This window comes from Drosophila guanche, unplaced genomic scaffold, assembly GCF_900245975.1.
Source record: "Drosophila guanche unplaced genomic scaffold, DGUA_6, whole genome shotgun sequence".
In the NCBI taxonomy this organism is placed as follows: Eukaryota; Metazoa; Arthropoda; class Insecta; order Diptera; family Drosophilidae; genus Drosophila; species Drosophila guanche.
Window position 1 is genome coordinate 11,476,240 of NW_022995744.1, and position 258,512 is coordinate 11,734,751.

The 258,512-nt window shown below is 46.2% G+C and overlaps 64 protein-coding genes and 4 long non-coding RNA genes across 117 annotated transcripts in view; 32 read left to right on the forward strand and 36 right to left on the reverse strand.

Moving 5' to 3' along the window:
• Positions 1–669: 669 nt before the first annotated feature.
• LOC117579206 lies at positions 670–1,087 on the reverse strand. Its single transcript, XM_034264975.1, has 2 exons — positions 1,035–1,087; positions 670–975 (listed from the first exon to the last, which is right to left on the reverse strand). Exons 1-2 carry the CDS (start codon positions 1,070–1,072, stop codon positions 684–686), a joined length of 330 nt encoding a protein of 109 aa, XP_034120866.1. The 5' UTR covers positions 1,073–1,087; the 3' UTR covers positions 670–683.
• A 1,447-nt stretch (positions 1,088–2,534) lies between these two features.
• Positions 2,535–4,362, forward strand: LOC117580062. Of its 2 annotated transcripts, XM_034266300.1 has the most exons (4): positions 3,020–3,300; positions 3,369–3,505; positions 4,053–4,109; positions 4,153–4,362. In XM_034266300.1, the coding sequence occupies exons 1-4, from the start codon at positions 3,248–3,250 to the stop codon at positions 4,302–4,304; spliced, it is 399 nt and encodes a 132-aa protein (XP_034122191.1). In that variant the 5' UTR covers positions 3,020–3,247; the 3' UTR covers positions 4,305–4,362. The 2 variants fall into 2 exon arrangements, 1 of the variants encoding a protein (XP_034122191.1); XR_004573535.1 differs by lacking the exons at positions 4,053–4,109; positions 4,153–4,362 and adding an exon at positions 2,535–2,752 and having other exon boundaries at positions 2,813–3,300; positions 3,369–3,519.
• Positions 4,363–5,782: 1,420 nt separating this feature from the next.
• On the reverse strand, positions 5,783–13,290 carry LOC117579570 (myophilin). 2 transcript variants are annotated; one of them, XM_034265494.1, is made up of 3 exons: positions 13,008–13,290; positions 6,680–7,021; positions 5,783–6,612 (listed from the first exon to the last, which is right to left on the reverse strand). In XM_034265494.1, the coding sequence occupies exons 1-3, from the start codon at positions 13,059–13,061 to the stop codon at positions 6,442–6,444; spliced, it is 567 nt and encodes a 188-aa protein (XP_034121385.1). In that variant the 5' UTR covers positions 13,062–13,290; the 3' UTR covers positions 5,783–6,441. The 2 variants fall into 2 exon arrangements, with proteins under 2 accessions (XP_034121385.1, XP_034121388.1); XM_034265497.1 differs by lacking the exon at positions 13,008–13,290 and adding an exon at positions 7,092–7,230.
• An 848-nt stretch (positions 13,291–14,138) lies between these two features.
• On the reverse strand, positions 14,139–25,226 carry LOC117580272 (ensconsin). Of its 11 annotated transcripts, none has more exons than XM_034266715.1 (16): positions 25,087–25,226; positions 24,347–24,400; positions 24,050–24,217; positions 22,868–23,124; positions 22,668–22,807; positions 22,416–22,531; positions 21,656–21,904; positions 20,808–20,948; positions 19,641–20,312; positions 18,101–18,274; positions 17,869–18,041; positions 16,957–17,805; positions 16,657–16,887; positions 16,197–16,594; positions 15,973–16,133; positions 14,139–15,905 (listed from the first exon to the last, which is right to left on the reverse strand). In XM_034266715.1, the coding sequence occupies exons 1-16, from the start codon at positions 25,175–25,177 to the stop codon at positions 15,889–15,891; spliced, it is 3,891 nt and encodes a 1,296-aa protein (XP_034122606.1). In that variant the 5' UTR covers positions 25,178–25,226; the 3' UTR covers positions 14,139–15,888. The 11 variants fall into 11 exon arrangements, with proteins under 11 accessions (XP_034122606.1, XP_034122608.1, XP_034122609.1 ...); XM_034266717.1 differs by having other exon boundaries at positions 19,959–20,312; positions 25,087–25,225; XM_034266718.1 differs by lacking the exon at positions 24,050–24,217 and having other exon boundaries at positions 19,959–20,312; positions 25,087–25,225.
• Positions 25,227–25,469: 243 nt separating this feature from the next.
• LOC117580274 (replication factor C subunit 2) lies at positions 25,470–26,664 on the reverse strand. The gene is made up of 2 exons (XM_034266727.1): positions 26,428–26,664; positions 25,470–26,367 (listed from the first exon to the last, which is right to left on the reverse strand). The coding sequence occupies exons 1-2, from the start codon at positions 26,590–26,592 to the stop codon at positions 25,537–25,539; spliced, it is 996 nt and encodes a 331-aa protein (XP_034122618.1). The 5' UTR covers positions 26,593–26,664; the 3' UTR covers positions 25,470–25,536.
• Positions 26,665–26,924: 260 nt separating this feature from the next.
• Positions 26,925–28,500, forward strand: LOC117580275 (ras-like protein 2). The gene is made up of 3 exons (XM_034266728.1): positions 26,925–27,106; positions 27,844–27,931; positions 27,989–28,500. The coding sequence occupies exons 1-3, from the start codon at positions 27,026–27,028 to the stop codon at positions 28,396–28,398; spliced, it is 579 nt and encodes a 192-aa protein (XP_034122619.1). The 5' UTR covers positions 26,925–27,025; the 3' UTR covers positions 28,399–28,500.
• Positions 28,501–29,547: 1,047 nt separating this feature from the next.
• On the forward strand, positions 29,548–30,036 carry LOC117580276 (adipokinetic hormone). The gene is made up of 2 exons (XM_034266729.1): positions 29,548–29,680; positions 29,742–30,036. Exons 1-2 carry the CDS (start codon positions 29,609–29,611, stop codon positions 29,919–29,921), a joined length of 252 nt encoding a protein of 83 aa, XP_034122620.1. The 5' UTR covers positions 29,548–29,608; the 3' UTR covers positions 29,922–30,036.
• A 554-nt stretch (positions 30,037–30,590) lies between these two features.
• On the forward strand, positions 30,591–34,070 carry LOC117580277 (vitamin K-dependent protein C). Its single transcript, XM_034266731.1, has 7 exons — positions 30,591–31,814; positions 32,022–32,191; positions 32,249–32,585; positions 32,654–32,953; positions 33,013–33,224; positions 33,302–33,373; positions 33,621–34,070. Exons 1-7 carry the CDS (start codon positions 31,133–31,135, stop codon positions 33,759–33,761), a joined length of 1,914 nt encoding a protein of 637 aa, XP_034122622.1. The 5' UTR covers positions 30,591–31,132; the 3' UTR covers positions 33,762–34,070.
• A 1,341-nt stretch (positions 34,071–35,411) lies between these two features.
• LOC117579569 (venom protease) lies at positions 35,412–38,515 on the forward strand. 3 transcript variants are annotated; one of them, XM_034265491.1, is made up of 6 exons: positions 35,414–35,718; positions 36,713–36,882; positions 36,968–37,223; positions 37,285–37,678; positions 37,742–37,817; positions 37,881–38,515. In XM_034265491.1, exons 1-6 carry the CDS (start codon positions 35,616–35,618, stop codon positions 38,406–38,408), a joined length of 1,527 nt encoding a protein of 508 aa, XP_034121382.1. In that variant the 5' UTR covers positions 35,414–35,615; the 3' UTR covers positions 38,409–38,515. The 3 variants fall into 3 exon arrangements, with proteins under 3 accessions (XP_034121383.1, XP_034121384.1, XP_034121382.1); XM_034265492.1 differs by lacking the exon at positions 36,713–36,882 and having other exon boundaries at positions 35,412–35,718; positions 37,011–37,223; XM_034265493.1 differs by lacking the exon at positions 36,713–36,882 and having other exon boundaries at positions 35,412–35,718; positions 37,044–37,223.
• A 1,377-nt stretch (positions 38,516–39,892) lies between these two features.
• LOC117579567 (NGFI-A-binding protein homolog) lies at positions 39,893–47,175 on the reverse strand. Of its 2 annotated transcripts, none has more exons than XM_034265489.1 (6): positions 46,473–47,175; positions 42,214–42,486; positions 41,198–42,153; positions 40,460–40,551; positions 40,321–40,399; positions 39,893–40,236 (listed from the first exon to the last, which is right to left on the reverse strand). In XM_034265489.1, the coding sequence occupies exons 1-6, from the start codon at positions 46,963–46,965 to the stop codon at positions 39,985–39,987; spliced, it is 2,145 nt and encodes a 714-aa protein (XP_034121380.1). In that variant the 5' UTR covers positions 46,966–47,175; the 3' UTR covers positions 39,893–39,984. The 2 variants fall into 2 exon arrangements, with proteins under 2 accessions (XP_034121380.1, XP_034121381.1); XM_034265490.1 differs by having other exon boundaries at positions 40,133–40,236; positions 40,317–40,399.
• A 627-nt stretch (positions 47,176–47,802) lies between these two features.
• LOC117579816 (protein masquerade) lies at positions 47,803–53,901 on the reverse strand. Its single transcript, XM_034265906.1, has 9 exons — positions 53,773–53,901; positions 51,659–51,833; positions 51,450–51,599; positions 51,092–51,391; positions 50,870–51,025; positions 49,841–50,803; positions 48,830–49,775; positions 48,492–48,769; positions 47,803–48,427 (listed from the first exon to the last, which is right to left on the reverse strand). The coding sequence occupies exons 2-9, from the start codon at positions 51,798–51,800 to the stop codon at positions 48,105–48,107; spliced, it is 3,258 nt and encodes a 1,085-aa protein (XP_034121797.1). The 5' UTR covers positions 51,801–51,833; positions 53,773–53,901; the 3' UTR covers positions 47,803–48,104.
• Positions 53,902–57,466: 3,565 nt separating this feature from the next.
• LOC117579392 (ero1-like protein) lies at positions 57,467–60,212 on the forward strand. Its single transcript, XM_034265265.1, has 5 exons — positions 57,467–57,767; positions 57,849–58,115; positions 58,601–59,283; positions 59,352–59,660; positions 59,735–60,212. The coding sequence occupies exons 1-5, from the start codon at positions 57,621–57,623 to the stop codon at positions 59,784–59,786; spliced, it is 1,458 nt and encodes a 485-aa protein (XP_034121156.1). The 5' UTR covers positions 57,467–57,620; the 3' UTR covers positions 59,787–60,212.
• A 175-nt stretch (positions 60,213–60,387) lies between these two features.
• Positions 60,388–61,527, forward strand: LOC117580577 (cilia- and flagella-associated protein 298). The gene is made up of 4 exons (XM_034267182.1): positions 60,388–60,762; positions 60,822–61,091; positions 61,145–61,261; positions 61,507–61,527. Exons 1-4 carry the CDS (start codon positions 60,388–60,390, stop codon positions 61,525–61,527), a joined length of 783 nt encoding a protein of 260 aa, XP_034123073.1.
• On the reverse strand, positions 61,329–64,384 carry LOC117579391. Its single transcript, XM_034265264.1, has 8 exons — positions 64,033–64,384; positions 63,760–63,970; positions 63,416–63,500; positions 63,150–63,352; positions 62,924–63,090; positions 62,569–62,866; positions 62,358–62,495; positions 61,329–62,302 (listed from the first exon to the last, which is right to left on the reverse strand). The coding sequence occupies exons 1-8, from the start codon at positions 64,176–64,178 to the stop codon at positions 61,973–61,975; spliced, it is 1,578 nt and encodes a 525-aa protein (XP_034121155.1). The 5' UTR covers positions 64,179–64,384; the 3' UTR covers positions 61,329–61,972.
• Positions 64,385–66,057: 1,673 nt separating this feature from the next.
• Positions 66,058–68,702, reverse strand: LOC117579395 (protein tipE). Of its 2 annotated transcripts, none has more exons than XM_034265273.1 (5): positions 68,403–68,702; positions 68,146–68,341; positions 67,914–68,087; positions 67,614–67,850; positions 66,058–66,286 (listed from the first exon to the last, which is right to left on the reverse strand). In XM_034265273.1, the coding sequence occupies exons 1-5, from the start codon at positions 68,665–68,667 to the stop codon at positions 66,241–66,243; spliced, it is 918 nt and encodes a 305-aa protein (XP_034121164.1). In that variant the 5' UTR covers positions 68,668–68,702; the 3' UTR covers positions 66,058–66,240. The 2 variants fall into 2 exon arrangements, with proteins under 2 accessions (XP_034121164.1, XP_034121163.1); XM_034265272.1 differs by having other exon boundaries at positions 66,058–67,166.
• Positions 68,703–69,853: 1,151 nt separating this feature from the next.
• Positions 69,854–72,849, reverse strand: LOC117579394. Of its 3 annotated transcripts, none has more exons than XR_004573482.1 (3): positions 70,357–72,849; positions 70,221–70,281; positions 69,905–69,996 (listed from the first exon to the last, which is right to left on the reverse strand). XR_004573482.1 is itself a non-coding variant. In XM_034265271.1 (2 exons), the coding sequence occupies exon 1, from the start codon at positions 71,711–71,713 to the stop codon at positions 70,367–70,369; it is 1,347 nt and encodes a 448-aa protein (XP_034121162.1). In that variant the 5' UTR covers positions 71,714–72,849; the 3' UTR covers positions 69,854–69,996; positions 70,357–70,366. The 3 variants fall into 3 exon arrangements, 1 of the variants encoding a protein (XP_034121162.1); XR_004573483.1 differs by having other exon boundaries at positions 70,344–72,849; XM_034265271.1 differs by lacking the exon at positions 70,221–70,281 and having other exon boundaries at positions 69,854–69,996.
• A 141-nt stretch (positions 72,850–72,990) lies between these two features.
• LOC117579401 (V-type proton ATPase subunit e) lies at positions 72,991–73,537 on the reverse strand. Its single transcript, XM_034265281.1, has one exon. The coding sequence runs from the start codon at positions 73,429–73,431 to the stop codon at positions 73,177–73,179; it is 255 nt and encodes an 84-aa protein (XP_034121172.1). The 5' UTR covers positions 73,432–73,537; the 3' UTR covers positions 72,991–73,176.
• Positions 73,538–74,800: 1,263 nt separating this feature from the next.
• LOC117579393 (protein tipE) lies at positions 74,801–80,647 on the forward strand. 4 transcript variants are annotated; one of them, XM_034265266.1, is made up of 3 exons: positions 74,801–75,190; positions 76,305–78,936; positions 79,071–80,647. In XM_034265266.1, the coding sequence occupies exons 2-3, from the start codon at positions 77,633–77,635 to the stop codon at positions 79,132–79,134; spliced, it is 1,368 nt and encodes a 455-aa protein (XP_034121157.1). In that variant the 5' UTR covers positions 74,801–75,190; positions 76,305–77,632; the 3' UTR covers positions 79,135–80,647. The 4 variants fall into 4 exon arrangements, with proteins under 4 accessions (XP_034121157.1, XP_034121158.1, XP_034121159.1 ...); XM_034265267.1 differs by having other exon boundaries at positions 74,801–75,112; XM_034265268.1 differs by having other exon boundaries at positions 74,801–75,074.
• A 348-nt stretch (positions 80,648–80,995) lies between these two features.
• LOC117579389 (neurobeachin-like protein 1) lies at positions 80,996–111,322 on the forward strand. Of its 2 annotated transcripts, XM_034265259.1 has the most exons (27): positions 80,996–81,355; positions 81,671–82,027; positions 82,086–82,272; positions 82,330–82,418; positions 82,680–82,817; positions 82,955–83,104; positions 83,165–83,425; positions 83,486–83,811; positions 83,875–84,082; positions 84,149–84,772; positions 84,839–86,098; positions 86,160–86,763; positions 86,822–87,054; positions 87,113–87,740; positions 87,801–87,988; positions 92,650–92,957; positions 103,859–104,002; positions 104,063–104,450; positions 104,518–104,686; positions 104,751–104,875; positions 104,932–105,239; positions 105,308–105,588; positions 105,653–106,004; positions 106,063–106,537; positions 106,600–106,714; positions 109,624–109,801; positions 110,404–111,322. In XM_034265259.1, the coding sequence occupies exons 1-27, from the start codon at positions 81,305–81,307 to the stop codon at positions 110,567–110,569; spliced, it is 8,313 nt and encodes a 2,770-aa protein (XP_034121150.1). In that variant the 5' UTR covers positions 80,996–81,304; the 3' UTR covers positions 110,570–111,322. The 2 variants fall into 2 exon arrangements, with proteins under 2 accessions (XP_034121150.1, XP_034121153.1); XM_034265262.1 differs by lacking the exon at positions 82,680–82,817.
• LOC117579390 (pollen-specific leucine-rich repeat extensin-like protein 2) lies at positions 88,140–91,911 on the reverse strand. The gene is made up of 2 exons (XM_034265263.1): positions 91,730–91,911; positions 88,140–90,369 (listed from the first exon to the last, which is right to left on the reverse strand). The coding sequence occupies exons 1-2, from the start codon at positions 91,760–91,762 to the stop codon at positions 88,186–88,188; spliced, it is 2,217 nt and encodes a 738-aa protein (XP_034121154.1). The 5' UTR covers positions 91,763–91,911; the 3' UTR covers positions 88,140–88,185.
• LOC117579398 (cuticle protein 7) lies at positions 95,160–96,130 on the reverse strand. The gene is made up of 2 exons (XM_034265277.1): positions 95,794–96,130; positions 95,160–95,725 (listed from the first exon to the last, which is right to left on the reverse strand). Exons 1-2 carry the CDS (start codon positions 96,034–96,036, stop codon positions 95,321–95,323), a joined length of 648 nt encoding a protein of 215 aa, XP_034121168.1. The 5' UTR covers positions 96,037–96,130; the 3' UTR covers positions 95,160–95,320.
• On the reverse strand, positions 98,041–98,664 carry LOC117579400 (cuticle protein 21). Its single transcript, XM_034265280.1, has 2 exons — positions 98,558–98,664; positions 98,041–98,488 (listed from the first exon to the last, which is right to left on the reverse strand). The coding sequence occupies exons 1-2, from the start codon at positions 98,570–98,572 to the stop codon at positions 98,147–98,149; spliced, it is 357 nt and encodes a 118-aa protein (XP_034121171.1). The 5' UTR covers positions 98,573–98,664; the 3' UTR covers positions 98,041–98,146.
• On the reverse strand, positions 99,012–100,140 carry LOC117579399 (larval cuticle protein A2B). Its single transcript, XM_034265279.1, has 2 exons — positions 99,986–100,140; positions 99,012–99,926 (listed from the first exon to the last, which is right to left on the reverse strand). The coding sequence occupies exons 1-2, from the start codon at positions 99,995–99,997 to the stop codon at positions 99,384–99,386; spliced, it is 555 nt and encodes a 184-aa protein (XP_034121170.1). The 5' UTR covers positions 99,998–100,140; the 3' UTR covers positions 99,012–99,383.
• On the forward strand, positions 102,348–103,757 carry LOC117579397 (larval cuticle protein A3A). The gene is made up of 2 exons (XM_034265276.1): positions 102,348–102,826; positions 102,889–103,757. The coding sequence occupies exons 1-2, from the start codon at positions 102,812–102,814 to the stop codon at positions 103,606–103,608; spliced, it is 735 nt and encodes a 244-aa protein (XP_034121167.1). The 5' UTR covers positions 102,348–102,811; the 3' UTR covers positions 103,609–103,757.
• A 1,711-nt stretch (positions 111,323–113,033) lies between the features above and the next one.
• Positions 113,034–123,584, reverse strand: LOC117579396 (neural/ectodermal development factor IMP-L2). 2 transcript variants are annotated; one of them, XM_034265274.1, is made up of 4 exons: positions 123,444–123,584; positions 113,862–114,158; positions 113,286–113,783; positions 113,034–113,179 (listed from the first exon to the last, which is right to left on the reverse strand). In XM_034265274.1, the coding sequence occupies exons 1-4, from the start codon at positions 123,447–123,449 to the stop codon at positions 113,165–113,167; spliced, it is 816 nt and encodes a 271-aa protein (XP_034121165.1). In that variant the 5' UTR covers positions 123,450–123,584; the 3' UTR covers positions 113,034–113,164. The 2 variants fall into 2 exon arrangements, with proteins under 2 accessions (XP_034121165.1, XP_034121166.1); XM_034265275.1 differs by lacking the exon at positions 123,444–123,584 and adding an exon at positions 115,223–115,352.
• On the reverse strand, positions 115,239–116,056 carry LOC117579402. The gene has a single exon (XM_034265282.1). It carries the CDS (start codon positions 115,449–115,451, stop codon positions 115,356–115,358), a length of 96 nt encoding a protein of 31 aa, XP_034121173.1. The 5' UTR covers positions 115,452–116,056; the 3' UTR covers positions 115,239–115,355.
• Positions 123,585–126,689: 3,105 nt separating the features above from the next.
• LOC117579781 (sulfide:quinone oxidoreductase, mitochondrial) lies at positions 126,690–128,974 on the forward strand. The gene is made up of 7 exons (XM_034265840.1): positions 126,690–126,924; positions 127,359–127,464; positions 127,531–127,755; positions 127,812–128,012; positions 128,060–128,269; positions 128,329–128,515; positions 128,619–128,974. The coding sequence occupies exons 1-7, from the start codon at positions 126,794–126,796 to the stop codon at positions 128,930–128,932; spliced, it is 1,374 nt and encodes a 457-aa protein (XP_034121731.1). The 5' UTR covers positions 126,690–126,793; the 3' UTR covers positions 128,933–128,974.
• A 462-nt stretch (positions 128,975–129,436) lies between these two features.
• On the forward strand, positions 129,437–133,576 carry LOC117579669 (CCR4-NOT transcription complex subunit 7). 4 transcript variants are annotated; one of them, XR_004573509.1, is made up of 5 exons: positions 130,579–130,688; positions 130,757–131,103; positions 131,171–131,588; positions 132,848–133,020; positions 133,212–133,340. XR_004573509.1 is itself a non-coding variant. In XM_034265652.1 (4 exons), exons 1-4 carry the CDS (start codon positions 129,677–129,679, stop codon positions 133,335–133,337), a joined length of 900 nt encoding a protein of 299 aa, XP_034121543.1. In that variant the 5' UTR covers positions 129,437–129,676; the 3' UTR covers positions 133,338–133,576. The 4 variants fall into 4 exon arrangements, 3 of the variants coding, with proteins under 3 accessions (XP_034121543.1, XP_034121544.1, XP_034121541.1); XM_034265652.1 differs by lacking the exons at positions 130,579–130,688; positions 132,848–133,020 and adding an exon at positions 129,437–129,685 and having other exon boundaries at positions 133,212–133,576; XM_034265653.1 differs by lacking the exons at positions 130,579–130,688; positions 132,848–133,020 and adding an exon at positions 130,082–130,228 and having other exon boundaries at positions 133,212–133,576.
• Positions 133,577–134,427: 851 nt separating this feature from the next.
• Positions 134,428–143,514, forward strand: LOC117579204 (PAX-interacting protein 1). The gene is made up of 7 exons (XM_034264972.1): positions 134,428–134,767; positions 134,996–137,356; positions 137,471–137,914; positions 138,505–140,188; positions 140,252–141,586; positions 141,653–141,884; positions 141,943–143,514. The coding sequence occupies exons 1-7, from the start codon at positions 134,693–134,695 to the stop codon at positions 142,544–142,546; spliced, it is 6,735 nt and encodes a 2,244-aa protein (XP_034120863.1). The 5' UTR covers positions 134,428–134,692; the 3' UTR covers positions 142,547–143,514.
• Positions 143,515–145,177: 1,663 nt separating this feature from the next.
• Positions 145,178–161,675, reverse strand: LOC117580292. 5 transcript variants are annotated; one of them, XR_004573558.1, is made up of 8 exons: positions 161,523–161,675; positions 160,414–160,645; positions 154,260–156,821; positions 153,460–154,067; positions 153,187–153,397; positions 146,070–153,126; positions 145,745–146,007; positions 145,178–145,679 (listed from the first exon to the last, which is right to left on the reverse strand). XR_004573558.1 is itself a non-coding variant. In XM_034266767.1 (8 exons), the coding sequence occupies exons 4-7, from the start codon at positions 156,257–156,259 to the stop codon at positions 146,094–146,096; spliced, it is 9,852 nt and encodes a 3,283-aa protein (XP_034122658.1). In that variant the 5' UTR covers positions 156,260–156,821; positions 157,121–157,123; positions 160,414–160,645; positions 161,523–161,675; the 3' UTR covers positions 145,178–146,007; positions 146,070–146,093. The 5 variants fall into 5 exon arrangements, 4 of the variants coding, with proteins under 4 accessions (XP_034122658.1, XP_034122659.1, XP_034122661.1 ...); XM_034266767.1 differs by adding an exon at positions 157,121–157,123 and having other exon boundaries at positions 145,178–146,007; XM_034266768.1 differs by having other exon boundaries at positions 145,178–146,007; positions 160,414–160,665; positions 161,523–161,662.
• Positions 160,035–160,559, forward strand: LOC117580293. Its single transcript, XR_004573559.1, has 2 exons — positions 160,035–160,204; positions 160,275–160,559. It is a non-coding gene; the product is annotated as an uncharacterized LOC117580293 (long non-coding RNA).
• A 507-nt stretch (positions 161,676–162,182) lies between the features above and the next one.
• Positions 162,183–164,235, forward strand: LOC117579773 (GATOR complex protein NPRL3). Its single transcript, XM_034265829.1, has 2 exons — positions 162,183–162,349; positions 162,409–164,235. The coding sequence occupies exons 1-2, from the start codon at positions 162,216–162,218 to the stop codon at positions 164,171–164,173; spliced, it is 1,899 nt and encodes a 632-aa protein (XP_034121720.1). The 5' UTR covers positions 162,183–162,215; the 3' UTR covers positions 164,174–164,235.
• Positions 164,236–164,567: 332 nt separating this feature from the next.
• Positions 164,568–166,819, forward strand: LOC117579599 (nucleobindin-2). Its single transcript, XM_034265531.1, has 3 exons — positions 164,568–164,931; positions 164,995–166,259; positions 166,323–166,819. The coding sequence occupies exons 1-3, from the start codon at positions 164,668–164,670 to the stop codon at positions 166,471–166,473; spliced, it is 1,680 nt and encodes a 559-aa protein (XP_034121422.1). The 5' UTR covers positions 164,568–164,667; the 3' UTR covers positions 166,474–166,819.
• A 247-nt stretch (positions 166,820–167,066) lies between these two features.
• LOC117579600 lies at positions 167,067–167,502 on the reverse strand. The gene has a single exon (XM_034265532.1). It carries the CDS (start codon positions 167,326–167,328, stop codon positions 167,077–167,079), a length of 252 nt encoding a protein of 83 aa, XP_034121423.1. The 5' UTR covers positions 167,329–167,502; the 3' UTR covers positions 167,067–167,076.
• A 190-nt stretch (positions 167,503–167,692) lies between these two features.
• LOC117580578 lies at positions 167,693–168,362 on the forward strand. The gene is made up of 2 exons (XM_034267183.1): positions 167,693–167,716; positions 168,124–168,362. Exons 1-2 carry the CDS (start codon positions 167,693–167,695, stop codon positions 168,313–168,315), a joined length of 216 nt encoding a protein of 71 aa, XP_034123074.1. The 3' UTR covers positions 168,316–168,362.
• A 4,427-nt stretch (positions 168,363–172,789) lies between these two features.
• Positions 172,790–174,016, reverse strand: LOC117579378. Its single transcript, XM_034265251.1, has 3 exons — positions 173,857–174,016; positions 173,685–173,807; positions 172,790–173,624 (listed from the first exon to the last, which is right to left on the reverse strand). Exons 1-3 carry the CDS (start codon positions 173,992–173,994, stop codon positions 173,418–173,420), a joined length of 468 nt encoding a protein of 155 aa, XP_034121142.1. The 5' UTR covers positions 173,995–174,016; the 3' UTR covers positions 172,790–173,417.
• A 518-nt stretch (positions 174,017–174,534) lies between these two features.
• On the forward strand, positions 174,535–176,916 carry LOC117579497 (transmembrane protein 161B). Its single transcript, XM_034265400.1, has 7 exons — positions 174,535–174,677; positions 174,852–175,211; positions 175,281–175,576; positions 175,633–175,890; positions 175,961–176,135; positions 176,200–176,472; positions 176,536–176,916. Exons 1-7 carry the CDS (start codon positions 174,675–174,677, stop codon positions 176,653–176,655), a joined length of 1,485 nt encoding a protein of 494 aa, XP_034121291.1. The 5' UTR covers positions 174,535–174,674; the 3' UTR covers positions 176,656–176,916.
• A 167-nt stretch (positions 176,917–177,083) lies between these two features.
• LOC117579499 (superoxide dismutase [Cu-Zn]) lies at positions 177,084–178,160 on the reverse strand. The gene is made up of 2 exons (XM_034265401.1): positions 178,017–178,160; positions 177,084–177,695 (listed from the first exon to the last, which is right to left on the reverse strand). Exons 1-2 carry the CDS (start codon positions 178,077–178,079, stop codon positions 177,300–177,302), a joined length of 459 nt encoding a protein of 152 aa, XP_034121292.1. The 5' UTR covers positions 178,080–178,160; the 3' UTR covers positions 177,084–177,299.
• A 510-nt stretch (positions 178,161–178,670) lies between these two features.
• Positions 178,671–179,875, forward strand: LOC117579647 (ubiquitin fusion degradation protein 1 homolog). The gene is made up of 2 exons (XM_034265626.1): positions 178,671–178,896; positions 178,968–179,875. The coding sequence occupies exons 1-2, from the start codon at positions 178,770–178,772 to the stop codon at positions 179,777–179,779; spliced, it is 939 nt and encodes a 312-aa protein (XP_034121517.1). The 5' UTR covers positions 178,671–178,769; the 3' UTR covers positions 179,780–179,875.
• Positions 179,777–180,867, reverse strand: LOC117579648 (39S ribosomal protein L2, mitochondrial). The gene is made up of 2 exons (XM_034265627.1): positions 180,330–180,867; positions 179,777–180,276 (listed from the first exon to the last, which is right to left on the reverse strand). Exons 1-2 carry the CDS (start codon positions 180,802–180,804, stop codon positions 179,858–179,860), a joined length of 894 nt encoding a protein of 297 aa, XP_034121518.1. The 5' UTR covers positions 180,805–180,867; the 3' UTR covers positions 179,777–179,857.
• Positions 180,868–181,960: 1,093 nt separating this feature from the next.
• LOC117579545 lies at positions 181,961–182,919 on the reverse strand. Its single transcript, XR_004573497.1, has 3 exons — positions 182,617–182,919; positions 182,362–182,557; positions 181,961–182,298 (listed from the first exon to the last, which is right to left on the reverse strand). It is a non-coding gene; the product is annotated as an uncharacterized LOC117579545 (long non-coding RNA).
• A 264-nt stretch (positions 182,920–183,183) lies between these two features.
• On the forward strand, positions 183,184–189,204 carry LOC117579260 (forkhead box protein K2). Of its 6 annotated transcripts, none has more exons than XM_034265052.1 (9): positions 183,189–183,360; positions 185,339–186,020; positions 186,082–186,593; positions 187,089–187,186; positions 187,253–187,473; positions 187,543–187,727; positions 187,798–187,893; positions 188,015–188,117; positions 188,184–188,523. In XM_034265052.1, exons 2-9 carry the CDS (start codon positions 185,383–185,385, stop codon positions 188,521–188,523), a joined length of 2,193 nt encoding a protein of 730 aa, XP_034120943.1. In that variant the 5' UTR covers positions 183,189–183,360; positions 185,339–185,382. The 6 variants fall into 6 exon arrangements, with proteins under 6 accessions (XP_034120944.1, XP_034120939.1, XP_034120943.1 ...); XM_034265051.1 differs by having other exon boundaries at positions 187,256–187,473; positions 188,181–188,523; XM_034265049.1 differs by having other exon boundaries at positions 183,190–183,360; positions 188,181–188,523.
• A 207-nt stretch (positions 189,205–189,411) lies between these two features.
• Positions 189,412–190,655, reverse strand: LOC117579264. The gene is made up of 2 exons (XM_034265060.1): positions 190,481–190,655; positions 189,412–190,403 (listed from the first exon to the last, which is right to left on the reverse strand). The coding sequence occupies exons 1-2, from the start codon at positions 190,489–190,491 to the stop codon at positions 189,500–189,502; spliced, it is 915 nt and encodes a 304-aa protein (XP_034120951.1). The 5' UTR covers positions 190,492–190,655; the 3' UTR covers positions 189,412–189,499.
• Positions 190,656–191,040: 385 nt separating this feature from the next.
• On the forward strand, positions 191,041–192,305 carry LOC117579265 (pyridoxal kinase). The gene is made up of 3 exons (XM_034265061.1): positions 191,041–191,244; positions 191,302–191,401; positions 191,461–192,305. The coding sequence occupies exons 1-3, from the start codon at positions 191,149–191,151 to the stop codon at positions 192,168–192,170; spliced, it is 906 nt and encodes a 301-aa protein (XP_034120952.1). The 5' UTR covers positions 191,041–191,148; the 3' UTR covers positions 192,171–192,305.
• Positions 192,306–192,404: 99 nt separating this feature from the next.
• LOC117579275 lies at positions 192,405–193,019 on the forward strand. Its single transcript, XM_034265071.1, has one exon. It carries the CDS (start codon positions 192,481–192,483, stop codon positions 192,958–192,960), a length of 480 nt encoding a protein of 159 aa, XP_034120962.1. The 5' UTR covers positions 192,405–192,480; the 3' UTR covers positions 192,961–193,019.
• LOC117579259 (kinesin-like protein KIF18A) lies at positions 192,930–197,029 on the reverse strand. The gene is made up of 5 exons (XM_034265046.1): positions 196,577–197,029; positions 195,430–196,510; positions 193,593–194,376; positions 193,398–193,529; positions 192,930–193,339 (listed from the first exon to the last, which is right to left on the reverse strand). Exons 1-5 carry the CDS (start codon positions 196,876–196,878, stop codon positions 193,233–193,235), a joined length of 2,406 nt encoding a protein of 801 aa, XP_034120937.1. The 5' UTR covers positions 196,879–197,029; the 3' UTR covers positions 192,930–193,232.
• On the forward strand, positions 194,512–195,436 carry LOC117579266 (ribosome-recycling factor, mitochondrial). Its single transcript, XM_034265062.1, has one exon. It carries the CDS (start codon positions 194,570–194,572, stop codon positions 195,347–195,349), a length of 780 nt encoding a protein of 259 aa, XP_034120953.1. The 5' UTR covers positions 194,512–194,569; the 3' UTR covers positions 195,350–195,436.
• A 1,147-nt stretch (positions 197,030–198,176) lies between the features above and the next one.
• LOC117579263 (protein FAM76A) lies at positions 198,177–200,993 on the forward strand. Of its 3 annotated transcripts, XM_034265056.1 has the most exons (6): positions 198,200–198,359; positions 198,682–198,746; positions 198,818–198,931; positions 199,376–199,469; positions 199,732–200,145; positions 200,215–200,906. In XM_034265056.1, the coding sequence occupies exons 1-6, from the start codon at positions 198,273–198,275 to the stop codon at positions 200,611–200,613; spliced, it is 1,173 nt and encodes a 390-aa protein (XP_034120947.1). In that variant the 5' UTR covers positions 198,200–198,272; the 3' UTR covers positions 200,614–200,906. The 3 variants fall into 3 exon arrangements, with proteins under 3 accessions (XP_034120949.1, XP_034120947.1, XP_034120948.1); XM_034265058.1 differs by lacking the exons at positions 199,376–199,469; positions 200,215–200,906 and having other exon boundaries at positions 198,177–198,359; positions 199,732–200,065; XM_034265057.1 differs by lacking the exons at positions 198,200–198,359; positions 198,682–198,746; positions 199,376–199,469 and having other exon boundaries at positions 200,215–200,993.
• LOC117579274 (adrenodoxin-like protein 1, mitochondrial) lies at positions 200,992–201,770 on the reverse strand. The gene is made up of 3 exons (XM_034265069.1): positions 201,618–201,770; positions 201,469–201,520; positions 200,992–201,408 (listed from the first exon to the last, which is right to left on the reverse strand). The coding sequence occupies exons 1-3, from the start codon at positions 201,724–201,726 to the stop codon at positions 201,057–201,059; spliced, it is 513 nt and encodes a 170-aa protein (XP_034120960.1). The 5' UTR covers positions 201,727–201,770; the 3' UTR covers positions 200,992–201,056.
• A 1,176-nt stretch (positions 201,771–202,946) lies between these two features.
• On the reverse strand, positions 202,947–216,010 carry LOC117579270 (heat shock protein 67B3). Its single transcript, XM_034265066.1, has 2 exons — positions 216,000–216,010; positions 202,947–203,647 (listed from the first exon to the last, which is right to left on the reverse strand). Exon 2 carries the CDS (start codon positions 203,549–203,551, stop codon positions 202,961–202,963), a length of 591 nt encoding a protein of 196 aa, XP_034120957.1. The 5' UTR covers positions 203,552–203,647; positions 216,000–216,010; the 3' UTR covers positions 202,947–202,960.
• On the forward strand, positions 203,935–204,666 carry LOC117579276 (rhodanese domain-containing protein CG4456). Its single transcript, XM_034265072.1, has 3 exons — positions 203,935–204,267; positions 204,320–204,479; positions 204,540–204,666. Exons 1-3 carry the CDS (start codon positions 204,147–204,149, stop codon positions 204,592–204,594), a joined length of 336 nt encoding a protein of 111 aa, XP_034120963.1. The 5' UTR covers positions 203,935–204,146; the 3' UTR covers positions 204,595–204,666.
• Positions 204,938–205,826, forward strand: LOC117579273 (heat shock protein 22). Its single transcript, XM_034265068.1, has one exon. It carries the CDS (start codon positions 205,139–205,141, stop codon positions 205,670–205,672), a length of 534 nt encoding a protein of 177 aa, XP_034120959.1. The 5' UTR covers positions 204,938–205,138; the 3' UTR covers positions 205,673–205,826.
• LOC117579267 (heat shock protein 22) lies at positions 206,122–207,012 on the forward strand. The gene has a single exon (XM_034265063.1). It carries the CDS (start codon positions 206,181–206,183, stop codon positions 206,781–206,783), a length of 603 nt encoding a protein of 200 aa, XP_034120954.1. The 5' UTR covers positions 206,122–206,180; the 3' UTR covers positions 206,784–207,012.
• Positions 207,069–207,940, reverse strand: LOC117579269 (heat shock protein 26). Its single transcript, XM_034265065.1, has one exon. It carries the CDS (start codon positions 207,831–207,833, stop codon positions 207,222–207,224), a length of 612 nt encoding a protein of 203 aa, XP_034120956.1. The 5' UTR covers positions 207,834–207,940; the 3' UTR covers positions 207,069–207,221.
• On the reverse strand, positions 208,194–210,149 carry LOC117579262 (heat shock protein 67B1). Its single transcript, XM_034265055.1, has one exon. It carries the CDS (start codon positions 210,004–210,006, stop codon positions 208,477–208,479), a length of 1,530 nt encoding a protein of 509 aa, XP_034120946.1. The 5' UTR covers positions 210,007–210,149; the 3' UTR covers positions 208,194–208,476.
• On the forward strand, positions 212,337–213,189 carry LOC117579272 (heat shock protein 23). Its single transcript, XM_034265067.1, has one exon. It carries the CDS (start codon positions 212,438–212,440, stop codon positions 212,990–212,992), a length of 555 nt encoding a protein of 184 aa, XP_034120958.1. The 5' UTR covers positions 212,337–212,437; the 3' UTR covers positions 212,993–213,189.
• On the forward strand, positions 214,141–215,219 carry LOC117579268 (heat shock protein 27). The gene has a single exon (XM_034265064.1). The coding sequence runs from the start codon at positions 214,234–214,236 to the stop codon at positions 214,909–214,911; it is 678 nt and encodes a 225-aa protein (XP_034120955.1). The 5' UTR covers positions 214,141–214,233; the 3' UTR covers positions 214,912–215,219.
• LOC117579261 lies at positions 215,791–225,222 on the reverse strand. Its single transcript, XM_034265054.1, has 6 exons — positions 224,489–225,222; positions 218,491–218,722; positions 218,170–218,314; positions 217,861–217,981; positions 217,124–217,797; positions 215,791–217,059 (listed from the first exon to the last, which is right to left on the reverse strand). Exons 1-6 carry the CDS (start codon positions 224,566–224,568, stop codon positions 216,470–216,472), a joined length of 1,842 nt encoding a protein of 613 aa, XP_034120945.1. The 5' UTR covers positions 224,569–225,222; the 3' UTR covers positions 215,791–216,469.
• Positions 225,223–225,783: 561 nt separating this feature from the next.
• LOC117579353 (eukaryotic translation initiation factor 4E1) lies at positions 225,784–228,632 on the reverse strand. Of its 7 annotated transcripts, XM_034265182.1 has the most exons (8): positions 228,481–228,605; positions 227,707–227,742; positions 227,033–227,113; positions 226,546–226,931; positions 226,383–226,482; positions 226,230–226,317; positions 226,015–226,174; positions 225,784–225,946 (listed from the first exon to the last, which is right to left on the reverse strand). In XM_034265182.1, exons 1-8 carry the CDS (start codon positions 228,502–228,504, stop codon positions 225,940–225,942), a joined length of 882 nt encoding a protein of 293 aa, XP_034121073.1. In that variant the 5' UTR covers positions 228,505–228,605; the 3' UTR covers positions 225,784–225,939. The 7 variants fall into 7 exon arrangements, with proteins under 7 accessions (XP_034121073.1, XP_034121074.1, XP_034121071.1 ...); XM_034265183.1 differs by lacking the exon at positions 227,707–227,742 and having other exon boundaries at positions 228,481–228,616; XM_034265180.1 differs by lacking the exons at positions 227,707–227,742; positions 228,481–228,605 and adding an exon at positions 228,294–228,405.
• A 478-nt stretch (positions 228,633–229,110) lies between these two features.
• On the reverse strand, positions 229,111–230,733 carry LOC117579352 (tektin-1). Its single transcript, XM_034265179.1, has 3 exons — positions 230,448–230,733; positions 229,877–230,389; positions 229,111–229,811 (listed from the first exon to the last, which is right to left on the reverse strand). The coding sequence occupies exons 1-3, from the start codon at positions 230,618–230,620 to the stop codon at positions 229,232–229,234; spliced, it is 1,266 nt and encodes a 421-aa protein (XP_034121070.1). The 5' UTR covers positions 230,621–230,733; the 3' UTR covers positions 229,111–229,231.
• A 2,129-nt stretch (positions 230,734–232,862) lies between these two features.
• On the reverse strand, positions 232,863–244,941 carry LOC117580387 (ribosomal protein S6 kinase beta-2). The gene is made up of 10 exons (XM_034266925.1): positions 244,349–244,941; positions 242,236–242,276; positions 241,403–241,529; positions 241,206–241,337; positions 241,002–241,135; positions 240,751–240,942; positions 240,584–240,674; positions 240,241–240,489; positions 240,029–240,136; positions 232,863–234,889 (listed from the first exon to the last, which is right to left on the reverse strand). Exons 1-10 carry the CDS (start codon positions 244,445–244,447, stop codon positions 234,599–234,601), a joined length of 1,464 nt encoding a protein of 487 aa, XP_034122816.1. The 5' UTR covers positions 244,448–244,941; the 3' UTR covers positions 232,863–234,598.
• On the forward strand, positions 236,216–239,918 carry LOC117580386. The gene is made up of 3 exons (XM_034266924.1): positions 236,216–237,478; positions 238,368–239,561; positions 239,627–239,918. Exons 1-3 carry the CDS (start codon positions 237,160–237,162, stop codon positions 239,794–239,796), a joined length of 1,683 nt encoding a protein of 560 aa, XP_034122815.1. The 5' UTR covers positions 236,216–237,159; the 3' UTR covers positions 239,797–239,918.
• On the reverse strand, positions 244,554–246,650 carry LOC117580388 (regulator of chromosome condensation-like). Of its 2 annotated transcripts, XM_034266926.1 has the most exons (3): positions 246,630–246,648; positions 245,937–246,551; positions 244,554–245,877 (listed from the first exon to the last, which is right to left on the reverse strand). In XM_034266926.1, the coding sequence occupies exons 1-3, from the start codon at positions 246,631–246,633 to the stop codon at positions 245,273–245,275; spliced, it is 1,224 nt and encodes a 407-aa protein (XP_034122817.1). In that variant the 5' UTR covers positions 246,634–246,648; the 3' UTR covers positions 244,554–245,272. The 2 variants fall into 2 exon arrangements, with proteins under 2 accessions (XP_034122817.1, XP_034122818.1); XM_034266927.1 differs by having other exon boundaries at positions 245,937–246,650.
• Positions 246,651–246,971: 321 nt separating this feature from the next.
• Positions 246,972–248,267, forward strand: LOC117580389 (uracil phosphoribosyltransferase homolog). 3 transcript variants are annotated; one of them, XR_004573566.1, is made up of 3 exons: positions 246,972–247,274; positions 247,330–247,963; positions 248,114–248,267. XR_004573566.1 is itself a non-coding variant. In XM_034266929.1 (2 exons), the coding sequence occupies exons 1-2, from the start codon at positions 247,042–247,044 to the stop codon at positions 247,871–247,873; spliced, it is 777 nt and encodes a 258-aa protein (XP_034122820.1). In that variant the 5' UTR covers positions 246,972–247,041; the 3' UTR covers positions 247,874–248,267. The 3 variants fall into 3 exon arrangements, 1 of the variants encoding a protein (XP_034122820.1); XR_004573567.1 differs by having other exon boundaries at positions 247,330–247,958; positions 248,114–248,264; XM_034266929.1 differs by having other exon boundaries at positions 247,330–248,267.
• Positions 248,156–249,125, reverse strand: LOC117580390 (mitotic spindle assembly checkpoint protein MAD2A). The gene is made up of 3 exons (XM_034266930.1): positions 248,970–249,125; positions 248,751–248,897; positions 248,156–248,676 (listed from the first exon to the last, which is right to left on the reverse strand). Exons 1-3 carry the CDS (start codon positions 249,037–249,039, stop codon positions 248,273–248,275), a joined length of 621 nt encoding a protein of 206 aa, XP_034122821.1. The 5' UTR covers positions 249,040–249,125; the 3' UTR covers positions 248,156–248,272.
• Positions 249,126–249,620: 495 nt separating this feature from the next.
• On the forward strand, positions 249,621–250,821 carry LOC117579452. The gene is made up of 4 exons (XR_004573488.1): positions 249,621–249,764; positions 249,867–250,042; positions 250,111–250,419; positions 250,484–250,821. It is a non-coding gene; the product is annotated as an uncharacterized LOC117579452 (long non-coding RNA).
• Positions 250,822–251,634: 813 nt separating this feature from the next.
• LOC117579598 lies at positions 251,635–252,483 on the reverse strand. Its single transcript, XR_004573504.1, has 3 exons — positions 252,391–252,483; positions 252,125–252,285; positions 251,635–252,058 (listed from the first exon to the last, which is right to left on the reverse strand). It is a non-coding gene; the product is annotated as an uncharacterized LOC117579598 (long non-coding RNA).
• A 539-nt stretch (positions 252,484–253,022) lies between these two features.
• The window catches only part of LOC117580423 (protein vein), a 34,164-nt gene continuing 28,674 nt past the window's right edge, over positions 253,023–258,512 (reverse strand). Inside the window, exons 2-6 of one of the 4 annotated variants that reach the window (XM_034266977.1) lie at positions 258,059–258,236; positions 257,869–257,996; positions 257,496–257,610; positions 256,468–256,517; positions 253,023–253,162 (exon numbers count right to left, since the gene is read on the reverse strand). In XM_034266977.1, the coding sequence (XP_034122868.1) occupies positions 253,143–253,162; positions 256,468–256,517; positions 257,496–257,610; positions 257,869–257,996; positions 258,059–258,236 (491 nt within the window). In that variant the 3' untranslated portion in view covers positions 253,023–253,142. Of the gene's footprint in view, positions 253,163–253,526; positions 254,630–255,317; positions 256,518–257,495; positions 257,611–257,868; positions 257,997–258,058; positions 258,237–258,512 lie in introns of those variants that run through there. The other 3 variants (XM_034266976.1, XM_034266975.1, XM_034266978.1) reach the window with 3 other exon arrangements.

The window sequence follows — 258,512 nt, forward strand, 5'->3', positions numbered from 1 at the left end:
ATAGGCATGGACCCGATCCCGAGTTGTGGCAAGTCAATTAGCCTTACTAACACACTCCCACGCCACATTTTTTTCGTGGTTTTCTGCTGCTCGGGTTTCGCTCTGAAGCGAAAACTGCAGCGAAAGTCTGGGCATGGAAAAAAGGGAAACTTTTTGCAGGCGGCATCCCGAAAAGTGCAGCCCTGCACGGAGTTGGAGTTTCTGTTCATTCTCTCTCTCTCTCTCTCTCTCTCTATCTCTCTCTCGGTATCTGTCGCTGTGTCTGTCCCTTGCAGACACACAGACACAAGCAGACAGGGAGAGAGTCAGACAGTTGGCAAATTTCACTGGAGTTGGAGCTTCTACTGTCTGGACTCTAACTCCACATGCCCACATCCCACTCCTGACTCCATTCCAGTGCTGTCATGGCACCCTTGCAGAGTCCACTGTCCAGACTGGGTGTTGCCACACACAGGCGCTAAAAAAGGAGCAAATTGCAACTTCTCCCCCATAAGCGCAATGGGTCAGTGTACAATTATGCTGTCGAATCAAAAAAAATATGTCTAGAGGGCACTTTTCGGCAGCCTGTCCGTCTCCATGGGATTTGTGTGATGGAATTCCGAGTGATTTCTCAGTGATTTCTAGATACAGCTCATAAAGGTAAAGAAGATCTCTCAGAAATAATTCCGACAGAATCTATCCGTTTATTGCGGTTGCTCTGTGGGCATTGAGGGTGGCACTATCCTGAAGTAGCCGTCAGCCATGTAGATTCGCGGATAGTCTGGTCCGCTGCCATCCGGGTTGGTCTTCCAGGTGATGGTTAGACAGGGTTCCCCCGCCTTGGCCTTCCTCGGTATCGTGATCTGGTAGTTCTGCGCATCCTCCGCTTTCACATTGTTCTCGATGAGCAGGAGTTGGCGATCGATTGTCTGTGGCTGTCGCTCCGGCTGTTGTTGCTGCTGCTCCAACTGCTGGGGCGTTGCCACTGGAAGCAGGCTTTGTTGTAAGGGATAAGGATTGTCGTGGGACGCGTGCACGAGTAGACTTCAACTTACATGGCTGGCTCCACGCGCAGGCAATCAGCAGCACACATAATGCCAGCAGCAGCTTGTGCAATGCCTCTGATTTCATAATTATTTATACGAATGTGTGGAAATATAAACAAATACTGTGCTTTGGCTCTGGCTGTGGCTGTGGCTTGTTCTCTCGCTTGTGCTCTGGCTCCCTATACTAGATGCACGGCTATTATCAATTATTATTCAACGACGAAGACGGCGACAACTACGACGACTTGGCGCTACGCGTTCTCAGCTCAGACTGTGCGATCATCTGAGCAGCTCCAACTGCTGAGGCGATGCTCTACCCAGCCTCTTTGGGGCTTCTATCACCTGAAACTCGGGGCGGCCCCCTTATTTCTGAATGAATCAAGCACTGAGCCGCGACAATTTGTAAACAATGGCTCTATCAGAGTCCCGAGCTGATAAGTTTCGAGTGAACAAAGGAAAAGTCTTGCAGGCACCGCTGGTGGGGTCATCGATTGCTCAGCCCCACACTCGTAGTTATCAAAAACGCATATATGAATCGTTCGTACCCGGTAATCGTAGATCTCTAGAGCAGATTCTACACCAATAGTAGAACTATGTCGAAGTTTTTTTTGGCAGCTTCTATGTACAAGCAGCAGAGTCAACGCATCTACGACCCTAAAACTATACCGCATGCAACTGAACTGTTCATGTTTGATGATGAAAATTTAACGATATATTAATGTAATCAATATGATTGTCTGATTTGTTTATCTATTGAACTAATTCTGCTCCCACAAATGCTTACGAGCAGTTTGACTTAGCAAACTGTTAAGTGACTCTGTTAACAGGTATAATCTGAAATGTTTACTGCTTGCCAGCGGTAACTGTTAATTTAATTTTTTGTTAACATAAACCCCTGATTAAACGCATTTCTTAAAGCACTGATATCAGCTGCCAGGTTCCATCACAACCTGCTGATTGCATCACCCATCTGATAAATAGGTACATTAGTAAATACTTGAATTTTATACTATTTATTTAAATTATGAATTCTATTCTCCTTTTGATTAACTTATTTAACTGACCTTAAGTATACCAACGAGCCGTCACCCAACTAATTTTCGATCAGATAAACCAAGCCCCAATACCGCCTGACACCTAACAAATCAATTATGTTCGTTGCACTGCAGCCACCTGGCGCCTTCTTATTTGAATATAACCCATAACACCGAGTTTTTGTCAGACGTCATTAACATACTCGATATATCTGTTTCGATAGTTCCCTTGTTCGTTTTGCAGCACTAGTTACCGGAGCAGCAAAAACTACGGCATGTTTCGCAATTTGACTGGAAAAACAACTAAAATAACAAAAGCGAGTCCTTTGAAATAGCTAATCTTCTAAAGATTTGCTTTTTCTTTCTTATGAAATTAAATGTTCAATGTTGGGAGTCTTATCTTGCTAATAATATTGAAGAGAATATCAGAATCGGGGAATATGAAATAACTGATAAAGGTATTATTCGGTATACTTTTGAGGGTCAGTGGTCAGTGGATCGATAAAACTGCGGTCACACTGCAATAAGAACATGCGCTACCTCAAAACTTTAAATTTATTGTAAAAACCACAACAAAAAGGATAACAAGGTCTCAAAAACAAAAGTTAAACGATAAACAGTCATGACGGTTACCAAAGCATATCAATTTGGGCTCGAGTACGCAGAAGTTTGTAACAAACATACCTCCATGCGGTCTGCTTCCTTGTTTTGATGATCATTTTCCAATTGAATCTATTTTTGTTGTGTTTTTAGATATCTAATCTTGGGCTGCAACCTGATGTACGAACATCATGTAACTGGCTAGGTCTGATCCCTGATGGGAAAGCACGTGGATCGGTGGCCGGCGCACTCCGGCTCCGCCTGCACAACAATCTGACTGTGTCCAATTAGATAGCACCCAAGTAAGCTTCATCTCGCTCAACCAGCGCCAAGTTGTAGTTGGAACACGAATGATACGGAACAGATATTAGGCCGTGGAAAAGTTGGAAGACACGCAGTCGGATTGACAGAAGCATCTCATGCACTGTGGATCTCGGTAACAGGAGAAAGATTTACATTGCTGGTCCATCAGGGCTAAACACACGAAAAACCACCTCCAGCAATGAGTTGCAGCATGGCACCAATGTGCAGTTCAAAGAGTCCGAGGAGGAGAGCGATAATGATAAATATGGCGAGTTTGGGACAGTTATGTACCAGATGAGGGGGAGGCTCACATTGAGGCACATCCTACCGGAGAGAGTGTGGGTATATCAGCGGCAATATATCGATATAATTGATTATTAATCTAGTGTGTTTTCCTTTTTCACAGTTGGCCAATGAGAGTCTGTCAGCATTATGAAAAAGTATCGTATCCTGCATCTCCTGGACATCTTTGGCTATTTACTGTCTACAGTGTCGCCTATGCAAGTTATAAAAGAACGCCGTGGATTTGCAGAGCACGTCAGCCTATGTTTTGAGAGTTGCTGGTCTCGCCTCGCCAAGACACGCGAAAGGACACGGAGTTGATGGAGTTGATGAGCTGGCCTTGACCTATGGCACTCATTTATTTAATGGCGAATAAACGCTACCAACTGCCCGAGGGTTCCTATAACAAGCTGGACAAGGCCTTTGGGGTGGTGCACGTCCCGGCACTCAAGATCTTTGACGATAACGAGGAGCTGCATCCTATCGTTGGCTATTCGTAGGTTGAGCTGTATGAAGCAGATATTGAGCATGGCCATTCGTCTGACGCAGGCCTTTGTGGCTGTTTAATGCTTGATGGAGGGCTTTCGTCGGCTGTGCCTGCAATATATCTGGCCCAGATGGTCACTTAGGGCGTGAGCATGGAATCATACTTGCAATAATTGCCGCACTTCAGTGTCTTCATATATTGTCAAGCGATGCTGAGGAGGTAAGGTGTATATTGATTCTGCCAGCAGCTATCTTTAACCGTTTGGTGTTTTTCAGAAAATCGAAACCGTTTCCGGCATCATACAGCTGAGAGTTTTCATACAGAGTTTGAGGAATGTAGTGGTCTCTGGCAGCTCTACAGTACACAAATGGCCGATGGGGTGCTATTTGCCAACATTGAGCCAACTATGTGATCTACCTGGAGAGTGAATGCCCCGTCAAAACAACATTCTTCTCACAGAAGATCGAGGAAGGCAAGTATGATCGACTGAGGACTTTGGGATGCGATCAGGATTACAAATTCTACATCGAAGTAGCCCATTTCCAATCTGAGAGTGACAGCACGTCGGACTAGGTTAAGATTAGCATAACACATGCATCCGCCAATTATGTAAATATATGAAATGAACCAAGTTTTGTACAACAACAAGAAGTGTAGCATACTTTCAGGCCGTTCAATAATTTTATCAAATATATGAAGTATCTTTTTGGGGATACTTTGATTCGCAAAGGTGTGGTATACTTTCAGGCCGAAAAGATGCCAATTACAAAATTGCGTAAAACAGCCATATCCTGCAGGCTTTGAGGTCCTTGATGGGTTTAAAGGATAGAGAAGACACTTCCGCTCATAATGCGGCGTAGGATGTCCTGATCCGACAGGACACGGCCAAGCTATGGCGTTATAGGGATTACATTAAAAAACATCATTAAAATGCCATTTTCATTTATCCAAGTCCTTACATCCGAAAGGATTGAAAACGATAAAAGACATTCGGCTGATCACGAGGAGGGATGGCATGTCCTGATCCGACAGGACACAGCCAAGCTATGGCGATATAAGGATTACATTAAAAAACATCCTTAAAATTCCATTTTCCTTTATCCAAGTCCTTACATCCGAAAGGATTGAAAACGATAAAGGACATTCGGCTGATCACGAGGAGGGATGGCATGTCCTGATCCGACAGGACACAGCCAAGCTATGGCGTTATGGGGATTACATTAAAAACCATCCTTAAAATGCCATTATCCTTAAAGTCCTTACGTCCGAAAGGATTGAAAATGATAAAGGACATTCGCCTGATCACGAGGAGGTGTGGCATGTCCTGATCGACCCCCAAATTAAAGAGAAAACAATAAAACAAAAATGTGTGCTGTGTGCTGTGTGTTTGTTGTACAACAAAAAACTTTTCAAATTGCTTCGCTCAAATGGCAATTTTCGGACCGAGTACTAGGCGAACATAAACCAGCAGAAGGTAGCTGGTTTTTATGTTTTTTCATCGTGTCAAGAGCTGGCTGCTATGAAACTCGGCGGTTTTTTTTAAATCTCGCCATTAAAGGTATGCACCCAACCGTAGTTCCACTGGACATTTTTGGATGTTGTTTTCTCCTTAATTTGTTTGCCGATCAGGACATGCCACACCTCCTCGTGATCAGGCGAATGTCCTTTATCGTTTTCAATCCTTTCGGATGTAAGGACTTTAAGGATAATGGCATTTTAATGATTTTTTTAATGTAATCCCTATAACGCCATAGCTTGGCTGTGACCTGTCGAATCAGGACATGCCATACATCCTCGTGATCGGATGCAAGGATATTAAGAATAATGCCATTTTAATGTGGTTTTTACATATAATCCCAACAAGGCTAAATACGTAATATATATTCAGCCTGAAAGTATGCCATTATCAATAACATAAACCGTCCCAAAAGTATGCAACCCATTTTTATTTTTAAAAGCAGCAAATTAAAACATTCGCTAGTCGATTTTTGTGAAAAGAATAACTATTTATTTTCAACAGGGGATATTATTCAAAATAGATCATTTATAAGTGTGTAATACATAGATATACATATATACTCTGTCTGTAAATACATTTAATTAAATGCTCAGGTTGATTGATATTCTCAGGTGGTTAGTTTGAAACAACATTGTTAGCATTGTAATCGTTACTCTACGAGATAAAAAGACACTTTCATCATATCCTGCATCTCTCTTTGCATTGGGACAATTTCAAATTGTCCTTCGATGGCACAAAAACCGAGTGCAGTGGTGGTGTGGGGGAGACTTAATAACGATATTACCAAAGGAAAAAGCTGATGGAGTGGAGTGCCAGGAATGCGGAATGCAAATGTTGAAAATATAATAAGTCATTCTAAGAAATCCGTGAGTACTTACGAGTAATAATATTAAAATAAATGTAGTTTATGTTATAACATAACAGCATTTGCCTGCTACAATTGGAATACAAATACAAATTGGTATCATAAATCGTTACTGCTTTCGCGCTGCTCTCTACATATTTCATCGTGTTCTGCTCCCAAAATGTCATATTTAAACCTGAACTAGACCCAAATCAAGGAGGATTAAGTGCCAAAACTACGGAAGGTAGCCGCAGCGGAAGATGTTGGCTTTTGGTTTTGGCTTTATTGCGGAATGTCTGAGACTGGAGATGGGTGACGTGAAGTGGTAGACTGATGCTGTCGCAGATCTACATGTGCCTGGTGTTGCCAAAGTTGATGCCCGACTGGGTGGCGCCCTTGTTGGATCCATACTGCAGTGAGATGATATTTTGGCCGGCGCGCAGCTGCTCGTCGCTGAAGTTGCGCACATTCTTGTCTGCCTCCTTGGGTCCAATCGAGGGCTTGTTGAAGTTCGAGGCCTACGGCAGATAAGGATATTTTCATCAGAATTATCTTGTGAATATTTTCAGCAATGATTGCACTTACCTTGCGACCCAGCGACTGCAGGCAGATAACCACAGAGTTCAGATTCTGGCGCTCCCAGAGATCAACGCTCTGGAAGGTCTCCTGAGTGGGGACGCCAAAGTTCTTGGCACACTCCAAGAAGGCCGAGATGTTCTCCATGCACTTGAATGCCATTTTGCTCTCGTTCACCTTCTTGATGGATCCCGGCTGCAGGGCATTGGCCAGTTTGCACAGGATCACGCCATCCTTGAGCACTTCGAAGAAGTTGTCCGTGTCGCCGGATGTGTTGATGGGCTCAGCGGTCACCGACTTGATCCACTCCAGGGATTCCTGTGCCAGCTCCTCGCTGTACTTTGAGTTGATCTGCAATAAGGATAAATACGGGAGTGTTCGATTAGATTGGCTATTTCAAAATATTCTAAGATAAGAGTACCTTGGACTGGTACATGGCTGCTAATCCCTCTCTTTCAGCGGGACTTTCTAGACTGGGGCACCCAATCGGCGACTCAAATCATGTTCAGACCCTGACAATATCTCTTACCCAGCGGTTGGGTTATTTCCCCTGCTTGTATCTCGGGCAATATCGGTGATAAGAGAGCTATCATTCATTGGTTATAAACATTCACCTTTCCCTGTCTGGCACTCGTGACAATTCGCCGGTTATATTTCAAGTTCCGATAAGGATAAGATTTCATTTCACCTACACTCTCTCGCTCACTTTTTGTCTTTTCTCTGTCGAGTGTATAGCTCTCTCTTGGTTGCCACTCCCAATTGAATGGGGAGTGCTACCTTGCTCAAATAAGAAAAGTCAGTCACGTTCGCATGTTCTCAAAGCAATATATTGTATAGGTAGTAGTCATAGTATAGAGATACAACCATATTTGCCAATGCTGATCGATAGCTTTGACTGGGAGCGGAGCCTGTTTTATCCGAGTGTCTTGACCATATTCGGCCTTTATTTTGCCGGCTGCTTGGGCGTCCTTCGCACCGATTTTGGCCTCAGAGCCACCACTTGTTGAGCATCTGGCCCCCATTCAAAGCTGCCAACACTTTTGAATCACTCCATTTCCAACCGCAAAAACAAAAAAAAAACCATAAACCAAAATCCCCAACGCACACAAACCGCAAAAGCGTTGCGTGTCGTGTTACTATTTAGCTTCAGCCAATAAAAATCTAGATCCAAATCGCAATCGGAATCAAAATGTTTAACGAACTTTAGGTCATCGTATCATCGTATCACTTGGCAGCCGTTATTATTATTAGTTTTACTTGATTAAACTGTAGTGCCTGTCGCTAACAGATTTCTGATTAGCAGCACATTTTTATCAGAGCAGAGCAGAGAAGTACATACAGACAGATTGAGTGTATACTTGCACTCGTAGAATATATATGGACAAATGTACTTTACTTCCACTAGAATGTGTGATTTGGTTGTGACGGGCGAGTCTATTAAAATGAATGATCTCAGAAACAAATGGAACGATTGTCGCCAATTGAATTGTATTGTGGCTTGCCACCACTCTCTATCAATCTATAGCTACAATCTCCACTCCTTATCGCAGCCCCTCTGTGAAATGCAAGCAAGCCCATAAATGGCCAGCGTTACAGAAGGGGGGCTAGAGGTTGTAATAATGAAGCGAATCGCAGAGGCTTTCCCTGGATTTGTGTACTTAATAAAGGTGAACGCTCTGTACTACATAACTCTTTCTGTATCTCTCTATATACATGTGTATATCTTTCCCTCTCCCTTTCACAACGGTAGTCAATTGACAAACATCCAGTTTAAGAGCATTATTAACGACTGATCCATGATTAAGATATGCAGAAGCAGAGTCCCAGTGGCTTAACCACAGAATCCACATATGCAAATCACTTAAAAATGACTCTATCAGAAGAGTTGCCGACTGACGGATTTCTCTTTCAATTATTAAAAGGCCATAACAGTGGGTTATCGATAATTGCAATCTAATGGCAGTAGTTCCTTCCCACTGTTTTGCAATTTGGAATAACGGTCCAACAGCAGAGTTCAGCTCATTAGATCCCGTTGCCAGCCCAGCACTTATCTTATACCGAAAACAAAGCCACATGAAATGGAACCAAATAACAGAAATCATCCATCATTGGGGCGCTGATGGAGAGAGAGAAAAGTCTCGAGAAGCGTTAGACAATTAATAAAAATGATTTTGATTGACATTCTCATGCAAGAATCTGGCCCCGTCTGGAGCAAGATGATCATAACTCTGGAAGTCCAGCGATCCGATCGCCGATCGCCGATTATGATTATTATGTTGATGGCAGATAAATTGACACCCTCCAGGCAGATGAATAATTTCGATTAGGCATAAATATGTAGATGAGATTCTACGGCCTGGCCTGCCTCTCTCTCTCCATAGATAATCATAAATAAAAAGCCGTTAAGAACCTAATGAATGCCGAACATTTCTTACACGTTTTCGACAGTTGGTGGTCCCAACAGAATCGATCCTAAAGCCGAAAAATGCTTGGAGAATAGCAAAATTATTTCTGCTTTCCAGTATTGGATTGAGTATTGTTGTTGCTTCTTTTTTTACACATATTTTGATCGCTGTTTTAATGAGTCAGCAGCAGCAATCGGAAAGCTCGGAGCCAGCATTTCATTTGTTTTATTATTTTTTTTTTTAGTTTTGCCAGCTACATACATATGAGGTCGTCTCGAAATTCAACGGCAATCGAATGCCGGCACAAAAGTACAGCAAATAATGTATACTATATAAGGAATGATGTCTGTGTATTGAATGGGGTAGAAGTATACGAGTAGAAACATATGTACAGCTGGCCCGAACGTGCTGCCTTATCGTATGTTAGGGGCATTCCAGGCTCTTCCAGAGATTGCAAAATAATTAGAAACTGAAACTTAAAGTTTTGTGTTTGTCAACGCTTTCCGTTGGAACTCGGCATCAGCTGATAACGGTACAGCCGGAAAGGCAACATTCTGTCTGTGTTATTGGCCCAAACGTAACCCAACTGACCTGACCATGGATGGAGCCTCTGTTTTGTTTTTGGGTCTATGGGTCAGTTTTGATGAATTAACCACGATTACGGACAATTACCCAACAGCGTGACAATGAAATGCTCACAAGAACCTAATTAATTCTCATGCTTATGATGTATGTAGTTATTTTCTGTGGGAAGAGGAAGCGTACAGAGGCGCAGCCCCTGTTCAAGTACGTTCTGGGTGGATGGCATTCCACACGCAATGCGAATTAGTGACCCTTCAAGGCGACCCGGGTCTGGGCCAAGCCAGGGTCTGGGTCTGGCTTTTAGTTAAATTAAAATGGAAGGGCCTCTTGTCTTCTGGCTTCCCGCATATTCACGCTTACTTTCCAAAATAAAATAAAATAAAAAATGTGGGCCAGCAAAAACTCTCCATCCAAACAAAAAACCAAAACAAAAAAACAAAAAAAAGAGCTAAATTAAACATGTCTTACTGCCAACGCAATATGCCTTCCATCCCACACCTACATACATTACTTGAAGAGTGAAAATATTTTTGGGAGAAACTACTCTCGTACGCGTATGCATGATTCAGACAGTGAGTGAATATCTTTCTCTCCCTCTGCTAAATATTCTATTCCAGGGTTCTGACTTCATAAACCCAACTCTGACGGAAGTTTCCGCTCTGCAAACAGAAACAAATGTCTGCACAAATAAAACTAAAAACATGAGGAGATGGAGATTCAGTCGGAAGACTGATGATCATTGCATAATAATCCATTGTAGGATATGAGAGGCAGGGGCACGTAATGCCTGGCCTGGCCTGGCCGGGCTGATGGCTTTTTGAAGCCAGCGATCGTTGAGTCGAGTCGATGATGTCATAGCTATGGCTTTGGCTTTGGATCCGATGGCTTTGCTTTGCCTCATCACCGGACCCATCTATTTGAACTTTGGCAATATTTCAACAAAGATGACGAAGACTATAGCTAAATGTGTGTATGCCCCGTCTAAATCACTCAGGGAATCACTCAGAGTTTGGCGCATCACTAGACAAACACATACTCGGGGCACACTCTACTCTGCCATTACGTAAGCTGCGAAATTCGAAAATATTTTGTATCGACCAAATGACAGATCTGGCGATTATTCACCCAATTCCGATTTCGTTTCATTTCCCTTTCTTTCGCGATGTGTCATGTGATCCATGACAATTGCTGACTGACCAATATCTGGGGAGATACAGATACTACTCGACTGTGAAAACATAAACGAAAATCCCAAAATGTATCGAGGTCAATCATATGATATGCGTTTTTTTGTGTAAATGTGGACTCTCAAGTTTTAAGCCAAATTCGAGTGCGAGAGCCACAAAGAGAACTCTTTTTTATTATTATGTTGTTGAGGGGATTTGAGGTGTTGTCTTTTATTTGGTGGAGTTTCACCGGAAATCCAAACAACATTTGATTTATGATAAAAAACACTGTTGTTGACTCCCTCTACGCTACCTACTGTTTATGGGTTATCTAAAAGTGACGGTGTCTGCCTGCTACAAGTACAAGTACATACGTGTATGTGGGCCAACTGTTAAAGAGCGGCGAGGCACCACCGACAAGTTCCATTTACTGATACCGATAGAAGATACCTGTACATGGATATGTTGCGTGCGGCGGATGTACATACAAATGTGTTGGGGGACTGGATACAAAATCGGATTCTTGGCTGCCAAATGCGGCCCAGGTGATTAGTACGTGGCTAATGTTTCAATGGCTGGAAAACATCAGTACCAGCGAAAGCAGAGGGGGAAATGGTTAACAAGAAAACGACTAATTAACGCAATTCTGGCAAGGGTTGCAAGGGCTCCGTTCTGTTCTGTTCAGTTCTGTTCTGTTCTCCCAGTGACAGTCGAAGGGGCTGCAGCAAAACCCATCCATGCCTTGCCCGAAATTTGAGAATGATACGATACACACAGATACAGATACAGCTGTATACCTTCCTTCATATATAGTTTTTGTTTTCTTGTTTGTTCATGCCACATACTCTTTAAGTGCTCTTTATGTGTGTGTTTTCAATGGCGTTCATGGAAAGGTGTTCCTATCGCTTTTTCCCCCTGCTTCCCAACAGCCAGATACCGGCAACGCATTCAACGTCTTCGACTCCGACTCTCCATTTCGAAGAGTTACTTCAAAGCACAATACGATCCAAGTCGAAACGAGGCAGGAGACGGACAGCAACGCCGATTGCCGTTGCCGCCAGCTGGCTGTTTGAGGATGACATCATCGCCTCCAGCTCCTGTGGATTGGAGAGCCGAGCCGGCCGCCATTTGATCGCGATTTGAAGCTGAGACGACGACAGCTGGCCTGCATGCCAGGCAGATAGAGTGTATTGAATATCGAATTGAATATGTCCCTCTTTCCATATCCTATTCTCTCCAACTAAAGGTTTTCTCTGTTGAACCTGTTGAATCTTGGTATATTTGCTGAAGGGTATTCAAACCATCGACTGTCAAAACAGCACAGCATTTTGTACCCACTTATTTTTGTTTTTTCGTTAAATGTAACTATTGTTGTCTTTTTGTAGATTTTGCTGTCGGGCTGCACTTAATCCCCTTTACCGGGTGACATATACAATTTCACTCTGGCTTGGGCGCCCTGTGCTTCGTGGCTTGAATTGCGTAGCTGGCGAAGGGTACTAAAAAAATGTACCCCCACATTCCAGTCGAAAAGTGCATTCGTCAGAGGGTTGGGTGTGTGTCTATGCATGTAAAACAAAGTGCTGTAAATAGGCGGAACTAATGTTGTCAATTTAGTCAAGAAAGGGGACGGAACTCACTGCCAAACTACGGAACAGAACTGTAGAGCAGGGATCTATCTTCCAATATTCCAACTACGAACCACAGTTATATTAGAGAATCATTCATTATGAATGCAATACAGAATTTCCCTGGAACTGTCTCGTAAAACATCTTTCAATGGGTGGCATTCAAATGAAATAATTCCCGCACTTGAAAGCTGTTTTAGAAGGCAAAATCATCATAAATTACGCCCATGGACAAGACGAAGCTTCATTTCGCACATACAATGTGTACATACATTTACATACATATATAACGTACATATGTACGTACCCCAGCTTACTTATCAACAGAATGAGGTCATTCCTTGTTAGACGAAATTCCATTTTTAGTTAATTTTGCTGGCTTTTGGCGCGAGGCAGATAAAACACGTCGCCGAATCGCCAAATAAAGTCAATGCAGCAGAGCAGCCAGAAAGCCTCCAAAGTCACAAACACCCCACCCCATCCATGGCAAGCAGAGCCCCAGTTACAGTTTTTCGGCAATTTGTTTACTCTGCTGTTTTTGTTGTAGTACTTTACTTACTTTGCGTTGGGCCTCGGCGGCAAAACCAGACTTGGGTGCACGGTTGGACGACATGTTGCTGCTGGAGAAACGGGTTTGCGGGTTTGCAGGGAGCCTGGCTTAAAATGCTGGTCGAAATGTAGGTTGGGTTATATCGCTATTCGGTATGCACAACAACGCTACGATGCACTGTCCACTCAAAAGGCCAAATGGAATGGATATCACGGTAAACGGAACGTTAAGACGAAATACGGAAAGGCACGACCGCGTTCAACAAAGTTTCAAAGCGTATTGGCTGAGTTTCTTATCTTTACAATTGAAATTCAAAATGCTTTTAAAAGCTGATGAGAAATAGGGTATGGACAGCAGGCACAGTGGCTTGCCCGCTTGCACGGTAAAATATACACTACCATGCCACGAAGTGAGGTTTGTACGAGCTTTGGAAATAAGCTTGGCTCTTTTTACCTGCTGTCTATACCTTTCCATCACAGCCCATGCGGCTCTCCAACTCAGTTTTGCGTTTCAAGTATGAGCTTAGAGAGCAATGAATTCTCTCGCTCTCATCATCAGCTGTTTTGAACATGATGATGTCACAGACAACTTTTTAACGGTTGATTATATTTAAACAGAGTGCAGAACACAATAGAAAAACCATGTTCACTTTTGCTGGAATTCCTACAGCAAAAGATTAGATAGTAATCAGTATCTCTATTTTGGTCTATTTCCTGGTTCCTATGGCTTGTAGCTTATCAACAGAACTATTCCAGAATTCCATGCTCATGACCACAACATTTTGAGGGACTTTTCTGGAACCGATCAAGGCTAATGATACGGGATGGAGCAACTCATTTCAGTGTTTGCCTTGAGAATTAGTTACAGTTTATTCACATAAATATATATATATTTTTAGGTAATCGTATAAATTATGCAATTTTTGTGTGGTTATACGATAATAAGCGAATTTCTTTAGTGTTCTCGTGTGATACTAAATAAATAGAGGGGATTGGATTTATTGCTTACATGTTCTGTTGTTTTGTTGTTCTGTTTGTTCTCGTACTCGACTCGTATTATTAGATATAGTACAATACATACTTCAGCTTGATCGTTTAAGGTATTGATTGATTTGTGTGGATTTTGCGTTTGCGTTTGTCTTTTATGTTTTGATTATATCGCCATTAGGTTTATAACATAGGAAAGCATTAATTAACTAGAAGTTAGGGTTCATTAGTTGCATACATATATTGCCATTATTTTATTATATTAATCTATTAACGGATTGGGGCTTCCACATGCGAAACACTCAAATTGAATTCTCTTACAACTCTTACAATTCTTCCATCGATCTGTCCATATCGATCCAGATCCTACGATATTGTTAAGGCCCTTACGCTCAGATACAAGTGGGTGTGGCACACACACACACAGACTGAGTGTGTGTGTGTGAGTGATATCGACTATGGGATGATTCATTATTATATACTATATAAATTTGATTTATTTTTTACAATCTGTTTTTGCATGTTTCTGATTTTACGAGACAGTTAACGGGGAGGAGGACAAGTACGTGGGGGACGATGACGACTCTTTAAAAAATAATCATAATTTATTTTTGCACATGGATAAATACAATTACAAATATAAATGTGTATATATAAAAAAATGTGATACCAAAAAATATATACGTAGACGCAAAATAGATAATATACAGAGAACTTTTACTATAATAAAAAGGGTGACATAAGCATAATCAGATTTTCGACTCCTACTACAAAAAATAGTACAACATCGTACAGGACTCCCTCCTCATTCGCATTAGACCTAGGCGTGTATGTGTTTGTGTGTGTTACATCCAAGCACTGATATCTCTGATTACAGTGTCTAAATATCTTGTGTGTTTATGTGTTTGTTTACAGACTACCTATATATCTGATCGACGGATCCATATGGGGATGGATTGCCTACAAAACAGTATCAGTAAGTAATTTCAATTGAATTTTTTGTTTTGTTTTGTTTTGTTTGTTTGTAATAAATAATACCGCACGATTCGTTGGCTCAACGTGTTATAAACTTAACTTACAGAACAACTGTGCAAAAAGTTGGGCAAATTAAAGTGTGGGGTGAGCAGTAGTATTGCATGAGGGCCTTGGGATCTTGCGGGTTACTCTCTGTATGGTATAGACCATAACTTGTCTGGGTACCGCTTCTTCGTTTTCCTCGCTCGGGGAATCTCGCATAGTTGTTTAAACTAGGGGGTTTGTCTATTAATTTGTTATATAATTTGCAATTATATACGCTGTCCGTCGGCGTCTATTCTGCTCAAGTTATACTCAGTAACATGTAAACATGCACTTGCGACTTTTGAAGCGATTGATTTCGTAATTAAATTAGCTCGAAACGAATCGAAAATTGCATCAAATGTTCATTTTCTTGTATCTTTTATCCTTAGCTTTAAATGTAGTGCTTCACAAATAGATTTCTTTGATATTGAATTGCTTCGCAAACGATCGATCCCCGAACATTGCGGTAGGGATGGATGGATCCCATACCACTCCTCTCATTCTCACATAGATATTTTCTCTTTGCTTTTCTGATCTCTTTTAGGGGTTGTCTTAGTTCTTAACTAGATTTACGTGCAGCTGCTTCACATTTCTTAATCATTCCTCACTCACATGCTTTCTCCTTTTCGATTCTCTTCCTATCTATATAATGTATATATATATATAGGTTTTTATAAGCTTTTATGTTTTCCTGTTTTCAGTAGTAACCATAATTTGTCGCACTCTCGCATTCGCATTCCTATATAGATCTCTTCCTATGAATAAATACTCCCAACTCCACACACATTTAGCTATATCATGATTTAGGTTTAGAAAACAATCAGGTTTTGGTTTCCTCATCCAATTCACAGCAACGATATATCTGAGGAGATAGATTTTTTCTGTTTAGTCGAGAGTTTGGGGAAAGTAATGAGGGGCGGGGACTGAACCTTTATTCTCGTGACTATCAGCAGTGACTAGCGTGGTGGTTGCCGCTGTGCTCGTCAGCAAGCTGTTATTGTTGTTCAGGTGTAGATCTTGTGACTCGATGCTCAGGTCGATCAGCTGCGTGGTGACCGGAGCGACGGCATCCTGCAGCAGATTAATGTCGCTGCAAATAAAATATATTGGAAATGATTAGATATATGGAATATTTCGCATAGAAGTCACTCACTTCTTGTTGTTCACATTCTCGAAATGGCCACCATTGCCATTGGCCACCGCGGGGGGGTTGGTGGTGTTGCTGCTGCCATCAAAGTCCGCCAGCAGCTTGCCATTGCTCACCTGCTGATGCTGCTGCTGCAGATTCTTGGCGTTCTCGTCGATGATCATAGTGGAGAAACTGTTGATCAGCGAATTCTCCTTGTCTAGCACCGATTGCTCGTACATCGCCTGCTGGCTGTTGGGAGTCGCCTCCGAGGAGGCCACTTCCACTGTGGCCACTGCAGTGCTGGGCGATCCACCGGCAGAGTTGTTGCTGCTACCGCTCACGCTGTTGCTGTCGCTGCTGCTGCTACCATCAGCGGGGGCTGTCTCCGTTGCAGCCGCGGGGGCTGCCTTATCATTAGATTCCTGCAAAGGATTGAGAGTTAGCTTTCAACACTCTCTCTCTCGTCTCCTGTGGGAACTACTACCTTAGAGGGAGTAGCAGCGGCTCCGGCCTTGCGGGTGCGTGACATAATCGCTTCCACGCGCTTGCGTCGCTCCTCACGCTCCTTCTCCTCGCGCTTGAGGCGCTCGGCCACCTCGATACGCTGCTTCTCTGCCTCCTCCTTGGCCTTCTTTTCAGCCTCTTCACGCTCCACGCGCTGTTTCTCCTCCTCTTCGCGTTTGCGCTGTTCCTCCTCCTCCCGCTGTTGGGCTTCCTGCAGGCGGAGAGACAATCAAAATTATTAATGAGCTTTCAAGTTTCCTTCTATAAGTGGTTCCCTTACCTCGATGGCCTTGCGCAGACGCTCTTCCTCGCCGCGCCTCTGCTCCTCTGCCAGGCGTGTGGACTCCTCCTCGAACAGACGCTGGCGTTCGGCTTCCTCTTCCTGGGCCTTGATTTCGGCCAGACGTTCGGCTTCGAGTCGTTGGCGCTCTAATTCCGCCTGTCGTTCGGCCTCCTCGCGGGCCAGGCGTCGTCTTTCGGCCAATGCGGCCTTGGCCTGCTCCTCGGTCGTGATCTTCTTGGCCATCATCGATGCGGTCATCAAGTCAGTGCCATCGCCGCCGGCGTTCGCTGCTGGCGGAGTCAGCTCTCGCACCTCCGAGTTCTCCTTGCTGCGCGACGGCTTCTTGGGTGCAGCTTGAGGCTCCAGTGGTTGCCTGGGCAGCTCCTCCTTCTCAGTGCCCTCGTCGACCTTTTCCTCCACATTAACAGAGCCAACTAGCGAGTCTGGTTGCACCTGCATCTGTACGAGCACATTCTGTTCCTCCTCCTGCCTGGAGACTTCCTCTGTCTTAACAGAGTTTAGTGCCTCCTTTTCCGCCTTGCTTACAGCGGGAGCAGGGGCGGGCGCATCCATAGGAACTGGCACCTCTGCGGTTGTCTTTTCTGCCTCCTTGGCCACACCGTTTTGGACCGCGGGAGCAGGAGCAGAATCAGGCGCTGCTGAGGCCACTTTACTGGTGGTAGTTGTGGTGGAGGTGCTGCTGCTGCTAGCAACAATCATGGACCTGCTCATGGCAGAGGCATCTCTAGTTTTCGGTTCCCTGCTAACCCTGCTAATACGCTCAGAGCTGGCAGTGCGACTCGACAGAGCCTTGGAAGCAGATGATGCCTTCGGCACCAAAGGTTCCTGGAAGACCAAGAGGAATTATTGAATGAGGATCTTCCTGCGAATGATTAAACGAATACATACCCTCTTTGAAGGCGTCTTCTTCTCGGCACTGTTCAATCGAGATGAGCTGGAGGTCACGATCAGGGAGGTGGACATCAAGTTTGCAGTTCGTTTGGGGGTCGTTTGTGCGGATGGTGAGGCGGCTGTTGCTGTCTTTACAGGCGGCTTGTGATCCTTCTTCAGTTTGTTGATCTCTGTAGGGGGTTTACAGAAAGGTTTAGGTAGACTCTTTATAGAGTGTGATTGGACTTACCTTCTAAGGACATGCCGGTGCCGGCAATGCTGGCCGGCCTGGGCTTGCGTGGCGCCGTGGCTGGTCGTCTGGGCACTAAGCCAGACGTGGACAAATTAGTTGAGGTGGACATGGCGCTGCCGGGCCTTGAGTTGTTAAAGTGTCCGCCTGGCGTGGCATTTCCTGATCGCGAGCCTACAGAATCGAAATGAATTTAGTGTCGGTGCGAGGTGAGAGACGCCTCTCGGGGAGTCGGTGAGTGGAGTGGGGGGTGTGTCAATATGGATGAGCTTTATAGTATGTGAGGGGCACCAAACCAAGCTGCTTTGTGCATTGTGACCGTCACCAGAGTTGGTCGTGTGTGTGTGGGTGGGTTGGGGGAAAAGGAAAGTCACACAAAACCATTTCTAGACACAAGTTAGCCAAAGAACCAACAGACAAATGATCCGATCGGAGTGGGGACACACAGCGAGCGAGACACAAATTAAAATACGAGAACATATACCAAGGACCACAATAAAATAATAGTAACAATACCTAACCCAAGTGTTTTGTGTTGTATATGTATATAAATAATAGGTATGATTACAATGTTAAATGATGGCAAAAGTATACCAACCATAAGAATAATATATAAGTAAATGAATGTACCGCTTAACCATTTCTAAAAGGGATGCTTAACTATGGGATAACATACGAACGAAACGACCGACAAATGGCGACACTCAGCAAACAATATGGACCCAAAATTCGTTGAAATAGCCAATAAAATGGATGGCACATGAAGAATATGAAGTATGGAAAATATAATGGATCCGACATAAATGGAGGTCTAGAGACAGAATGAAATTAATGTTGAAGTGCGTTTCAGGAAGTATCTGCTGAGATTGTTAAGAGAAGGGTTTCAACAGAATAGATAAGTCTGGTAGTGCAGTATCTCAAATTCAGTTAGCAATCATCTTGAATAATTGCCAAATACTAAATAAAACTGTACAAAAGATCAATCTGTTTACAGATAGATTCACAAATGAATCAAAAGCAAAGGAGATCTTTCGATCTAAGCTCATAGCTTAGAATATATGTACATAGCCATTGTATAGTCACATTTGAAACGCTCTTTTGATGTAAATGAATCGTTGGAATGAGAAATGAAATGGCTCCACAAATTGCTGCTCAAATGAACTGGAGAAAACCTCTATCTCATCGGTCGTTCTACGTACAGTATGTCTTCTATGGATCTACGGGATAACCAAAGTTGTGTACGTGTGTAATATGTGGTCTCTGTGTTTGTGCCGTGGTCGAGAGTAGTGGGGGTGAAAGTTCAAGTTAGCCAATTGTAGTGTGCTATCGGTAAATATGTAGTACTTATTCGGGGTAAATGGGCAGATAAATGACAACGCCAGCCGCGATTAGAAGAGTATTTATGTGTGTGCGAGTGTGTGTGTGTGGTGTGTAGAGGTAGTGTGTGGTTGTATTGGCTGGTTTTCGTTGTTGGGTGGTTGAGTAGTATGTTCAATGGTTGTTGTTGGATAGTTTTGTTTTTTTGTTTAATCGCACACACCTGCATTTACTAACAAACTAGAAGAGTTCATGAGCAACAATGAGTTGGGATCGAAATCGAGACAACGGTGGTAGGGGTTAGTAGAAGTCGCATATTGCTGCTGCTGATGGCCTGCCCGCCTGGCGATCGAGGCGTTCGAGTAGGAGTAGGATGCGGAGGATGAGGCTTGAAATGATGATTGAAGATATTTTTTAGTTGCTGCAGTTTGCAAGCCAAGTGTGGACTGTCGGTGCTGGTTGTGGTTGTGGTGGTTGGGTGCTGGTGTAGTGCCATATGCCGACCACGAACTGTGGTTGCTTATCTGTGTCATGCTCTTACTGGAGTCACGGTGCCCGGCACTGCCCAACGGCCGGAAGCTGGTCGAAATTCCGCCGCCCAGCGAATACTTTCCGCGATCCCGATCCCGCTGCCCACCCGCCAGGTGGGTCATGCTTCGGGACATGATGCCGGTGGCACTCGAACTGCCGCTGCCAGCGCTGCCTGCCCGACGAGACCGAGCCGTGGATCCGGCTGCATGAATGCGCCGTCCCACGCCCCCCAGCGAGGCCGTCTCGTCGAGCATCTCCAGTTCGCTCTCGCGCCGCTCCCGCTCCAGTATGGCTCGCACATGCTCCCCGTTGCGGCGTATGGGCTGGGCCAGCTGGTCCAAACGATTCATGGAGTAGGCCCGTCCTGCGAGTCAGTTGAAAGTTGAAATTTGAAGTTGGTTCATGAATCAAGAGTCTCGCTGCTGGATCCTTATTTTATAGCTATATACATGTACATATTTATACAGGAGACGGCACGGATATACATGTGGGGGACAAGCTGCTCTACAAAATGAGAAAGTGAGAAAACTTCGTGTGTGTGTGTGTGTTGGTGTTTTGGTGTACGTGTAGGTGCCTCAACAGCATGTGCAGGCTTCCCTTCTTCTCTCTTTCCATATACATAATGCATATCATATCCCTTCTCAGACTAAGCAAGAACCCAATAACATACAGTCGCGGGGGTGGGAGGGAACTGGACCATTGGGGAATCTGGCACCTACGCAATGGGCTAACCGAATGAGGCTGATCATATGATGAGTAGCTGGACAATGAGGAGGCTGATCGCTGGGATGAGTATGTAGTATGTATGTGTAGAGTATGTGGGTTTGCAATGATCGATCGATCGCTGGGTCAGTCTTACCTGGGGTTCTGGCTGGCGTGGTGCTCAGGGAGCTGCGCGAACCATAATGCCCGTCTCGGGGGCTGGGTATTGTCGGCATGAGGTCCGTTTTCCTGCGGTAAACGCTTCGGAACACGATGGGTGATGTGTCAACGCTATCTTCTGTAATATTTTGTTTGTTTGTGGGTTTTGGTTTTTGGATACAACGGTTTTCAAGTTTCTGCTCTTACTGACAACAAAACTTATATGCTATCAACAAGAGAAATCAAAAGTAGGCAAAAATAGCGCAAAGAGAAAGCGTTTACACTGCGAACTTAACTGATGGTTGATGATCCATTAGAGATGATTATTGTATGGGCAAATATGCGAAGAAAGTTCTTCTTCAAGTCAAGAAACCTTCTATTCCACTTCAAAGTTCAACCTTGTGTATACGCTTTCCCATAAGGAAACAACCATGCTGAGAAATATCTAAATACGTTGAAAGATCATTTTAGAGGGCAAATGCTAAGGCTAATGCTGCTGCCGCTGCTTCTCTCTCTCTCTCTCTCTCTGAGTGTTAGAGCTGCAGCACAGAGAGGAGTACTAGGCAAGGAACGAGCGGGTGTGTGATTTCTGTACACAATTAGGAATTATTGGAGGAGCTTTTATACATCATGCAAAACTTAGGCGCAAACGCATGCCACGGTTACAGAGGGGAGGAGGAGAGACAAAGAGTTACGAGATTACGGCGGGGTTATTCGTTATTCGGGGTTAGGGTTAGGGCAAAAAAAAAAAAAACAATAATTGGAGAACACGAAACATGAACGTGGGTTAAAAACGGGAGAGAGCAGGGGGAACAAGAGCTTGAGAAGAGTAGTAGAAACCCTCACCCTTACGATACGAGTTATGGAAGCTGTTGTAGTTGTTGTTGTTGTTGTGGCTTGTTGCAGCTGTGGTGCTTGTTGCTGTTGTTGTTGTCATATGGGGTCTGTGCGCTGTTTGTTTGCTAGTGGCCGGACCAGGACCATCGATATTGATAACGCCACTGGCTATGGACAGGGAGAACCGCTTAGGCGGCTCATCATTGGAATAGCCCCAATTGAACACCTCATACATGGACGAAGACTTTCGGCGATGATCTGATGATGATTTTGTCGGTTTTTGTTTTGTTTTTGTTACAGAGAGAAAAGTGATCGTTACAGAGGTGTGTGAAAACTGTTGTTGCTTTTAGGTGCAAATCATACGAGTAGGAAGAGTATTCGAAAACAAAAAAGATTTAAAAATAAAAGGTGATCGTGCCGGGTGTTAAAATTCTTTTGGGCTGGGGTGTATCACATGTACAAGGTCTGGGGGGAGGTTGGTACAGTGATGCATAATCGATAACTTGGATAGATTATGGAAATATCTAGTTTTAAGTGGGGATCATCACACACTGAGAGCTTGTACCAATTGGTTCTAAGGTAAGAAATAACAATAACTGCAAAATAAAATGTAATCTCATTATGTGTGTGTGGTTTTGGGTTTTGGGTGTGTGGTGTGTGTGGTTTGTGTGTGTTTGGGGTCTCTAGAGTGTTCCGAGGGTGTGTGTTTGTGTGTCATTTGCTGGGGGGCAGCACCGTTCGCGTGGCACGGCACCGTTTTGTGACTCACCATCGTGTCTGTCCGTGGAGGAGGAGGCACGCTTCTTAGCACCACTGTCGGCAAGTTCTCGCTCGGAACTTCGACGTGTAAGCGAGGCGCCCGCTACGTTCGATATCGATGTAGACCTAAAAGGAATGCAATTGTACATATTAGCACACTAGAACTCTCGCTTTGCCATGTTCGGAATTAGATAATGATCTTCGCTTTCATTTTGCCACAGCGTAGTTTCACTTGGGCACTTCGGCACTCCCACAACCTTACCTGCGCTGACCCCAAAAGGCACTGGGCGATACCAGACCATAATCCGCAGGCACATCCAAAAGACGGGGCGTCGACGAGCCAAAAGCAAACCCAATTGAGTTTCTGTCCCTTTTCTTAACTTCTATTCTGGATTCACGTTCCTGTGGGATCAAAAATCAATTAGGCATTATTTTGGGCAAAAAACAGAGAGCGAGACCCACCTGATTCTTCTTAAGTATGTACTCGCGACGCTCCTTCTCGGCCTCAATGATGGCCTTCTTGCGCTCCTCCACCTGGTGGCGCTTCTCTGTGTCACGGACACGCATGTCCTCGATGCGTCGCCGGCGTTCCTCCTCTTTTTGTTCGCGATACCTTTGGGCCGCCTCTGCCTGGGCCCTCAGCTCCTCGATCTTTTTCTGTCTCTCCTCATTCTGGCGGTCGCGTGCATATTTTAGCTTCTCCTCTCGATCTTTGGACACTAAGAAAAGTTCGGATTAATTATTAAGTTTGCTATATTTTTAGGTGCTGATGAATTTTGAACATACAATTGAACAAACAAATGGGAGTTGGCAGGCAAATAAAAACTGGAGATGTGCTACCTGTGTCCAGAAATCAATAAAATCAGAAAAGCAAATCTTGTTCTCTTTTCGATTTTGTTTTTTTCTTTGTTTTTGGCATTCGTTGCCGGTGAATTATTTACAAGGGGAACGTGACGTCATTGACGCTGTGCGCTGGCTGGCTGGCTTTTGTGGGTCAATTGACAAGCTCACATGGAATGGGACTACATTACACTACACATACAACATACAATAACAAATGGCACGCACACGAACACGAGACGAATCATACACCCCCGCAGGCCCGGCCCCCATTCCACCCCTGATATTCGCAAATGTGCAAAAAAGGCAACAAATGAGAAGGAAAGAAAAACTGAAACTGTAAAGCGCACATTTCTGTGATATATTAAAATGACATTGAGGCGCAGAGGCGACAAAATCGAGCAAAGATTATTGTTAGCAAGCAGGAATGAAAGTTCCAACTTCCAGTGCCAATTCCAGGCAGATACTCGCCCCATAATCGACTATTATTTGCGAAAGAACAGTCGGCCTTATCGCCTTATCGACTGGCAGATATTATTGGAATTCCATGACGTAATTACCAGTAAGAATAAAGAGCCAAATGCACTGCAATTCAATCTTAGCCCCAATGGAAGGTCAGAGCTGGGGGAACACTTATCAGCGGACAAGGTCGCAGTGAAATATTTTGGGAGTGGATTTTCATGCCAAGATAAGGAGGAGTTGTCTCTGGGGGTCTGTTTGTTAGTGAGATCATGCTTCAGACAGGAGAAACGGGAAAGGCAGACGACAAGCAGACGGAGAGCCCCTCGATGGAATGTAAACTACCTTGAGAGTCATCTTCGTTGTTGCTGCTGCCGCCCACCTGAGCAAACCAGTGCAGAGTGTTGCCGGGGCTGCAGCTTGAGATCTCCGCTGGCATGTTGGTGGCGGCGGCGGCAGGTGCGGTGGATGTGAGCGCGGGTGCGTGGGCTGTCGGCCCAGTATGTGGACGTGCTGAGAGTGGATTATAGTTGTTGTATATATGGAGATAAATGGGTGTGTGTGGTGTGTGCGAGGTGGTCTATATGAAGTCTATGCCAATTTTATGTAACAAGTGAGAGATAAACTAAGTATTAGCTTTACCTTTTCGCTCGGCGCTGCCCTCGCGGCTTTCGGCTCGTTTAGATGTGTGTTCCACTGAAAATAAAGAAAGGATTCGATGAATTGGAGCTCATTTGGCGTTCGGCCCCCATTACAACTGCTTGCAATACCCGAATTTTCCGCACGATTTCCCCAAACAATGGCACGGCACTTACTCGAAGGAGACACGAAGAAACGAAACGAGTGGAATATGGGTAGGAAAATCAATTGGCTTCTGTGTTTTGCACTTGTAGCCAGAAAACACGCATTTGGCGGATGGGCGGACGAAGAGGACGGACAAACGCACACAAACAAACGCCTCAGCTGCAGCGCAGCTGCTGGCCACACGATGACGAAGCGACGACGGCAATGGTTGAGGCAGAGACGACATCAGCAGCAGCGGCGGCAGGGAGACAGAAAACTGTTTTCCTCTGGAAACATGAACTTATTTATAACTCAAACTCCGGTTGTCGGTTTGGGGGAAAGGCACAACAAGCACATAGAACACACGGCAGCAAAATTTCACCCATACGAGGGGGGCAAACACTTCTACTTCTGGCTTCTTAGTTTTTTCACATCGTTTGCTTTGGCTTTGGTGTGAGTGCTGCGCAGTCGACCAACAATTTTTAGACGCTTGAAACGCCTCATTACGCGATTCTCCGGGGGGGGTTTTTCACTATCCGTTTTCGCGCACAGGCCTATCCTTTAATGGGGAATATGTTTGGCCAATTTTAAATGCGTACCTTCTGGATTATTCGAATAATTTTCGTGTTGGCCCCCAAGACTCGCCATATTTCCTAGTGCTAGTGTTGCAAAACTGTCGATTCTTTCCATCGATAGTTGGTTATCTTCATTTCTATCACCTTTCTACTATCGGTTGGTCGCGTGTCATGGTCTGCCCGTCTCTATGTTAATGTATCGATAAGTTGCTTGTTTGCAGCTCTGGTATTTAAATTATTTTTACACCTGCAATTATTTATTTGTTTTTGAAACCATATTTAGTTTTTCATGTCAAAAACGTTTCCGTTAGATAGAAAATAAAAGGCTTTCAGATCTCCAAGTGACTGAATTGACTACAAGTCACGAGTTCACAGCTCTGGTTGTTGCAACAATTATTTTTCAAAAGTTAACTTTCCAAATGATTATTCATTGTTCTTAGATTAATTTTATATAAATATTGGCATCTTTTGGAACTAGTGCGACTCAGACACAATGCAAAGTCGGGCCAGCAGGGATGTGAGCTGTAACAGGGAATTTATGCCATCGACAATCTTCATGTGCGTGATGCCGATCTCTCGAATAAAGTTCAGCTTCATCTGCTCGTCGATGTTGAGCCGCTTGCAGACCCGGAATATGTTGCCAATTATGTCCTCCGGGGAGTAGCCGAGACTCCACAGCTTGGCCAGTATCTTGTAGGCCTTGTGGATGTCATTTACGGCACAGTGATGCAGCATTTCCTCCAGCAGTTTGGGATGCGGCTCATCGCACACCTTGAACACGTTCTCCATGCTAATGTTTCCATATCCCTGGGCAGTGGCCTGCAAATTGTTGAGACCCTGCCTCATGTCACCTTGGGCAGTGAAGACGATCGCCTCCAAACCCTCTGCATCGTAGGTTAGATTCTCCCACTTGCTCACCTCGATCAGCTTGGCCAGCACCTGGGCGTCTGAGAGCTTGGTGAATCGCAGCATAGCGCAGCGCGACTGGATGGGCTCAATGATCTTCTCGCTGGTGTTGCAGGCCAGGGCGAAGCGTGTGGTGTTGCTGTAGATCTCCATGGTGCGACGCAGCGCCTGCTGTGCGCCCTCCGTCATGCTGTCTGCCTCATCCAAGATAACGATCTTGTGCCGGCCCTTGGGCAGCGTCACCTTTTGCTGGGCAAACATCTTGATCTTGTTTCGCACCACATCGATGCCGCGCTCGTTCGAGGCATTCAACTCTAGCACAGCTTCCTTGTAGCTGTCTCCGAGAAGGATGCGGGCCAGGCACTGAATGGTCGTGGTCTTGCCAACGCCAGGAGGACCCTGCGGGAGTCATTCGTGTGTGAGTCGAGAGAACCAACAGGTGGCTATGCGTGTACTTACAGCTATAATTATGTTGGGTGCATTACCCTGCGTTGCGAAAACGGAGAGACGCGCCACCGTATCCTCGTTGCCCACGATCTCGTTGAACTTTGCGGGTCGATACTTTTCAATCCACGGCAAATGCGTCCGCTTTTCAGTTACAACAGGTTCTGGGTCTTCAGGCATCTTTTCGTTGAATTATATTTTGCAATTTGTAAACACAATTTTGCAATGGCGTGACAAATGCCGGCGTCTGACAACAACCTTGGCGCCGTGATTTTCACGAGTCACAGGTAACAGGTAACAACAAGTAACAGTTTGTTTGCTGTAGAATGAAAAACATATTACCCAAATGTTGTAAACGTTAGTTTATATGTAAATTAATGTCATTATAAATAATTATATATAATAAATATAATAATTATAAAATATAATTTTAAAAATATCTTTCGCAGTCACAACTACTTTTATCAAAGAAACTCACGAAACAGAAAACGTATAACCCCATCTCTAGCGTGAGCCTGCCGCGGGTGTTTTTTGTATCGTTGTTATCGATAGGCGCGTGCGGAAGAAAATAAAAAGATTTTAGCTGGCGATTCGAGTCGAAAATAATTGAAAAATGCAGATGCAAACGTACAAGCTGGTCGTCGTCGGTGGCGGCGGCGTTGGAAAGTCAGCCATAACGATACAATTCATACAGGTAAGGCCCTGGAGCGAAACATTGCTGACGTCGTCGCTCATCGTTAGGCCAGAGGGGAGGTGCGGAGCGACAAGTGGGCCCTTGTTTTGGCAAAAGCAACAAGCGAATAGACGATGATGATGTTGATAATGATGTTCGTCTGTGTTTGGAAATGCGTGTGCTACATATTTTCGAGCAAAGATCATCGCCGCAGCCAACTCTCTCGGATGTTGATGCCACACCCCCTAAACAGCCACGGGGCCTAGCTAGGGTCACCGCAACGCCAATGCCCCGAAAGTTGGAGTCTCGCTTAATGGGTGTGCCCCCAGAACAGAAGCCTGGTTGGGGTCGGTTCAACTCAGTTCACTTCGTTTGGGTGCGTTCTGAGGCCTGACATGGTCACGACCACGGTCGCTTTGTCCGTCCATCATCTAGTATGTGGAAATGCGCGCCCGATTCAATTTATTTATAGTTATTTGCGTCATCTCCATCTTTCGGATATACGTGTATGCACACGCAGACAAGCAGCCAAGACACCTCCAACGTACTATCCCACGCATACATGGCCGAAGATTTTCATCAAGATATAGAGCACACTCGTACTAGTGCGTTTTGTTGCCTTGAATGTTTTTGGGATGATGATAAAAGTGGCGTCTCGTCTCTGTGTGTAAACAAATCGGACGGCTACCGAGAAGCGCGTCTATCTAAATCTAAATCTGTGTGTAAACTAATTTATCTTCGTCTCTCCACCTTTGCAGAGCTACTTTGTCACAGACTACGATCCTACAATCGAGGACTCCTACACGAAACAATGTGTCATCGACGATGTGCCAGCCAAATTGGACAGTAAGTGATCCTTAACGATCCATAAGATGCATTAAATAATGTATTTTCCGTTTGTAGTTTTGGATACGGCTGGCCAGGAGGAGTTCAGTGCCATGCGAGAGCAGTATATGCGCTCCGGTGAGGGCTTTCTGCTTGTATTCTCGCTCAACGACCATTCCAGCTTCGATGAGATACCAAAGTTTCAGCGCCAGATATTGAGGGTAAAAGATCGCGACGAGTTCCCCATGTTGATGGTCGGCAACAAGTGCGATCTGGAGCACCAGCGGCAGGTGGGCTTAGAGGAGGCCCAAAACACGAGCAGAAACCTGATGATACCCTACATCGAGTGCAGTGCCAAGGTGCGCGTCAATGTTGATCAGGCCTTCCACGAGCTGGTGCGGATTGTGCGCGGATTCCAGATTGCCGAGCGACCCTTCATCGAGGAGGGATACAAAAAGAAGGGCAAGAGGAAGTGCTGCATGATGTAAGGATGCAGCAACAACACCAACAACAATGTAACGAGTATAACACCAAATTTTAAACACGCGTCGACTGAGCTATGAGAAGATCCGTTGAGAAGACGATAAACCTGAAACCCAGTAATCAGTAGAGCCAACAAAAAGTAACCCTGTAACACGTAACCAGTAAGGCAGCCCCCGAAACGAAGTGCATTTCTTATCTGCCCAACAAAAAAAGCGAACGAATCGAACAATGAAACTCAAAGTATGCGTCTACAAGCGACACATAAACACGCGCAAGAACGATTTATGTACAACGCCAGATGCAGACAGACAAACAAACAAGCGAATAACATATATACATATATATATATATACATAATTATATATTTTCTACATATATTTTTGTAATATTATTTGTTGGATCAACGACAACAATTAAGGACGGAATGTTTTCTATGATTATTACAGAAATTGTGGTACGCAAAAGGCCATTTGTTTTTACAAACAGATCCCCCAAGATCGTTGATTGTCATTCGTTGGAACGCTTGTTTCGATTAAGCCAAAATGTCATAATGTGTTATTGTAATTTGTATTGTTATTTACTACTAATATACGCGTACACGTGCACATATTTATACACATAATATATATGTATTGCTTACAATCCGACAAAAATTGAGTGCCTAAACAAATGCTATATTCCCCCTGGCCACTATTCCCCCACAACTCGCTCCTTTTGTACTATATAAAGCGCACAATTCACCCCACCCCGCCACCGACTCACTCGTTTTTAACCATAATTGTAAACATATTTTTGTACATGTCCCAAAGCAAGTCCTTAAACTACTCGTATGTGTTGTTTGTTTTCATTTTATCGCCAAATTGTATTTTCTTCGAGCCGCAATCTCGTGTTACTCTGTACACCGCTTAATTTAACGAACTTATTTAATGATATACATATATAAATGCCTATATTTAAATATATGTGTATATGGAATATATTTAATATTAAATATATGCGCAATTCTAATAAAAACTTGGAGAGAATCACAAACGCTTCCACGTAGCCGAATTTTTCAATGCGTCTCTGAGGAGGATTGATTGACGTCTCTTTAAATCTAATCAGAAACCTTACAAGTGCTCCACTAATTAGCTACAGGACCTGCACCCACTCCCTGTCTGGCTTGGATCTGCTATAAAAGCAGCAGAGAACTCTGTAACCAGCACACAACACAGAATGAATCCCAAGAGCGAAGTCATCATCATCGCAGCTGTGCTCTGCTTCCTGCTGGCCTGTGTCGAGGGTCAAGTAAGTTATCCTATCCAGCTAATGAGCACCGGTAACTAAACTAATATGTATCCCCTTTCAGTTGACATTCTCACCCGACTGGGGCAAGCGTTCGGTGGGTGGTGCTGGTGGCGGCAGCTCGGGCTCCTTCTTTGAGCCGCAGCAGGGCAACTGCAAAACCTCCAACGAAATGCTGCTCGAGATCTTCCGCTTTGTGCAGTCGCAGGCCCAGCTGTTTCTCGACTGCAAGCATCGCGAGTAGGAGAAGGCTCCAATCCTGAAGCTCCGATCCGAGAAGAACACACACACACAGCCACATACTTACCCACACATATACACTACACATATATATATCGATGTCCATATACTATACACACACGTTATCGAGGGTAGTCGTAGTCGGCATTTAGATTTAATGGAATTTCCGTTTGATATCCGTCTCTCTTCATTGATGGAGATCAATAAATAAGCGCATCTACAAGTTGATTCTATCTGATCAGCAGTCCCTGTTGGGTAATTCCTTGACCTTTCGGTGGGTGCTTCACCACGATTATCACCTTGTCACCTTGTCACCTGCCCTGCACCTGCCTTCACCTTTTCAAGTTCATCACAATTTTTGATCCGAAAAAAAGTAATGCATCCAATTAAACTGGGTTTAATTTCGAAAATTGCCCCATTTAATATGAGACTGAATCCACCGCCAGTGGATGAGGGTTTAAGTTCGGTTGTGCCAGTGGCCCACGAGTTCAGTTCGACGGTGAAGTTCATAGAATAACAATGCCTACGACCAGGGGCTCCCAACAATACCAAGTTTCTAGAATTCTATTAGTTCTTTTTGGACTTTCCCTCTTTACATCTATCCAACGTGAGTTTTGTATCATTATTATTGTATCTTGTCTACAACCAGATCGTGCCAATAGATCAAAGTGAGTTGTGATCGTGTAGTTTCATTTAATTTGTGTCAACATAAACAATACAATCAAATCCCATTGCCCATCTGTTGGGCCCCCCTTAATGTCCGTCATCTAAAAGTGGAAACACCCAATGATTGTCACAGAACAGACCACCCCGGCCCCGGAATGGAATGAGTGGAATGATGGCTGGGAGCTATTATCGGATGTCAAGCGCCAGTGGCCCAGATATTTTAATGCCCTCACTGAATTAACGATGCATTTCGGTGTGAATTCGTTTGCATTGCAATTATGGGGGAATTTCGTTGACGAGATGAAAATGTATGGCCATAAAAGAGCGAAAAGAAGAGGATAAATGACATTTAACAGTTCTATATCATATATAAAACTGCTGCAGAAAACTATCTGGAAAATGCCCATCAAATATTCCATAGCTACAATTTTGGGCCCAAACTTTGCCCTGCTGAACCGCTCCTGTCATATATGGTTTTGGGGGGCCATTCAACGATTCTTTGGATAATTGTGCTCCACAAACAGGCAAAATAATTGAATTAAAATCATTATGGGAATTACCACGGTCCACTTCTTGGCCAACATCAACTGGCGGCACAGTAGCCAACTTCTGGCCAAGCAGCACGGACGCGCCTGCGGATACGGATACGTGGCTTGGAAGAGTCATAAAATGGTACTGCTGGAAGAGTTCTGTGTGAAGGTGTACTTCTGGCCGTTCCTCTCGTACCTGGCCAGCATCAAGGGATGGTGTCCGTTGTATCCGCCAGGTTACTATCCCGTCTACACGTGGCCACAGCCACAGCCACAGCCACAACCGCCTCCGTTTCCTCCGTTGCCACCGACTGGTCCACTAATACCGCCTCCACCTGCTCTTCCGCCCACACCTCCAGGGATACCGACATTCCAGCCAACGCCACCGAACCCCCAGACACCGTTCACGCCACCGCTGATCACGACGAGCAGCAGCACCTCCACATCTACCACTCTGGCGACCACCACCACCACAACGGGAGTGACGACAACTAGCACCGCGGGAACCACTCTGCCCGTGCCCACCTGTCCACCGCAGCCATTGGTGTGCCTGCCCGGAGGCGTGCGCCCGCTGCCGAACTGTCCCTGCATCGATCCTCGCCAGAATGCGCCCCTGGTGGCCGCCACCGGTCTAGTCGGTTCGGATATGATGGTTTTCATGCCGCTCAATGCGGGACGGCGGCGTCTTCTTCGTCGACGGCGTCGTATTTACTTCTGAGAGTCACTCCCAATCCGCCCGCACCTCCCCCCAAACCTATCCCACAAAGAATCACCAAAACTTATAATAAACACAAACGATCACAAGCGAAAAAACAACTTCAAATCAATTGGCAAACTAAAAAGAACTCAAAGATTCCCCCAAACCCATCACAGTCCCTGTCACAGTCCTGATCTGCTCGTACTTACAGCCCAGACCTCCTGCCACGATGCTCGCTTTCGGCCAGGCAACTGTCTGCCTCTGACCTCCTGCTCCCACTTGGTGGAGGAGTACCAAAGCGAGGGCCAGTTGGCGGGGTCCAACGACTTTCAGACGTTTCTGGGTCGATCCATATGCGGCTTCGATGGCTCTACTTTTTTGGTAAGCCAAAAGGCAGCTACTCCCAGTCAATGGATTGATCTAACGACTCTCCTGCAGGTCTGCTGTGCCACGGATCGTTCGTCAAACGGCAGGAGCAGAAAGGATCTGCAGGTGACCACAACTGCATCCTCGGGTGTCTTTCATTTCTCTCCCCTAGCAGGCGGCAGCGGAAATCCAATTGTGCTTCAGCCCACACCGCCGCTGATGCAAGGCCAAGTGGTGATTAGACCCAGTCCAAATTATCCAGCGCCCACACAACCTCCGCCTCCGCCTCCGCCTCAACTTCAGCCTCAACCTCAACCTCAACCTCAGACTCCTCCGCAACAGCAGTTGGCCTGCGGCATCAGTGGAGCGACGTCGAACCGCGTGGTGGGTGGCCAGGAGGCACGAAGAGGCAAGCAAACTCTTGTACTAATCTTCAAGGAAAGACTCACTCATTGCTCTCTAAATTATTTGATGCAGGAGCATATCCCTGGATTGCCGCACTGGGCTACTTCGAGGAGTCCCATCGGAATTCCCTGAAGTTCCTCTGCGGCGGCAGCCTCATCCACTCCCACTACGTGATCACCTCCGCCCACTGCATCAACGGGCTGCTCACACTGGTCCGCCTGGGTGCTCACGATCTGTCCAAGCCCACCGAGTCAGGGGCCATGGACTTTCGCATTCGTCGCACTGTTATCCACGAGCAGTTTGATCTGACGTCCATTGCCAATGACATTGCCCTGATAGAGCTGAGTGGAATGACATCTGCATTGCTCACTGGTGAGTGGATAGTAAATGACTTAGAAATGGATTGATCTAATCATCATTGATTTGTCCAGCTAACATAGCTCCCATCTGCCTTCCCGAGGCGGCCAAGTTCCTGCAGCAAGATTTTGTGGGCATGAATCCCTTCGTTGCCGGTTGGGGGGCATCCAAGCATCAGGGACCCACGTCGCAAGTTTTGCGCGATGCTCAGGTGCCGATTGTGGCTCGTCAGAGCTGCGAGCAGAGCTACAAGTCTGTCTTCCGGTTTGTCCAATTCAGCGACAAGGTGAGCCACCTTTCCCCAGGGGAATCCTCCTCAGAGCACACGCATGGATACTACTCGTTTAATTAATCCTTTTTCAGGTGATCTGTGCTGGCAGTTCCAGCGTTGATGCCTGCCAGGGGGACTCCGGTGGACCACTCATGATGCCGCAGGTCAGTTACATATCTCACATGTTCAGCTCTTCGTCTGTGAGTCATTGAACCTGTTTTGGACACATCTGTGGTCTTTCGAGCTCCAAGGTGGTTCAGTCTGTGTCGTCGCTAATTGCCTGCGCACCCAGAGACGTCTGCTGAATCAGTGTCCAACAATGTTTTTGTTTGTTTATGAAAATGCGAGCTGGGATTTGCCAAAAAAACTTCTAACGGTCTATCTATTTCTCGATTTCCGTTCCACTTGCAGCTGGAGGGCAGCGGCTATAGGTTCTACCTGCTCGGCCTCGTCTCGTTTGGCTATGAGTGTGCTCGACCCAATTTTCCGGGTGTCTACACGAGAGTCGCCTCCTACGTTCCATGGATCAGACAGCAGATCTCAATGGGTTAGGAGCATCCCAGAAAGAAATATTTGCAGGGAGACACACAACATTTTATATTTAAAATCAAGAATAATTCCGTAATAAATTGTATATTTAAGTGTTCCCACTTGATTGGTTTTTAATTGTTTTTACATTCACTGAGCTATACTCGAGTTTGCAGTCATTAATCTTTCGGTTTAGGTTCTTGAATTTCAATCTCTTTAAACTTTTGGTTTTAGTTATTTTTGTGTGTAGTGATCTAACAATGCATGAGGTGTAGGCATAATGTTTTAAATATAAATCCTGACGCTTTCCAATTGCTGCTATTACATGAAGATTACGACTCAAAGGCCACAGCGTGATTATATCAGAATAATTATGTAAGTGTCTTGCGCCTATTACGTGAATCCGTCAATAAAATATCCAACGTTCCATTTAAGAATTCATTGGCGGAATAAACCAAAATCGAGTATAAATCGAGTTGTCATCTGTCGAGCCGGAACCGAAAAAGAGCAGTTCTTCGACTGCGATTGGAAATTCCCGAACTTGGGCCACCCGCTGGCACCTGAGCTGCATTGACAATCGTTCTGTGGTATTACTCATAATAGAATGCTTTATATTATGCCACTCTGCTCGGCTGCACTGTTCGCATGCCAATTGACTCGCGGCTGTAGCTCTCGCTTTTGGCAATGTCGATCGGGCATGCCAAGCACCATTTCCCATAGGGCGATCTATTGCTTAGTTCAAGTGCAAAATCAAACGATGCCGTCACTTGGCTAACACCCTTCACTTCCCTCACTCCTCCACTTATTGTGATAGTAGCTGTAATCTCTCAATCAGGGGAGAGCTTTTACGACGCGTGCATACAAATGCAATGTCAATGTTAAGCTTGATACGAACAGAGAACTGAGAGAGGCAGTGGCTGCTCTGCAGCAGACCGTAGCCAGAGGCCAGTGGCTTGGATAGGAGGTATTTCTAATAGTTTGCTAAGTGATTCCCAATTGACATGTCAACTGGATCCGTTTTAATTTCCCTTGATTAATGGCATTTTAAATGCTTGTTTCATTCGCCTAATTGAGTCACACAATTCTTGGGACTGGACCAATGACAAATGCGGAGCAAGGCGCCAAAACGGCAGACAAACAAAGTGACCTCACACACACACACACACACACACACACAACACACACACAACGCACACACGCTCTTGGCAAAAATCAATTGATAAAAATTACTCTTACGACTATCATTTGCCTTCTTTTGACTCATCCGTTGAATATTTCCCCATCCATTTCAATTCTCTTTTCGTCTAATTTTAGGTTTGCAAACTAATATTAATACATATTCGCCACATTTGGCGAATGTTATTGTGCTGGAAATAAATATGGTTTTAAGTATGGGTCTGGGAAAACCGCGTTTCCCGCCAACGGCAGAATTTGGTGATTTTTCCGGCTTGATTAATATACTTAGAGAGCGACGCAATTTGTGTTTTTTTCGCATCAAAATTAAAGTGAATCCCAAACAAAATGATCTCGTTTCGCATTCGCACCGCTATTCCGTTAGGGAGAGCTTGCAAGAGAGCGACGCAGCGCGACGCGACGCGACGCGACAATACGCGACCCGACGCAGTGAGAAATCGAACTGGGAGAGAGATTGAGCGGAGTGCATATAAAGCTCAGCTCAAGAGGCCGAGCTCTCAGCCCACACGAAGACGCCAAGCGATGCGAGCCGATGCTTTGGTCACGCAAAGCCACAAAAATTAACAAAAACAATTTATTATTAAACGAAGAAGCTTCGAAGATTCGCCCGAAGTCGGTTTTAGTTGCGATTTCGATTCAAATTTCAGTCTGATAACGGTCGTCGGACAGTGAACAGTGAATATCATGAAGTCGGTGCCTGGTGCCAGTGCTGTGATTACGCTCCTCTGCCTCCTCCTGCTCGGCGGGCAGTCCGCCTTCGCTCAGTTTAACAACCAGCGCAGGCAAGGTAGTTACTCGTACTCGTACTTAATTAGTAGAAAGCTTTTAGACCTGGCCACTAGCTATATCTATATCTATTCTATCTATCATATCTGTAGAACTTTTTACAATGTGATGTGAGCAAACAACTAATACGCGCCATCCAAAAACCAGTTCCATTAACAGCAACGAAAATCAGCATCACAATCCAAACTTAAACTAATCAAAGCTCGTAAAATGTTCAGCGAATTTCGTCGAATTTTTAATGGGAATACCTAAATTGGTTCAAATATTGATTTGGCTATCGAACAATAACATTAAGCACAAGGGACGCGCAAGGGTGAACCGCACATATGAACGGTCGAAGACAAGTTCATGGCAAGTTCGTTGCTCAAGTCTTTCGTACCATTCCCACCTGTCGCACCGGTTAATAGGCCAATTTGTATGAAGTGCGCAAAATGGTGTCTTAAGCTATATATTATATGTATATCGTGTATCGCTCATCGTGTTCAAGTTCAATTCCAGTTCAATTCAATGAAACCAGTCGCCAAGGTCGTACTCAGATGTGGACGTGGACTGATGGTTAGGCGTTTCCTTAGAGCTGCCTCGTTGTTTTTATCTTCGTTTACTTATGAGTGGGGTTTTTGTGTGTGTTGAGTTTTAAGTGTCAAAGTTTTTATTACAATATCTGTGCAAGTATACAAGTGCACAGAACAACGCAATTAGTAAATCGAATTAAAGGCTTTTCCCACTTTTCCAAATAGTATTTTTGGATTAAGATTCTTAGGCTCGTTGCTGGAATTGTTGAGAGCAGAACATCCAACTGTTTATTAACTTTAAAACAAGGAAATGTTAACCTTTTCAATGGGTTGGCTCATCTTTTACCTTACATAAGACCATCCAATGCTAACTTTTTCTAGAGCTTAACTCGAGCTCTAGAGCCACACAACTTGGCTTCCGATCCTTGATCTTCGTTTTCTAATGTGGAACCTTTCTGTTGTGGCAATCTATCTCCCTTCTAGTTCGTCAGAACTGCATCACTCCAGAGAACTACTATGGCAGCTGCGTGACGCTTACCTTCTGCCCCCAGGTGGTGAACATCTTCCAGAGCACAAATAAGCAGCGCGCTGAGCGCTATGTGATCGCTTTGCAACGCAGCTGTGGCACACGCAGCATCAATGGGGACCCGGTGGTAGGCAGCACACTCTTTCTCCTCATTTCATTTCTTTTGCGCCTGTGCTGAGCTTTTGGCTTCTCTTTCTTCTCCCCTTCGGCAGATTTGCTGTACTGCTCCGCAGCAGAATAATCAACAGACCACAGAGCGGCCACGCCCCAATCCCTTCTTTCCCACAGAGCGACCGTTTGTAACCGATCGCAACCCCTTCCTAGTCACGGAACGGCCATCACCGCCCACAACGACGACGACGACGACAACGACAACGACAACACGTGCTCCGGTTACGTCAGCACCGCTGTTGGATGTCCGTGGACCCACTTGCCGTGGACCGGACACCAAGCCTGGCAATTGCATCGGTGAGTAGATCCGTGGATTATTTTCCGCATCCTATAACCGCATTCTGCATTCCCGCAACAGATATCAAGAGCTGCCCCTTGCTGCTCGATCAACTGATTGCCAAACAGAGGGATGAAACCTTCGTGAGATTCCTGCAGGCCTCGCAGCGCATCTGCGGCAACCTTGGCTCCACCGTCTGCTGCCCCAATGGCCAGACGACAACGGTGGTCACTCCGCCTTCCCCGGTCGACATGGAGGATATACCTCGACGTCTGCCTAATGTGGAAGAAGGATGTGGCTACACGCTGAACACCTTCAAGAAGATCGTTGGCGGTGAGGTGAGCCGAAAGGGTGCCTGGCCCTGGATTGCACTCTTGGGCTACGATGATCCCTCCTCGTCGCCATTCAAGTGCGGCGGCACTCTGATCACCGCCAGACATGTTCTCACAGCTGCCCACTGCATCCGCTCGGATCTGTAAGTGAAGAAACTTTCCATCTCCCTGCGGATCTCTGACCCAAAACTTTAAATGTATTGCAGAATATTTGTGCGACTGGGGGAACATGATCTCTCCACGGACACGGAGACACGCCATGTGGACATTGATGTGGCCCGGGTATGTTCAATATCTATCCCCAATTTGTATTCCTCTTCTATTTTGAGTAATTTCTGCTTTCAGTATGTGTCCCATGCGGAGTACAATACCCGAAATGGGCGTAGCGACATTGCCATTCTGTATTTGAAGCAGAACGCACAGTTCACGGACAAGATCACTCCCATCTGCCTGCCCCAAACGCCACAGCTGCGTGGCAAGTCGTATGTGGGCTACATGCCATTTGTGGCCGGCTGGGGCAAGACCCAGGAGGGCGGTGAGTCGGCCACCGTGCTGAACGAGCTGCAGATCCCCATCTTCGACAACGAGCAGTGCCGCGAGAGCTACGCCAAGCAGAATCGCTACTTCACCAACGATCAGTTCGACTCTGCAGTCGTGTGTGCGGGCGTCCTCACGGGCGGCAAGGATACCTGTCAGGGCGACTCCGGTGGCCCACTGATGATACCCGAGCAGTACCAGAGCAGCGTGAGATTCTACCTGATCGGCGTGGTCTCGTACGGCATTGGGTGTGCGAGGCCGGAGGTGCCTGGTGTGTACACTAGCACCCAGCACTTTATGGACTGGATCATCGAGCGAGTCCAAGAGACGACGTAAAATATGCCATCACTCCACCTTTATCCAATCTATTTTCGAGCTATGTTTTAAGCTCTGTCCTCCCCCAACTCGAACTAAAATTCTTGTCAGACTCTGTGTAAGCGTAAGACTCTCGCATCTTGTAGAATTTCTGGCTTCTGGGTCTCTGGAATCTAGTGCAAATATTGACACTGGCCCTTTGTCTTGGCCTTTGTTCTCATGACACCGCGGCGATGTCTAATCCTCGGGCCATGTGCCTGAACGCAGAGACGTTACCTTTGAGGGTTGTGCCCTGGTGCCCTGGTTGTGCCTTGGGCTGATCCTCATGCTTATGCAAATCGAGGGCAAGACGCTTCATCAATCATGCTGGTAATGATCTTCGTGTCTTGGGCCACCCTTAGCAGAGGGTTATGTAAATGCGAGAGGATGCCTGGACATGAACTGCATTGTAATTGCATTGAGAGAAGCCACAAGCGCTGATTTGCATAGCTGATCGCAGGCTCAGAGATGTCTTCAAGGTTCCCTTCTATCGCTCGGGCGCCATCTCCAACTCTCGATGAACAAAAGGGTTGGACAATAAGAACAACCCCAGCCCCAACCTGAGCCGGGAGCAGATGAACAAAAATCAAATGCCAGACACAATGCAAGACGAATCCTTTAGAAGTCAGAACGCCTCCCGCGCATTTGTGGCCACATGGCATGGGGTGCTCGGTCGGTCTTTTGTGTGTTGCATCCACATTGTGATTCCAATCACATCTGGCAGATGATTTAGTGCTTAAGCGAGGAGAGTTCATTAAACTGGCTTTCCCCTGTTCACATTCATCTCTTTAAAATTAAGTTTCAGTCACAACAGCGAAAGTAAAGCAAAAGTGACACACTGATCCCTCTGATCTGATCTGATCATCATCATCATCATCATCAATAACCAAATTTGCATGCCAAGGAGTTTCCTTCCTTCTCTTGTTGTTTTTTTATTTGCAAAATTTGCATACCTAAACCGCTTTTCGAACATCCCACCCCACCTTATGCCACAAGGGTGTTAATATCATCATTAGCCAGATTCCCAGAGACCCGACAAGATATTCGCAAGGGTTCGCATGGGTTCGCATTTGCCTTTTGCGGTGTCAAGAGCTGCACAAAGGGATTTTGCCCACAATCTCAAATGTAAACACGATCCGTCAATATCAATTGTGATCTATGATAGCGATGATCTCTCAATTTGCAATGATCAATGAGGGCAATTGTCTTTTATCGCAATTCAATTCTAGACTGCTCCATGATGGCGATGGTGATTGGAGTCTACGAATTTTAGAGTAGAGTTTCGTAAGGAGTTTATCACTTGAAGGCTTTGCTTCCTATTCTTGTTAAACTTTACTAGATTTTTATTGTAGTTTATGTATTACTAAACGATGCATTTATTACATTACTAAGTATATTTTAGTATAGATCACAGAGATTACAATCTAATCATTCACTTAAAAGACATCCTAAGCAAAGTTTCCTCTTGGACGATTCTAAACTAATGGAATTGCACTTGAATTATAACAATTTATATATCTAAATCTGGCACTACATTGGCCATCTCAACTGTCTTCAGCTAGGCTTCCGGGGAGGCGGCAGCCGCATTCCTCTTCAGGGCCCGAACTTCATTCAGCGTAGGACTCAGGGCCAGGGCGGGATTCGCCACGGCTATGATGTTGTCCCCCGCAGCTGAGATGACCTGGACACCACTCAGTGTAGAGGGCGCGGAGACCGAGCCACTTAGATCGACAGATTCGCAGGGCAGGGAAGAGGCATCCATCTGGCGGGAGACGGGCGACCGCTCACCGTCCAGACCATTGCAGGTCGCCTGTGGTGGAGAGGATGGGAGGGCAAATGTGTTCTTTACTCGGTGTCTACCTCCAAAGTGGACTGCTCTCCAACACATACTCACTGGCATTGGCGGGGAGCTGGACGAGTTGCTGAAGGAGAACCGCGAATCGTTATCCTCAAAGTCGGCCGTCTTGCCCAGTCTGGAAAGGATAAGGATTACTTTTAGGGACTGTTTAAAAGGATTTCACTCTCATACTTACGAGAACTTGGCAATCTCCGTGAGGTCGAATGGCGGCTTGGCGAATTTCTGGTACATGGCAAAGAGATTGTAGCGCGAGTCCTCCACCGCTTCCTTTTGTTTATGTGGGTTATCAATGAGATCATGGATTAAAATCTCTGCAGATGCTACAAAAAATCTTACTACGAATGAAGCTTGAAGCTAAGCGTATGGCAACGAAAGAGTTTTTGTGGAACTCTTGCGTGTAGCAATAGAAGGAATAGACATGTGGATCGTTGGTTGGAGATTTCGTAGGATTCATTTATTGACGTTCAACAGAGAGGAGGAGGTACAACAATCAATATATATTGCAACGAACTACCGACTAAATAACTTGCGGCTAAAGTAACTAATATTAGCGGGTTAGAGTCAAGTTTAAAGGAGAGTGTTTAGTGAGAATCAAAGACTAACCCAAACCAAAACAGTCCAGGGTAAAATAATACTGATTACTTTCTAATAATTCTACAAATTGCAAATTCTATATACAAGCAGGAAGGGAACTCATTTAAGCTGAAAAACGATCCCAAATGGTATCCAACATATTCTTAAAAGAACTTCCTGGTTAATTGTTAGTGTTAGTATTTTGTGTTCTGCGAATCGCGAAAGCTGCAAAGCAAAGTTTTGGTTATTTCCCACCCAAACCCCAAGCTGGGAAGCTGAAGCACTGCACCAGGTGGACGCACTTATGCACTTACGGCTCTACGGATTTAATCTTCCTTACCCTGTTCAGGTCCATGGGCAGCTGTGCCGCCTCCGTGGAGGAGAGACGCTGCCGCTTGAGCTGCACCGAAGCATCGCTCGACTCGCAGTCAACATCGCTGGGCACACAGCCTGAGACGGAGCCGGAGCCTGAGCCACGCGCTCCACCAGCACCCTGGGCACCTGGCAGTTGGGTCAGCAGTCCGCCGTAGCGGGCTATGCTTGCGGAGTGGCCAAAGCCAGCATCCTTGACTATTTGTCGGGCCAGCGGAAAGAGCTCGTCGCGTCGGGTGAGCAGCCAGATGGTCTGAGGATTGCGGCAGAGCTGGGCCGCCGCCTCGTTGACGCACACCTCGTGCAGCGTGAGAGGTTTCTCCGGGCGGCGCTTGCAGTCGAAGCGGCCATAGATGGCGGAGTACTTACGGATCTCGTCCATGCGCCGTGGATCGTGCTCACTCATGGCTATCACCTGCTCCAGCTCGCGGGTGGTGCGCTTTCGGGTGGTCTGGGCGCGTGGCTCCCGCTGCGGCAGCTGGCGGCCGATCTTCTCCGCGCACATGGTGATGCGCTGGATCTGCATCTCGGTGAGGACTGGCGTCAGCTGGGGCGAGCTGGAGGACACCTGGTGGGCAGTGCTGACCGAGACACAGGCCGCTGATCCCGGCATGCTGCTGGGATTGGCATTGGCATGTGTCTGGGTATTGGGATTGCTGGTCAGGGGTGTTGTGGAGGGCGGGACAATGGAGGGCAGGACGGGCACCGAGGTGCAACTAATTTGGGATATGAGGTGGGGGACAGTCGTGGCCGCCGTCGCTGTTGCCGTCGCAGCGGACACAACCGGGCCTGAGGCCGGCACAGGGGCTGGCGAGGGCTGGAAGGAGCCTGTCGCATTAAAGGAGGGAAATTTCTGTCGTGGCAGGGCAGGCGTGGTGTCCGGATTGAAGACAAGCGCTGGCTTGGGTGGCGTGTCACACAGACCTGGAAGCATCATCACGCGTTTAGACATGGATACCAGAAGCTGACTGGGATCAGGCTTACCCAGCTGCGGCATGGGGACAGCCTGGAAGAGAGCAGGATTGTTGGCCCACTCGTGCAGGGCCTTTTGCAGGCGACGCACATGCAGCGGCTTGGATGCCATGCCCACTAAAGCCATGATTTCGAGGAACTCCTCCTCGCCGGCGTCGTACAGCTGCTGCACATCGTCGCCGCCCATCTCGAGGAGCGTGTCGTAGTAGGCCAGCAGACTGGCCCGCTGGAGCACTCGGTACAGCTGCACCTCCGCCTCGTTGCCCGGCCGCGATGTGGTGATCACTGCAAAGACGCACAAGGAAGAGCAGAAAGGGAAAGGCTTGAAAACAGTTTCAACAACAACAAAAAACAGGAGGCAACAAAAAAAATGATATTTATTAAGTTCTGGCCGGGGCCGTTCTCACAATGTTCTGAGCCTATAAGAAAAAAATGTTTAATTAAATTCGCTTTTTTTTACCTTAAAAAAAAAACTCGACGGACGTCTGGACCCTAAGCTAACCCTTTTTAGGCAAAGCAAGAGGACAGGAGAGAACGAGCGAACGGAAAGGAAAAAAAAGCACAGAAAAAGGCTGAGGCAAGGGCAGTGAAGGTAAGGGGTAGGGGAACTCGTCTCATCTGCATAACAGAAAGAGAGTGAGGGAGAGAGGAAGAGTGAGATATGCTGATTCAACCCTTTGGTTCCGAAGGATCTGATCCGATCCGATGCGATGCGAGTCGGTAAACTCGTTAGAAATGCGTCACGCATGCCCACAGACCTCGACAAGGATTGCCAGGATCATTTTAATCTTTTCTCATTTAATTTTTTCGGTTTTATCACTTTCGATTTTTAGCAAAAAACAAAAAAAATAAAAAGGAAAGACAGAAAAGATGCGCACAGGGGAATGGGGTAAATTCAAGGTAAATTAATTCCTTGCATTCCGTGTGAAATGTACAGAAAATTGAAGTTTTCTTTGGCTTCTTGAGCGATTTATTGCCCTCGCAGCCTAATGATTTCAAGATTCCCGGATCGCTGAGGCAGCAGAGCAGCCAGCAGTTACTGTTATGGGACCACAGTCCAAAATGGACGAGACTGACGACACTGTCGCTGAAGATGATGATTATGTCAAATCGTAAATAATTATGTGAGAATATTTCAGTCGGCGACAGTCGCCACTGCCGATCCAAGCCAGAAGCCAGAAGCAGCAGTAGCCGAACAGCTTTAATTAATAGAAAAACGAGCTGCTTGCCAACTAAATTATAACAGAGCAGAAAAACCATCGTACATCGATTGCTGCCTGATTCTCCTTGCTACGTCTTTTAGTGTTTTTTTTTGTGCGACTCTGTGGAGAGCCATGAGAGGCGTCAGCAGGTACAAGCGCATCCACCAACGACAGGCAGACACCAAAGATGCGATGCGCTTTGCTCTTCTCACTTGCAGCCAGTTGTCTTGTCATTAACCCATCACAGTGTCCATGGGGCTGTTACAAGTTATGGGTGCTTAACAGAAGAACAAGAAGAATGCGTATGGAGAGGAAAAAGCTTTTCAAGCTTTGATTGAATCTTTGCACTATGCACCCGCAATTTTTACTTGAAAGTTGATCAACAATTAGTCTAATGAATAGCAAAGGTTAACTGGGGTGTTAAAATTGCCTTTGTATATCTGAAAGTGAAAGTGAGCCAGTTGTCATTGCTCGAAAATCATTACAAATCCTTAACTAGCAGACAACATGGTCATATTTAAACAAATTAACACTTGTGCAGGCAGTGGAGTCCGCTGAAGGGTTAATGGATAACGCAGGCCACACTTCTATTATTTGCAGCCCATCTCCCCCTTACCCTTTCTCGTGTGTATTTAACGCAGACTTGCGTAAGTCGGGAGTCTGACTCGATGCTAGTCTTGTGTGAGGAAGTGAGAGGGGCATACATTTATATACATTTGCAGCAATAAATAAATGAGACGTGATTTCAATACACAAATAATGTCACTGGAGGAAGAACAGTCAGTCAGTTCCAGGCGAGTGAGGGAGAGCGAGCGACTGGCATGATCGGCAGCAGCGCTGCTCCTGCGCAGTGCGCACTGCCTGCTGCAGAGAGAGAGCTCTGCTTTGCTTTGCTCTGCTCCTCTTCGTCTTCTCTTCTCTCCTCTTTCTGCTACTGCTTCAGATTGTTTGCTGATTTTTTACTTATTTAATTTGCGGGTTTCTGTTTTTCTGTTGTTGCTGTTCCCCTCTGCTTATGTTTCTTTGCTGCTGCTGTTGTTGTTGTTGCTGTTGCTTTTGTCATTGGCTAAATATGTTGTTTTTATGCGAACGGCAAATGGGTAAAAATGGACAAAAAATTAACTGCAGTAACTTTTTAGTTGGCACTTGGAAGCAATAATGACATTCGACGCCACATACCAAGCAGCTGCCCAGAAGGAGTGGGCAACAGCACCAGGAATAGGGACCAGGAACCAGGGACCATGGCCCAGGGACCATGGGCCAGACAGAATATGCGTCTGGTTTCACTCTGTTTGTTTGTTTGTTTGTGTGGTGTGTGGTGTGTGCTTGAGCAGTCAATCGTGCGATCGCCTTCGATTATGGGCAAAAAGTAGACGCCGGGACAAACAGCAGCCGCATGGCTTTGACTTGGAGTTGGACCTGGAGCTGGATCTGGGACCTGGAACCTGGGACCTGTGCCTGTGCCTGGGGCCAACCCTCCTCAGATGGCATTGGCAATGGGCAAGTAACCGAAACTATTTCTCATATACAACGATAAATTAAAAGCCAACTTTTTAAACGACCAAATTCTTGTCGATCAAAATTCCATTGGTGGCAATAACTTGGCTGGTACGAGTACGTGCCAATGGCCCGACGTTGGCCAGCCAGACGACGGAAGACCCAAAGCAAACGCTCCAGACCTCAGACCCCAGACCACAGGCCGAACTAAAGCGAACCATAACCATAACCTTGCGACATCTTTGACAGATCGGAGAGGCGGGAAACGTACTCTGCAATCAGCATTTTCCAGCGAGAAAAGAACGCGCGTCTCGTTGGCTGAATCAGCAGATCGGCATAGGGGTGAGGACCGGAGTCTGTGTCTGGGAGAGATTTTTGAGAGCTACCCTCAGTGTTTGGGGTGAGTTTTTTTCTTGGTTTTTTCTTCTTTTTTCTTCTTTCTATAGAACTATTGTTTGTCACCCCTAAGGTAGAGCCTATCATCATGAAGTTGATCTAACGGCTGCCACTGGCAAGCTGCAATACCTGGCCCTAGAGACGATCCCATTGGATGAGGACTGCCATTGCTAAGCTACCTGGATGCCAGGAAAAGAAAGAACTTTGAGCAGATACATATGCTAAACAGACACCCCGAGCACGAAGCAGCAGCACCAAGGAAGTGGAAACCGGAACTCAATCCGCGATTTCTTCTACAATTTGCTCGGAAATAAATAATGGCAGAACGCAAAGGTAACTTTTTTTTCGGCTGCCTCTATTGTTTATCAGGCTCAAGGTCCGTTAGGGCAAGGGGACAAGCTCCTTCTGTGTGTTCAGTTTCCGTTACATAACAGAACTCGGAGCAGAACAATGAAATGCGAGACGAAGCTCGAAAAAGAGCGCGAAAACTGCAGCATGCTGGCTGCAGGGGGAAGCTTATTTAAGGATTTCCTACAGAAAACGGAGATAAATACTGAGCCCTGCATCTTTGACCTACAACTTTAAACAATCAGGGAACTGCGAAAGAATATATTTGAGAGGATACTAAATGAGTTTGACTGAAGATTAATTTGTGTTTTATTAATATTTATTCCTAGTGCTCCCGGTAACAAGTCAACGCCATCGAAACTATGATAAACCACAGATAGATAAAGAATTAACGCCCTCTGCATATTGAGCAACGTTTCATTAAACAATTAATTATGAATATTTTTCCTACATCTTAAATAAGATCAAATGTGCCTCAATATGGGACTTTTCATTTTTTTGTGGCTTGGCATAATTTCGCCAAAAGGGTCACTTTGGTTTTGGAAAAATAAATTTTGTTAGACTTTAATACAATGAGCTAGCTTCAAACTGTTTAAGGATTTTTTTTATAAGAGTGGAAATCTTTATTAAAAACCTCTTGCAGTTTGTATTCTACTCATCCCAAACCAGCTACCTCTAAAGGTTTATTTTATTCTCAGCAAAAACTTTTCACATAATCTAAATCTGTCTACAAGATTCCCCAAATCTCCTCTGTCTAATCAAGACCTTAATAAAACCCAAACACAATGATTATAGTTATTGGGGAATCTCGTCGCCCATTCCACTTACTTGTTCCATTCGCATTCCTTCCGAAGATCTTGCCCTGTGGACTCAGAATGGGACTGGAGGATGCCGACGGGGCGCCGGAAAGGGACCGCTGACCCTCGGACAGCCCGCTGGCCAGGGACAAGTTGTAGAGATCCTCCTGCTTGGCCGCCTCCAGGCTGGTGGTCAGCAGCTGCGACTGCGTGACGTGGATGGTGGGCGTGGCAGTGGCTGTGGCTGTGGCAGAGGTGGAGGTGGAAGCTGGAGCCAGACTTAGACTCCCGCTGGATGCTGGCAGGCTGTGACTGTGCTGACTCTTGCTGCTCGTACTGGCAGCCGGCGAGGGTGTGGACACCACCACCGTTGACGAAGTGGATGTTGTGGTCGGCGTTGTGGGGGAATTGGCATTGGCCTCCATTCTTGTGTGTTGATGATTATGATTATCCTTTCCGAGATGTGGCTCAACGGAAGAGGACAGGAACCAGGCACAAACACAAACAACCAAAATGAAATTCATGCAAAACCAAAAGACGAACACTAAAACGGATGCACTAGGGATCGGGATTCAACTACAATCTACAATCTTAACTACACTAATTTCTCTCGAGGATCGCTTGGATGAGAGAGAGGGAGAGAGAGTGGGAGCAACAGTAACACACGAGAGCGCGCTTCGCAAGTTTTTCTTTTTTGTTCTTCTTTCGATCTGTGCGATCCACTCAGCTCGAGGCCAGACGAAGTTCTGTTGTCGTGTTGCCGCGTGGACGGCTCGGGAACCCTTTTCCCGAAGCAGCAGCACCACTCGGAGCCGACCACTGCTTTCGGTTTCGTTTTCTTCCAGGGAGGAGCGCCGCGGGAAGAGGACACTGCATAAAATCACGTAGCAGACGAAAGGGTTCAAAACAGGGATAAAAACAATGCAGTCGCTGGAGAGGGAGTGAGAGCGGTGAGGAAAGGTGCAAGGGTATTGGCGCTTCCAGTTTTCTTTCCTCCGAGGGTAAGTTTTTATTTCCAGATGTGGCAAAGAAGCTTCTACCATGAGCACACACGCAGAAAAAGAGAGCGAGAGAGTTGAGTGAGTAGATATCTAAGGCTTGAGTGAGTGTTTTGAGCTCCGCCTCTGGGAATAGATCGCAACTTTGAGTGTTTCCAAAAGAGATCCTTCTTTTCGTGGCTGATGATCTTTTTCCTACCTTTTTTTTTGCTGATATTTTCCGTTAAAAATGTGGAATATTGAATAAAATGCGAGACATGCATAAATTTTGTGAGCAACAAAAAGAGAGTTTGTGGAAACCCTTTCTCTTCAATTTTGTTTCCCAGGAAATCGATAAAGAAAAATGAGAAATTCCAAGGATTTTTTGTGTTTATATATTTTGTACTCGTATATACAAAAACAGTTTACAATAAGGGGGGGGTTTTCTTTATTAAATAGGGGAATACTTTTAAAGATTGCCGTTTACTCTCTATCGATAATCGTAGTAGCTATTATTATTAGTGGATCCAAACCGATCCTTTAGATTTAGGTATGAATAGATTACACTAGGATTTAGGGCTTTAGGGTTAACAGTCGAAGAGCAGGAACCCCGGGCTATCGTAGACCGTTCCGAGAGTAACGGACTCCGCTACAAGAGCAGGGTTCCCCGAGCTGGGGGTTCCTCACTATAAGTTATTCACGCTAATGATCTGATTGATCCAGCCGATGAACGAGGAAGTCTTCACATAGACGCCGGGCACATCCTGCCGACCGCAGCCGAAGCCCCAGGACACGAGGCCAGCTAGCTCATAGAAGCCATCGTCCTGGCACACCAGCGGACCGCCACCATCGCCCTGGCAGGCGTCGTGTCCCTCCTCGCCACCAGCACAGAAACTGCTGGCGGGCAGTATAAAGATCTTCTCTGTCACGGCATTCACTTTACGGATGCACTCCGTGTCGCTCACAATGGGGATCTCTGCCTCTCGTACCCTCAGGGGTATGGGACCAGCTGGAAAGCAGAAAGAAAGTTTGATAAAACAGAACAATTTTATATAGAGAGAGCTAAGACCTACCTTCACCCATGTAGCCGTAGCCGGTGACCGTGCAACGCTTGCCCGCCGCATGGCTGACTCCACGCGCTGGGAGACACACCAGACAGACGCCATCCCGCAGTTCCGCCTGGCCGTGGAGCTTCAGCAGGGCAATATCGTTGTCCAGGGTTTGGCTGTTGTGATTGTGGTGAATGTAGGTGGTGGCCACTCGTAGCGTCTGGGCCCCAGGACTGCCGTACTTGCGCGTCAAATCATAGTCGCCCACTCGGACATAGATGGCATCTCCGGAACGAACAATACTGTGGATTTAGAGTGGATTAAAGTGGTTTAAAGGGGAGATCCAGTGAAGGGTTACTCACTTGGTGACACAGTGGGCCGCTGTCAGCACCCACTGGGTGCCGATGAGTGCTGCTCCGCAGAGATATTGATTCAGGGAATTGATCAGAGCCACCTGCCAGCACCACTCGCCGTTCTCTCCATCCTCGCCACCCACCACGCGGGCTCTTCTCCTGCCGCTGTAGTTTGCCGGCTGAAGTGTATTCTGCAGCGATCGCTGTTGGTAGTAGTCCGGATACACAATCTCTGGCTGATCCGACGCCGAATGGCTGTGGTAGGAGCGCAGCTGATTGCTCTGCAGACTGGCACCATTCTCCACGAGATCTCCGAGCTTGTCGTTGTGGATCTGGATGGGCACGATGGCGGAGCCAAGGACCAGTCGCTCATTGGACTTGTTGAAGTTGCTGGCGTATGCCGAAATGGAGGACATTTGGCGGGCAGAGCGCTGCACACCGTACTTGGCACGGGCGTAGGACACCAACGAGAGGGCAGGAGACCTGCCAGCACGCCCTGTGCGAAGGGTTCCCTTGACGCCGCACACGTATTTCGAGTAGACATGCGGCCGCGGAGTCGTTGTGGTTGTTGTGGTGGTCGGAGGCGTCGTCATCGGTGGCTGGGGCTGCGGCGGCAGAACTGGCTGCAGTCCGGGCCCAGACTGTCCGTAATAGTCCGCATAGTTGGGAGGTCCTGGAGGCGGTGGTCCTGGCTGGTGCTGCTGGTAGGGATTCGGATGATGTGGCTGCATTTGCGGCGGCGGACCCTGTGGCTGCTGGTTGTTCATGTAGGAGTACGGAGGTAGGGCAGCCGGCGGATAGGCCTGTGGTGGACCCATTGGCGGAGGCGGTGCAGGATAGTAGGCGGTGTCGTTGCGAGTCTGGAACTGCTGCCGTTCAAGGATCTTGCTCTTGGGAGCACAGCAGATCTGGCCGGAGCGCTTGCAGCGGAATAGGTCGGTCATCTCGGCGTTTTCTGTGGGAGATTAATGATTCTCATTGGGAATCTTATCCTACAAAAGGAATGCAATTTTTACTCACTGAAGCACGTAAAGCTGAGCAGACTAACGATGCAGGAGCCGGGACACTCTTCACGGGGATCCGGACTGGGCGTATGGTGCAACACATAGGGTGGGGCTGTAGGCGGCTGTGTGGGTGAGGGCGTTGCGGGCGGCAGCTTTGGCTTGGGCGCACCGGCACGAGAGTTGTCGCAGCACACGGAGCCCTTGGAGCAGGTCGTAGCCGTGGAAACCAGAACGGAGGGACGTTCACAGAAGGCTGCCATGATGTTTAGCAGACAGAAGCCCGGACAGCGTGGAACCTGCGGCGGTGCCTGAGGGGGAGGTGGAGGTGGAGCCGACGAAGGGGCGTTCAGTGTGCTCTCGGCAAAGGAAATGATCTGCGAGAGGAAATCTCCACCGCCGCCACCTCCTCCTCCTCCCAGTGGATTCGAAGATGCTGGTGGCGGCGCTGCGGGACGTGCGGGTTTTGCTGCAGGCTTGGGGGCATGCTTTATGGCTGGCTTTGTGGGTGGCGGCGCTTTGGAGGTGGGCGCCTCGGAGGCACCAGTACCAGTGACACAGCAACTACCCTCGCCCGGACAGAAGGCCTCGGAGTCGATGTCGTCGCAGAAAATGGCAAAGATTCCGTTCATACACTCGCCCTCGCACTCCTTGAGCACCTGCCCTTGGTCGTTGGACTGCCCAGACTTGAGCTTGTTGCTCATCGGCGCCTCCTCTTCCTCCTCCTCATCATCATCTGCCTCCTCCTCGTCTTCTTCCTCGGCGGCTGCTTCAGTGGTCGTTCTGGTCGGATGCTTCTTGTGCTTGCTGGGCTTTGGAGAGCTTTCCCCTTTGGTCCTTGCTGGCTCTGGGGTGGTGCTGGTTGTGGTTGTTGCCTTGGTAGTGGTTGTGGTGCTGGTGGATGTGCTGGTGGAGCTGCTTGCCCTTGTGGGCGCAGACTTTTCGGATAGCGTCTGATTCGGCTTCAAGTTGCTCATGTGCTCTGCAAAAGATGGAAACAACTCTGGTTAATGGGGGGAATTCAGTGATGGAGGAATCTGGAACCTACTGGCTGGAATGTAGATGTCTTTGGGCAGCTTCCCATTGGAGTACTCATCCAGGGAGACGCAGCACTTGGTGCCCTCCTTGCACAGTCCATCGCTGGTCAGATATGCCTCGCAATACTCCGCTATCCGATCTGCCACACACACACCCGTGCAGTTCTCTGAAGAGCGTATAAAAGAAACGTTAGAAGGGATGTCTGGGAAAGCAGATCTTCGACTGTTCTTACTGTTTACATCATCCGAGGCCTTGGTAGCCTCATCTTTGTCCTTGGGCTTTGCCGTTGTCGCCTTCTTGGTGGTGCTGGGCTTCTTTGTGGTGGCCGCTGTGGCTTTGGTTGTGCTGCTGGCCGGACGCTTGGCCTGTGGCTTGGGTTTAGGCTTCGGTGAAGTGGTTGTTGCTGTGGTGGTGCTGCGCCTGGTTGTGCTAGTGGTGGCCACTGTTGTGGTTGTTCTTTGTGTCGTTGTGGTGCTAGGCGTAGTCGTTGTCTTGGGCGTTGTGGTTCCCCTCAGGGCTGTGGCATTTTTACCTTTAAAACGAAAAGCTTCTTACTTGTTTCGGGGGATCAAATATATTGTGAACCTCACCTGGTGCATTCTCGATGCAGCATTTCATGCTGGGCGACGGACAAGGCACATTGTCGAGCACCTCGTAGCAGATGAGTGTGGCCAGCGTGTGGACACAGACTCCGGGACAGTCCTTGGCATCCGCTGTACTGGTGATGGTGTCGAGCAGGCCTACAAGAAAGATCAGGACTCTCATTGCTGCTTGGAAATAAAGAGGTTCTGCTCCTTACCTGATAGAAAACTCCCAGCCAGGGACTCATCCTGTGCCTGAACTGCCGATGGACTGACCAGCAACAGGCTGAGGAGACTCAAGGCGATGAAGCTACTGCTCATTTGGCTTGGAGAGCCTTTCATTTCTCGATGTTGCGCCATGGTCAGCACGTGCTCATTGCTTTATCAAAGAATCTGAGAGAATCGGAGAATAGGGTGAAGTAATTAGCGCTGGTTCAAGTGAAAGTCGAGGCCACTGAGTCATTTGTAACCCAAGAGGCCCCACTTGTGACGTAATGCAGCATCAGCAGCAGCAGCTTGGGGCAAATGCTTGGGGCTGCAATGCCACCTCAAGATCATCATGATGATCTCTGGAAGTCGTGGCAAAGTGTGATAAGAAGTTAAACCCGTTTTTCACACATTGTTTCTTAGAGTCGGGTCTGTGGACTGGGTTTGGTTCTCACTCCACTCTCTACGTAATCTGCGGCAGGTGCCCCATTTAGATATTACGTATCCAAGAAGAGAAGCATAGCTATTCCAGACCCATTCTCGAGTGGGAATGCCAAGAGTTCCTAACGGAGCACAACACCCCAGTTCCAGAAATGATTCCGGCTTAATGGACACGATATGATATGTATTTGGGTTGCCCAAGAACCAGAAATGGAAATGGAAACAGAGAAAGAATCGTCAAGCACAAAAACTGGTTACACGCCTCCCCCTCCTCCGCTATCTGAGCTGTGGACAGACGATTTCCATGCAAATAATTACACCAGAAGTACCCAGAAAGATGACAATGGTAAAAGCCGAGGCATTCTTCCAAAATGGAACCGTTTAATGAATGAAATAGAAAGTACTTAGTGGCACGGCAAGTACACGAAATGAAATGAAATGAAATGAAATGAAACCTACTCTTCAGATAGAGATCTTTTTAGCGAAAGTGCAGCCGAACGGATGACAACTGTGTGTACAATGGAATTGTACTCCGGACTCACGTGCGGGTCGGTCTTCTCGAAGCTTTCTAGGGAAAACCGGAAATATCAGGGAGGTACTAGGCATGATTAAACACTATTCCATGGCAATAATCCTCATTCTTTCTAGAAAGTGACTTTTGGTTAGCCAAAATAAAAAACAATTCTAGCCGCTCCCCAGACGACGCGTCGTCAAAGGCACACACGTATTTTGGGTCAAGAAGTTTCTCTCTCTTTGGCAGCTCCCCTTTTTTGTGGCTCCCTTCCCTCATTCTTTGCCCCGTTCTGTCAGTCACCACGCCTACGCCACCATGAATACCAAGTCCGGCACCAAAACCGATAAGTAGGTCAGATGCATAAGGCGCGACGGCGTTAACACCGATCCAATCCGATCTTTCCCCCATTCATACTCGCTCGCTCTCTCTCTCTCTCGGTGGAGAGTTTGTTCTTGGTAATCACTTGAAATTCCAGTTGCTGAATTTGAATTTCACACCACGAGAGAGAAGAATGAAAGAATGTCTTTCAAAAACAAACAGAAATGCCAATGCCGAGGAACGGTTAACTTTTAACTGTAAACGACACACGCAGCAGGCACACGCACACGCACACGGGCACACATGCGCACAGACGCGACACGATCGGACATGCTCGCCGCCGCTGTCCATCTATCGTAGTTGATTTGGGAGCTGCTTTTCAATTTGCAAAACGAATTTTGTTGTTGGTTTCTTTCGTTTTTAGCACTTCCATAAAAGTTCCAAAAGAAAGGCACATAAACACCACCAAGTACTAGCAGCAGCAGCAGTAGCAGAAGAAGGAGATGGGCGAAGAAGGAGGCGGAGAGGCAGTAGAAGACCACGTCAAAGAGGAACCACTCTTCGCCTAAGGCTCGTCGGTTCCCGAACAAGTTATGCGACTTCTTCTGCTGCCTCTCTCTCTCGCCTTCCTTCTTTCTTTCTTTTGGAACATATCATAACGGTAAGCAGCAGCAGCAGCACACACACAAACTGTGAGCTGGCAGCCAGGAGACAGCCCATAGATGCCGTCACCTTGGAATGCACATGGAATCCGGCACAAGACACACTCCCACTTGCACCTGCTGCACCACATGCAAAGTCCACTTAAATGCACTCACTGACACACACACATATAACCCGTATATCACTCACAAAGTTTTAAAATTAGAACAGAAGGAGGATCGTATGATCCGCGGCAACCGTTGCGTTTGCTTAGTTGGTTTTGCTTGAAAGAGAGGCGGAGGCGACGACTGCACCTTGCGAAAGCCAGAAACGATCTGACCAGCGCTCAGGGTTCTCATCGCTGGTAAGCCAGAAGAAGCCGAGCTTGGCGCTCAGCTCAGGCAGCCGCCAAGGCCAGGCCCCGGGTCCGATCCGCGGCCACAGCTGGAGAAAGTGTGGAAAAGACAGGCAAAGAGAGAGAGAGGCAGCTCAAAAGTTAAAAGAGAGGCCATCTACCTACCTCTCTCTTCCATACATCTCTTATGACCATCACCTGTTTGTGCTCTCTCCTGCTCTTATGACCATCCATCACCTGTTAGAGTGTGAGTGCGAGTGGCGTTACCTGGCCCCTCTTTTGTGTCCGTGTGTGTGGCTCATAAACAAGGATGGCATGGGATTCTTGTCGATTGGTCGCTCAAATTGCCACTTAAGATCGAGGGTTAACCATTTTGAAGACATTTTTATTAGCAATCCCTTAGCGCGACCCTTGCCAAAAAAAAAAAATATATGCAGAATTGCACCCCCCGGAGTGTGCCTACTTATGGGATTAGCGATTGCAATTTTCGAACCGATCTGAGATCATCATTTTTGCGCATTTGCATTCAGCTCTGGGCTTAGTTATGCAAATTTCAAGTGCAACAAGATGTTGCATACATATGCTAATGTACAACACATATTCGCAAGTCACAGCCCTTCCAGCCCTTTGGGAAGGATCCTGATTTGCATCTTGATCTTGGTTTGGTTTTTGGGTAGAGTCGAGAAGAGCTGTTGACGTTTCTCTGTTGTCAAACATTGTAGAATGCAATTATGAGTGCGCGAATCTCTAATGAGCAACTAAGTAGGCAACGCAGATACCCCTTTCATTTGCATAACGTCTGGGAAAACTGCGTAATCTGATAAGAAGAGGATTTGTGGTTCAGTGGGAAAATGTTTTCTAATTACATACTCGAACATTTTGTTGTCAAAATAGAGCAGAGTGAATTACACATGAGAAATGTTTACTTCAAAATTATAATACTTAGTAGCACCCACTTGTAATTTTCTTTATTTACTAAAACGAATTGTTTGAGATTAAAAGAAAAAAAAAGACAGCAAATCCTATCCCAGTAATGGCACCTAGTAAACAACATATTTGTATATGTATATCCTTGGCTTCTGCTACCTTGGGCAAGGTAATCAGATGTCTAAGCAAATGAACAGTCTCTGTACAGGCTGTGGCTCTTTCGGTGTCCTTCGGTCGCGGATGTTCCCAGGCTCTGGTGCGCATCCTTCGTTTCGGGGCAAAATCTTCTCAAGACGAAACTTCACACGACAGTCTCGGATCGCAATTTGAATAAAACGCTGCATACAAAAAATTGAAAGTGGTAAAAAAAAGTGAAAAAACTTCCTAAAAAAAAGTGTGGAGAAAAAAAGTATTTATCATTCCCCGCGCATGTGTGTGTGAGAGAGAGGACAGCAGTCTTTTATACCTGGATTCTGGAAGGCAAATAGATAAGGAGACGCTGTCGCTTTGTCGCTGTTGTTGTTGGTGGTGGTGGTGGTTCGTCCTTCGTCCTGCGTATGCAAATTTGATCGCCCGAGTCCGTGATGATTCCTTTTCAATTTGAACAATGCCGAGGGTCGCCGTATCGCCAGTCCCCTGGCCACACATGTTCTTGTGTCTGCGTTTTTTCTACATTAATCGTCCCATTTAAAAAAAAATGATAAACCCTTTGCGTCTGCGTTCGGTACCATTTTTTTTGATTTTCGAAGATTTTTCCCCGTTTTTGATGACGCTTGCGTGAGGTTCATATTTTTTTCAGCTTAAGTCATCCCGTTGCTGTAATTTCACTTTTTTCCGTGAGAACTTTTAGTCGAAGGAAGATTTTGGCGAAATTCGAGAAAGAATAGAATGAAGTAGAAGGAATTGGAGAAGAATGGGAACTGGAGATGCTTTTTAGATAATTAATAGGTTATCTTAGACAATATAGTCTTTGAATTGGGTGCAGTGCAGGAGCTAAAAGTTGTTTGAACTAAGAGATTAGAAATTCACGAAAATTAAGATGGAAAATGTTTAATGGTACAATTTATATTGTAAGATTTTCTTCGACTAATTCCAACCTAAAAACCAAATCAAGAACTCTTGTGCATTCTTGTGGTTAGCATCTTTATATGTTTTAAATGCAAGACACAATTTATGCCTAAATAATCAAGGGGCCTGCCCTGATCCGTGCTTCGACCCCGAACCGGAGCCTGACCTTACCCGCCAGCATTGCCAGCAATCTACCCCCCGAGGTGATGTGCGATGATGCTCTTGTGGAGGTACTGACACTGGCCTGAGCTCTGACCGAGTTTCCTCAATTTGCATATCAAGGAGGAACGCGAACCCTTGCATGTCTTAAAGGGGTCGACAGCGACATCGACGGGTGCAAGGGTTTTGGTTTGTCATGGGAACAAAAGATGCATTCAGTGTCGAAGAATAGATGGAAATCAATATTTGAGGTAATTAATTAACAGCATCAATATTGGGAGAATGGAAACCAACAGCAATATTCACATTTAGCAATCAATTGATTGACAATTCAATAATATCTTGGAATATGATCAGCGAAAGTCATATACGATCGTATTTCAATAGTTTCAAAGTCATTCACTACAGGATACTTATGTAATTGGTTGGCTCCCATACGACAAAGCTCTGGCCACAGATCTTTAGCATAGGAAGGCGACTTTATGTTGGCCTACCTTATGGCAAAATGATTACAAGTTTTTTTTTGATAAACTTTATCAACATTTAAAAACAAGAAATATTCTTATAAACATCAAAATATACAATAGAGTGGAAATGCTTTCATTCCAGTTTTGTTTCGTTTCGTTTAGTATAGATTCCAATTGTGGAATTAAAACCATTCAAAATAGCAATATTTTTGTGTGTGTTTTCAATTCCATTCAACTCCAAATCCATTCTTAAATTTAATTCTGCACCACATATTGTGAATTTTCAAAAATAATCATGTTCAACATTGCCATAGAAAATAATTCCACAATACTAAATATTGTAAGTACTCCAATCTGAATTTGAATTCAAATTTATAATTTAATGCATGAGTTATTTTTAAAGCTGTCTGGCAGCACAGCAATGATTTGACAATGCGTTAGAGCATTTTCAAAATGTGGGTTTTTTGGGTTGACCTTTATAGTTGCTATTTTGCAATCAATTCTAGTCAATTAAAAAAAGCCAATTAATTAAAAGCCATTAAAATCAACCAATCTTGTGGGCAGTTGAATGATTACTCGAGGAAAAATACATTTTTAAAGCTGAGAGTCCTAGCCAACTGGTAATATTAAACAGAAGATCAAAGTCGAGCAAAACTATTTAAGATTTACGGAATATTTACAGTATATTTTGAAAATGAAAGGTATATTTCCGATGGTATGTCGGTATATGTTATCAATAGTTCCGCGGTTATACTGATTGCGGTATATTGTAGTAAAAGAGAATCCACAAAAAATTACAAATCATAAGAATATACCAACATGAATGCCCTCATCGAAAACCATCGATAGTCAAGAAAAGTCGACAGCCCCATCATCGAACTGAAGTATCGCTGCAGCGATTAAATACCAAAAAAAAAAGAAATTACACCTGCGAAACGTAAATATTCGCTAGATTTGTGAAATTAACAACAACAACAACAAAATCTCTGACTGACGGCATTGCGTATTTCCACTTGCGCTTCTTCAGCGAACAGAACAGGGCCACAGCAGAAAAAGCAGCAGCGATAAAAACAGAAATAGAAATGTCTACGAGGGGTACACGTAAAGTGCAGCGAAATCTGTGGGCGTCGCTCCTGGCGCTCCTGGTGATCCTGTACTGGGCAGATCCCTCGGGCGGCTACTTTGCAGCACTCGATGAGACGGAAACGAACAAAAACTGCTTCTGCGAGGTAAGTTGCAGGTCGCAGCCGCGTCACTCAGGAATTAAACTTTCTCATTTCCCCCACACACACACACGCACTCACTCACAGCTGGAGGGCTCCATCAACGATTGCAGCTGCGATGTAGACACTGTGGATCACTTCAACAACATGAAGATCTTTCCACGCCTACAGTCGCTGCTCGTGAAGAACTTCTTTCGATTCTACAAGGTTAACCTCAGGCAGGAGTGCCCCTTCTGGCCGGACGACAGTCGCTGTGCCATGCGCTTCTGTCAGGTGGAGAACTGCGAGGAGCAGGCCATACCCCAGGGCATCAAGGATAAGGGAGAACATAAGGAGAGAGCTGCCGCATTCAAGGTGAGTGATCGAGAGACAGACAGAGACAGCGTGCACCGGAATTCCCCCTATCAATGTACGAGGCTTATCAGAGGGCGTTAATTGTTTTCGTTCCATTCGTTGGAGTTGGAGTACGTGCGGCACTCCCCCATCCCCTACTATCTGCAGTGCTCAATGGGTTGGGTTGGCAAGTGATTTATTCACATTCCATAATGCCCATAATCTCCCATTGTCTGTGGGGCGTAAATCTTTGCGCGTAATGATGTGGTGATATTTTGGTGGCATTGCTGACGTGGGCTTGCCCATTCATCCGGCCCCCTTTTGATTACAGCTCAATCTTGTTTGCTTTTGCGCTCTACCCTCACGACTGACTTACAATCGAAGGTGGATCTGGGGCTGGTTCTGGTTCTGCTGCTGTTTGCACAGTTGCCAAATGTTTTACCTGTTGACTGACTTCCTCATCATTGATTGATTATTTTCTTTGTTATTTTTCTTTGTTTTCTTAGTATACACGCGAGGCACAGTCAACGAGTGGGTGCTCAGATGCCGAGGACTTTGACAGTGCTCTGGGTTTCCTGGACACAAGCATCAGCGATCAGGCGCATCGGGAGTTCGAGCTGTGGGCGAAGCATGACGAGGCTGAGGAGGATTTCTGCATAGTCGATGACCACGAGGAGGGCTCTCAGTATGTCGACCTGCTGCTCAATCCGGAACGGTATACCGGCTACCGGGGAGAGTCTGCCCATCGCATCTGGAAGAGCATCTACCTGGAGAATTGCTTTGGAGGCAACAACGAGACAGCGAACAAATTCTCCAGCTATGTCCAGCACCTGGATCTGCGGAATGTGTGCCTGGAACAGCGCGCCTTCTACCGCATAATCTCGGGTCTGCACTCCAGCATCAACATTCACCTGTGCTCCAAGTATCTGCTCTCTGAGTCGAAGGATTTCCTGGATCCACAGGGCGTTTGGGGGCCCAATGCACAGGAGTTTAAGCGCCGCTTCAGCCCAGAGACAACAAGCGGTGAGGGTCCACACTGGCTGCGCAATCTGTATTTCATTTATCTGGTGGAGCTGCGGGCTCTGGCCAAGGCAGCGCCCTATCTGCGTCGCGAGGATTACTACACAGGCATCGCGGAGGAGGATGAGGAGGTGAAGCTGGCCATTAATGATCTACTCAGCGTCATAGAGTGAATAACCAAAGAAATTTCCCGCGCTCTGCAAGATTTACTAATCGAAACTCTGTTTTCCCGCGCAGATCCTTCCAGTCGCACTTCGATGAGAATGCTCTGTTTAGCAGCGGCATCGCATCGATCAAATTCAAGAGCGACTACAAGGAAAAGTTCCGCAACATATCCAGAATTATGAGCTGCGTGGGTTGCGACAAGTGCAAGCTGTGGGGCAAGCTGCAGACCCAGGGACTGGGCACGGCCCTCAAGATTCTCTACTCGGAGAAGCTCAATCTGGCCACAGAGAGTGGTCTGTGGGACAAGCCGCACATCGAGGCGGATCCCATATTTAGGCTATCGCGTCCGGAGATTGTTGCTCTCTTCAATGCATTCGGCAGGTGCGTACAAAATTTGGCAAACCAATCCCAGATCCATTAAAGATAATGCTAATGTGTTCATCTTTGCTTTGCAGATTATCAAACAGTATATACGAGATGGAGAACTTCCGACGTGTGCTGAGATAACCCGGCAATGAGGAGCCTTCGAGGCGGCATGAATCCCATTCAGTTCCCCGAAGTAGTTCGGCCGAGATGCCGGCCGACGATCTAGCTAATTTAAACGCACATATTTGGGGCTGTATTTTGTGGATCTTGGTTACGGTGTTCTCTCCCCACACCCATTAGCAGAGGCTAGCGCTGCAATTCTTGTAAATAATAATCATGACCCCCTATTAGGCTACGTGTACTTTAAAGCCCTTCACCCCACCCAATCGAACAGATAGACGAAGGAGGAGAGAGACAGGTGTTTAGAATAAGTTAGAATATTTTATTTATTGTATCAGGAAGGGAGCTTATCGATAAGGAGACTCAAACAGAAGCGCATTGTGCAATAACTCGAACGCAAAAACACACACGAAATAAATGTGAGAAAGACGATGTTCACCCCACACACCCGGGCACTTGTTTAACGTGGGACACGTCACCAGGGAGCTGGGTCATAGCAACCGACTTGTTTACCTTCCAACAACTGTCATCTTTGCTGTCATTTATCCAACATATATACTTGTGACATCGGGCAAGAAGCCGGTTGTACTTTATTCGAAAATTTATATTTAATCTGTGAAAAATGGTTGTCTTACAAGTCAAACGCGGCGATGAGACGCTCTTTCTGTATGAGACAAGCGTGGGCGAGAAGTCCGACTTGGTTATTCGTGATCTGGTGGCCATTCACAATGGCCAGCTAAAGGTGCAGCGCATTTGCATGGAGATTGAGGAGTTGGCCGAGCATGGAACCATGCTGCCCTCCGAAATGATTGGCCTCAATGACGATCAGATTGAGGAGCTCAAGCTAAAGGATATTTGGGCAGACAAATGCATCCCATCGGGTGGCTTCACCTTCAACAAAGATCCCTTGCTACGCCGCAACGGACAGCAGCCCAACGAGGCCATGGGCAAGGTGCTGGCCAATACCATAACCGAAGCCAAGGCCATGATAGATAAGGTAACATCCAACAATACCATTTTCCCATGCGATATAGCAGCGATCTGTTGCCCCCACAGAAACTGGCCAAGTCTTCGAAGACTCTGTCCCTGAAGGTGGTACAGGAGGCCATCAATCTGCTGCGTGGTGCCGTGACCATTGTGTACCCCATGCAGCTACCGCCGCACGACACCATACGCATGGAGTTCACCAATACCGAGGATCTGAGTGGCACTCAAGCCTCCAAGGAGGTCATTGAGCCATCCAAGGCTCAGCTCTGGTTCGCTGGTCGTCAGATTTTAATGGGCAAACTGCTCAAAGATTACTTGGGCAACAATGACAAGACCAAGGTGAGTTGTAGCATGATACATTGATCCATGATCTGCAGCAATCTACTTGCCAGGTGGTGGTCAAGCTTAATCAGTTGGGCGAGGGTCCGCCGGGACGCGAGGCTGTCATTTCCGAGCAGATGCGTCGCCAGATGATGGCTGATTCCTTCCGCCGCCAGGAGGAGCTCAAGGTAAGAGTTGTTGACATTTGTAGAGAGGATTTAAATTGCTTTTTATTTGCTATATATATAATAGGTATATGTATCTACGAGTTTAGTTACTTCCCAGTGTGTATAGGCAATCAAAAAAGATCGAAACTAGTTTAACGAAAAGTCTAGAGAAGATTTTCCTTCTTGGTCTGTTCTGGCTTTGTCATAAAGTAAACACAGCTCCGCTCGCAAGAGGGAGCTACTATTTCTACTGTTCATGTTCCTAGTTCCTAGTTCCGAGTGTCTAGTTCGAGTTCCTAGTTCCTTTTTTGGTACTTCAGCTGATGTTGGGTTTGGTGGGTAAATGTAAATTCCATTTGGTGTCTTTTAAATGCAACTCTTAAGGCACCAGAACCAACTGCGAGCTTTGGGATTGCAGTGGGGGTTTTTCTCAGTGTGTTGTGTTGTGGGGGAGTTGTCAGGTAAATAAAGCTCTTGTTCCTTCGATCGGTTCGCGGTTCTATGTAGTATAAGTACAAGTACATTGTGTGCGTTTCCACTATAATATATACATATGTATGTATCTATATGTATTCATGAAAAGCCAAGGTTCTATTCTGTTTAGGATTTCCTATAAACGTTGTATAAATGCCCCGAATAGAATCTAATCGAATCTTCAGTTCCCACATAAAGTTTTGGTGCTGTTTTATATACGGATCCAAGCATGGACCCAGTTCTCATCGAGTTCTCCCATTAGAGGATAACCAGCGGCTTCTCGGGCACATCGCACTTGGCCGCCTTCTCTTGGTCCTCGTCAAAGTGCTGCTCACTCGTGTTGGAGTCCCCAGTGGGACTCAGGGGTATCAGGGACTTGGTGCTGCCAATCATTTCGTGGCTGTCGAGCGGTAGACCAACAATATCTTCCAGCTCCTGGCCACCCACTGCCTGGTGCTCCAAGTCCACCACATCGTCATCTGTGTCGTACATTTGTTCGGGTTGCTTGCCCGCTGGCCCCGCTCCGAATACATCATCTTCCGACTCATCGCCGGCACAGACGCAGCGCATTTTGGCATCGTCGCCCACCTAAAGGAGAGCTCATTGAGGGGGGAATATTCTTGCAGAGCTTTGAACTACTCACCTTGACGGACTTTGTGATGATGCAGAGGGAAATGGAGGAGATCACAAACAGCACAATGGGAACAATCAGCGAGACCACTAGCTCCCTGTACACCTTATCCAGATCGTAGCGTGCCACCACAAACTCCACATTCGCATCCTGCAATTAGGAAACCAAACCCTTGAGTATCAGCTTACACAGCATGTAGGGGGCAGGAAGGCAGAGCACCCACCTTGTTGTAATAACACTGATAGCGTGACTGGGCGGTGTTGTTGTCCCCATCGTTGCCATAGCGAGCCACAAAGTCCTTGCACTCGCCCCGCAGCGTATTGACGCAGCCCTCGAGGTTGATGTACAGTTTCTTCCAGTTGTAAATGGTGAGATTTGCCTGATTTGGCAGATATCGCTGGTGCTCGGGATCCACGGCTCTTGTGCTGTTCTCATAGATGGCCCAGAACTGCGTAAAGTTCATGAAGGGAGCTGGCAGCGTATCGTGCGCTAGCAGAGTGCCATTCAGGCAATCCGTGGCACTGTCAATACGAAAGGAATTAGCTTTAGTTTTATTTTATATTGTCGCAAAAACTCACGTGATGCGATTGTCGGACTCGCGAGTGACTGTGGCGCAGTTGGTCAACAGGTTGCCATCGTCCTCTTTCCAAATTTCCACCGGATCGATGCGTACACCGTGCTCGGAGCCACGTGCCTGATTAAAGGCCACGGCATTCTCGCAATCCGCTGCAATGACATTATCCTCCTAAAGGGAAAGGCAAGCATTGAGAATTTGATATAATCTTATATAGATGACACACTCACATGCATGATCAACGTGTTGACATTGGCTGTGGTTATCTTGGAGCAGTACCGATCACAGTCGAAGGGCTTCTTGATCTTTGTGCAGTGTACGCCATGGCATTCGAAGAAACCATTCAGCTTGGTGTTGTCCTTGGCAGAGTTTATCGTTGGTCCATCCGCCTTGTGATGGCACAAAAAGAACTCCGACATGTTCTTGCAGTGACCTAAGAAAATGAGGAGATAATTAGAAGTGTCTAGAGATTTTATTTGTGTTTGAGTCAGCTTGCCATTAGAACAGTTGAACACTCCGCGTATGTTGTTGCAGGCGGTGCCATTGTTGCAGTTGAATTTGTTCAGGCGACTCATGTCAATCTGGAGACGAAAACAGATAGACAGTTAATGGAGGGATCGTAAAACTCATTCCAGGCGCCAACTGTCCATTAATGCCGAGAGGCAAACACTCGAAATGCCTTCACGTCGTCGTAGAAGCCACCGCAAGTGAGTCACACTCACGCTCCGACTCTCAGTGTGTGTCCAAGACGATGACGTCTTCGATTAAGTTGAGTGGAGTGGAGTGGAGTGGAGTGGAGTGGAGTGGTGGCCTGCGTGGAGGTTAGGTTAGGCCACTTACCATGGCACAGGAGGTGTTGGTCACCCGCGTGCAGTTGTTTAGCTGAATGTCAGTGCCATTTCGACGCACCACTGAGTGTATCTGTGGACAGAAGCCACTGGTGCGGGTCAGACACCACTCGCCGCACGAGGCCCAGGGGCAGTTGTTGGGCATCTGACGGTCCACGGTCTGACACATGACCGGATCCAGCTCGAAGCCGGACTTGAAGGCTCTGCAGATAATGAAGTCATCGGTTAAAGATAGTTCCTTCCAGTGGGTTTGGGTAGAGCTTACTTCATGGAGGGTGAATAGATGGCCACGCTGAGATAGACAATGGACACGCAGGAGAGCACCATCGTCAGCTGGCAAAGGCAAATGGCACGACAGATGCGCTTGTCCTGCTCGGGTATGAGGCGCGGCTTGTTCTTGCGTCTCGCCATGCCCCTAGATTGGATATACTACTTCCTGGGAGTGGGTCTCGATACGGTTCTGATTTTTTTTTGTAATTTTAACTGCTAATTTACGACTTGTTGATTTTGGTGGCCCACTTTCCGGCGAACCCTGCACTTTTGCCCTGTGTTGTTTTCAAGGTGATTCTCTTTTGGTTTGCTGGACTGGGGCCTGGATGGACTGGTGGTGGGGGTGCTTGTGGGTTGGGTAGGTGTTGGCTGGTTGCTTGGCGGTGGTGGTTGTGGTGTGTGGAAGTTTGTTTTTGTGGGTGAAGTGGTGTGTGGGTTGGGGCGTGTTGTTCTATTTTTGTGTTATTGTGTGAACTTTTAAAGTTTACTTGAAACTGGACGAGGATTAGGATGGGATGAGATGTGTATGTGATTGGATGGATGGAGTGTTTTTGTGGGGTTTCGTTTTTCCTCTAGCTTCACTTTGACCGCGACCTGAGGATGATTGCTTTTGAGGGGGTAGCCACAGATGGAGCGCTGGAGCTGCCACGTCCGCTCCTGGTGCGTGCTCGTGCAAAACTGAAATTGCTGACTCTGGATCCCCGACTGAGTATCCCGGAGCAGGGCATGCCAGGGCTGCAGGCGGACACTGCGCACTCTTACTTTTTTTCGAAAGGAAAGCGAAAGTGAAAGCCACAACAGTCTGATGCAGGGACTGGGGCAGGGATGGAGACAGCTCAACAAATGGTTCCAGGTCCTGCCACGACGCCTGCGCCGGTAGAGGGAGAGCTCTTTCTCTGGCCTCATTTATCCTTAGCCTCTCTCTTACTCCTTTCTCTCTCTCTCATTTTCCACCACATTCGAAAAGAAAACATTTCTCATTTAGCATTTCTCCACTTTTGGGTTTTGTTTTTTTTTTAGCGCTTTGCTTGTCTTTTTTTTGTGTGTTTAATTATTTATTAAATAGGCCGTTAGCTGGTTTAATTTGTTTATTGATAAAGACACGTTAAGTAAAAAATTTTTAATCATTTTGCATTCAAATTTTTGTTTTGTTTGTTCTTCGGTTTTGTTTTTAGTTTTGGTTTGCTTTTGGTTTTTGTTTGTATGATTTAAAAAATTCTCATAAGCAACGTGCGTTTTATCGGTTCTGCTAAGCTATATGTATTATATATATATATATATATCTATGTATATATATATATACATATGTATGTATGTATTGCTATAATTTGTTAGATGTTTTCGTTTTTACATTAGTTTCTCTAAGACTATTTCAAAAATGTTTTGAGAGTGTTTTTTCCATGTGTGAGTATTTTTTGAGTGAGAAATTTGGTTCTTCTGCTTGAACTCTTGGATTGTATTTTGTCTTTTGTATCTTGTACGTACGAGTATCATCCATTTTGTGGTAAATCTATCATTTAATGCCAACATCTTTATGAATCTTTAGCTTAGCGGACTCGGACTCGGACTCGTTTCCCTCTATACAAATGTTTGATTGGTTTCTTCGTATTTGTTTTCATTTTCATTTTTTAGTTAGGTTTCTTTTTGTTTTACGAATTTACTTAATATTTTTATGACTACTATCACAATTTGTTGAAAACAAGCGATTCTTTAATTGGTATTTGGTATTATCATTGTGGATAACGAAGTCGAGTGTCGAGAGCAATCATAAAGCGGAGCATCGTCCAACTCGAAGAAGTCAAAGTGATACAGGAAACAAAGTTATATATATATAGTACGAGTGTTACAATAATATTGCATGATGGCTAAAGATGGTATCTGAATTGTAGAAGCCAAAAGTATCGAATAAAATATATTTATCTATGCAATTATGTTTAATAGTTGTTGAAATGTTTTGTGTTCTCCTTCCTTTGACGATGCTCCGCTGGCAATTTATAATTATTATTATTTTTCTTGTACATATTTATCGTCCGATGTGTGAGTTGGCAGATGGCAAATGGTAATTCTCTTTCGATCGTTTCATTATGTATTTTATGGTTTTTTATAACTATATAGTATAAGCTATGTTTGTGTCTGATACTGACTACAAAGTTGAGTTTGCTATTTGTTTAGGGGCTTTAGCTTTAGCTAATTTGTATTTTTGCTAGTATTCCATATCATCATCTTCGTCACTGTGACACAGAAGTTTGCTAGAATTGGAATATATTGGGTTGGAACAAAGTTGCTTAGTCAATTCTAGAGTCAGAGTTAGTGAAAGTAAAAGCAATATATATATGTATATAGTAAGAGTATATATACGGGGATCATGCCATACAATACGAATACGAGTAGGTACTAAGTATAATCGAAAGTAATAATTAGAAGCGGTTCAAAGTAAAAGCATGCAAATAACCAAGGCCTAGCCTCATGCCCTCTTCTTATGCGTAATATCAGTTTTAATTAAATAGGAGAAACATTCGATATGTATACGAGTACGAGTATATATATGTAGATATATGTATGTACTATGTTATATTAGAAGATTAGTAAATAGAAAAAAAGGAAAATGTTGGGGACGTGTGAGTAAACCTGAAAGAAACCTCTTGTAAATTCATTTTTTTTGGTTTTGTAAAAGTTAAAGCTACAGACTATAAAAATTGTTTGAGTACGAAGTACTTTTGAGTGAGAATACGAAATTCCTATCATGTGCTCAGAGTGTGTATGAAAGAGATGTGTCCTTGAGAGGTGCTAAGGACTAAGTCTACAATTTGGAACATTATGGAAATGCATTAATTGCTAAGGACACTTCAGAGTAACATTAATTCGCTTTGGGTTTCTTTTTTTTTGGTAAATTCAGGATGCTCTTGTTCTTGCTATTTTTGTTGTTGTTGCGGGTGGTTAGGATCTCTACGACAAGCGACAACTGTGGTGCCAGAGACATTACTCTTTTGATTTCAGCATTTAACGTCGCACTTAACCTATCACAAATAGATACATTTTGGGGGGGGGAACCAACGATCAGATCTCATATTTCAAAACACATTCAAGGACAACGATTTTTCCGTATTACATTTCATGCAGTTAACGATCCTGTAAGTAAGTTATAGAAGTAATAAAGAGAAAGAAGAACGAAAGAACCCATGAATTACAGGCTGGGCATGGGGTATTGGGGCGCACTGAGATGTGAAACAGAAAACAGAAACGGAAAAGTATACAAGAAGTTACAATCATTACAATAATTTGTTGGTTTAACTTATGGTTTAGGCCAATTGAAAGGAATAATTTACATTCATAAAAGTAGGAGCAAGATAACAGCATAACAGCACGATCTTTGACAATATGTAGGATGTATGTACGTATCTTCATACAAGGCACAATGAAGGAGTGTTTGTGGATTTCTACTATAGTTACGGTACGGAGACTAGACAGGAGTCAGGAATCGCAAACATATGTACGAGTATGAATGATAACAAGATGCAGGACAGGATGTGCAGATGCTGCGTCTGGTAGTTGCTTGGTTGTTGGATTTGAACTCACTCTTCCTTGGTTGGGAACTTCTCGGCGTAGACCCGCGATGACTTATTGCAGGCCTTCTCGCAGCAGGGGCAGTACCAGTAGCTCAGCACCCCGATGGAGATGGCAAAGAGCACATTCGGTATGATCAGCGACAGGACCAAATGGTACAGATTGTTCTCCCACGAGTAGCGGCCAATAACGACCTCTGGATAGGCACGACTGTAGTAGCAGGGGAATGGCTCCCCAATATGAGAGAAGCTGCAAACAAATCGAATGAAAATTTATCATTTAGATTGGGGATGCACACAGCTGAATGCTTACCCATACTGCCTGGCGAATACGCTGCAGTTGGTCGTGGGCGGATACCCGCAGCCCTCGGAGTTGATCAGAAACTTTGTATAGCTAACATCCCAGTTGACGGTGTCCACGTCCCGGGGATTACGCTCCCAGTCGCTGTACGGAATGCGCGTATAGTTGACAAACAACTGATGGCACCTTGAGTGTATTATAGAAACATTTATCAGTATTCAATTACTATGCTTTTATCGCCTACTTGGTGAGTGATGAGGTGCAGCCCTCGCGACATGAGCTCCAGCTGCAGTTCTTGATGCCTTCCGCATAGATATGATCGATTACTATGCAGGTCACAGGCACTGGATCATAGTCGGCAATGATCGTTGAGATGGCGGGATCCACTACGAAGGGTATCAGGAAGAGGAATGTGAACACCGACAAAATGGCAGTCGTACCTGAAGGAGAGAAGAACCATACATTAGATATCGATAGATATGTAGATAGGACTTTGCTTACCAAGGCACACGGAGGTATAGAACTTTGCCTTCTCGAGTAGTGTATCGATTTCGATCTCCTCGCGCTTCGCCTTGATGGCGTCCACGCAGCCGCTGCCCGGCCTAACCGGTGACTGGCAGGAGGAGCGTATCGATCCCGCCACCGAGCCGCCAGATCTGCTGCTATTGCTGTTCAGGCTGATCTTGCTGGCGGATAGTGTCTGTGCCGAGAGCGTTGGACTCGTCGGCATTGACGTTGTCGTTGTCAGAGTGGAGCTCTTCTTCATTCTGATTCTCTGTGGTTTGTGGTTGTTGTGTGTTGGGTGTGTGGTTTCTTGTGTTTTTTTTCTTAGATTTTAGGATCAGTAAAAGCTTTTAAAATGAACACCGCTAACAATTCTACACTCTCTCTCTCTCTCTCTCTCTCTGTTTATCTCTTTACCTTCTGCTGCTCTCCTGCTTTCCTGCCCTTTCTCCTTCTTCCTACTGTGAATGTGGGTTAGCTTACGTCTCTATTATCTCTTTCGATGTCTCCTCCTTCTCCTTCTCTGGCCTTTTCCTAGTTTGCCTTATTTTTGTAGAGCCGAAAGGGAAAAAGGTATTTTCTTTTTTCTTTTTAAATCTAATTGGAACCTCCTTTTGTGTGGGGGCGGGGGAGAGGGCGGCGGTTCCGTTCCTTCTTCTTGTATATTGATTAATTTTATCTAAATTTATTTTATTATTATTCGGTTTTTGCTTTAGGTTTAACTTTTTTGCTTCGTCTTCGACTCTGAATAGTTTTTTTTGTCGTTCCGAGATTTGGTTTTTTTTTTTATAGTTTATAGTTTTGTTTTTCTTTTTTTTTGATCACGCATCCCTCCTAATCTTCTTCTTAAGCTGCTGTTGTTTTGTTGTTTGGACCAATTCTGAAATGTCTCTGCCTTCTCCTGAACCTTTCAACGGATTCGGATTCTGTTCCTCCTCCTTCTTCTTCCTCTGCTGCTGCTCCTGGTGTCTGTGTGTGGGTGCAGTGTGTTCTTGTGTCCCTGTGCATGTGTGTGTGTGGTGTGCGCTTTATTCCCTAGAAAAAACTTAGCTGCATAATTAACAATAAATGTGGAATCAATCCTCGCTCTGACGTCCCTGCTTCTCCCTGTCTGTTTGCTACCTACATCACATATCCTAAAGTCTCTGGCCCTAATCCAATGCAAATACAAATACAAATAACTCAATTAATAACGAATTAATTCAATAAATTATACTAATATTGTCTTCTGATCGATTCGTATCGATCGTCGTATTCTTTTTTGAGTGTTTCACGCGCCTTCTCCTTGCCTCGTCCTGTTTCAGTTTGAGTTTCAGTTTTGGTTTCAAGTTTTCTGTTCTTTTTTCCGGTGTGTTTAGCTCAGGAGTGTCCTTGCAAGCCTTTGGGTTGGTGTGGGTGTAGGTGTAGCTGCGGCTGTGGCTGTGTTTTTGTGGTCGTTTTGTTAAAAGTTCAATGGAAGGATTACAAAGATTATTTCAAGTTGCTCGATTGTGCTGCTCTTCTTCTGGTTTGTTGTGGCCAACTCCAACTTATTGCAAAGCGAAGACCCCAGTCTGATGTATCGGACTGTCTTCCTGGAGCAGAGGAATGCCTGCAGAATAGAAAAGAGAATTTAGAATATTAATGCCAGATGCTGCTTAAATGATTTCCAAGGGCTCAGTAACTTCTGTGAGTTCTAAAAGAGGGACCAAGGGAAAAGGCTTTAACTATAACTAACTCTATCCTATGTTCATAAAGGGGGTTCTGTTCTCTGCTCTAAAATCTGCTGTTCTATCTGGAAAAGCTGAGTAGAAATACATAAATCAATCCAGAGACCTGGTAGCCTGAAACCGAATGAATCTCTCACTCTTTCACATGTGGGCAATGGCAAAGGCGGCTGTCGACAGAGAAAATACTCAGTGGTTAACTGCAATACCAATATGGGTCCTTGGATAGTACTATTTTTGCTTACGTGACGGATCTCATAGGGCCATAACCTCATCGCCACCGCCCCCACCCATGTCGCCGTTGGTGGGTGCACCGACGTTGTTCTTGTTCAGGATGGTCTCCGTGTCCACGCAGCCCTTGAAACGCATCTTGGCATCGTCGCCCACGTAGACGGTCTTCTGGCACATCAGCAGGATGGAGCAGGAGACAACGAAGAGCACCGATGGCACCACCGAAGCGAACACAAACTGGCGATAGGTAACCTCCAGGTCGAAGCGGGCCACCACCACATCCTTCTTGCCGGGCGAATAGAAGCAGGGGAAGCGTGCGCGTGCATTATGATCGCTGCCATCACGGCCAAAGTCCTTGAGGAACTCCTTGCACTCGTCCATGAGGGTGTTAACGCATCCCTCGAGATTAATCATCAGCTTGGACTCGTTGGAAATGGTCAGATCGACATCGGGCGGTGCTATCTCCGGCACGGGCGTGGCTACCGAGACATGCAGGTGGCTCAGATATGTGAAATTTGTCAGATCAGTGAGCATATTGTGCTCCAGCGTCGACCCATTGATGCAGTCCACCGCATCCACGCGATCCGGAGAGTTCTTGATGTAATAGCACGAAGTCATGGCCACATTTTCGCTGGACTCGTTCCACACCTCCTCCATGGTTTCCGCATTGATGGCATTCTGGCACTGCGAGAGATAGACCTTGTCCCCGCTGAGCACCACCACGTTCTTGTTCCTGGTCGGGATATCCACACACCGACGGTCGCAGTTGTAGGGTGTGCGGATCTTGCGACAAGTCCCGCGGCTGCACGAGTACAACCCGCTGATGTCCATGCAGTTGATCTTGCCGCGACGACCGGAACACTTGACGGGTGCGTCGCTGTTGTGGAAAACGCACTCGAAGGCGTCCGTGATGTTCAGGCACTGGCCGGCGGTGCAGTTGAATGTGCCCGTGAGGTTCTTGCACTCGTCATTGATGCAGCGCGCCTTGTCCGCCCGGTCCTGGTCGATGCCGTAGCACGTTTTGTTCGCAGAATTCGTGCAGTTCTGGAAGATGAGATTGGAGCCGTTGGCGCGCAAATTCACGTAGATCTGGATGCAGGCACCCGACGTCTTGCTCAGGCACCACTCTCCGCAGCTGCCCCACTCGCAGTTGTCCTTGTTCAATGCCCGCGTGGTGGTGCACATCACGGGAGTGGGATCGATGCCGCTCTTGAAGGCACGCGTGGACGGCATGTAGATGGCCACCGTGAGGTAGACCAGAGCCACTGAACTGAGCACCAGTGTCATCTGGCAGATGCAGATGGTGCCACAGATTCGGGTGTCCTGTGGCGGCACAACCAGGTCCTCTGTCGCCACCTTTTTCTTGCCCATTTCGTGTGTGTTGGCTTTGCTTTACTTTAAACGGGTGGCACGTGGAAGGTGGAAAGTGGCAAGTGGCAGGTGTTCTGTTCTCTCCTCTCTCTAATTGCTGTGGCTAATCCCTGGGTTGTAATCTAATTAAGAGCACACATCATCTCGGATTGGCAGGCAGTGGGGGCGCAGGCAGCAGGGCAGTCTATCGATTGAGCAAACAGTTTATGCGTGGGAGGGCGAAAAGCCTCAGCCTCAGCCTCAGCCTGAACCTGTGCCTCTGTGTTATATAACGCTGGCACCGTCGTTTGCGTATGCTTTTCTTTTGTGTGTGGGGTGTACCGCGGGACTCGAATCTGAAACTTTCACGGGCTGCGCGCACGTTTTTGGTAGAGTTCCAGACGGAATGACACTTTTCGTAGGCAAGCTAGGGCCTATCGATTTTTATTTGATTTCACTTTAAACGTTTCTGGCCCCATACGGAACCCAATTGCATCACGTGCTGCTGCTACGGCCTGGCCAGAAAGTCTCTCCTTTGTCTTTGCCGCTCCCTCTGCAAACTCTCCGTTTCTCTTTTTAATAGCGGTTGGTGCGGGGCCTATCCGTTGACTGATTTCTGATTTAGTTATTGACTTTTTTGCTACTATGTAATTTTGGTAATTATATTTTTGCTTGATTGGCGACCAGCAGCTAGCAGCTGCCGTGCTTGGGGCTCGTGACAATTTTCAGACTGGGCCCAAGGCTTTGGCTTGGCTCTGGCTTTGCTCTGCAGAGTTCGCGTTGCGAGTGATTTCGGATTGGCGAATGGAGAATAGAATGCATTCGGCTCTGCTCCGCTCCGCTCTCTGGCGCCTCACTGACCGCCGACAACATGCCGCCACCGTCGCGTGCTCCACGAGATGTCTCTTCGTTTGGGGGTCGTGTGGCATATGTTAGCTTTGGAGCCAAATCTCAGAGCAGAACAGAGCAGAGCCATGCGCGCGCATTTTTATTGCAAAATCAATAGAGTTCCGCATTCACGATTTCGGTGCTGTCGAACGCAAAAAGGCAAAGGAATCTCTGGACATCCCCCGACCTCGTACACACCCCAATCCCCTCACCCTCACTGGATTTTCATTGATTAAGTCGTCCTCCGTACGGCGGTCGTGGATGCATGTGCACTCTCCGTTCAATGTTGTGATATGCTCCAGATTCTCAGGCAACTGCAGGACGCTGCTGCTGCTGCTGCTGCCCTCTGCTCTGCTCTCTCTCTCTCCCATCCAGAAGGGCAGAATGGGTTGCCATGACGCCATCGTACATTAGCTATCAACATACAAGTACTATATTTAACTGCTGTGCGTAAAGAGTACAAAAATAGGTTAGCGGAATTCGGTGTTCGTATTTCTGAGTAAGTTCCGTAGTGTGAGGTGGAGTGACAGCATCATTTTTCGCTGGAAGCGACTGCCCAGCGTCATCAAGAGATTTACTATTTTTCTATTCTGTTGTCATCCCTCCGTGATGGGATGGTTCCAGGCCTTGGCAATGAGTCGCACAGTGTCCTGGGTTAGTTTCGGTCCAATCAGCGGGTTCAGCTGAGCCAGATAGCAGCAGAGCCAAAAGAGCCAGCAACAGACTGCCGTCAGCAGGAAGATGCAGCGCACCAGATCTTGTTGATGCTCCTTGGACACCAGACTAGGACCGCCCAGTCCAACGGCAGCCCATATAGCGGTGAAGAAGAGGATCGTGAAGAAGACTTCCATGTTGCAGACTCTTCAAATTGTTCGACTTTCCTTTTTTTATGACTAACAGCGGGCGTAAAATTAACTTTGTTTTTCTTTATCAGAGCCCAAAAATCCCCTAACGCCTTTCGAAAATCCCAAGAGTGAGAAACTTTACAGCACTGACGCACACGCACTGCTGATCATTTACAACACTAGCAAACAGATGGTTGGTCTTTGAAATGGCGCCTATTCTAACCTTTTTCATGGAAATTGGAAAGTTTAAACAATTTATAACTCTGCAGCTGGGATGGAAATGAATATATATATTGGTAGCGTCACTTGGATATAAATTATTTTAACAAACACTTCCTAAGTAACCTTCATTCTGAGGGGCCCTGAGAGAGACTGCATCTCCAATGGAGATTCAATCTATTGCCAAGTGGAAATTTTTTGTTTTTTCAATATTTCACTTGGACACGCTAGACACTAAACTTTTGTGTTTATCGCATTGAATAATCAATGGCAGGAGTTATTGAGGAATGTTGCTTTTGCCTCCTCCATATATACAAATATATATATATGTATGTATGTGTCTACTCTGGTATGTGCGGAATGCGCTCATAAGTAGGCCCTGTGCTTGTGGTGGGAAGGAAGGTCAATCAATGAGCAATGAAGGATTTATTTCATCATGATTTCGGTTCGATTTCAATTAGACTTTAAGTTCGTGTAGTACTCACATGTAAATTGTGGATGTTTCACCATCGAATGTTGAGGTTTATTTACGTTCACAGCGCACGCACACGCGGAGGGTGAAAGGAGACGACCGACGAGAGTGGAGAAATGCCATGAGGCAGGACACACACACCAATACACAAGCAGCAGTCCGAATATCCGTGTCGCACTGGCCAGCAAAGTCGTTTCATAATAAAACGCAGTCCCAGCCTCTTAGCACACGCCCACACATTATGCACTTGTCGTGTAGAGATTATTGGATGAGTTCGCTGGCTGATCCGCAGCTATTCATAAGGCAGTAATGATTTGATTTTTGGTTTTTCCTTCCATTTCCCACTGGCCAGCGAGCCGAGAAAATTCCAAACAGCCGAACTATATGACGTGCACGGCTCACGGCTCACGTTTCCCTGCTGTTTACGGCCAACTCTTCTGACATTTCTCTGCCTTTTCTGGCTTTGGCTCTGGCTCCGACTCCGTTGCTGGTGGTCGCATCTCTCTGTCTCAAGAGAGAGAGAATGTTGGTGGGGCGCAGGCGCTACCAGGCTTTACGTCATCCAAGTGGCCCGTTGCCGTTGCTGCCACTGTTGCTGCCACAGAGGAAAGCTTTCGGGGGAGAGAAGCTTTCCCCAAAAGCTGCGCACAGAATAATAACGGGGCATGGAGCCTTGCTTCAATTGCAGCGTTGCCAGTGGCAGGCAGTCCTTTCGGTGAAGAGTTTACCGTTTCGTTCTCTCGTTGCTGTCATCGCCGCAGCCGTTGGGGCTGTCTTTTGGTTGTCGTTGCCGTCGTCGCTGCTCCTCTATTGTCATTTGTCGACACAGACAAAACCATTGACATCGCCATCGCCATAGCCATAGCCATTGCCTCTTCTTATCCGTTATTTCGCTAGGGCTCCTTCTGCGAAAATGGCAAGAAAGAAATTTGGAACGCGAACGTGAATGGTTTTTTGTGTGTGTTTTGCAACTTTTGACCCCGTGCGCGCAATCAGGTCATAAAAATTGTTAACTCTGAAAGAATAAAACGTGGAGCCATGGCCATGCCCATGCCCACTCTCTGTTGACTCCGGGTAAACACTGGGAAAACTGTGACTGTGCTGTGCGGTGAGGAGCGGGGGGATTTTCAGTGTGATTGAAAATGCGTAATCGTTCCTGTCGTTCCGTTGCCGTTCACCGCGTAACCTGAACCTTGAGTAAACACACACACAGACTCAAAATCTGTAACGCACACACACACACACACACATCTGCCCAGGAGGAGCACGCAACTCTACGTCACTCAATCAGAAATGTAGGGGGTGATGTCGTAAAGAGACACATGCCAGTGTGCCCACAATAGAAATACAAAGAATTTGTGTGTTTCAACTACATTTAATTGATCTGCCTCCAAGGGAAATCTTTTTGCTGGGGAGGAGGCAACTGAAAAATCGTTTCGTGCAAAGCACAAGAAGTTGCCAAGGGGACAGCAGTCCTCCTCACACTCCACCAGCCTTTACCAGAGGGTAGGATAGGGTATGGGCTGAGCTGAGGGGTCTGGCAATCGTCGTCGTCGCCGCCGCCGCCTATATATGCCGCATAATTTCGATTGGAGCTGGCAGGCTCTCCTTTCTCTCACTTACTAAATTGCTCTCTTTCTCTCTCCCTCTCTATTTCACCGTTTCTTCTTTGGCTTGTGTGGTAGGGATTGCATGTGCACGGCCTCTCTGTGTGTGTGTGAAAGCGTGCCAAATGAATTGAAAATTACAAGTGGCTCCACATAGTCGCCTCCCCGCCCCTCTTTCTGAGCAGCAACACTGCATTTGGGGCCTGACAGAAGGAGTTTTATTATTTAAACATGCCGCTCGGGCTCGTGCTGGTTCTGGTGTTGTGCCTCTGAGCTCATTGTTGCCCCCGCCTGCGCCGCTTGTTTCCGTTTCGTAATACTCCTCGCAATAAGTGCCAAGAACCAGAGCCCCACTTTCAACTGGCCAAACAGAAACGAAACCAGCAACAGCCCCACGACTAGTCGTCGGTCGAGGTTATATAAAAATAAACGCTAGCGAACATTACACACGTCGTCACCTTTTCCCCAGGGGTTTAAAAATACCAATCTACTAGCGCATTAACGGTAAAAGCGGTATCAGTATTTTAAACCGAGTCCTCTCTCTTTCTTCCTCTCTCTCTCCGTCTCGTTCTCCAACACAGTTTTTACCTGCACGTGGCACGGATAGTGTGTGAAAGCTGGGGAGAGAGAGAGACACCGAAAACAAAACAAAGCAAAAAAAGTGAAAAAGGAGAAAAGAAGCAACCAAAAACTGTCCGTCCAGCATTCTTTTTTTAAATGTACATAGAAAAAATAAAACAAGTGAACCAAATGCCAGGCTAAGAAGAATCAGTGGAACCACATCAGCAGCACCAAGAGCTGTGCAGAGTGAGACCTCCACAAAATTGGCCATTGGCAGGCCACGGACGGAACACAAGACACGCACACACACACAAAAACACATTTTAACATACACAACTCACACTTATACAAGAAACAAGCTTAGCCTTTTGCCGCAGTCATAAAATAATCAAGCCGAGGCAGCAGCAGCAGAGCACAGCTAAATCAAGCCAGAGAAAGAGGACGTGAACGTGGACAAAGGGTAGAAAGAGGAGGAACTGCAGCATCATCGTGTGTTGATGTTGACGAAACATCTCCGTTGGGACGCATAAAGCAATTAGTAAAGGTTGAATCCCGTACGCACACTAGAACATAGGAAACGTGTGCATACATACGCACTGCCACAGTGAGTGAAAGGAAAAGAGTAAGAGTACTGCGGGGGAAAAAGGAAGAACGGCACGGATCCAGGATGCGTGGGGGAGCCAAAGGAGCCACGCGCCCCCCACAGGAGTATTTAGCCTAATCGAGTGATGCGCAGCACAGAAATGCAGGGCGCCGCCGCCTTCAGCCTGCCTTATTGCAGATGCCAGAGATGTCCAAGATAACGGGGAAACAGAAGCAGCAGCAGCAGAGCAAGAAAAAGAAGAGAAGGACAGCAACAACAACAACAGGAAGAACAACAAGAAAAGGAGGAGGAAGGACACGACACACAAACAGCAGAAAGCGAGAAACGAAAATCGAACTCTCCCTGTGATATAACTTGCACCGTACTCGTAATTCTAGCTAGTAGCTCATCGTTATTTATCGATTAATTACTTAATTAATCTAAGCGCAACTTTAACCTAAGTACAAGATTAATCTCACTCCATAATCGCCTAAAGCACGCCCCAGGATAACCTACTTGCAACTATACAGATAACACTTCTATTACAATACCACTGCTGCCCCTCTGCCCAAAACCAATACCCAAACACAAACATTTGGAATACTTGCTGCCGCTCTGCTCCGCCGCCGCCACCGTAGCCGCCGCCAGACCTGCGCCAATTGAGAAACTAAAACCAGGCTTTATCGAAAGCTAAATCTGAAAAAAACTCCCAACAGGGGTGAGTGAGTGAAAAAGAGACCAAAATCAAATTTCAACACCAACATAATGGGAGATGAGGCTGACAAACGTACGGGCAAGGAGAAACTGCTCTTCTACACGACTGCCTTCTTCATCCTCCTAGGCACGTTCAGCCTGTTCGCCTTCCTCTTTCTGGTGCCGTTCGTTATCGAGCCGGCCTTCACCACAATCTTTATGCAGTTCGAGGAGGTGCCCGCTTTGTGCGAGACTTACGACACGGAGATCTTCTATGGCGCCAAGAACTGCTCGTGGTCGTCTTGCCGCGAAGGCTGCACCAAGGACATCTACACGTGCACCCAAATAAGGGTCAACTATCGCCTCAATCTGTACAACTTCACGGACGAGTTTAACTTCACGGAGTACCACATCGTCCTGAAGGAGTCGGAGCGCGTTCTGCCGCCCGTGAAGCGCACGGATCGCTATGAGCGAGCGTTGCGGGACTACGAGTACGATAATCTGGGCGGTGGCATCGATGGCACCGCCCTGGACATCGACATGGGAGGCGGCGGGAGGCTGGATCAGTTGAGCTTCGGCGATGCAGACGGCTCCAATGGTTTTCTGATTGAGGACTCGGACGATGCGCGGGGCCTAAGTGCCACGGGCACCTTGATGAACGAGGAGCGCCATCCGTTCGATGAGATCTCCGAGTTGAATGAGGGTCTGATGGGCAACAGGTCCATGTACTACTATGTGGGCGCTCGTCTCTTTCCCAACGTCAAGGGCTGCGGGTATCCGCCCATGTTGAACTGCACCATCTGGCTGAAGCGATACACGAAGATCGGAATGAAGTTCCCCTGCTACTACTCGAGAGTGGATCCCAGTCTGGTGATCAGTGACCTGGACTACTGGCAGAACACCCTCAATCTGGTGTACTCCATGGCCATTCCCATTCCCTCGTTCATAATTTCGGTTATCTACTTGACGTACGCCTACTTCAAGATCTACAATGAGGACGAGGAGACGGCGCCGCTCGATAAAAATGCCGAAGACATGGACATTGATGACATCGATGCCGTCGACGACAGTGACGGTGCCGTTCTGGCCGACAATGTCGCTGGCAGCCAAATCATCAACATGGACTCCACCACCAATGACAGTTGTCTGGAGGGTGTCCTGCCCAATGGTGGTCCCGGCATGACCACATCCATATCGCAGGGTGGTTCGGTCACCACACCAGGTCCATATATCGCACAATCTCCGGTGGGCTCCCAGATGACGCCTAATTCGGAGATGAACTCGTTCGGTCATCAACTGAAAGTTCAGATGGCTGACGAGCTGTCCAGGGATTCCCTGGAGAATGGTGTTATCTCAACATCAAACTCAGTTCAAGGGTAAGATCATTCCCAGATAAAGGAATAAAGGGAAAACTGTGATTTAAAAGACAATATTCATATAAATATATATTTATAGTAATTATTATATAATTTTGATCCTAACTCATGCTCAAACCTTTTCTATATTGCAGAAACTTGAGCAAGACGATGACGACGAGTATCTCAACTCCACCTGGGCCGACAGCGGCAGTCTGAAACGTCAGGCGCATGGTCTGGAAAATGTTAGATTCCGATTCGGAAAATGAACCGCTGCTGGAATCCTAAAAACAGTATTGCGGGCACCGTGGAGCAAAACCCCTAGAGGATGTTCCACGAGCAAACAGAAGACGGAGCAGAGTATTTCCCCAAAAAAGTATTTCTACCCAAAAACCAAAAAGAGAAAACAATCGACAACAACGCATGTGTATGCGACCGAACCTGAATACCTTCAGAGCTGTTAGAGACATCTAAAAGAACTATGATAGATTATATTTACCGTATAAACAACAAAAATACTTGAACACACCACACACACTCTAGGAACACACTCATCTGAAGTAACTTTGGATAGGCTTAACGACACACCCCACACCCACACCCACACCACACATCCCATTCAAAATTGCAATACATGCATTATGTAGTATCTGCACACGATATGATATCCGAAATATAACGCAGGCAGATATGTATACTATACGGATGAGGAGGCCGACCGCTTCACGCAAGGACCCACTCACTGGACAGTGTGTGTTACTTTAATTGGTACAAAATACAATAACAAAATAAAACAGCAAAACAGAACATGAACAGGAGGAGAAGAAGAAGTACTATATACTTACCTAGAGGAAATTATAATACTTATACAACACATACATATACATATATACAAATATTTACTTGACTTATTTTTCTATTCGCAACAATCGTCGTTTCGTGCCGCAGTCGTCGTCTCGCGGAAGAACTCCAATAGCCCAACAATGACCCCGAATATATCGCCCCATATATTCCCATACCCAACACACATCCCATATGCTCCAAAAAGAGCAAAACAAAACGCGCAACTTATTTACAAATCGATAAATCGAGGCGCTGAGGTTTTTTAAATATTGTAATGCCAATTCAAAACGAAACACATACACACACACCAACACGACACGCAAAAGAGAAAGCAAAAACTAAATTGATGATGCATCATGTATTTCATTTAAATCTTGATGATAAAGGAAAACGAAAGCAAATGCAAAAGCAAAAGAAAGTGAAGAGATGAGATTGCCTATATTTGAAGTAAATTAAATTAAATTAAATTATAAATCAAATAATAATTGTTATCCTTCAAATTAAATGCGGATAAAAACTCACAGCTTTAACTAACTGAAACGGAGGCATAAGATTTTTCTTCTACATATTTATTTTATTAAGATTAATTATATAAATGATAATGAATATTTATAGGTCCTACAAATGGTTCAAGCTATTCAATTACAAAACAAACTTACAAATAAAATATTGCATTAAAATCTTAATAATTTAGGTCTGAAATTAAATATAAAGTAATGTTTCCTTTTTATATTAACAAAAAAAAACCAAAACCAAATCGAACATTTCTAAACTCGAATGCGTAAATTCGTTGCCTAGGCATATAGTCGCATCTGAATCTGCGTCTGCATCTGCATCAGCATCATTAACTGCACTTTTGCGTATAAATCTATCAATGATAAGCGGCAACTCAACAAAAACTACACCAACCAATAAAAAATAGTTTCTTTTTAACGAGACAATGAGATATATTTGCAAGAGAGAATGTGAACACACATAGTGAGTAAAACGAAAGCAAAAACAAGCGCAACTATTAGCTAATATCATGTAAAACAAACAACAAATAAAATGCTACTAGAATTGAAACCAATTAACATGATAAATCTCGAAATAAATACGCATTTAGCAGCCTATGTATTGTTGTTCTTGTTCTTCTTCAATTTCTTATAACGGTACTTTGAAAAACGCGGTAAAACTGTTGGTTCCCTGCACGTTTGCCAACACTAAAACTGTGAATGGTCAAACTGTAAGAAGAAGACAGACTCAGCTGTTGCCGTTTTCACCTGTGCCGTGCGATGTGAAAATTCAGTAAAATATATCTTCAACAATTGCCTAACAAGACGAGGCTGCTACGTCTCGCTATCTATACTCCTATATTCTCTGGCCGATGCTGAGGCCAATTCTTCAATAGCGTTTCCCCTTCACGGTACGGTCTGGGCAGTGGCGTGGCCAGGGCAGCAGCCATAGTCGTCGGCAGACTTTAAACTTGTAAACAAATCTCTCGCTGAAGGAAAATCAGTGCTCAGACTTATTAACAAATGCTTCCGCTTAGCTGAGTTGCCAAATAATGGACAATAAGAAGGATATCTACAACTTGTGGGTGCAGTACACAACAAAGGTAAGCGGCAGTACACCAGAAGAACCAAATTATTTGATAAGCCTGCCCCAAAACAGTGCTAGCGGCGGGACGTGTGAGTGTGTGTGTGTGTGTGTGTGTACGTGTGCAAGGGGGGCGGTGATATCCACCGCAGTGACATTTTTGACTCATTAGTCACCGTCACACTGGCTTATTATCAGAGACTATGGCCAATGAATGTAATGATTGAGCGCGGGCAGAACCCAACAGCGAGATTATATAATCCAAGGCAGGCTCAGGCCACATTACAATACATCCTTCTCTCTCTCTCACACACTCTTGTTCTCTCTCTTTAAGAACGATGAGAGATACTTCCGGGAATTTGTGGCCCGCTTTGTGGCCATTTGGCGCAGCCAACTGCAACTGGACTTTCAGGCCGAGAATTGTCCATTTTGGCATGAGGTTCTGTCGGACAGTGGACCGCATTTGGGTCGATTGCCAGACGAGCTGCTGCCTGCTATTGGCAAGTTCATTATTGTGGCCCGCGATGCCAGCGACACGAGCGAGCGGCTGGAGGAGGAAGCCATTGAACAGGTTGCCACACTCATTGACTGCCTGGTGATTGTGTGCCGGCACTTTGACAACATTCTGGCCATCATCACGTACGAGTACAAGCCGAACCTCATCGCAATACTCTCCAAAGTGTTCAAGCAGGTAACTAGCAGCGCCAGTCATTGCAATCAATCTCTAAGCGTTTATCTATCGATTCCAGCAAATGGAGCAGCCGCATGCGGTGCCAGCCATATGTCATCTCTTCCGCAGCTTCTCGGCCTTTCTGGAGGTCATGTACGATCCGTATCTGACGTGGCGGAGCTTTGTGCGTGGCCAGGCGGCCGACTACACTCGCCTCTCCTACAAGCCCCATTCGGTGCATGTGGAAATTGTGCCCTTTATCTATGGTGAGAATCGCGCCACAAATTCTGATCGCTATCTTTATTGTCGTGTTTTTTTTGCAGACTGTTTCCAGGAAGAGGAGCTTGTCCGACACCCAGACATAGGGGAGAGTCTACTAAACATATTGGGCGCTGTGATATGCGGCTCACAGGTATCGCCCGAGGGTTTCCGTGTTCAATGATTAACGTCTCACTCCTTAGACATAGACAGCTTCTATATGCTCCTCCTATTTCTATGCGCACCAAAATCTTTTTCACTCTTCCTAAATGTCATTTCGTTCCTTAGAGTTTTATCATTTCGTTTTCATGTTTTTCTTCATTGTTTTTTCGTGTTTTGCTGATGCGGTTGGGCCGACCACCCCAACTGCAGCAGCAGCAATCAAAATTGTAAGCGTTTAAACACAAATTTACAGAAAACTCTAAACTTGAACTCGATCTCAACCTCGAACTCAACCTCGACTCTGACAAATAGAAATACTAACGCTCTAACAACACCTTCTTCACTTGCCCCCTGCTCGGGTGATGGGCTGCTTGTAAACTGTGATAACTTGGTGAGTGGGTTCTTCAACCATCTATTATCCTGTTGCCATGTCCTGTCATGTCATGTAGTCATGTGTTCTCATGTTCCCTGTGCCCTGTCCTGTACTGTTCGATTAATCAAATCCCTAATGTTGCATTGGTTTGTTAGCGCAATGGCATGAAAGCCATTTGCCCGGCCACAGTCTCCATCACCATGGGCATACTGCGGCAGTGGGAGAGCGGCAACAGCTTGCGTCGTGTGGCACTCAATTGTTATGCTTTAATGGTAATTGTTTTGCAAAAATCTAGTCCGGAAGAAGTGAGTATCTTTACTGGTATCTATCCTGCTCCACAGCTAATACATTTATACATTTTCCAGCGCCAAATAGATCTAGTTACGTTAGTTCAACTCTATTGTGATGCTCTGCAAGAGCTGCTGGCCACCAAGCACTTTGACAGCGGCGATATTAACTTTGATATAGCCAGCGATGCCGATCAGGATGTGGCCATCGATATGGCCGCCCTCTCCGAGACTGTGGCAGCCGTGAAACTATTTCTGAACGGCGGTGAGGACATCAGTGAGGCGATTGGCGAGACAAATCTACTGGAACTGCTCACCAATCTGCCAAAGAGCATTATGGTATAAGATTCATTCAGCTCCAGTTCATGCATAAATTCTAATTAAGTGATTTTATTTTAGCCCTGGCATATCGCTCACTCGAATTCATTGTGCAGCACCATGGAGGCTTTGGCCACGCTGACACGACACTCCCTGCCATCCGCCAATCAGCTGCGGCAAGCAGAGCGCATCGAGAAGCTTTTCGGCAGCTTGCGGGAGTTCGATACGGGCCCTTCTGTGGCCCTACTGGAGACCTGCTTCATGCTGGGCTACAACGAGAGCGATCACCTGCTTTTGCTGCCAGAAGTGATGCTGCAGCTGCTCCACTGGCTGCCCACACTCCAAGAGCGGGAACAGTTGCATGTCACCAATTTGGTGCTCAAAGGCTGCACCGATAACTACGGCACGTGAGTAGATATACAGATCAATGCCAACGACAAGTTTCTATCCCTCAATCTATGTCTTGACAGCAAATCTGTGGCCTGTGACAGTCGCGTCATCAAGGCTGTGTGCGGCTGTCTGTTGCAATCGGATTCCCTGGCCGAGAACTGTGTTCAAAATCTGATCAAACTGATTGAGGAGCTGAGCAAGATCAGCATTGTGCCCGGGGAGTTAAAGTGCATCTTCACACTGCTGCGGGAGGGGACAAAGTTTTCACAAAGCAGACAGCTTCAGCAGGTAAGTGGCAGGTTCAAGACGAATCTTTATATCCACCCTTACTGAATGCTCCTTCCCTTCTTGCAGACACTCGTTGTGATTGCGCTGCAGAGTCTGCGGAACAGCAACTCCTGTGCCCAGTACTTTGCCATTGAGCAGCCATCGGATGGGATCGTGGTGCCAGACATTAGAAATTGGACCATCTCTGGCTCCTATGGCTTCATCTTTCACATTCTGGTGCGCTTCAGCCAGGCCAAAGACCAGTCGGCGGGTGGGAGTTATCGTCGAATGCTGCTCACCCTGCAGACGTGCAGCGGCAGTGGCTTTGAGGTGTTTGTCCAGCCGAATGGAAATGTTGTGGTGGCTGCTTTGACCAGACGGGAGTACCTCACCTCGTCAACGGCCACCAAGACGCTGATGGATGGACAGTGGCACTACCTTACCGTGGCCATAACGCCGCCCAAGCGACCCTTCTCCTACAGTCAGATAAACATCTATGTGGACTTTGTCCAGAAGCTGAGTGCCACGCTCAAGGTGCAGGCCGTTAATGAGCCTTTCACTGTGTGCTCCATTGGTGCCGTGGTGGCGCCGCCTCAGCCTGGGGAAATGGTCAAAACAGGCAACATGCCTAGGTCTTCCTCTCAGGAGAGTGGCTCCAGCGGTTACAAGAGCATGCTGCCCAGTCTACTCGAGCGCACGCTCTCGGCAAATGTAAGCAAATCGAAGTAGTGATAACTGTTTCCATCAGCTTATAATCTCTGATTGTTTTTTTGACAGGTTTCCAATTACTTTACGCTCCCCACGATGCGCACACAAACGGCCTTTGATCCGAATGTAAAGAACTTTCCCATCGGAATGCAGGACACGGTGTTCGGGGAGCCGACCTGCCTGCAGGGGCATCTCGGTGGAGTGCTGCTGGCCGATCCGACCACCAGTCTGAGGACCATCTTCGATGCGGGCATGAATTTCAGTTCGATTTTCTCGCAGGACAACGATCTGCTAGAGTTAAACTCGCGCTTTGTGTTCTGCTATGCACCTGCTGCCGTGTGGCATGGTAGCTGCCAGGATCTAATTCCGGGCGGCAAATATCCAGGCAGGATTAGCGCCCAACACTGCAAGATTGTAAAGATTCAGGAGACGATCAACAGCATCGGAGGCATCAGTGCTATTCTGCCCATTCTGCATCGGCTGGTGAGCACGGATCAGGCAGCGGATGTCTCTATAGCCAACAGCGAGGAGGAATCGCTGTCGTCGCCCACACCCACAGCCGAGGAACTGGGAACGGACTGGGAGATGCTCTCGTCGAACTCCTACACGGAGTGGAAGATGATCCAGCATCCGTTGGCGAGCTTCCTCTGCCTGCTGCGCTACCTCACGCACGAGCATGAGACGAACCAGGAGCAGCTGCTGGCCAGCGAGTGCCTGGCCATAATTGGAACCATGCTGCAGCGGTGTCCGCCCGCTCTGTTCGACGTCAACGCCCTCATGGCCACACACCTGCTCATGGAGTCGCTGCAGGGCCACAAATCAGGCACCGATGCTGGGGGACAGCTCCTGGACAGCCTCTACGCTCACATTGTCTTTGATTTTGGCATCTGGTCGCGGCTGCAGTTCCAGATTACGCTCGGCCATGCGCAGTACCTCAGTGCCATGATCAAGAACGATCGCAAATTCTATCGCCGGCATTATGGCGTCCAGTTTGTGCTGGATGTGGTGAGGCAGTACTACTCGACGCCGGACAACATCAGCAACGACGATGCCAAGACCATACGCGCCACACTCTTCGGCATCGTGCGGTTCTATCTGCAGAAGGAAGTGAACATCAAGGAGGTGAATGCCATGGTCACATTCCTGGCTTCGGTGCGGCAGGATGTGGTGCTGGTCGAGTTCCTCGAAATGCTCACCTTGTATATGCGCGGCAAGAACTGTCGCGATCAGATGGTGCTGCTCCTCCACGAGCCACAGTCGGCCAATCTCATCTACAACTTTTTCGTGGACAAGAGCTACACGAATGAGATTCAAGAGGCAGCGATACGGGTAAGCAATCTTTGATCTTTCCTCGATTGAATCCACTCTTAATCCGCTTATCTCGCTGCAGTTTATCAGCGGTCTCTTGGCCACTTCGCGGGTGCATCAGAAGTACAAGCAGGTGCTGCGTTTGTACGATCAAAGCACCGAGCAGAGCATGTTCCCTGGTTTCTTCTCCTTCATCACGCCCATGTCACTGAGCTCCACGATACTCTTCCATCTGGCAGACGAAATGCTGGGCCTGCAGCCGGACTATGCCGGTCTCATCTTCCTCGTGTATCATGTGAGCAGCTGCGAGCTGCCCGTGAAGCTGGAAATAGCCAAGCGGCTGCTGCAGACCACCTTTGTTAAGCCCAATGCCACGGCGGCTATGGCCAGGCAGACGGGCTGGCAGGAGTCGATTGCCCGACTGCTCATACGCAAGCCACTCACCAGCTCCGCGCCAGATGAGGAGAAACGTCGCAGCTTTGGCATCAACATGGATGTGCTGCTCGAGGACAACTCGAGCTTTCTGGCCCAGGCCGATCTAATTACGTTCTCCGAGCAGGAGATCGGACTGGCGCAGGTGCAGAGTCAGCAGCAGCAGGAGGAGCAGAGTGACAGTGGGTTGATCCTGAACGAGATACAGGCCAGCGTCTCCGAGGCGGCAACCGTGATCGAGAGTGAAATCAAGGGTGTGTGAAAATTTGTTTCATCTTGAAAGATTCTCAACTGATTCTTTGTCTTTTTCAGAGCTTGCGGAGTCCGTGTCCGGGGCTGTGGTGGAGAATGTTAACAGCGTATTCTCCGTCATACGACAGACCACACATGACCTGCAGGACACCTTCGAATCGCTGACACTAGGCAACACCACGGATGCCACAGATGGCTCGCAGACACCCGCCACTCAGCGTGAAGAATCTCTGAGCTCCGACAGTTCCACACCCTCGCCGCATGGTCCGCCCAAGAAGAGTGACTCTCTGGAGGTAGGTCTAACTAATTCCACACAAAATGTTCATCTCTAACGATTAAAATCTTCCGCAGAGCACTTCGGCGTTTGACTTTGTGGCCGATGGGGATGTTGACACGGAGGAGCAGTTGGTTTATCTTGTCTCCAATACGCTGTTCAACATCTTCTGGCGCGGCATAGCCAACGATCATCCGCATTGCTGGCAGGAGCGTGGCCAGGTTCTCGGGTGCATCAATCTGCTGGCCCTGAACAATGAGCTGATCACCTCGCACCTCTCGCTGCGCCTGCGCATCCTCGAGATGGCAGTCCAGGCATCGCTTTTTGACCTATCCGAGCATGGCAGTCAAACGCTGATTAATCAGGAGAATGCCTCGCACATCCTGCGCATGGTCTACGAGCTGGTGGTGCTCGGCTCCAACGAGGACGAGTCCAAGAAGTGCTCCACCAAGCTGCTGGACGGCGTGCTGGCCTTACTGGATGCTTTGATGATCTTCCAGCAGGGCTCCTCTGACGATTGGTCCGACATGATTCGCTTGTGTCTGGGCTTGCTGCTGAAATGTTCGCATCATCCGAATCCGGGCATTGTAGCTATGGCCACTGCCAAACTTCATGCAATACTTCAAAGTCGTTCCACAGAGGATCCCGCTGAGCTATCGTATCTGCTCTACAGCATCAATAGGGCGCTGGATAATGCCATTGAAGGTGGGTTTCGATTAGTTTCGATTGTGATTATGCAGAGTAATATTAAAACCTTTCTTTTAGTGGGAAATCCTGAGGAGTATTCATTCCTAATGCCTGTGATGAAAGCCTTGCTGGAAAAGTGTCGCTCGGCCTTCAATTTGGACTCCACACTACCAGATCTGCCCTCGACCTCGTCGGGACCCGTTTTCTTCAATGACTTTCAAATGTACAGCACCAGCAAAAAGTGGCGAAACTTTATTGAACGAATGGTGAGTGAATTTTACTCTCAATTGGGGAATCTCTCTATGATCCAATCCATAAAATTCGCACTTCAAACTATCCCTAGATGATATTTTATTGATTTATTTTCCTTAAACTAAATCTTTAAGTCTAGAATCTAAGTCTAAAAGTTTAGCAAGTCTTCAGGCTTTTGCCTACTACGGTTTCCGCAGATTCCTCTTAAGATTTAATATAGTTTGTGGTTTTTTGGCAAGTTCTGGCGGAGCACATGGATGTTCCGATTCCTCTCCATCTCCCTGTCACTGTGCGGACTCTTAAATAGCGTCGTATCGAAGACGCCTTTCGTGGTCCGCTGGTTGGCTAATGCCGGCTGTAGTGCTGCGAAGGAGGCTGGTCTGGTGGGTCGTGTTCCACGCCCTCCATAAGTGGAGAACTGCTGGTGTGTGGGCGGTGAAATGGTGCCATCATAGTAGCTCTTCGAATGTGACTTCTCAATGGTGACGCTGGTGGAGATGGGCTCGGGTGTCTGACTCGGAATGGAGGCAGTTTGCGTGGATCGATAGCGTGAGGAGCCGCGATTCCTGCCGCGTGTATGTGTGGTGGTACGTGTGGCTGGCGTGCTTGTCACTATTGTAGGTATAAAGGGAGTGCTGGAAGCGGTACGCAATCGCAGCATCGGACTCCATGGTGATGGTGTGGTTGTCGTAGATGTTGTGGGTGTCACAAAGTTTACAAATGTTTGCTTCCGCTCCACATAGTGGGAACCATTTGCATCGGCATCGGCATCAGCTTGATCTTCCCTTATATGTCGATCCGAATCGTAGGCCTGCTGCAGTTCTGGCACATCCAGAGTGTGCTTGTTGGGCACTCGTTTGCGCTTGCGTCGCTTGGTCGAGCTCTTCGAGCTGCCCGCCGCATGGGCATCCTCCTCGGCAATGTCGTTGGGCACTGGAATGGGCGAATTCTCCGAGAGTATGGGTGGATAGGACTCCTGCTGCTCCTCCTTGGTGGATGCCTCGAAGGGTATGGGATCGTAGATGGGCACCTCGTAGCTGGACTTGGGGAAATCAAAGCTGGGAAATTTGTGGTGTGTGTTCAGAGGCAGCTCCTGCGAGGGCGGCGAATAGTCCTCGGGCGGATAACCCTGGCTGGGATGGTTGGGTTGTGGTTCAGGCTGCGCGTAGCTATTCGAGGGATAATCGAAGGAAGGAGGATGCTGGGGCGGTTGCGCATAATCGGAGGAGGGAGGATGCTGTGGCGGCTGGTTGTAGCTGTTTGGTGAATGTTGCTCATAGCTGGGAGGACGATGCTGTGGGGGCTCTACATAGCTAGAAGAGGGATGCTCTACATAGCTGGAGGAGGGATGCTCTGGAGGCTCTACATATCCAGAGGAGGGATGCTCTGGGGGTTGTGCGTAGCTGTTGGGCGGATGCTGCTGCACTGGAGGCTCGGCAAAGCTGCCCTCGTGCGGTTGGTGGGGCGGAATGTAGCTCTCGTGGTGGTTGGACTGGTAGGAGGTGCTGATCTCAAACGCAGGCGGAGAGTAGGCAATCTCAAAGTCGGAACTGTGGACAGGTTGTGGCTTTTGTTTCTGCTTTGGAGGCTCGGCAAAGTGCTGATGGTAGCCAACGTTGGGAATCTTTTGCTCGTAAATGGAATAGGAGTCGGGATGAGCGGCAGCGGGAGCGGGGGGATGTTTTGGATACTTGGAAGAATGCGTAAAGCTGGGCGGCAGGTGGACGGGCACCGGGGCCGGAGCAGTGGGTATGCCATAGCGTGTGGAGGGCGGCTTGGGAGGTGGTGGTGGCTCGTAGTGGGAAACGAAGGAGTGATCTGCTGGCTGATAGCTCTGCTGCAGTGGTGGCACTCCGTACTTCTGGTGGGGCACATGATCGAAGGCAGAGCTGGAGGAAATGTGCGGCGAATCCAGACTAAAGTCGAGACTGGGGAACTTGTGGGCTCCGTACAGATCCGGCACTGGCTCCGGCTCAGGATCGTGGCTGTAGAAGTCGAGATCCATGGACTGTGCCTCGTAGCTGGAGGTGGGCAGCTTGAAGTCGCCGCCATCGAACTTTAGATGCTGGAAATCATCAATGGAGAAGTTCGGCTCCTCGATGTGCGACGCTGGGAACGATGGCTTGTGGCGGTAGCCATGTCGGTATCCATGACCGGCAGGCGCCGGCGGCCCGTACTTCAGCTTCGATGGTGGTGGGCCCTTGGTGCGGCGTCGCTGCTTGGAGCGTTTGCCTGGTACCTTGATCACAGAGTAGGGCGGCTGGCGTCTATATCGGATGAGTTTCTCTGCCGTAGGCACCGGCTCCGAGCCAATCTTCGTGTTCGTCTCCGTCTGGTGGCTACTCAAATGTGTAGCGTTGGTTTCGCTCAGGGCGAAGGGCAGCCACACTGACAGCTGTAATGAAAGATCAGAGAGCAAGGGGAAATGGTTAATCTTCCGCAAAAATGTCATCAGTCGAATGAGCATCAAACTTTCTCCCCCTTAAATGTTGTCATCTGTCTGCTGAATGTGTGTAACCTTTGACTTTCCACCAGACCCAGACCCAGACCCTCTACACTGCCCCCTCTGCTGTCTGCCGTCACTCCACTCTATATGTGATGACTGTGGCTTCCGCCTCACTGGTTGCCTGCCTTTGCCTTCCTACGTAATAAAGCCATGTGCCATAAGCAGCACCTTCGCGCGCGTTGCAGTTGCAGTGGCAATCGAGTCACGAGTCTCAGGTCTGCCCAGGCAGGCTCCTCGTAATTGTTTGCATCGATCGATGTCGCTGTTGCCGGCTGGTTGCATGCCTGCCGCCTGCTGCTGGCATGCATTGATGATCTCACGCAATCCAACCTGGAGGAGCCAAGTGAAAGAGAGGGGATCTCAGGCAGCGGGCCGCAGGGAGCTGGTAGCTGGTAGCTGGTAGCTGGAAGGAGCTTTAAGCAGTGAATCATTGAACCTGAACGCTGGCCCAGGTTCAGTTTTTCAGCTTTAGCTTCAGGTGTGCGGGAATCCACTTTTGACGCTGTTTGTTTTGCTCTTGCTTTGGACTGTGGACTGGGGAGTGTGGAGTGCCTGCAACTGGAGTCTAGGAAACCTGCGGGACATGTCTTTGGCCATGGCTTGACAAAGGCTCAATGCACCTTGGAGTATGTGCACGGCATTTAAATGCAAATTTTAAAATATTATACGGGAAATATTTTGGGCTTCCTTTAAACTTGGTTCACATAAGAGTAGTTGCAGGTTTTAGAAAGTGATATTTGTTTAATTATTCTTTGGAACTGATTCGTAGAGGATCCAAAGGGCCCTCCTTTCAAACCCTACATTTTTTTGGATTCAGCCGAGGAAAAGTTATAAAAGCGCGAGAATTAAACTAGATTTTTGTGGTATTTGGTACGATATTGTAGACTCAACCCACTAGATTTGTTAAATATTATTTGAAACAGGAGGTGTACAACTCTGAAGCTGTGAACTACGAGGGTACCATCAATCTTGTTAGATTCGAAGACATTCCACAAACTCTAGTTTAAATTACTAACAAAACTTTTCTAAAGATTAAATTGTATTTGGTACTTTTTCACTGTAGGAAAGTATAAATCCTTCACAAGAAGTCTCAAAAAGTAAACAAATAATCATAGTTCTAGGGACTCTTCCAATGGTTTATCACTCAATAGTTTAAACTGTAGAAATATCTCTTCGGTATCTCTGTGTTTGCCTCCACAACATTTATGTGCTCGTAAATGATAAAGTCACTTCTTATTTAATCGCTTACAAAACAGGCAGTAAGCCACAACAAATTGCACATTTTAAAGCGGTAGCGACAAAGTGGCAACTAAACTTTAGACGCATCAAAAATTAAACAAAAACAAATTTCAAAATCGACGCAAACATCCACGAAACTTTCATTGGGCTGTGAATCCGAGTTTTAGTTTGAAGTTTTGAGGCTTGAATCGTATTGGATTGGAGCTTTTCCTCGCTGCTGACTCGCCGCACGACTAGTCGGACTTTCTTTCGGCAACTGAGCTGAGAGCCAAGAAAGTGGTCTGGTTTTGTGGCTCGAAGAGGCGCAGCTGGAACCAGTCGTATGACAAAGCAGCAGAGACCACCGACTACCGACTACGATGCACCCACCTGGGGCAGAGATTTTACCAGAAACATTTGAATCGTCTTTGCCTCTGCCGACTGTTTCGGCTGTTTGCTGCCCAGTGCCCTGGAACGATTGCCGACAGGGGGTGCGCAAAGATTATGCAAAAGAATCACCACCTATGGCGCTTCCATTCTCCACACGAATGCGGATGCCTGCCCGTAGATCTCCCCATAGATAAATCCCCCAATTTAGTGTATGTTTTTTGAGAGATCGAAGATCGAGTTAAACTTGTTTCCCCAAACCGAAATCGAGCTCTTCCTGTGGCCACTTCATGCTCCATGCTCCATCCTCCATGCAGATTGAACTTGAACCTGAACGGACGTGACTTTGAATTTGACTGGAGTGGAGTGGAGTTGGATGCAGATGCAGATCGAGAGACTCGGATTCGGGTGCGAACTAGTCTGGTGTGGAACACGCACGAAGATCGCTTCGATTCGCATCGAATGAAAGCGAAATCAAATCCGAACCGATCGTAGCCTGGCTGTCAATCTCGATCAATGTCCATTCATGGTGGATTCATTCATTCATTCGTCTGGCACTTTCAGGTAAAACCGCTTTACGATCGCTACCAGCGCGACATCGAGCTGCATCTGTGGGAGCCCATCAATCGCTTCTGGGCAGAGTGCTACGAGGCCTGCAAGGCCGCATCCAAGCAGCGTGCCACCTACCAGACAGACAACCGACGGCTCTTCCAGCAAAAGATCTACATGCCGTGGAAGGTGCGGCAGGTGGAGGAAATGCAGCGCCTACAGGCAGCGGCCCTGCACCACAAAACGCTCGACAGCCACATACGGAAGCGATGGAAGAGGGCCAAGCGTTTCTTGTACGGCCCACGAGGCCCCTGGTATACCGGGTGAGTCTCTTCAAGCTTAAAAAATCCACCCATTTGTCTATCTGTACCCGCACACTCACTCCCTATATAATCCATTTTAATGCCATCATTATGAAATGACGCGAAATGCAGCATTTTAATTGCATTGCGCGCCTAGCGACAATTGTAATCGAGCGTGCCAACGTCTTTGGTTACATATAATTATTATTTTCAACGTTTATATGTATGTATAATATAGGTATACTCTAACACATAGACGCATTCACGCTTTTGTCTTAATTTCACTTTGAAATGCAAACAAATCCGTCTCAATTGTCAGCAGCAGAGACAGAGACAGAGTCCCCCAATGATCATCAACACTCTCGGCAGGTGGTAGCCGGCAATACGTTTAGTGGGTTGCCGAAACAATGGGTGAAATCTATTAAAACTATGACACAAATCCACGCTAAACCGATAAACTGTTATGTAGGTTTGAGGCTTGAGCCGAAAATCGTATTAAAAATTAATTTAAATGCATAAATATTCGCCAGAGATAATCATTTAAAGAGCGGAGCCCAAACCTTGATAGCTCACACTAGAAGTCGAAGATTATGCCTGCAGAATTCTTAAACTAGATTAACCTTAAAGTTGAAGCTGCTTCTTTGAACTATTTGAAATTATTCAGAATTATTATCCCAATAATTATAATCTTTCTCCCTTGTGATTCTTTTCTCTTAAATTTTTGCCTACTTTTACACAGTTTTATGTCCATTGTTGGCATATTTTTACCGCTGCACCTCGCGCCTGTCTATTGTCTTACACTTTCGCCCATTCCTCCGCCTCTAGCGCTGGCGCTGGCTCTGACTGTGGCTGTGGCTGTGGCTCTGCCTCGATCGCCTTCAGCGCCCATGCCGTGCGCTGCGATTAACATTTTAATTTAATTTTATTAAATCATCAACGGTTTTAAATGTCGAATGCAACAAAGGCCCGTCCCATTATGCAACTGCAAATGTAACGAAAATCCATTATGCGATCCATACATTATTAAAGCAAAACAAATATGCACATCGCTGTCTGATTAGGTGCGGAGTTCCATGCTGCCCATGCCCCATGCTACATGCAGATTAGATCCGATATGCAATAAACCAGCGTGTAATTGGAGGTCAGTTCTAGCATAGATCCGTGATCGATGTTCGGGCTTATCCCATCCATTCAATTAGAGAACGCAACGCAGGCGAGCCAAATGCCAAATGGCAATCAAAATTCAAGTTTTGCATTGTGGCCGGCTGCCAATTACTCGATCCGATCGATTGCCAATCGCAGAGTTCTCTGAGCCCATAAATCTCACTTTAGACCACTTTGCATTGACGAATGAATTACGCAGTTCGATCCAACGATTAAGATGGTGTGGTGAGGGGGGTTGTGTTCTTTCTGAGTGCGTGGCTCGGACCTTGAGCGATTCACTTGCGTTGCAGCAGCAGCAGCCGGACCAGAGACCTGCTCTAAGGTCGCCGCACGCTCACGGGCAAATGCAAAAACCAGCTTCAGCAGCAGCATTCGTTGCATTAAATCGTTCCAAATCAAAGCTTGGACGCCGCTGACTCCACGCCGATTACACGGATTAGTGTTTAGTGAGGCAATTACCCGAGCTATAATTTGTGTAGATCCGTCTATTATTAATGAAAGTACTTAGCCTCTGCTGATCCCAACTAGTAAGTGGTTTAGCTTTGAGGATTCCTCAAGATTAGAGTACTTAAAGTTTAGCTTCTGTTTCATGACGCTGCCAGCAGTTTAGAGCCACTAAGAATTCTTATCTGTAAATCTCGAGGGGGGAGCATCAATGTGTTGATTGTTTTTGCACTCTTCTCGGTCATTCTCTTTTGCACCATTGCAAGGGTCCAAAGTCCACAGCTAAAACTCTACCTTCGATGGGAACTCGAACTCTTTTAGGCTTTCCTTTTGCATTGCTCCGCTTCGATTTATTGCAATTCTAATCGTGGTTTCCCGTTTAAATAAGAACTGAATTAATAAGAACTTTCAATGATTGAATGTTTTTTGGGGGTTTATAGAGTGTGTTTTATCGCGGTCAAACAGCCTTAAGATTAAGAAGACAAGAAACATAAATGAAAGGTCTCGAGAATGTGTGTGAGTGTAGATGAGGGGGAACGCCGGATCCGAAGCCGGAATCTGATATCTGTTATCCTGGAATCCTGATCCGTGCGCCGGTGAATTCGTATGTACATATTTCGATATATCGCTTTCATTTCAACTAATACTACAACTATCGACTACGATCGGGCCGTGACCCCATGGGGCCACGTGGAGGAGAAGTTTGTCGCGATGTGTCCGTTTGCGGGGGTTCGGCTAGGGGTCGGCAAGTGTTGTCGGCTGATCGTTTCGTTGACTTAGTGATAGCCCAGGGGCGACAGAGCGGGCAGAGCCAGCTTGGGCAATGCCGGGCCATAGGCAGGACCCAGAGCATGGCCGTAAGCGGGAGCCAGAGCTGGACCGTAGGCGGGACCCAGAGCATGACCGTAAGCAGGGGCCAGAGCTGGTCCGTAGGCGGGCAACTTGGCCACCAGGGGAGCGGCGTGCAGGAGCGGTGCCGGTGCCAGGACCTTGGCCACGGGTGCCACAGCCTTCACCACAGCGCCCTCGCGATGGACAACGGCATTGAATCCGTGGACGGGATCAGCGGTGTACTCCACAATGCGACGGGTGCCGTCGGCCTCGATGAGCGAGTAGGCGCCTTGGACCACATCGCCGCTGCGGGACTCCTGCTGGCTCTTCACATCGCCAGTCGATTGATCCTGGAAAGCAGAAAGAACAGCGCGGATTAGGACCACAAAGGGATCACCTACGGGTGGCCAAAACTCACATGAACATCGTAGCTGAAGCTGTACTGGGGATTGGGATCGTATGGCTCCGGAGCAGCGACTTTGGCAATGCCCACCTTGGCCAGGGCAGGGTACACTGGAGCCGCCAGCTTGGGCAGCAGTGCCGGCCCGCCCAGTCCAGGATACGAGGGATACGCTGGGTAGCCGAGGCCAGGACCCGGCACCACAACGGCCATGGCAGCGGCCACCAGGGCGCTCAATACAAGGATCACCTTTTGTGCCATTCTTTTTGGGGTTTTGTAGAATTGCTGGAAGCTGGAAGCTGGATTGCTTGATGCTGGATGCTGGAGTGCTGCTGCTGCTTGGCTGACAAATGAATTCACTCTGTGGTTCTGTAGCCGCTCGACAATTGCTTTTTATAGGCCTACCAGAGACACGAGAGACTCAGACACTCAGATTGAGGCCCGGACCCAGACCCAAGCCCAAAATATCCACAAGCAAATCTGCCACAAAATGCAGGGGCAGCCGCGGCAGCAGCAGGGGCAGCAACAGCAGCGGTCGCCGCCTGCAACAAATATTTATGCAAAAAGCGCAGAAAAACAACTAAAAAGTGCGCACGGCGCATGCGTGCCTCAGCCTGCAGCCCCATGCGCCATGCGCCATGCGCCATGCCCCGTGCCCCAAGCCTCTCTGTCTATGAGAAATATTTGGATCGATCGTTGGATCATAGTCGCAAAGCCCAACACGCGGCGACAAATATAAAATAATTCATTTTTGCGCTGCCCCCAGCTGCTGGGAGGGAGGAGGATCAGGAGACGGTGATCGGTCGGTCACCAGCGTTCACGCATGTCTGGGCGGGAGGACGGTGCTGGACAGCGCCCAAAACTGGCTCTGATGGTGTCTCCTGCTGCTGCGGCTGCTGCTACTCTGCGTCGTGACAAAAAAGTTCAATTCGAAAGCAATCGCTTTTGGGGCGGTGGCCGTTTGGCCCGGCAACCGGGTGGCCGGACGACATCAGGTGTGTGTGTGGCGTGGCCATAAGATTGGGGCAACGCAGTGCAGCAGAGCGACACACGCACCCAGCCAGCAGTGAGCAGTGAGCAGTCGGCAGTCGATTGTTGAAAGGTGTGTTGCACTTACGGCAGCGCCCGCAGCCTTCGAAACTGGCACAGACGCTGCTGCTGCTGCTGCTGCTGCGCCGCGCCCACCAAAAATCCCACCGCCAGCCAGACTGCCAGACTGCCCCACACTCCACACAACAGCAGCAGCAACAATTTTGTTTGTGTTCTGTGTACACGTACTTCTCCATGTTTTTCTCTTTTGCCATTGGGACAATTTTGCCCATTATCACTAATTTTCAACGCGCTCAGCGGCGTGGCTTGTTAGGCGTCGCAGTCTCAGTCTCAGTCGCAGTCGCAGTCGACGCTGACCGCAAACATCGCTATGGACATGGTCGGGCTTGCGTAATCCAAAATTGCATCTCGAGCCGATTTGTATACCCTTCAAGAGAGTCAAATATTTAGCTTGGATTCTCGTATTCAGAACTAAGAATTGTCATGTGACACTACCATCCTCAGGAATGATCAGTTGATTCTCTCGTTGTGAATGATAAGAAGCTAAATTAAGTGTAAAAGAGCTCTACAAATACCATTGGGTATTGGGAGCATGGGTAATCCCCAGACGAACCAAAGCGGCCCACAGACTTACCAGACTCTCAAGCAGCGACTATAAAAAGCAGCGCCTTTGAAAGCGTATATAAATGTCGTTGAAACCCACCACCGGGCTTAGTTACGTAGTGTGCGAATGGCTTTCATGCATTTTGCACTTTCAATTAAACTATTGAATAATTTGAGTGCGTGTCGAGCGGGCGAGTGAATGTATTTCGAATGTTGGAAGAGTTCTTTTGGGTGTGTGTTTCTGTGTGGAAGCACACGGCCAGCGGATTAGACCCAAAGTTTCGTTGCTCCCCCATTTTTGTGTGTGGCTCAGCTTTCGATCTTTCATTTTCTGTTGCGTGGGAATTTATTATAATAACATAAATTGAGAGAGGTGTCCCCATAGATATTGGATTCATGGATTAAATCTAAATATATTATGGCAAAATGAGTAACAGACTACCTTGGGTCTAGCTCATTGATTAAATTACCATACATTCTCGTAAATAAACTAGAACTTGAGTATTGTTTTGGTAATTAAAACCGTTTTGTTCGTGAGATGAATACCTAAGGAAAACAAGCAATTTCTAGTAGAACTTTAGCGACAGATATTTAATATTAAATAGCAACATATTCTCTTTGGCTTACAAAGTTGTTGTGTGATTTATCGGAACTATGGAACAGACAATAATTTAAGATAAAATCTAGTGATCCCAGCATAAGCTACGGGAAGATCTCTCTAACCCAGCAGCGGAGCTGCCAAGGGAGCGGCCACCACAGGGCGTGGCACTGGACCTCGCTGCACCACCGCATTGAAGCCATTGATGGGGTCGGCGGTGTAGAAGACAGTGCGCAGGGAGCCATCGGCATCGACTACCGAGTAGGAGCCCTTGACCACATCGCCGTCGCGTACTTCCTGCTGGCTCTTGCTGTCGCCGGTAATGGCATCCTGCACATTGTAGGCGAAGGCGTACTGCGGATGGGGATCCACCTCAGTGTTGATTGGAACTCCCAAGGGAACAGCACCCGGCAGAAGGGCACATTCAATGGCGGCAAACAGGGCGCAGCAGATGAGGGTAATCTAAGCAAGAGAACCAGGATAAGCAGGGGTTATCCACTTCTTGTGGTTGCGATTTAAGCTTGAACTCACCTTGAACAGGGCCATGGCTATACTTGCTGCTGATTTTCTTTGATTGGTTCGGTGTGGTGAAGGCTTGACAACGCTGCCTGTACTGTGGCTGGGTGCCCATGGATCGTGGTTTTAAAGGGCCACAGGCTGCCCTCTCCTCTGCGATGCCGTGCGTCGTGTGGCAACCGTTGCCAAAAACTTAACCCACTGACGTAAGGCCCACGATGTCTGGAATGGTGCGTCGTGAGGTTTCCCCACAAATAGAAGACGTGCCAGCAAATCCGACCCAACTTGCACAATGCTGCCTGCCGCATAGGTTAACGTTTCTTCTTTCGCCTCTTCCAATATGAATTGTGATAATTGTGGGCACTACGTGATTGGCATTCGATAGTCTGCCAGACCTATCCTAATACCCAGCCAGGGTATTGGGTGGAATGAAATGAATGGTTTTTTTTGTACCGAAACTTTTATTCAGTAAATGCAGAAACTAGTTCAATAATTAATTGGCGAATAGCCGGTTCCCCAGATTCCCAGAAAGGGTATCCCCTATATGTACATTTATGTAGTCTGTGGTGTCGAGTGATCAACGATCAGTAGGGTGATCAGTGATCAGCAGCTTCAGAATCGGAATCGGAATCGGGACCGGGAAGTGGGTCAACAGCACGCACGTTCTTGGGGGTTTCTTTTGCCCGTTAGAGCGGTAGACAGGGAGTTTAGATAGTGGAAAAGATAGTGGGGGGGGGCTAATTGGTGTATTAGAACTACTTAACAACAGGTCCTGGGCCCAGAGGGTGGCAGAGAGTTCGTCATGCTCCTTGGCAAGGTGCTACATTTGGTGCTCCCGCTCCTAGTAGTGTCCGCCCAGGCTGAGGCCGGGACCAGAGGCGTATCCAATCTTGGTGAGGGTCGGTACGGCGGCAACGGCCACCACGGGCTTGGCAATCGCCACGCCCTTCTTCTCGACGACCGCATTGAAGCCGTTAACCTTGTCGGCGGTGTAGGTGACCTTGCGAATGGTGCCATCGGGCTCGGCCAGGGAGTAGCTGCCATGGACCACACCATTGACGAGCGTCTCCTCCTGCTGCTTGGAGTCGCCGGTCTTGTGATCTGTCACGCCGTACGAGAAGCTGTACTGCGGATTGGGATCGTAGGGCTCGGCCACAGCCACCTTGGCCACGGCCACGGGAGCAGCCAGCAGCTTGGGCGCGGCATACGAGATGGCTGGAGCCGCATACGAGATGGCTGGGGCGGCCAGCAGTTTGGGTGCAGCATACGAGATGGCAGGAGCGGCATACGACAGGGACGGAGCTCCGTACGAGATGGAGGAGCCATAGGGATCGATGGGAATGGCCACTGCGACTGACAGGACGAGGCCAAGAACGAACGATGTCTGCGGGAAAGGGAATCAGTGGAATTGTCTTGGGTCTGAGCAGATCCTGGGAGGCTTACCTGGGCGAACATTGTGAAGGATGTGTGAGCGTGTGCGGTTATGTGGTTGCTGCTGCTACTGCTGCTAGGAGCTGCTTGTGTCTGCTCTGCAAGAACTCAGATCGAGTGTGAGATGCATTTTCCTCGATCTCTTCAGTTTTATATTCGACTCGGGCCACTGGTCACTGGTCACTGGCCTGCGTCTCCGTCCGCTGCTCCATCTCCTCCTGCACACACTCGAAACTGGACAATCTAATGGGCAGAGTGACAATTGCGTCTCATTTGGTGGCTGCATTTGCTCAGATCTGGATCTCGATCTCGATCTTGCACCCCAAACCTCATCTCTTTGTGTGATCGTTGGCTATTTCGTGTTTCTGGTGCGGATTTCATCATGACTCTGCTCCAACATTTTCTCAATGGAATAGCTATGGCTCCCAGCCAGCAGCACACCACTCACTCACTGTCCACCGATAGACCCAACCAGATCAGGCCATAACCATAATGTCTGTTCAAGAGCGCCGCTCTAGCTCTCAAATCTGAGCACTCTGAGCGATCGGGGAGACTCGTTTTCCGCTGCCCAATCTGGTTTCGTTTTTCGGTTTGGTTTTTTCGGCGAATTCTCAGTGAATTCTCCAAGCGAGCCGCCTAGGCCTCAGCCTATGCCAGAGCCTAAGCCTTACTTTTTCTGATGTAATAGCTGCCGCATATTGAGGCAGTTGCAGGTTGCAAACGGATAAAACAAGATCATTCATAGCGGTCCACTCGTTTAATTAGAAATCGAAAATGGAAAATGGAAGAACTTCGACGATGGAGCAATTACGCACTCGCTCGCGTATCCACCCGTTGCCGAAAATGTATCTCCAGCTAAATAATGCCATTATAGAGGGTTAAAACGATAAAAGTACCCTTTACTGGGATTGGGAAGGCTCTAAAAAAACAAAAGAAATTACAACTTCATGAATTAATGAATGAACGTTCAATGTATTAGAACTGAAACTTGCTACATTTATGGTTAAAAAGATGTCTTTAGTCGAGGAGGCATAATTTCTATCTAAAATGAATGTTCTCTAGTCGGAGAGAACTCTCTACGCTCGTGTCCAACCAATCAGTACCGAAATCTATATGCGGAATGCCAATAATAGAATATAAATCACTCTCAATAACTCTGCTGATCCATAAGCATAACAAATAAAATATACCCAAATATGTAAGAGGTACACGCCAAGCCTATAGCAGCAAACACTCATTTGCACTCAAACGCACACGCGCCCACATGCCAGAGCCCAGAGCCTAGAGCTCTGAGCTGACGAAGCCACTTAGCCAGCGTAATTGCCTCGACCGGGGCAAAAAGCCAAGCTTCAGGCATTTTGGAAGCTTTAACCGCAGCGACCTTGCCCACAATTGGCAGCAGCAGCAGCAGCAGCAACGGCAACTGCTGGCTAGCTACTGGTAGATACTATTTCATCTACTTTTAATTAATTCTTATCTTGGACACTTTGCTCGGGGGACTTGAGATTGAGCAAGGAACTGCATTTATGGCAGTAGATTGCATTCCATTCGCTTTGGATGCCAATTTGGAGGGGTTTTAGCCTGGTTTCCGGTGGCAACAATCCACGCTGACAACCGTTAGCTGGGAGAGGAACATTGCAATGCGAATCTGCTGCTGACAAGTGGAGTCTCTCTCCCACTCTCTGTCTGTCGCTGAACACGCTCCGAAATGAATCCGGAGCCAACAAGTCGCAAGGTCGTTGGTTGCACTTAGCAAAAGAGTCACGCGCTCGGTGCCATCCACCAGTTACAGCATGAAATTGATGGAGAATCTTTAAGCAGTGGCTGAAACTGTGGCTATTGGGTATCCCAGTGGCAGAAATTGCAGCTACTAGATTAGAGTGATCTGCCAGGGAACTGCAGGTGGTGGTTCCTGAAAGGATCTGCCAGCTTTAAGCTGATATTCCCTGAAGTGTGTATGACCTAGTTTACGCGTGTCTCTGGTTTCACTTGAGACTCTTGGGTGAAACAACCTTATTACTTATTATGTACTCGTACAAGGTGTTTCTCATTAGCATTTCCACTTGAAACCGCATTAAAACTTTCCAATTTGTGCACGCGTAAGGCCACAATGCCACCCAAATCGAATCGAAACCAATTAAAAGTGTAACAAGGCTTCCGAGTAAGCTCTACAGGAGCAGCAAAATGCTTGCCCTGAGATACCAGTGAACCCTTTTTTCGAGTTCAAAGTGATCTCTTATTTAAGTGTAATGTTTTTGGGTGTAAAAGACAAATTAAAGCTGGAGCTGGAGCTGGAGCCTGCATGACAATTAACGCAGCAATCGCAGCCAGCTCAGAAGCATAATCAAATCGCATTCACTTTCAATCGAATAATGCCTCAGAGCAAGGTAAAAATCGAAACGCAGAGCCAGAGCCAGAGGCAGAAATAATACAAATGAAAACTTAAAGCGGCAAACGGCAGACAGCAGACAGCGGGCAGTCAACAGAAGACATAAGACGACTGGAAATTGGTCTACGTGCCACGAATTTGGATCATAGGCAGACGCGGCCCAAAAGCCAAGGAGGAAGAGACGCAAGGAGATTTCGGCTGGTGGACAATGGCAGCCCCCGCACACGCTCTACCCGCTCACTGCTCCCTGTCCATACGCAATTTGTACGTACGCACACGGTGCCATCATCAGCTGAGCGACAGAATGCAAATTTCGCACGCAAATGGATCGCGAATGGATGGATCTGCCAGCGTATAAAAGTCGTCGTTTTTTTGGTCAGGGCATGTCAGTTCATTTTTGATAACCGACGGTGACAATCGCACAACAAAACCCCCACCCAAGCCACACAATGAATCCTCTGACGGTAAGCCCCAAAGCCTGGATTCATGGAAGGCTTACGCTGACTCTTCGTTCGACTTCTTGCAGGTTGTAGCAGTCCTCTCCTCGATGGCCCTCTCGGCTCAGGCTGGTCTCGTGGCTCCAGTGAGCGCACCTCTGGCGGCAGCTCCTTTCGGTGCACCACTGGCCTACAGCTCACCTCTGGGCGCCTCGCCATACTTTGCCCCGGCCGCGTACTCGGCGCCTCTGGGCTACTCGGCCCCGCTGCTGGCCAGGAACTATGCCGCTGCTCCATTTGCGGCGCCCTTCGGTGGTCCATTCGCTGCACCTTTCGCTGCTCCAGTTGCTGCTCCTCTGGCCGCCCCAGTGGCTGCTCCAGTGCTTGCCAAGAACGTGGTTGCTGCTCCTCTTGCCGCTCCAGTTGCAGCGCCCCTGGCTGCTCCAGTTGCTGCTCCTCTGGCTGCTCCAGTTGCTGCACCCATTGCCACCGAGATTGTGGATGCCCACCCACAGTACAGGTTCGCCTACGATGTCCAGGATAATCTGACCGGTGACTCCAAGACCCAGGAGGAGACTCGTGATGGCGATGTTGTCCGTGGCTCCTACTCCCTGATCGAGCCCGACGGTTCCCGTCGCATTGTCACCTACTACGCTGATGACATAAACGGATTCAACGCTGTCGTGCAGAAGGATGTGCCTGTGGCCGTGGCTCCCGTGACTCCAGTTCTGGCCAAGACCATTGCCGCTCCCGTTGCCCCAGTGGCTCCAGTCTTCGCCAAGACTCTGGCCGCACCCATTGTTGTCTGAGGAGGAAGGACGAATCGATAGCCTGCAATTCGACAAAGGACTTTCATCTGTACATATTCGATTAATCATTGTCGTGCCCTAAAAAAATGACTTTCATCGCAACCCAAAAATAAATAGAAACTCTTTAAAAACCTTTTGTGATTCCAAAACATCTTTGTTTGAATTCTTAATAGTGTATATAATGTGCCATTGCTTAGATTTGCCCTCCTTGACTTTGAGTCTTCATTTTCCACTCATTAATTTCTTTCAGGGACTGGGGCGAGGAGTTCTGGAAGCTTTCGCCTCATGAGAATGTGGCCCGCATGCGCCTGAAGCTGGAGCCGCAGCTGTATCCCAACAAGCACGAGAATGCTGCCAATCTGAGGGACAATGCCACCAGTGCCTACGACACCAAGTAAGCCAGACAATAAGCACAACAGCCAAGATTTGCTTCTGATTTGAGTGTGTTCCACAGGGAAATATCAGAGTTCGATTCGACCATCAAGAATGCGGTGGTGCGCGACTTTCTGGCCGACGATGAGAGCTCCCAGCTGGAGGAGGAGTTGCGGCAGCTGATCGACACACAATCGCAGCAGGATGTGGCACTGGAGAAGCTGGTCATGTCGCAGGACTGCGAGCTGATCACCCTGATGACCAAGGTCAAGGGGCGTATTGAGGTCAACCAGAGCGTGTTTACCTTCGTGGACATGAGCCCACCCACTGAGGATGGGTCCAAGCACGACTTTAGATTCACCACCAACAAAATACGCGAGGTTCATCTTCGGAAATACAATCTGCGTAGGAGCGCGCTGGAGATCTTCCTGGTAGATCAGACCAGCTACTTTCTCAACTTTACCACCAAGGTGAGTGCAGTACATCCTTTTCCGAGAGCTCTTCCTGGACTAATCCACTGCTTCCATTTCCTCACAGACTCGCAACAAAGTCTTCACCAAAATTGTGGGTTTGCCGCTGCCGAATATACTGTACGGCTCGGGTCGCTCGCCAGCGGAGCTGCTGCGTGCCTCGGGCCTCACCCAGCGTTGGATCAATAGGGAGATATCCAATTTTGAATACCTGATGTACCTAAACACCATCGCTGGTAGGACTTCCTCCAACTCTTCCCCAGTAAGCTCTGCTTAAAGTGTTGTAATTCCTCTTTGCAGGCCGCTCGTACAACGATCTGAGCCAGTATCCCGTCTTCCCCTGGATCCTCGCCGACTACTCGAGTGATGTGCTGGATCTGACGGATCCTAAATCATTCCGTGACTTGTCCAAACCCATTGGATGTGTAAGTTATGCCTAAATACATTTGTGTACAGATTAAATCAATTTGTTCGTAAATAGATTAACCCTAAGAACGAGGCTGAGGTGCGCAGTAAATACGATTCCTTCGAAGACCCATCGGGTGCCATACCAAAGTTCCACTATGGAACACACTACTCCAACTCGGCGGGAGTTCTACACTATCTTCTCAGAGTAGAGCCCTTCACCTCGCTGCACATTGAGCTGCAGAGCGGGCGCTTCGATGTGGCCGATCGACAATTCCATTCGATACCGCAGACATGGAAGCTGCTGATGGACAATCCAAACGATGTCAAGGAGCTAATACCCGAGTTCTTTTACTTTCCCGAGTTCCTCAAGAACATGAACAAGTGAGTGCCATCTCGTTCTGTCACTTATTACACTTCAGAACTGATCAAAATGTCTTCTCCCGCTACAGATTCGATTTGGGACACTTGCAAATAACCAAAGAAAAGGTGGACGATGTCATACTGCCTGCTTGGGCGACCACCCCTGAGGAATTTATTGCCATACACAGGCGGGCGCTAGAGTCCGAGTATGTCAGCCAGCATCTGCATCATTGGATCGATCTGATCTTTGGCTATAAACAGAAGGGGCCCAAGGCAGCGGAGGCACTGAATGTATTCTATTATTGCTCCTACGAGGGTGCAGTCGATCTGGACAAGATCACCAACCAGGTGGAACGAGAGGCCGTTGAGGGTTAGTGTCTCTCGCTAGCAAATGTCAACCAACCCGTGCTCAAAATATTTCTTATCCCCGCTAGGAATGATCAACAACTTTGGCCAGGTGCCATCACAGCTGCTACGGGAGCCCCATCCACGTCGCCTTACCCAGGATGAGACAGCGCTGAAACTGGTGCGCGCTGAGCTGCGGCGGCCGGATCTTACGCAGTTCCTGGACAAAGTGGTGCAGTACTATTGTGAGCTGTCCACGCCCAAGGATCCCATTGTGTATCTCAGCTCGCCACGGAGTCCGCCGCGCTCCTTTTTGCAGCTGAGTCCCGACGTGCTGGTCAGTGTGTCCAAGTCCACGATTTTAGGCTGCAATTCGTGGCTGTCCTACGACAAGGAGCAGGGATTCCTGCTGGAAATCGATGCCACCACAACCAACCTGAAGTAAATCTTACCCTGGGATTGCACCTGGGATTGTGTCTCTAATCGAGTTTCTTTACAGGAATCGCAAGCGAGTCTTTGGGCCCTTCCACTCCTCACAGCCACCGCACTCGCAGCTCTTCGCCGTGAGTACCGATGGCAAGCTGCTCTACGCGGGCGGCATTTGGGACAACGCCCTTCGGGTGTACAATCTGAACAAGGGCAAGACGGTGGCCTCGGTCACCCGCCATTTGGACATTATCACCTGCATAGCGTTGGACAATTGTGGGTCCTACCTGGTCACCGGCTCACGCGACTGCACTTCCATTGTGTGGAGCATCCAGCAGTCGAATCAGCAGGGTCCCAGTGGCGGTGGGCAGCCGAGTAACATTCCGGTGCATACCCTGACTGGGCAGTCCCATTTGCAAGCTATCACGCAGGTGAATACACAGAACAGCTACTCCCCCAAGCCGCTCACCGTGCTCTATGGCCACGACGATGCCATCTCCAGTGTGGCCATCTATACTGAGCTGGATCTCGTGGTCTCTGGTTCGCTGGTAAGCCAAACAAAGTCTCCCTCAATTCAGACTCTAACTTTCTTTCGTCGTTTGTCTTACAGGATGGCACTGTCAATGTGTATACACTACAGGAGGGGCAGTTTGTTAGAACATTGAAGCCCATCGGATGCACAGAGTCGTGTGTGCAAATCTCATTTGTAACGCTATCATATCACGGTGAGTTTTCTGATTAAAAGATCCATCTCTGGCGTGATAAGTAGGCTACAATTTGCTTTAAATTCTGCACAAAAGTATGCCTCTCTTTTAGTTGTAAAAACATTCAAATTGTGGCACTTATTTAGGGATTGTTCAATTCATTCAAGAGACTAGGAAAACTCTCTTGATTTTTCCATAAAAGGCTGCTCCTCTTACCCGATACACTTGGATTAAAAACTTGCAGTTGAGTGCGGATTTATGCGGAAGGAATATACTTAGTTCACGAAAGATCCTGTCCTGTCCTGCCCTATCCAACTGCCATCAAAGTGTATATAAGAACACTTGAGTTAGACAACCTTTTGGGTCACCCAAGCACCGCTTTTCTCTGATCTTTGCCCGGGCACACATTAAACCCCCTAATCAAAGTCATCTGCTGTGATGTGTGGTTGACAAAGCACTCACGTGCTGGCATGCCGATGTCCTATTATGTTTGAAGTGCGGGGCAATCAAACAATTTAATCAGCACAAAGCTGGCCCTCTCCGTTATCGGCAATTGCCTCATGCATGTTACATATGTACATACATTCATCTGTACATATGCACAAACATACATAAAAGAAGCGTCGAGAATCACGTGATTGTGTGGCCATGTGCCTCGTTCTGTCCCGTCCCTCAACCATGCACCACTCTGCTCTGCTCTGCTCCACTCTGCTATGCGTGAATCTGTATCTTATCGGGGTGCAGCTGAGGCGACAGCCGACAGGGCGGTCATTAATCCAAATTCAAGCATGTGAGCTTAAACAATGTGAGATGTGCTCGAGATCGTAAAGTGGACAAGTAGACAAACCACCTGCAAGGTTAGAAATGTGTCAAAAGCCACGGTATTTCCCACCATTCCTCATAGCAACTGTCAAGGTGCGTAGCTAATTTTTTAGTTCATTTATAATGGAATATTTATGTTTTGAATTCACATTCTCGCACCGTTGGAAATATGGAAATATGGAATTTTGGCGCTGATGATGAATGTGAACACTTGTGAACATTTTTGTGTTTTGATGCCTTGGTATAGATCCCATATAAAACTTGAAGATTAGTAGGCACAAGTTTCAATTGGTTTTTAATTGGCCTCATTAAAAGCAAATTAAGATTAATTTTTGATAATTTCCCTAAAACAAAAACCCCCAGGGTGCACAAACCTTGACTCAGACAACAAAATAGTCTCCTCCATTTACATTTCTTATGTTAAATAGGTCTTGAAATTATATATTCACACATTAGTTATGAAATTCCTTTGGTTTAGGCTTCTAGTATGTGCGAAATGCTACGTCAATGGGGCGACAACTCGTTTATTGAATTCTTTAAATATTCAGCCATATAGATTTCAGACTCCACTCGATCCGATCCTCTTGCAATCGGCGTGGACTTTTGAGTTTGATATAACACCGCCATATAACTCTTCACACATGTATCCGGCATGCATGTGGAACATGTGTGTCGCTCTTTGAGTGTACTGCAGGCGGAGGGAGGTCTCCTTATCGAGAGAATTCATGAGAGTATTTGAGATTATTAATTAATTCGCAACATCCGGCACTGAGTACAGTTCAGAAGTATTCAAATCAAATCGAACGTCATTCCAAACTGAGTTTCCAGGCCACATTATGGGTCTTTAATTGCGTTCTTGTCGACAGCACCCAATCAATTACATCGCCCCTAATGAAAGACCTCACAGTCGCGACGCACCACCGCGCCGCGCCGCGCCACGCCACGCCTCCAACTCCCGCCGAGATCCATTGATGGCCCTATCAGCCCCCAACGAATATACATATTCCAACCCAAACATACACATGAACATCCATTCCTTCCATCCAATCGGTTCTGCTGGCATTAACCCAAACGACGCGTCGTTAATGGAATCAAATCAGAAGCGAACGACGAGCCCCGAAACAAATCGCGTCACACAGTCACACGACCCAGCCGACCGTCTGTCCCTCCCATTATGAGTGCTCCCCGCCGTCGTATCCACTCGCGGTCTCCTACTCTGCCCGCTGTCTCCTCTCCTCTCCTCTCCCATGCTCTCTCGCTTTTCCCCCGTTTGTGCGTAGTCACAGTGAGGCGCAGTGTCGCGGCGGATTCATTCAGTATTTAGATTCGAGAGTCTTATTAAATAGTTGTAGTAAATTCTGACAAGAGACCCTAATAAAGATCAAGATATAGGTACCGACATATACATATATATGTATATGCGTACTATATGCAGCGGTATCTATTGTGGTGTGTGTGAGATCGAGAACTTTTGAATGAATTTCAAGATTGGCAAGAAGCACACCACACCACACCACACCACCCAGACCAGACCAGACACGGTTATTTCTAGTTAGATCTGAGTCGGTCATACCATTAGGAAGTTCATTCAGATCCAATCTAGAGAATTTAGCATGGGTCTTCCTTCTCCACCGAACGAGTTCTTCTCGGCACTGGCATTGGCACACACAGACACGACACTCCACACAAAAGATAACAGCAACTACGCATTGCACGCGAGAGAGGGAGCCGCCCGGTGGAGCCACATTTGTGGTGTGTGTGTGTGTGGTATGGAGCAGTATGTCGCCATGTCATAATCTTTGCGGACGATGCGATGTCAGGTTATCTGACGCACACACACACACACACACACACACACCCACAGTGGGCCAGGCCAGTCCGGACTATTGCTCGTCTAGTGATATTTCCACTGCGTAGATGGATGAAACGAAACACGAAACACGCCCTGCCCCACATTCCGCAATCTGTACAACGCTCTGCTCCGCTCGCTTCGGTTTTGCATCGATAAGATCAAAGAATGTGCTATAGATTACCAGCCCACCCCCCATAGCAGCCACCACAGCGCATAGTTTAAGATTTCATATATCATAATTATCTGCTTTCTGCAGGCCACATTGCCTTCAGCGCCCTGGACGACACCTCGCACTCGGTGCATGTGTACAGCATCAATGGATCCAGCCTTGGATCGAAGTATGTCTCCGGCAGGGTTACGGGACTGGCCTGTGCCTCCGATTACCTGGTGGTGGCCGACGATGCTGGGGACATAACTATGAGCAGATTGCATGGGTAAGTGCAGAACAAATCGACATCTATTAAACGAGTAGTCATGGCCAGTAGTGTTATCACATAAATAATTTGATGGCGAGTATATATAAAAGTTTAAGAAACCTTTGGCATCAGACCAATATCACTTTTCAGCAAAACTCCACTCGAGCATGTGTCCCTTTGTATCCCTGTGAGCATAGGTACCCTTCCTTGAGCGTCTGTAGTGTCATAGTAATTACATTTCAGAATTGAGATACCTATGTAGCTTCCGAGCCATAAGTTTGCATAAAAGCAGGCAGACAAACTTCTGACTAATTTTCTAATACCATCTCCAAGGGTAAAAAGAACTATTTAAGTTCAACGACATTCATCTTCTTGTTTTTCTAAGAAACAAATAAATGCTACGTAAATCAATTCTGAGAATTAACAAGTAAGACCACAAACGAGCATGTTTCTTATGCTACATTCGACTATAAAATACCCGCTAATCAAACGTATTTCATTACTTTAACTTCCATCAAAAAAAAAATGCTCATCAAAAATTTATATTAAATTCTCTTCGAATCAAACCTTTCAAGCTCAAATGTTTTTTTTGTTTTTGTTTTTTTTTTTTTCTACAATAGATTGAAGCCCGTGTTTGACATTCCACTGCATGTACCCATCCAAACGGTGGTGGTGACACCGGGCAACACCCACATCCTGGCACCGCTACGCGATGGCCGCCTGGCCGTCATAGCGGTACAGCTACCAGCCGGCGGCAACAAAAAGCATTCCGTGCTCAACGTTTAACGTACAACGGAGGAGAAGGAGGAGGAAGAGCACCCCCCAAACGATTTGGGGATTTCCATAATTTTGCTCTTAACTTAGATTAATTTGTCGCCGTCTTCTTTTTGTGACTTTGCTGTTTTCCCGACTCCACTTTGATTTGAACTAATCCTAGGCTTAATAAGTGTATCGTACGTATTGTGTATTGTGATTTGGTAGTTGTCTGAATTTGTTTGCTGTTTCCTACGTGATGTGCCAAAAACACACTGATAGCTGATAACTGACATATGTGTCGGAAGAAATTCCACATAAGTTGACTAAAGTTAGGCACGAGTAATCGATCGATTGCATTCCCGGAATTCCCATTGACACACGCGTTTCTTTTACCAAATTTTCTTATCCACTTGTATTTCTGTGTGTTGGCATACACCTGTCCATCGATTGAGAGACGTGCCTTGTGCCGGCTAAATCCTGGGAGCCAATAGGGCCCCGTGATCGATGGCACACTCTTCAGTTAGCGTTGACGAAAATCTGAATAAATCATCAATCATTCGGCTAGCCCCTCCTGCTGCTGATGGCTGCTGCTGGCTGCTTCAGCCATGACTGTCGCGGGCCGGGCCAGGCACGGCGAGATCTGAATGTGGACGAAGATGAAGATGGAGACGGATCTGAAGGGAGCTGGCGAGCGAAACTGGTTGTCGGCAAAGGCGACGGCGCACTTGGCAAACTACTCACTGACTCACGAGCGACTTTCAAATTGGCCCAAACACAATAAATACATATAAAAAGCCCGAAAAAAAGTCTGCCCGGCAACAGGCAGGGCGCTTAGAGATCGCCACGGCATCCAGCTGCTCGACTGATCAAGAGAAACACTTTCGTTGCCGTTGTCGTTCCCATTCTCATTTCCCCCTGGTCGCCTGCAGATGGTACCAAAAATAGAGCCCAAGCGAAGATCTTTTTGTCTAGCGGCGGGAATGATCACATGCCAGCCAATCATTAACCGAAACATTTCCAATTGAAAGTATTATCATTGTACAATTAGAGTCCGTCCACAAACACACACACATGAAAACATCCATCGCAACTTGGAGACAATAGCGCAAAAAAAGTTTGCCAAAAACAGAACAGAACAAGAACAAACAGATAATGGATCTGATTCCTCAACAATATTCTTCTCTTCTGCCTTTGATCTTTGAGGCTGCTGCTGGCTTGTTGCCAGCGATCGTGAAATTTCTTGTAGAGTACCATTTTGGGGTGGGAAAAACCCTTCTACAGACGCTTTGAATATGAATTTCCAAAGACATGTGACAATATCATAGCAGATTGATTTTGATTTGACTTCATTTGATGAATTTTACTCGTATATACAAATTTATTCGTAGTGTAGTGATGCCCATCGCTTAAGCGCACAATCCGGACTTGAGATTAGGCCCCCGTTCTACGACCTGACCCCAAATTGAATCACATCCTAAGCTGAAATAATCACTGGGTGGCCAGCTAGCTGAAGGCCAACCCACAGAACAATCTATCAATATTTTACTCCAGCAATTTAGTCAGCCGCGTATCAACCGTGTACGTAAGATCTGTTCGTTTCGGATCGTTATTTGTTGTAATAGTAATACCATTTAAAAGTTTACGTACGTAACTGTACGACGAGTTTATGTAGATAATGTGAGTGTAATCTGTACTCTGTAGATCTGTCAATAAAGTGATTTGTGAACCCAGAAGAGAGCGGTCGAGTTATTTTTTATATATATATTTAATGTTCGTTTTTCATTTCTTTTCATTGTATTTATTCAAAAAACAAACTAAACAAATTAAGAGAAAACCATATTTTCAGTTCACTTAGCTTAAAAAATAATAATAAAACATGTATTTATCGTTTGTTGGGATTGTGTGTGTGTGTGTGTGTGTGTGTGGTAGCCTATGAAACTGCTGATTCGTTCCGTGAAATACTATTCTGTGGGGTGATTTGCTGTGTATGGATTGCGATGAATTTCTGGATGAATTTTGGTCGATTAATAAATTAGTTGTAAAAAATGATTGCGGTGCACATAAATACGAATTGGGTGACTGACTGATTGTAGGGGGATGTTGTGTGGTGCTGGGGCTTTTCGGCACCCTCATTAAGTAAACGGCCAATTACCCTTACGTTGAAGCTTAACGTTAACTAGAGCTCGCCTGAATCGTTAGGAACCATCATTGCTGCGCTTACAGAACAAGACGTGTGATTTGATTACAAGCCTGATGACTAAAACTAAAATTGAAGAAAAAACCATATGGCGGAGATAAGACAATTCGATGCTATAGCTATTCGATGCGTTTAAGTCGATAGGAAATTGTTAGAGTCTAAGCCGGCATTAGATATGGATTACAATCTAAACTGGCACTTAATCTACATTGTACAACGTATGACCTTACTTTCATTTCATTTCGAAATAATTATTTTTCTTTTGTTTTGTATTTTTTGTTGTTTTTTTTTTTGTGATTTTTCTTAGCATATTCCATTTTTGTTTTCTCGCATCTTCAAAGGCATTTGATCTATCTAACTAACTAGATGAATTCTCTGTCGCTGTCAATCCAATAGCCCTGTGGTTTGTGTAGTTTTTGGTGGGATCTTTAGTCTTGCTCCTTCTGCAAATAGAACAAGCAAACAGAGATGGATTGTGAGTAAGTTGCTTTGCACTCTTGCCAGTCTTTATAGATATAGTATGTACGGGGATAGTGAGAGAATACTTACAAGTACAGGATAAACGAAGGTGTCGGCAGAGTCACGGCCAACAGAGTTGCGGGCAATGCACTTGTAGTTGCCCATATCCTCCCATTTGAGCTCCGAGATGAGCAGATCACCCGTGGGCAGCACCTTGTAGCGATGGTTCTGCACCACCTCCTTGTTCTCGTTGTTCAACCAGGTGACCTCAGCCCGGGGACGGGCGTGCACTTTGCAGGGCAGCATTACACTGGAGCCCATCAGATCCAGATGGGTCTTCTCGGTGTAGATGATGCGAGGCTTCTGGGGGCCCGGGTACTGCTTCTCGCGCACCATGCGCATATCGCCCAGATCGGAGCGCACTGGGTGGACCACTGTGCTGGCGTAGACGGTCTTGGAGCCAGTACGTCCCACACAGGTGTAGGTGCGAGACTCGCTCAGCATGTGGTCGATGATGTGCACCGATCGCACGCGAACAATGGCACTTGCCGCATCCTCAGACACCACATTCGAATCGAGATTCTCAATCTAAAGATAGAGAAGAGATAGAGGAGCGCGATCAGCTTGCTGCTGCGGAGGGGTGGAGTGCGAGAGTGTTGGACTTACCTCAGATAGCGGCAGGTGGCCGACTATCCACTGGATGGTGGGCACCTGGGAGCCCATCATCTCGCAGACAATCTCCAGAGTGGCGCCGGCTGCCTGTTGCAGCTTGGCGGGCGGCGATTTGGTGAACTTGAGCCAGTCGGCCTCGAAGGGTCGTCCTCGGGGCTTCTCCTCCGACTCCGCCTCAATGGAGTTGTCGACATCGTTGCTATCGTCTACAATGTCCACGGCACGGCTGTGGACGCTCGAGAGGCTGCCGAACAGCAGCAGCGCTAAGGCGCACAAACTTAAATTCATTTTCTGTAAGAGAGAACCAACAAACCAATCGGAAATGAGTGCAAAGTTCAAAGCCAGTATCAAATTCCACTGCAAAGTGGACAGTGGACAGTGGACAGTGGACACATCTCAATCTCATCTCATCTCATCATCCGACCGACTCCGACTATAATATAGGTTAATAAACTCGACACCACTTGATAGTCAGTCACTGGCTTGATCGGCGAGTCATGCTCCTTCTCTCGGTTATCTCTCGGAAAGCAATTATAAGTACTCGTAAATCAGGGGAGGTCTCAGCGGCCCCGATAAGAGCGCAAGGCCTTTTCAAGTGGCAGAGCTTTAGAACATTGCGAAATGTCCAGATCTCTACCACCCAGAAATCCTTTCAGAACTCACCCCCCAAAAACAGAAGTCCGAATTTCACAATGCCACGCGGCTCTGCTGACACACAAATGAGAATGAATGGAAATCTATCGCTTCAAAGTGTCTCTGCGGTTCGCGTGGGCCGCGTGAGGGTGATAAATTCGAATCGAAATTTGGAATCACACTACTGTGACGTCAGTGGATCCCGAGACAAGAGACACAACACTGAACTGTCCACTACACTATCCACCCACGCCTGGGATCAAGGGCCACTGGCGTCTAGACTGGACTGGACAACTGCGTGACCGATGAATTATTCAATCGGGCATTCGAGGGTATTATGTATGTACGAGTATTTACGAGAATGTATATTACCCCGTTCATCGATCGTCCCAAGTCTCTCGAATCGTTGGCGAATGTTGCATCAGACATTTTTTTTTCGACTCACTTTGCCCTTCGATGGGGAACTTTTCAACACTCGGTGTTTGAGGCACGGGATACGGGGAACGGGGTGCTTTGATTCGATTCTCTTTAAATTCGAATTGGAAATAGAAACCACGCAATCCGTGGGGAAATTAAATAGATAGGGATTTGTGAGTCTCATCACCATCTATTGTTGGGCCGTCGACGATTAATCATCCAACCCACCCGTTTGACGTAGCACCACTTTATCGAGACTACCATACATATAATATATCGTACAGTAGGATAAGTATATAACTCACCTTTTGATTTGATTTCTTTTTTCTCTTCCGGTAAAAAATGTTTGCAAATTTCTCCCTAACGTTTAATATATAAGAACAGGCGGTCGCGATTGCTTTGGGTCTCTTTCGGCAGTCAGAAGAGATCCGCTCGTCGTTATGTTATGAACGAATTTATCAACTCTATATTATGGTGGCTTCTCGTTTGGGTTTTCTGATTGAAGTTCAACAGCAATTGGCTTAGCACTGACATAGGTCCGGCGATGGATGCCGTCTTGGTGGTCGTGCAGCTCAGTGTTGGCGGAATCTTGACTGGAGCTTTATCGCGCACTCTGCAGATTCGGATGCGGTGGCTGCAGATCGGCTAATGGTCTAGCTGGAGACGAAGGACACACACGCACGCGTTTGGGGAGGGATTGGAGAGGAGACAGCGTCTTGGTGGCTGGCTTTCAATGATATTCGGCGTAGCGAATGTCTAGCTGACGGCTTTGGCACATTCGATCGAAATCAGTGGATCTTTCTATATATCAATCGATATAGCTGTGGACTTCTTCAATTGCTGTGGCAGTGGCAGTGACAGTGCTGTTGAGGTGGTTTGGTTGTTGCGGCACTCGTTTGAATACGCACGGTTCATCGACATTACAATTCACAAGTCAAGGTGTGTCAATGGAGGCTTCGTTCGGTCTGTCTCGCTGCGGCTTGAGCTCGATACGCGTCACTGGCTATTCACGAAAAGACTGAGGATCGGATCGGATCGTGTCGGTTTGGAATCGGTTTGAATATTGGCTTGAAAGCGAGGCGCTGGCACTGGCACTAAGATTGTTGTTCAACAGCGAAAAACTGTAAATGAACTGATCGTCACAGTCTCGGGCTCTTTTATTTATACTACTCGTGTGCTGAGCCGAGCATCCGACGGAAACACACAAACACATACACGCAGAGGCAGAGACACCGCCGCTGCTGCGCTCTTCGACTCACTCTCCCTCTCTCTCTCTCTCGGTCTCTCTCTCTGCACTCGGTCGGGCAGAATTTGAATTCATATAATTCTTTGTGTGGTCGCCGAGGGTAAGGTGGAGCGGGAGCGGGACAGTCCGGAACAAAACGGACACACAGTGCTTTTCGCTGCTAGTTATCCTGCTGCTTGGGGGCCATAAACATGAGCTTATATGTGCGATGGGATTTGATTTCATAAATTCGTCTCGATTTAATTGTTGTATTCCTGCCTCTCTCTCTCTCCGCTTGCTGTGGGATGGCAGGATTCCCCCAAACCCTTTCGAACCCATTCCCGTATCTCGGTACTTGGCTTTTAGCCAATTAACAGACAGTTGGCGATAGTAGTGAAGACCACTTCACCTCCTTCGTGTATAAGGCTGGGGCCGGCACTGGGGTTGGGGGCAAGATTCGACCGATCAGCGTGCAAGGTTCCATTAGCCGAGACTGAGTCTGTCCATTTCCCTCTGCTGCTCTGTCCCTCCATCCATTTATTTCATTGCAATCAAGTGTGAGTGCCAGTTTGTCTGCGGCGATCGTCGCATGGGATGGGAGAGATCGTGCAGGGACGGGGGACGCAGATACCACACAATGTAGCAATGCTGACTGCCCGGCAGTCGTATATTTGTATCTTTGTGTGTGCTGTTTGAGAGGAGAAAGAGGAGGAATAGAGGCACAGGCACAGGCAGAGGCATAAAACTAGTCGCTGACTGAGATTGTAATGGAGGTGCCGCTGCCGCTGCCGCTGCCGCCGCCGCCGCCGCCGGCACCATCACCACCGGGAGGTGCAGCCAAAATGGCAGACAGACTGGCAGCCACATCGCGTGTTCGCTTTCCGCTTTGCTCCGCTGTGGAGCCGGTCTGAACCGGCGACTGTTGCCGGGCGGCAGCCGCTGCCACAGCCCCACTGCGGTTGCTGCGGGTTGCTCGTTGTGTGGAGTGGAGTGGAATAGAGGGAAGTGGAGCGGCGTGGAGTGGCGGGACGGGACGGGACGGGTTCTCGACAGTTGCGACTAGTTTTCTTTCTTCTCTTTATCGAGGGGCCACATCGACAATCGACAACGACTGCAACTAGATTCAATTCTATGGGTAATTTATTTATTGCACGTTACACAAATCGTCCGACCACAAAGTCACCTCATCCCCACCCCACCCCAACCGACTTTCCGGCCAGTTGGCCGCGGTGGCGGTTCGGCACAAAGCGAAATTCAATTGAGAGAAAAATCTTGCAGGTGCTTGAAATTGTGTCTCGTGCCGCTGCCACTGCCACTGCCTTCGCCTCTGCTTCGGGCTCTACCTCTGACTATTGCTATCTGCCGGCACACCTCAAAGCGTTGCCATCGATATATCGTAACGCTGACGTAAGGGGCACTGAATTGAAATGGCCTTTCGATGGCGATGGATGCCTCTATGGGGATGTATTATTGCTGATGGGTGCTTACCTCCCCCGGGGAAATGGATTGGGTAGACGTAACACAGCCGAGATTGCACTGCTCTCTTCTGTTTCGTTTCAGGATAGGGGTTGCTCTCATTTCCTAGCTCCAGGCTGTATTTCCTATAAAGGCGACACGGATGCAACGTCCGAGCCCGAACAGAACTGTACATTTCCATCCCCTTTCCAAAATGAGATCATCTCTCGGATTGTGGATCAGTTCGTGGCATACATATTCATGGGCATCCGACGTCACAGACGACCTTTCAGGTGGATCGGCCATTATTGTCATCGCTCGTCTTGTCAATTAGGTTACCGCCTGTCGCTTTGCCACCGCCGGCCGCTCCTCTTTCATTCGAAACGTAGATTTATAGGTTCCATTTCCTAGAAACTATCAAACCATTATGCGAGCTGAGCTGGTTGATTTTCTCCCACAGATAAGAGAGGTAGAGGCCTCGAAGATATTGTATGATTCGTATGATTCGGTGCCAAGATGATGGCACAAAAAATATTGCATCATGACAGTGGACTCCGTGCAGTTGTGCATTTGTGCATTTGGTGCATGGGTTAGCCAAATTGGCTCGCTTCCGCTAATTTATAATGGGTAATGGGTGGATCGGTAGATCTCTTCCCCTGAGGCTGCACCACCACTACTCGTGGAGCAGCAGCGTCGTATCGTTTGCACTTTTCTGCTAATTAACGTCGTGACAGGCGATAGCAACACCTCCAGAGCAAACAGTGCCACAGCATCACCGGAACCACACGACACCAACACGAGGAGAAGTAGGAGGAGGAGAAGACGGCTCATTCAAAGTGAGACTGAAGAGACAGACGGACGGATAGACGGACAGTCACAGAGACAGATGGAGAGTTCGGGGAAAAGATAGTGTAACATGCAACGGAGACCAAGACCAGTCGTCACACTCAGCCCGAGATACAGCCACACAGATACACCCGAATACACTGATACACGTGAACACAGGGGACTGGACGAGGACGGGGACTGTGGGTAGTCGGAACCATTTGTTGGACTGACTGCAGGTTGCACTGGTGTGTGGGTTGGAACGAGCAGCCGATCAGCGGAGCAGCCACTGGAACGCTGCTGGTGACGACGTGAGAAAATTCATGTTCATGCCACAAATTCTGTGCCGTTTTCATGGTTTTTTTTTTCTTTTTGCCTGCTGTCACTGATACGACGCTTTGGCTATTAGTGCGGCTGTGTGTGTTGGCGTGTCTGTGTGCAGCCGCCTAGCAACAGCGAGGAGAGGAGGCCTCGATTTTGGTCTTCTACCATAGGCCGGTGTCGGTGCCATACACGCGCAGGCGCAGCAGTGGCAAAACGAGTGGTGGGGGGGAAATGGATTTCAGAGAGCTCGTGTCGCCTTGACTCGATGAAAGGTCAGTTCAGGGAATTGGAAAACCCTACGGACCGGCACATGACTGTGCATTGCATGTCGTAGTGCTGTTGTAGAACGGAATATGCCAGGCGATTCCATTGAAAAGTGGCGGAAATTCCCTTTTAATAGCTTCTCTAGGCAACTTTTTGATTTAAATTGAAACTATTTAAGGCTAAAAGTCTCCTCCCATTTCTTAGACTGGAAATTGCACCTGAAATTCCTTTGTGGTGTCGTTCTCCTTGGGCTTATCTCTTCGACCTGAACTTGAACTATAGTATTGGGATTGCCCTTAAAGCTTTCGATAGCCCTAACAATTTCCTTCCGATCTCTCCCCTCTCTGGCTGGTACATCAGTCGCACGTCGCTGTTCTACATCGCAACGAGATCACGCATCGGTAGGTTTCTGTGTGCGTAAGAGTAGATGTAATGTGCGGAGCATAACAGGCAAATGAAATGGAATGGAAAATTTTTGAAACCACATATCACGTTTCCACTCTCTTAAAAGTGGAAAATTTTACGAGTAGAGTAGTCCCAATGAAATGCAATTATCACTAATTGTTTAGCTCCCTCGGTTTGACAGATGATGACGGACAGCTGGTGGCATTAGCATTTAACATGTATGTACATTAAAGCTAACATTAACACTGCCATTACAGCAAAGAGGCATATCGGAATCGGAATTGGAAGTGGGAAGAATCTGTACTTCCTCAACAGGGTGCGAGTGGGATGCATAATGTGTACAGTAATGTATGAATTAACCTGTCTTTCGATGGTGATTTATGTGTGCCTGTGCCTGTGCCTGTGCTTGTATGTTAAGTGCATTCGCCTTCCACTGCATTTCACGCTATCTCTCTCTTACTCTCTCCCCCCTCTGTATGTGTGTGTGTGATCGTAATCTGATTCTCTGGCATTCTTCAGTCGGCTTAATTTGAACGTGTGAGGCGGGGTTGTGGGTCTCCGGTTACCTTCTGTTTGTTGTGCAACAAGTCGAGCAAGCGACCTGCCGAGCACCCAATAATCGACCACCACCGGAGTGGAGCGATGGCGACAAGTTTGACTCTGTTTTTGCCTCCGACTCCGACTTCGATCCGACTCTCGCCCAATTTGCTTCACGATTTCATCAGCCATTTAATCCGCTCTTCCTCTCCCTCTGCCTTTGCCATGGCTGCGCTCTTCGCTGCACTAAAAAGTGTGAACCCGAGCCGGAGAGCATAACCCTGAGCCTCTTCGTACCTACATTGATTCATTCATACATACTTATGTACATATGTTGTATGTACATGGCCATGTGTGAGTGAGAGAGTGTCACTTCATGGGTATGCTGGCGATGATGAGTCATATGGAAATCGTTAAAGTGAAATATTCCAAAAACTGAATGAGGTTGGGTCACATCCGAGTGTATTTAATGGGTGCTAATCAGGTCTACAAGAGACTTGTGAATTTGAAAGCTTTTTTATAGCGAACCTCATTCCCTTGAACACCATAGAGTCGATCACAGATAATGAAAGTAAATACTATTTGGTTTTATACCCGTAACAACTTCGAAACGTGCTCTTTTTGAACTATTGTGATCCCGCCACTCTTTCTCTGCGCTCGCCTTTGGCAGTTTCTTATCTTATATGTGTATGAAAGTTCCCATTTAATTGAAATCACTTCACTATAATGATTTGGCAAAAGAAAACAATAACAGTAAAATAGGTCAACTTTGGGAACTCCGAAGCTGCCAATACCCTTGATTTTTACCTACATATACGAATCGTTCTTACTTAGATTTTATATTATTTAACATCTTGAATGACCCTATACTACAGGAATGGATTTAAACTTTGTTGGGTAAGCAGTTCTCTACGACTTCGCTATGATTTCAAGAACCAACTAATTTTTAATAGGCGAATTTCGGCAGGGAATTTATATGACGTCTGATGACGTGTGCGGAGATGTTTTCGACTTGAACGTTATTAACATCACCATCAGCATCATCATCATCGTCGTCCACTTCCCAAGTTCAATGGAGCTTGAAAAACAATTATGAAAGCAATAACATGTAGAAAAGGGGGCTCGTTGCCCACACACAAACGCAGATAGAGAGACGTACTTATATAGAGTGGGATGGAGGGGGAAGAGAACAACGAGGACAGGGCCGCCAATTAAAGAATCCTACTTATTGCCAATATATACTGTATGTATGCATGTACATACTTCTGTACATATAAAAAACGTATTTTTTATGTAGCACATAATTAAGCTTGTGTACGTGTATGTGTGTGTGTGTGCGTGTGTGTAGGGGAACAACCGACGTCACGCGGAATGGATAAACACAGCATTCAAGTCAAGTGATGCCCGAATCGTTGGGGGCTCGTCGTGTGCTGCTTGTCGCGTCGGCAGCGACGCCATGCTCACATACACGCGCGCATGTATAAATACATGTTCACTCTGAGCAGCGCCAGAAGAGCGTTATGCTCTTTCTTGCGGCTCTCGCTCTCTCTGACGCCCCCTCCCTTCCTACCATTCTCTGAGCGATGCGATCGCATGCAAATGCGGCGAATGCAAAATGAAATTGAAAAAAAAAAAAACAGTGATTGCTGATCCCCCCACAAGGGGACCTCTCTCTGAGTAGGCAGTGACGCATTTGAACCCGCGCCCCTGTCCATCCGACCGACCCTCACCCGACCAGCCGGCGATCTGGCAGCAATTTACTAATTTCATTGCGAAAAATCGCCTTCGATTTAAATACCCTTGCAGAGGGTATGCTATGAGGCGTTTTTCAACGTATTAACTTTAGCGAATGAATTATAGTTCCTACGAGCTTCTCCGTACCTGAACCAAATTGTATTAGCATCAGGTTAGTAACACAAGCAAGATATGCTTTAGAATCTGTTATCACACATATGTATGTATGTACATCATAGACACAGGGTATTAAAGCTTTCGGGGCCAGAGGCAGGCATTACTTTCTCGTTTTTGCTTAGGTTTTTTTCTTCCATTAAACAAATTGCGATTTATTACAAAAGTGATCTGATTATTAATTGCTTTTGAATTGATTTCGATTCGGTTTGCATCGATGACTCCGATTCAGAATCGGAGAATGGCAGGAGAGCGGGTGGAGGTGAGCAGGTTGAACCAGAGGAGTGCGTGACCAACGCAACGTCTCGGCACTCAGGCGCGGGTCGACATGTAACCAATTCTCGGCCTGGTCCGCGATGGGAGCCGCCTTTAAGCTCACGTAGCCCCCTAGTCGAAGCTGACTTGACACCAACTACATACAGTATTCCACTGAGTCAGCAAATGAAATGGCTGCACTCAAAGACCAAGATCTGGACTTGGTATCACTGACAGAAACTAGATCGAACCGCTGCGATTCGGATAGTTCTCTGCCCCCAGATTCTGGCTTTTCATCAGATTTTGGGGAAGTGAAACCAAGGAATTCACAATATTTTGATTAAGACTTGTTTTGATCATTCTCTGCGCTTCCCACGATCGCGCCCCCATCATTCGAGGACTTTGTTTACACTAGGAATTCAGCGGATGAAAGCATTATTCCTGAGGCCCCAACGCAAAAGCTCGTACACTTAATGTTATTGTCAGTTCTATATAATTCCGTTCTTCAGAGATAAACAACATGCGATGATCTTAATCTAAAATCCCGATACTGATGCTGCTTCTCATCTCCATCACATTCCAACTCTTAAGAGCAGACACCATGGCGTCTCTACAAACCCTACAAGCTCTGCCCTGACTAATTTCTGGCATTAGCCTAGCCTATAAAAAGCACCTATATCTGTGTGTTCTCTAGAGAATCGGTTGCCCAGTGCGATAATAATTTCGCTGAGCTCTGCTCGTATTCGAATTCAAGTGTAGTGTGACTATTTAGATTATGAGAAGAGTGAATACTCGCACAACTGAAACAGTAGAACCAGGGTAGAGCAACCAATTTACAGTGCAAACAGGAATGAAGAGGGCTAAACTTCCGTCTAGACGTGTGGCCAGGTCTTCTTTCCTGTCTCTTCACGTCACATGAGGCAACTCAATTTAACAATGTTGTTTAATTTTTTAGCACTTTCTTCAGCACAAGAGCTGTTTGGAATTGAAGTCACGAGAGATCAGAAATTCAAACAAATAAACAGATAATGGCTTTAAATCTACAAGTTTCTGAGATTCGTGTCAAATTATAAGCAATGATTCACGCATGGCAGGGGAATTTTCCTTTTAAGACTGGACTGGGGATCTTTTGCTGAGTGTAAACTTTTCGAAACGATTTAAAAAACCCAACAAACAATATAAATTCAGCTGATCCTTTCTCGAAACGCACTTGGATGGATTTATAAATTAACTAGCCACTTGGAGGACAATTCCTTAGATGTACTTCACTTTTATCGAGATACTTAAAAATATGTTGAACCTTAGAGTAGTTGTAGTTGAATTCCTACCTGCATTTTCCGGTTAAATTTTCCTCTAGCTTTCACTTTGAAGAAGTTCACTGTATTTTAGTTTTCACTTTCAGTTTTTTTCACACTAGAGTTCTAGGACTTTCGATGGAGATTCTTCTCTGATTTTATTGTAGATTCCGTTATCGATTTCCTGTGTGCCGTTTCCGAAGAGAGTGCATGCAGTTACAGTTATATTCTATTGGGGCTCGGCTCTCGTCTCTGACTCTGACTCTGCGGCTGCGGCTGCGGCTGCGGCTGGGTTTCGATTTCGGTTCGCTTCTGAGTTCTCGACTGGAGAGAGCTATGTTCTGCTCGGGATGTGGCGAATGATGGACTGTGTGGCGAAAGGTTGAGCGTCCATGCTTTTATATCGAGTATCGAGCATGCCCGAAATCAACAAGTGGGCTATTGCTGCTGCTGCTCGGAGGAACGGACCGACGGACGGACGGACGTGGACGGCCGAGCCTCGACAAATTGGACTCCACACTGGGGGCTTAATAACAGTATTGGCGTCCGTCAGCGGAGGGGATTGGGATGCCATCCATCCCCTCGTGAATGTACTGGTATTGGTGCTCGTTGCTCTGCTTCGGGCTCGTCTTGTCTTCGTCTTGGCAGCGTCGGGCCGGCCTTTGGCGGTTGGGTGCGAGAGCCCTGCGAGGGTGTTGGGGCTGGGATGGAGCTGTCGAGCTTTACTTGTTGCTCTCCTTTGATTGATTGATTCAAATGCGAGAACACGAGAATAATTCATGCAAATTTATTATTTTATATCACATATTTCTCATTAATATTCGCAAAAGATATGCAGCGTGTCCATAGGAACGGATCGGATCGGATCGGCTGCCACCGGATTGGGAATCGAAATCGAAATTGAAATGAAAATGGAATTGAAATGCGTGCTCCAGATACATATTCGGCAGTACAGTTTTCAGAAAATACAGTACGATGCAGATAGAGACACGAGTGCGACAGAGTCGATCGATTACCATAGCTGAATCGCTAGAGCGATGGTTGGTCAAAGGAGTTAGGGCAGTTACCGCCCGTACATCTAGCCGAAAGGAGCAATTGAATCCATCCAATTGGATTACGAGAGATTGCCCCCGACAGTTGAGCTTTCTTATCCAGATGTTGATAATTCCGGATTTGTTCGGGCTTCAGGTGGTATTTCAGTCAGCGCGAATAAGTTTCCTCACCCTGCCCACATAAGTCATCCAATCAATGGCCAATGGTGGCAACCAGACGTCATCGCTCCACTGGTTGTGCCAGACCTGTTGCCACCATGCCGCCACCAGTGTGGGCTCCATCAAACCCAATTGCAGAGCCCGTGGACCAATTGCACAAAGATTCCGACAGGCAGACACTGCTTCTGCTGCAACAAAAGCCTCTGATTCCCCAGCAGCCGCTGGACGATGGGCTTGGACAAACACAACTCAATTGATTTTTGTGTGGCGTCAATTGAAATGCACTTCGGAGTCTAGGATGGAGACTGGGGCGTACTTGCATCGAATGGTGCGAGTCGCTCGACACCGTTATATTCAAATGAAGTAGACAGTTTTTCAATTGTAAGGCAGAAGGCAAAAGGCAGCAGCAGTCGGACAAGACAATCACCGCCCTGACCAGTACCTTTATCAGCTGCATAATCATGTCATAATGACAATGATGACACTCGCAATGATGAGTGCCGCTCGCTGATTAGCTTCTGTGGTGGAGGAGACCTTGCTACCAGCAACCACCCATCAGGGCCGCAGTAGGGTCACAGGGCTGCCCCTGGCAACAGCTATTCAGTAATTCCTTATTTAAAAATGTCCATCGCCCGCCGCGAACCCACCCACAGCTTAACCCAAACCCTCCACCACACCCACTCAGACATATGTATCCTATATACAGACTGTTTACTGTGTGTGCATTGTATCTTTGCCACACGGAGTCGCCCACGCAGTCGCGCAACCAATTTGGCCATCCGTCAATAGGGCTTCATTTGAATTGCCAGCTTGTCTCCAATTGATGATGAACGCCATCATCATCGTCGTGGCACGAGTCCGAGCACCCAGAATACCACCCACGCGCCCTCTCAGATGCTGGTCCTGTCCCGGTTCCTGGCCAGCACAGAACAGCCCCTCCTGTGGCCATCATCTATCTGCAATCAGTCAGCAGCATGGCGTAATTAAACATTGGGCTGTCACAGTTGTCGTAGTCGTCCCATTGCGCATTTATTGGCAAGTTTATTCATTTAATCATGTGATATAATATACACATGCACATATGTGTTCATATGTGTACATACAACTTGATGCATGTACATACATATGAACATACGTACATACACATGTACATATCTGTGTAGTCTGCGGGTCTATGGAAACTCCCTAAAAACCGTGCATACAAAAGGGAATTACTACAAAATTAGTGACAGTTATGGAATATCCCCAAAAAGGGAATTCTAATCTGACCACCATTTAGTGTGATTATTATATTCATTTTTTACATCATTTAATAGTTGCATGGGAAGCAGTTTTGAAAGATTGTTGTCTGCTTTAAGGGGCAACACTCCTCTTGAGATATTACAGATTGGAAAATTCTTAAAAGATGTTTATCGGAGTGTTTATAAACAGTCGGGTCGGCAAGTCACAGCATATAACTCATGTAAGTATTTACGTTATGTAGTAATTATAATAGCTAACTTATTTCAATTATGAATATTGTGCACATTTTACTCTTAAACATGTGAAGCCATCATTATTCCCTAATAAGCGTTAAACTAAAGGGAAACTAAAGGGTAAAGCGTAATTTCCATAGGAATTTTTGGCTTTTGCTATTCCAAGCATCACATTCCTCATATCAACATTTTGAGTATTCTGCCCCCATAGGTATTTGAGTGAATTTCAATTTGTGAATTTAATTTGAATGCAGTCATTTGTGTTTTTGGACTATGACACAATCGTATCGTTATTTGGGGGCTTCACTGTGCGCAGACTAAAGCTTGTAAAGCGAAAACAGCTTTCGGTAGCTTTCAAGGTTAAACATGTTTTACACCCAGCAAGAAATGTTGGCAATCACCACTTGATCGAATACGTTACAAACTTGTTATTTACACTTGGCTAATATTTGTATTTGTAAGTACGTATAATTAATTATATTATTTATTTTTCACAGCTTAAGCAATTTCGAATTTCGCTGGGTGTATAAAACATTTGATAACCAAAAGCTTTTTCTCTCTCGCGCAACGGAGCTAGCCGCTTGGCAGGTGCCTCTCAATTTCTCGCCTAGTCTCTCGCAGTTCGGTTCGTCGTTTGTTTTTTTCCCCGATATTTTCGATCGCCTGATTGACACCATCCAATCTCCCGGCCACCACGATGAACTCCCGCATTCCACTGGGCATCCGGCAGTGCAACAGGCTGCTGGCCACACCCATCTACTATGCCAATGAAGCGTCCACTCTGGCCCGGCTCTTCTCAACATCGCGGCTGCATTACAAGAGACACGAGTAAGTTCAGTTCCCACTCCACCGACCTGTGGCTCACCTGCAATCGTAAGACTTTTTTGTGATTTCTCGGAAGTCACAAACTTTTGCTACTCTTGGACTTGATAGATATGTAGTCAAGCAAGTCCAATCAGTATGATTAAAGCGTATCAAGTGAAGTTATCACGTAAGCTGGTACGAAAACTGCCAGCAAATTTATCCTGCATTAATTAGCATATCTAATTGATGACGATAACGAATAGATAATGTGCCTAAGCACTGGATCGATAAAATATTAAAACTTTTGGCTGGTGTTTCATCATCACGATTCGGAGTAGGCGTGGAGTACAATGGGACCCTAAGGAGTTTGTACAGCACCGTCATGAAGGGAGATCCTTGGGGGCTAGAGACACGCAATCCAATATGTTATATTTACTTTTTGTATCCATTATTTTCAGGTGCAAAGTTTTGGTTGTGGGCGGCGGAAGTGGCGGCTGTGCCATGGCCGCCAAGCTGTCATCGCATCTGGGCAAGGATAAGGTGATCGTCCTGGAGCCGGAAGATGTGCGTAAGAATGGTAACCATCAAAGAGTTACTCCGCAACTAATTATTTTCCTCTGGTTCATGCAGAAACACTATTATCAGCCGATGTTCACGCTGATTGGAGGCGGTATGAAGCGCCTGGAGCATTCCTACAAGACCATGGCGGAGGTACTTCCGAAGAAAGCAAAGTGGCTGAAAGAGAAGGCGATGGAATTTGAACCGGACAACAATACGGTCTGCACCTCCGGGGGCGACACAATCAAATACGATTTCCTGCTCATTGCCACTGGTCTGCAATTGAAGTACGAGAAGGTAAGGTTCACCATCCGAAATAAAAGCTGATCATTGTGAGTTCTTTTATTAAATAGATTCCCGGATTAGCGGAGGCCCTGGAGGTACCGAATGGCAAGGTCTGCTCCATCTACTCCCCAAAGTATGTGGAGGGCGTCTACGATTTGCTGCGCAGAACAAATGAAGGAAACTTGATCTTCACCTTCCCCGCATCCCCAGTCAAATGCCCTGGTGCCCCACAGAAGATTGTCTACATAGTCGATCACTATTTGCGCAAGGTAAGCAGCGATGAATCCCCTGTTCCTAATCAACATTTTTCGTTTAGCTGGGGAAACGCGATAAGGTGAAAATCACGTATAACACAGCTCTGCCAGTGCTCTTTGGCGTTAAACACTATGCCGATGCCCTGTGGCCCATTTGCAAGAAGCGGAACATTACGGTCAACACTCGTCGAAATCTTGTGGAGGTTCGGCATGCCGAGGACATTGCTGTGTTCGAGGACCTCGACCATCCTGGTCAGCTCTTCGAGGAGAAGGTAAGAATATATGAAAGGCCATACCGAAGGGCAGTCAGTGACATTTTCTATCCGGACAGTACTCCCTGCTGCATGCCGTGCCACCAATGAGCGCTCCCGACGAGCTGACCAAATGCCGGAAGCTGGTGAACGAGGCGGGATTCGTGGACGTGAATAACTCGACGCTGCAACATGTAAGATACAGCAACGTATTCGCCATAGGGGACTCATCTGGCTCACCGAACTCAAAGACTGCCGCAGCTGCAGGTATGATTAGATTCAAATCAATGGATTAATCAAGGCTTTAGCAGGCCGTCGTTCGTCGCCCTCGCAACCGAATTAGAATATTGAAATTTATTTCCATTTACAGCTGCTCAGTCGCCAGTTGTCTATCGGAATATGATTGCAGCGATGGAGGGCAGATCTCTGACGGACGTCTACGATGGCTATGCCTCGTGCCCGCTGGTGACTGGCTACAGCACCTGCATTCTGGCGGAGTTCGATTACAATCTGCAGCCCCTAGAGACGTTTCCAGTGGCCCAGAACAAGGAGCGTTATTCGATGTTCATCATGAAGAAGGACTTCATGCCATTGCTTTATTGGAAGCTCATGCTCACGGGCCATTGGAATGGGCCGGGATTGATGAGAAAGCTTTTGGGTGTTTTTAAGCCAAGTAAAAAGTAATTGGAACTTATCAAAATCGAAATAATTGTATGTCAAAGAAAACTGTTCAGTGTATGAGTTATGTGGTGTAAATTCAAATATTATATAGGCGCCAACAATATCAGTCACCATCACCGTCAATCGGTGCTTTGCCGCCCTGGCATAAAACAAAAATAAAGCCCTGGAAAAATACTTATATGGCTTCGATAATCGATAATCGATTTTGTCTTGACTTCCTACGGAGACGTGTGAATTTGAGATTCTGTTTGATCTTACTGGCTAGCCAGAACTCTTAAGACTGAAAAAGTAATATTTTCCAAAAGATTCATGATTTTTCTAGAATGGTGGCTACTTTTGAGGACCCTTTTTTTATTGAATTTTGTAGGAAATAAGGGTTAAACAAAATTGGCCAATGCATAAAAGTTCAGTATGAAAGGAGTGCAATGCGAAGGTATATTTCGGTATATTTTTCAGGGTCGTGCGGTATATTTGATCGATAAGTCCGCGGTCACACTGCATCCATTATGGGCTTTATAAACAATAATTTGCTAAATAATTTGTTTTGAGGCACCCCTGCAGATATAATTAAAGCGCTTGCTGGTCGCATGCTTGCTACGAGAGAGGTTTTTACCCAGTGCATTGTTGTAACCAAGGACGGGGGACCAGAATAAGACAGACATTTTCTCCCAGCCTCACGAGCGCCTGGAAAGACGCCGAAAATTCCGCAATACCGCGACAAACTAACAGAGTCTTCCGCAAAATAAAATGAAATGGGTAAGCTTGAAATGAAAAAACATATTCCAATTGTGTAGTCCTCAATTCGATTGGTGGGATCTGCTTGGGTAGCCTTGAAATACAGTGCAAACTGCAATTGCATTGTCCGCATCTTCCATGCCCCAGTATGTATGTTGTGTGAGTTCTGTCTGTGTGTGTGTGTGACTGCGCCGTGTATGGCGCTCTAACTGTGATTTTGCCAAACGCGGGAAAATCAATAGCATCCCGATGCACTTTTCGTTCAATCAAAGAAGCAGTTGCGAACAACAAATTGACTTTTCCTACCACCACCACCCTTTTACACTCATTCACCATCTGTCTAGAGAGGGCGCATATCAAATCCCATCGCTTCATTGTGCAGCCTTGAAGTCAACGTTTCTCAACGTTCTGTTGCAGGCATTGTTGCACTGAGGTCAATTATTATATATTAACACGTTATATCAAAAGAGAGAGCTTGTTTCTTGAGACTTGAGCTTAGGGCAGGTCGAAGAGGTGGCCGAGGCAACTCCGCAGCACGAGCGACAGGCAACGACCGGCGACGATGTAAGTAGCGTCCGTTGTTAACCAATCCTATCAAAAGTAACCACTCCTCCCAGCAAGTATCCAAAATCCTATTCCTTTGCGTGCCTTATTTGTTATCGTTTGTTTTTATTAATACTTCTGTAGCAGAGAGACGAGACAAAATTGCATCACCCTTTTAACAGCAGAATTGGCAAAAACTTCCAATTACACACCTTTGTTTAGTTCCGCTAAAGCGCTTAACCAATTGGTCGGCTATTAATGTTTAGTTGCTAATCCCCAACACACCACACAAAATACACAAAAACAAAGGACCCTGCCTGGCACATGGTTTGATGCTCATATTTATGAATTAAACTGAACTGTCGAAATGTATTCACATTATTACAAAAGCTATCAATATATAATTATAAAATGGAACCTTTGTGCCGTACGTGCTGAAGGTTATGTGCCAGGGCTCCAGCACCCACACTCAAACCACAAAGTACACATAGAAACAGATAAATAAATTTATTTTGCCACTTCTAACGCTCTGCCTCAATCAATCCACAGACAATGCCCTCGGCCATTAGCGGCGCTCCGCACGGCCAAGTGCACGTACCCAGCAACGAGGAGTGCGGCATCCGCGACGTGTGGAAGCATAACCTGGAGGAGGAGTTCCGCACCATACGCAAGGTAGTGCAGAAATATCATTATGTGGCCATGGACACAGAGTTTCCCGGCGTGGTGGCACGGCCTGTTGGTGAGTTTCGATCCACTGCCGACTATCACTATCAGCTGCTGCGCTGCAATGTGGATCTGCTGAGGATCATTCAGCTGGGTCTCACCTTTATGGACGATGACGGCAAGACGCCTCCAGGATACTCCACATGGCAGTTCAATTTCAAGTTCAATCTAAGGTGAGCTAATAGTTTAATGATATCAATAACATTCTGTTGCTAATTCGGCTTATGCTGTTGCCCTTAGCGAGGATATGTATGCACAGGACTCGATTGACTTGCTGCAAAATTCTGGAATACAATTCAAGAAGCACGAGGAGGACGGCATAGATCCAATTGAATTTGCCGAGCTGCTCATGAGCTCGGGCATTGTGCTGGTAGACAACATCAAATGGCTATGCTTTCACTCTGGCTACGATTTCGGCTACCTGCTCAAGCTGCTTACCGACCAGAATCTGCCCTGCGACGAGTCTGACTTCTTCGAGCTGCTGCACATCTACTTCCCCAACATCTTTGACATCAAATATCTGATGAAGTCGTGCAAGAATCTGAAGGGAGGCCTCCAGGAAGTGGCCGATCAGCTGGAGCTGCGCCGAGTCGGCCCACAACATCAGGCTGGCTCTGATGCCCTGCTCACTGGCATGGCATTCTTCAAAATGCGTGAGGTACAGCACATAAATGCACATAATTTGCACATTGTCCCCGAAGAGACTATTGTTCTGTTTTCCTATCTGCTTGAGAACACAATGCACTTAAAGCCAATCGTCAGTGCGATCGCTGTCTTTAGCAGTCTTTTAAACAACAACAACATACACAATAGTGCCAAAAGTGCCCCTGTCACTGTCAGTGATAATGGTGAAGGAAACTTCATCAACGAAGTTACTTTAACATCGTCACCAGCAGCTGGCAGTGACAGTGGCAATCTTCTTAATTCAAGCTCGTACTGTGTCACGCCACCCGCATCCCCAACCTTGGCTGGTGGTGGGCAGAATGACCTGTCGCTTGCTTTGTTTATTAGAGCCAGCTCGATCGAATAACTACGATTCCTAACCCCTGTGTGTTTCTGTTGCCTTGCCATTCAATCATCAACCAGTCCATCGATCACTACTAACTCGAATCATTATTTCAATCATTTGTTTGGCTTATGGTCTATGGATTCATAGCATTTAAAATCACTCTCATTTCCATAACTAAACTAGACTCTATTTATTATTTTTGTACATAACTACATAGATTTAAAAAACGCATCGGATGCTGCACCTAGAGTGCAAGTGCAAGTGCTTTTTGCCAGTGCCGAAGGGCATCTGAGCCACAATTGATTAATGGATTAATAAGCTTGAAGTGTTTACTTTTTTTTAGTTAGTTAGTTGCTAGTGTGTTGAACAATGAATGAATTAATAATCAATCTAATAGTAAGTGTTTTTTAGTTAGTTTAAACTGTTTAAGGTCATGTGAAACATGTCTGTTAATTTTAAAGATTACGAAAAACGAAAAGTGAAGTTAAGAGAAAACGTTCTATGTTTTTGAATGGAAAATTAAATGAATTGAAATTAGTTTTCTTTTTCAATTTTATTTATAATTTCTGGTGTGTGGGTCCTCAATACATCTCTAACTATAAAGTACAGTTTTGATTAACTTTTGCATTCTATTTTCATAGCGCATTTTGGCTTTGCTTCTCTTATATTCTAATATTTCTTATGGATTTTGGATGAATATTTTAAGATTACTTTATGAAAATAATTATTAATTGTATTTGAAGTTATATTTTAGGGCACTTTACCCTTTTCGTGTATTATTCAATTGTCTTAGTTAAATGCCGTCCCCTTTTCTTATTTCATAAGTTTACTATATGTTTTATTGTTTGCTTTTGTAAGTTGTATTCGTTAATTTCATTCCATCTCATCTCATATCTTGTGATTTTAAGATCTATTCCGGCGTAAATTTTGAAAAAATGTATTCTTTGTATACTAAGTACGGCGTTGGCTTTAGCAGCCCCTAAACAATAACCAAAAGACTGCAGAATTCAAAAAATATAATAAGACAAAAACCTTCAAGACTTTAAAATACTAAAACAAGAACTAATCAGATCGGTAAACGGTATGTAACATATCATATATTCAATTCCAATTCTAAAAACCCTTTAAAAAACTATATTTCTCTGACGGTAGATTGTTGTTTACTTCAGTATATTATTTGTGCACTTTATTATGCTTGCTTGCCCTATCTGCTATTTTGTCTTTGTTTGTAGAAGTGTGTCTAATCGTATTCCCTTGTTAACCTTCTTGCAGATGTTCTTTGAGGATAATATCGACCATGCCAAGTATTCGGGACATCTGTACGGCCTGGGCACCTCGTTCATCGTGAACGGCAACAACTTCCACGAGAGCAATGGCGAGACGAGCAGCGCCTCATGATTTATACTGATGGGCAATGCTGTTGTGCCTGATAAAAAGCCTGTCGAACCAGAAGAAGCCGGAGAAGATGCCGCACCGAAATCACCACCACTCAAAGACACTCGGACAGCCGATCCCACTTTAACAGCACAGCAATAATCACCGCCCCAAACAAAAGTAACAACAGACCATTTAGAAAAACTGTTTTTTCACTTTCCATTTATAATATTCCCGTTCCCCGTTAAATTCAATTCTTCATTCAATAACAACCACTGGCATAGAGTAATTGTAAGTCGAAAAGGGAAAATGAAAAGAATCAATTTCAATTTCTGCATGTATAATTGTGTTACGAATACAAAAATAAGATACCTAAGCTAATATTGTAAGCCAAAAGGCAACATTTTTAAATTAATATAATGCAAAGCGTTTTTTATTGTGGGTTCTTGTATGAGCTCATATCTAATGTGTACATTTTCAAACCTCTACAATCCTCTTTAGAATTTTGAAAATGGTGCTCCGATAGGCTCCTCTTATCGCAATTAAATATCGATATTTTTTCATCCGTTGGTAATTTTTACTAGATTAGATAGAACTATTAACACGAATATTAGAAAACTTAAAGTGCAGTTGAGTTGAAAGTGAAAAGTTAAAATCACCGTGTGCATATTTGGCAGCAGAATATAATTCAGATGTTAATTTAAGTGTCGAGCTTTATTGAGCTAAGATCTTTTTTTCATTTAGTATATTTAAAAAATGCGATGGAATATTTTTGAGGGTTAGGCGGTATTTCTTTTTTATATGTCTGCGGTCATACTGATACCGAGGCAGTGGTCAGGTGACTTTTTGTTTTAAAATTAATTTGGTAAACATTCCAACAAAACAAAGTCGTGGAAACTAGCCACTCTTGTGGATAATTGATTGTTAAATTGGATAAAATTATAGTTTTAGCCCGGAAATTCCTAACTAGCTAGTAATATAAAATAGAACATCAAAATCGAGGAAAATGGTTTAAGATGTACGGTATATTTACAGTATATTCTGAAAATACAAGGGTATATTTCGGTGTATTTCCGAGGGTGTGTCGGTATATTTTATCAATAATTCCGCGGTCACACTGGCGGCGGTGTCGAAAAAAAACCTAAAATTAAAAACAAAATCTTAATTCTTAAGTGCAACGTGAGTTTTTTTTACGTGCAGCATTACCATAGCCACTGCGTTCATTCGTTCGCGTGCATTTGGGTTCGGATAAATGAGAGAAAACACGCTGAGATGTAGATGTCCACTGAGCGGCCGCAACAGCAGCAATAACAAAAGCAAGAGTGAAATTTCTGCAAAGAGAAAAGCGCGACTAGCTAGTCGAACGCAAGCGCCATACCATGGAGAACTTGAAAATAAGTGATAAGTTGTTCGAGGATGTGATATATTTCGTGCTTGGAAACCTGGATGAAGAGGTAAATAATTCACGTTGCTGTACTGCATTCGCATCGAGTGCATTCGAGCGCGTATGTGTTTTTCTGTGTGTGTTTAGTAGTAGTAGTGTCTGTTGGCACCCGGTTCTGGCAAATATTCACAGGGTGCCTCGTGTACAACCCAGGAAATGCGCGCCATAAATTTTGCATATGTGTGTGTGTGTTTGTGAATCGAATAGAACTGATTTTATTTTGATTTTGCATTTGCAGATTGAAAGATTCCTGAAAAGTGGCGGGGCGCAGTCGAAACTTTTTCTCTCGGACAAGATCACGCATCTGATATGTGCCACCAACTACTCGGAGGAGGAGTTGTCGATGAACCTGGAGCTATACAATGTGATTCCCGTCACCGAGCAATGGATACTGCACAGTGCAAAGCTGGGCCGCATGGCCTCCACGCGTGCCTTCGACCCGAGTCCACATCAGCTGCGTCTCATGCGAGGCATCCGAGCGGCCATCACAAATGTGGTGGCCGGCGATCGAAAGCGCCTCTACGCTATGCTCACATACCACGGCGCCGTTGTCACCCACAGCTTCGGGGCCACCAACACGCATCTGGTATGCGGGGCAGCCAACGGCGGTATCTACAACAAAGCGCTGGCGCTACCCAAGAATGCCATAATCATTGTGACACCAGACTGGGTGACGGACTGCCTAAAGTGCAAGAGCTGCCTGGCAACGGATCCGTATCATCCCAGGCTGCTGAAGCCCATTGAAAAGCAGCGGGCCCAGAAGCAACAGCAGCAACAGCACCAACAATTGCAGCACCAACAGTTGCAACAGCAGCAATTACAGCAGCAACAGCAACAGCAACAAATCCATCATCAGCAGCAGCAGTTGCAGCAGCAACAGCAGTCGTCCCCATCATCCTCCCTAACGGACATCTTGGGCTTCGGCGAGGACAGTGCAGCGGCGAAGAGCATAGCCAGCATAAAGTCTCAGCTACAGGCCTCGGCGGAACAAATCCAACATCAGCATCAGCAGTTACCTGTGTCGCCCGCCCAGCAACAAGTGGTCTTCGTGCGTCCCCAGCCACAGGTTCAGAGCCAGCAACAGCAACAACAAATGCAACATCAGCTACAGCAGCAGCAGCAAGGGGTTCCTCAGGTGCCTCCTCCACCGCATCCGCAACAGCCACAGCAATTGATAATACAACAGCAAAAGATAATCCCCGCCAATCTTCAGCAGCAGCAACAGAATAGCCAGCAGATCAAGAATATTCTGCAGCAGCAAAGGCAAATTAAGAACTCTCAGCAGCAGCAACAACAACAACATCAGATCCAAATGATCCAGCAACAACAGCAGCATATTCATCAAGAGCAGCAACAGGCGCCCAGACTTCCGACAACACCCACCACGGGCCGGCAGACACCACGCACCCCGACAACAACGCCGCCCGTGCAATCACCCCAGCAACACCAACAACAGATAGTCCAACAGCAGCAGCAAGTGATTCAACAACAGCAACAAGTGGTTCAGCAGCAGCAAATTGTTCAACAACAATCGGTGCCTGTTTCCCCCCAAATCCTACACCAACACTTGATGCGACAACAGCAGATATTGGGCCAGCAACAAATGCACTTTCAACAAATCATTCAGAGCGGGCAAGCACTCAGTGCCCAACAGCAGCAGCAACAGAGGCAGATTCAACAGCAACAGCAACAAATAATGCAGCAACTGCAACAATTGCAGATGCAAATTCAACAGCAGCAGCAGCAACAACAGCAGCAGCAGCAGCAAAATCTGCAACAACAGCAACAGTCCCCTCGGATGGTACAAAATCGGTCGCCGGTAATGCCACCAAATACGCCCTCGCCGTCGTTGCAACAGCAGCAACATCATGCCACCAGCAACATGCTGCCACCTCAGTCTCCGCGCCAGCTTCAATCGCCAGCCCCACAAATGACTCCACCGCCACCTCCTTCGCCTCAGAGTGCCCAGCAGCAACAGCTCTTGCGCCAGCAGCAGCAACAACAACAATTGCAACAGAGCCGTCAACAACATATGATGGGCTCTCCGCAGCAGCCTCAACCGCCATCGATGATGTCCCCGCAGCAGCAGCAGCAACAACAACAAATGCAGCCCTTCCAGCAGCCTGTTCACCAGCAACAGCGCATGCAGCTGCAGCAGCAACAACAATTGGCCCAACAACAACAACAACAGCAGCAGCAGCAGCAGAGTCCGCAGCACATCTCCGCCCCTCAGAGTCCGCAGATATCGCAGACACCGCCAATGCAAAGCAAACAACATCAGCATCCAGCAGTGGGAGGACAGCCGCAACACCAACAACAGCAATCGTTCTCCCAGCAGCCCATCGATCCCACAGATCCCGTTCAGGTGGCTCAAGTGCTTAGTCGCTCTGCGCTAAGTAGTAATCAGGATTCTCTGATCATGCGACAGCAGCAGTTGAAGCAACAACAGCAGCAGCAGCAAATGGCACCTCAGTCACAGCCGTCGCAGCCACAGCCACAACAACAACCCCAACATACGCCATCACCGAGACAATCGCCTTTGCAGCATCAACAGCCACAGCCAACAACACCCACGATACAGCAACAGCAAACGTCGCCGGTATGTGGACTTATATTAGATTTGTTGTTCGACATTTATCGACCCCATCCTTATTGTCATACCGCCATCTTATTTATATCAAGGATTAATTGTAATAAACGATTCTGCTTTCAGCCAATGCAACAGCATCCCCAACAACAACAGCAGCAGTCAATGCCACCGCAACAACCTGCACCTGGACAACAACAGCAACAGGTCATTACGCAACGACATGTCATCAATACATCCACTGCACAAGGTCAGCAAATCATACAGAGCCACATGATGAATCTTCAGCAGAAACAGCAGCAAATGTTGCATGTACAACAACAACAGCAAATAACACAGCAGCAGCTACAGCCGCAGCAACAACCTCAGCCGCAACAGCAGCTTCCAACGCAGCCTCAGCCGCAACAGCAACAAGTTCAGTTCACACAACAACAGCAGATTGCCCTCGGTGCAGGTGGACAAGTACGAATCATTCAGCAAACGATTCAGCGACCCCAGCAGCAGCAGCTGCAAATTCCCCAACAACAACAGCAAAAACAAATCCTTGGACAATTTCCTCAACAACAGCAGGTGTGTGCTTTATTTACTTTACCCATTATAACTTCCCAATCAAACTTCCTGTGCTTTCCGGCAGTCTATATATTGACGACAGTGGTCTGGTTTTGTTCTGGTCCAAAAAACGACTCCTATTGTCAAATTCTTGGCTGGTTTTCCGCTTTCCTCGATTCTCACAAAAACTGCTGGCCAAAATAAAATTATTCAACACTTAAAACAGAAGCCGATCAGATACACATGCGAAAAATATAAAAGAGAATGCCGAAGAACGCCATTACTCCGGCCCGGCTGGAGCTCCGAGAAAGCAAAACCAAAATATCCACATGTAGTGTGCATGACAAAACGAAGCACCGTTACTCCAGTTTCGCTGAAGAGGTATCGACTCGTCAGTCTTTGTTTTTTTGCCTCCACTTTAATTTCTTCGTCTGCGCTTTCGTACTTTTTGTTTTCTACTTCGCCTGTGTCTTCGTTGCTTTAATTCGGCATCGACTGAAGCACATGGTAAGGCCAGCAGAAGCAAATTCTATTTGGTCAGGATGTAAAATAATATAAAAATTAAAACATAATGAATTTAATTTCTTTAACCTACTTTTTCACATTTGCAGCCTCTTCAACAACAGCAAATGTCACAACAACAGCCGCCTCAGCAGGTCTTGGGACCGCAGCAGCCTCAGGCACAGCCGCAACCTCAACAGCAGCAACAACCTCAGGGAAAAACATTTATTATCAGCCAGCAGCACTTCAATCAGCTAAGCGTGCAGCAGCAGAAACAGATTTTGGAGCAAAATCAACAGAATCAAAATGTGTTCCTTGTCAATCAACCAAGTATATCGCAGCAGCAGCAGCAACAACAACAACAACAGCAGCAGCAGCAACTAGTGCAGCAACAGCAAATGCTGCAACAACAACAGCGAATGCAAATGCAACCCCAGCCCCAACAAATCGTTGTCAATCAGCAGATTTTAAGCGATCCGCAGCGCTTACAGTACCTTCAACAACAGCAATTGATGCAGCAAAAGCAACAACAGCAGCAGCAACAACAACAACAAACGCAGCTAGTGGGATCAACGCAACAACAGCAAATACATGTTCAACAACAACAGCAGACGACGCAGCAGCAACAACAAATCCTGCAGCAAAAGATCCCAATCGATCCCCAGCAACAGCAGCAGCAAATCATGCAGCAGGTACTAATAAAGCAGCAACAACTGCCCCAAAGAACACCGCCACCGCAACAGCAGCAACAGCAATTGCTCCTGCAACAACAATCGCCACAACATCATGGACAAATGCAGCAATCAGCGCACTGGTCTCCACAGAGCCCTGCGTCGGGCCAAATAGCACCAAATACACCCGGAACGCCCACCAGCAGTGTCGGGATGCAATCGCCGCTACCCGGCGGACCAACAACACCCCAGCAACAGCAACAACCCCCGCAGCAGTTTGCGCCACGTGGACTGCGACCGCAAACCTCTTGGCCAGGACAACAACCACATCAGCAACCTCAAGCTCCGCAGCAGCAGCAGCAACTTGTGTTGCCCCCACCCCAACAACAACAACAACAGGCACCTCAACAGCAGCAACAACTTGTATTGCAACAGCCACAACAACAGAAAATAGTGCTGGATGAAAAAGCGCATGCCCACTTCATGTCTCTGGACGCACACAAGCGAGCCGAGTACATTGCAAACCTGAATCAGCAGAACAAGCCCAGGGTCATGCTGCGCCAGCAAGTGGCTTATCAGCCGCGACCCGGAACACCGGGTGTAGTGTCAACGCGACCTGCTGGACCCGTTCCGCCCGGCCACATAATTGTCCAGAGCCAAATGCCTCCGGGACTCACGCAGCAACAGCAAATGCTCTGGCTGCAACAACAGGGAACACGTCAGGTGGTGGTGCGAGCCGGGGGCACTCCCGGTCTAAGTCCCATTCCCATTCAGCAGCAGCAGCAGGCAGGCGTTGGGCCTCCGCAGCAGCAACAGTCGCCCCAACAGTCCTTCAATCCCAACGATCCTAACCAACAAATGTTGTTGCAGAGGCAACAGCTGCGGGTCCAGCAGATACCCATCCAACAGCAGCAGGCTCCCCAGCAGATGGGCAAGCAGACGGTTCAACTCATCACCGGACCCAATGGGCAGCTGATCGATCAGCAAACGATTGTCCAGCAGCAGCAACAGCAGCTTACCACGCCAGGCACACCCAATCCAACGGGAGGCGTTGGGAGTAGTGTTATCTCCGGTCCCCCCGGAAGCGGCAACATTATGACGCAAACTCTGGTTATGACAACAGGTAGGTAGCACTTAAGTTAAAGCTGATACCCCGAGATTAATACCCTTCGCCTCTACTCTCCAGCTCCGGATGGCCAGCTGCAGCAAACGCCACAGCAAATGAACCTCAAGACAAAGACCGCTTTGGCAAACATGCTGAGCAACCGCCTGGGCAACAATGGAGTGCAACCGCAGCCGCAGCAACTAATGGCTGACGGTCAGACACAGCAGCAACAGCAAGCGCCCCAACAGCAGCAGATTTTCCAGCAGGTGGTGGTGACTGGGGCAACACAGCAGCAGCAGCAGCAATTGTTGCTACAGCAACAGCAACAACAGCAGCAGCAGCAACAACAACAGATGGTTGCACAGCAGCAACTGGCGCCCCAACAACATGTTGAGACTCCGTCTGCTGCTGGTGCTCTCCGGATGATGGGCCAGCAGCACAATGCAGCAGCAGTGGGAGTGGCAGGGCCACCTAGAACCCAACAGGAGTTGCTTATGCTTCAGCAGCAACAGCAGCAGCAGCAGCAACAACAAATGCTTCAGCAGCAGCAAATGCGAAGAGTTGTCGGTGTTCCCCAACAACAGCAGCAGCCGGTTTCGCAGCAGCATCTCGTCCAGCAGCAGATTGTTGTGGCCTCCTCACCATCGCCACAACAGCTGCAACAACAGATACCCGTGGGAGTGGGGGTCGTACCTGTTCAGCGTCCACCGCATGGCTATATCCAAACACGGCCCGGACAGCCACCGATACCGCAGTTCTACGGCCACAATCCAAACCTCAAGCTGCCCGCCGATCTCTTCCTGGTGGGCTGCACCTTCTATATTGTAGAATACGACGAAACGGACAGTGACGAGCTGCCTATATGGCTGGACACTATTCGGCAGTTCGGTGGGGACATCGAACGCGTCTACTGTCCCAGGGTGACGCATGTCATCTGTCGTACCCAGAGACACGGCGTGGTGATGCAGGCTTTGCGAGATGCCAAGCGTTGTGTGACCGCCTACTGGCTGAGCGACATTTGCCTGAAGCGGCAGCTGGTGCCTCCCTGGCAGCCTCTCCACTTGCCCTTCCCCAGTCAGTTTGGCTATCGCAAGCCGCTGGAGCGGTATATCATCACCTCAGAGGGATTCGAGGGCGAAGAGATGGTAAGACTGCAGCAGATGGCAGAGGAATGCGGGGCCATCTACACCTCGTACCTCTCCAAGGTGAACACTGTGGTCGTGTGCAAGCAGCTTGAGGGCAACAAGTTCAATGCGGCCAAAGAGTGGAACATTCCCATGGTCAATGCCCTGTGGCTTAGCGATGTCTGCATCGGCAACTTGAGCGGCCTTTCGCAGTACGAAAATCCAAAGTATCAGCAGTATAATCTCGTGGCTCCGTTCCGCATCGAATGCAACCTGGTTGCCCATCTGCTAAGTAAATTGAAACAATATTTTCTTTCTTTATTCATGTACTAAATTTAGATTTTAATTTTCCCAATAGCTGCCTGGAAGGCACCTATTAATCTGACTCAGGAGGCTCACGAGCGCGTCAAGCGTCATCTATCCGATCCCTATGGCAACGAGCAGAAACTGAAGCGCCAGAAGATGAACTCTTTCCAGCAGGAGCAGCTGCCAGAACAAATTGTTTGCCTCGAGTACCCCACAACCACAAAGCCCCCAAAGGTCATATTCTCTCAGGTTGCTGATGCTGAAGCACTCAAAAAGGCTGTGGTGTAAGTACTGAAAATAATTAACTATAAAGGATATATGGTAAACCATTCTTATTTGCAGAATATTAGGTGGAATTGTTGTGGACAGTCCCACAGATGCCACTCATCTGGTGATGACACGAGAGAGTCGAACCTGCAAATTGATTCAGGCCTGCTGCCACGTGGACTATGTGCTCAAGTCAAGCTGGATAGTGGAGAGTGCTAAGGCAGGCCGGTTCGTTCCAACTGATCCGTATCGAATACAGCATATCCCAGTCGACGAGAACCTACAATTTAATCTTGATACGGTGCTGTGTGCTCCCACGCGTTCCACGCTGTTCGCGGGCAGATGTTTCCATGTGACGCCAGACGTGTTTCCGGCTCGCGAAGAAATTATTCGCATGATTGAGTCCTCTGGTGGCAAGGTGGAGCCAAAGCGACGTAGCGGCGCTGCTGTGGTCGAATCCCATGTTCAGGCGCCCGACTCATACATCATTGTCACCTGCCCCACGGACATGCATCTGTGTGCGGATCTGACGAGGCACGGAAACCCCAAATGCCATATTGTTTCCACCGAGTTCGTGATGAGCTCGATTCTCAAACAGCAGCTGGAAATCGAACCCAATCTGATACCTTACTTGTACAACAACAACAATAACAATAGCTGCAACAACAACAAGTCCTAGCATCGACAAGTGTTCTGGTTGTTGTAGTAGTGCTGAAACAATGAAGTATCCGTTTTCAGGGTGTAGTGAGTGATCAGTACCATGTAATGTTAAAAAGAATTTACAAGTTGCAAGTTGTTACATAAGTTTATAAGTGAGGGGAGTGAGCCGCCCCATCAGAAATAATATATATGCTGACTGATGCAACTTTCCGAAACTGCCCCAGGCCCTGCCCAATTTCTTATGATATATGTATAGCATAGCAATAGGAATCTAGTCGACTGAATTTGTCAACTCAGAGGGCCATGCAAGATGGGCTTTATTAGCTACATATCGGTTACATTTCGCACCCTTTCTCACACGGAAACAGTTTTGTAAGTACACAAATCTTATACATAAGTTCATGTTTTCTTTGGCAAATGCCAATTCTTTTTTTTTACCACCATTTGAATTATGAGAACATAAAAGGCATACGGCAGTGTAATCGTACTATGTATTTTCTCTTCTTGAACTTCAGACCACATAAATTGTAAATAATTTTCTTTAATTAGCAATGATTGGAATGATCTTTATCTATTTTAATATTTTTTGATTATTTTGATACACATAAATATACATATGTAACTCAGTTCTTGATGAGAGGGCATAACCAACCGATATGTATATGAATTGTGAAAATAAAATTGTAAGAAATGATCTACCTTAATTAGCGTAAGGAAGAAGAGTTCTATAAAATAAATAGGATATATTTTTGAAGGTTCTGGAACCAGCTAGCTGTAGAAAGTCACACAAATATACACACATATATATTTCCCTAGAGTATACGAAAATGTTTCACAGAAATTTATATATTTGCTGGCTATTAGTATTTTAAGTACTTTTCACCTAGTTAAAGCCAATATTTTCTAAACTAGTAATATACAAATTAAAATATTCTTAGATAGGCACTGTACGAAATCCTTGAAATAAAAAAAAATTACTGAAAGCATCCGAAATTTGTTCGAATTATTAAACATTAAAGAATCTTTCGTTATCATAATACTGCTGAGTAATGCCGATTCCAAAAGAGCGGCCGATCTGCGCCTGGCATGTTTTTTGTGCTCGACCGATTGGACAAGACGAGTAACCCCTCAAAAAGAAAGATTTTGGATGTTTTTATTTTATTTTCATTTTATTTGTGTTTTTCTGGTTTTGTGTTTGTTTATTGTTAAAGAATCTTACGAATTCTTTTGTAATGTATTTTACAGTCGAAGCCTGTTTGCCGACTTCTGTTGCGTGATTGTGTGTGTGTTGTGTTGTGTTTAGTAAACAATTAACGTATTAATTTACAAGCAGTTAAACCAAGTTCACTTATGGCTAAAACCCCTAGGCTTATCGCTTATGTTTACAATTCAAATTCGCACTTACAAAGAATGTAAAGGTAAAGTAAAAATGATTACGAATATGTTTTTGTTTTCATTCAAAAAGGTCATAAATAATTTTGTTTGTTTCTTATGCTAGAACTATCAAAAATTTCATTACGAAAACTAATTACGAACTCTTCCCCTATCAATATGTAGATGGCCACATCTACAACCATCCTTTTTATATGGTTTCTTTCTATGGTACAGCGCTTAAAAAATCAACAACATACGTTTTATAAAATCGGCTTAGCACATTTCGGTTATGTATCCTAAACCTATCATCTATATATTTACAGAAGTTAAAACGACATTAGACTGTAGTTGTCCATCCTCTTAAATGGTAAGTGTACGATCACTCCTCTTATTCGTATGTACAGTTTTTAAGGTATGTGTATGTAAGTTTTTTTCACTTTGTCCGTAAAACAGATTGGTAAGAAAGAACCTCGCGCTCTTAAAATAATTTTTGAATTTTGCCTTTAAACGGTTACAAAATCTATACATATCTTCTTATGAACAAAAAAATGTATTCACAGGGTCAAAATAAGTAAGTTAATGAATTGTACATTGTACAGCCAAAATTTTTGCCATTGCCATTTAAAAGTTTTCGTAGTGTGCGTTTTTTTTTTAGTCCAAAAAGTATTAATATACATGTAAATGAAAATCCAAATATAATGCTACAGCAAAGCATGTATCAAAGACTATTAAGTGATTAGAAAATATAAGAAAATCATGAGACACATCCGTTGGTAAGCATAGATCAGAATTGATTTCGATTCCTTATGGCGCACAACCATAAATTACTTTCTGCTAATTTACTTTGGCTAAAAATTGTTCATAAAAACTAAACATATTTTTGTTAGAACAAATAACGTTTAACCTTTAGGAATAATTTTACTGGTGGTGGTGTTAGAATTTTAAAATGTAAAAAAAAAGTAATTCAAAATATTTAAATGGCTTCGGAAATTTGTTGATCAGCTGTTGCCTGTATATACACGTTGTAATCGCGGTTCGGTCGCTCAATCAAACCTCGCTTTGTACTCTTTTTCAATGTTGAACTTACGCTGTACTGTATAACTTGTTTATAATATGCGGTGCGATACACGGTACACGTCGTCATATCCGCGCTTATAATATGATCAAGATGTACATATATTCTATGGTATATACAGATATTTAACATTATTTACGTTTGTATGTGCATCGTGTCGATAACAGATTGGTTTGCATTTTTTATTCTCTCTGTTTTTGCTGTTTGAGTGTTTGTTTAAAAGTATTATTTACATTGGCTTTTTCTGGGTGTTTCTTTGTTATGTTCTGTTCAGTGTGTGTTCGGGTATCGGTATCGGGTAAATATGATGTTAAACTATTTTAATAGCTGATATTTCGTTTTTGTTTATTATTAAAATTAAACGTAATTCCATGGGTAAAATGAAAGTAAATCAAACAGAATGGGAGAATCTCCCCCCCACTTGCTCGCTCACAGCTTTAGGCTCTCCTGCTTCCTCTATGGGTTTATTGAAACTCGTCTCTTGGCTTGAGTCAACTTAGGGCCTTAAATACATATTTAATAACGAAACGATGCCAGAAGGGTATCCCTAACGTCTCAAATAACTTCAGTTTTCGCCGCCTAATCTACACTATATTCTAAGTAAGTTAATTCTTATACAGTATCATTATATAGGGCTATATATATATCGTATATAGTAGGTTGTTGGTTTCTTTCTCGATAAGTAATAGAATTGGCTTCTTTGCTGTGACAAAAAACGAGACTATTAATTAACTAATTAGTGTATCAAAAAGTGTTTCTTCTAGTTACGTTTCTTTTCATTTCTTGTTTTGTTTTTGTTTGCTTTGCAAGCTATTCCGATTCATTATTTACATTGAGTTTGGATTGTATTGGATCTTGTTCTTTGATTTTCTGAATTGAAAAAAGTGAGTTTTGTTTATTGTTGGTTTTGTGTAAGAAAAGCGAGTCTGTAACGTGGACAATTATTTGATTTCGTCAGCAATTTCTCATGATCGTTGTTCTTGTTGGAGTTTCTTGATTTCCGTTTTAGGTCGATTGTTTCTTACGATTTTCTGTGGATTAAATGTAGTTGAAAGTCCCGTTCCTTTTTGAAAATCTCAGTAGCAACACTTACCCGTCGTTTCAGATGCCATCCAGCCTACCTCCCGCTGCCAGTCACCTTCTCATTGACCTTCGCAGAAATCGGGCCACCAGAGGCGCCCCTCCGCTCAGTCACCCGCGAGTCGCAGGAAATGGTTCGCTGCATGAAGCGTGAGCGTTCGCTAATCTTCTCCTGCTGCTGCTCGAGCAGCGTGGGTGCCGCATTGAAGTGTCCTCCTGCGCCAGGGATAAGCTGATATTTGGTAGAAGTGCCAGGATTCGCCCTCGGTTCCATCTTGAGCTTGCCATCGAACAGGTTTAGCTTCTGAGCCGTGCTCAGCATTATGTTTACATTGCTCAAAGTAGTGTCAGCGGACGGTAGCTTCTTAATCGGTCCTCCACCAGAGATGCCAACACCTTGCACTTGCTGTAGATTCTTGAGGCTGCTGCTGCTGCTGCCAGTATTAATCGCAGTTCCAGTCACACTGGAACTTCCCTTGCTGGGGGTGTTGTTAGTGTTAAGGCTGCTGCTGATGTTGTTTTGGTGATGCTGCTGTACACTAATCGAGTTGCGGCGCTCGCGCATTGCTGCCTGGAAACGATCCGGCGACTGCAGCGCACCCTTATTGATTGTCTGCGGCTGTGCAAACCCAATATTAATGGAGCTGGGCGTTGTTGGAGTGGTGGGACTGGGCGTATCCACCGACGGACGATGCCGCATGCGATACTCGCTGATTGAGAGCTTACGCTTGGGCATGGGAGCGGGCTCCGGCTGCGTAAGCATGGGGTTCAGGCGAGGATCACAATTGGCGGTGCGCGTGTATATCTTCAGGTGAGAAGTGGCTGGCGGCGGCATGTCCAGCGAAGTAACGACGGGACTCGCGCACAAGACAGGCGTGACTGCTGCTCCTGGACTAGGCTTCACCACAGCCAGACTGGGAAACCCTGGCGCAGGCATGGGCAAGGGCGTGGCCGTAGGTGTGGTTGCCGACTTTGATTTTGTGGAGGCCAGGTACTCGGCCAGGCTGGGCATGATGCTACTGCTGTTACTGCAGGCTGGTGGCGGCTCATGGGCCTTGCCGTAGATGGAGGTGTAATAGGTCAGCTGCATTTTGGAAGCCAATCCCTGTGGTGATTTGGGCGCTGGATTGGGCTGCGTAATCAATACTGGAATGGGGGCAGCCTTTGGCGTCGGCGTTGGCGTTGGAGTTGGAGCAACGTGTGAGTCCACAGTGGGAATGGGAATTGGAGTTGCAGTTGCAGTTGGAGTGGCTGGCTTCTGTTGAATGTTATTGTTGACCTTTAGCTTGCCTTCCTTTTCCTTTTCGCGCTCCTTATCCTTGCTCTTTTGCTTCTCCGCCTTTCGCTTCTCTCGATCCTTCTTCTTCGACTTCTTTTCCTTCTTTTCCTTCTTGCTCAAAAGTGCTGCCTGGAAGAGCACCTGCTGCTGACGACTCCCGCACATGGACTCCCGCCTGCGGCTGATATTGGGCAGCTTTCCACTGGCGACGGCCGCAGGCCGGCTCATTGGACCACCACCGGGATTCGCCTCATGATGATTGTTCTCCTTCCGGTGTTGCTGCTGTTGCACGACCATCGGAGCGGCTGTGGCTATGGCCGTAGCCGTGGGAGTGCCCTGGGCCTTGCTGCTGTTCAGCAGAATGCTGCTGCTCAGGATCTGGCTGTTCGGTTTGGTCAGCTCCTGCTCAAAGTTAGTCTGGCGTTTCTTGGTCGGAGCCGGAGTCAGCAATGAGGGGGGAAGCGCTGCCAGAGCCGGGGTGACTGGTGTCACGCACATGGACATGGTGCGACGACGCATCTGTTGCTGTTGCTGCTGCTGCTGCTCCACACTGTTGTTGGGTGTGTGTGGGATGTGCTTTGTCTTTCCATTGGCTGTGGCCACCGGAAGATTGGGAGCTGCTGCTGCTGCTGTAACTGGGGCAAAAACTGGAGCAATAGCTGGGGAGGCTTTGGAATCCGGACGTGGGGATGCCTGTGGCTGCTGTTTCTTCTTTTGTTCAACAACTACATTCGCTCCCGGGTGAGTGGCTGCAGCCTTCTGCTTATCCTTATCCTTAGACTTTTTCTTCTCCTTTTTGGACTTCTTCGGCTGTTTGTCCTTCTCGCGCTTCTCATCCTTTTCCTTGGATGATGACTTCTTGGTCTCTGACCCGCTGCCGCTGCTGCTCTTGTTGCTGGACGTTGTCGATGATGATGATGCCACCGCCACCGCCGCTGCTGCAGCAGCTGCTGCCGCCTTCTTATTCCTTGACTGCAAATAGGAAATGTTCTGCTCATGGAAGGACAGCAAACGTTCCTGGATATCGATTTCGGTGAGACTTTTTGTGCTGCTGTTCGATGCAGTTGCAGCTGGCACTGCCGGTGCAGCTATTGGTGTTGGAATTGCTACCGCTGATGCTGCTGCTGATGCAACGGTAGGCAATGTGGTCACGGCCACTTCTGCTTGCTTTGAGGAGGGCTGCTGAGGCTGTAACGTTGAAGGTGGTGTAGGCGGCTCCTGTTTTGGTTTCTTTGGCTGATCCTCCTTCACCTTAAGGGTTAGCGGACGGGAATTGATGGATCCTCCTGAAGCTGGTGCTTGTGCTACTGCTGTGGTTATGGCTGTACTCCGCAGTAGAGACTCTCCCGGCTTGGGCTCAGCTTTTAGTTGCTCCAACTTGGGTGCCTCCGTCTCTGGCTTAACCACCTTTGGTGGTGCCTCAACTTTCGGAGCCTCAACTTTCGGAGCCTCAACCTTAGTCTCGAGTTTTGGCTCTTCTTGTTGCTGGAGCTGTGGCTGTGACTGTTCCTGCAGATGCAGCTGCGTCTCGCGAAGTTCCCTTTCCTCACGTTCCTCCTCCTCGCGCTTCACCTTCACCATCTCCTCGAACTTGTCACAGGCCTGACTCTCCTCACGCTCCACATCGATCTTAACATCATCTGCCGCTGCACTGGTGTCCTCAGGCTCGATCTTGACCAGATTGTCTTCGGCTACGATTTGCTGTGCACCAGGACTGGGCGAACGCAATATGTCCACATCATCGTCTTGCTCCTGGTGATGCAGGTGATGGTTGTGTCTGTGATTATGGTTGTGCACATCCAGCAGCTCTGTTTCCGTCTCAACTTTTAGCGGCACAATAACATCCACCTCTTCCATTGCATCGACATCCTTGGCATCACCAATCACATCGATATGCGGCTCATCTGTCTCTACATTGCCTGCGACTGTGGCTCCGTTGCTGATCACCAGACGACGCTTCTTAAGCGGCGTACTGAATCCATTAGACAGCGGCGAGATCACGTGCATTTGGGGTGCGGACGTGGCGGCAGCAGGCGATTGCTGTTGCTGGAGTCCCTCCTCTGGATCTGGGGTTGTCTCCTCGCTAATGGCCTGACGCAGCCAGCGCTTCTTCACCGATGAATTATTCTGCAGGGGGAGGTGAAGGTGCTCCCTAGGTGTCGCCTGTATGGCTGCGGACGTAGTCGATTCCGCCTGGTGGATGAACTGCTCCACCTTTTGGAGAGCTGGCGCTGGTGAAGATTGAACCTGCTGCTGCAGTTGTTCTCTCTCGCCATTGATTTCACACATGGCCGCCTGGACAAGGCTGTCCAACCCGGACTGCTGCGATTCACACTGTTCCGCCTGCTGGAACCAGCTGGACATAAGTGTCTTCTTGGTTTTAGCACCGCCTGGCGGGTACTTGAACTCCCCCATGGAGGCGGGCGACGACATGGCTGCCGGCGACTGCAGCGGCTGCTCCAACGGTCCCATGGCAGCCTCAATCAGCAGGCAAGCACTGCTCACGGATGCCGGAGTGCCCTGCTGAGCTTGCGACTGCGACTGTGAAGTAGGCGACTTGAAAGAATCGCTGGCCGCGGATGTATTGTGTGCCAAAGACAAAAGTAGGCCAGCCGCCTGATCCACTGTCTGATGGTGTGGATGCTGCTGCACGTGATCCTCGGACTCTGAGTTGGTCAGCGCATGCGAGTCGCAATCGGACTCCAAGAGGACACTCTTTCTGCGCTTGTTGTTCAGTCCTCCGTTGTTGTTGTTGTAGCTGCGACTGACATTACGCTTCCGTCGGTTTCTGCGCTGCGGCGTTACACCCAAATTGATGCCCGTTGGAGTCTCGGCATCTTCGCTGATGGAGATGGACCTACGTCGCTTGCCACATGGCGAGGCAGGTGAGTTGCTCGCCTGCCGCTTGCCACCGCTTTGGCGAGTCTCCTTTTTACCCCGTGCCTCCCGCTTTTCCATGTTATCAATAGCTCGTATGATGGCCGCCAGCTTTCGGTCCTCACGCGATGGCTTCTTGCCATCCTTGGCCGCAGTGCGTGGAGGCGGCGAGTCACTGGGTCCGTCGTCTTCTTTCGATTCAACTTTCGGCGATGTTTCTGCGACTGCAGCTGGTGCTGCTACTTGCTGTTGTTGCTGCCTTATGGGAGTTTTCCTTGTGCCAGTTACTGGAGCAGGCGAAGAATTTGAAATACTTATGTTGTTGGCAGCCGTCGGAACGCTCTTTACAGTGAGTACTTTGGTTGGTGGAGTCACCTGAATAGTCGAATAGATGACCTGTTGTTGTGGCTGTTGTGGTGACTGCTGCTGCTGCTGCTGCTGCTGTGACTGTTGTTGGTGCTGCTGTTGCAATTGTTGTTGATGCTGATTCAGCTGCTGCTGTTGTAACAGAGTCTGTGGCTGCATTTGATGATGTTGTTGCTGCTGCTGCTGCTGTGGTGCTATCACTTTAATTGGCGTCACAATATGTGAAGTGGGTGCTGCATGCAATGTTTGCAGTGCACTAACTGCCATTCGAGCTTCATCAGCCATTTGCTGTTGTTGCTGCTGCTGTCTCTGTTGCTGTTTAAGAAACGTTTGTTGCACTTGCTGCTGTTGCTGCTGCTGCGGCATTTGATGTTGCGGTGACACAAGTTTCTGTACTACATGGCGTTGCGGCGATTGTTCTTGCTGCTGCTGAACAAAATAGGTGGCCATGGGTCGCTGGGCAGCCGCAGCTGCTGCTATAACAGCCAGAGGCTCCTGTGGCAGATGCTGCTGTGGCTGCTGCAACAGCGATGACTTCTGTGGTGTTGGTGGTAGGACAACCTGCTGCAGTTGCTGCTGCTGCTGCTGCTGGGGCGATGCAACCACCTGCAACTGAGGCGACAGTAACATAGGTGTGGGCAGCGAAGCAAGAATCTGTTGCTGCTGCTGTGTTGGACTTCGTTGCAACAGGGACAGTTGTGCAGGCGGTGCTCCAATCTGTATCTGTGACTGTTGATGCTGCGACTGCAGTGTTGGTGACTGGAGCTGGATGGGCGTCGGAGATGGAATGGAGACCGATGGCGATGAAGACGAGGTGCAGATGCCCGAGTCGTGCAGCACACTGGACATGGACACCGAGCAGGAGTTGTTGCTGCTGTTGCTGCCTCCGCTGTTGCTGCACAGGACGGCAGCAACAGGCGGCGTGTTCTGGGTGCAGCCGGAAGCAGGAGATGGCTTAAAGCCAATATTCAGTTGGCTCAACTGCGGACTGTTGAGCCCCATGTGGCTACTCTCCCCACTGGACGAGGTGGAACGGTTTCTGGCACTGGGCCCTGCAACTCCTGTAACTCCTGCACCAGTGCTCACTCCCAGGCCCATCATCAGTTGAATGGCTGCTGCACTGTTGGCCGCCACTGCAGCTGAGGCCTTGTTGCGATGACTGCTCCGTGGCTGAGTGGGCGGCGCTTGCAGTTGCTGCTGCACGGCCAGTGGCAGTGCAAAAAGGCAATCGGTTCCCAAGTCACAGGCGCATCGCGTGCTCGTCGGTTGTATGACAGCAGCATGGGACTTCTTGTGCTCCACGGCAGCCAAATCGTGCGGCTCGTGACGCACCGTGATCTCCGTCTGAGCTCGGATGTGCGTCAGTGCCACAATGTACAGGTGGAGCGTTCCCTTTTCGAAATAGTGCTGCAATTCCGCATTGGGTCGGCACGATCTTCGAACGAAGCGAGCATCGTTGCCGTATGTGCGCGTATCCACGCACACCTCCGGGCCCTTGAGATAGGCGGGCGGTTGCTGCTGCTCATGCGGTGAGCTTCCGTCCGGGCGCAGCGTCTGCATGGGAGCCTCCACGCCGGGTAGCTGATAGAAGAACACAAATTGTCCAGGCGTCTTGTGGGCCTTGAAGCTGTTCAGATAGTTACTGGGCGGTGGTGTGTTCATGTTGACGGTGGGATTCTGGGTTCGGAACTGGGTGGTGAGCATGTACTTGCCGCGCAGCTCGTGGATGGGCGCGTGCGGGAAGATGTCGACGCTGCTGATAAGCACCTTGGCCCCCGCATAGGGTATGAGCTGGGCCCGCTGCTCCAGCTCGCTGGCGGCACTCGAGATCTGGATTTGTCGCAGGGCCTTGTTCTCCGTGTTCTGGATGCTCTGCAGCAGGCTCGGCTGCTTCTGTATGGCATGCAGGCGAGCCCGCAGCTCGGGAGAGTAATGATTGGTCACCGCGTACTCGTAGTTCTCGATCCACAACCGCAGATTGGCGGCATGCTTCTCGGCCGCTGTCAGAGCGGGACTGCTGCCGCTTCCTCCAGCTCCATCGCCGCCTGACTTGCACTTGCGTTTGCTGCTCTTCTTGCTGGTCTTTCCGCCGCCGCCACTGGGATTGAGGCTACTGTTTTTGTCACCCCCAGCGCCTCCTCCACCACTCTTTTTGTTTTTCTTGAGCGAAGCTGATCCCGTGGTGACATCTTTTGTTTTTTTGGACTTTTTCGACATGCCAGTGGCCGCGGCATATCCTCCATTCAGACCCGATGTCAGACGATGTTGCTGCTGGTTGTCCTCCGAAATGGCAAGACCAGCTCCAGCTCCAGAGGAAAGTAATCCTCCTCCTCCAGTCATGCCCCCAGCCACTGCAGTACCCGCTGCAATAGCGGCAGCTCCATTTGCCGCCTGCGTTGCCACCAACAGCATCTGCTCTCGGCGCTTCTGTCGTTGCAATGCCCTGGCCCTGGCCTTATCCACAGCACGTGGCTCACACAACTCGCACTTGTAGAACTCGGGAATGTTCGAGCGGTCGATGCCCATGCAGTCCACATGTTGCCATACCCTAGAAGACATCGGTTAAGGTGGTTATGTGATTTCTGAAACGGAAGTTTATGCAACTTACGAGCACTTGTCGCAGCAGATCATGTAGCCATCATCGAGGGTCAAATCACAAATGCAGCGCGTGACGGAATCATCCTCAGCCTCAGCCTCGGGCGCTGTCTCCGTCTCTTCGCCCGGATCCATATCGATGCCGGCCAATCCCAATCCCAAGCGAGAACTGCTGCTGATACCCGAGTGTGCATCATCGTCCGTGGCGTGAACATGGCGAGCAACTGCAAACGATTCGAGTATAAACAAAATCTTCTTCGAAAGTATCTTTGTAGCTTTTACTCACTCTGCTGACCATAGGCGCCATAAGTGCCATAACCGCCGGCTGTGGGTGTAGGTGCGGCTGCCCCGCCGGCCACTGTAGCTCCAATGCCGCCCAGCGACCATTGCTGCGGTTGTGCCGATCCCGAACCAGTTGAAGCTGCCACTGTATTTGCCGCCGCCTGTGTTTGTTGCTGTGGCTGTGGCAGCTGCTGTTGCGAGGCGTAGGTATGATCCTGAGTGATGGCATGCACCTGCTGCAAACGCAGATCCTGGGTCTGCACGGGCACTGGACGCACCTCCTCAATGAACAGATCCTCATCCTGGTTCGGACCCAATTGCGGTTGCTGATGCTGCGGCTGTTGCATGTTTGGAGGAGTGGCCTTCATTGCTGCCGCAGGCGAGGACGATGCCCCCTCTTCAGAGACACTTGTGGCACTAACGGGCTGTACATGAACAGGCGACGCTGGAATATTCAGTGCTGTGATGGTCGATGGTCCATTGCTGGTGCGATTGCTGCCATTAAAGATTCCTATTGTGCTTCCAGCTTTGCCCATTGTACTTCCCATTTGACTGCTTCCCAATTGGTTATTGCTGCTACTGCTGCTAGTGATTATGCTGCTGTTGCCGGTGCTGCAAAGTAGAATATAAATATTTACTATTAGACACTGACAAATGAAGTTTGACAGTTATCGATGAGTGAATCGAGAAACATTAATATCTATCGCCACATCGCGATAGTTTCTATCAACTTCCCAATTGCAATACTCAAAAAATGCCAAGTCAATACATCTTTATAATTAACAAACAAAAAAAGTAAGTTACCCATGCTTGTTGTAATACTCGATTACAGTGGGTGCTTTGCGTGCACTGCCTATCGCTGCATCGTGTTGTTGTTGTTGGTGGTGCTGCTGCTGCTTTCGCTCCAGGGAAGCTGCCCGACTGCTGGGCGCACTCACGGACTGACGTCTCGCCGCCGTTGCAGATGACATGTACGAGGATATGGCAGCACTGCCGCTTGCAAATCCATGCGACGATATGCTAACAGAAGGTGTGCTAGCTAGACTGACGGGAGGATTCGCCCCCACAGTTAGAAACGAGGGAGACGTAACCTTCGCAGATGTCTGGAAGTGCGTCAGCAGTAGATTTCCAGCAGGATTGGCTCCACCCGACGGGGATGCTGCACTGTTCGCCACTGTCACCCCACCTCCATTGCTACTGCTGTTGTTGCTGCTGCTACTGCTATATAATATTTGGGTGGGTGGCGGCATTTGGGTGCTGCCACTGCCACTACCAGGCGTCTGATGAAAGCGCTGCTGCTGCTGGCTGTAGGACTTCTGGGCCATGCTCTGTAGAATGCGAGCCGAGAGCTCGTCGGTCATCTGGGTGCCATTGACAATCACCACGTCGTCGGTGACCAGCGAGGACGAAGTCCTGTCCAAGTGTTGCTCGTTGTCGCTGCTGCCACTGCTGTTGTAGTGGGTTCGCTTCTGCAACGCCTGCAATTGATGCTGCTGGGGATGCTGCTGGATGACGGTCCCATGGGAGTTGACAAACTTTATGGTGCCAGCAGTGGTCGTTAGTCCCGTACCCAGGCCCTGCCCCTGCTGTTGCTGCTGCAACAGATATCCGGCGGCCGTGGTATTCGTCGCTGATGTTTTTTGCTGAAGCTGCGTACCCTGCGGCAAACTTATCTGTTGCTGCACATACTTGCTGTTCAGTTTGGTAACCTTCGTTGGCGTCGACAGTGACATTCCCTGTTTGGCATAGCTCGTTTGGTGCTGCGGCTGCTGCTGCGGTAGGGCAGCTATAGACAGGGACGTTGACTGTTTCACAAACTTTGTCTTGGTTCCTGCCTTGTAGGACTGCTGCTGCTGCTGTTGTTGCTGCTGCTGCTGGTGGAGAGAAATGAAGTTCTTCAGCTGTTGTGCCTGCATTTGTTGTTGCTGTTGCTGCTGCTGTTGTTGCTGTTGCTGCAGCATGTTGCCCATGCTCTTGACCGTGATCTTCTGATTGGCCTTTTTCAGGAGCGCTGCATTCGCCACAGTCGTCGCCGTGGCACTCACATACTTGGGCTGCGCCGGCTGAACAATTATCTGAGGCGGATTCGCCGAGTGCTGGCTAACTGGGACATACGACTGCAGGCGGGTGGCCACCCGGGATCCCAGCGTTACCTTCTGCAAGGTGGCCTGCTGCTGGTTCTGCTGCTGCTGCTGTTGCGCCTTGAACGCACTGATGCTCCCGAATTTCTGGGGCTGCTGTTGCTGCTGTTGCAGTCCCTTTGCGGGCGAGGCCGTGACATACGGCAAATTCTTGGCGCCCATATAATTGAGCTGGTGCTGCTGCTGGGTGCCAGGCGTCCCAGGCGCCTGCTTGGACAGGACCGTGAGATTGCTGAGAAGCAGCTTAGAATTGTGTGGCGGGGCAGCAGCTCCGGCATCGATAATGACGTTGCTGGTGCTACCGTCAGTGGTCACAATCTTATAGATCTGGGGATTGATCAGCTCCTGCGTAGAACCGCCTGCTCCCGTTGCGGCCCCCGCGGCTGTGGTACGCACGGCGTATTTCTGAGAGGAGGGTGGAGGCTGGGGCAGACTTTGGCTGGCACTGAGTATCTGGCGTGTGCTAATCGACATTCGACGGTGCATGATGCGCTGCAGCTGCGCCTGCGTAGACAGGCTACTGCCATCGATGACAATGTGCGGAGGCCCACCCCCGACCCGGCTGATGCTACTGCTGCTACTGCTCGTGCTGCTGACACTTCCACTGCCGCCGCTGCTGCTGCTAACGGCTGGCTCCACGAATACTGTGTCGTGCGTGGGCATGATTCTTTTGGGTTCTGGGTTGCGTTTAGATCGCTTTTTAGCTAAAATTATATTTATTTTTGTGTAGAGAGGGACTTCTTTAAGTTCAGATTACTCGCTTAGTGGAGTTCGATTCGCGTTTTGTCGTTTCACAACACTACTTCACTGACAAGGCAGTCATGCTGCTGCTGGTGCTGGAGCTGTAGCTGTAGCTGGTTCGGTGTGCCCCCAAAGTATTGGGGGCTTAATGCATAACCAGAAATGCTTTCTTCGTCCCCGGCTCTGCTACTGGTACTGGCAATGGCACTGCTGGCCTGCTGCTGACTGGCTCCTAACGGTAATGGTTGGTGGTGCGCGTTCGAATTGCATAGACGGTGTCCAACACTGTGCCACATTACATTGTCAGCCATTACAACCATAACTGTGCGCGATTTGATATTCTTCAGCGTCGTCGTTTCTGCCTCTTCCGTTGCTGCTTTGCCCCCACTATTATCTCCAGTTAATCTCGTTTTCCGTCGTTGTATGTTTCGACTTCTTATCCGTTTGGTATAATGTATTTTACATAAACGTTCTTTCGTTGTTGCTGAAAAAAAAGAAAAGGAAAAAACATTTGTAAACAATTGAAAGCTCCAGTACTTATCGATAATATGTACACCCATCTCTAAGATTTAGGCGCGGCATTGCCAAATGCAATCCGAAATCGCGTTATGTAACATAACAAGTCAGATGCATAGTGCTGCCAACGGGCGCCAAAAATACGCATGCGCATTGCGCATTGAAAACAGCAATACACGCGCGTGCTATTGTGCGAGATTTTTCGTGTTCCCCTTTGGAACGCGATTCGTGGTTGCCTATGCTGCTGCTACCTCGCCTTTGCTGCACTTGCTTTAAACTTGAATGCGGCAGCAGCAGAACTAATGTCGAAAGGAGCGCCAAAGTAAAGAGTAAGGGACGTCGTCAGTGCAATGCAAAAACCAACAACATTTAGCACTTGTTCATATAGCTTGAACAAAACCCGTTTTTATCTTTTTGTTGCAGGCACTAACAAATTTTCATGCGATACGCGTTTTGCTAAATCTAGCGTAGCAGTACGATGAAGATCATCAAGTACACAACACTCGCGCAATAACAAACAAGAACTTTGAAATCGATTTTAAAATCCGATTTCTTTCCCTTCAAACTATTCTTTGTCAATTCTTTTGGGTCCCCTCCCATGCACAAATACACACACATACCATTGGAATGTTTTTTCTATCCATTCCTCCAATTTAATATTTTTTGCCAGCTCTCCTTTCGCCTCGCCATTCGCATGCCAAAGCAAAGCAAAAAGTGAATGCACTAATTTTGCCTTGGCATCCGGCGCGGCGCGGCATTCACTGCTAGTTTTTTTCTTTTGTATCTATTACAAGTTGTTTCTCTCTGCTTGCACTTGTCTCTACCCACACACATGCAGACTCGTATTAAAACCCGCAAATGTGTGTTTGTGTGTGCGTGTGTTCGGTGCCAATTTGCGCCTATTGTCTGGCATTAGATATAATTTCTAATTGATATAGAGCCAGGCAGGCGCATTTTGTTCCCCAATCGAATTGGCTACGCGAAACGAAGCAAGAACAATCAACGAAAAGAGAAATCAGAAAGTACTGTCAATGAGCTTATGTAACCTTTCAGTTTATTTCCTACATTTGTACATACATACTACATACTATACTGTACATACTATACTGTACATACTATACATACTTATACTTACTATACAACTATGTAAATTCCCGGAACGAAAGTACTAGTCGAAGCTTGAAAGAGGATTATATAATCTCTATGGTTTATAGCTAGGATAGATCTCCAACGAAGTCATATGTATTGCAGTTGCCCTCCTCCCTCTATTTCCGTTTAATTTTGGGTTACGATTAACATAATAACTACGAGCAAGCAATAATGTATGCCCGAACTAAGAAAGCATAATTTCATCTCAAAGAAAGGAACTGGGGGGAATCAGTAGCTTCAGTACATTTTGATTTGGGTTACACACATGCAAACAAAAATCTTTAGACAAATTTGTTTGTGTGTGTGTATCATACAACGTCTCTATTTAAAAATACACAAGCTCTCTCACACACACATGAACCAGAGAATGAAATGTGAAGAAGCAACGAAACAAATTTTACACATTCTAACAGCAGAATAATCATTGGGAAGAAGGTAAAATCAACCACAGAGCTGTGCACATAGACATATGAGTGTGCGTACATACATACATATCTTGTTCATACGCAAAAGCTAACCCTACCCCAACCCCAGCAACAACAGCCATCAACTGAAAGACGCGCCATAAACAAATTACACGGACACCCACACACACCTACAAATAACTTACCGACCGTGAGAGTGAGCGAGAGAGCCGGCTTGTAAAATCGTGCATGAAATGCACGCTGAAAACTTATAGCACACGCACACCAAATCAAATGTATACACATGTATGCATGTACTGACCGCTGCGGTGCTTTCATCGCGTTGTCGTTGCCATGGTTCTGCTGCAGCGACCAGATGAAATAAAACAAACACAAAGAGGAGATACGAAAGCTTATTCTGGAAAAGCGAATGGGTACATACATATAGTACATAATTGGGATAGGCAGCGGTCTCTATATCACCGCCGGAATAGTCAAACACCTCTATCTGATTGGCCTACGTGACTGCACTAATACCAGCACTAGCGCATTACAAACGTATTGGCATTGCCATGCTGTACTTTCATTGACAACCGACCACCCAACCCACACAAAACACCTATCCGCTCTGCTCAGGGGGTGCTGCTGGCTAATTGTACTCTCAACTATTTGCGTCTTAGTTAATTTATTGCCACTTCCCTGTATTTGCAAACATCGATCAATTTCATGGGATTGAATTATTCAGGCGCCAACAACATTGCGCCTGCATGTGGACAGTGTTGAGCAATGTGGGCTGGCCTGACAATGCAACGGAACATGCTCCAATACATCAATGAAATACCAATTGGTCAAAAAGAGAGGCGACCTCCCACGAAACGGCACAAACTGGCGGGAGTTGGGTGGCGGTCTTGGGTAACCTGGGTATGTGACAGCCCTTGGAATTATTGAATGCCTTCCTATTCCGTTTCCTCACATTCGCAATTGTACATTAGTTCTGTGCTGCGCAGGGGAAAAATAAGCGCACCATAAAAACTCGTCTATCAACTTTTGCTTTCATTTTGTGGCGAAAATTCGCGCGTACAGAGAGCAAGACATAAATAACAATTGCAAAAATCACGTATGCGTAAAGAGAAACACAGTAACAGCCAGTGCGCAGAAGCGGGACAAACATACTACCTAGCCCCTAGTACACGCACACACTCGTATGCGACTGCGGCTAACTTCAGGACGTACGAGCGGGAAAACTGTGAGAACACGCAATAAAACGTTTGACGAAAATAATATGAAAGAAAAGGGAAATGAGATCTAAGCGACTAACGTCGCGTTCTAACATTATGGATATTGGATCACGTCACTTTCAACATGGCGGCTGTGGTGCAATACAGACTTGCAATTATTTATATTATTGAACTTCTTTTAGTTTTTTAATATATTTCAAGTTTAAATGGGCATGCGATCTGATGCGCATGTCAAAGCGACGAAAACAAGAAATACACAAATAGGAATACATATTGTGTGGCAAATGCATTGAAGGTGTGACTGCTTAACATTTGTGTTAAGGGCCTAGTCGCACTTGCACTTAATATGAATCAAACAACTTTATAATGACGAAAATTTCAATGTTTTTAACCATATGCGCGGGGCTGCCAACTCTGTGGAGCTCTATTTTGGGCACATCCAGCTTCACGCTGCACAAAGCAGAATCGAAAGCAAAACAAATGAAGGCACCCATGAGTGCGAGAGAGCACGACATATGCACTGCCGTGGGGAGAAACACAAAATCAAAAATGGCGACACGGTATGCGAAAAGTGAATAGAAATGCATCAACAAATATTTAACCCGCTCAAATTTGCATTTAACCAACGAGCTGTATAACAAGTGCAGGTTATGATTCATTGCAAGAATATACTGTTTGGCAATGCCCACGGACGGTTCTCTCCTAATAACAGCACTTTTTCCGGTTAAGGCGCGCATTTCTTACACTTGGTTATTAACGCTTTACTCACCGTTTATTTTGTTCATTGGAGGCTCACTTCATTTTTCACAACTCTGTTTAATTCGACGGCAAGCTTTGATTTCAAACTTTTGCGTATTTGGCGCACAAAACTCTTTTCACGTTTGCTTTTTACAAAACAAATACAATTTGCATACACTTGGGCACTTGTTTGTAGTTCTTTTGAACATTTTCGATGCGTACCACTCAAAAGATTTCGCGGCGCTGTTTGGAACGTTTAGTACCTGCACAAAACAAAATGTTTCTACTTCGATTAATTAATTTTATTATTATTAATACCGTATGGCATAAGAAGATGATAAAAAGAATGAGGAAAACACATACACGGATGACACAAATTGTGTGCGTCTGAGCGGGATAGCTAAACATACATCGATGACTACAGCTAGCGTGCCTGTTCTGACGTGTGACAGAGTCTTGCCAACTGCCTATTATCGGCTATTTTATTTTGTTCGCTAGCTGCCCTGCTTCTTCTTCGTTTCTGTGTTGCACTGCTTCTTTTCTTTAGCCTATTATTACTGTGCCTGGCCATTCCGAAATGCTGTACGTACATTTCGATTTCGCCTTTCCGTCTCTTCGTCGACACTCACACACGCACGCACATATTTCGGTATGTGTAAAATCTATACACACGACATACGGATATTAGACCACATATACACAAAAGAAAAGTAGTTAAGTGAAATTAACTAACTAGCTATTATTAACTTTTCACATTACCCACACGGCCAAAAAAAAAAACCAACATTTTCTGAGTGACAAAACAGTTAATACACCATAACGGTGCAATACTCTGTATGGAAATGCAACCTTTTTGTCCATCTATTAGCAATATAAACTATGAAAGTAATTTAAAAACGTAAACCACAAGCAAACAAACTATATTTTTTGTACAATTCCCTATACTCCTCCTACACTGGCACAAATACTATATTCATGTGCATATGTATATATAGACCGCTGCCAGTACACGTTTAGCGACATCTCGCTTGCTCTTAAGCTCAGCGCGTATTTTGCTTCTCACATTGTATCTGTTTTCCTCTTCTCATACACGCTAATAAGAAATCGTTTTCTAAAACTGCATTTAAGAGCCCAACTAACACGTTTCACAGTTAAATTTCATAGTGATGCGATTGCCGCCATCGCATACTATGTTTTTAACTATTTTCCTCAATTTATTTTGTTGTTTTAAGCACAATTTCCACGCGTTTAATTAATGCACGAGTGTGACCGCGGATTTATCGATTAAATATACCGCCTGACCGTATTCCGAAAATACCTTCTCATTTTCAAATTAGTAAGTAAATATACTGAGAAAAAAAACGAACTTAACCCATGAGTAAACCATAGAAAATAATACTGCTTTCTAAATGTATTCTTGTCATTTTAAAAGAAGATATTACCACAAATTACTACAATTCGTACATTTTTATTATATTCGGTTGTGTCCTAAGTGCCCCTCTTAGACCCTCAGCCATGTAGTTATAATTGTAATCCATTGTATATAAAATTACCACAAGATTGGCTAGTTTTAGCGCTTTTGTTGTATTGTTTACATTGTAAGTCAAAACTAAAAGTATGGTATGCAACGTAGGAAATGTATACATTTTGTACATCCCCTCTTACGTTGATGGAGCTGTGAATCCCAACTAGCTATTAATATTTAACAGAAAATCAAAGTCGAGGTAAATGATTTAAGATTTAAGGTATATTTATGGTACAATTTTAGAATGGGAATATTTCCGAGGGTCTGACGGTATATTTTATCGATAATTTCGTGGTCATACTGGTGAGATGGAGGCGAATGTGAATCCTTTGGCGGTGATCCTGGTCTACTTTGATAGCAAGGGAGATCGCCTGCTGTATCGGTATCCGTATCAGACTTTGGGGCAAACCGAGGTGCCCACGGAGGAGCAGCGCAAGTCCAGGTCAGGAGGCCACTGCTGCCGACATCTGAACTCCACTTCAATGCCTTTTGCTCCTACAGAAAACGAAATCCCTATGCCGTCGCCAACACTGACGATCTACTCCAGACGCCCACACATATCAGCCAGGGTCAGCTGCAGGGCTTTGCCGATGAGGTCCTGTCCGCTCTCTTTGCCGTCAAGCCGCAGCTGTGCAACCAAAAGTTCGAGCTGAAGCTGAACGATGTTAGGTTTGTGAGCCATCCCACGCTGATTCCCCATAAGGAGCAAAGGCCCAGCAATGCCAGCAGCAGCATATCGCTGCCTTCAGTCGGTGGGGCCACTGCCAATCCCGTGCCAACCGCTTCAGCCACCGTCGGGTCTGTCAAAAAGCAACAGATGCTCATCAACATTGTCTTTGCGCTGCATGCCCAGGCCAGCTACTCGATTGTGAAGTGCTATCACGAGCTAAGCAAACGCCTGGGACTGGCACTCAAGTTTGAGGAACAACGCAGCGGCTATCTTACGGAGCAGACGGCCCACATGGCTCGCACACACGACGAGCAGCAACAGCAGCCGTTGGAGAGAACCCTCGAGCTGATTGCGGAGAGGTGCAGCCTGGCGCAAGCCCTCAAGTCTATATTCCATGATCTGTGTACCACCGGCCTACTCAGCACCTCACTAAATCAGAATCTGACGCTCTGCTTCTGCCTGCCGGCCAAGGCTCATCAGCTGCACAAGAAGGGCAGCATGGTGGACCCCGAGACGATAGATCGCTGTCTGCGGGCACTCAAGCCGTACCATGGTATGCTCCTGTTGGTGGACTTTGCGGAGCTGCTCGACTGTGTCCCACCTACGGGGGCCAGGATGTTGTGGCAGCTGGTGGACGCCTACAATCCGCTGATCAGCCTCCAGAGTATGGCCTCCAACGCGGACCTAAGCATCGAGCATGTCTACAAGCTTGTCTCGCACCTGGTCTACTGGGCCAAGGCCACCATCATTTATCCGTTGTGCGAGACGAATGTGTATGTGATTGCGCCAGACGCCCCGCTGCACACAAAGTCGCACCTGGTGGAGAAGTTCTCGACTCGTTTTGCTGGCATGTCCCTGTTCGAGGTCATCTCCGACTTCTCACTGCCCACATCGATTGGGCATTTGACCACTCCCCTACAGCAGCCGGCACGGCAGGGCATCCTCGCTCAGATGGTGTTGTGGATGCTGCAGCACCACCTGCTCATGCAGCTTCACACCTACGTTCAGTTCATGCCCAGCGAGGACGACTTTGGCGACTCGGCTTCCTGTGGGCATCAGCTGCGTGGAGCCAGCGACGATGAGGGGGACCAGGATCCCGATCAAGACGAGCTGCACGATGGCTCCATGCTGAGCATGTCCAGCCAGCCGTTGCCCGTCCCCGTGCCATCTATCAGTCATCGGCGAGACGTCTCCGAGGACCACTCCTCGCTGGCCTCAGACAACATTGCCGTGCAGCCCTCATCCAGCCACAAGTCGAACTTCAGTATGACCGCCTCGCTGAGCACGGACAATTGCGACAGCATCGATTCGATGGAGGATGAGCAGAAGCTGAAGGAGCTGTTGCAGGTCTTCAACGATGCAGATCGGGCCGCCATCCGCCGTATACCTGCCTCGCTCAACGTCGACGACCTGGCGCTGCTGGTCAAGCTCTATCAGATGGGCTACTTCAAGAGCGAGCATCATCTCGAGGAGATCATGTACTTTGAGAACCTGCGGCGTTCCCAGCTGCTGCAGTTGCTCGACAAGTTCCGCGACGTGCTGATCATCTATGAGACGGAGGATCCGGCTATTGCCTCTATGTACAATAACAAGTAGTTTAAGTAAGTACCGTGAGCATTCCAAACGCAGCCAAAACGAATATACGTAATGAATGTGAATTGTGAATTTATCTTTAAATCGGGGCTTCACTGTAAAACATCACAGTATTTTTATGGTTGGTATTTTTGTGTGACATTTTAGACGGTGAACATTTTTTTAATTGGCTGCTCTCCAGGCGAAAGAGGCAATTTAAAAAAATCGAAGTATGAATACCCTATTAACATTTAAACCGCTGATTAGCAGATCGAAATTATTAAATATTGATAATAATTGTTAAGTTACGAGTTCAAGGTTCTTGTTCCAGCTGAAACTATCGTATAGTATATAATGGCATATCTGAGCCAATATTTTGGTATATTTATGAGGGTTAGACTTTTGTCGACAAATCCGCAGTCGCGACACGTCAGAATATTTAATTCTTTTATTTAAATATTTGCACAGTTGTCGAATCAAAACCTCAGGCACGCGCTCAGAACACACCACTCGCAACCATGAAGTGCAAGCAAGCACATAATCTGTCCTTGCTGGGCCTGGCTTTGATTATTTTCATTGCGATTTCGACGGTGACAGCTTTGCCCGTGACTCAAAACAAAAAAGCGGACGCCAAGGAGGCTGAATCCAGCAGCACCCCCGCCACAGCTGACGTGGAGACGGCTCTGGAGTATGAGCGTTATCTGAGGGAAGTGGTCGAGGCACTGGAAGCTGATCCCGAGTTTCGACAAAAGCTGGACAAGGCCCCCGAGGCAGACATACGTGTAAGTGTGCAGGGGATTTCCCATATGTTGTAGCGATAACCAAGGTCTTCTGTTTTTTTGCAGAGTGGCAAAATAGCTCAAGAGCTTGACTATGTGAATCATCATGTGAGAACAAAGCTTGACGAAATAAAGCGACGAGAGTTGGAGCGACTGCGCGAGCTGGCCAATCAGGCCTATGAGCTAAGGAACGACATCGATCGGAAGCATCTGAAGGTGCCTCTGCATTTGGATCATGACAATGCGCACACTTTCGAGATAGAGGATTTGAAGAAGTTGATTCAGAAAACGTCTGATGATCTGGCCGAGGCGGATCGCAAGCGTCGTGGGGATTTCAAGGAATACGAAATGCAAAAGGAGTTCGAGCGCGAGGCCCAGAAGAAGGAAATGGACGAGGCGTCGCGTAAGAAGTTCGAAGCGGAGCTCAAACAAAAGGAGGAGAAGCACAAGGAGCACGGCAAACTACACCATCCTGGCAACAAGGCTCAACTGGAAGAGGTATGGGAGAAGCAGGACCATATGGACAAGAATGACTTTGAGCCGAAGACCTTCTTCTCCATCCACGACGTGGACAGCAACGGCTACTGGGACGAGGCCGAAGTGAAGGCCCTGTTTGTCAAGGAACTGGACAAGGTCTATCAAAGTGATCTGCCCGAGGACGATATGCGCGAAAGGGCTGAGGAAATGGAGCGCATGCGTGAGCATTACTTCCAGGAGACGGACACCAATCACGATGGATTGATCAGCATCGAGGAGTTCATGATGCAAACTACGAAGGACGAGTTCCAGAAGGATCCCGAATGGGAGACCATCGACAAACAGCCGCAATACACTCACGATGAGTATCTGGAGTACGAGCGCCGCCGCCAGGAGGAAGTGCAAAGAATGATTGCCCAGGGACAACTGCCGCCCCACCCAAATATGCCTCAAGGCTACTACTCAGCGCCGCCACCCGGCGGTGTGGCCTACCATGAAGCGCCGCCTGGAGCTCAGCTCCACTACCAGCAGGCAGAACAGCAGCACGCACAGCAGCAGCAACAATATGCTCAGCAGCAACAGCAATACGCGCAGCAGTACCAGCAACAGCAATACGGCAATGGACAACCCGTGCAATTGCATCCCAATCAGGTATATCAGCATGCCGGACAGATACCACAACAGCAGCCACAGCCAGTCTATCAGCAGCCACAGCCCGTGCAGCAGCAACAACAGCAGCAGCCGCAGCCCGTGCAGCATCAGCAACAGCAGCAGCAACCTGTGCAACAGCAGCAGCCCGTGCAATATCAGCAGCAGCCAGTGCAACAGCAGCAACAGAAACCTGTTCAACAACAGCAGCAGCCAGTACAGCAGCAACCCATTCAACAGCAACAACAACCCGGAAGCCAGCAACATGTACAGCAACAGCAACCCGTGCAACAACAACAGCCCCAAGCCCAGCAATTGAATAATCAACAGCCGCCATCTGTGCAAAGTCAACAGCTTCCGGTACAGCAGCAACAGAAAGAGCATCAACAAAATCAACAAATACCACAGCAGCAACACTAAAAATTCCTTTCGATGGTGCATTTGGTATAGAGAAAAACGTATAGAAATCGAATTAAATTTTTGGTTGATTTTGAGACCACTGATTGGACTGAAATAGCAAAACACAAAACAATTTCTCACTACGATTATATGGCAAGAAAGAAATTAATAACCGAATGTCGATTCGGCTGCCACATTGTCTTTCCATTGTAAAAGTTATCTACTTCTCTCTCTTTTATACTCTTTCTTCTTCTCCTGTCCCTCTGCATTATGCGAAGTTTTTTTAACGAATTTTTTGTACATATTACTATTTATACAATATGAGTTTTCATAGCAGAAAAATAAATAACAATTGGGTCAGACCACGGAAGAAAACTTTACAAATGATTCAACGCTTCATCACAGTAGTTCTCGTATAATAAACGATACAAATACGTATGTAAGAGAAGTCGAAATATTATTGGATGCAGAAAACTATTTCGAAAGCCTACAAAAATGAATCCGAAATCTACAACAATCCCGAGTTGCTCCAGATGCAATAAGAACGCAAGTTTTGCCATTATTATTTCTTTCTTTCTTTATTTTTTTATCAATATTAAAATTATAATGTTCATTTCAGATCAATCAGTTCCTCCTGCGACGCACCACCACAATGGTCTTGATGCACTTCTTGGGGTTCTTGCACTTCACCTGCTGGCGGGTGTTGCACCAATTGTTTCCCCTCCAGCATCGCCTTGTGGTTTTCTTAGTAGTTGCAGCGGTCACTGATGAAACGGTCGTTGTAGCTGTTGCTGCCTCCGTTGTTGCAGGTGAAGTCTGCGCCAGAGTCAACTGGATGGCTAGAGCAATGAGGGCGGCTACGAACAGGAATTTCATTTTCGATTCGCCTGAATACTTCTGTGAATTTTCTGGAAATTTGTGCAGCTCCTATCGGCCTGATGTGACTGAGTGTTATGATTAACTGACGGGAGATATTGAGTCTTTAAAGGGGTTTTGCTTCTGTTCCGACTTCTGAATTCCGCACACTTCCCTTTTGGAATGTTTTGCAAAGCTTTGATTACCTCTTAGTAACGGTAAACAGACAAAAATGTAAGCCAACAGGAAAGGCAACAGCAAATGTTTGTTCAAGCTGTAAAGCTTTAAATATTCAGTAAGTAGATACAGATAGCACACCAAGAGACATGTTTTCCCATACACGAAGAAGAGTGAACGAAGGGTGTATACAATAATTGTAACTCTTATGTGCTGGCAGCTACCTCAGAGAGTATTTCCTGCTCAATGTACCCTACTGGTGTGTGGTTAATATGATTACAGTTTTGCTCAAATTATTCAATTGTTCAAACATAATATCTTAGGGAGCACATAAGCATGTCAAATATTTAGCTATTTGCTTCGTATTGATACACAATCCATAAGACATAAGAAGTACTCGTACGTTATATGTACCATACATATAGTAAACACTGGTCTCCTTTTTTGGCTTCGACCGTGAGTAACCTAGGGATATTTATTAGGTTCAGCGTGAGAATCATTAGTGTGTTGAGCCAGTAGAGAGTGGTCATGGTTTAGGTCGAGGTTTGAATTAGGTTATACTTCAAGGAGACGCAACAGCGGGAAAAACGAGACCAGTAAGTCAACCGAGACCGTGTTCGAAGTGGACGTTGTTCGGAGGCAGCAACAACCGTTGCATCTGCAGCTACAACAACGACGACAGCAGCATCAGTGACCACTGCAACTACCAAGAAAACAACAAGGAGATGCTGGAGGGGAAACAATTGGTGCAACACCCGCAAGCAAGTGAAGTGCAAGAACCCCAAGAAGTGCATCAAGACCATTGTGGTGGTGCGTCGCAGGAGGAATTAAATGGCATCTAAGAAGTACAACAAAATAAATCAGAAATCAATTGAAAAGAATTTAATGGTATTAAGGTTTTGGAAGGAAAGATTACTCAGAATCATTCAGACCGATAGATTCGATGTCCACTATATGCCACAATAGTCGTTCACTTCGTAGTTGAAGTTGGGTTTTACTGTTTCTCTGAATCTTCTCGAGGGTACCTGTCTCCTCTAGTGGCATGAAACAATAAGATCTTACTGCTGCTCATAAGTATTGAGAAGCATTTTCACACGACTGTTCTTGCTCATCAAATAACTTTGGAGAATGGCTTACAGGCAGCTAGCATTATCGGTAGGTACTCATGGTCCACTTGCCCCATTTATGCGAATGCACTTGCAAAGACACTTTTAAATAAACTATGTAAGATATTTCGACCTTTGCGTTCGTTGCACTTCCCTTGAACTTCGAATTACGTAGGCGATTGGTGGATCAATTTCAAATAAATACATTTGTATATAGTATGATGTATGTACATACATATGTAAATGTGCTACAACTGGCTGTTATTGGATAGCTTGGGTATTTGGCATTATATTAAAGAACAGACAAATTAATGAATCCTCTGACTGTCTATATTCTAGATGTCCAGGAGCCGGACAAGTTAAATGCCTTACTTCTCGTGTAAGAAAAGAACCCCTATTGGCCGGATGTAAATATAAAACTTGTATGATTTCAGAGCAGTCGTAAAATTTATTGTTTGTTATTTTGGAATATGTAGATTTTTAGTTCCTTCTGCGACGCACTACCACAATAGTCTTGATGCACTTCTTGGGGTTCTTGCACTTCACTTGCTTGCGGGTGTTGCACCAATTGTTTCCCCTCCAGCATCTCCTTGTTGTTTTCTTGGTAGTTGCAGTGGTCACTGATGCTGCTGTCGTCGTTGTTGTAGCTGCAGATGCAACGGTTGTTGCTGCCTCCGAACAACGTCCACTTCGAACACGGTCTCGGTTGACTTACTGGTCTCGTTTTTCCCGCTGTTGCGTCTCCTTGAAGTATAACCTAATTCAAACCTCGACCTAAACCATGACCACTCTCTACTGGCTCAACACACTAATGATTCTCACGCTGAACCTAATAAATATCCCTAGGTTACTCACGGTCGAAGCCAAAAAAGGAGAGAGGTGTTTACCCCACATACTTATCTTCCCCTCCCCACATGGAAGAGCATAATGTAAAAGGAAGGAATCAATACGAAGCAAATACCCAAATATTTGCCATTCGCCAATGGGGGATATGTTTGAACAATTGTATAATTTGAGCAAAACTGTAACCACACACCAGTTGGATACTTTGAGAAGGAAATGTGAATAATACATAAAAACATCTCTTGGGCTCATATTTGGAATTGCCAACTGAATTTTTATAGCTTACATAACAGAGCAAATATTTGGCTTACATTTTGTGGACTTCTCGCAGCTGGGCTTGGTGCTGTTGCTGGTGCGAATAATAATCGTTACTAGTATAAATAGTACGTCGAATGCCACATCAATCAATCACAAAACCCGTTGTTCCCATCAAGTCGATAAGTGCTCTACACAGAAATCCAATTACTCAACATGAAGCTCCTTTTCCTGGTTACTTTGTTCGCGTTGGCCATGCAGTTGGTAGCCTCAGCAACTACAACGCAATCATCCGTAACGAAGTGCAAGAACCCGAGCAGGTGCATCAGGACCTACGTGATTGTGACTCGCCGAAGGCTCACATAGGGTTAAATGCTGAACAACCGGAATACTAATTGCCAAATAAAGAATATTAACTGAATTTTGTGTTTATCAATCGACAGTCGGTAGCCCCAGAGGCCTACTTTTCCAGAATCTGTGCTAAGCATGCTGTTTCGTAATCGTTAAACGAATGAAAGCACACGATACACCGCTATGATTCTTCTACCCTCAAAACCCATAAGAATACGAAATCGCAAAAAGTCGTAGTGCATTTTTCTTTGACTTTTATTGAATTCGTGGTGAATATACTGCTGAATCACTTAGCCATGCATTAGATCCGCGTCCATTAGAGCGCCCACGAGAGCGTCCGCCTCCACCACCTCCACCACCTCCACCGCGTCCCCCTCCACCGCTGCGTCCTTCTCCCCGTTCGCCGTCTTCACGTCCCCTCCTGCCCCTTCCACGACCGCCTCCGTCGCGTCCTATGCCACCACATCCACAATCACCGTCGGGACGACGACAAGGCCGTTTTGTTGAAGCAGATGCTGATGCAGATGTAGTCGAGGCTGCTGCTCCTGCTGTCGTGGTGGTGCTCACTGCCACCGTCTCAGTGGTGGATTCTGTTTCCGTGCTGATTGACGCGGAGCTGCTGGTGCTCGATGTGGAGGACGCCGCTGTGGTCAGGGGCACACACACACGAGAGTGGCCAGAATGGGCAGGGAAAGCACAAAAAGGTATCGCATGGTAACTCTCGTTTCTGCTAAAGCTTGTCTTTCTGTTGAATCCATCAATCAGGCCTTGCTATTTATACCACAAGAAATATGGAAACAATTTTCTTCCCGCAGAATATGTGCTATGTGCTCTGCTCTGCTGGGTCTTTCCGCGCTTTCTTAGCCATTGCATTGTCTATATTTCCTTTTCCTTTTTCGACTATTTTACAAATTTAAGATGTTTCTTATATTATTCTGTGTGCACTTCGAGAGAGATAACTATATTATAATCGGATTTCCATTAAGTCTAAACATCTTCCCACCTTCACATCATTATCTTATTATAAAGGCACAAATATTCTCTACTCTAAGGCCCATTGTTCTGCCGCTGCAAAAACATGTGTGTTGACGAAACTGCAGAGCTATCACACAAAAACATCTACCACAAATGGTATATAAATAAGTTGAAATTAAAGAACGAAAGCGGAATTAAATCGTGTTCTGGGAACCGCCAAGCCAGAGAAATTGTATCTATTCTGCTTGATATTCTGCTAATGAAGGAGTTCCCTCCCTTTTGTCTATAAGAAATACACTATCAAAGGCAGCTAGTGTATAGAAATTGTAGTAATATTCTGATCGTGATTCGCGCTGATAAGCGAAATAATTTTAAAAGTCGTAGCTTTTGGATTTCCTAGCATACTTCTTAGGTGCTATTCGTTTTTTTAGTAGCTTTCAATGAAGTCTTTATTTCCGAGTTAAATTACCAAAAGAATATCCATTTGATTTGAAAATGGTATGCTCCTATTTCTCGTTATTACTGCCTAACTCTTGAACTCATTTAACTTTATCGTTTGTTGTGTTAGGAAGAGACTTACTGTTAAAGAACTCTTCTATTTTAGACACTCTTCGATGGGAAAGCATTGGAAGGGGGCGTGTATGGTGTGAGTATAAGAGAGCTAGAGCTTATCCAAAAAGTATGCCAATTAATCTGTACAATCTGTTCCCCTGTCTCGTGTTAATCGGTTTTTCCCAAAATTTCACTAACGTTGATCGGGAGCAAACATATAAACAATGGCCACGATAAATACTGTAAGTGTAAAGTCTGCAATGGAACTGGAACTGGATAGACGGCAGTGCTTTGGGACACATCTGTGTTTGGAGTTGGAGTTTAGATGATGGCGAGATGGCCGCTATAAATAATCGCTTTTACCCCATTGCCATCAACAGTTCCAACTGATCCAAAAAAGTTTCAACAACCTTTAACAATGCGCTCCGTAATCGCTCTTTCTCTGGTCGTCCTGACCACGCTTGTCCTATGCAGCCAGGTCTCGGCCACCGGAACAGTAACAACAACAGTTGTACCAACAACAACAGTGGCAGCAACAACAACAGCAGCTGCGTCGGCAACCACAACCACAGATGCCACAACAACAACAACTGCCGCCACCACCAAGAAGCATCGCCGTCGTCGTGTCATTATCAGGAGGATCGTAGTCCGCCGTGGAGACGGCATCCGTCGCCGGAGGAGGGAAAACTCCCGCACTGGCGTCCACCGTCGTCGTGAGGTTGTCCGTGTCCGCAGGACCTTCCGTCGAATCTAATCCGTTCCCCAAAGGCCCACACATACATACATACAATATTCACTAATAAAATCAGCAAGTGACTAAACGTTTAATAAGTGTTTATTTATTTGTCACGGCAGATCAGAGTCCTTTTCTGCCGAACGCTGAGTGTTGACCTGTGAGCAAAGCTATAAAAAAGTGAAGTTTGAACCCCACAAGAGAGCATAAAATCCTCAATTAGTGCTACTCAATCAGAAATAAAAAAGTTACATAAATGCGTAGAATTTTCATGATTAGACCTTGCTTAAAGGACATAAAAAATAACCAATAATACATTCTACATTCATCGATCGGATTGGGAATGATTACTGAAGATAAATTTGCACCTTCATTAATATTTATATTTATTAATTCGTTTGATGATTTATCCCTGCTCCATCACATCGCTTCTTGTGGCTTCCACCAGAGTTTTTCGACTGTCATCGTCAGAAGAATGGAAAGTTAGCTCTCTTGAATGTAATTTGAATTCTTTATTAGCGCCTTGTTTATTTAGAAATTCTGTTTTCGTGAATCCAAATATTGACACGATTTCTATTGTTGGCTCAGACAGTGTTAGACAGAGCGTTTACCCTGCACAGTACTCGTACATTCAGCTCAAATTAGCCCTACTGCTTTCTGTCAGTGAATACATTTATAAATAGAAAATGGACGAGCTTCAGACATGTCTACAAATGTGGGTGGGTATATGTAAATATTATGAAGAAACATTTTATCAAAAACTTTCCATTGAATGACTTTCAAAAACCATTTGATACATCAATGGCAGAAAACAATGGAAATTAGGATTTAACTGGGTTCCTATAATAATTATTATAGATCACGCCCAACCGACCTATAAATAATCCTACTTGATCCAATCACAGATACAGCCAACCAACAGTTAGCACAAATAAAAGCCACTAAGAGGAGGAACAGGAGACTCTGGAGTGATAGTGAGATCGGTTTGGGGTGAGTTTTGGGAGTGCGCTTAAGCCTGTCATCCTACAGGTTCTGATCCAATTGCAAAATGATCCTTGATCAGGAAGTTCTTGTGTTTTAGATATATACGTGTAAATAGTGAAAAGCTGCTGCGAGTCCTAGAACGGTGGCTTGTCAATACAGCACTCATCGGGTTTCTTAAAGACGAGCGCGTAGGTTAGAATGGGGTGAACATTGCTATTCACGGAGGCAGTTGACAGAAGCGAGTGCGTGGAGCAGGTCTCCATGAACAGCAACTCCGCATCGAAAGCACTCCAGCGACCACGCGCCAGCTGTTCCTTGACGTACTTCAATTGTGTATTCACCTGAGTTGGGAGCGGGAGGATGTGGTAACCAGTTTAGGGCTTGCTTCTCAGACAACCCACCATTGGCACCAGCAGCGGAGTGCGACAACAATTAAAGAACTCGGCCACAAACTTGCGTATGTTCTCAGGATGGGGTTTCGCGTTGATCGCCTTCTGCAGAATGACCCGAATGATGGCGCGAATCTAGTAAATAGGAAATCAGTGGAAAAGTCATCAGCAAACTTTTGTGTACCTCTGGATGTTCGCAAATGTAGGTCCAGTTGCCACGGCGCAGCTCCTGTTGTATGCGCGGTATGCTATTGTATTTTCCGATTGCCTGCGAGTCCCATTTCCCGAGGTCCCACACCTTTGGTTGGTTTTGCTCCGCCATTTTCAACAGATTTTTATATATTTTAGCTCTAGATATATTTGTACATTTACTTAAATTTAGATATGCTGAATGAATGAGTGAATGCTAGATTGATGAAATTTACCCTCTTCGTTTTAACTAGTATATTATAATTTCAAGCCAAAGCTCCCAGAGAGAGGTCTTTTGCTCTTTGAATTGAGCGTGCTCGATATTACTCAACGAAATTTTGCAGATTATAGAAACTAAGAATGGTAAAAGGGAATTTTAATGTTAATTATAGCATCTAATACTTTTTTTGGTTGACCTTTTCAGTTTTAACCTTATTTTGAAAGCAATTCAATAAATATAAGTGATGAAAATCAGACAACAATCTTGTGGAGAATTGAATTATGATCCGAGTAAAATTACAGTTTTAAATCTGGGCGTCCTAACCAGTTCGTAATATTAAATAGAATATCAAAGTCGAGGAATATGATTTAAGACTACGGTATATTTACAGAATATTTTGAAAAACAAAGGGTATACTTCGGTATATTTCCGAGGTTCCGTCGGTATCGGTAATTCCGCGGTCACACTGGATGAATTAATTAGAACTGTGCGAGATTTCCGTTTTTAATTAAAAAACATGAATTAAGGGCAGTAAATTAACACCAAACACGACTTCAGAAAGTTTAACAGGGAAAATACATCAACGGAAAGCGATGGTAAGCTGAGAAGATAGCTGGAAATGAAGGAAAACTCGCCCGGCTTGCCCGGAAAAATGAAGTGCTGGTCGTAATAATTGACCAAAAATAGAATGGAAACCAAACCCAAAAATAGCTGCGCACGTTTCTAATTAGACTCGACGTCCTTCACTTTACTGTCCATTGCAATTGCAGGCTGTGCTTGGTGCCCAACTGGTGATCACGCTGGTCATGGTCAGCGTGATACAGAAACTGAGTCCCCACTACTCCTTCGCCAAGTGGATACTCTGCCGCACCGGCCTCTATCGCTATCTACACCCAACGGACGACGAGCTGCGCACCAAGGGCGGTGTACCCAAGGAGAAACCGGCCAAGGGCAAGCACAAGCAGCAGAATGGAGTCTCCGGGCAGTTCCACATACCGCGCAGTATTGAGCTGGACCTGGAAACGTTGCCGGTGCTGGAGCAGGATGTGGTGCATCTGCGATACTTCACCGAATACCAATGGCTGCTGGACTTTAGTATTTACGCTGGCATTGTATACGTGGTCTCCGAGGTAGGTTTGAGATCGCTTAAAGCTTGACATTGACCCATTTAAACCATGCTCCCGCTCTATTTCGATCAGCTCTTCCATTTCTACTTTCCGCTGAAGCAGGAGATCAACCTGAGCATGGTCTGGTGCCTGCTGGTCATCTTCTTTGCCCTCAAGCTTCTGTCCTCCCTCACCGTGCTATACTTCCAAAGCGAGGAGTCTATTGGCGAGCGGTCCATGGTTATTGTGGCCTGTCTGGTCTATCTTCTGATCGCCATGATCGTGCTGATTATCGATGAACGCATTCTCGAAACAGGACTAGAGGACGCCTACACCAGTTTCAATGTCAGCGCCTCAAAGTTTCTCACGGAGCAGGGTCTACCCTCATCGTGAGTAGAGACCAACTCTAACCTGACCATCTGCTAATGCGCCCTTGTATTTCCAGTGGCCCGGCCTCAAAAATTGTGGTCAAATTCTTTCTCGCTCTGAGTTGCGGCGTGCTCGGTTCGCTGTTCACCTTCCCCGGTCTGCGCATGGCCAAGATGCACTGGGACTCGCTGAAATACTGCCGCGGCAATCGTGTAATGCAAGTCCTGCTGAATCTGAGCTTCGTGCTGCCATTTATTTTGGTAATTTTGTGGATCAGACCCATCAGCCGCGACTATCTGACGGTGCGGGTCTTCCAGGGCATGCAACAGCCTCTGTAAGCTTGTAAATCATTCATTATCCTCTTGAACCTCTTCTTAATCATTATGGATAATTTCTTCTTCCAGACTAACGCCGCATGCCTTTGAAACTCTGCGCCTGCTGCTGGTCATCTTTGTGGTGGTCATGCGCTTCGCCCTGATGCCCGTGTATCTGCAATCGTACCTAAACCTGGCCTATGATAAGATACTGGATCTGCGCAAGGAGGCCGGCCGCATCACCAATGTGGAGTTCAAGCAAAAGGTGTGAATAAGCTGCTGGAATTTCACTGTGAATTATCTAACCTTCCCTGCTTCCCTCTCCCCAGATATCCTCTATTTTCTACTATCTCTGCGTTGTGACCCTGCAATTTGCTGCTCCGCTCATTCTGTGCCTCTACCTGACGCTGATGTACAAAAGCTTGGGCGGCTTCAGCTGGGCAGGCGTCTTCAGCGAGGCTGTCGTGCTGCAGCACGAGTGCGCTGCCGATGACGTGGAGACGGCTGTATCTGGCGGTACTGAGACAGCCATTGAAGAGGGAGAGTTCAATATTATGGAATCGGCGCAGTCGCTGCAGGCATCGTTCAGTAGCCTTAAAAATGTATGAACCCCCAAATGACTCGAATGCCAGTGCCAGTTTTAACTTGTATTGCGTATATTGCAGGTTTTCTCAACGGAGGTGTACAAGGGATTTCTGGGCTTCGCCACGTGGTGGAGCTACTTCACTCTCTTTGCGACGTCCTCACTGGGCATCGTCTATCAGTCGTACTTCAACAAGACCTGATGCCCCACCCCATTTCTAATTGCACATACTTACGCTGGAGTTCTCTACACCCAGCCACCAGTCACCCAGCATGCTAATCCTAGTTAGTCACTTTATGTTTCATCGTAGTCCATTCGTAGCCCTTACGCGTTGATATTGTTTTAATGTCCAGTCAAGTGAAATCAATTTACACTGAAAACATTTTGGTTTACACTGTGTATTGTATATAATACTACTTCATCGATTGTTCATTAAGTTTGTAATAAAGACTTTTAACCAAAAGTCGATTCTCGTGTGCTTGAGTTAAGTAAAAGTTATAACAATTATGCTGTAAGTGATCAGTTCCATAAAGTTTGATTATCCCAAAGAAGAAACCAAAGAGGAAAATTGAAAGCTTACTTCCATTTCCTTTGCCATTATCCTCTTGTTTAGATTGAAAGACGTGCGACTGTAGTTGATTTTTGACCTATTTAAAAACACCATTTTATTGAACCTCAAAGGTTGTGGATACACTTAACCTAACATACCCACAGGCCAAAGTATATCGTATATGTATGTTATTTTCCAATTGATAGTGCGAAGGGGAAAGTAGGTAACCCGAATTTTCTTCATAATCGTTACCATATTATATATGTTCCATCCAGCTTCCATCTCCATTCGCTCGCTTAGATCTTGGCAATGCCAATGACACCGCAGCCAATACGGGCGCCGGCATTTCCAGTGGTCTTGCTCAAATCGTGGCCACCCTTGCCCAAGTCATCAGCATCGGCGTGGACGACCACGGTGCGTCCAATGATGCTGTCGGCACCGAACAGCGTGATCTTGGAGTCGGTGATGCTAACGGCCGTGGGGCTGTCTCCGGCAGCCTGGATGTTGCCCAAGTCGCCCAAGTGGCGATTCTCGTCGGTTGGGGCACCGTGCTCCTTGTTGCGTGGATTGAAGTGGGGCCCGGACGACATGCAACCGTTGGTGTTGTCCCCGAACTCGTGAACATGGAATCCGTGCAGGCCCTTGGCAAGGCCCAGCACCTCCCCGGTGACTTTCACGGGAGCCTCGCTAGTCTATCGTATAGAGAAAATTGATGTTGAACAACTTGATTATCTCTGAGGGTATGATAGTGGTCGGCTTTGCCTGATAAGCGAAAAGTGTGTGTATAATCGTGCCATGTACATACTGGCCCCATGCCGCATACATGCACAGATATGCAGAGCTGCGCACTGTTATTGGACTTATATAATTTGCATTTGTTAAATGACACAGCATTTAATTCTGTCTAGCAATATTCATCAATTCCAGTGGCTTCGCTTACTGTTGTTGTTGCTCTGGCTGCCATTTTTCTATAACATTTTGCGAAACTTTACGCTACAGTTGAGGAAACTCACCTCCTGCTCGAAGAAAACGGTGCCCTTGGCATCTCCGTTAATTACACAGACAGCTTTAACCATTTTTATTTAATATTAATTACAAAAAAAATCAGATGCGAAATTCGGTACGTTGTTTTTAGTAGGGTTGTCAAAAAGATCAATACATCGATATTTTTTTTTTAAATAAGACTATATTTATATCGTGATGGGTTTTCTCTACTTAACACGGCCACCGCATGTGTGTGTTGGTCCGTTGACTGTATGGTTAGTGGTTTGGTCCCAATTACAACGAAAGCCATCGGAAAAAATCATATTGATATTGATATTGAAATAATATTAATATTTAAAAAAAAATATATATATATAAGTGAAATGATATTTTTTAAATCTTTGACAACCCTAGCTATTTACCTTTTCAACCTATTTAAAAACTATCAAACAAAAGAGAGGAAGTCATAAAACTAGCCAATCTTGTGTATAATTGATTGATACATCGAATAAATTTGTAGTTTTGGTGCTAACTACTCCTAACTAGCTGGTAATATTAATTAGAATATAAAAATCGAGGAAAATTGATTATATCTACGGTATATTTTTAAAATGAGAAGGTATATTTTTGAGGGTCATGCGGTATATTTGATCGATAAATCCACTGTCCAATGCTATTGAAACAACAACAAAAACAAATGAATTGACAAATTGAAAGAAACATTAAATTTCGCAGCAGAAAAAATCAATAGTGACAGTCACAGAACAGACACAGCGGTCGCCATGTTCCACTTCAGCGGCTTCAACATGATGTTCCCGGAGGGACGAAGCTTCCATGCCACATACAAGTGCTACTCGGTGTCGATGCTTCCTGGCAATGAGCGCACCGATGTGGAGAAGGGCGGAAAGAGTAAGTACAGGCAAGATCATGTGTTGAAAGAATTCTCCCACTCTGATACCATACATACACTTTCGTTACAGTCATCATGCCGCCCTCGGCTCTGGACACGCTCACTCGCCTGAATGTCGAGTACCCGATGCTCTTCAAGCTTTCCAACAACAAGAAGACGCGCTCCTCGCACGCTGGCGTCCTGGAGTTCGTCGCCGATGAGGGCAAGTGCTACCTGCCCTACTGGATGATGCACAACCTGCTGCTGGAGGAGGGCAACATACTGAGCATCGAGAGCGTTTCGCTGCCAGTGGCTACGTTCTCCAAGTTCCAGCCGCACAGCACCGACTTTCTGGACATCACCAATCCCAAGGCCGTGCTGGAGAATGCGCTGCGCAACTTTGCATGCCTCACCAAGGGCGACGTAATCGCCATTAAATACAACAAGAAGATCTATGAGTTGTGCGTCCTGGAGACTCGGCCCGGCAACGCCGTCAGCATCATCGAGTGCGACATGAACGTGGAGTTCGAGGCACCAGTCGGCTACAAGGAGCACGAGCCCCAGCCCTCAGGATCGGGCCAGCAGGGCGCACAGGGAACTGGGGGCAACAATGCCAGTGCCCCTGGGGCCGCCCTTGAGGAGGTGGTGGAGACATTTCAGGGCTCTGGGGTGCGCCTGGACGGCAAGAAAAAAAAGGAGAGCCAGCTGGAGACACCAGTACTCAAAAAGGTTCTGCCTCGCGGCGTTCCGGACTACGAATTCAAATTCGGGCATATCCGCTTCGATCGCAATATCAAACCCATCAGCGACCGTGGAAACGATGAGGCCGGTGGCTCAGAGGCTGGAATGGATGCAGACAGCTTCCACGGCACGGGCTTCTCCATGAAGAAAACACGAAAGTAGCTTATAACTCTTAGCTCTAGTTGTATAATGTTCCCCTCGGCATGGACCTGGGACATGACTCTATAGACATAAAATGCTTCAAAGGTTTAGCGTCAACTGGATGGCTTCCTGCTTGGCGGTTGGCGGCGGGGCTATTGTGGTCATGGGTGGCAGGCGGCGTATCTTGCGTCCGTGCTTGCCCTCTTTACGCTTCCACAGACCCGACCGTGGGCGGTTGCCCATCTCGCGCATACGCTGGGCACTGCCCACGTGCTCCTTGTTGTGCTCGGGATTCGAGAGTCGTCCCACAGTGGCCATGCAGATGCGGTCGAAAGCGAACTCCCGCTTAGAGGGCAACTGCACTACGACCTTGTCATCGAACTTTCGCAAAATCGTCCCGAAGGTGCCGGCGGCGTGGATAAGATGGCACTGCTGGCCAGGATTCTTCTCGAGGCAGTGGATGCGAGTGCCCACGGGCAGGGCACCCAGCGGGTAGGCATCGCCCTCATTGGGTCGCACTGCGTGAGGGGAAATATGAACATCTAATGGACACGCAAGCGAAACCACTTACCGGGAATACGGGGAATGAGACGAGAAGTTTTTAGCACGTCGCCCGCCTTCATGTTTTCCGTGGCCAGGATGTATTTAAGCTCGTCGCCCACCGCTACCAGAGCTACCTTGGCTGTACGGCAACCGTCGCGCAGTATCTCCACGACGAGCTCCTCCTGCGGCGCTCCCTCGCCTGGTCCATCACGCACCCACTTGACCCAGCGATACTGTTGTTTGATGCCACCTCCGATTCCCTTGGCCACCATCCGACCGCTGACCGGATCGCGTCCTGCTAAGTGTGTAATCTTTAGCGGCGCCACCGTGTACTCCTCGGGGAAGTGCACAATCCGACGGAACTGCTGGCCGGCTCCGGGCCGTGGTTTCTCAACGACTTTGGTTTTGGTACGCATCTGTTGAAGCGCCAGTGCTGCCGAGACGGCCCGCTGAGGCGGCTGCAGCGTAAGGGCGGAGTTCAGCAGGCGCGTCAGGCTTTGCATTTTCACAGAAAATTCGGAATTGACCTGTTACAAAACAAGTGCACAGCTGATCGAGTTGCTGCCAGATTACGCGATTGAAACCACACGCGCCGACCAGCCACTATCGATAAGTTAATAGAGAATAGAATATATCTATAGAATCTATTCCATAGAAACTGTAGTTAGGCAAACAAAAATGAGGTTAATTATTATTTAGTTTTATTATGTTGCATTTTTAAGACAAGGACTTTTAATGGAATAAATAGATAACATCCTTAAAATGGCATTATCCTTAATGTGGGGGTCTATTTAATGTAATGTAATGTAATCGGGACAGTGTTCCATCACGATTAGCTTTGCACAGTGGCGCCCTCGCTATCATGACGGCCATTTATGGAACTAAAATCATCGTTGGTACAGTGGCGCCCCGGTAACTGTACGAACAATTATCGAACTACACTATTTAGTTCCATGAGTCGCCGTCGTGATCTCTGGGGGCGCCACTGTGCAAATTCGAATTACATAGCAGCCAGCTTTTGACACAGTGAAAAACATGGAAGGCAGTTACCTTCTGCTGATTTCTGTTCGCCTGGTGCTTGGTCTGGAATTTTCCAGTTTTCGGCCATTTGAGCGAAGCAATTTCAAAAGATCCTTCATTCGATCAGGACATGTCACACCCTCGTGATCAGGAGAATGTCCTGTATCGGCTTTAATCCTTTTGGATGCCAGGACCTTAAGGATATTGCCATATTAAGGATGTTTTTAAATATAATCTCCACAACACCATAGTTTGGCTTTATCCTGTCGGATCAGGTCATGCCACACCTCCTCGTGATCGGGAATCTCCTGCAATCACTTCGGGTGCAAGGACATTAAGGATAATGGCATCACAAGGATACCTTTTTAGCTAGAATCTATGCACCGCTAAAACTCGGCCATGTCCTGTCGGATCAGGGCAGGTAATGCCTCTTTGGGAGCGGGAGTGTCTCCTCTATCCTTTGAGCCCATCAAGGATATCGAAGACTGCAGGATATATCTGTGTTACGTATTTTTGTAATAAGGATCGTTTCAGCCTGAAAGTATGCCATGCTTTTACGAATCAAATCCACCCCCAAAAGATACTTCAATAATGTGATAGCTTTACCTGAGCGGCCTGAAAGTATGCTACACGTTTTTTTTTACAAAACTTGGTTCATTACCTGTTTACAAAATTTGTGGAAATATTTGTTATGCTAATCTTAACCTAATCGGATGTGCTCTCATTCTTAGATTGGAAATAGTCCCTTTCGTTGAGGAGTATGTTAGCCTGATAGTAGGTAGGAGTTGCTCATGTCATACAAACTATAGTCTGGTTTGCCCAAAAGAACGACCCGCCAGGCTTCATCGATCATCTGCGTTGGAATGTTTCAGATTGCAGTACCTGGCCCTATCGGCCATCTGTGTATTGGAGTGGTGCAGCGGAAGCTTTCAATCCTCATCATTCAGCTCTATGAAAACGAAAACGGTTTCGATTGCCTGAAAACACAAATTGAGAACAGGTAAAGGGAGAGCTGCTGGAAGTGTAAATATACACCTGACCTTCTCATTGCGACGATTGACGAATCCTCTCTCAACCATCTAGGCGAGTTTCATCTCTGCAGCCTCTCACGCAAGCCCAGTGCCTGCTTCGAATCGCCCAATTTGGGAGCAGACAAAGTTGAAGTCAAAGAAAGCGTGGCCAACGGCAATACAAATTGGTGTTGGCTTAGACATGGACAGCATCTTCATTGGCTAACTGTGGAGTAAGAAACACACATCAGAATACCCATAAATGTGTACCGCTTGTATACTCACATTCTCTGTCATCAAAGCGCATCTCTCGCTTTCCTCCTCGGACTCCTCGAACTGAACATCTGTTACAGACCCCAACAGGCACAGTACACATTCCATTTGCGTGCCATTCAAACGTTTTTGGGAGACATTTTCGATTTTGATGCTGATCACGAATTAATATTTGATGTGATGGTTAAATGCCAATACCTCACGCGTTAAGAAAAATACTGGAAGACAAGAAGATACTCAACAAGTTATAGCACAATGCAACATCGACATCGGATATCAAATTCCGCGATATTGAATTTTCTTTTTTAAATAACTAACTAGCAAAGACTCTAGCATACAGAAAATTAATTCAGCTATCGGAGAAAACTATTATATCAGAGCTGGGAGTCTTAGTTTGCTGGTAATATTAAAAAGAATATCAAAAATCGGGAAACATGATTTTCCTCGGCATACTAACGGAAATGGAAAGGTGCTTCAGTATATTTCAGAGGGTCAGACGGTATACTTGATCGATAACTCCGCGGTCACACTGCCTCCTTCCTTCCTCCCTCCCCGCCACCCTATCGTAACAAACGACCGTTCTTCTTCTTCTCCTTTTCATCGTCGTGCTGCGACCGCGCTGCAATAAGAATAGGAAAAACCGCATTAAACTCGCTGAAAAAGTGCGCAAATTGGCTTTAAAATATTGTTCAAATATAGTGTTACGTATATCATAGAAAAGTTTCCGGATTTTGAAAGCAGAACGGCTGGAAAAAGGTACGAAAAAAAGGAAAATAAACAAGGCGAACGAAAAATAATATACACACAAACACGCAGTGAAAAACGTGTTGTGTGCAAAAATATAAACAGGCGAAAGAGAGAGAGAGGAAATCAGCAGTAATAATAGAACAAATAGAAGAGAGGGAGACGAGACGAGAGAATAAGAACTACGGAGTAAAATATATAAATTTTGGAACATACTCAAGTGTTGTGCACACGCACACTTGCCAGCGCATAAGTGTGGTGTGTGTGTTTTGTAGGCTCAAGTATGTGTACATATTTTGATGTTAGGTGGGAAAAAAGCGGGCGGCAAGTTTACGCAATCGCCGAGCGAAAAGCAAGAGCGTTGTGAAAAGTGTGCTTTTTGTCTCAACAAACATGCACATCCGAGTATATGTGTGTATGTATGCGCAGGTGGAGTCGGTTGCTAGTTGAAAAATCAACGAGCGGCATTTTTTACGCATTTCCAATACGTTATCTATGTGTGTGCGCTGTGTGTGTGTATTTTGATGTTTTTATTTATTTATTGTGTTCTTCTTTCGCTGCTGTTGAGTGTGACCTAACGACGTATGTATGTAGAAAAGAGTATATAACTGTGTGCGAGTTTATTTATATGTATGTATGTATTGGCGTATGTTTGCCTTTTGTTGTTCTCGTTAATTTTATTTTGGTTTCGTTTTGCATGTTTATGCATGCAAGCTCGATCGATTGATAGGTTCTGTGAGCCATGTGGTAGGGTGGAGTAAAGGCAGTGCGAGAATCTGCTTCGTTTGTGTGTGTGAGCTCACGAAACGACAAAAGTAAAGAGCCGAAGTTGTTCGTTGCTGGGAACAGTGGAAACGGTATTAAGAACGCTGCGTCTGCTAACTGCTAACTGCTAACCGAATACAGTGGCTCAAAATAAAGATCCACGACTGGTTGAAACTCCTACTTTGAGCAACACCTGTTCGTTTACAAAAAACATTATTTTCAGCTGTCCTACAGACATACGAGTGCATGTGTAAAGATAGTTTTGAAATTATGATTTTGTTTTACTGCCATGTTACAGCAATATAAATTAGTTTAAATGCTGTAACATAATCCCTTTCCCAAGAAAGAGGTCCCCAAAGAGAGCAAGATCCTGTTGTCAAAGGAACAGAATGGAAACAGATTAAAAAATGTCTGCACGTGAGTCGCTACAACTTCCGCGACACTACTTATTTGTACATGATACTGACTCGGTAATAACACATGTATTCTTATTAATCCAATATACCCCCGATACTCTTTTAATAGCAGGCATAAAACCCGTAGTATAATACGCTACAAGCTCCGTTTACGTTGTCTCCATAAAGGGTGGTGGGGCCTGCTGTTGTTCTCGCCGGCACCACACTCCACATATTACGCCAATGAATGCCCGGGAAAAGCAGAGAGCGCACGCGTGAACCCGCTCTCATTTTCGGTGCTCTGCGACTGTGTTTACTCACGTAGTGTGGCGTAGTAGTAGTGTTATTATTATTTTTATTGTTGTTGTTTTCCATTCTCTTCTTCTTGTTGCCGAGCAAAACACATAGATACATACTTGCATGCATATGTATGTGTGACTACGATTATATGAGTTCTTGTGCGGCGGCTGCGGTAGCAAAACAGAGTAAAGCAAAAACCGAAACAGAAACGAAGTGAAAGACGAAGTGGAAGACAGCGACACAAAGTGGGGGACACAAACTGCCAGTCAGCAGGGAGAGCGGCAGCGGGTGTGTGTGCGCTTTCGTATCTGTGTGTATATATTTGGAAAATATTTCAGAACCTTGGGACAAGCGAAAAATGTGCGAATGCCGCGTGAAAAACTGTGAGAATAACAAAATTAACTAAGTTTATGGTTCCCGAAAGCACGGAATCAAACAATAACAAAGTTCTTCGTAGGCGTGTGTGTGTAGGAGTATTTTTCTTTCATTTACTTTTAGCGAAAATCAATCGTTTTATTTAATCATTTTAGGCCCCGACAAATACAGTAACTAAGCATAGTAAAAGTGGGATTAAATGGCCGCCACTACCACAACCACAACGCTAGCAACAACAACCACCGGCAATAGCAGCATCACCAACAACAACAATAATCACAACAGCAGCAACAATCACATTGTAACGGTACACACCGTTCTGAACACTCCCACCAGCATTGCAGCCGCTGCCGCAGCAGCCGGCGCGGCTGACGCCGCCACTGTTGCCATCGCCAAGGACATGTTGCAGCTGCATCATGGGGCTGCAGCAGTGCTGAACAACAACAATAACAACAGCAGCAGCATAAACAGCTCGGAACTGACGGTCGCCAGCAGCAACAACAACAACAACTCAGCAAACCACCCACCTGCCACCATATCCTCCTCCGTATCCGCATCCGCAGCGGGCTCGGCAACGACACCGCCGTATGGAGAGCTGCGCTTCAATCAGGAAGTTCTGCCCATCACCGATACCATTACCGTGATCGGGCGTAACTCCTCTACGTCGCTGGTGCATTTTAATGTGGCCGAGAACAACCTTGTCTCGCGGAAGCACTTCCAGGTGCTCTACGACTTGGAGGTGCGCGCCTTTTTTGTGCAGTGCCTCAGCAAGAACGGGATTTTCGTCGACGATTTTCTGCAGCGCCGCAACGTGGATCCTCTGAGGCTGCCGCAGCGGTAAGTTAAGCGATGGAATAACTGGTATCAGGATAATCTGTTACGCTATCGAGTCTTCCAGATGCTTCTTTCGCTTCCCCAGCACGGAGATTCGGATAGAGTTTGAGAGCTACGTGGCCGCCCTGGCGAACGTTGTTCCCGACGCTGCCTCCTCCCCAGCCCTGGCCACGGTGCCAGTTAGCCATGCGGGAAACAACCTCAATGCCATCGGCAGCACTGGTGCCAATGTCATCATCACACCGCCGCCAAGAGACGATCTGCAACAGCAGCAGCACCATCACACACAACATCAGCAGCAACAGCATCAGCCAGCGCATCACCTGCTACAGCAGCAGCAGCAACAGCAACACCAGCAGCTGCCTTCGCTCCCCCCACTCCCTCATGCACCTCTCCTATCTCACCCGCTTCACCATTCAGTCCTTCAGCAGCAGCAGAGGGGCGGAAATGTGGTTGTGGTGCCACAGGCAGTGCCGACCAATCTGATCAGCGCAGTTGACAGTCCAGGCATCTACGCACCGCTCAAGATATCCATACCCAAGAAGGAACAGAAGAGTCCCTATCTATCACCAACTGGCAAGTTTAATTTTACTTTATCGCACAACAAATTGTCCAATTGGAAATCACTTTCCAGTTGGGTTCCGTACATTTAAAGTATTCGTCACTTTGGAATAACCAAAGATACATACATACTTATGTACATACATACTTCAATCATCCGATTTCTTGTCAACTGTTTAAACAAAACATGTTTTGGTAGACTGTCAAAATCATTTCGTATGAACATTTCCACAATAAACCTCGATAGTAGCCATGTCTTTGACAGCCGTAATGTATGCGATTGTCTTTACCCAACGCTTGCGAAGGGGGCACGAAAAGCGGGCCGCCGAGGCAGCTGCTTCCCAATCCGAACGAAAGACGGAGAATGGCGCCATAACTTCCAGCCAAAGCGAACCCAAAACGAAGGCTTCTGAATAGGTTTAATTAGTAGGGAGAAGAAATGTTAGCTGTTAGGCTGTTCATTCGATACTGATTTTGTCTTTTAATGGTACATGTGTCTCTTCTTTGTAGGTACAATTAGCGCCGCCAACAGCTGTCCGGCTAGTCCTCGTCAGGGTTTCCATCAGAATCAGCCCAACAATTATAACAACTACAGCAACAATAACACGGTAACTATACATGAGGAATTAACGTGTAAAATATATTCACTTATATTTCACCGTTTTGTTTTACAGCAGGATCTGTTTCAGACTCCCTCCACAGCCAGCTATAACCACAACGAGAAGCCGCCGTACAGCTACGCTCAGCTGATTGTCCAAGCAATATCCGCCGCACCAGACAAACAGCTGACGCTATCGGGCATTTATTCATTCATTGTCAAGCACTATCCTTACTACCGTAAGGAAACGAACAAGGGCTGGCAGAATTCCATTCGTCATAATCTCAGTTTGAATAGGTGAATCCCCCCATCACACCACAAATTAGACGAAGTAAAGCTAAATCCTTATTCCCCATTCCATTGCAGGTATTTTATCAAGGTGGCTCGCTCCCAAGACGAGCCAGGCAAGGGCTCCTTCTGGCGCATCGACCCGGACAGCGGGGCCAAGCTTATTGATCACAGCTACAAGAAGCGTCGCCAGCGCAGCAGCCAGGGTTTTCGTCCACCCTATGGCATGCCACGTTCGGCGCCCGTTTCCCCAAGCCACATGGGTAAATCACATGGATATGGAGTGCGTGAATTGCTATCATAGCGCTAACCCCTTTTATTTGGACCTTGCAGATAACTCACGCGAGAGCTCGCCTCTTCAGGATATTGTGCTGCAATCAGCACCTGGATCGCCAGGCATGTCGATGGAACAGCGCGCTGCTGATGCCGGTAAGAGGGTGAACACTTTGTTGACTATTAATTAAGAGATTGTCCATCTGACTAGCTTTAAATACTATTGATTTTACTTGGTGTTAAATGATTTTCGGTATTATTTTCATTTCTATTCCAGAAATCATCTATAATTCTCAGAATGCACATCAGCAACAGCAGCAACAACAGCAGCAGCAGCATCAACAGCAGCAAACGCTGTCCAATAATTCCAATCAGTACAGGTAAGTGGCCACGGAAAAGTCATGAGCACTGTTGAAAAATATATTAATTGTTCCTTCTTGTAGCAGCGGCAGTCCGTACTATGTATCCAATCAAAATTCCGGCGTAGCCGTGCAGCAGTCGCATACAGACGTTGGTGTGGGTGCAGGAGGTGTCGGAGCTTTGATTGCACTAAAGCGAAATCATGTGACGGCCGGCGGACAACACCCGACCACTGCCACGCTTCACCATCAGCAGCAGGCGGCGGTGCAGCAGCAACAACAGCAGCAGCAGCAGCATCAAGAGATTATCTACGAGGAGTTGCCAACCGACTACAGTGGCCACATCGAGGCCAGCGAGGAGGAGTGCGTCACTACTGCCGATGCCACCGTGGCCAAAAGGCCGAAATATGTGTCCGAGGTGCTCTGATGCGTGCGCATTCAGAAGCATAAGCCAAACAAGGGCCAATAGTAGGAGCAGCAAGAGCCGGCGGACAGACGGACACTGAAACTCAGTAAAGCTCAAGCAAGCAGAGCGAAGGGAACGAAACAAAACGGAGCGCACGCGTAAAGATTTAGAAGCAAAACAAAAAGTATCTCCATCTTGTATATTGAATTTGCCAATCTAACAACCTAGAAACCTAGAAAAAAAAGAATCCAAACAAAATACCAAAACCCGAACGCGAACGAAAAGTTGTGTAAATTGATAAATGGAATATTTGATGAACGGCCAGCGCAATGCCTGATCGAGCATCCGTACAACGGCATGCACCATTTTCCAAAACTTGAGATCCCCAAGCTACCAATTACCCTCACCCTTACCTTACAACACCCTAGATCTGACGAATTCAATATGCTCGATGACGCTACTCTCTAAGTAATATTTTAGATTTAAGTTTAAAGCGAAAGTAAAACAGCAAACAAACAAAATTATATGAATATAATATATATACAAACACATAAGTATGTGTGTTTACGATTGATTATTGTAATAATTGATTATGATTATGATGTTTAAGATGTTATAGCTATGTGACCGAATTGTGCAAGAAGCGATAAAGTAGGGGGACAACCACGTGACAACCAACCAACCACACAAGTAACAAACAAACAGGCGAATGAATATTATTACCTAACTACATACCTTTACATATATCGATTTAAAAACATTAAAATACAAACAAAGCAAAAACATAAAAACGATGAAAAATTAATAAGAAAATATCTACAAATTTACGGATACAATAAAAATACAAACCGTCTAATATATATATACGGAGGAACTGCACTTTATTTCTCATTAATGAAGAAAATCCCATTTAAGTGTTTGGACATATTGTGTATTAAAAAACAAACAAAAATCAAATGTGAATCCCTGTATCAGGATTTTGTTTTTTACTGAACGATTAATACCCGTTGCGCACTTTAGGTTTCGCCGCTATTTTATACAACAGCTCATATTTTGACTCGAGAGTTAGTAGCTTTGATTTGCCGGGGCCCCTGTAAAATTCATGGACACTCATGGCTTCATAGTTGACATAAGTCAACAGATCTTTTACATATTCATTATTCAACTTGTTCCGCTTTGAGTCTGCAGTTTGTGCGCCTTTTTCTGTTGCATTATCGCTCGTCTCGATTTTAAACGGATTCTCGTTGGCATAGGCTTCCGTTGTTTCCTTTGACTGCGAGGATAGGCCTTTGAACTGCCATTTGAATTCGCAAAGGGATACAAAGCCATACATGGCAACGTATTTTTCAATAATATCAAAACGAATACTTTCCGTCATGGAAAGTAACCTGATGAATTCCCTGAAGACATCGGATCCGAGCTGATAAACCTCAGAGGGCACAGGCTCGCGAAAGGTGATAATGTACTTTGAGGTTAATTTAATTAAATCATCGTTGGTAATGTGATGCGCATACTCAAAGACTTTCAGAAGATCGGGATACTTCATTTTTGGTATTCTTTCCTTGATAATATCCATGCAGACGGTTGATAATACTGCCACCAGATAAATGGAGGAGAAGTCCAACAGCTTCATGATCGTTTCATTGTCGTAAGTGGTGACCTCCTTCTTATCGTAAGTGTACGCAAATAGTCTGAACTTCTCGAACGTTTTGGCTGTAGTGTCGGACAGATATAGCTCTCCGGAGGCAGCTTCCGCAAAGTCGGACTGAAATCCCCGCTTGAAGAATTCCGAGCAGAGCCCCAGGATCACCTTATGGCACTTGAATCGATTCGACTCGACAATCACACAACAGTCGGTAAAGTCCTCCTCGACGGTAAGGCCTTTAAAGGCACTGGCAAGCCTGCGGAGCAAGAGTCACGAACTTGTTGATTACCCATTAATGTGCATATGCATATTTATAACCCGCCAGAAGCTTACCATTTCTCCATTGTCTCTCCTCAGTATATTAACACAGAAGGCGCCTTAGGCAAAAACAAGATCGGCTGACACAAGTGATCGCGATGAATTGTGCAGCACCAGGAAAGAGATCCAGGACGAACTTCAACAACAGAATTAATTTGACAACCTTTTCAAGCTTTATAAAAAAAACAAATGAAAAGCTTTGGGGTGTTCCAGGCAATGCTTTTAATTAGTGTTTCATGAATGTACGTACGTATGTTCATATGTACAGATTTTTTGTTGAGATCAAATATCATGTAAAGATTATTATTTATAGTTGTTTTTAAAAACATTCCAATAAAAGGAGTCCTCAAATACAGTGTATATTGTGGACATTTGATTGATGAACTAACCGGATAAAATTATAGTCTCAGTGCTTAGAGTCAACATCGTGGAATATGATTCACATTGGTATGCTTGCGGTATTTTTTGAACATGGGAATAAATGTTTTGGTATATTTCTGAGGTTCAGTATGACCGCTTCACTAATGGGTGGGTTGGGTGGTCAACTTTTGTAATTGGAACCTCGAATCTGTTGTTTTGGCTCTCTTATCGGTACTTTTGTTTCACAGCCAGACGCAGATAACAGCGCTTATGCACTCGAGACTCCATTGACCGGCAGTCTCTATCCCTACCCCACACTGAAAATGGCAGCAGCAGCGGCAACTAAACGGGTTCTCTCCATCCAGAGTCATGTAGTGCATGGCTATGTGGGCAATAAGGTGGCCACCTATCCTCTTCAGGTTCGTTATCTCCAACACGCCAACACTTTTCACGTAAAGTAATAACCTTTGGTGTAGCTGCTGGGCTTCGATGTGGATCCATTGAACTCCGTGCAATTCTCAAATCACACGGGCTATCAGACCTTTAAGGGGCCCGTTTCCAATGAAAAAGAACTGGGTAAAGTGAGCATCCACAGCATTGATGCTGCAATTATGACTAACCCCATTAACTTGCAGTCACGATCATCGAAGGTCTTGAGGAGAACGAGCTGCTGGGCCAATACTCTCACTTGTTGACCGGCTACATCGGCAATCCACTGTTCCTACGCGAAATAGGAATCATTGTGCAGAAGCTGCGTAAGGCTAACCCGAAGCTGGTTTATGTATGTGATCCTGTTATGGGCGACAACGGTCAGCTGTATGTGCCGAAGGAGCTGTTGCCCATCTATCGTGACGAAATCATTCCGCTGGCCGACATCATAACTCCGAATCAATACGAGGTGGAGTTGCTCACGGGCAAGGAGGTGCGCAGCGAGGCGGCCGTGTGGGATGCAATGGATTGGTTCCATAAGCGCCAGATCAAGACGGTGGTCATCTCCAGCAGTGATCTCGGCCAACCGGGAGTCCTGCGCGCATTCCTCAGCCAGCTGAACGGCCCCAGGCTGGCTATCGACATACCCAAGCAGGGCGGCAAGGATCTTGTGTTCACCGGCACTGGCGATCTCTTCGCCTCGCTTTTCCTTGCCCATAGCCATACCTGTGAAGATGTGGGCGAGGTCTTCGAGAAGACCATTGCCAGTCTGCAGGCAGTGATCAAGTGCACTGTCGCTGCCCTTCCTCGTCGGGACGGACCAGTCAAGGCCTGCGAGCGCGAACTGAAGTTGGTGCAGAGCAAGGCGGAGATCGAAAAGCCTCAGGTGCTTCTCAAAGCGCAGCGCCTTAACTAGACCACAAAATTGGCCACGCAACGAGGGCAACCAGACAATAACCTTTTGATACCTTAAGATGAACAGCAATTACATTAATCACATTATATTATATTACTTTATACACATATGTACACAGATCAACGATTACCTTAATTAAATATATGCCTATTGTACACCTCCACACTGGCACCTTGACAGCACTAAAGAACCACAAGACTGTCACCTGCTACAATCTCAGTCATGGCTCATGGCCCTTGGCTTTGGCAGCAGCATGTGGCTATAAAAGTGAACGTCGACAGGCGACTGGTAAACAAGCTTTAAAAAGCAAATGGAAGATATGTGGCTACCGGTAATCTTTATTGCCTGTCTCGTGGTTGCCAGCGGGTCCGGGAACGATGGCAAGACGGTCGCTGAGCCAACTTTTGTGCCGCGTTACACTCTGACGGCTGAAAGTAAGAACAAGGATCTGGACCTGAGTCCAGACGGCGATCGGCAGAGACCGCCCATTAACGAGAATGGACATCCGACACAGAAACCCTGGCGACGCGGAGAATACGTATACGATAGTGTTTACACTGCCAACTGGCCAGCTCCTTCTGCTCCCAATGCCATGCTGGGCCTTCTCGGTCCTTTGCTGGCACCCGGCCTCCTGCTGATGGGCGTGAATCTCGGTGCGCTTCTCTACATGCTCCTCGGTCTGCTGGGTCTGGCCCCGCCGCGGAATAACCGACACGCGACTGCGGACGACATTTACCGCAGAGACAGACACAATTTGGGTGATGGCAAGGAATCGGCCATATATTTTTAGATAAAGCGCGTTACGCAGTTTTCACACAACTTACATATAAATAAACGTACATAAATATATTTAAGGTATTCAGTGTTTCAGTTTGAATAAAGAACTCAAATCGAAAATGGTTTTTGCTTCTGAATTTGGATGAGTTAGTGTTCGGATGTTCCGTGGGTATTGAATTGGTTTCGAATCCCACAACAGAACAAATCGTTAAATAATAAAAGCGAACAAAAACTAAAACTAATGTTTACAGTGCCCCGTCCCGTTTCGTCCCTCCTCTCCTCACTTCATTTTTTCAAGCGAAACGATGCGGCCCGATTGAACTTAACAAGCGGCGGATCCTTAGTGCCCGTTCCCAGTGGTTTGCGCGTTAACGTTGAACTTCCCCCTAATGCTGTGAGTGGATGAAAGGAATGAAATAGCGTATAGATGGAGCCTTTTCGGGTACATACCCTTTGCCACAAGGGCGCGCGGGCTCTTGCGCACATAATTTCCGTTGAATTTTACATTTTCCTTGGCTATTGAGGCAGCGGCCAGGGTTCGCTGTAGTCCTTGGGTGGTAAAGTTGTTAGATTTAAGCAAAACTGAAAGCGAAAAGTATTAATTACGTGATGGACTGTCTGTAAGAGCTCGTTCATAAATAGTACCTTGCTTGATCTTGTCGTTGCCACCGCGCACATTTTGTTCGGACAGCAAGTCCGTCACAATGCGCTGATGGACTTTTCGCTGTTTAGTGACCGTCGATGTCAGAGCATTGAAGGTGGTGCCCAGGATTTGCGTCTGGTCGAGAGTACGCGGCTTCTTGAATGTCTTGTGCGCTTCGTCAGAGTCTGAGTCTGTTTCCAGGCTGTCCGAACTGTCCACACTCAAATGGAGATCATCATCAATTTGTGCTTTCCGCACAAACTGTCGCTTCATCGCGCTGGCTGTGAGTGTATCTGCCTGTTCTTCGTCCTCTTCGCTGCCCAGAAAACGCTTGTTCCCAATTTTTTCAGTCTCGTCAGTCTCGAGCTCCAAAGTGTTGACCTCAGATTCAGCGAATCGCATTTTTCGCTGCAGGCGATCGTACAATGCCTGAACCTCTGGCGTCAGCTTCTCCGAAGCCTCCAGACGGTCGTACAACTGGCTCAGCACATCACAGGCCGTGGTAAAGGATTTGCGTATAAGGTCCGAGTTCTCCACCAGCTCGCGGTTGATCGCGTATAGGTGATTTTTGGATATATTCTGCTTTGCCATCTGCAGTTCGAGATCCTTGCTCTTTATATACAGGCCAAGGACTTGCTGAAGCTTCGATTGATTGACTTCACGCTTTAAACTCTCAACTTCCCGGTGGGCGTGCTGCACTTTGGCTTGCCAGCTCGGCAGCTCCTCTGTGTATTTATCGTTTTGATTGGCCAGTGTACTTATATAGTTATTAAAGCGGCGGTAGTCCTACAAAATTGGATGAAATCATTCTATTCATATTGCCAAAATACGATTTAAAATTCAAACGATTATCATCGTTTTCTAGGTTACGTGACGTTACGTTGCGTGGTTCAAAATTTTACGAGTTGGCATCCCCAATAACAGCTGTTCAGCTCTGCCGCATTTAATCAAACAAATTTACAAAAATAATTTCAAGCAAATGCTCAGGAATTCGTTGCATTTAATGGCCCTGGGTGGGCGACATGCTCTAATGCGGTGGTCACTGCTCACCTGCCCCACCAGAATACTGCCGGTAGAGAAGCAGACGCAGCCAATGCAGATCGGCTGGCTGCTGGCACGCAGTTATGCAAAAGGAAAAGACAAAAAGAAGGAGAAAGGCGGCAAAGGCAAGGCGGGAAAAGTGGAAATCAACGAGCAGCAGCTGCGAGAGATTATTAACTTGGACAGTCTCAATACACAGATGGAAAAGTCGGTTCAGCAGATGAAGGAAGACTTTATCAAGCACCTGTCGCTACGCTCCACCAGCGGATCCATTGACACGCTGCGCATCAAAGTGAACGGCGATGAGCACGAGCTGCAGGAGCTGGCACAGATATCACGAAAGAATCCCAAGACGATTATTGTCAACATGATTGCCTTTCCACAAACCATTCCCGATGTGCTGAGGGCCATCGAGAAGAGCGGCATGAACCTGAATCCCCAGCAGGACGGCACAACGCTGTTCATACCCATACCAAAGGTGACCAAGGAGCACCGCGAGAATCTGTCCAAGAACGCCAAATCTTTGTTTGTCAAGTACCGCGATGCCATACGCAGCGTTCAGAATGAGCACATTCGCAAGCTGAAGAACAAGCCGGAAGTTGCCAAAGACGATGCCTTTGCTGCCCAGACCCAGGTCACGGCAATCGCGGATAAGTACATTGCCGAAGCGGACAAGCTGCTGGCCAGCAAGCAGAAGGAACTGCTGGGCGACAACTAAGACTGATTGATGTGTTCGAGCCGGGGATCGTTGATTTAAAAGCAAAACAAATAAATTACAATTATCATTTGTTCACTTACCTCTTGACACGTCCGTTGGTCCTGTGACAACATCTTCCTAAATTCTTCAAAATCCTTTTTCAGCGTCTGACGGTAATTTATAATCTTAATCTTACTCTTTATGCCAATACCGCACTCCTGGATCGTCTTTGCAGTGGCATATACAGCATCTATCTTGCTGTACCATGACTTCAGCTCCTGGGGATCGTAACCATTGCTGCCACCGCGCTCCAGCTGGGCTACCTTTGCCTCCAACGCCTTGTTGCGCTCCTTCAATCGCTCGTTCTCGGCCGTTACCTCGTCGATCTTCTTCACATAGAACTCTGTGGGCATTTTCGACTTGAGCACGTTCTGCTTCAATGTGGTTCGGATCTTCTTCGCACGACTCGCGTACTTCAATGTGTTGTAGGTGTCCTCGTATGTAAGGGAGCTCATCGACACGTTGGCCACCATCAGGGTGCGGCAGTTGCCGCCGAGAGAGTCTTTAAGGATGCGTGTCAGGTTCGAGTCTCGGTAGGGTATGTGCTTGAGGCCATCGGCCAACTTGTTGATGCAGTTACCCAGCGCCAGGAGACTCTTGTTGATACTGGCACCCTCCTTGAAGCGCACACCAATGCCCTTGGTGCTGGCTGCTCGTTCACTGCCCGCCAAATCAATCATCGACAGCTTGACCGTTCGTTTTGTGTCAGTTTTGCGATCCGTGATGCGTATGTGCACCTGGAAGATGGCGTGGGAGCGCGAACTCTCCGCGTTGGCATCGGTGGGGTGTTGGGTTCGATGCGAGTTTCCCAGGGCCAGCATCCTCAGCAGTTCTTCGGCGCTGTAGATGGGCGTCAGTCTCAGCCCGCTCACAACCACACCGTTGGAGTCCTCGCGTAGTTTTAGTGGACCCGACTTTGTGAGCAGATTCATCACATGTTCGTTGTATACCTCCAGGTATGAGACGCCCACATCAAATTTCCTCAAATCACTTTGTGCCTGGATCTTCTCGAACAAGTCGCGCATGGTCAGAAACGTTATGCCGGGAGTGGCTTCGCTGCCCAGCATGGTAAATGTCTTCCCAGCTCCTGTCGCGCCATACACAAACACGGAGCAGTTGTACCTTTACACACACACACACACATACACAATTAGAGACATGAAATGCTTGTAAACAAAGGCAACTTACCCATTGAGCACCGCGTCGACCAGCGGCGCCGTACACTCCTCAAAGAGATCCTGATTTGTGTTGTCTATGTCGAACACGCGATCGAATTCCATAGTCAGCTTTTTGTTCATACGCTTGGTGATGTCGCGGTAATTCTGTTTGGTGCCGTGGAAGAAGAACTCATCGTCTTCTTCGTCAGGATCGAATAGCAGCGCCGATCTATCCATAACCTTGATAATACTGCGCTGCTGATGTTCCAATTCCTTCGAATTATATGGTCTGACGCGAACCGCCACTTTTATATTTGTGTGCTCCACCGGCATTATGATGTGTTATCTGTTCGCATTCGTTTTCATAAATCAACAATTTGAAACCATTTAGTTCTTCAGCAAATTAATTTTCACGTACAGCCTGGAAACGAACGTTGTTGTTTGAATTGACACTATCGGCGATTCCCTTTTGTAGGCATCTTTATCCAATTTGCTTTGTTTCTCTAACTGAACTGTTTTTCAGGGCTGTTTTGATGGATACCGATAGTGGAGTTGCTTTCGGGGAATATCGAGTTGTTTGCTATTTTTTGTTAACCTTTTTAATAGTAACCTTATTTTGCAAACAATCCAATAAAAGAAAGTCATGAAAATTAGCGAATCTTGTGGGAAATTGATTGATGACTCGGATAAAATTATAGTCTTAGCGCTACAAAGCCTAACTAGCTTGTAATATTTAATAGAACATCAAAATTGAGGAAAATTAATTAAGATTTACGGTATATTTGCAAGTTTGATCGTGTATTCTTTTGGGTATATTTATGGGTTATTGTGTGCACAAATTATTTATTTTGTTCTTTCTTGCACGCTCGCATACAGAAATAATTTTCATTGTTTAAATTTTAGATAATTGTTTCAGTAAAATTCTAAGTTTGGAGTTTAGAGTTTAAAAATATCATATTGGTAATATATTTTACTTGGAAAAAATATCAAAATAATATTATATATATCACTGCAAAAATATCGATATTGATAGTTTGGATATTGTTTTGCTTGTATATATTTGCTAAATTCAATTCCGTTCGCATCGGTATAAATAGTTCCCATAAATAAAACAGAAACCTTACGTATGTTTGTAACATCTTTGTTCCTCATTCCACTTTTGTGTTTTTAATTTGACTTTTCAACTATTCTTCGTTTCACATACATAATTCTTTTGAGTAAGTGTTTATGGTTATTTGGTTCAAAACACCCACAGACTTTTTCACAGAACGAAAATCCTCCAGATCATATTTCTATCGGTGGCTCATATAGTCCCTGAGCCAGACTGCCAGACGGATAGACAGACATGGCTGTATCGACTCGGATATTGATGCAGATCAATACTACTAACAACAGTTATATATTCTTTATGGGGTCGAAAACATTTCCTTCTGTGCGTTACATACATCCACTTTTTTGAACAAATATAAAAATATATATTTATTTAGATCCTGTGGTTAGTTCCCGAACTTGAAATATCAAAAAATATCGCTAAAACGTATCAATATATTGATATTTAAAAAAAAAAACCATGTAAATATATTTTTATTTCGAAAAATATCGATATATTGATATTTTGATATTTATTTGACAACACTAGGTCACACTGGCAAAATTATTTAAGGAACAGGAAAAGTTTTTTAACTCTAGCACAAAATTCAATTGCACACAAAATCATAACGTTTAACATGAGTGCAAAAGTTTTATTCGCTTGCTCCAAGTGTTTCTCGCGTCATCCATACGAAGAATTATCCTCGGGACAGCAGCTTTGCAAGGTGAAAAGCGAATTGCGGACACAATTAAAAGAAAGAAAAAAATATAATGACTGTGGCCCTAACAAAATGCAGTAAACAAAACGTTTGATGTTTGTGTGTGTTTTATCTTGACAAGCTACAGCAATGACGCGTCGCTTTGTTGCGAAAATTTTGCTGCGCATTTAAGTGAAAATGGACGGCAAGAAGAAGCAGCGTCTGTCGCGGCCACAGCGTCAGTTTGTTTGTCGGTGTCTGCTGTGACTAATAAACAACTCAAACAGCTCAGCACAGCAGGCAGCATCTGCAGCATTTACTAAACCTACATTAAAATTCATTTTCGCAGGGCTGCCGTGGTTCTACCTCAGTTGTTAAATGTACTTACTGCCGCTCGGAGTTTCAACCCGCCACGTAAGTTGAATGGATCTCCAGGCCTGATAATGACACTCTCTATTGAGTTCTTCCCTACATCTACTTCACAGCAAATCACAGAGTGCCTGTAAAAAATGCGAACACTATCTTGGAAAATACGGTAAGCCCAGTCCGTGCGAGTGCTGCAAGATTGTGGCTGCCTTCGCGGGGTCCAAGTGCATGAGGTATGTTCCGTTCACTTCTTGGTTTCTCTTAGTTTTTGTAAACTGAAACACAACACTCAAGTAAATCCTTTGGTAAAAGTAGTTTGGTTCTACTCTGAGCAACGTGTGACCGTGTAACTTGAATGCACAATGTAGGAGCAAAGTTGGAATCTCTTTTGAATCTCTTTCCCAAGCAGAGCATTAACTTTAAATTGTTGTTTATGAAACCCCATAGCCTAGATACCCAACTAATTGTGCCTTCAATGTTCATGACATGACTTTGTAACTCTTTCAGTAGTAGATTCTTCTTGATTTTCTAACTATTGAACCAAAAAATCAGTCAAAACCAAACAATACAACGTCTCTTATGAACGCAAAACATTTTTCTTCTTCTCTTTTTCTGCTGCCACGTGTGAAACGAAAAAATGTAACAATCTCAAAATCACACAAAACCATGCAAAATAGATGCGCCAGCTACGAGGCAAAATATGGACCACCAGTCCACTGCGACGAATGCAAGCTGCGATCAGCCTTTGACAGGCGCGACGAGAACAAAAAGGTCAGCGTCCCTCACTCACTCGCACTGCACCCGGCCAAGGAGCGCCCTTCGGAAGCAGCCCTTAATGTTAAAACCATAAATTTAAGACTAATAAATTTAGAAATATCGAGCGGGGTAAACTGTACTGCTGCTCGCCACCTCGTCGATATGCACGAGTCTAGAATCATGTATTTGCGTTCATAAGAGACCAAATCTATTATAAGATTAGGGCTTAAGCCTTGTAACCACCCTTAATCAATCACATGTTTCGTTTCACCTTCAGGTCAATGGAAAACTCCTATGCTGGCTGTGTACCTGCGCCTACAAACGCGCTGTGCTTAAGGCGCAGCAGGAGGGCCGAATACCCATGTCCAAGAAGCGGCCGCATGAAAAGTCTTCTTCCTCGCACAGAGACAGCGCCTCGGCAAAGAAGCCATCGCGCAATGAGCTCGGCAAGAGCGGCGGCAGCAACAATGCTGGCGGCGTTACGGCGGTGAGCGGAGCCGGATTGGATCATCCGGACAAGATATCGCGCGGAAACAGCGGCAACGGCACAATCGCAGCCCCGGCTGCCATCACTGTCGACACTAATTCGTCCGATCATGTGGTGGCCATTACATACCTTAAGGAACGCATCGCCAGCCTGGAGAAGCGCCTCAATCAAAAAGACAAAGAACTGTTGGAAAAGGATAAACAAGTTAGTAAAGCGCATGAGTTTTTATTACTAAAAATCTGCTAATATCTGTTCATGGTGACTACCTTTTAGTTGACCGAACTGAAGGGCAAGAACTTTGAGAAGGAAAATGACATGCGCAACAGGCTGAAGGAGGTCGAGCGCCTGCATGACATGAAGGTGGATAACTTGAATCGTAAAATTTCCAGTCTCCTCAAGGACTTGGCCACTTTGAAAAAGAGCAGCAAAAAGGCGGCCAGCGGAGCCATGAAGGCAGAGAGGGAAGCCATCAAGCGGGAGAATCTGTCGCCAAAAGAGGAAATTATTGCGGCAGCACCAGAGAAACAAATCAAGACATCCGAGCCCGCCGACCTGGACAAGGACGAGAAGAGTTGCGACCGTGAGGAAGATCGTAGCGAGCAGGAGGATCGCGCAAGTGTGCGTTCGCGCTCCGCCTCAGGCTCCAGCAGAGCCAGTCCCTCTTCGAACTGAGAGTGGCGCCCTATTCTCCACCCAGACCAGTGTGTAACAATTCAATCCTCACAAATGCATGGTTGTAGGATTTGTTGCACCGATCTTTTAGTTTTTTTGCTATTAAAGCTAATATTTTTGTACTTTGCTTTAATTGTAATATAGTTTTATCAGATTGTTTTATATACACTTTTATGTCGCTCATCCCAATCCTCAAAACGCAGAAAACGCGAATGTTTCACCTGTTTCTGTCCACTGCTTTCCCTACAATTGTCATCATAGAAAATGTAATTTTATAGGCTCCACTTAACGAATTCTACTTTAGTTTAATTCACGATGGAATGACACAAAGCGAAAGCATTGTATACACTTTAAGAAATATACAAGTTGGGAATGATATATATGTACTTTCAACACGCGTGTTTATTCAACATTTAAAACTATCAACAGCGACCAGAGCGGGACTAGTGGGGCTTCGGCTTGTGCCCGTCGACGTAGAAGTTTCGCGTCGCCTTGGGCAATTCGAGTTCAATGCCGTCCATGCTCTTGTCGAGCAGGATTTGGCAGCCGAGGCGCGAGTTCTCACGCAGAAAGGGAGCCATGTCCAGCAGGTCGTCCTCTTTTTCCTCGGCATCCTTTAGTTTTTCGAGAAAATTGTAATTCACGTAAACGTGGCAGGTGGTGCAGGCTAACGATGCTTCGCAGGCGCCCTCCATCTCGATGCCGTGACGATGGGCCAGGTAGAGCACATTGTCTCCGACTTTTCCCTGCACTTTGGTGCGCTTTCCATCCTTGTCAACGTACGTGATGTTTACTCTGCGATGCAGGGAACTCTACATCAATTCAAGATTTATTAAGGACGTTAGCCGTACTCACATTTCATCTGGAGACTTGGGATCTTGCCACTCGTACTCGCCATGCCGCAGCCCTGCATGGGTGGAGAGACACATAACCATTTCATAATCTCAGACACTGATTACATTTACAATGAACTCGCTCCGGATGGGCAATTTCGACAAACTTACATGATGTGGTGTGCAGAGCCTTGATGTGTGTGAGGCGGGAGGATCTGACAATCTGTTTTACGACTAATTTGCAGGAATTCCCCGACTGCCGCAAAAGTAAACAAAACATTTTTAAGGTTACCGTGTGACCGCGGAATTATCGATATACCCTTGCATTTTCAAAGTATACTGTAAATATACCGTAAATCTTTAATTATTTTCCTTGATTTTGACGTTCGATTTGATATTACAAGCTAGTTAGGAGTCTCCGCGCTAAAACAATAATTTTATCCGATTTATCAATCAATTATCCACAAGATTTGCTATTTTTCACGACATCCTTTTCTTGGAATGATTCCAAATTCAGTTTAAAACTAAAAAGGTCAACCAACAAAAAAAGCATAAAACGTTCCGTCAGTGTTTGTTGATTGTCAACCGGTATGTATGGTATAGTAAGTTCGTTTGTATGCCCTATTGCCATTAATATTAAAATATACTTTTATGGCTTCTCTCAAACATTAATAATGACTTCATATTAGACTGACATGTTTTTAATATGCCTTTTATGTATATACATGTGTAAATCGAACTACATATATTTTGGGTATCTGCATAATTTTGTTGAGATGGCTTACCAACATCATTGATTGGAGGCAGAGATTTACAACATTTCTTCAATTCCAGGATATCCTCGAATTGGAGAATTCCCTCCAACTACATGTTGCTTATTCCGTGCCAAATGTTGGAGAACAGTGCTGCTCACTTTTCGTAGCATGTTGCTGGTCCATACAAATTATGTTGCCAACGTGTGCTGATAGAAGAGGAATACTGGATAATATAATGCACAATATTAATTTCACCGATTTGAAAGCATGTGAAACATTAGTTTGTGAACCATAGTCACTTCCCATCACTGAAAGCTCGATATATATCGGTGACTAGATTTGGCGCCCTTTCAGTTCAAATTAAAAATGTACGAAAAAGGCTTTCGGCTCGTTTGGGGAAATGGTTGGGCTAAGCTTTCATGGGTAAACAAACTGTGGATATACTTTGCATTTGATTATACATTTTCTGCGCATTTCTTTTGAAAAGCCATATGGATGCACTGATGGAACGAATGGGATACGGAACAAGAAACAGTCAAAGAACAAGGAGCGACATTTATATATTTCTTTATTAATAATACTGAATTTTAATTAGTCTCAAAATTGGGTAAAATTGGGCTTTAAAATGTAGTTTGTAATTAATAATGAGTACGATTGGTGCATAAATTTGCGTCTTTTTAGTGCAACGACAAAAAGAAGGGAGTCTTGGGAAATCACTTGGCGGCTGATGGCGCGGCTGTTTATTTTAGGCTGAGCTGTTTACTTGGCCTCGGAGGGAGGCGAAGCTGATTGCTCCTTGTGGCCATTTCCATTCTGGAAGAGATCGGACGGGCCCACGTGCTTGATGGTTATGACACGCTCCTTTGGTTCATCCTGGGACACCAGAGGCGGCACAGTTATGGTGAGGACGCCGTCCTCAGTTAAAGTGGAGGCCACTGCATCCGCGTTGTACTCCTTGGGCAGCGGATAGCGCCTCACAAAGTGGCGTGACACATGTCCGTGATCATCCTCGCGCTCCTCATGCTTGCCCTCCACCACGATGCAGTCGTTGACCAGCTTGACGGTCAGCTCACCGGGCTGGAAGAGACCCACATCCAGATTCACCTCAAAGTTGCCCTTCTTGTCCCCAGAACGAATGCCGCCCAGAGCGGCCAGCTCTCCGCTGCGCTTCTTGGCCACCAGATGATGAGCATGTGCACCCATCCGGGCAATCAGTCCCAGCGTGTGAAGATCCAGCTCGTGGTGCTGTCGAGAGTGCGCGCGGCGGTACATGCGATTGGGAAACATGTCGTGGCCATAGTACATGGAGTCTGGTGAGTCCAGGTTCAAGATAAAAGGAATATCTGTCATTTTCTCTAAGTTTTTCTAAATTTCGATTCTGTATCTGGCGGAAGTTCACTGAACCGACGACCTGTTTTTCCTGGGACTGTGGAGGGTTGGTTTACACTGCAGTTTCGCAAACAATTTTCCGTGAATTTTCCGACTCAAATGTGGAGTGTCCTGGGTTTGCGACTCCTCTTTATAAGCACCAGAGAGTGCCAGCCAGGGAAAATAAAGCTCGTTCTGCAAAGCTTTTTCTGGAGTCGCAGCAGACAGAGGAATATTCTGGTGCGGGCTTGTGGAGACGGCAGCATTCGTATTGGAACTTCTCCATGATATTTGATGGAGTCTCTGTATATAGCCAGCAATGTCTGGACGACAGATCCATATCGAATTTGAAATTGGTCGTTTGTATGTGTGTAACTCGAACACCGCGACCACAAGACTATGGCAATTAGAGGCCCCACCGGCGTCAACCACAACGGCACACAAACAACACACTGATAAGCCAGACGTAAGCAAACAAATCACGTTTTAGACTGAAAATGTATCTTTCAGTGCCGGCGAGAAAGTCAGTTCCCTGTAGACTGGCATCCAAGCTGAACGCATCCGCCCACTGTGGAACATGGCCACCTATGAGCAGGTCAAGAACGTGACCAATCACCCGGAGACCTATCTGATCGATGTCCGAGAGAAGGAAGAACTGCGGCAGACGGGCAGCATTCCAGCCAGCCTCAACATACCCTGTAAGAACGTGGTCTGTAGAAAGTTTCAGTAGAAAATCTTTGAACTTTTCAGTGCCCGAGCTGGACAAAGCCTTGTGTCTGGATAGTAAGGAGTTCAACACCAGCTACGGACGAGACAAGCCTGCCAAGGATTCCAAGATCATATTCTCCTGCCGCTCTGGAAAACGGGTGCTGGAGGCTGAGAAAATTGCCAAGGCCCAGGGTTATTCAAAGTAATTAGACAGGACGCCGTCACTCATTTGCTTTAATACATAAATTGAATTCTCTTGCAGTGTGGTGATTTACCGGGGCTCCTGGCTGGAGTGGGCCGAAAAGGAGGGTATCTAAATCCATTAGTTAGATTTCAAATGAATGTACACAACGTAGATACATAATATAATCAAAATAAGAAAGTCGAAATAAATTGGAGCTTTTTCTACCACCACCAAGCTTAGCAAATACATACAAGCACAGCAGCACACACACATATATACACTGTGGCCAGCAACGATAGTTGTCCCGCTTCCACTAACACTCGCTTCATTTGCTCTCTCTGCCGAAAGCACTGACCTGCCTCAAGAAGCAACCAAAACTGAGAGAGCGTGAGATAAATGCTAATAAACCGTAAACTGATTATGGAGTACATACAAACCTTCTAGAGAATCTCCCTGTTGCTAGAAGCCACTCACCACACCACCCCATTCAAAATTGCATCAGACGTAGGAAGCAGCGCCGCAAAGAAAGTTCCGGATGATTCTAGACACTGGCGGCGGCACATATAAATAGCCGACACAGAGGGCCGGCTCGCAATTCAACAAAATCAAGTCAACAGAAAGCACCTCGTATACAGAGAGAGACAAATTTCAACAGATAAAGTGAAACTTACATCAGAATGAGATCCCTACCGATGTTCCTACGCATGGCCGAGGAGATGGCCAGGATGCCACGCGTGTCGCCATTCCAGGCTTTCTTTCACGAGCCGCCCGTGTGGAGCGTGGCTTTGCCTCGCAACTGGCAGCAGATCGCCCGCTGGCAGGAGCGCGAGTTTGCCCCTCCAGCCACTGTCACCAAGGAGGGCTACCAGCTGACTCTGGACGTGAAGGACTACAACGAGCTGAAGGTCAAGGTGCTGGATGAGAGTGTTGTCCTGGTCGAGGGCAAGGCTGAGCAGCAGGAGGAGGGCGACGCCGGAGGCTACAGCTCGCGGCATTTCATGCGACGTTTTGTTCTGCCGCAGGGATACGAGGCCGACAAGGTCACCTCCAGCCTGAGCAGCGATGGTGTCCTAACCATCAATGTTCCCAATCCTCCAGCTGTCCAGGAGGCACTCAAAGAGCGTGTGGTCCCCATTGAACAAACTGGAGCTCCGGCCAAGAAAAATGCTGGCCAGGTGGAGGAGGGAAGCACTGAAACCAGTAAGCAGTAGGGTGGAGAAAATGCTCTATGCAAGGAGATGAATTTTGACTGAAGTGAATGAAAAGCTAGTGAAACCTTTTAACCTTTAACCTATTCCATAAGTTAGCCCCACGAGTACTCCAGCTTAGTTTAACTACGGAAATATATTACGATGAACCAAGGAACTGTCGATTTGTTTCATTATAGGGGCGGGTACATGTATTCGCCGTAGATCAAGCAAAACACTTTCTTTTATACCGCCCCCAGTCCGGGCCCTTTCCCCGTCACGTTCATAGGTGACGTAGACGCCACTTGACGCGAATCCAATTGGCCACGCTCGTGTGTGTCTTGTCGGCCTTCTCGCGGCGCTCGCTGCACTTGGCCGAGGTGCATCGGCTGGGATGAGTCATCCCCATCCGCATCCGACATTGGGCGAGGCCAACCCGGTCATCTATAAAAGAACTAACGACGGCCAATACGAATTTTATAAGAATTGTGAACGCGAAAGCGAACGAATCGTTACCAAATCTCGCAAAGAAATGACTCTGGTGCCGACCACATACCGTGATTTGTCGCGTGAACTGGACAGACCCCGTCCGCTGTACCAGGCTCCTTACGACTTCCAGATGTACCCGTATCTCTGGGACGATCCGAGAGTCTGGTGGCCCGCTCACCACAGTAGCAGAAGCGACCTGCTGACGCCCATGGACGAGCTGGTGACCCGCCGTGTGAGGAACCAGCTGATACAATCCAATCCCTACGACTGGGCCTATCCCATGCGGTGGGACAACTACTACTCAGGCGAGCGGGTGCATGTGGACGAGAAGGGGTTCCGCGTGGATATCGATGTGCGGCAGTTCCATCCGCACGAGATCGTGGTCAAGACCAACGACGACTATGTCATCGTCCATGGCAACCATAACAGAAGGAGCGAAGGCTCCAACGGCCTGGTGGAGCGGCACTTTGTGCGGAAATATCTCCTGCCACGCGGCTACAACGCCAACGAGGTGATCTCGGACATATCCACGGATGGAATCCTCACCATCAAGGCACCGCCTCCGCCTCCCTCCAAGTACTACAGCCCGACCGAGCGCATGATCCGTGTCCACGAGACGGGCAAGCTGGCCGTGCCCTGGAAGTAGATGGCACCAAATTAGATTTCCTCTATCCAATTCTAAACCTATCCCAGTCGAGGCAAGGGACAGACATACCATCAAAAAACGCGCCAAACTCAAGGTGAACTATTTTTGGAATAGCAGGCAGAGGCAAGTGCAGCCGAATTTTCAATTGGATTCAAATACATAAATACAACTTGTACTCGTGGGTAATATAAAATGCGCAATAAATACGATATATGTATATCACAGCCAATCAAGAGGATATTTTTGTTGGGTTTACGGTAACTTTACATCGTTGAACACATTAAATTTATTTTTCACACCAGGTGATTGATATTTAATAAATTATTTCTCAAGTCTTTAGCTCGTTACAAATGCATTTTGAATAAATAGGTTACAGATATGTGGGGGAATGATAGGTTGATTGACGAATGCAGGAACTTCATAGCATGGATGCCTTTTCTATTTGGAATTGCTGGTAGCAGAGCCGTTCTCCTTGCCTTTATCGTCGACGGCATTCTGTTTGACATTCAGATGGGCTGGTCCCACCTGATGGATCTGGATGAGTCGCTCCTTGGACTTGTCTGCGATGGGTATCGGCTTGGGAATGCTCACAGTGAGCACGCCGTCGGAGGACAGCTGGGAAACGACCTTCTCCGGCTCGTAGCCCTGCGGCACCTGGTAACGGCGCACAAAGTGACGCATAATGTGGCCGTGATCATCCTGCCGCTCCTCATGCTTGCCCTCGACCACGATGGACTTGTCCACAACCTTCACGCTGAGCTCGCTCGGCTTGAAATGGGCCACATCCATGCACACCTGGAATCCCTCCTTGCCCACATGAGTCTCGGGCCAGTGGATGTCGTTGTTCTTGGCCATCTGGCGACGAGTGGCCAGCACTTGGCCCGCCGGTGAGGACACACACATCGGCGAGGCGCACGGGCAGCCGTTTATGGTATGGCGCTGGGGCGCGATGAGGCGTGCATGCGGATGCATGCCCAGGCCAAACTCGTACATGGGGCTGCGGGGCTCCTGCAGCTCATCAACCAGGGAAAGCAGTGTAGAAAGCGCCATTTTGTGGTATAAAATTAACTGAATCGACTTTTAGGTTATGTTGAAACTTTAAAGAAAAAATCTCTTGCAATGTTACTCGGTGGAAGCCAACGGTTGTTTTGTCTGCTTTGATCTGTCGACGAAGCTTTTATAGCCATGCCCTCCATCTCGCGCTTCTTCTAGAAGCGTCTGGCAATTGCTGGGAGTGTGTGTGTGAGTCAGAAATGGATAGAGAGCAAAAGCGAGGAGAGCAAATAAGCTTGTTGGATGTGAATGTGTGTGTGTGAGAGAGCAAACATTTTTCCCCCGTTGTTCGTGTGCGAGAGAGAAAGAGTTACCGGCAAACAAAATGCAACGCAACACAACGCCGCTCACTGTGAATTCTCTTCTTTTGTTTTTATTGTAAGTACATTAGTGGTTTTTTTTCTTTAAGTTTTACTGGAATACTTGTAGTTGTTGTCACATATTTGTTAGGAAATCATACTGCTATCTCGCTCGCATAGTAATTGAGTCGACATCATCTCCCTCTTTCCCTTCCACTCTCTCTGTCTGTTTATAGCGAATTGCCAAAAGAGAACACAGGAAACATTTACGAATAAAACTCACGCATACACGCAGAGAAAAATAATATGTTTCTCTTTCTCTTTTCTTTTTCTTTCAGTCTTCACTTTGCGGCCACCTCTTCGGCTTTTGCCGCAGCTGCTCCATTCTCCCCCCCGGCAGAGGCACCATTCTCTCCACCTACTGCGGCTGCCCCGTTCTCCCCAACCTCTGCAGCGGGCTGATTTTTGGCCAGAAGTATGGCAGCATCGACGGCAGCCAGCTCCTCAGCCCCCTTGCTAGACTTCGCGGCCTTCTCGGGCTCCTTCTCATGCTGCTTCTCTTCCCCCACCGATTTGGCCGTGGCCATGGGTATGTCTTCATCTTCGCCGACAACGGGCGCCACATCAGTATCGGTATTGCCGTTGCCGCTGCTTCCATTGTTAGAGCTCACGGCTACGTCGTTGGCATTGGGCTCGGTCTTGGACTCCTCCTCGGAGCTGCTCACCACAGCTGCAGTCGGATTGGGAGTAGAGTCTTCCTTGGGAGTGGAAGCCTCTGCATTAGTTGCCACCTCCATGGGCTCGGACTCTAGCTTCACGCCATTATTGGCACTGGAATTGGAAGTTGTAGTGGAAGTGCAAGTGGTGGAAGTAGTTTCCACTGCTTTTGCTGCAGCCTCAGCTGGAACTGCAATGTCGGCATCGACGTCAACGGCAGCAGCGACAACAGCAGCAGCTACAGCCTCTGCCTGGCCATTACCGTTGCTCTCCGGGGTGGCTGCTGCTCCTGCTGTTGGTGTTGGGGCGGCGACACTCCTCGGTTCTGCCTCAGTCTGTGCGTGTGCCTCTGTCGGAACCGGTTTTGGCGTCTGCGCATCCTTCGGCTGCAACTGCGACTGCAAAAGCTGTTGGATGTCAACGATGCGCTCAAGCCGCTCCACACCCGCCTTGTTGGCGGGTGGAGGGGGCGGTGGCGCCTTGACGGTGAGAATGCCGTCTGAAGAGAGCGTCGAGTGGACCTCGGCCGGGTCGAAGCCCTTGGGCAACATGTATTTCCGGATGAAGTGGCGCGAGATGACCCCGTGACCGTCCTCCTTCTCGTCGTGCTGGCCCTCGACCACGATGCAATTGTCGATAGTGCGCACCGTGAGCTCCCGGGCGGAGAACTGCTTCACGTTCATGCTCACCTGGAAGCCGTTGCGGTTCACCACGGAATAGGCCGACTTGCTGGACGTGGCCGGAGAGGTCGCGGTGGTGCCTCCAGCTCCTGTAGCCGCACCTGATCCACTACCCTTCTCCCCCAACTCCTTTTCCAACTCCAGCAGCGACTTATTGCAGCAGACAGTCTTTGCACCCGCCACCCGGTTGTAGGGATGATGGCGATGCTGCGTTGCTGGTGACGCCGCATGTTGCCCCTTGATGGGCACCCACAGCACCGAAGAGGATGTCGTGGGGCTGGATCCCAGGCCCAGGCGTAGGGCGGGGCGGCTCAGCTGTGGGGCGTAGGGGTGGGAGTGCGTCTGCGTCTGTGCCTGGACTTGGTGCTCCAGTGGATACATACCGAAGCCTAGGTCATCGATGTCCATGGCCAGGCTGCGATTAAAGTCGTGCAGCTCCTCGGCCAGATCAAGTATGAACGGTATTAGCGACATTTTCCGCAACGAAACCGATTCCGTATCTGGGATTTAATCTGTTCTGCTCTGGCAGTTAGGTTTTGATTTGGATTTGGACTTTAAGTTGGAATCGGGCCTGACTGGGAGCTGCACTCGCGCGATCCGTTCTCGCCTCTAACTGGATTACGTTTGAGGGCTTATGGCTGAATGCCGGCGCTTTTAAGCGGCTGTGCAGCGCTGAATGGAAAACAGTCAAGTCTGGAAGGAAAGGTCTGGCCTGGAAGTCCACCGCCGCCGCTGTGGTCGTCTCTGTCTATCTATCTGTGACCCATGCAAAAAGATAGAAACCCTCCCAAGAGGGGGACAAACTGGGATTGCCCTTCCCCTCTTTATGTGCAGTGCTCAGTTTTCAGGGCGGAACTGAACATTAGTCGTCGTCGTCCCACCAGATAGAAATTCGATGCCCGAATGCCTCTTTCAGATATTTTTCCGCAGACTAAAGAGAACAAAGAAAGTATTCCAGCCGAAAAAAACCAGCCTTGGACCGGCAGAAGCAGGGTAAACCGGCTCTCCATTGAGACAGGGGGACGGTCTCTTTACCCCAGGAGATATCATCTCTATATGTAATGCAAATATCCACATGCATATGTGTGTGCATAAGTAGACACACATACTCATGTACATATGTAGTGCTGCAGCTGAATTCCATTTCCGATGCCGGGCGAACGAACAGCTGAGAGGGTTCACAAAAAAAAGTCTCGTGCCGGGCTGGGAAGCCGGCGAATGGAGCAACTACAACAACAGCTGGTTTTCGCTCTGCTGGAAGGCAGTCGAGTGTCTGTGTGTGGATTGTGTGTGGTGCGGTGGGGTAGGGCAGGGTGGCGGAGTGGGGCGGCGTCGCGTAATCATGCGCACTCACGACGTCTGGAGTGGAGTATATACGTACGATTACATAGGAGTTTGCAACTGTGTGTGCCTCTTATGCATCATCTCCACATAAATATGTACAAACATATGTAAGCCTGTGGGTGTGGGTAACCGGTTGCACACACACATACACACTCACACTCTGCCCAGACAAGAGCCAGACAGACTCCACAGTACAGAGTCGAGTCTTGAATGGCTGGCAACAATTAAATGCGAGCACATCCAGGAGCCGAGGGGAGTTCACGTTGTGTGTATCCGTAGAATAGCAATAAGAGATTGCTATATATCCATATATACATATGTACAAATGAACATATGTACATACATATATATGTATTTATTTACTTGCCCCATATGTACTGCAGGGAAACAGTGTATCCGAGAACAAACAAAGTTACCTTCAGGAATAGACATTTTCCTTTTACTGTACTGTCTCAGCGAAAAGAACAATGTCACTGATGATATAATATCGGAGGAAAGAGTTGTACATATGTATTTGGATTGGACTGTACGTTGCTTCTTGTGGCACGATGTACATATGTATGTATGTAAACTATGCAATTAGGAATTAAAATTTTTACAAATTCTCAAATATTCGCTGTGTTAAATTAATAGTCCTTACCAGAAACTTCTGGAATTTTCGATTTCTACAAGTTTTTACAATTATAAACCAAGAATAAATAAACGATGCAAATAATAACATGAATGTAAATATGTACATATGTATGTATGCATCTGTGCAAATTTCTGCATCCAAGTGTATTTCATATACATACATATGTACATACATACATATGTACATACATAAATATGTATATTTTTACGTTTTTTCTTATCTTCCACTCTATCCCAATGTTCTACAACTCTCTCTTGGCATATGCATGTATGTATGTAATAGATACCCATCGAGAAATTTCTGGATATTTCCTTTGACATGGTTCAGGGTTTTACGGTCAAAATCAAAGTAATAGTCTGCCAAAATTAATTTATCTTTTCTTAGTCATTAACTAAAGTTAATTGCTGAAGCGCTGGGACATAAAAAATGTATTAAATTGCACCGAAAGCTTCCAGAATAATCCAGAACCTTTATCCTTCGCGGCCTTTGCCCTTACATCCTATATGCGTTGTACATAATATTTAGCTGGGCCTCTGATGATGGGACTTATCATTCCATTCCACTTGGCCCATGATGCCACACTCATCGTCCCTTATCATTTTCCCTGCGACACTCTCGCTTTCATGGGGCAGATAATGGGTAATTTTTGCGATTTCGAGAACATTTTGTGCTGCCAGAGCGAGATAGAAGCTTCGTGCAGTTTCTAGACGTTGACAGGTCGCACACAGACACAACACACACGCACACTGCGGCCGCTGTGGAGCTGCCACCACCCAGCTGTGCTGTGCTGTCGTGAGAGTATAAATAGCCGGCGCTTTCGTTCGACCGGCATCAGTTGAATTCAAACCGTCTAACCGTTAAAACGTTAGCCAGAAAAAAAAGTCTTATCTAAACACTACTACCGAAAAGAACCGTTAATAAGGAACAATGGCAAGCCTACCGATACTATTGAGCCTCGCCGACGACCTGGGCCGCATGTCCATGGTGCCCTTCTACGAGCCCTACTACTGCCAGCGTCGCCGCGGCAATCCCTACCTGTCGCTGGCCGGACCTATGGAGCAACAGCTGCGCCAACTGGAGAAACAATTGGGTGCAGGAGTTTCCTCGGGAGTTGTGCCGAAAGTGGGCAAGGACGGGTTCCAGGTGTCCATGGACGTGGCCCACTTCAAGCCCAGTGAGCTGAGTGTCAAGGTGCAGGATAGCTCTGTCTTGGTGGAGGGCAAGCATGAGGAACGCGAGGACGATCACGGCTACATCACACGCCACTTCATCCGGCGCTATGCTCTGCCCGAAGGATACGATGCAGAGAAGGTGGCCTCCACCCTATCATCGGACGGCGTTCTAACCGTGAGCATTCCCAAACCACCGGCTATTGAAGACAAGGGAGCCGAGCGGGTTGTGCAGATCCAGCAGGTGGGTCCCGCCCACCTCAACATCAAGCAGAACGAGCAGCTGGAGCAGGACAACGGCACCGAAAAATAAGTGGAGCAGCTCCCACCATTTTAGATTTAATCTCATATTCAAAGACCATAATCTGTTTTATATGCTGTAGCTATCCCTGGACACTCGCACTAGTTATAAGGAGTGTCCTGCAGTAACCTGCATTTAAAAAAAAATACTGTAATTTGCGTTGGTTTCCTAAGACTACCAAATATATAAATAAACACCTAAAATAAACATTCATCATTTTTTATTTCTGGGTTGAATGAGTAGTAGGGCCCATATCATCGGATGTGGGTGTGCACTACATCCGATTTCATGTTCCAATATTTTGGACGAGACTGTGCATTTCTTGCTTTCGTCGTCCCTCTCTAAACCACACAATCAGCTGATGCTACCGCCGCTGCCTTTATGCATGTAAATGACTTAAAGATGTTGAAAAACACATTTCCCAATATAAAGCCCTTTTCTCTGAATGTCTCTATACATATTTATGTATGCATAAGTATGTACATATGTATATATATACTTACTCAGTCTTTTGCCTTCCAATGTACATCAGCTGCTGTTACTTTCGATGTGTGAATATGGAGTGGGTGTGTGTGTGTGTGTATGTGGGTTATTCAAGTTGAAATGCATCCATACATCCATTGCAGCTGCCACTGCAACTGACTGCACATATTTTTTAAATTCTGCTTCACTTCGCTCAGCAGCAGCAGCCGTAGCTGCAAACATGTTTGCACGAACAAAAAAAGAATCCCACCGATGCGAGAACACGGATGTATGTACATACATACATAAGTACATATGTACAAAAAAGACTGCGCCGGTTCAATGAACCTTCCAGAAAATATCACTGCACTGGGCTGCACCGCACACAGCAGCACAAACGTGCCATAAACATTTAAACAATTGAATTTGCAACAACTCCGATAAGAAAAGAAAATGCTTTAAATAAACGTGTTTGCGTTTCCTCACATACTTGTGTATAGAAACTCTCAGAAATTTCAAGAACTTTCTCACGCACACACAGACAACTGCCGGCATTGTGGTGGTGCCGGCTGTGCCAGAAAGAGCGCGAAGCGTCGAGAGAGTGCGAGAGAGAACAAGAAAACAGCTTGTTGCTTGCACGAGTGTGCGTGAGCAGAGCGTCGGTATAAAAGGCCGACGTAAAGGGCGACCGTTAACAGTTGCATTCGAGAAGTTCATGTTAAAAGCCTCAACGTGAGAGTTTGTTTTAGCCCAGACAAAGAGTTTTTTTTTTTAAAAGAAATATAAATAAAATGTCGCTTGTTCCGCTACTGAGCCTGGCCCGCGAGCTCGAACATGACTACCGCGGCGCCTACAACGAGTGGGATCACTTTCTGGAGGATGACTTTGGATTCGGGGTCCATGCCCACGATCTGTTCCAGCGTCCACGTCTGGTGCTGCCTCACCACGGCTCCTCCTTAGGGCGCCGCCGCTTCCTACCGTACGAGCGCAGTCACCACCATTCACATCCCCATCAGTTAGTGCCACGTCGTCAGTCTGGCGGAGGCCAGAACTCGCTGCTGCCTGCCATTGGCAAAGATGGCTTCCAGGTCTGCATGGACGTGTCGCAGTTCAAGCCCAACGAGCTGACCGTGAAAGTGGTAGACAAGACGGTCGTGGTCGAGGGAAAGCATGAGGAGCGCGAGGACGGACACGGCATGATTCAGCGCCACTTTGTGCGCAAGTACACTCTGCCAAAGGACTTTGATCCCAACGAGGTCGTTTCTACTGTCTCCTCGGACGGCGTGCTCACCCTGAAGGCGCCCCCGCCGCCCAGCAAGGAGCAACCCAAGCCAGAGCGCATCGTTCAGATCCAGCAAACCGGTCCTGCGCACTTGAGCGTCAAGGCTCCTGAGGGGGCTGCAGCTGCAGTCGCCGCCGATGGCAAGACCGAAAATGGCGCTGGCGAAAAGATGGAGACGGGAAAGTAGACAGGGCGTATAAAAAGCACCGGGGGAGAGGTTTCGCTGGCGAAAGCGGAGTGTTGTAGAGCTGCTCGGAGAGTGCAAGACTAAAAGGATGCCGTTAGACCTTCTCAAACAGAACAGACACAAACATCATATTACACGCCCAAACACACAAATACACATAAAAGGCACACTTGTCATCACATTTTAGTGTTAAGCGATTTTAAAATCCCATTAAGTAATAAACGCTTTGTATTAGTCGCTATAATTAGGCTACGAATATACATATGTATCTATGATTAATGGAGAGTACGATTCTCGCTTTGATATTATACCTTTTTTTGTAACAGAACAGCAGCAACACTCGAAGAGAATTTTGCATTTTTTTTTGTGAGTAATCAAATAAAATATAAAGAGAATACTTTCCAGTTGTCTAGTGTATTATTTATTTCCACCTCCTTCGCTCTCCTTGTCTGGAGCACCAACACCAAAACACAATTCTCCATTTGAATAATGTAATCATTTGCACATATTTATTTAAATATTTAGTACATAATAAAAAATTTAGTTGTCCCTTTTTGTTTGTAGGTTTCTATGCTCGTCGCAACTCGTAGCGATCATAAGTATATACTGTAATGTCTCTATATTTTTAAAACGGCTTTCATTCATACCTTTCAGCGGGAGTGTTTAGCGGGGGAGAGAGGAGACTAAGTGCAGTAGACAGGCTCTCTGGCTCACATGGCTTTGCATGTTAAACCGCGAAAAAGCTTTTAGTGGTTGTCATGTTGCTGTTGTTTTTTTATTGTTAAGTAAAAATGTTGATACTTCTGCAGTTTGTTGTAGTTCTTGTTGTCAATATGTATGCTTGCATTTATGTGTGTATGTATGTACGGATGTACGTTGCATTTATGTATGTATATTCAATGACGCTTAATCACAGATCAATTTTTAAAATTTCATTTGACTTAGAAGTTAAGAAACAAAGTACACAATTTACATCATCAGACCATGACGATCCTTCGATCTTCCTTCCTTTTCTCCATCTTTCCATCTCGTACTAAATATAACTTTCGTTTGTTGGTTTTTGTGGATCTTTTTTTTTGGCTTTGGACAGCGGGCTGTGGAACTCAAGTGAAATGTCTGGCGTACATGTGTGGGATGTTGGATGTGCTTTTGGGGTTTGTGGATCACGAGTGCAGAGACATATTAGCGACTAAAACTAGTTATATTCCACACATTCTTATTCTGTCCAAATGAAGAACACTTTCCACACCGGCTCTTATCGTATCGTACAGTATTTATCTTCCTTTAAGTGGTTTTCTTTGCAGTCTCAAATTGTTTATGGGGTTTGCTATAGAATGTAAAACCAAAAGAATAACTAAGTGGATCCTCCGCTTGGCAAAATTCGTTAAAGCAGGGCGTGTGCGGTATAAAAAGAAACATGTCCATCTTTAGCTGTGGATATCTTGTATAGTGGATCGTTGGTCGGCTTCGACCAGCGATGAATACTTGAGAACAAAGGGGCTCCGGCAAGGGAAGGGTATAGAGGGTATATAGAGAGCTCTTAGAGGGGGGGCTTCAATCACTTTTTGATGAGACTCTCGCAGCTGCTGCTGAGATTTGGCAACGACTTGAAGAAGAGGCGCGAACGATCCATTTGGGCATCGGCGGCACTGTGTCCCTTGCATCTGCCGTCCGGTCCAGCGCAGGAACCGTTCACACCTCTGTCGAAGGAGCGGTGCATGACAAGAGTGGGCTGCGGATGCTGGCTAGCGTAGGCGGCTGGCGGCGACAGTGGCGACGTGGGCAGGTCAATGTCCAGAACGGTGTCTGCTGCACTAGCCTTTAGCTTGGGGTCAGAGTAGCGGCGCAGCTCCTCCTTACCATCGCCCTTGCCCAGACAGTCGGCGGCACAGCAGCCGATGGGGTGGTCCGAGCCCAGTATGCTCGAGTGGCGGTAGTCTATCTTTGGCGGCGTGCTGTAGTCGTACGGCTGCACAGCGTTGTCCAGGCCCACGCTCGGGTCGTTCAGCATATCACGGTTCTCCAGAAAGATGGACGAGTTAGAGTAGCGCTTTGTCTGGTGCGGCTTGTATACGAATCCTCCCAGCCCGTTGGCCACGGCATGCGACACCCCCGAGCTGATCGAGGGCGCCTTCTGTTCCCCGCTGCCTGCAAACAGAGATCAATATACATTATTAAGAGTTTTTGATAGAAAAGAGGACGATCCACTCACCACTGAAGCTGCTGAGCTGGAGGGCGTGCTCGCGGCCCGTGTCTGTAGATATTCCGCTGGCACTGAGATCCTGCCGCGAGCCGACACACAAATCAGTGGCCGAGCCGCGACTCGAGCCCTCCGAGTGCTCCAGCACGTTGTGTATAGAGTCGTGAAACGGCGTCATGCTGCCCGATCCTTGGGGACAGGGCCGAAACGAGGAGATCTGTGACACCACATCGTCCAGCGCCCAGTCACGGTCGTAGTTATGCTGCGACTGCGAGCACTCAATGTTGGCGGCCACCGCCACCTGACCCAGTGGCTGGCCCGGTAGTAGCTGGCGCTGTCCCAGCGGGTCCTCGGTTTGAGTGCAAGCACTGCTGCTGCTGTGCGGCACCTCTAGCTCTGCGGCCAACTGCAGCATGTGTTGTGGCGAGGCATTCAGCAGCCGCTGTTGCAACTGCTTCTGTTGCTGGCTGAGACCGCCCGCACCAGCACCGCTCTCCAATGCCGCACAGTTTGAATCGTGCGGGGCGTGGGCTACAGCCAAGCCAGAGGCATTGATCTCCACCGCTCCACTGGATGTCCCAACATGTGAAAGGGGCTCACTGAAATGCTGATGATGACGGGCGGCCACTGGTGAAGGCGGTGCCAATGGATGGATCTTCTCCGGCGCATTCTGAATCAGCAGGATTCTGTAGAAGCATAGAAAAGAAGTTGCGTTAGTGGACATTTAGACAGGGATCCGTGATGCTGACCTGTTGCGTGCCTTCCAGCGATGGCAGAGATGCAGATAGGCCTTGCACTGGATGTACATGAAGACGATGCCCCCGGTGAGTCCCACGGTGACTACGGCCAGCTTTGTCCAGAAGGGCCAATCTACAACGAGCACAGAGAGAGAACGGGTAATTATAAGCTACATAAAAGCAGTTTTCAGTAATGACAGTCCAGCGATCGGTTCACGGGAGAGCTAAACAATTACACAATTACAGATATTCTGTGCACTTATTTGACCCGCGTGAACCTGACGCTGGAGCTCCGGCAAAGAATTGCGAATCGAGTCGTACCAATAAGACCACGTTGCACATCGTCTGCAGCCCTCTCGATGAGCACACACAGCGACCAGATGACGCACAGGGCGGCCGCGCAATGGAACAGCACCGAGCAGCAGAGGCGACGCCGCTCAATACCGGAGATGTCAAGGCTGCGCCACTGCAATGGAGACGAGCCCAACCGCAATGGGGAGACGCAGGCACACAGAAATCAACATTCACATATCATATCCGAGAGTCCAAGTCCAATCGATGCAGCCGAAGCCAGAACAATGCCAAAACGAAATGAAATAAATTAGATGCGGATTCAAATGGAAACTGGAACCGGGCACTTACCTCGTTGAAGGGTTTGATCTTGGTGTGCATGATGAAGGGGAACTTGCAGAGCTCGCAGGAGTTCGTCTCGGAGGCGGTAAGCCATTGCTGCAGGCATGCCTGGTGCACATACTTGAGGCTGCCGGAGCAATAGCAGGGCGTCAGCAAGGGGTTCAAAGGATCACTCTCGCAGTGACAGATGCGGCAGATGTCACCGCTGTTTTGCGAGGCCTGGCTGCTGCCAGAACCGAATCTGAAATATAAATTAGAATATAATTACTAATTTGCTTGTAATGTTATGAAATGTATGAAGTGAATTCCACATTTGGAACCCTCTTTCCACCCAATACCAGAAGGGGTGCTCTCCAACAGAAATCTCCTCTCTTTATCTGCCTTGATTGGCAGCACAAAAAGGCAAACTTTGGAGTGGGTGCATGAGTCAAGGAGGCCTTTGTGTCCGTTGCCCTTTCAGCGTTGTATTGGAATTGAAAATGAGTGATGGCTCAGCTTCTGTTACACTCATATATTAACCTCATTATGCCAATTACATTGCAAAGCGAATGGACAGTGCGTTTCAGCAGTATTTAAGTCATAATTCAAGGCAAAATATATGCCTCAAATATTCAAACTAAATGAATTCTGCAGAAATACATTGAGTTGTGGAATTTTGAGATTAGTTAAGTCATCAAAAAGATATTAATAATCATGTTTCTATCTGTTGTCGTCGAATTCAGTCACTGCTCGAATAAGACATTCACGTTTTCCAGAGGTTGAGTCAGCCATTAGCAAAATTCAATTATGAAAACTCATTAAATTGAGTAAAGGAATATAAACTATGGAATAAATTAACTAATCGAATGGCGACCATTAACGAATAAATGCAGTTTTTTCCATTAACGTAATCATTAAATATACAACACTGATGACAAATTAAATGGCGATTATTTAATGAACAAATAAATTCCGCAGAATTAACACAAGTCTGGGGTGAAGCTGTTCTTATGGCTGTGAAACCCACTGTACAACTCACAACACCCTGGAAGAATATGCGCATAAAAAATCATTACGCCTGATAAGCCAAACCAAATTCATTCGCATTTTTTGCCTTCATTTTTAAAGCATAAATTATTATAAATGATGGGGAGTCCTGATATGTCTGAATAATGTTGGAAGAAATATGACTGAAAGCTTTTTGTGGCTTCGAATGAATCAGATTTGGCAGCTGCCAACTCTTTCCTTTTTCCAGCCAAAGAACATGCATAGAAGTCACGTTCAGTTAGCCATTAGTTCTGTATGTCGAATTTCAGTCGAAATATAGAGATTCCATAAAGAGAAATCTGTTTACATATCCATATACATTCACGTACAAAGACTAAATCGAAGCAAGTGAGCGAAAGTTCAACGAACCATTAGGATGACTTCCTACTAAAAATGCAAATACAATGTACAGATTGAAGATAATACTTAGCAACGAAAAACTTCTAGACTCTAGAGCCTAGACTCTAGAGTGATGCTTAAGTTGCATTGTTGTATACTAGTTTTTTGGCATTGATTTATTTGAAATAAATGATCTTGCAAACGGAAATACTTTGAAATACGTTTTTTTGCCTATTTATTGCTTTTGCATTTCAAGAAGATATATTTCTGTTCAAAACTCTCTTCTAAAAAATGCTACCAGAAGTCCGTGTACATTCAATCACATGCATACATAATACATATGTACAATATGTAAACCAAAATGTAATCAAATGCATATTTATAAAGCATTACTTGAACTTTGCGATGGGGCTTTGATTCGATGGCTGCCTGATTAGCATGTGTGTGGGAATGAACCTCAGATGAGTGCCCCATGCCTCCATCGTCTTCCCCTTTTGCCTTTCGTCAGTGAGCATTCACTCTTGCAAGTTCCTCGTTGAGGTTTCCCTTTGGTTGCGTGGCAAGTTCTCCACTGGACAAAGGCAATTAGCCTTTGTTGGCCGCCCTATCATTATGGCTGAAACAAACGCCCGCCCACCACCACCACCTACAGCACCACCTGTGAACTGTGAACCAGTCTACCTGTGTGTGTGTACGGAACTGTAGTATCTAATCTAAGTAAGGGCCAGTGGCTGGTAGAGAACTTTTACTTTCTAGCTTTTATCTACTTCCATCTCCCATGACTTCCACTCTCTCTTTGTGTATGTGGTGGCACTTGTGTCTGCTTATATTTTAGAGTTCAGCCCGCAAGTGCGTGATTGAGTCGAAGGACAGACAGGACAAATGGACAAATGGTAAGAGCCAAAGCCCAGGCAAAGGCAAAAGCAAAGGCTCCTACTAAACACATTTGTTGTGGCTGTCAGCAGCGACATGGTCATGGACATGGACATGAAAGTAGAGTTGGATGTGCGGACATGTCTCCCTCTGTCTAATGCTCGTGTTTCGAGTCAATATACTGTCCTTGGATCGATGAATAGCATTTGTGGCCTATACCGCAAAGGAGCTTCCAAGCTTAAGTTCATAAAGTACACAAATAAAGTACATATACACTCGAAGAAACCTCAGTACTTTTATGGCAAATGAAGATATGAAATCTAGGCATTTTGTTGGGCAGCTTTCGAAAAAATTGCATCATTTATTTGTCCATACGGTGGCTTATAGAAGTGACATCATTGTGTCTTCAATTTGTCCTTTTTAAACTAGCAATTTCCCTCAGTGTAGGTCGTACATATGTCTGCCGCCTCTTAGATAGTTATCCCTTTTAGGGCCCTTCTTTCTGCTTCGATGGATGCCAGCCAGCCAAAGACGCCACAATAACATTTCAATGCGTTTTCATTAGGCTTTTGGGTGGCTCCAGACGGTCGCTGGCAGCTGTTTCTTCTTCTCACCTCTTGGTCCATGAGCACTTAGTAGCATATATTGTTCCTCGAAAAGTGGAAAAGGCCCTTAACTCAATTCAAAAAACTCCACAAATTTTCAACGCAATTAGATTGGAAAGGCCGATTCAAATGCATGAATATAAATAAACTTTCATACATATGAACACGTTCGATCACTCGGCATTATACAGAACGTGAGAGAACAGTCGTATTTCCCAGAAAAATTTATCATGGATCGCGGGTCATTACTTTTCAAGCAATTTCGCTCTACTCGCCCCCTTGGGCACTTCATATAACACTTAGCTTTTTATATTATACTTTATCAAAGGGCATCTATAAGTACGGACAAAACAAACATTTGCAATGCTATCGCATTACGCCACGAGAGGAGACAGGCAAGGCAGGTGGGGGAGCTAGGGTTTCAACAAAAGTCGAAAAAATAATACAACACGAAACGGTTTTGCCTCTACGGGTCTTGGGTTTCCGTTGCGAAATGCAGTTAAGCACTTTTCTTTCTGTTGATTTGGTTTCCCATTTGCCCCACAGTCGCTTTTCGCATTTCCAAGGAAATCAGTCCTCTATTTAAAGCACATAATCTATTCTTTAATTCTGGGAACACACTATCAGAAACAAATACATTTCACATATCAATAAAAATAGGAAAACAACCCATGTAAGAAATGTAAGAAATTATAGATTAGATCTCTCAAATGACAGATTTAACTCTACCAAAAGGTAGCGCTTATGATCCTTCTATTCTATCAATCATACGTGGTTGTTGGTTAATCAACAGACGGAGAATCGAGCCTAGTAAACGCACAACATTGTGTATATTTGTGCTATCTCCCACTGTTATCGCTGGATAAAAACAGCAAATAATCAGCAGAGTTGTTCGGATTATTGATACGTTTTGTATTTACGAAATGCTTCAGGTACGATGACGATGATGTTGAGCAAACCAAACGGTGGGTATAACCATTCCATCATTGTATCTACCTTATCGGCACTTTCTCTTCGTTAGTTGTTCTATAATCTCTGCTTCTCCATCAAGCTGTCTAATTTCGGGCAGAGATTAACTTAGTACTCAAATTTAATTGCAACTAAATTAGCGCATTTTGTTTTCAGTTTCATTCCAGTTACGCCCCTGCCCAGACCGACCAGATCCGACCAATAATCGTGCTATAAAGACTGTTTGGGGTGAGGAGTCTGTCCCAGAGTCGGATCCAACTGTCTTTGTGATTTGTTTTGGTTTTTTCCAGCGCTTTGATATTTTGCGCATTATTTTTTGTGTGCTGTGCCTGTGTTTCGGAAACTTATTTTTAAGTTCCAACTGGTTTAAGTTCGAGGTAATGCCGGGCAATTAATGCAAAAGTTATAAAGAGAGCGGGTGAGCGAGAGGGAGAGAGCGTGATGGGGGCGCCAAGTATAATGTGCGCACATGGAGTTTCCTTTGTTTGGCCAACCTATTTGACTGTACAGTGGAACTTCCCTAACGAAGACACTGTCACACTGTTTCTGGTGCTTTTATTGTAGCAACTTTACCATAAAAATCTATATGAAAATGATAATTGTTATCCATTGTTTCCATTTTTGTGATAACAAATAAGTATCGTAAATGGTCATGCTGCTATAGAGAACTTTATAGTTTATAGTGCCCTATGTTCCAGCGTACCACTGTACCTGCACCCTCTCTCTCTCTCTCTCTCTCTCTCTCTCTCTGTCTGTGTCATACAACAATAGTTTGCGGGAGCCTTATCAGCTGTATGCCCCCCGCTGCGCACCGCACCGCTCCACTCTACTTTACATTTTCATTATACTCTGTAAATATTTGGACGTAATTGCCCAAGCCAAAGCTCTGGCCGTGCAACATGTTCGCACATATGTACATACTCATATATATGCATAATGTATACATAGGTATATGCATTTAACTGCCACAACAGTTGCCAATATTTATTCAACAGAAACAAGAGCGCGAGAGCGAGAGCGAGAAACAGACACATTTCCACAGCTCAACGACAGATTAGATTTGTGATGTGTGGCTGTGCAGTGCCGTGCCTGGGTGATAAGCACCGTTTGCACAGAGAGAGTGTTGACGGGTTCGTGTCCGCCTAGATTAAAACGTCACAGCTCCCACAGCGGCTATCTGAGTGCAATAATTATGACTGGCAAATATACGAGTACGCGTCTACCCAGTTCTATTCGCTTCCGAGGCTCGCAAACATTTGCTAAGGCATGCAAATCCGAGCGAAAGTGTTGACCCGCAGAGGCATGAATAAGCTTTATATAAATCGCAAATAATTAGCAATTAGTCAACCAGATAGCAAGCGGCATGCGCCAGGTTCCCAGCCCCTTGACACTTAAACAACTTAATAAATCCAAGTACTTTGCATTTCAATTGGAGCCGATCTGTGGGGAGATCGGAGCCCGATTGCTTAATCTCTCGCTCCCACAACGAATATTATTAAGTGTTCACTTAATGGTTGTCATTAGAAGGCGATAAATGTTAGTTTATAAACCGCAATTAAATGGATTTATACATTTTATTTGAAATGGAGCAAATGGAAACGACTACATCCGCTTATGAATAATCTTTTTTTGGGAAAATCATAAAGGGGTCTCATTCTTATCTACTATATGTCATAACTATAATGTTTTGATTGTCACAGCTGGATGAGTGCTTTAATTTATTAAGAAATTTATATTTGGGGGAATAATCCAGAGTCAAAAAAGACCTGACTCCATTGCTTTCAATAGAATCCGAAATGAAACTCAATTATCAGCGAAATCAGTTGAGAAAACACAATTATTTCGACTCCCCGAACGATTCGTGGTCGTCTCTCTCTCCCAGCTATAAATAAACAATGGACAATGACGATGGCTGATGGCTGATGGCCGCGGTCCGAACCGATCCAATCCGAGTGCCAAGAAGAGAATAACCCATCACCCACAAGACCCATTCAATTGCGTGCATGCACTTATTTCCGTTTTCAGTTGTACTTGAATGTGGGCCCCAGAATAATTTATAGGGTTATTTTGCTGGCTGCTAGTCGTAATGAATATGTTTTGTCGCTGCACGCCAAACTATGCGACACTTTGGCCATGTCAAGGGCACGACTCGGGCAGGGATTGAAAAAAGATTGGATGGTGGGCAAGACACTCACCTGACATTGGCATAGTGCTGGCCGGAGTTCCAATCCACATGCTCGATGTCTGAAGACGTTTTGGCGTTCTCGCAAGGCATTGCTCGTCCGGTCCTAGGATAATGGATGGGGGACGCGTACTCCTCTCTTTAGATGTCGGAGATCGCTGCAGGGTATCGCATAGTCGTGCAGACTTAGGGCTGTTTCTCTTTGGGGCTGCGACCCCTAGGGTTCAGTTCTCTCGTCTTTGTCTTTGATGCGCGCTGGCTGGCTGGGCCTTTGTTTATTTTCAATGATAAACAGATGCTGTCGTCCTCTGGCTGCTGCTGCTGTTGCTGCTTTATTTATAGCAAACGCAGCTTGATATTTTCCCAATTTCACTGGCTCTCTGGGTTGGTTTATTTCGATTTTTGCCAAACGGACACAATATACAGCACTTTTATGTTCTTTTGAGGCTCAACGCAACGCTCTTTGGCTCTGGGCACCGTGTTTGTGTTGGTGCGTCTATTATTATATACTTTTGCTGCTGCACAAAGAATGGTTTATTTTCTTCGCTGGTATTGATATTTTCCCCTTTGTTGGGGCTGTGTCACAATGCTTACAGACCCATTATCTGATTGCTTTCACAAATTGTATATATTTTTCTCACTGTCAACTACGAATTAAACACAAAGGGCATCCTGATTTAACTAGGATTTGGATTTTGGAATTATCTAAATTCAGTGTTGTTTACGTCCGCGGCGAATTGAGTATGCAGTGTGACCGCGGATTTATCAATAATAAATACCGCACGACCCTCAGAACTATACCGAAATCGACTTTTTCATATTACAAATATACCTTAAGTATACCGACATTCGTCGTTTTGTGTTGTTCTATTTAATAGTACTATCTAGTAAGGATTCGCAGCGTTGAAATTATTATTTTATCCACTTCATCAATAAATTCTCTACAAGATTACATAGTTTTCATGACTTTCTTTTATTTGATTGATCTTCCATGTTTATTTCTCATTTTTGCGTTGTAAGTTTCAGCTAAAAAAAATACCCTTGAAATATACCAAAGACATTTATGAAATATACCAGATTATATACCGAAAAATCATGAGCGTGGGATCGAACTTAACCACCTCTATTTATACAATTTATTGAAGAAAAAAATGGTCTATCGGAATATTTGTGCAACACCTTGATTTTGATAATAATAATAGCCATACAAAATGGCCACATTTCTGTTTTTGTTCCATCACATTTCCAAATTAGGAGATATTACAACTTTTTGTTCTTCAGGAGAATGCAATTGAATCGACTTTATGCTCCTGTTGTAGTGTACTCGTGTTTATTTTTCGTATATTCCAATAATGATCTCTACAGAAAACGGGTGTTGGCCTATTAATTCAACGATGTTCAGGCGATGTAGTGTATCGGTTTCGGTTTCAGTTTCACTTCGGGGTTCTTGGACTTGTGTTACGATTAATTTCTGTAGGATTTAATCGTTAATAAAGCGCAATAAAAATAAGTCGTCTTGAGTAACGACTGACGACTTACAATGTGTAGATAGATTTCACGTTCGATCCCTGCTTGACCATGGTATCCTTGTGAAGTTGATACTGCAGCGAGTTCTGTCGTCCCAGACGCAAGGCATCGCGCAGCTTGTGGCCAATCTCCAGGGCAGCTTCCTCGTTGTTTCCATCGGCTGTCCAAATGGCTAATGGACGAGTGGTTAGCCAATGCTTTCGTTGAGTGGACATTGATTTACTTACAGATTTTGTTACTCTTGCCACGAATGTTCACGACAGCACCGCAAATCTGATCCGAATGATCAAAGGCCTCGCCAATCAGGCACAGCAACTGATGGATAAGTTAATATAGAATTTAATAGGTGTCACATGATATACGACAGCTTTCCCGCTTACCACATCGAGCCACAAATTATCCAAATCGGTCTTTGAGCTCTTGTTGAGGGTGATCACCCAGCGACCGCCCTGCTTGTTGGCAGCATCCTCCCACATAGGGCTGAAAATTGCGATAATCAATAGCTATGGAGATCTTGACACACCACACCCTTTTGCCACTCACCGTATTCCCTTCTTGAAGAGCGAGTAATCACTGCCCAGTTTGATCTCAGATGGGGGCTTGATATGGTTGTATAGACTCCAGAAGTCTTCGACGGCATCGAAGCTTGTGATCTCATTCTGCATGTCCTCCCACGACTTTGAACGATCGTTCTCCAAGTACCAGAGGGTCCATGTGTTCTGTAGGGGGTGCTTGAACAGATGCTCTGTGCGAACATCGTCACCGCCCTCGGTAGGCTTAGCCTCATCCTTGGGCTGAGCCGGAGCTGCAGCTGGGGCCGGAGCGGCGGCTGGGGCAGCCACAGCGACAGGTGGAGTGGGCTCCGGACGTCCAGGGGCAACTGTGTTGGCAGCCGAGTTGCCACCCTGCTCGGCGGTGGGAGCACTGGTCTGTGGGGAGAGAGCAAAATACACAAAGAGAGTGGAAAAGAGATTAGCAAACTGCTGCGTGCAAACGCTCAGCGGAACCGAGTTCGGGTTGGGATGTTTACTTTGAACATAGACTTGGGATTGGCAAAGTTCTTCATTCTCTGAAAGTCGCTCTGCATGTCGGTGGCCGTGTGTGGATGATTCTGTGGCGATTTGATTTGATTTCGATTAGATTCTTGATTCTTCACGCTGCTTCTGCCCGGAGGAGAGACGATCAGTCGCTGATTCACTTGTCGCTATCGTTTGTCTGTGTCTGTGTGTCTCTGGGAGTGTGTGTGCTGCGAGCGAGCGAAGCTTTTTCTGTTTCGGTTTCTTTCGTTTCTCGTTTTTCGTTACTCTTGTGTGTGTATATGGCGGCCGGGTGGAATTACTTGCTGAATTTTTTGATATCTGACTGCACTGCACAGGGTTTAAACTGCCTGGAGATCGACTGACTTCTCGCTTTTCACTTGTCTTTCAATTTGGCAAAAAAAAAACAAAAATATTTGAAAAACTTGTTAAACTTGTTGTAAATGGAAGTACGGTACGGTACGATACGATACGTCGGTGCTCGCGTTGTCCGGTGACCCGAATTTTTCGAGACGCTTTTCTTTGTTCAATTCGAAAAAAATAAATTTTAATAAAAAAACTGTATTTCCTTGGTAATCCCTGGGAAAATAATATGTTTCTACTTTGAACTGAATCCAGCTACTCCCGATACGAAAGTGAAGTTGCCCCACAGCACTTCTACACTCACACGCACGCACGTATTTGACACAAAAACACAGATTGCCTGTTGGAAAAAGTTGTAGGTATTGTTGAGTAAAAGGGTTTTCACTGAAAATTCTGTCGGATTCGATCAGAACAAAGAGTTTCTAGCTAAGTTTTGACTGGTGGCAACGCGGATTACCAAAAAACTGAAGAGAATACGAGAGAAACGAAAAGCAACGGTTCAGGCGATGCTCCGACGACTGCAATGAAAGTCGTGGTCGGCGGCCGTCGCCATGCCAGAAATGATTTAACTGTTGTTCGCTGCCGCTGCTTTTCAGTTGCTTATTGCAGTAATTTACTTTTTTTGCTTCTCTGCTTTACCTATTTATGTTGTATATACACATGCACACACACACGAACACATACAAGTACAACCGATAGCGATGTGTGTGCGATTGTCTTGACAAATTCCAGCGACGGAGCAGCGAAAAAAAAGTGTGGTATGCAAATGGTGAGCGTAAACGCGAGAGAGCGAGCGAGAGCGAGAGAGTTATGACGTTGACAACAGCAAACGTGCAAATAACAATTAACAGTGAGTTTTGCTAATTGCGTGCAAAATTGCGGGTGCTTTACTGATTGGATTTGGTGAATGAGAAGAGTCGTCCTCTGCGATGATGCCACGCCAACGCCAGCTGCACGCTTTTGCTCGACTGTTTCTGCTTTCGCGCCGTCCCCCTCTTGTGCAACAACCCTGTTTAGCCTGTGTGTGCCACGGCTGAGGTCTAAAACCATGCGGCTATTTTTTCCTATTTGCGCTTACCTTCTCCGTCTCCGACACTACCATGGTTGTCGCTCTTAGCGCGTGGTTTACAGATAATTAAATACGCACTTGATTTGCGTACCAGATTTTAGTTTATTTAGTTTTACTAAATTCTTTTGGTTAATTCTTTATTTTTGGGAAACAGACCAGTGTGACCGCGGATTTATCGATAAGCCGCACGACCCTCAAGAATAGACCATAATATACCTGGTCATTTTCAAAATATACCGTTTATATTGGATCAGTTTTCATGGTTTTTGAAATTCTGATTTATTTTAACAGCTAGTTGGGACTCTCGGCACAAAAACTATAACTTTTTTCCGATTGATGAATTTGCTTGTTTACAAAACAACCCCATACAGTTCAAGCTAAAAAGGTCAACAACAAACAAATCGGAAAATGTTACGTGGTGGAAATGGAATTTTACGTATTTCACTACTGGTTGTGACTATCGATACTATTGTCATGCGAGTTTTCAATGTGGGCATTGTAACTGCTCTAAGCTGACAACTTCTGCTGGCTTTGCAACTTGCTTGCTTAGAATATTCCCGGCCATACTTAGAAACGGCACCATGCTCAACCGATATAAGTTTGGGCGAAATATTCAATTTTGTTGATTGGAACTTGATATCGAAAGTGAACTTCAATTTATTAATTAATTTTGAATTGAACACGAAATGCACGTATGCGCCTAATTTGATTAATAGTTGTTTGTGTATATGTGGCTGGACTACTTGTGGAAGATGGTTGCCTAGAAGGACTGGTATTTAAGTGCCTGACGCAAAGTCATGCAATCGACCTCGTCGATCTTGCAAGTATTCGTCTTTATATTTATCTCCTCCTCCTGCATGACCTGAACGTGCATCAAGTAACGCATCGATGCTTTGTTCTCGTTCAGCTTCTGGTTCAGCTTGCAGACGGAAGCCTTCAGAGCCTGCAGCTCGTTGTAGAGCGCATCCTGGACCATGTCGCAGGTCAGCTCCAGTCCCGGGCGATGGGCGCGATTACTCAGTCGCGTCTGGCAGAGGGTAATGGCACGCTGCTTGTCCATCATCTCCTTCTCGAGATCCGTCATGTTGCGCTGCACCTGGTGAATGTGGTCCATGGTGTCCTTGTGCTTGTTCTCCAGGCACTGCTTCACGTGCTTCGTCTCGGCAATGCGCCGATCGAAGGCCTCATTAGTGCGGTCCGTCTGGTTCTGCATGTCCTCGCAGACCTGCTTCAGCAGCAGATCGATATAGGCACGCAGCTGGCCGGCCGAGACCAGGGCCTTGGCATTGGCCTCCAGATTCTCGTAGGTCTGCGCCTGCCACTCGGTCAAAGAGAATTGGCTGGGGAATGAATCAAAAGGGAATATAGACAAACTACCCACGTTCCAGTACCACCGACCACCTACCAGTGCGACTTGGACAAGTCCTGACCCTTGCCGAGGTCATGTTGGAACTCCTTCAGCTTGAGATTCTTCTCGTCGATGGCCAGCGATTTGTCCTTGGCGGCCAGATCTTGGTCCAGCAGATAGATGGCTGCACGCAGCTTGCGAATCTGCTCCTCGGCTTCCTTCAGAGCAGCATCGGCCAGTCCCTGACAACCCTTGATCACCTTCAGCTCGCGGCGCAGCGAGCGATCCACCTCGTCATCGCAGAGATCCACCCCGATGCGGCCCTCGCGCAGGATGAGGCACTGCTTGCAAATGGCCAGTGACTTATCCTTGAGGAACTCGATGGCATTCAGCACCCGATTGCGATAGGTGTTCAGGGCCTCGTCCTCCAGCATGGCCGTCTTCTTCTGGCGATTCAGTTCGTCCACCAGGAAGCGAATCTCGCTGGTGCGCTCGCGCATGTGGTGCTCTACCTCGCGCTGCCAGTTCTTGGTGGTGTCCTTCGTCTCGTCCACCACGCGACGCGATTCCCTGGGTTGGGAGAAATTGTGGAAATGACAGCCCATTCCCCTCCACCACCGATACTCACTCGACAATGCGCTCGGCCAGCTTCTCCTGATCGCAGGTGATCCTAAACTTGATCTTGTTGTTGTAGTCCCAGTCCTCCTCGGAGTAGCGGGGCGGGCACTTGGCCACGGGACCCAGGTGCTTGCTTGCCAGCTGCATGCCGGTGATGCGACGTGCCTTCAGATTGGGCAACATGATGAACGATGCTCTGTGTGCAGCAAAGATTGCGTAAGAAATTTAAATAAATGTTCGCTCGAAGAACTTTGACTTTATTGAGAATAGAGAATTGGGGGAACTCCAACTAGAGCAATGGAATATGGGGGTGGGGATATGGCTTCTATATACAATTCGATTGGCTTTAACTGGCACACTTTGTTTCTGAGGCCTGGAGGAAAAAAATCTGTACCTGCCTGAATCTGATTCTGAGTCTGACTAGACGCTCGAGTCGACTTGCAATTGGGTTCCTATGCGCTCCCACGGGGTTCGTTAAATCGATTCATGCTCAGGAATTTACGGTTGCCTAGCGGTATTTATTGTTATGTTGCCCCAGCCCCCTCTAGCTGCTGCTCCTCCTTGCCTCATCTGTGCAAGAAGTCATGCAGCGCCATTGCGCTTGTGCCGTATGTCACCTGGCAGTCACTTCACAGAATTGGGCACAGAAGGAAACGCAACCAAGGCAAGAAGGGCCTCCCAGCCTGGGCTATTAGACTGCTCCTTGTGGTCTCGTCTTACAGCATGTTTATAAATAGGTTTATGCCTGGGGACTCCTCCTAGTGCTTCCTCCCATTGATCGATTTATGCTAACATACTTTCGCTTTTGCTGATTTGCGCCTCGGCTTTTGGCAGTTTCTTGATACTTTTTACATGATTGCAAACTTTTTGGCATTAATTATGCTAATCAATGGCCATTGCGTGACTTGGTTCGCTGGGCGGGGCTAAAAATAAATCCCTGTTAATGATATTTGGATTTTGATTTGTCATTTCAACTAGCCCAGAAGTTTTAGAGCCTCATGGTGGGTGGTTTGACAAGAATAAGCTGGCTGTGAGCATTAAATGGGAGAAAGGTAATCAGTAAATTAGAATTTAAATATTCCAAAAGCCTAAACATAATAATCAATATTCTTACTTACAGTTACTATTTAACTGCTGCGCATTTTTGTGAACCACATTCACAGTTTTATGACTACTGTCAAGCCCCCAAAATGCAAGCAGTTTTATTTAACTTTGTAGCTGCACTGCTTAGCGATTGAGATGTGTAAAATTCAATTTCCCTCGTTGTGGTTTTTTTGTAAAATTAAGTTTTAATATATTACGATACACATCATATACATATATCCATACTATATATACGCAATGCTCTTACAGCTTAATGATAAAAATGTACAATTTAATTAACTAGGATCGGATCTCTTGATCGTATGTTCTTCATTTCTCAGTTATATTTATGTTATGTTTCACTTTTTGGATTTCCTTGTTTCGGGTTTCGTTTGGCTTGAACGATCTACATCTACATATGTATGTAAGTATGTATGGCTTGTGGCGGCGCTTTCAGAACTCTTCTCTTCGTCTGCTCTGCTATTATTATTAAGGTAATGTATGCAATTACGACACACCACATCCACATCCACTACAAACTGTCGTGTGTGTTTTCGTTATGGTTTATTAACAGTGAACTTTGAAATTCTATTCCCCTCTTGGAAGTACTTTTCCCGCCAGTCAACCCACTAAGTACATTGATTGGAGTTGCTTCATTACACGGTTCATTTCAGCTGGACTGTACAGATCTCCTTGGTTATTGTATGCTAGGGAACCTCAGCAGCCCCAGATTAGTGAATAGTTCCTTCAAGGGTGCTCGACAATTGTTTAACTTGGCTATCTACGAATACGAACTCTGTCTTCCTCTGTCTATCTTTTTCGGTTTCTTTATCTGTTGCTTTTAGGTTTCGCCCTTGGTTCGGGGTCTTGTTTAAATTCTTTTATTTGCAATTTGTTGTTTATTGTAATTGGTAATTTGTTGCTAGTTTGTGGTTGTTGCTTCCTCTCGAGTGTAGGCAGTGTTTCATCATTCTTGGTTATTTGTTCGATAGTTATTTCGCCCATCTCCCTGGCTCTGCTTTTATATTACACTTTTATTTCTTAGCTTTAGCACATTATTTTTTTCTGAGAAATCCTTCCTCGGGAGTGCTCTGCCTTCTTCTTACACAATAAATTTATATATATAGAAAATGATTGTTTAATGAAATACAAAATAGAGTACACTTAGCAGTAAACAAAACCAAAAACACAAGAAAAAAAATTGTACAATGAACCAAATATATGTATTTATATATATATAACTCGCACTTTAACGTATTATTAATTACTCTGTGTACAAATATCTCTGCGTTGCGCTCTTTCTTTCTGTTTCCTTATTATTATTATATTTTTAATAGTTTTCATTTGCTGTTCTTTAGTTGGTAGTTTTCATAATTTGTTAAGTTCTTTATTCGCTTCACTTCGCAGCCCGCACTCTCCACTCTGCACTCTTCACTCTTCACTCCCTGCTCCACTTTTCATCAGTTGCTTGTAACAAAAATAATTGCTTCTGAGGTATTTACTTTTAGTTTATATAAATATTCTTTCATAACCATTATAATTAATGTTTTAGGTTTTAGTTGCTTTCGTTTTCAATAGTTCATCTTCGTTTCCCTTTGTCTCTTTTTTTGTTTTTATATATTGTGTTTAATTCTGTTTTTTTTTTGTTTTTGTTGTCTTGTCTTTTTAAACAATTCAAAGCACCTTTTGATTATATTTGACATCGTTATTTATCTTTTTTCTTTAGATGGAAAATAAAGGGAGAAAAACACAACTGAAACAGAATATAATCAAAGTACATACTTCGTATAATCTTTTGACCTATAGATCTCCCATCTCCCCTCCCTGGATCTACATATATTGTGGTGGCAGCGTTTAGCTTCTCAGTACGCGTTATTCATTTCAGTTTCAGTTTCAGTTTCAATTTCAGTTTCGATTTTTGTTTTGTTTCATTTTTAGTTTAGTTTAGTTTATATTGAAAGTTGAACATAATCAGATATGGAACATATTTAATTCCTGGCGGGTTGCAACAAAAGAGGAGATTTCCAAGTATTTATATATAAATATAAATTGGCTATGCGAGAAAATGATTCCCAAAGTCGGGGTACACTTTTAATGGTGCTGTGGAAACCGTTTTATAACATACATTTATGCTTTTTATGGTTTATTCTTTAATATTCTAGTTTAGTTTATTTAGTTTATAATTTACATTTCATTTCCATTTGAATTTGAATTTGAATTTGTGTTGCTTGCTACGTTGCAGTGTACCTAAAACTAACGTCGCCCTACATGCCTATGCCTACTGAATATAGATTGATGTTCGTAACTGACAAAAACAAGAATAACTCTCGGACTACAATCAATCAAATAGGGTACTCTTGTGGGGGGTCTTCATAATTACAGCGGTTGATAATCGTGCAAACTAAATGATAGATTAGGATAAGCTAGACCCTGCTTTGGGACTGGGTTTGTGGTTGATGTGTACGTGGAGGTAATCGCCCACACACGTTTGATTTTATATATTTTACATTAAGAGCTACATCTCGACTACAGAACTTTCTTAGCTTTAATCTGTTTGTTGTCTGGTGCAGCGGGTTGTGGGGCTAAACCGAAATGAAAGTGTTGCGTGTACATTTCAACTAAATTGTATAAACCTTTTTTCCTATGTAAACTATAAGTGTAGTATGATATTTATACATAAAAATCGCCCTATTTCTCTAGGTGTGTGTGTGTGTGTGTATATATAGTATAGCTATAGCATATGTTTTCGTGCAGCTTGCCAACTTTAGTTGTAGTACCTAAATGTTGTTAGTATCCAAAACAAACGTTCTCCTCCTTGCCTAATCATCATCATAACCTTCCAAATCACAGCGCGATCCTTGCGCGCTCTCTTTAACAAAAACAACACCCACCGCACACATGCATCACACTCGTTCTGTGTGATCCTACTTCTCCTTCTGCTCGTCCTCCGGCTCACTCCGAATCCGCATCCGAATCCTTGTCCACTTTCCATATACGTCATAGTAGTAACTGTCAATTTCTGATGGGAAGGGGGGATGTTGTGGTCGGATGGGATGCTCTCTTGGGCTGCAACTCCGCCTAGACCATTGGCAATCCCTGCTGCACATCCATCATTTCGTCCTGTGCTGGCGATGGGCGCGGCGCGAACGTATGCATGTGGTGGGGCGGAGTGGCCCGAGCGAACAGCGTCGAGCGTTGCATGTTCATAGGGCCGGGAGCGTTGGGTCCCACCATCCCACTGGCGGACGGAAACTGCAACCGGTAGCTGCTGTCCGGATGCTGTCTGGGTGTGCGTCTAGGGGAGCGCGCCGGCATCCGATTGACCCGATGCATGTCCTCCAATATCGAGGGCGCTACGTAGGTGAATCCCTGCAAAAGAAAATGATTAAGATCTTGTTATTTGTTTGCCGATTCCCATTCTGCTCAATGCGAAACCCAACATCCCAAATCCAACTCCCACATGACCCACTTGTCCGATCATGTGCACAATTCGAATCGGATCAGGCATTACTCATTGCCCTGAGCCAGAGCCAGAGCCAGAGCCAGACCCAAAACTCAAACCCGATCCGATCCGGGGCCGATCTCTCCTGACTTGCATACTAATCACAGCCGCACGCCCGCCCGCCTGGGCAGCAGGGCTTATGCAAGGCGGTTCACTACAACTGCTGTGCTGCGGCTGTGGCTGCTGTCTCTCCATGTAATACATTTTACATAATTTTTTTCCAGCCAAAATGCCAGCGAGAGAGACACATTCATTAAGTATATGTTTTGACGAAATCAAGCAATATCAACAGCAGAAGCCGCAGCCGTCACAGAAGCAGCAAGTGCAATAAAATAATTAAAAGCAAAGCAAAATCAAAACAGCGCCAGTGCCGCCGGCTGCCGTGTGAATTCCCCCGGCACGGAGGCTGGACACAAAATGCGTGACGCCAGAGTTAGAGCCGTGAGAGAGGTTTGCAGGTGACTGCTGGGGGCACGGATTGAGAAGGGGCGGCGCAGCTACTGTTATTACGGTGGTTCGGTGGCAGTCGCCGCCGGCAGGTGAAATGTACGTGAGCGAGCGGGGCTGCTAATTGGAGCCTCGATTGCGAGGGGTGACGGTGACCCACTGAAGAGAAGCATAATTCGAGGTGTGGTGCTCGAGGCGTTGAGAAAGTTTACAAATATAATTATCCGTAACAAAGTTCTAATTGAATCCAATCTCGGTTCTGGCGTTGATCAGGTGCAAATTAATACAGTTTTATAAGCAATTAACAAAGTGCGAATGAGAAGAAAAAGAATGTACTAGTAGACATAAAACTGTAATATGAAGAACTTATTGTGCACTGCTTGCTCTTGGCATGCCAATAAGCATTAAACTACATTAAACCATCACGGAATTCCAAACACTTTCGTCTCTCTAATGGCTGAAGCACCTAATTAAGCAATATTTAACTTCATATATAGCCCACTAATCCCATAACCAAAACAAACTTCACACAGCTCACAAACAAAGCAGCCACCAAAAAAGGCCGAACGAAATCAGCTCAAGGGTCGTTCGACTTCTCTGCGGAGCATACTCTCGTTTGTAAACAAAATAAAACAAAAGCGAGTTGTGCTGCTCTACAGGGGACGGGGGCTGGGGCAAGCAATTGGCTTGGCATGCAATGCAGGCGCACAAAGTAAGCAGAGCGGGGCCCAAACTGACTCAACTCGACTCCACTCGATTCGACTCAGCTCTCCTGCTTCTCGGCCAACGTTTGTGCCAGTCTCGCAGAAACGCTCAAAGCGTTCGGACACCAAAGCTTAAAGCAGTAGCCACCAAAAGCAAAAGAAATACAAATAAACGGAAAGAAAGAAAGATAAATACAGACAGGCGACTTGGAGTAACTTTCGTGCCTCGTGGTGGTAGAAAACCTGAGCTATAGCCGTGTCTGTGGCTGGAGAAAGGCCTGGCCTGGCGTGATCTGAGCTGAACTGAGCTCATAGGCCGTTTTTGCATATATTTCGCTTAATTTCACTGGGCCTCAAACGCGTTGACATTGATTCTGGGCCATTGTGCAGCCTCATCTGCAGTTCAGGGCTATCGGGCTGATTATCAATGCGATACGATATACGATGTAAGGAAAACAGGCGAGATTCAAGTTTAAACTTAAACCAGTTGAAGGGCACACAAAAAAAAACCAGCTTTGATAGAAGACTGGAGAGTGGAGTGCACAGAGCGGAGAGAAACTCAAACAGAGCAAGCGTGCACGTGCATGCGGCCACAAAGAAAGAAAGAGAGAGAGAGAGCAGTGTGGAACCGAAAATTAGGACAAGAACGAAGCAGTGCCCTCAGCTGATGTTTGCAGTGCTGCTGAAACTGTCCGAGTGTATTAAAACTGTGTGGCGCATGCGGCGGAAGTGTCAAAAGTGTCTGTCCAATGAGATTGCGCAACTTCAACACCAAATAAAAGACATAAATGCGCTAACTAACCCACTATAAACAGAAAATGTGTAAGAAATCTATGTTCGAAATTGGCAGACTTACGAGCTGTGTGAAATTAATAATAATAACATAAAGGCAACCGCAACAAAGCCGTCGCTTTGTTCGTGACAAGCAATAAAATAAACAAAATTATCAACGAAAATCGTAGCGCAAGGCAGACCAAATTGAAAAAATGTCCAAGTTGTTTAATATAAATTCACTTTCGTTGCTGCACTGCCTAACGGCATTGCTCTGTGCGGCAGCATTGTTACCGCAAAACCAACAACAGCGACAACTAGTGCAGCTGCAGTCACAACAGCAGCCGCAGCAATTGTCAACGACGCCAACGGTGGCAGGCGGCAATCCAGCATCAGCTGAAGTGTCTATGCCTGTGCTTGTGAATGCAACCGATGCGCCAGCTGGCGACTCCTTCGAACAACAGCAACATCAGCAGCCACAACAACAAGCAACATTGCAGTATGCACACATAACGGCATTAGATAAAGAAGTAGGTATGCATCACAAACAACAACAGCAACAGCAATCATTGGAGTCACTCATTATATACCCTACACGCACTCTGAGAGGGTTTTATTCAGACTGGGGGGAGGATATTTATATAAAACCTGAATCAGCAAAGAAATCAGTCACATCTCCAAGACCATCCCATTACTTATCGATTAAAGTACAATAAATGCATGAGTAAATTTAATCTGGAACAGACCAATAATTCTTCTGTAGTTACTTGTAACTCCCATAGTTTTTCTAGGGCATTGCCATTTCGGTTTCCACCTACATTTTCTACCAATTTCCCTAACATTATTTACTGTTTGTGTGCCCAAGTCAAATTTCCAACACGATTTACCTGAACGACTCGACTCCATCGTTTGGCGCCCCACTCATTGCCATCCATCCGGGGGCCTGATGTGCGTATTTATATGGAACAGCGGTAGTCGGTGGCGTTCGAGTAGCGTTTAATTTCGCGAATTAGCCGTAACCGAAAAACAGAAAAAACAAGCAGCGCAAACAGTCGTTTGGCTTAATTTCTGGGTGCCAGCAAGGGCAAGGAGAAGTGCCAGTGGGTAGGGAGAAGTCAGGTGGGTAGTGAGACCAGCACCTAGCAGGCAGGCATGACGACTTTATGGCCGCACTTCATGTGTGAAAGTGAAATTTATTACACTTGAATTTAAAAAACGAAAATCAGAGCTAGACTAGCCACAGTCAAAGCCAAAGAGTTGGCCAACAGAGAGAGGAAGGTAGTAGGAGTAGGGTGGCGTGGAGTGGAGAAGGCCAATGGCCGTACGGGTTGGGTAATTTCACGATGGACGCCCCAGCACCGGGGCTGGGCTAAAAGCGAGTTAACTGAGGCAATCTCTGCTTCCATCTTCCATCTCATTGCAGTGGAACGCCTGATCAAACAATGGGCACCGATTGTGTGGCTGGCCCCGGAGGAGAAATTCATGCCGCTGGGCGTTGAGGAGTTCCTGCAGCACGTCCATCCCATGGACAAGGACAGCAGCTTTCGGCCCGGGGTCCCCTTCAGTGAGTATTCGACAAAGTCGCATCTGGTGACGAACACGGAGATGCAGGATCTGCTGGGGAATGAACAGTCGTTTATCTATGGGAGGAATCCCAATGAGAAGCCCGTGCCCATCTATGGCGTGGTTACCATGTGTCCGGGTAGGCGGGAGCCCATAAAGTCTTCCATTCCCAGTCCTCCATTGGCCAGCACACGAGGCCCCTACATTCCTGTCTCCATTGATCCCCTCGAGGAACGCAATGAGACTGTGAGGCGATCCTCGCGCTTGTTTCCCCTCTTCCAGCGGGTGAAGCGAGATGCGCAACACGACCTCAATGAGTACGAGGAGCTGGTGAGGGTAGAACCACCTCAAACCAACTCCCAGCAGAAGCCAGAGATGCAGCTGGATTCTGATGAGGATAACAGCATTCCAGTGAACAACTTTATAGCCAATCTGGCGGATAATGTCAAGTTCAGTGGCGGAGCCGGGCCGGAGGATAACCTGGAGGAGAATAATAGCATCGGAGAGTCACCCGAGCAGGAGGTGAATGCGGGAGAGGGCAAACTGCCAGGCTTCCACGTTACCTACTGGATGTTCTATCCCTACAGCCAGGGCAAGACCATGTGCACCGTGAGTCTGGGTCCACTTGGTCGGATACCCTTTCCGGCTGTCTACGGCTATTGCCTTGGCCATCGCAAGGATATCGGCAGCCATGTGGGCGACTGGGAGCACATGAGCCTCTACTTCAACGGTGATGCCGAGCCCCAGGCCATGTATGTGTCCGCCCACGATGCGGGCGCCTTCTACACCTACAATCGGCTGACGGGCTCTTTTGAGTTTCGACGCCAGGAGACGCGTAAGGGCATCCTGCAGCGTCCAAACTTTCCAAAAACTGTCACCACATTCAAGAACCATCCGGTTCTGTTTGCCGCCAAAGGGTCACATGGCCTCTGGACGGCACCCGGCAAGCATAGATTCGTCAAAGTGGCTCGTCTCTATGATATCAATGGATTTGGTACGCCCTGGAACACTTGGAAGTCTGTTGACATTAGCTACGAGAACCTAAGATCATATGGTAAGTGGATTTATTTGCATTTTCTCCGCTTGGAGCCAGTTTTGATTGACTCTTTGCTTTCTTAGGGCGTTCCCTTGTGCCCGATTGGCTTACGTATCGTGGGAAATGGGGTAATCCCAAGAGCAAGTGTCATCCCTTTCGACGCATTGGCCTCAATTTCTGCGAGTTCACGGACGGACCAACGGGTATACCCCTCAAGGAACCACACTTTCAATGCGGTGCAGACTATCACTGAGGGTCCCTCCCCGTATTTATAGGATTAATCTACTGTTTAGTGTATAGTGAAGTATTTATTCTGAAAATCCACCCAAAAAGCGAACCCCTAGATGATTAAATGTGAAGCGAAATGTAAAGTAATATTATTGGAGATTTAAATAGATTTTCAGAACTATTCAAGGTATGCGTAGGTCAACCATCATTAAGAAATCTACCATTAGAAGCTACCCGAATTCCATCAATCTACTCACTTGGAAAATTAAATTGGCACTTTCGCTCAGCGTTGTATCATCCGGTGAATCCACTGGAATTTGTCTTGTGAATCTTGTGTCGAACTGTGAAACATCATCCTCGCTTCGCTGTTTGGATCAGATCACACAAGAGATAAAACAAATTAGCAATAAAATATGAGAGGATACTCCTATGGTGCAACCGATACGATCCATGAGTTACTTCAACATACCAAGAGCGGTTTTATGGGCGGTTCTAGGCGCCTGGCCAGTACATCGTCCCAGTTGACATGCTTGAAGAATGGATGTATTTGGACTGCCGCCGCATCCTCGGGCCCGCTGCCAAGGCGCTGTGGCTCCTGACGCTTCATGAGGCGACGCACAAGATCTCTGGCTTCGGGTGTGAGGTAGGCTGGCAGATTGAGTTTTGCTTTAAGAATGGTCTCGATGGTCTTCTTGCGGTTCTCGGCGGTGAAGGGCGGCTATCAGAACAGTGACACATACTGTTACATAACAAAGGCCAAGGCGAAGGCACGGCAAGGAAAAGGCAAAATCGATGGCACGTGTTGCACTTACCACTCCTGTGAGCATGTCGAACATGAGGGCGCCCAGGGACCACCAATCGACGGCTTTGCCATGGCCACTTCTAGTTAGGATTTCAGGTGCCCTGCAAGTCAATGGCGAAACGGATTAATCTCGATTAAACGGATTAAATGAAGAAAAGGATTGGCAGGCGCACGCACATGTACTCAATTGTGCCGCAGAAGGTGTGGGTGACAATACCCTCTTGTATGTGCTCCTTGCACAGGCCGAAATCTGTTAGCTTCACATGGCCCTGTGCGTCCAGCAATATATTTTCGGGTTTTAGATCGCGATAGATGATTCCCAGTTTGTGTAGATGGCCCAGTGCCAATATGATTTCGCTTAGATAGAAGCTGTAATGCAATACAATTATGATACGGCATGTACTCCTGATCTCTAGAGGGATATCTACCATGTGGTATCCTCCAGGAAGATGCCCTCACGCTCCAAATGCATAAACAGCTCGCCGCCGCTCAGATATTCAAGTATAAGGTAGAGTTTTCCATCTGTTTGAAAGGCATAGACCAGCTCCACTATGAAGGGGTGCTATAAAGGGCAAATAGATATAGGATACGATGTGCAATTGCATTGATGGGTGGGGGACTGGGACTCCAACCTTGACGGCCTCCAGTATATTGCGCTCGGCGCGTGTGTGCGCTGTGTCTTTCTGGTTGGTCACTATCGATGCCTTCTTGAGCACCTTCATGGCAAAGTATTTGTTGGCATCTCGTCCAGCGGTCTTGCGCACCTGCAAAATGAAAATGGCATCGTTATTGAAGGAACATCTTCTACTTATAGTAGGAAAGAACTCACCTGAAATACTTTGCCGTAGCCACCTTTGCCGAGGACTTTCTTGAGCTCAAAGTCCTTGGGTCCCAGCTTGATTTGGCCCGGATTGACATTCTCTTCGGAGAGCTGTATGGTCTCCTGACCCTCAGTGCTGTTTGGTCAAGAGAGAGTGAGAGTTAGAGAGAGATTAGTTAGGGATTCGTTGCTTAATGGTCGGCTCTACTCTGGTCCGTTCAGTGTGTGCTGCTTGCGTCGTTGTTGTCGTCGCGTCTGTCGCAACGTTAGCGTGGGAAAGGAGCAGCCCACGTGCTATAAATAAATCCCATCGGGCTGCACGCGCCAATCGTCACCTCCGCACTGCTCCCAACCATTACGCTACATCCCCCTCTCCACCCACTATTAGGCGCCCCACCCTCCCAATGCCACAATGCCGTCGAGTGTTTTGCCGTGTGTCTTGTTTGCACGTTGCCCCTCCAACGATTGAAGAGGCAGGAGGCGGCGTCCCAGCTCATTGCCAGTCAATAGCAGTTGTAAACACTTCTGGGCCTGGGCCTGGGAATGGGTCTGGGTCTGCGCACCGCTGCGACACTACTGTGTGTGTGTATATCTCGACTTGTTATCGCTGTCTGGGAGTCGCACAGGGTGTAGCCTCGTCCGTCTGACCGGGGATCAGGCTCTAAGCGGAATCAGTCAGATGTTAGCTAGTCCAGTGCTTGTAAACAACTACCAGACTGATAATTGCCAATTAAGCTCATTTGTCCTCCTTCCAAACTTATCTACGTTCGTCCAGACATCTCCTCAAACAGTCACGTAATGCTCGTCCTCTGTAGCACCGACATAGCTTTGGCATTACTCACTCTTGGTGCAGATTAATACACAATTCCGGTTCTAGATCAACCTGCAAATGAGATGAGAGAGAGAGAGAAGCGTGAGATGACGACATATGAGAGAGCATACTCGTAGGAGGGAGCAACAATTAATCATAGTTATTATTACGAACTCCAACTGGAACTCGAGCCCGAGAAACCAAAAGCAGAAGGGAAAGCTGTTCATCATCCTACACTAGCGAGAGAAGTCCGGATACTCTTAATCGATCGGTGGGTCTTGATTTGTTTTGAGGAACCACAACTACAACCGGAACAAAACTAACTTTACTCGCAATCTATTCTATATTAAGTTTGTGGGGGATTTTTTTAATTTCAATTATAACTTGCTCATTAATTTTTGGGCTATAACATGATCTCGATTGGATAATTATCTACTATTTGGAGGAACCAGAAACTTCCACATAATAAAATCTATGACTATTCGATACTACCCCAAGTTCCACAAGTTTATTTTAAACAAAAAACAAAGGGAGATTGGTAGAGATCGGTTGCCTGAGACCCCAGGCCGCTGCTCTCTCTCTCTCTCTCTGGAGTCTGTGACTGTGGACCCAATGGATTTCTCCCTCTTTCTGATCTGCCTACACACACACAGACACATGCTCAGGGGGGAAAGAGAGCTACATATATGTAGATACACTTTCTACACGCATACACCTTTTTCTTTAATGACAAACTAAATTTAGAACTCGGAACAATGCCAAATAATCTGCCGGCAATGCTGCTGCTGCTGTGATGGCGGCTGCTGTTGCTGCTCCAACTGGGGAAGGCCACAGTTAGGGGCGGACTGGCGCTGGGGTGGGCAGCAGGAGGAAAGGCAAAGCTGAAGGAGAAACAGTCAGCAGTGGCAGGGGCAGAGGCAGAGCTATTGCCTGGCTCTCGTCATGCTTAAAATGTGTGTAGAATATGTATAATATTTTTGACTAAAGTTCAATTGAATGGCGGGGAGGCGTCGCCAGCCAGCGTGCTAGCAAGCATCAGCACATTAAAACTGGTTCACCTCGTCAGCGTTGACGGTGAATTCCAATTAACAAATCCGTCATAATTTATAGTGTTCACACAAATTCGAAAGACTGGTGATATCTGGGAAGGGAAGAAGCCTGCCCCTTTTCAAGTAGAGTGCGCTGTGTGCGCTTGCGTAAATTTTTATTGTCAGCCCATCGAACTGGGTGTAGACCCAGACCCTCCTGGGAATGATAAGAAACAGCACTGATATGGTAGGGCGGGGGATCTACAATGCTATAGCAAAGGTATAGCATTCCCCTCACTGCACTTCCGTACCCGCCCCCAACAGTTTACTGCACGCGCCAGTCCCATCATCGTTCGGCATTTCTTGCTCACTTTTCGATTACACCTTATCGGCCGGCTGGCAAACTAAGGTTTTTCTCATTTTCTAATTTTATATTACCCACTGATAAGGAATTTCGTTTTCTAAGTGGAAGTTTAGCCCCTCTCCACCTCGCTTTCGCTCTCTGTCTCTTGTTGGCTCTTATTCTCTCACTTACAGTATTCCTGTGTTTTTTTAAGATTGAAGAAGAGAGGAAACGAACCTCTCAAGTTGCGGCTGGGTAATTTGAACTGATTATTTTGAAGGACATTGGCTTCAGTCTGTGTCGGGGCTTGCTTTGTTTGCTCAATACCTTGATCATAATGCTGTTTTATAAGGAGAGAACGGAATAATTATATTGGATCCGGGGCATGGCATGGCGGCAAGTATTGACACGGGTGTCTAGTTTGCGGTATATAATGAATGTGCATTATAATACATGCTGAATAATCTTTGCTACTGCTACTGCTGCTGGATGATGACGCCACATGCGAAGTGATGTGTACTTTTGCGCAGCAGATAAGCCGAGTTCCTCATAATGATGAGGCACCAGGCAACTGGCAACTGGCACCGCTTTGTGGTAGAAATTGCAAGTGGAGATGGAGATGAGGCACAGACATAGGAGAGACGCTTTCAGAGACAAAGGCGAAAAGGTAAACAAAGAGGAAAATTCCGCCCCCGTAAAATGGAGAAGGGGAAATTGCCTGCTGGTGAAATTTTTGCTGCGTAGTTTGATTATTTGCTACGATTCGCCCTTACATCGTCCAGCTCGATCCTGTCGTCGTCGGAGTCGTGCGCTTTGTCGTCCTCGTGGAGCTCCAGGTCGAACAGCTCACTGGGATCGCTCACGTCCGCCATTTGTGTGCTGTTGGTGGCTGCCGTGGTGTCGCTTAACTTAATGCTTCGTCACACAATAATTTGGCTCCGCTCTGCCTCTGTGGCTTTTGCTTGGATAATTTGTTGCTTTTGCTGCTGCTGCTACGGTTTCTTTGGGTTCTTTGGGTGTACGGAATACGGAAAGAGCCCAAACTGGCAGACGGTGCTGCACGATTTTATTTTTGTTTCGGTTTGTTGGAACAGGCGGAGGGCAGTTTTCTTGGCCCCGAAGGTTATTGTTTATTAGTTAATAGCAATACAAATACAAATATATACACACAGACGCACACGCACACACGCTCACTAACACCGACGCACGCACCACGCACTTGTGCCACAAACATACACACTGCGAGAATTGCCAACGCGCGCCTTAGCAATCTGCCTTGCAATTTATCAAATACGCAATTGTGTGCAACTGCCTCTGGTCGCAATGTTTAATAATCAGTAATTCAAATGCACTTTTTCTTTGTTTGCGAGCGAACACGAGGTAATAGGGTATCGATAGTACTATCGATGCATAGACGCTTATCGTTTGTGACTCACAATCGATGGACTTATTTTCCCTATCGATGGATGCCACCATCGTGCAGCAGACATTATGGGGACTCGTGTTTCACTTGAAGCAAATCTGAAGCAGATCGTGTAACTTGTAGTCAAGTAAAAATCAAATTGGTAGTCAAATATCTATTTCTATGTTTTAGTCTAGTCGCTTTTTGCTTGGTGTGTTTAGTTCATGGTCCTCGCTTGGCGAGCATCAGTCTCTGCTGTGAAGTTTATATTAAAAAACGCCTGTCCTGTGCTTGGCTAGTCCTTTGCATTAGCTTCGACCAAAAACAGACCATGCTGGCCACCGCCTGATGCCAGCAGCATTTTCCTATCTTGTGTGTTCTTGCTGCTGACTAAAACCGGCTCTAGTTCATCATCGCCATCGCCTACACCCAGTTGGTTATTGGAGCCCAGGCCCCATGAGTACAGCTTTCCATCCTCAGTAATAGCGTAGGAACAGTGAGTTCCACAGCCGACATAGACAATGTTGTCGGACAGCTTCTTAACACGCGTCAGATTGGGCACCACGTCCTTGACATCGCCCAGGCCCAGGCGTCCATGATGTGGCGAACCAACGGCAAAGCATTCCATATTGTTCTGCAGCAGCAGTGTATGCTCAGCTCCACCAGCAATCTGCTTTATATTTTGTAGCGCTGTCTTCACCGGATAAATGAAGTGATCCGGTTCCAATACTTTTTCGTTGGCCAACTGCTTACTATCGTTCAAGCCCACGGCCCAGATAATTCCCGTCTGCGATCCGCGTAAGAACGTGCCATAATGTGTGGCCCATATAGCGTCGAACCGCTTGGCGGACTTGATAACTATCTGGTCCGGTCGCAGCAAGTCCTGCTTGCCACGGCGGCCTGGTAAAAGACACAACTTCTATATTTTAAGATATACTCATATTTGGGCAAAAACTCACCCTCTCCGGACAATGAGCGCTCTGAAATGCGCCCCAGCTGGCCGTATTCGGCGCATCCGAGTGTATAGACCTTTCCACTGGTGGTCAATATGACCAAGTGATCAGATCCTGAGGCAATGCTGCAGCAGACAGTTCCTGGCAAAATATTTGTGGGTACGCGCTTATTGTCATCGTCGGTCAGACCCATGCTCCCGTGCGAGTGGAAGAACGATCCCCAAGCATACACGCTGCCATCTTCCAGTATGCATGCAGAGTGCGTATCTCCCGCCGAGATGCATAGCGCCTTTCCGGGTAAATCTACCAAAGCGGGCACCGAATCTCTGCAGTCCGGATCACTGGAACTCCGCCCCAAGGCGCCCTCAGCGTTGCAGCCAAACGAGTAGATGTCTCCGTTCTCCGTCAGAACCAGGCAATGCATCCCACCAGCGCAAACATCCACAGGATTCGGTATTCTTCTCACCATTGTTAGGCGATTAAGCAGCAAAACTGGCGAGCCAAGGCCAAGCTGCCCGGTGTCGCCCATGCCGCATACCAGCACGATGCCCACAGTCTGGCGCCTCTTGGGTAGTTCCAGGCGGAATGCTTTCCCCTTTTTAAGCATAATAGGGTGGATGTCTGTCTCGCCGACATTGTTGTTGTTTATTAGCATTTTATGTTAATTTAGGTCATTAAATTAAGGCGATTTGAATTTACCCATAGCTTTCCGATAACTGTTTGATTGTATATCGCTGTAGCGACACGACTCAATATGTATCGAATCCCTTAAAATTCTTATTACGGGCACGCGGATATCAAGTAACATACATGTGTCTCTGTCAATAATTTACATACTTTTGCATGCACACATGTACATTTCTAATAATTGATTATTCAATTAGATTAAATTTATGTTTCAGTGTTAAAAGTCTTTGCAAGCTAGTAATATCAAATGGAACATCAAAATCTAGGAAATTGATTTAAGAGTACGGTATATTTACGGTATATTTTTAAAATGAGAAGGTATATTTTGGTATATTCCGCGGTCACACTGACGGGCACGCGGCACAAGGCACAACAAAGACACAAATTTAATTATTTATATCTAACTTAATTGTCAAAACAAATTATGTGCACCGGGTCACCCAGCAGCAATGGCTCCCAGCCGGAGGAGACGAATGCCACTACTGAGCAGCAGCCACAGCCGGAACAAGAGGCAACGGAACAGCCACTGAGAACGCCCACGCATGCAATTGTGGGTGCTGCCAAGGCGGAGGAGATTCTGGCGGAGTACGGTAGCAATCTGAAGCTATTGGAGTGCAACTCCCAAGTGTCCGAGCTGCTCACCATCATCCGGGACAAGTAGGTGGCGGAGGAAGAGTGCGCGAAACAATATTACCTCACGCTTCTCTTCAAGGAACACCACCCGCAGCGATTTCAAGTTCTATGCCGACCGGCTGATTCGTCTGGTGATCGAGGAGTCCCTCAACCAGCTTCCCTATACTGACTGTGACGTGGAGACTCCCACGGGTGCCATCTACGAGGGCCTCAAGTACCGATCCGGCAACTGCGGCGTGTCGATCATTCGGTCTGGCGAGGCCATGGAGCAGGGCCTGCGGGATTGCTGCCGGTCCATAAGGATAGGCAAGATCCTGGTCGAATCGGATGCGAATACACACGAGGCCAGGGTGGTATATGCCAGGTTTCCCGACGACATTGGCAGTAGGCAGGTCCTGCTGATGTATCCGATCATGTCCACTGGCAACACTGTGCTTCAGGCTGTGAACGTGCTGCGCGAGCATGGAGTGCCCGAGAAGTGCATTATACTATCGAATCTGTTCTGCACGCCTGTGGCCGCCCGCACTGTGGTCAATGCGTTCCCCCAGTTGAAGATCCTCACCTCTGAGCTGCATCCCGTGGCGCCCAATCACTTTGGACAGAAATACTTTGGTACAGACTAGATGATAGGTCAGACGAGAAGTCACATCAGCGACGCGCAAGCAAGCAACCACAACAGACTTGACAACTAAGCGCAGCTTAGGATAGGTAGTGTGAGTTAGCTACTCCCTGTGTGCCACAACCACAACCAACTCACCCAGATCCTGCCTAGACTAACTAACTCTCTCTCCAACCCTCTCTGCCTCTTCAACACTGTCCCTTTCTGTACTAACACTGTCCCCCTTTCTGTCTTTGTGTTTTAGATGGCATTTGAATCGACAGCTGCGTCGGCGACGGCGGGCAGATTATCAAAACTTCCTTCACAACTGGCTTTTAATGCAACCCTCAAAATCGTTAATCGGTTAACTTAATGTGTAAATATATAGCATGAGCATGAATAAATATTTAAAGCAATCACTGGGCTAGGTGCTCATTTTGTAGTTGACTACGGTCTCCACTTTGTGCAGGCCCGTTGAGAAGGAACGCAGCTGCACTGCCTGCGCATTCTGAATGACAATGGCGCCAGTCTCATCCCATTTGGCCGGCAGCTCGGTGTTCTCCAGCGTGTGGATCATCACATCGAATGTGCAGATGCAGTCGAGCAGCGGCAAGTAACTAACTGTGGCTGAGATCTGGCGCATCACGTCGCGAATTTCGTTTTGAATGCGGAGGACTTCCTTACTGGAAGTTCTCTGGGTGGGATCGGCGGACTGGTTGTCCCCCATCTCGGCCTGCATTTTGAAGTCCCAGCACTCGAGCACCTCCTTGCTATGGGCATTTGTGATGACCATTGAGATTTTGTTAATCATGTTCTTGGAGAGCCATTCTGCAAAAGGCAAACGCAGAAATTAACATTACAAATGTTGTAAAGTTCAGACACCAGCTCCGGCACCGACTCACCTTCGGTCTGGCTGAGGACGTTCTTCAGGAACGTCTCAATTTTTGGGTCCTTGGACATCAGAATGGTCAAGCCATATTGCTGGGTGCTGTCGAAGTTTTCTGCCGGGTAAATGCCGCGTTGGAACAAAATCGAATGGATTCCGTACTCTGTTGGCCAATAAACAAAGGAGACGCCAAATTGCGCGGGCTGTTGAAGTTAATTGTGTGCTGTCTACTTACTCAAATACTCCACGATAATCTGTGCGGATCCTTTCAACGTAATGCAGTTCTTGGTGGCTTGCGCAGACATCTTCAAAACAATCAAATAAAAATAAAATTCAAGGAAATTAAAAAATATTGCAAAAACGCGCTGACAATCAATGCTGAACAATTTGAAACTCAGTGTGAACGAGGATGTATCGATCAAATATACCGCAATACCCTAAAAATATATACCGAAATATAGTTTTACATTTTCAACATGTGAAGAAAATTATTTTTCTAGACATGTTTCAGCCCACATCGAAAACTAATTTGTGTTCTGCCAGCGGTATATGAAATAAATACGGCGAAACTTTTTTTGAAACTTACACAATTCCTCATCAGGTGTCTCGTTGTTAATAGCATAAATGTGTAGATAATATGAATGAAATGTGTAAAGGTAGTTTTTTGCGATAGACGGCATTGATCGATAGTGGCCTACTTTTTGTTACCATCTTTAGCTCCCTTGTACGTTTTGCAACACTAGTTGCCAAACACTTAAAAATCAAGGAAAATACCATAAGATTCACGGTATATTTACAGTATATTTTTAAAATGCAAGGCTATATTTCAGTATATTTTCGAGGGTTTGTTGGTATATTTGATCGATAATTCCGCGGTCACACCTTTACAAAAGCTTCGGCGGCGTAAATATATTGAAAATATTGAAAATTACCATTAAATTGACTAATTCAAGAATTGAAAACCCAAGTAAAACAATAAAAAGTCATGGTGGATGCCGCAGCATGCGAATTACCTTACAAAAACAGGGCAGTAAGTACCGAACGGACCGCATGCGAATCTTGCTCGCATGTGAATCTGTCTCATTTCTTTGATGATCATTTTGAAAATGAAATTAATTTCTTCTGTTTTTAGGCCGCTGGCGAGGTTTGCTGCTTGGTAGGAGAGTTGAATGGCACGCAAATAAGCGAACTGTGTGGAACGATGCACTTTGCTGGTCCACATGGGATACCCATGCATCAATGTGCAGTTCGAGGAGTCCGAGAAGGAGAGCGACATAGAGCAAAAAATGCACATTAATTACAGATAATGTGAGTATACATGCGGTACACATTGATATAATTTATGGGTAATCTGGTGTGTGATTCTTACTCAACAGTTAGCCAATGAAGAAGCTGGCAGCAATGCGAAGAAAGAACGCAACCATCAGCCCCTGGAAGTCGATGTCTAATCCACCAGAGTTGTTTAAGCTAGTTTCACAAGGATGCTAACGTTGCGCAGAACAAGTTGGTCTATGCGTTCAAGATCCTCAAAGTAGGTCTACGAAAATCAATTTTTACTGTTGCTGGGCCATGCTTGCTTTGACTTCAACTTTGCCTGCTCCCAAATTGGGCGATACGAAGCAGACACTGGGCTTGTGTGAATGTTTTGAGCTCGAATGTGTGGCTGTGGATGTGGCACTGAGAAGGTAAGGTGTATATTTACACTTCTAGCAGCTCTCCTTTTACCTGTTCTCCTTTCGTTTGTTTCAGGCAATCGAACCCGTTTTCGTTTTCATGGAGCTGAAGGATGAGGATTGTACGCGTCAGCTGCAGCACTCCAATACACAGATGGCCGATGGGGTCCGTTACTGCAATCGGTAACATTCCAACGCAGAAGATCGAAGAAGGCTGGCGGGTCGTTCTTCCGGGCAAACCTGACTTTTCTTTGTAAGACATGCGACTCTTACGATCAGGATTACATGTTCTTCATCAAAGTGGACGATCTCCAATATAAGAATGAGAGCACATCGGATTAGGTTAAGATTAGCATAACAAATGTATCCACCAATTTTGCAAACATGAAGTGAACCAAGTTTTGTCGAATAATAAAAAGCGTGGCATACTTTCAGGTTGAAAGGATCCATATTACAAAAATGCATAAAACAGATATATCCTGCAGTCTTTGAGACCCTTTATGGGCTCAAAGAATAGAGGAGACATTTCCTGATTCGACATGACACCGCCCAGTTATAGCGGTGCATAGATTCTAGTTAAATAGTATCCTTGTGAAGGCTTAATATCCTTGCATCCGAAGTGATTGCAGGAGATTCCCGATTACAAGTAGGTGTGGCATGTCCTGATCCGACAGGACATAGCCAAGCTTTGACGTTGTAGAGATTATATTTAAAAACATCCCTAAAATGGCAATATCCTAAAGGTCCTTGCATCTGAAAGGATTAAAAACGATACAGGACATTCTCCTGATCACGAGGAGGTGTGGCATGTCCTGATCGGCCCCAAATTATTGAGAAATCAACAAAATAAATGTTGAAAAAGCTTCGCTCAAATGTCCGAAAACTGGAATATTTCCTCACCAAGTACCAGGCGAACAGAAGTCAGCAGAAGGTAACTGGTTTCCATTTTTTGCACTGTGTCAAAAGCTGGTCGCTATGAAATTCCAAGGTGCACAGTGGCGACCTCGCTTGGGCAACGGCTATTTCTGGAACTAAAAATTATCGGTTGCACAGTGGCGGCGCCACGATCATGACGTCTATTTATTGAACTAAAAATCATCAGTTGCACTAGAACTAAAATTTTAGTTCCCGTAGTTGCCATCGGGGGCGCTACAGTGCAAACTATGCAGTTGCCGTACAACAAAAACAACTTTTTTTGTACAGCATAAATTCAACACAACACTTTTATACTTTATTTGAAGGCCGATAAAAACATGCCGCGCCTTCTTGTGATTGAGACAATGCCTTGCGTCGTTTGCAATCACTTTCGATGCAAGGACATTAAGGATAATGACATTTTAACATTTTGTTTAAAACATTTTTGACAACGCTATAGCTCTGCTGTTTTCTGTCGGATCAGGACGAGCCATGTCTCATCGCTAGCGGGAGTCTCTTGTATCATTTGAATCCATCAAGGGCTGCAGGGTACGGCTGGGGCATCTGTTTTACTCAATTTTATAAAAGGAAAGCTCACTTCATCCTGAAAGTGCATAGGCCGACTTTCCCTGCGCAATCATGGCATCCCTGTAACTCTCGTGCCGTAGACATCGACTTCCAGGGGCTGATGGTTGCGTTCTTTCTTCGCATTGCTGCCAGCTTCTTCATTGGCTAACTGTTGAGTAAGAATCACACACCAGATTACCCATAAACTATATCAATGTACCGCATGTATACTCACATTATCTGTAATTAATGTGCATTTTTTGCTCTATGTCGCTCTCCTTCTCGGACTCCTCGAACTGCACATTGATGTGGACCACCAAAGTGCATCGTTCCACACAGTTCGCTTATTTGCGTGCCATTCAACTCTCCTACCAAGCAGCAGACCTCGCCAGCGGCCTAAAAACAGAAGAAATTTATTTCATTTTCAAAATGATCATCAAAGAAATGGGACAGACCGCATGGTGGGCAGCAAGAGTTGCATGAAGTCTGTTCGGTACTTACTGTCCTGTTTTTGTACTGTAATTCACATGCTTTCAATTCTTGAATTAGTCAATTTAAGTGGTAATTTTCAATATTTTCATTACGCCGCCGAAGCTTTTGTAAAGGTGTGACCGCGGAACTATCGATAAAATATACCGACAAACCCTCGAAAATATACTGAAATATAGCCTTGCATTTTAAAAATATACTGTAAATATACCGTGAATCTTATGGTATTTTCCTTGATTTTTAAGTTATATTTAATATTACTAGCTGGTTAGGAGTCTCCGCGCTAAAGCTATAATTTAATCCGATGTATCAATCCTGGGGGTAAGGTATTAAAGGTATACCTTTAAAAGTACTCCTGTTTTGTAGTTTGGCAACTAGTGTTGCAAAACGTACAAGGGAGCTAAAGATGGTAACAAAAAGTAGGACACTATCGATCAATGCCGTCTATCGCAAAAAACTACCTTTACACATTTCCTACATATTATCTACACATTTATGCTATTAACAACAGAGACACCTGATGAGGAATTGTGTAAGTTTCAAAGCCGTGTTTCTTCAATCGAAACAGAGTAAATGAACCGCGAAATATTCCCATTTTTTAAATACATTCATCATTTATTACCTCAAGACAAAAAAAAAACTGCTTTGCAACAAATTCAAAATTTTATTAGCCGTCTTCTTGTAAACTAAAACTAAGCATGAGATCCATTTCTTTACGAAAACTATTCAAGCTTCTCATTTTCCGGCTAGACTCCTTATGTCCATCAAGGGTTGAAGTTCTCGCCTGTCGAGAGACAAAACGAAGAAAATATTTAGCCAAGGGATAATTAGCCTCATACATAAATATTAAATTCAAACCCTTTATTTGATGCCTATTTTTTGGGAAAAGCGAGCGGGGCAAAAATAGAATTACCAAGAGCAAAAGAATAATTTGTTTTCCACTAATTCAAACAAAAGGAAGAAGCAGCAGGAAGTTGGAAAACAAAAGGGCATCAAAACCAAATCAAAAAGCAATCCATTTTGTATTTGAATTATTTGCAAATTTTTAATGAAGTTCTTTTTCTCTTACGCATCGTTTTGTTTGTTTGTTTGTTTTTTTGTTGGTTTTTCTGTTTGTTTAATATTTTGTTTTAAATTAAAATTAAACTTTACATGGTATTTTTGGTATAAATCTTTCAATAATTAAATATATAAAAAATTTTCCACTTACGAATAAAACTATAAATAATCTCGATTACGCCTAGCCATAAAAACTGATGTCAACATACACAGTGAGAAAAAAAACATAACTAAATTTGCAATTATACATAGTACATGTTTTTAATTTCAGTGTTCAAATTTTATGCCAAAATTAGAAACGAGCACAAATAAAATAAATATAAAAAATAAAAATATTTCGAAATTAAGTAGCTTTATAGGATGTTTGTGTGTGTGAGTGATGGTGTTGCGTGTGTGTGTGAGCTTAACTCACACGCTTAAAGATACAAATTTATAATTTAGGTGTAATTAAATACAACAATAAATTATGGTGAAAGAAGGGCTGGTGGCATTAACTTACTTGAAATGTACACAAAACTTAAAGTTACTTTTAAAACGAGAGATATATTTACAGGATTTATTACAAAGTTCTCGGCTACGTCAAGCTTTGATCTCTTTCTTTAATGTCTATGATACAACAACAAAAGCGCAACAGTGTCAGTGACAGTCGGTTCAGGGTCAAAATTGGTTATGATTTTCGCTTTCCGCTTTACAAATTTCAACAAACATCAATCCTTGATCGTTTCTTTGCTATAAAATAATTAAGTTCATAAGTTCAGATTCAGATTTCGTTTTAGTTTCTGCATTTTATATTCAAATTATTCTCAAACAGAACCTTTAGGCAAAAGTCAGTCTAAATCTGTATCTGTATCTTTTGACTTTGGAAAAGAAGGGTCACTCAGGGTTCGAGGAGGCTCCCAAGTACGAGTATTTTGAAGTGTTTACAATTTTTTGTAGTCGCAAATTGTGTGAATGGTAAATGGCATTGCATTCGGATATTGGGCTTAATCTGACGGTGTAACAAATTAACTAATTTTTCGGTATAATAAAAAAATTACAATTGTCGACGTTGTTGGATTGCGGGATTGCTTTTCGTTTCTGTTTTTGTTTTTTCGTTTATAAAAATCATAAAAATAATAAAACAAAACTCTATGCATTAATAGTCGTTATTTAGGGTATGTATTGTATTTGGCCGTAGATTGCAACAAAATATCTGTGAAGAGATTAAATTATAAATAAAAATTAAAAATTAATCTTCCATCTTGCTTTCCGTTTCATTTTACGTTTAACTATTAGCTGGCTAAAACCGTTTCCACAAAAAAGTAAAAAAAAGAATTACAAAAGGGGGGCAACTACAAGCATCAAATGCGCTCTCGAAAGAATGAGTTCCATGCAGAGGGATGCAGAGAGATGTTGAGAAAGAAAGCATCCGATTCGAAAAATATGCACTTGGAAACAGAAACAGGCTCAAGTTCTCTCTGGTGCGGCGGAACTTTTTGAACGAGACGAGCAAAAACTAAGGAATAATAGTGAACAGAGTTACCCAATCGGAAATGCAGAGATTAGTCAAAAGAAAAATTACAAATGAATATTTAAAAAAAATAACAACCACCAAATAAAAGTTAACAGGGAGCAGAATGAAGTTGTTTGGTATTTGTTTGAATTGGTGTCTCGGTTTGTCAAAATCTACAGCCAAAGGGTTAATATGATATCTAACAACGAGTACATAAGAACTAAAATTAATCGCAAATCATTAATTATTGTTGTATTGTTCGTTATTCATGTGGGGTACATCGCTGAATAGAGAGTTTTCATTCATGTGTGGATATTTTGCCAACTACAAAAAACTTTGATCGAAAACAAAACAAAATTCAGTTCCCGTTTTCCGTATTGATCCGCTTTTTGTTTCAGTACATTGCTTTTTGTGGATGAGTGTGTTGCCGTTTGTTGCAAATGTTCCTCTATGTATAGGGTAAATGTATGTTTTGTTGTTATGTGTGTTGTGTTGAGTGTTTGTGTGTGTATCTAACATAAGAGAGCCTCTGTTTATTCATTTGATATTCATCCTTGATATTCATTTTGTTTGTATAAGTGTGTGTTTTTTGTGTGAGTATTGAACAAGATTCGATAAGTTTCTGTTTTCGCATTGGGGATATCCTATCCTCGTATTTGTAGTGTCCGTCAATCTGTCCGATTTTCCATCATGTCCGTCCGCTCGTCTGTCCGTCTGTCAGAGTGTTGCTTCATAATTTTGTTTTGTTTTTGCTGTTTTTAACTTTTAATCGATTGTGTGTATGTGTGTGTGTGTTGGTGTGTGTGATGAGTGAGTTTGATATTAAATTAAGATTATATTTAAAAAACTATTTAAAATAAACCTTCTATAGCACCCTTTGTTTTTATTCGTATTTATTTGTTATTTATTTGAACAACTTTGTTAGTTATTTATTGTTTCGTTTCGTTTTTAAGACTTTACTTTGTTGCTTTTTGGAATGTGTTCTCTAATAAAACTTTTAGCTTGACTGATAGCAGGGCGGGTAGCAGGTAGGAAGGGAAGGTTGGACTTGTGGAGTGTGGTTTCGGGGATAGTGGTTCTATGATTCGGATCCGATTTCGCATACTTTATTTGTACTTTCTGTGTGAGTGTGTTTAAGTGTCGCTCTATCCACTATATTTGGTTTATTTCACTTTCTTGTTTCTGTTTTTCTTAAATTGTTTTTCTTTTGAAGGGACAATGGATGACGGATAATGGTGAAATGTGCTGTGCTGTGTGTGGGTAATTTCGTTGGGTTCGCTTCTATACACTTGGAGATTATGTTTAGTTATTAATTATTTTGGTATCGGCACTGAGTTCTTTTCGATTTGATTTAATTTGTTTATTCATTTTATTTGAGTTGTTTTTATTCTCTTGTTTGTTTGTTTGTTTTTCGGTTCAGTTTCGATTTGTCGCGATGTGACTCGATCTAAAACAATCGATGCTATAGAAGTGCCTATTTTAGCAGTAAAAACCTCCGTGATAATTCTCGCAAGATTGGGGATTATTGCTGTACCTACTCTCGAGCCTATTGTTCTCGCAACGTTCGCCGAAGTATCCATTCGCGCAACTGAAAGAAACAAAAAAGAAAGTTGAGAGATGAATATTAGTATAAATTGTATTTCGCTTTCGCTTTTTACACTTTCAGAGTGCATATATGAACATACTGTGGGGAAAATGGGAAAAGGAATAATGGGTAAAACCAAGGGAAAATGGCCATGAACTGCGTTGCAACATTCGGCAGACCACTTAAATATAAACAAAAGAACAAACAAATGAAGTGTATGAAACGATTTTTAACAAAAAAAGGGAAAGAGCACTCTGGCAGTTTATGGCATGGAAATGGAAATTGATTTTCCCCCGTTGGTACTCTACCAAAATAAAAAATAAAATATACTATATATTTTGTATTTCAAGTGAAATGCGCTTTTTTTTTGGGATGCCACTGGAATGGATGGGATTCAATCGAATCGAATCGAATCGAATCGGCTTGCTTATACACACTCACACACACATGGATAAAACGAGGCGCTGAAAGACATTATTCACATTGCACTCATACACTCACGCTCACATTCACGCGGTTTGCATTTTGGGTCTTCTCTGGAGAACTCTTTCCCAGCATCAGCATCAGCATCAGCCTCAGGCTAAGCATCAGCGCCCGATCCTCAACAAATTTGTTGCCTTTTAATTGCTCTCCCGTCTCGTCTGGTTGTAATGCGATGCCAAAATATTACAAGATATATATAGAGGACAGGGGGAGTCTGCGAAAGGGAGACGGGCTAGGGAGGGGAGAGCTGCCTTTATCAGCTGACACATGAGCGTGGGTTTATCAGGTCCCAAACAAAAAGAAAAACCACTTGAGTTAGGGATCACACACAAAAACACACGGACGAGTCTCAGGATAGTTCCATACACACACACACAGAGATAGTGCAGCAGAAGATAGGGAGAGAGACGAGGAGACCCACATCGAAACAGCCCCAAGCGTAGCTGTAGTCGGAGACTACGGAGACTACGCTCCTCTAATACAAATATATGTACTCACTTGCAGTAGAACTCGTTCAGATCCGGGATCAGCATGCAGGTGCCGCCGTGGAAGCAAAAGTCGGTAAAGTGACAGGGGGTGCCCGAGCTGCGCGTCTGGTCCGGCCGAGAGGCAACTGAAACGATTCGAAATTAATTCGAATTAATATTATTATTAAAATGATTTACACGGAATTTATGCTGTGTATGCTGATGTCTTGCTGGGGGTGGGCTGGTCCGTGCTGGTCGCCTTCGAATGTGCCCATAAATTAGAAACGAATTGGAGCATTTCGAATTTGTAGAGCAACCAACAAAAGTGTCGCAACAGCCACATGGACACACAGCCAGCCACCCACATGAGACAGCAGCCAGAGCACCTCCACTCAAGCACTCACCTGGATAGGCATTGATCATGATGCGGCGCTTGATGATCGCCTTGCTGACTTTGTTCTTGGCACGGCACTCGTACTTGCCCGCATCGGAGGAACTATTGAAGGAGCGCACAATCAGCTCGGAGCGTCTTCTACAAAGTTGGTTCAAAGTTTAGGAATCAGAATTTAGAGATGAGTATATTGTGATGCTTACTTGTGATGCTTGAATTGGTAAACGTTGCGCTTGCGATTGATGGACTTGTCATCCTTGAACCAGGTGACCTTCGGCGGTGGCTGGCCGGACACCTTGCAAATGATCCGCAGCTCCCGGCCATGGTCGATGGTCGTGTTGTTCGGCACCGAGGTGATCGACGTGATCGATGCGTTCTGTGCTGTAAGGAACACCAAACAAAACATTAGGCTATGCATTTCCAGAGCTCTTTCACTGCTGAGTTTTTATTCCTTAGCTAAATATCTTTGGGTACATCTTGAGTATGGAATTTTCCACACCTTTTTCACCTTTGTTTATGTGCTGTACGAAGTATACTAAATACTAGGAGACGCGCTTGTATTGTATATTCCCAGACGGCCCATAAACAAAATAGCAAAATAGAAATTATTGAGATTTTTTAAGTTAAATTTCCTCTTTATTTTTTTATGATCGTCGT

What these genes read in the sequence shown, in the direction of transcription:
- LOC117579600 (XM_034265532.1), bottom strand. Translation starts at nt 167,328, where the DNA reads ATGAAATTCCTGTTCGTAGCCGCCCTCATTGCTCTAGCCATCCAGTTG.
- LOC117579378 (XM_034265251.1), bottom strand. Translation starts at nt 173,994, where the DNA reads ATGGCGGAGCAAAACCAACCAAAGGTGTGGGACCTCGGGAAATGGGAC. An exon ending in ACATTTGCGAACATCCAGAG is followed by an intron (nt 173,808 to 173,856) that starts GTACACAAAAGT and finishes CCTATTTACTAG; the next exon opens with ATTCGCGCCATCATTCGGGT. An exon ending in CTCCGCTGCTGGTGCCAATG is followed by an intron (nt 173,625 to 173,684) that starts GTGGGTTGTCTG and finishes CTCCCAACTCAG; the next exon opens with GTGAATACACAATTGAAGTA.
- LOC117579260 (XM_034265047.1), top strand. Translation starts at nt 185,383, where the DNA reads ATGGCCGCCACTACCACAACCACAACGCTAGCAACAACAACCACCGGC. An exon ending in CCTCTGAGGCTGCCGCAGCG is followed by an intron (nt 186,021 to 186,081) that starts GTAAGTTAAGCG and finishes CGAGTCTTCCAG; the next exon opens with ATGCTTCTTTCGCTTCCCCA. An exon ending in CGTTTCCCCAAGCCACATGG is followed by an intron (nt 187,728 to 187,797) that starts GTAAATCACATG and finishes TGGACCTTGCAG; the next exon opens with ATAACTCACGCGAGAGCTCG.
- LOC117580387 (XM_034266925.1), bottom strand. Translation starts at nt 244,447, where the DNA reads ATGGCGGACGTGAGCGATCCCAGTGAGCTGTTCGACCTGGAGCTCCAC. An exon ending in ACAGGATCGAGCTGGACGAT is followed by an intron (nt 242,277 to 244,348) that starts GTAAGGGCGAAT and finishes TCTCATTTGCAG; the next exon opens with GTTGATCTAGAACCGGAATT. An exon ending in GTGCCAATTTAATTTTCCAA is followed by an intron (nt 234,890 to 240,028) that starts GTGAGTAGATTG and finishes TTTCTTTTGCAG; the next exon opens with GGATTCACCTACGTAGCGCC.
- LOC117580389 (XM_034266929.1), top strand. Translation starts at nt 247,042, where the DNA reads ATGTGCACCGGGTCACCCAGCAGCAATGGCTCCCAGCCGGAGGAGACG. An exon ending in CTCACCATCATCCGGGACAA is followed by an intron (nt 247,275 to 247,329) that starts GTAGGTGGCGGA and finishes CTTCTCTTCAAG; the next exon opens with GAACACCACCCGCAGCGATT.
- LOC117579268 (XM_034265064.1), top strand. Translation starts at nt 214,234, where the DNA reads ATGTCGCTTGTTCCGCTACTGAGCCTGGCCCGCGAGCTCGAACATGAC.
- LOC117579262 (XM_034265055.1), bottom strand. Translation starts at nt 210,006, where the DNA reads ATGTCGCTAATACCGTTCATACTTGATCTGGCCGAGGAGCTGCACGAC.
- LOC117579567 (XM_034265489.1), bottom strand. Translation starts at nt 46,965, where the DNA reads ATGAATTTCATTTTGGTTGTTTGTGTTTGTGCCTGGTTCCTGTCCTCT. An exon ending in TGCCCATGGACCTGAACAGG is followed by an intron (nt 40,552 to 41,197) that starts GTAAGGAAGATT and finishes CATAAACAAAAG; the next exon opens with GAAGCGGTGGAGGACTCGCG. An exon ending in CCAGCTCCCCGCCAATGCCA is followed by an intron (nt 40,237 to 40,320) that starts GTGAGTATGTGT and finishes TCTCCACCACAG; the next exon opens with GCGACCTGCAATGGTCTGGA.
- LOC117580062 (XM_034266300.1), top strand. Translation starts at nt 3,248, where the DNA reads ATGTACCAGATGAGGGGGAGGCTCACATTGAGGCACATCCTACCGGAG. An exon ending in CACATCCTACCGGAGAGAGT is followed by an intron (nt 3,301 to 3,368) that starts GTGGGTATATCA and finishes CCTTTTTCACAG; the next exon opens with TTGGCCAATGAGAGTCTGTC. An exon ending in AGTACACAAATGGCCGATGG is followed by an intron (nt 4,110 to 4,152) that starts GGTGCTATTTGC and finishes TGATCTACCTGG; the next exon opens with AGAGTGAATGCCCCGTCAAA.
- LOC117579570 (XM_034265494.1), bottom strand. Translation starts at nt 13,061, where the DNA reads ATGTCGTCCAACCGTGCACCCAAGTCTGGTTTTGCCGCCGAGGCCCAA. An exon ending in CCGCCGAGGCCCAACGCAAA is followed by an intron (nt 7,022 to 13,007) that starts GTAAGTAAAGTA and finishes TCCTTATTGCAG; the next exon opens with ATCAACTCAAAGTACAGCGA. An exon ending in TGCAGTCGCTGGGTCGCAAG is followed by an intron (nt 6,613 to 6,679) that starts GTAAGTGCAATC and finishes TATCTGCCGTAG; the next exon opens with GCCTCGAACTTCAACAAGCC.
- LOC117579669 (XM_034265652.1), top strand. An exon ending in AATTTCAAGTTCAATCTAAG is followed by an intron (nt 131,104 to 131,170) that starts GTGAGCTAATAG and finishes TGTTGCCCTTAG; the next exon opens with CGAGGATATGTATGCACAGG. An exon ending in CATTCTTCAAAATGCGTGAG is followed by an intron (nt 131,589 to 133,211) that starts GTACAGCACATA and finishes ACCTTCTTGCAG; the next exon opens with ATGTTCTTTGAGGATAATAT.
- LOC117579266 (XM_034265062.1), top strand. Translation starts at nt 194,570, where the DNA reads ATGCTCAGGAATTCGTTGCATTTAATGGCCCTGGGTGGGCGACATGCT.
- LOC117579394 (XM_034265271.1), bottom strand. Translation starts at nt 71,713, where the DNA reads ATGGGCAAGAAAAAGGTGGCGACAGAGGACCTGGTTGTGCCGCCACAG.
- LOC117580386 (XM_034266924.1), top strand. Translation starts at nt 237,160, where the DNA reads ATGTCCAAGTTGTTTAATATAAATTCACTTTCGTTGCTGCACTGCCTA. An exon ending in GGCATTAGATAAAGAAGTAG is followed by an intron (nt 237,479 to 238,367) that starts GTATGCATCACA and finishes ATCTCATTGCAG; the next exon opens with TGGAACGCCTGATCAAACAA. An exon ending in CGAGAACCTAAGATCATATG is followed by an intron (nt 239,562 to 239,626) that starts GTAAGTGGATTT and finishes TTGCTTTCTTAG; the next exon opens with GGCGTTCCCTTGTGCCCGAT.
- LOC117579390 (XM_034265263.1), bottom strand. Translation starts at nt 91,762, where the DNA reads ATGTGCAATTTGTTGTGGCTTACTGCCTGTTTT. An exon ending in TGTGGCTTACTGCCTGTTTT is followed by an intron (nt 90,370 to 91,729) that starts GTAAGCGATTAA and finishes CTTTCATTACAG; the next exon opens with CTGTCAGTGTGGCTGCCCTT.
- LOC117579402 (XM_034265282.1), bottom strand. Translation starts at nt 115,451, where the DNA reads ATGTCAGTGCTAAGCCAATTGCTGTTGAACTTCAATCAGAAAACCCAA.
- LOC117579647 (XM_034265626.1), top strand. Translation starts at nt 178,770, where the DNA reads ATGTTCCACTTCAGCGGCTTCAACATGATGTTCCCGGAGGGACGAAGC. An exon ending in TGTGGAGAAGGGCGGAAAGA is followed by an intron (nt 178,897 to 178,967) that starts GTAAGTACAGGC and finishes CTTTCGTTACAG; the next exon opens with TCATCATGCCGCCCTCGGCT.
- LOC117579276 (XM_034265072.1), top strand. Translation starts at nt 204,147, where the DNA reads ATGGCCACCTATGAGCAGGTCAAGAACGTGACCAATCACCCGGAGACC. An exon ending in AGCCAGCCTCAACATACCCT is followed by an intron (nt 204,268 to 204,319) that starts GTAAGAACGTGG and finishes TGAACTTTTCAG; the next exon opens with TGCCCGAGCTGGACAAAGCC. An exon ending in AAGGCCCAGGGTTATTCAAA is followed by an intron (nt 204,480 to 204,539) that starts GTAATTAGACAG and finishes ATTCTCTTGCAG; the next exon opens with TGTGGTGATTTACCGGGGCT.
- LOC117580277 (XM_034266731.1), top strand. Translation starts at nt 31,133, where the DNA reads ATGGGAATTACCACGGTCCACTTCTTGGCCAACATCAACTGGCGGCAC. An exon ending in GCGTCTTCTTCGTCGACGGC is followed by an intron (nt 31,815 to 32,021) that starts GTCGTATTTACT and finishes TCGTACTTACAG; the next exon opens with CCCAGACCTCCTGCCACGAT. An exon ending in GACCACTCATGATGCCGCAG is followed by an intron (nt 33,374 to 33,620) that starts GTCAGTTACATA and finishes TTCCACTTGCAG; the next exon opens with CTGGAGGGCAGCGGCTATAG.
- LOC117579352 (XM_034265179.1), bottom strand. Translation starts at nt 230,620, where the DNA reads ATGTTGCCCAATCTGAAGGCACGTCGCATCACCGGCATGCAGCTGGCA. An exon ending in CTGGCCGAGCGCATTGTCGA is followed by an intron (nt 230,390 to 230,447) that starts GTGAGTATCGGT and finishes CTCCCAACCCAG; the next exon opens with GGAATCGCGTCGCGTGGTGG. An exon ending in GACTTGTCCAAGTCGCACTG is followed by an intron (nt 229,812 to 229,876) that starts GTAGGTGGTCGG and finishes TTCATTCCCCAG; the next exon opens with CCAATTCTCTTTGACCGAGT.
- LOC117579270 (XM_034265066.1), bottom strand. Translation starts at nt 203,551, where the DNA reads ATGACAGATATTCCTTTTATCTTGAACCTGGACTCACCAGACTCCATG.
- LOC117579353 (XM_034265182.1), bottom strand. Translation starts at nt 228,504, where the DNA reads ATGGTAGTGTCGGAGACGGAGAAG. An exon ending in ATCCCAAGTCTATGTTCAAA is followed by an intron (nt 226,932 to 227,032) that starts GTAAACATCCCA and finishes CTCTCCCCACAG; the next exon opens with ACCAGTGCTCCCACCGCCGA. An exon ending in CTCTTCAAGAAGGGAATACG is followed by an intron (nt 226,483 to 226,545) that starts GTGAGTGGCAAA and finishes CGCAATTTTCAG; the next exon opens with CCCTATGTGGGAGGATGCTG.
- LOC117579401 (XM_034265281.1), bottom strand. Translation starts at nt 73,431, where the DNA reads ATGGAAGTCTTCTTCACGATCCTCTTCTTCACCGCTATATGGGCTGCC.
- LOC117579274 (XM_034265069.1), bottom strand. Translation starts at nt 201,726, where the DNA reads ATGTTTTGTTTACTTTTGCGGCAGTCGGGGAATTCCTGCAAATTAGTC. An exon ending in GGCTCTGCACACCACATCAT is followed by an intron (nt 201,521 to 201,617) that starts GTAAGTTTGTCG and finishes CCACCCATGCAG; the next exon opens with GGCTGCGGCATGGCGAGTAC. An exon ending in CCCAAGTCTCCAGATGAAAT is followed by an intron (nt 201,409 to 201,468) that starts GTGAGTACGGCT and finishes CCTGCATCGCAG; the next exon opens with AGTAAACATCACGTACGTTG.
- LOC117579204 (XM_034264972.1), top strand. Translation starts at nt 134,693, where the DNA reads ATGGAGAACTTGAAAATAAGTGATAAGTTGTTCGAGGATGTGATATAT. An exon ending in TTGGAAACCTGGATGAAGAG is followed by an intron (nt 134,768 to 134,995) that starts GTAAATAATTCA and finishes TTGCATTTGCAG; the next exon opens with ATTGAAAGATTCCTGAAAAG. An exon ending in AGCAACAGCAAACGTCGCCG is followed by an intron (nt 137,357 to 137,470) that starts GTATGTGGACTT and finishes TTCTGCTTTCAG; the next exon opens with CCAATGCAACAGCATCCCCA.
- LOC117579275 (XM_034265071.1), top strand. Translation starts at nt 192,481, where the DNA reads ATGGAAGATATGTGGCTACCGGTAATCTTTATTGCCTGTCTCGTGGTT.
- LOC117579267 (XM_034265063.1), top strand. Translation starts at nt 206,181, where the DNA reads ATGACTCTGGTGCCGACCACATACCGTGATTTGTCGCGTGAACTGGAC.
- LOC117579263 (XM_034265056.1), top strand. Translation starts at nt 198,273, where the DNA reads ATGAGTGCAAAAGTTTTATTCGCTTGCTCCAAGTGTTTCTCGCGTCAT. An exon ending in TCGGAGTTTCAACCCGCCAC is followed by an intron (nt 198,747 to 198,817) that starts GTAAGTTGAATG and finishes TCTACTTCACAG; the next exon opens with CAAATCACAGAGTGCCTGTA. An exon ending in GGCGCGACGAGAACAAAAAG is followed by an intron (nt 199,470 to 199,731) that starts GTCAGCGTCCCT and finishes TTTCACCTTCAG; the next exon opens with GTCAATGGAAAACTCCTATG.
- LOC117579259 (XM_034265046.1), bottom strand. Translation starts at nt 196,878, where the DNA reads ATGCCGGTGGAGCACACAAATATAAAAGTGGCGGTTCGCGTCAGACCA. An exon ending in GTCGACGCGGTGCTCAATGG is followed by an intron (nt 196,511 to 196,576) that starts GTAAGTTGCCTT and finishes GTGTGTGTAAAG; the next exon opens with GTACAACTGCTCCGTGTTTG. An exon ending in CAACGACAAGATCAAGCAAG is followed by an intron (nt 193,530 to 193,592) that starts GTACTATTTATG and finishes TTTCGCTTTCAG; the next exon opens with TTTTGCTTAAATCTAACAAC.
- LOC117580390 (XM_034266930.1), bottom strand. Translation starts at nt 249,039, where the DNA reads ATGTCTGCGCAAGCCACCAAGAACTGCATTACGTTGAAAGGATCCGCA. An exon ending in GATTATCGTGGAGTATTTGA is followed by an intron (nt 248,898 to 248,969) that starts GTAAGTAGACAG and finishes ATTGGCCAACAG; the next exon opens with AGTACGGAATCCATTCGATT. An exon ending in CGTCCTCAGCCAGACCGAAG is followed by an intron (nt 248,677 to 248,750) that starts GTGAGTCGGTGC and finishes TGCCTTTTGCAG; the next exon opens with AATGGCTCTCCAAGAACATG.
- LOC117579393 (XM_034265266.1), top strand. Translation starts at nt 77,633, where the DNA reads ATGGGAGATGAGGCTGACAAACGTACGGGCAAGGAGAAACTGCTCTTC. An exon ending in ACATCAAACTCAGTTCAAGG is followed by an intron (nt 78,937 to 79,070) that starts GTAAGATCATTC and finishes TCTATATTGCAG; the next exon opens with AAACTTGAGCAAGACGATGA.
- LOC117579816 (XM_034265906.1), bottom strand. Translation starts at nt 51,800, where the DNA reads ATGGCGCAACATCGAGAAATGAAAGGCTCTCCAAGCCAAATGAGCAGT. An exon ending in GGCCTCGGATGATGTAAACA is followed by an intron (nt 51,026 to 51,091) that starts GTAAGAACAGTC and finishes TACGCTCTTCAG; the next exon opens with AGAACTGCACGGGTGTGTGT. An exon ending in GCTCAGCTTTACGTGCTTCA is followed by an intron (nt 49,776 to 49,840) that starts GTGAGTAAAAAT and finishes AATCTCCCACAG; the next exon opens with AAAACGCCGAGATGACCGAC.
- LOC117579269 (XM_034265065.1), bottom strand. Translation starts at nt 207,833, where the DNA reads ATGGCGCTTTCTACACTGCTTTCCCTGGTTGATGAGCTGCAGGAGCCC.
- LOC117580276 (XM_034266729.1), top strand. Translation starts at nt 29,609, where the DNA reads ATGAATCCCAAGAGCGAAGTCATCATCATCGCAGCTGTGCTCTGCTTC. An exon ending in TGGCCTGTGTCGAGGGTCAA is followed by an intron (nt 29,681 to 29,741) that starts GTAAGTTATCCT and finishes ATCCCCTTTCAG; the next exon opens with TTGACATTCTCACCCGACTG.
- LOC117580274 (XM_034266727.1), bottom strand. Translation starts at nt 26,592, where the DNA reads ATGCCTGAAGACCCAGAACCTGTTGTAACTGAAAAGCGGACGCATTTG. An exon ending in CACCCAACATAATTATAGCT is followed by an intron (nt 26,368 to 26,427) that starts GTAAGTACACGC and finishes TGACTCCCGCAG; the next exon opens with GGTCCTCCTGGCGTTGGCAA.
- LOC117579389 (XM_034265259.1), top strand. Translation starts at nt 81,305, where the DNA reads ATGGACAATAAGAAGGATATCTACAACTTGTGGGTGCAGTACACAACA. An exon ending in TTCTCAACTTTACCACCAAG is followed by an intron (nt 104,451 to 104,517) that starts GTGAGTGCAGTA and finishes ATTTCCTCACAG; the next exon opens with ACTCGCAACAAAGTCTTCAC. An exon ending in TGTCCAAACCCATTGGATGT is followed by an intron (nt 104,876 to 104,931) that starts GTAAGTTATGCC and finishes GTTCGTAAATAG; the next exon opens with ATTAACCCTAAGAACGAGGC.
- LOC117579569 (XM_034265491.1), top strand. Translation starts at nt 35,616, where the DNA reads ATGAAGTCGGTGCCTGGTGCCAGTGCTGTGATTACGCTCCTCTGCCTC. An exon ending in GCATCAATGGGGACCCGGTG is followed by an intron (nt 36,883 to 36,967) that starts GTAGGCAGCACA and finishes CCCCTTCGGCAG; the next exon opens with ATTTGCTGTACTGCTCCGCA. An exon ending in TGGACATTGATGTGGCCCGG is followed by an intron (nt 37,818 to 37,880) that starts GTATGTTCAATA and finishes TTCTGCTTTCAG; the next exon opens with TATGTGTCCCATGCGGAGTA.
- LOC117579599 (XM_034265531.1), top strand. Translation starts at nt 164,668, where the DNA reads ATGAAGTGCAAGCAAGCACATAATCTGTCCTTGCTGGGCCTGGCTTTG. An exon ending in CCCCCGAGGCAGACATACGT is followed by an intron (nt 164,932 to 164,994) that starts GTAAGTGTGCAG and finishes GTTTTTTTGCAG; the next exon opens with AGTGGCAAAATAGCTCAAGA. An exon ending in CAGAAACCTGTTCAACAACA is followed by an intron (nt 166,260 to 166,322) that starts GCAGCAGCCAGT and finishes CCAGCAACATGT; the next exon opens with ACAGCAACAGCAACCCGTGC.
- LOC117579272 (XM_034265067.1), top strand. Translation starts at nt 212,438, where the DNA reads ATGGCAAGCCTACCGATACTATTGAGCCTCGCCGACGACCTGGGCCGC.
- LOC117579781 (XM_034265840.1), top strand. Translation starts at nt 126,794, where the DNA reads ATGAACTCCCGCATTCCACTGGGCATCCGGCAGTGCAACAGGCTGCTG. An exon ending in CTGCATTACAAGAGACACGA is followed by an intron (nt 126,925 to 127,358) that starts GTAAGTTCAGTT and finishes CATTATTTTCAG; the next exon opens with GTGCAAAGTTTTGGTTGTGG. An exon ending in TCGATCACTATTTGCGCAAG is followed by an intron (nt 128,013 to 128,059) that starts GTAAGCAGCGAT and finishes TTTTTCGTTTAG; the next exon opens with CTGGGGAAACGCGATAAGGT.
- LOC117579273 (XM_034265068.1), top strand. Translation starts at nt 205,139, where the DNA reads ATGAGATCCCTACCGATGTTCCTACGCATGGCCGAGGAGATGGCCAGG.
- LOC117579395 (XM_034265272.1), bottom strand. Translation starts at nt 68,667, where the DNA reads ATGAAGAAGAGCTCCACTCTGACAACGACAACGTCAATGCCGACGAGT. An exon ending in CTATACCTCCGTGTGCCTTG is followed by an intron (nt 68,342 to 68,402) that starts GTAAGCAAAGTC and finishes TCTCTCCTTCAG; the next exon opens with GTACGACTGCCATTTTGTCG. An exon ending in AAGTTCCCAACCAAGGAAGA is followed by an intron (nt 67,167 to 67,613) that starts GTGAGTTCAAAT and finishes ACTTACTTACAG; the next exon opens with GATCGTTAACTGCATGAAAT.
- LOC117579773 (XM_034265829.1), top strand. Translation starts at nt 162,216, where the DNA reads ATGGAGGCGAATGTGAATCCTTTGGCGGTGATCCTGGTCTACTTTGAT. An exon ending in GAGGAGCAGCGCAAGTCCAG is followed by an intron (nt 162,350 to 162,408) that starts GTCAGGAGGCCA and finishes TTGCTCCTACAG; the next exon opens with AAAACGAAATCCCTATGCCG.
- LOC117580272 (XM_034266715.1), bottom strand. Translation starts at nt 25,177, where the DNA reads ATGGAAAGAATCGACAGTTTTGCAACACTAGCACTAGGAAATATGGCG. An exon ending in CACGCCAGCCAGAACCCCAG is followed by an intron (nt 20,313 to 20,807) that starts GTAAGACTGACC and finishes ACTGACTCGCAG; the next exon opens with GACGGGCCTACTCCATGAAT. An exon ending in CACCGGCATGTCCTTAGAAG is followed by an intron (nt 18,042 to 18,100) that starts GTAAGTCCAATC and finishes AACCCCCTACAG; the next exon opens with AGATCAACAAACTGAAGAAG.
- LOC117580578 (XM_034267183.1), top strand. Translation starts at nt 167,693, where the DNA reads ATGTGCTGGCAGCTACCTCAGAGA. An exon ending in GCTGGCAGCTACCTCAGAGA is followed by an intron (nt 167,717 to 168,123) that starts GTATTTCCTGCT and finishes CGTTGTTCGGAG; the next exon opens with GCAGCAACAACCGTTGCATC.
- LOC117580292 (XM_034266767.1), bottom strand. Translation starts at nt 156,259, where the DNA reads ATGCCCACGCACGACACAGTATTCGTGGAGCCAGCCGTTAGCAGCAGC. An exon ending in GAGTATTACAACAAGCATGG is followed by an intron (nt 154,068 to 154,259) that starts GTAACTTACTTT and finishes TCTACTTTGCAG; the next exon opens with CACCGGCAACAGCAGCATAA. An exon ending in TGGCGCCTATGGTCAGCAGA is followed by an intron (nt 153,398 to 153,459) that starts GTGAGTAAAAGC and finishes AATCGTTTGCAG; the next exon opens with TTGCTCGCCATGTTCACGCC.
- LOC117579648 (XM_034265627.1), bottom strand. Translation starts at nt 180,804, where the DNA reads ATGCAAAGCCTGACGCGCCTGCTGAACTCCGCCCTTACGCTGCAGCCG. An exon ending in TCTCATTCCCCGTATTCCCG is followed by an intron (nt 180,277 to 180,329) that starts GTAAGTGGTTTC and finishes CCCCTCACGCAG; the next exon opens with TGCGACCCAATGAGGGCGAT.
- LOC117579391 (XM_034265264.1), bottom strand. Translation starts at nt 64,178, where the DNA reads ATGGCGAGACGCAAGAACAAGCCGCGCCTCATACCCGAGCAGGACAAG. An exon ending in GAGTCCGACAATCGCATCAC is followed by an intron (nt 62,867 to 62,923) that starts GTGAGTTTTTGC and finishes TCGTATTGACAG; the next exon opens with TGCCACGGATTGCCTGAATG. An exon ending in ATCAGTGTTATTACAACAAG is followed by an intron (nt 62,496 to 62,568) that starts GTGGGTGCTCTG and finishes TCCTAATTGCAG; the next exon opens with GATGCGAATGTGGAGTTTGT.
- LOC117579396 (XM_034265274.1), bottom strand. An exon ending in GCCACCTGCCGCTATCTGAG is followed by an intron (nt 113,784 to 113,861) that starts GTAAGTCCAACA and finishes CTCTATCTTTAG; the next exon opens with ATTGAGAATCTCGATTCGAA.
- LOC117579392 (XM_034265265.1), top strand. Translation starts at nt 57,621, where the DNA reads ATGTCTACGAGGGGTACACGTAAAGTGCAGCGAAATCTGTGGGCGTCG. An exon ending in AGAGAGCTGCCGCATTCAAG is followed by an intron (nt 58,116 to 58,600) that starts GTGAGTGATCGA and finishes TTGTTTTCTTAG; the next exon opens with TATACACGCGAGGCACAGTC. An exon ending in CTCTTCAATGCATTCGGCAG is followed by an intron (nt 59,661 to 59,734) that starts GTGCGTACAAAA and finishes TTTGCTTTGCAG; the next exon opens with ATTATCAAACAGTATATACG.
- LOC117580275 (XM_034266728.1), top strand. Translation starts at nt 27,026, where the DNA reads ATGCAGATGCAAACGTACAAGCTGGTCGTCGTCGGTGGCGGCGGCGTT. An exon ending in TAACGATACAATTCATACAG is followed by an intron (nt 27,107 to 27,843) that starts GTAAGGCCCTGG and finishes CCACCTTTGCAG; the next exon opens with AGCTACTTTGTCACAGACTA. An exon ending in TGTGCCAGCCAAATTGGACA is followed by an intron (nt 27,932 to 27,988) that starts GTAAGTGATCCT and finishes TTCCGTTTGTAG; the next exon opens with TTTTGGATACGGCTGGCCAG.
- LOC117579261 (XM_034265054.1), bottom strand. Translation starts at nt 224,568, where the DNA reads ATGCCTTGCGAGAACGCCAAAACGTCTTCAGACATCGAGCATGTGGAT. An exon ending in AGATCAAACCCTTCAACGAG is followed by an intron (nt 218,315 to 218,490) that starts GTAAGTGCCCGG and finishes TCTCCATTGCAG; the next exon opens with TGGCGCAGCCTTGACATCTC. An exon ending in CCAGCTCAGCAGCTTCAGTG is followed by an intron (nt 217,060 to 217,123) that starts GTGAGTGGATCG and finishes CTCTGTTTGCAG; the next exon opens with GCAGCGGGGAACAGAAGGCG.
- LOC117579499 (XM_034265401.1), bottom strand. Translation starts at nt 178,079, where the DNA reads ATGGTTAAAGCTGTCTGTGTAATTAACGGAGATGCCAAGGGCACCGTT. An exon ending in CCGTTTTCTTCGAGCAGGAG is followed by an intron (nt 177,696 to 178,016) that starts GTGAGTTTCCTC and finishes TCTATACGATAG; the next exon opens with ACTAGCGAGGCTCCCGTGAA.
- LOC117579206 (XM_034264975.1), bottom strand. Translation starts at nt 1,072, where the DNA reads ATGTGTGCTGCTGATTGCCTGCGCGTGGAGCCAGCCAT. An exon ending in CTGCGCGTGGAGCCAGCCAT is followed by an intron (nt 976 to 1,034) that starts GTAAGTTGAAGT and finishes CTTACAACAAAG; the next exon opens with CCTGCTTCCAGTGGCAACGC.
- LOC117579398 (XM_034265277.1), bottom strand. Translation starts at nt 96,036, where the DNA reads ATGGCACAAAAGGTGATCCTTGTATTGAGCGCCCTGGTGGCCGCTGCC. An exon ending in GCTTCAGCTACGATGTTCAT is followed by an intron (nt 95,726 to 95,793) that starts GTGAGTTTTGGC and finishes TCTGCTTTCCAG; the next exon opens with GATCAATCGACTGGCGATGT.
- LOC117580388 (XM_034266927.1), bottom strand. Translation starts at nt 246,585, where the DNA reads ATGCTAATAAACAACAACAATGTCGGCGAGACAGACATCCACCCTATT. An exon ending in GCGCTCATTGTCCGGAGAGG is followed by an intron (nt 245,878 to 245,936) that starts GTGAGTTTTTGC and finishes GTCTTTTACCAG; the next exon opens with GCCGCCGTGGCAAGCAGGAC.
- LOC117579265 (XM_034265061.1), top strand. Translation starts at nt 191,149, where the DNA reads ATGGCAGCAGCAGCGGCAACTAAACGGGTTCTCTCCATCCAGAGTCAT. An exon ending in TGGCCACCTATCCTCTTCAG is followed by an intron (nt 191,245 to 191,301) that starts GTTCGTTATCTC and finishes CCTTTGGTGTAG; the next exon opens with CTGCTGGGCTTCGATGTGGA. An exon ending in TTCCAATGAAAAAGAACTGG is followed by an intron (nt 191,402 to 191,460) that starts GTAAAGTGAGCA and finishes ATTAACTTGCAG; the next exon opens with TCACGATCATCGAAGGTCTT.
- LOC117580577 (XM_034267182.1), top strand. Translation starts at nt 60,388, where the DNA reads ATGGTTGTCTTACAAGTCAAACGCGGCGATGAGACGCTCTTTCTGTAT. An exon ending in CCAAGGCCATGATAGATAAG is followed by an intron (nt 60,763 to 60,821) that starts GTAACATCCAAC and finishes TTGCCCCCACAG; the next exon opens with AAACTGGCCAAGTCTTCGAA. An exon ending in GCCGCCAGGAGGAGCTCAAG is followed by an intron (nt 61,262 to 61,506) that starts GTAAGAGTTGTT and finishes TCATGTTCCTAG; the next exon opens with TTCCTAGTTCCGAGTGTCTA.
- LOC117579497 (XM_034265400.1), top strand. An exon ending in TTGTATACGTGGTCTCCGAG is followed by an intron (nt 175,212 to 175,280) that starts GTAGGTTTGAGA and finishes TATTTCGATCAG; the next exon opens with CTCTTCCATTTCTACTTTCC. An exon ending in CAGGGCATGCAACAGCCTCT is followed by an intron (nt 175,891 to 175,960) that starts GTAAGCTTGTAA and finishes TTCTTCTTCCAG; the next exon opens with ACTAACGCCGCATGCCTTTG.